This window comes from Dermochelys coriacea, chromosome 1, assembly GCF_009764565.3.
Source record: "Dermochelys coriacea isolate rDerCor1 chromosome 1, rDerCor1.pri.v4, whole genome shotgun sequence".
Classification (NCBI taxonomy): Eukaryota; Metazoa; Chordata; order Testudines; family Dermochelyidae; genus Dermochelys; species Dermochelys coriacea.
The window spans coordinates 99,701,251-99,962,460 of NC_050068.2; the positions used below are offsets into that span (position 1 = coordinate 99,701,251).

Sequence of the window (261,210 nt, forward strand, 5' to 3'; positions counted from 1 at the left end):
GATTCTGGTATGGTACGGTAACTGTGAGTCAGACAGGCAGCTGGGGTCCCCAACCCACCAAAGCAGCTGTCACTCCAACAGGGGGGAAATGGGTTAGGAACCCCAGTTCTCTACTCGTTTCTGCCCTTTCCACTACTGAGGTATGTGGACCAGAAACTAAGATGAGACCACCGCAACAGTAATTCTTATAACTCCTCAGTGGCTAAGGAGACCTTGGGTCTTGGACCTGTTGGAGCAGAAACTGGAATTCCCCACTCCAGCTTCCATGGAGACTGGACATGCTCTCGCAAGGTCCTCTTCTAAATCCAGCTGCAAAATGGCTTCAAGTAACATGCATTATTCATGCACACTATACCCTTTGGATGCTTGCAGAAAAGGGTGGTAAAAGAGATATTGCTGCACAGATGCCTCTTCCCCCTGTAAATCTCACTTAAACACTACCCTTCCCTACAATCCATCTCTCATTTCCTTTCCTTTCTTTCAACATTCTGCTGTCTTCCTTATACCATACCCTGTGTGACTTCTATTCCCTGCTTGTCATCTGCTTACCACCACCTTTGGAATTCATTGTCACCATCACCTCACTTGATCTCTTATACAAAGTCTCTTATACAAGAAACTTTTCCTGTGGACAAATTGTTCTATAGTTGTCCACTATAGGCTTTCTTTCATTTTTTATCAGAAGCACTGGGAACTAACCCCTTTGCAGAGAGAGTGTGGTAGTCTCAAATCATGTGGAAGTCAGACATGCTACAAAATACTAGAATACTACAAATTAAACTTGTAGGGTTGAATTTCAGTTCATCCTTCCAACCCTACGGTATTCCAGCACTTTTTAAAAATGTGCAACTTAGATTCTATCTTATCCTTAACAAGTGCTCTAGCATCACCTGTGGGCAAAAGCGCTTAAAAGTTAGTATAAACCATCGGAGCAGAGGTAACTGTTTCCTAATTTACCAGAACTTTGTTAATGTAGATTTTTACCTTGAACATATTTACTTTATACACTAAATTACTACTTACTATAGACACTAAATTTCTGAAAATATTTTAACCAAAATCTCTAACTACCAAAACTAGAAACTAATTTGTAACATCATGGCTGAACTATCACTTGTGCTGGGTGTGGGGATACAGCTACACAAGAGCCCGTTTGTATGAAATATAACTTTCACTCTTACGGTGTAGCTTTAGTACAGATTAAGTGTTCTGCTAACCTGGTCTACCTGCACATTGTCCATGTTTTCAGTTCACAAATAAAAGAGTGGGTTCAGAAGTGGACCTGCACAGCGTTCTGAAGTGTTTGCAGCCCTGAGCTGGGTGACTGACTGAATGCAGCACATACACTGCTGCCGGGCTTCTGGTTCTTAGAAGTGTCAAGGCCTCACTTTGTAATAGGAAATGAGTTACGTGAGATTTACTACAAGTTTGCTGCTTTTTTTTTTTTTTTTTTTTTTTTTTTTTTTACCTCAAGAAAGAAGGGCCCATAAGTTTACTTTGAATTTCCTACTTGCAGGGTATTTTTAGGCAGTCCTGTTATCTTTTTCATTATTAAATTAATTGAAATATTACTTGTGATCCTTTTATATTTTTATTTCTCTCTGCAGTCTGTCCTATCATATTTATTGTGATTTGTCAAAAACCACCTGTTTAAATTCTGGGCACTTGCATAGTATCTATAAGAATATGTAAGTCACCATAAATGTGATTGTCAGGATGGAGTGAGGAAGTGACCTTGGTGAGCTCCCACTTTCCCCTTCCTTAATTACCAGTGTGTGTGTTTGTGGTGTGCTTGCTTCTTGACTGAACTATGTAGTGCAGTCTGTTTGTATGGGGGACCATGTGCTGAGCCTAGCAGCCTGCTAGGCAAGACTGAAAGCTTCTTAACGAGGCTTTGATCCCTAAGCCCTTTAGCACCCTTAACCATGGGGTGGGGCTACTAAGAGAGAACAGGGGTTTACAAATGTTATATGGGGCCTTCAGAAGTTTAAAGTATCATGGAAAGTATGATACAGTGGTGGGTATACCACATTTACTCCTCTAAGGCTTCTTCAAAGTCTCTTTCATTTATCCTTATGTCAAAGCAAGTATTTTACAGAATGTAATGATTTGAAGCTAGCAGTGGCTGTACTCAAAATGCTAGCAGCGTAGGACTAAAAAGGATTTAAAAAATGAAGAAAAGTTAAAAACTAAGTTTTTTTTACAAGCTTTTAGTTTAGGATTAAGTAAAAACAGGAGTATTTTTTGAAAGTCCATCTTAGAAAGCTGTGTGGGGAAAAGTACTAGTCAAAGTTCACAAGCTTTATTCCAAAATCTTTGTTCAAGTTTCAGAGACCTGATTGTCTGAGTCTTAGAATACAACATCCTTCAGAGCTTAACTGCAAGACTTTCAAATATCTTTCCACAATCCCTACAGACCTACAACTTAAGTTTAAAAATATTAATGCTTCCATTTTCAAAACCACTATCTGGCAGCTGAGTTTGCTGTAGAAGTGGTCATAATTTGCAGGCAGAACAAGCATTTCAGAATGTAACTCATCTCTATATTTGGAGTATTGCTTCATAGACAGATGGTGTCACAACTTCTACAAGTTGTGCCCATCTGCATCATGATTTCATAAGCTTCTTTAACAGGGCCTCCAGGGTGGCAGGGAAGGGGCAGTTTGCCCCGGGTCCCCCATTTGTGAGGGTGCCTTAAATTGAGTGGCATTGTGACCTGGAATGCAGGGTTGCAGCATTACTCAGGTTTGGCCAGGCCATCCCTGCGTCCTAGTGGGAGGGGCAGCTGGGCTAAATTTGAGTGAGTGGTGGTGTGACCTGGCGTGTGGGGTGATAATGCCTGGCGCGCTCACGAGACAGGAGTCACTGCTGCGGGGGTTAATGCGGTGGGCTGTCTTTCCAACCCCTCTCCTCCTTCTCAGCCTCCCCTCATTAGTAGTAATATTTTTTGAAAGGGTAGAGACCTCAATTTCCCATTTTGGGCCGGGCCCTCAAAAGCATCTGTGCAGCCCTGTTCTTTAGAAATCTCAACATCAGCTGTACAGGGGTTAAAAAGATGTGGGAAGTAGATCTTCAAACTTGCATACGTCGAGACCTAATGAGATGAGGTATCGTCCAACAGGAGAGAAATTTCTAATATTTTAGCTTTCACAGACTTAATTTTATTTACTTTACATAGAATTATCTACACTGCAGTCAGCCTTTCCAGTATAAAAGTATATCATGTGTATAATGGGAAAGTGAACCAAGGTGGACAATGGTTTTCAACAGTAAGTGCGCATGGAACGGGAGTTGAAAACAGCTTAAGTGTTAGTGTAAGACAGAATACAACTGATTTCAATGTCACTTATAGCATGGCTAAACTTGGGTTCTGACAAGTTCCTTCTTGAAAACAATGACTTGATTCCATCAAATCTCTATCAAGCATTCTAAAATGTTATTGCAAATGACTGTGTTCTCTTCACACCAGCATTTAAACTGTTTTTATTAATGGTTCAGCAAGAGTTCAATTTCCAGATAGAGACAGGGCTTTAGAAACAATTATCGGTGGCAGACTTGTAAACAAAACCAAGTGACACATCTATACCTTTTATATTAATGCCATTCCCTGCCCCCCTCCATCTCATAAACAGCTTCTGGCTGCAGATTTGCTCCTTCATAGAAGAGATTTTGAAGATCCCAGCTGACATGTACAGCAGCCTGGTAATCCTCTAATCATCTGTTCTCTGAACTAGTATGGAGATGTCACTGAAAAGGCTTGTTGACAACCTTCTGTCTATAGCATTAAAGATAATTCTGGCAAAACTGTGAATATCTTAGTCAGGTGGACTTTAACACATGGCTGACATGTCATGGTGACAAATTCAAAAAGACAAATTCAAAAAGAAAAAAAAATTGCATGGAAAAATACTTCTGTTTTCCATTTCGCTCTGGGTTAAACTAACTAAATCAGGTTACTGATTAAATCTTTGTAACCTCTTTTGAATCTGTTTCCAAATTTTTTTGTGTTTTTTAAAATAATGTCTTATTTTAAACTTATATACACACAATTGTACTTTCCATACCGATTGCTATGCTGTATGCTATTTTTGTATATGTGTTAAAATATTATTTCTTGTATAAGTGTATATTCATAAATACTGTAAGAAATAATACAGATTTAATCAGTTTAACTTTTTGCAGACATAGTTATAGGCTTTGATTTGACAGGAAACAAAATGGAAATGCAATGATCAAATACCTTAGTAAGTGTCTTATAAGTTGTTACATTAGTCTTGAGCAGTCCTTGCTAGAATAGTTTAAATGTTTTTTGTATTGTAAAATGAATACTAAGCCCAACTACACTGTTGTGTTACATATGTAACATAATCTGATCCTGAAGAGCTGCTTAATCCACCTTTTTAATAATAGTAGATTAAGAGATCTATACTCCACGGTGACACAATATATTGAGTTAAAGATCTGCAGGGGAAGATTTATATGATCCATTGTAATAGCAAAAGGAAACATCATAATGTTGCAGTGTCAACAGTCTGAAGATTGCCTGCACTGTTTCAATGCATGCGACAATGAATCAAACCTTAATGAACACCCTTATATTTAAAAGAATTGTAAAATTTACTGAAAGAGAGGTGTCTGGAATAAAAGGGGAGGGTACATACATACAAATTAACATTTCAACAAAATGTAATGTTAAAGACCTAGAATGAATTAAGTTTAAAGGTGTTAAAATAATGTTTGTGACACAAGCTAAAAAAAGCCAAAGTATTCCAAATTAAGACCCTCTCATCCAAAATGGTAGTTGCAGTTTTGCAAGTTAACATTATTATAAAAAGACCATCAGACTTCAGAACATAGGCGTCTCCAGCATTTTCCCTGCAACTCCCTCTCCCCCCAACCAACTCTCTCTTGTCCTCAACTACTAAGCCTGTGTTTTTTATCTTGTGGCCCCAATTCTCACTATCACAGTTGCCACAAGTACTCCAAATAGTTTAAAAAGTAATCAGTATGGATTGTATAAACCAAGATGGATTGCTTTAAGGAGGTTTTAATCTGTTTAATAGAAAATAAATTTTAAAAAATCAGCGGAATCCAGGATGAATTCACTGACATAGAAAATTCTAAACCAAACCAAGAAACATCAATTTCTCTGACTGCCATAAAGCAGATCTCTGCTCTTCTTGGCTGGTGAGAGACCAATCAGGCCCACCACTAACAGAATCAATCAACATTTCTTTTATGGGAACCTGTCAGTGTCAGGTCCTGAAAATAGCTAGCCAACCCTGAAAACAACTCTTGGTGCAGGAAATCTCTACAACTACTGCCCAGTCCCAAACACTCTCTCGTTAGGTAGATCACTTAGAAAGTAGTGACAAAGGATCTAAAGCGACAAATAACAAATTCTGACATATTGTGCCATTTGCTATTAGGATTTAAAATGGATCATGGTACAGGGACATCCAGAGTAGCACTAATGGACAACTTCCTCATGGAAACAGATAGTGTTCAAATCTCAATTATCATAATAGGTCTGACTGCAGCTTTCAACATAAATGAAATTCCTGGGGTCAGAAGAAAAGTACTGTCATATATTACAAATTGGCTAAGAGACAATTGTATTCATATTTTTATTTAATTTCTTTAAATGTATGTGAAAGTACAAAAGGAAGCCATCCCAAATTCTAGGTGCCCCTGCTATAAATAATAAAAAACAAAGTATTAAATTAAATGGGGAACAGAACACAAATTCCCATCCCCACATTTATCTAGCCCCATTAAAACCAATCCAACCATGCAGATAGATGCACCTTGCAGCATTCCATGAAGGTAAGCAAAGCAGGGCTATTTCGGGCCCATGGGAGATGAGTGGGTGCGGGGAGTTTGTTCCCAAATTGACAAGCTCTTATCGAGAATGAATACTCCACTGCCAGCCCCCTTTCCAATCAAAGGGATCCAGGTCAAGCACATCCACTGATTACAGCTATAGCAGAATGGCACGAGTAGGAAACTCACTCAAATAGGTTCTGAGCCATTTAGCATTTAAACTAAAACCTTAAATTCAGTCTGTAAACTGATAGGCAGCCAGTACAAATCATGGAGCAGACCTGTGACCTTCTGCCACTGAGCATTGCTTAATAGGCAAAGAAGTAGACCTGAATGATAAATTTTCAACATGGCAAAAGGTTAACACTTGGGTATCCCAGGGACCTGTATTAGGGAATGTGCTGTTTATTATATTCATCCGTGATATGTGAAAGGGTTGGACAAGGACAGTTCAAAATTGCAGGTGACATAATATTATTTAGGATAATCAAGATCAGCGCTAACTGAGGTGGATGGACACCACAATTCATTTTATTTGTTTTCTTTAAACGTTTAACATATGATGGGTGTCTACTCAGTGCCCTGGGTGCCTACCCTATACATTACAAACCACAACATAAACATAAATGAAGTGCTGCCCAAATATATAGATAGCCACATTAGCCTGCACCCTCCTCAACAGTCTTAAAGCAAAGGAAAAGATGGGTTTTGTAGCATGCCTGGAAAATTAAAAATATCTGGGCGCTGACAGACTAAGGTGGGGGAGTGCATTCCAAAATCAACCCCTGACAATGGCAGATGAAATACAGTGTTGACAAATGCGAGGTAATGCACATTGGAAAGAACAGTTTACACTACTCATCTGTATTGCTGGGTATTAAATGAAGAGTTTGCACTCATGAAAAAGATCTGTGCCTCACAGTGTAAAATTCAATGAAAACATCTGCACAGTGTACAGTAGAAGTCCAAAAGCAAACAAAATGTGAGTATGTATAAAGAATGAGGTAGAAAATAATATGGAAAATATTAGGATGCCACTATCTAAATCAGAGGTATACTCTCGTCTGGAATACTGCAGTCAATTCTGGTCATCAGACCTCAAAACAATACAACAGAAGTAGAAGTGGCCCAGGGATGGCTGATAAAAATAATTAGAGGCCTGGTAACATTTCTGTATGTGTATAAATCAAAAAGATTGGGATTATTTAGTTTAGAGAGGAAGTGAATAAAAGGAAACATGATATAAAATAATGAATAGTCTATAAAAAGATAAGTTTACCCCTATTTATCCCTTCTCATAACACAAAAAACAGGGTTCATAAAATAACTGTTTCAATTATATTGAAAGGCAACATTTAAAATTCATAAAAGGAAATATTTTTATACAACATAAAATTAACCTGTGGGACACATGGCCATTGGACATTACTGAAGCCAAGAACTTATTAGGATATTTTTAAAAAAGGATTATTCATGTAAGGGTGGGATTTTCAAAAGTGCCCTGAAGTCAATTCACTGAAGTCAATTGGAGCAGTTAGGCTAATGCTAAGCACTTTTGAAAACCTCACCCTTATATAGATAGAAAACACCCACAATTACATCATTATACCTATAATGAAGGAATAGAAATCGTCCTGGTCCAGGACATAAGCCTGACTTGTAACTGTTTGCTATGGGGTTTCTTCCCCCTTCTCTGAACCATCTGGTGTTATTAGGGTTCTACATTATTTTATTCAATGTTTTATGTGTAAAATTTGTACTGTCATTATAAAAAGGTACACTGCTTAGGTGAAAAGAACATTGTCATAGGCAAGTGTGGTGAAGTTGTAAATGCATCCCCCCTTCCCGCCCCCCATTATTTCTTACAGGGAAAAAATTCCCCGGGATACATTGTTTTGGTATCCATTGCCCTTTTCAAGAACGCAACCCCAATGTATACAGGGGAACCCCTGTAAGAGGTAACAGAATTATTATTTGTCTTACAATAGTAATGAGAGACCACTCAAGCAAGCTTAGAGCGACATTGTGCTAAGCCCCATACAAACACATAGTAATAGATAGTGCTTGCCCTAAAGAATCTAAATAGACAAGACAGGCAAAGAAAGCATGATTATTCTCTCTTTACAGATAGGCAACTCTAGTTAGGAGCAGAAGAAACCAAAGCCCCAGGAACTGTTGTACTAGAGTGAGGGGGCAAAATGGGGGCCAGTCAGAGCCATCTGTTCACACAACTCCCCCTGGAGTAGGGAGACCACTTGTCCAGCTTGGAACAGGATAGAGCTCTTTTGTGGTGGTTTGGTGGTTTCTGGTACAAGAAGAAGTGAGAAAAAATGTTCTCCTTAACCTCTGAGAATAGGACAAGAAGAAATGGGTTTAAATTGCAGCAAGGGCAGTTTAGGTTGAACATTAGGAGAAACTTCCTAACTGTCAGGTTAGTTAAGCACTGGAATAAATTGCCTAGGGAGGTTGTGGAATCTCCATCATTGGAGATTTTTAAGAGAAGGTTAGAAAAACTCCTGTCAGGGATGGTCTAGATAGTATTTAGTCCTGTCTTGAGTGCAGGGGACTGGACTAGATGACCTCTCAAGGTCTCTTCCGGTCCTACAGTTCTATGATTCTTTGTCTGTAGTTCATGATTCTCTGCCACACAAGTATTTATACTGCTGCCCAGGCAGAGTGGAGAGCTGCAGCTGCTGGCCTGGTGCCCAGTTCTGAAGGCAGTGCCATATCAGCAGCAATGCAGAAATAAGGTTGGGGTGGTAATTTGAAATATGATATTTGTCAATATCACTTTTCACAGCAGACTTAGCACCCCATTGCTACCTTTACTTCTGCACTGCTGCTGCCTCCCTGAGGCTGACAGCTGGAGCCCTGATGCTGCCTCCAGGTGAGGGCTTGAGGTGGGGGTGGGGGTAAGGATGGCCCAGCCCAGGCTGCCTCCTGGTGAGAGACTGAGATGCGGGGAGGGAAGGAGAGCCCAAGCCTGGACAGTGGGGCTAGGATTGCCAGGCCCTGGTGGCAGGGCTCCGGGGTGTGCACGGCCCTTCTGCATGAGCCCAGCTGCCCAGGACTGACAACTGGAGCTCTTTAAAAAAAAAAAAATGCACACAGCTTGCACCTCTCTTGATATTCCCACTCCTCCCCTGGGAGGCCCACCCCACTGGTTTAGATCAGTTTTTCTGAGTTTTTCTGTAAGTCAGTCAATGAACTTGAAATCTTCCACGTGAAGAGGTCATTCTTAAAGGGCCCAATCCTGCAAGGTGCTTAGCACCCTCAACCTCCACTGAAGTCAATGAGAGTTGAATGTGCTCAGAAGTTCATGGAAACACTCTGCCCCTTACAGGATCAGGCCCAAAGTTACATTTTCACCAGAGGAAACTTTAATGCCATTGGCCATCAAAAGTGATTTCCCATCTCAGGGAGACACACAAATATTTCCAGGATTGATGTAGACAGATATCTATTTTCCAATTTCACACAATAAACCAAGGAGAGCATCCATTTGCATCCAGAAAATCAAAAGGAAGGTCCATCATTCTTTGACTGCTAAGAAATCAAAGTAAATGAACATCAAGAGGTCACTGATATGAAGTAGCCTGAAGTCATCCTAAGACAGCAAAAGGTCACTTCTTTTTATATTCAAAGCATGGATTCCTATAAAAACAATTTACTTTTACCTCCAATGGTCATTAATAGTTCTGTATTATCTCAATAGTTTTCGGTCAGTCCCCATAACCCTTCTTTACAGTTGTACAAATACCTTATTCCTAGTGATATAGCATTAATATAATGTTATGAGATCTGAAAAGTGCAAAACTGCTCTCTATCCCTTATTTTGCATTATTGCTTGCACTGTTTCAGCTGAACCAGTGTTATCAACATTAGGAGCTCAGGTCTACATTAGTGACATTTGCCAATAATGGCAGTTAAGGGAATGATTTTGTTCATGACATTGCTATACTGGCAAGAGAGTGGAATCCCCAACATTGGCGGGTTTTAAGAACAGGTTGATCAAACACCTGTTAGGGATGGACTACGTATACTTGGGTCTGCTCCAGCAAGGTGGGCTCAACTAAATGGCCTCTCAAGATCTCTTCCAGCCCTGTATTTCTATGGCTACATCTACACTACCCGCTTGATCAGCGGGTAGTGATTGATCTATTGGGGATCAGTTTATCGCGTCTAGTGTAGACATGAGGGAGAGAGGCAGAAGCGGAGCTGACGGGGGAGCGGCGGCCGTCGATCCCGTGCTGCGAGGATGCGAAGTAAGTGATTCTAAATCGATCTAAGATACATCGACTTCAGCTACGCCCCCCAGTGTAGACCAGGCCTATGATTCTAAGCCCTAGCCTGGATGCAGTTAAACTGGCATAAAACTGCCAATATAGCTTTTTTTACTCAGGAACAGGTATGAGCTATCCTGCAAAAACTTTTTTGCCTGTGTAAACTGCGCCTATACTAGTGGAGTTTGCCAGTATAACTATACTAGTAAACCTTTTCTGGTGTAAACTAGGTTTGCCTGCAGACACTTTTTTCATCACCATCATTATTAGCTGTACTGATGTAGAACCTACAGGCTCCAACTGAGATCAGGGGAGAAGTTAAGCCCAGCTCAGACCCAAGCCCACCTGACCCAACCAAGTCATTTTCTGACTCGACCAAACCCTTCCCCTTGAACCTGAGTCAGTGCCACTGCTGCCTACTGCCCATTGTGTCAGTACAGTGGTGAATTCATGATCTTCTCGTGCTGTCTACCATCCCCTGCTGCACTATATGTGAGCTGCAGAGTGAAAGGCACTGCAACTCCTCAGCACATTCACTTTGCAGCATACACAGCGCAATGAGCTGGTGGCAGCTGGCAGGAGTGGGTCACACAGCTGCCACTATGCTGACCCCATAAGCAGGAAAGCCAATCTGAAAGGAGCCAATTGCTTTCCCATGCGACCTGGACCTGACACTTGTAGTCAGGTCCTATCGGGTTTGGGTTGGGTTGCAGGGCTCTAGATCATGGCCCCTTTATTCTAGCCTCTGTACATACATTTAGGGCCAGATTTTTTCACCCTTATTCATTCCCTCCTCCACAAATGGCCCCAAGAGGACTGCTTGTGGAGCCATGTGCTACTAAATGTTAGTAACAGAATCTGGCCCACAGTTAAAAGAATCCCTGCCCCAAAGAACTTCCAATTTAAATAGTCAAGACAAGCCAAAGATGGGGAGAAAGGACATAGTATTATCCCCATTTTGCAGTTGGGAAACTGAGGCTTGGTCTACACTAGAGTTAGGTCGACATAAGGCAGCTTAGGTCGACCTAATTATGTCCGTGTACACACTACAGACTTGCTCCAGCCAATGTAAGTGCCCTACTACATCGACATAATAACTCCACCTCCAGAGAGGCATAGGGCTTATGTTGGTGTAGTTAAGGCAACAGTGTCCATGTAGACTGTGTACACTGCATGACTTACATCATCTTTTCTATTTCAGGACTCTATGCATGGAGCCATGAACTTGACAAGAGAGCTGGGCTGTCCCCAGGGCAGGTGGGGGACTCCAGTTAGAGCCTAGATGACCCTGTGCTCCCTGCTCCAGCTGGGCTGGGCCCAACCCGTTCCAAGCCTGGCTTCCAGCCCAGCTGCTGCCTGGAAGCCCCAGTCTGACCCAGAATGGGGCTTCCTAGGCTCCCTGCTGACAGCAGGGCTGCTGCCTGGAGGCTCCCCATGTGGAGTCCTGGTCTGCACAGATGCTCCCTGCCAACAGGAGCCTTGCTGCACCCCAGGCTCTTGGCTCCATGCCTGGAGTTTGGGTGGCTGAGGGGAGCTGGGAGCCTCAGGGCAGCCAACAGGCTCCCAGCGGGGATACAAGGCCACAGCCTGGCTGGGAGCAGGGAGCTGGTCAGGCACAGCCTGGTTCAGAGCTGGGAGTGAGCCTTGTGGCTGCACTGAGGTTCCCAGGAGCTGCCCGGACCGTGGATGCAGACGTTGCAGCTGGGAGCTGAGAGCTGGGGGAGGACAGCCGAGGTCCCAGCAGTGGGGAGCCAAGAGCTGGGGAGCAGCCGGGCTCTGGGCAGGCTCTCAGCCCCCCACTGCCCTTCTAAGTCAGCGGAAACATTCCTTGTGAGGACATGCACCGTCGACAGAAAAAGGGTAGCGTGGACATGAATCACTGCAGTAATTAGTGTGGTGTTGTAAGTCGACCTGAGTTGGAAAGATTAAGTGACCTCCCCATGTCAGCCAGCCCCAGGTCTGATTCACATGCTGCAGAAAACCAGTAGCCAACTACAATAGGGCTCCTAATAGTGGTTTAGACAATGCCTTTGTTTCTCTGCTAATTACATGTTGTCACTGCAGGCCCGGCTGCAGCACTGCTTTGAGGGGGGGTATTGCTGAAGCAGCACAAGTCCTGGGAGGGTACAGCTGTACCCACCACCATGCTTGCTATTGCCATGGAGGTTGGGAATAAGCCGAGGCTCATAAGGGCATGTCACCCCCTGGAGCTGTGTCCACACGGTGAGGCGGGGTCAGGGGACCCATTGGGAGCGGCTCAAGCAGTACAAGGCTCTTGCGTGGCCAAGGTCTGAGGGCTGATGGGTGTTTAATGAAGAAACACCTCTACGAGTGCTGGCGAGGGCCCAAGCCAGTGACACGGTACCAAAGTGGACCAGGCCCAGCAGCACCTGCTTTGTGGCTACAACCTCAAGGGCACCAAGGGACCCACCATCAGCCCCACAGCGCTGCCCCTTCCTGCTGCGTGTTTCCCCAGAAACTCAAATTGTGGGGCGGATAGAAAACGACTAATTCAACACTGCGGGGATGGGGGTGGGGGAAGGGAAATCCCGAGGGCCCTAGGAGACCACGGCCAGGGGGCCCGGTTCAGGCGTGGGGCTCGCTGCCCCGCTCCTCAGGGGAGGCGGCTGCGGCCGGAGGGAGAGCCATGGCGCCCCCGGCAGGCGGCGGTGGAGGGGCAGCAGGGAGCGGAGCAGGCCCCGCCCGCCGGCCGCGCAGAGCACAGCGAGCCCCGAGGCGCGCCCCTGGGTCGGCCAGGGCCAAGGAACCCTAGGGGGGCGGGGCCCGGCCGGGGGGATTTGTCGCGTTCGTGGCCCAGGCTCCTGAATCCCAAGCCAGAAAGGCAAAGAGCCCCCCCCCCCCGGCCCCACGTGTCGGGCAGAACCGGGGCCCACGTGACGACACCGCCCCCTCCTGCGAGCCAATCAGCGCGCGGGCGAGTTCGTGCTGTTTCGTTCGGAGCTCAACTTTTGGGCCAATCGGCGGTGGGGGCGGGGCCGGGACGACGATGGCGGCAGCGGCAGGGGTGCTGCGGCTCTTGCTGGCCGGGCAGGGTCTGAGGAGGCGGAGACTGTGAGTGACGCTGCTGAGCCGTGGGGGAGGGGGCGCTGTGCTCACCCCACCGCCCCCACAAACCCCGCCCCACGAGAGCGAGACCCCCTGGGGAGGGGGCGCTGCTGCTGCTGCCGCCGCGCTGCGCTCCGCTCCGCTCAGCTCACAACCCCCCCGCCCTTCCCCAACGGCCGCGGACTGACAGAGCCACACAGGCTCCGCAGCGCCCGTGATCGGCTCCCCCAGGGCCCCAGCATAGCCCCGCCCCCTACAGCCCCCCTCATCCCTCGTGCCTCCGCGTAGCCCCGCCTCCTACATTCCCCCCTCCACCCCTCGTGCCTCCGCGTAGCCCCGCCCCCCTACAGGCTCCCTCGTGCCTCCGCATAGCCCCGCCCCCTACATTCCCCCCTCCACCCCTCGTGCCCCCGCATAGCCCCGCCCCCCTACAGCCCCCCTCACCCCTCGTGCCTCCGCATAGCCCCGCCCCCTACAGCCCCCCTACAGGCTCCCTCGTGCCTCCGCATAGCCCCGCCCCCTACATTCCCCCCTCCACCCCTCGTGCCCCCGCATAGCCCCGCCCCCCTACAGCCCCCCTCACCCCTCGTGCCTCCGCATGGCCCCGCCCCCCTACAGGCCCCCCCACCCTCGTGCCTCCGCATAACCCCGCCCCTTACAGCCCCTCACCCCTCGTGCCTCCGCATGGCCCCGCCCCTTACAGCCCCCCTCGTGCCTCCGCATGGCCCCGCCCCCCTACAGGCCCCCCCACCCTCGTGCCTCCGCATAACCCCGCCCCTTACAGCCCCTCACCCCTCGTGCCTCCGCATGGCCCCGCCCCTTACAGCCCCCCTCACCCCTCGTGCCTCCGCATGGCCCCGCCCCCCTACAGGCCCCCCCACCCTCGTGCCTCCGCATAACCCCGCCCCTTACAGCCCCTCACCCCTCGTGCCTCCGCATGGCCCCGCCCCTTACAGCCCCCCTCACCCCTCGTGCCTCCGCATGGCCCCGCCCCCCTACAGGCCCCCCCACCCTCGTGCCTCCGCATGGCCCCGCCCCCCTACAGGCCCCCTCACCCCTCGTGCCCCCGCATGGACCCGCCCCCTACAGCCCCCTCACCCCTCGTGCCTCCGCATAGCCCCGCCCCCTACAGCCCCCCTACAGGCTCCCTCGTGCCTCCGCATAGCCCCGCCCCCTACATTCCCCCCTCCACCCCTCGTGCCCCCGCATATGCCCGCCCCCCCACAGCCCCCCTCACCCCTCGTGCCTCCGCATGGCCCCGCCCCCCTACAGGCCCCCCCACCCTCGTGCCTCCGCATAACCCCGCCCCTTACAGCCCCTCACCCCTCGTGCCTCCGCATGGCCCCGCCCCTTACAGCCCCCCTCGTGCCTCCGCATGGCCCCGCCCCCCTACAGGCCCCCCCACCCTCGTGCCTCCGCATAACCCCGCCCCTTACAGCCCCTCACCCCTCGTGCCTCCGCATGGCCCCGCCCCCCTACAGGCCCCCTCACCCCTCGTGCCCCCGCATGGACCCGCCCCCTACAGCCCCCCCCCCTCGTGCCTCCGCATGGCCCCGCCCCCCTACAGGCCCCCCCACCCTCGTGCCTCCGCATAACCCCGCCCCTTACAGCCCCTCACCCCTCGTGCCTCCGCATGGCCCCGCCCCTTACAGCCCCCCTCACCCCTCGTGCCTCCGCATGGCCCCGCCCCCCTACAGGCCCCCTCACCCCTCGTGCCCCCGCATGGACCCGCCCCCTACAGCCCCCTCACCCCTCGTGCCTCCGCATGGCCCCGCCCCCCTACAGGCCCCCCCACCCTCGTGCCTCCGCATAACCCCGCCCCTTACAGCTCCTCACCCCTCGTGCCTCCGCATGGCCCCGCCCCTTACAGCCCCCCTCACCCCTCGTGCCTCCGCATGGCCCCGCCCCCCTACAGGCCCCCCCACCCTCGTGCCTCCGCATGGCCCCGCCCCCCTACAGGCCCCCTCACCCCTCGTGCCCCCGCATGGCCCCGCCCCTTACAGCCCCCCTCACCCCTCGTGCCTCCGCATGGCCCCGCCCCTTACAGCCCCCCTCACCCCTCGTGCCTCCGCATAGCCCCGCCCCTTACAGCCCCCCTCACCCCTTGTGCCTCCGCATGGCCCTGCCCCCCTACAGCCCTCCCTCACCGCTCGTGCCCCCGCATGGACCCGCCCCCTACAGCCCCCCACTCATCCCTCGTGCCTCTGCATAGCCCCATCCCCAGAGCCCCCTGCCCCCAACCTCTCCTACCGCCACACTCACCCCTAGTGCCACACGTAGCCCCACCCACCCCGCACTCGCCTCCAAAGCCCCCTCTGCCTCCACACAGACCCCCTGATTCCCCTCACAGCCCCCTCTGTCTCCCAACGCTCCACACAGCCCTCCAGAGCCTCCCGACCACCTCTGCCTACACACAGCCCCCACTCACTCCCTAAGGCCCCAAGCTCCCGCTCCCTGACTGACCTGACCCCTCCTGCTGCAGGAACACATGTAAGGACTCTCCTTTCCCCCATTCAGAGCTGCCCTCTCATTCAGGTGACAGTCAATGACATCCTCACCTTCAAATTTAGTGTCCCCCCCACGCTCACTTGCAGTAGCCCCCACACAGCTTCCTTCTGGCTGCAGCACCTGTGAGGGTGAGGAGCGTGGCTGCCCTGATGTGCTGTGACGGAGATTTGTCAGTTGGTCTGTCTGCAGCTTGTCAGTTTGAAAATCCCAGCTGCAAAACTGGTCTGTGCAACTAAAAAGAAAACATGTTTACTAGCTAACCAGGTTTATTTCTCAGTGCGCTGATGGTTGTCACTGAGGCAATCACCCCGGGCCCTGTGCTTTGTGGGGGATGCTTCAGGGGGATGTGGGGTCCAGGGCAGCCTGGAAGGTTAGTGGGGGGCCTGGTTTCGGCTCCCAGCGTTGCTCGGCGGAGGCAGTGGAAGCCAGAAAGGGGCGGGAGCTTGGGGAAAGGAGATGAATGGGAGCGGGCTGAAGCTGGGTCGCTTGCTCCTGGTGGCGCCAGGCCCCCCCACTAACCTCCCAGGCTGCCCTGGACTATAAGATGGACTGGGGTAACTGCCCCCACTCTTTGGGGGTCCCACGCTTCAGGGGGACGCAGAGTCCAGAACAGCCTGTGGGTTTAGTGGGGAGCATGGTGCCATTAGCAGTGAGTGACCCATCTCCACCTCCTCCCCGCTCCCATTCCCCCCATTCCCGCAAGCCCCCACCCTGCCTCTTTCTGGCTTCCGTCCCCTCCCCTGAGTGATGCCGGGAGCCAGCGGGGTGGGCTGGGGCTGGGTTGTTTGCTGCTGCCAGTGCCAGGCCCCCTGCTAACCCCTAGGCCGCCCTGGACCCTACATCCCCCTGAAGTGTGCGGCTCCCCCAACGTGCGGTAAGGCCAAATATTAGTGGAGCCAGGCCCACATTCCTAAATATTGGTGGGGTGTGGGCACCACAGGCCCATATAACTTGCTGCCTATGTCGAGTGGTGGCATTGGATTGTGGGGTGGGATGGTGAGTAGTAGCTTCAGAACTTTAGAACTCGCCTCTTGCCCCGAAGCGCAATGACACCAAAATGAGAGCTGCCGTAATGATGGAAAAGTGTGTGGCAATCACTCTTTGAAGCCTGGCAACTCCAGACTGCTACTGGTCAGTCACAAATCACTTTGGAGTTGGAAAGTCCACTTTGGAGTTGCGGTGATGCAAGTGTTTAGGGCCATTAATTTCTTCCTTCCTGCTACGAAGGACTGTGACTTGGTCTCTGAGCAATTTGTAGGAAATAATAGATGTCTTTGTGACAATGGGATTCCCTAATTGCAGCGGGGTGATAGATGGCACGCATATCCCAATTTTGGCCCCAATCTTGCAACGGAGTACATCAACAGATAGTATGGTATTGCAGGCACTGGTGGATCATTGGGGTCGTTTCACTGACATCAGTGCAGGATGGCCAGGAGGCAGGCATCTTCAGGAACACGGTCCTGTATAGAAAGCTGCATACAGGAACTTTCTTTCCAGATCAGAAGGGCATAGGCACTGACTCTTAGGGTGCTTTGGGGCTGGAGCAGCCACGGGAAAAAAATAGTGGATGCTGAGCAACCACCAGCAGCCCCACCAATCAGCTCCTTCCCTCCCTCTACAGCGCTTCCCATCCACTGGTGGGCCCCATCGATCAGCTCCTCTCCCTCCTTCCCAGCGCCTCCTGCCTGCCGTGATCAGCTGTTCAGCAGTGTACAGGAGGTGCTGAGGGAGAGGGGAAGGGGTGGAACAAGGCAGGAAGAGGTCAGGGGGGCTGAGTGGGGGTGGGAGAAGGGTGCAGTGGGGGGTGGGCCTGGGATGGAGTGGGGGTCAAGCACCCCCTCCGGGAACTCACAAAGTCGGTGCCTATGCAAAAGGGGCTGTGGAAATGCACATAGTGTTCCTGGGAGATTCAGCTTACCCCTTACAACCGTGGCTCATGAAGCCATACAGCAGAAACTTTGACAGCAGCAAGGAACGCTTCAACAACAGGCTCAGCAATGTAGAATGACTGTACAATGTGCATTTGGTAAAGGTTTGCTGGTGCTGCCTTTTTGGTAGGTTAGACCTCAGTGAGGAAAATATTCTCATCACAGTCACTGACTTTGTGAGTTCCTGAAGCTGCTCGATCCCCATCCCAGGCCCTGCCCACACTCAACCCCTCAAGCACCACCCCTGCCGTGCTCCCACCCCGCCTTTTCCCATTTTGTTCTGCCCCCTCTCCTGAGCACGCCCCGCTCCTCCTTCCCCCACCAGTGTCTCCTGTACGCTGCTGAACAGCTGATCATGGCGGGCAGGAGGCGCTGGGAGGGAGGGGGAGGAGCTGATTGGTGGGGCCAGCTGGTGAGTGGGTGGCGCTGCTCCAACCATGGAGCACCCACAGAGTCAGCGCCTATGATTCTCATGGTCACAGCAGCCTGCTGTGCTCTGCATAACATTTGTGAAGCCAAGATGGAAAACTTTCACTGGGGTGGAGCATTGCGGTGGATTGCCTGGTGGCTGATTTTGATCAGCCAGACACCAGGGCTATTAGAGGGGCAGGCCTTAGGGGCATGTGAGAGGGGGGCACCACCCAGGGCACCATGCTCCGTAGGGCCCAGAGGGCTGCGGGATGGCTATGGGCTCTGGCAAGATGCAGCTCCCATGTGACAGCACGGAGCCCCCCTTGAGCTGCAGTCCAAGTGCCAGGCACAACAAGCCGCAGCAGCACAGAAGTAAGTAACATCCGAAAATATTTAAATTACGTTATTGTTTAACGGTGTGATTAAAACGGCAATTCGTCGTGATTCTTTTTTTAATCTCGTTTGACAGCCCTATATATCAGTATTACAGCCATTACAATTTTAGTTTTTATCTGTAGAATCCTAAATTAATTTACAACTCTACTGTCTTTATGTAACCACAATTTGAATATGCAACTAAAATGTGTAATGTGGAATGCATTAATGAAACAATTTTTAAAATAGATAATGCCTTAAACTGGGACTAACGAGTTTTTCCCAGGGTCATAAAAACCTTTATAAATACCATGCTATCCCTGTCCTAAATCACTACCAATCTGCAATGGATCAAAGAGGGGACCTAGAAGTGAAAAGTCCTGTATCCCATCCACTGGGCCATCCAGTTCCAGGGTTTTGGGACCAGGCTGAAAACAGACTTTTAATTTATGCCTTGCCTTCATGGAGCAGGGTTGAACAGATTAATCAGATTATTTGAATGGACTTGGGGGATGGTTAGTCTTCTCAAAAGCCTTCCAAATGAGCTGTAGACATATTTTCTCAAACACCTAACAGAAAAGGCCCTCACATAGTAGAATAGTTAATTTTAATATTTTTACAGACCTTGCTTTAGCAAACCTTGGAACAGCACTTATGGAAGGGAAGCAGAGTTTTAGTACCAGAGTGGGATAGGTAGTCAAGGGTCAATTGACTTTAATAATTAAAATTAAAAATACTTGCAGTTCTGTCTGAGAGTATAATGCAGTAAATATTTTAAAGTTTATTGATGAAAGAGTGTGCAATACAAAAGTAATTGAAACCTAGAAGGTTATATGAATGCACAACAGGGACTCTGGTGCTATTATGGTAACTACAAGAGCAGAACTAGAGTGGTTTGTGCTGCACAAGAGAGAAATGCTATGAACTGACACAGCCAAAATTAATCCCTTGTAATTTAAGTAGCATTGTCCTAAAGAAAACCCAGGAGGACACTTTCTATACTGATCCACTAACCGAGACTTTTTCAACTTCTAGTCCCTGTTTCAAAGAGGGCAATAAAACACTTTTAGTGTGCAGAACTGTAAATGCCAAGACTTCGGACAGCCAAACATTAAGGGTTTGAGTATTTATACTGTACAATGAAGGGGTCAAAAGTCCACTTGGAGGCTGTAAGTTTATAAGCATGAACCAATTGATGAAAGAAGTCTATAATATTTGTAGGCCAATAGCAACACTACCATGGGCAGGCCAAGAGTTGCTCTTGCCTTTATCATCCTCTTCCTACCCCTGCATCTGGGCAATGAGGCTACTTCACTTGACTCCCTCAGCCAGACCAGTGACCAGACTTGTTCAGTCCCTAAACCAGCACTAAAGTTTTGTTTAAGCCAGCAGCAGTAATGCTAATAAATAACATACAAGTCCCTGAAAGGGACACAACAGCAGCTCTGGGAGTTCCTTATTTACTCCATCACTGCTTTCCTGTCTCTGTTTACACTAGGGCTTTAACATAATGTTCTTTTGGAAAAGAATCCTCCTTCCTATCTATATTGTGCCCTGTACTTTTTTCATTCTTGCCTCAGCTGATTGCTGGGTGCTTCCTTTCAGCAAGGTGCATATAAATGGTCAGTCTCTCCTAGCCAGCAGTGACTCCCTCCAGCATCCTCTCTCTAGAGCTGCCTGTTTCTAGGGCAAAGACTAGTCAGTGCTAGATGAACTGCATGGCATAGCAACTGCTGGGAATGGCAGAAAAATTGAATTGAGCCTTGCATGGAGAGGGCTTAATCCAAGGGGAGTCAAGAGCTAGAAGGAAAGACCCTTTTAGTGGGGATAGAGGTGAAGAGGTCTTCTAAGCCATTGTTGCTGAGATGAGCATAGGTAGAGTTAATGGACCTGATTCAGCTTGCTAGATGCCCCTCCTATTGCAGAGATGAAAGGGTGGTTTTGCTAAACTTGAGAGACAGATGTTGAGCCCAGACTGCTCCCCAAGATCTGAATCAGGACAGTTGACTGATGTGGAGGAGCAAAAAGTCCTTGCTGTGCAATAAGTTAGCCAAATGGGAGTGAGAAGAGAAAACAGAGGGACAACTTAAAAAGTGTACAGTCCATGCACGTGTTCACTGAATTTAATTCCATGTTTCCTGGTCTTTGTCTAATGGGAGTCTGTGTAGTTATGGAAATAATGATAGCAGGTGCTTTATGGGCTTTCTGCATAATGGCTGTCTAGAATTTTTTCAGGAAGTGGCAGTAAGGCTAGGTGCTCCTCGTGATGAGTAAGGGATAAATGCTGAATTGGATGGTCGGGTTAGCAGGTTACAGAGAGTAATTTTTTCTACAGAGCAGGTTCTTCTGATGGTGGCATTCTTTTCAGCTGTCACAGAAACTGTTCTTTGTGTTACTGTGACATCATTGCATCGCTAAGAATCTGCCTTTTAGAGATGCCATCAGAATTCTAAGGAGTGAAGGTATCTTTATGTACATAGGAGGATACCCTGTGTTCAGACCTGCAAAACTATTTTTATCTGTTTTCTCTTGTTCATAATGTTTCAAAGCTTTCATCTTTTGGACTGGAATTTTCTATAATTGGTATCTTCCCAAAGATGATTTTTTTTGAAAGTTTGAACAAAATCCTTCCAAATATTTTTTTGAATTTGGCTAAGGTCAAATATGTACTATTCCTGTTTTTAAAAACTTTAACACCACCTTTTTAGATAGGGTTATAGTAAAAACAGCTGGCGTTTGAAGCTTGGCATGGACGTAGTCCTTGTTGAGGGCTAGTGCATTTGCTTGGTTTGAAGAAAAAATTTAGTTTAACCCTTTGAAATTGTGTACTAAGCACATCCTACAGGAAATCTCCTTTACCCTCTATATTGCACTTTTAAACATAGATGAACTGCATTTGACTGCTCAGTTGTTTGAGAGCCCATTAACTTTAAGGACGTGTGTAAGTGTTTTCAGGATTATGGCTTAAACCTGTTTCATATCAAGTGCACAGAGTCAGATCAGTTTCTTTATCAATGAAATGCGTGTAACAGCATCTGAAGTGTTGTGAGGCTTAATAAGTGTTTAAAAGTGGTATAGAGGTGTAAGCTATTACTTTTGTTAATAATGCCATTTCAGACCAAATATACTCGGTCTAATACTTCTACACTTCGGATAAGACTAATTTATAGCATTGAGGGTTTACTTGTTTTTTTGGCTCCTACTATTCTCCATCTCAGTGGTTCTCAACCTTTCCAGATTACTGTACCACTTTTAGGAGTCTGATTTGTCTTGTGTGCCCCAAGTTTCACCTCAGGTAAAAACTACTTGCTTACAACATCAGACATAAAAATACAAGTGTCACAGCACACTATTACTGAAAATTGCTTACTTTCTCATTTTGTCTGTATGAAATTTTGATTTGTACTGACTTTGCTAGTGCATTTTATATAGCCTGTTGAAAAAGTAGTAAAATATCTAGATCAGTTGATGTACCCCCTAGAAGACCTCTGTGTACCCCCAGGGGTATGCATACTCCTGGTTGAGAGCTACTGCTTTATCTCCACTGCAGGAAAGTGCTGCATCTTTACTGTTTGTCAAGAAATGCAGGTTTGTGGCTACTTGGAAACTATTTCCCCATGTTTATTTCCACCCCCCACTGTTCCTCAGACCTTCTTGTCAACTGCTGGAAATGACCCACCTTGATTATCACTACAAAAGGTTTTCTCCCCTCCCGCTCTCCTGCTGGTAATAGCTCATCTTAAGTGATCACTCTCCTTACAGGTTTCAGAGAAGCAGCCCTGTTAGTCTGTATTTGCAAAAAAAGAAAAGGAGTACTTGTGGCACCTTAGAGACTAACAAATTTGTTTTTTTACTTTTCTTTTTTACTCTCCTTACAGTGTATATGGTAACACCCATTGTTTCATGTTCTCTTTGTATATAAATCTCCCCACTGTATTTTCCACTGAATGCATCCGATGAAGTGAGCTTTAGCTCACGAAAGCTTATACTCCAATAAATTTGTTAGTCTCTAAGGTGCCACAAGTACTCCTTTTCTTTTTGCGGATACAGACTAACACGGCTGCTACTCTGAAACCTTGGAAAGCTAGTATCAATAATGTTTTTCATAGATTGGACACTGGAGGGTGCTAACGCAATGGGAGCTGAAATTATCCTAGGAAATTAAAAGGTTCTCCCTGAATAGTTTGGTACTTTGTTGCAACATTTATGTGAACATGTATAAAGTAATTCCTCACTGGCAGCAAATTTTGTTGATACGTATTGTTTTTACAATCTTAACTGAGGGCATCAGTGAGGTGATAAGAGTATCTGTGCAGATGAGGTATCCCTTTCCTAACTCTTTAGTGAAAATAACTAGTTCTGGGTTTTTCAGATTTTAAAAATGTTCTGTTCAAGATTCTGGGATGAATTGTGTTTGCAAGTGTGACTTTCTAATGGCAAAAACATTTTAAACTGGCAAAACAGAGAATATTCACTTTATACCATGTTATTTTGATCCATTTAAATTAATTTTATCACAAACTGGAGATGGTAAAAGCCACATAATGGTTCATTTTGGGGGAAATATTTTTTAAACAGCTGTAAATACCAGTAATGGTCCTGATCCTTTAACTCTATTTTTGTGCATGGATCTTTGTGCCTCTGTGGAGCCAACTGAAGTCAAGACACAAAGGGCCTGCCCAGTTGGATCCAGTTGCAGGACCGGCACAAGTATTAGTAATGAAGATGCACAGAATTATGGTAACCATATTTCCCTATGCTGAATATGGGATACCTGGTAAAATTACTTGTATTCAAGCAAATTCAATGTCAATCACTCAGAACTATACAGTACAAATATTCAAATTAACATCAAGTTGACAGAGCCCCTGTTAAAAAGAAATGTTGCATAGTTGGATTCTTTTTATTTACCTTCTTATCTTTAAGGTTTTATGGCTCACATGAGGAGAGGTGCGCACACGTGTGCACACACACCATACACACCTCTCACAGGGAGGGGAGGTGACCAACTGACCCTCCCGTCCCTGCCCGGTGCTCTCCACCCTCCATGCCTGGCTGGGCCCCCAGGATGATCCCGCCTCTCCTGGTACTTGGCATCGTGTTTTCCCCAGGCAATACGTGGGGGGACATGCAGGGTCACATGCCATCTCTCCCCAGATTTCTGTCAGGGTTCACACCAGAATGTGGCCAGCAGCAGCCTTTTGGCACTCTGTGGGAGGGAAGGGATGGGAGCTGCTTCCAGCCGCAGGGGCGGGGGCGGGGGGAAGGGATGAGTTGGCCTGTGTCTTTGCAGAGCTCATCTCTTCCCCTCTCACACCCCCCCCCCCCCGGTCGCTGGAAGCAGATTGTCCCTGCCTGCCTGCACAGTGTTGAAAGGCAGCTAACATCTCCAGGCCACCGACAGAATCCAGCTGCCTCCTGTTCCCCAGCTACAGCATGGGCAGGAAGGAATTAAGCACTAAAAATGGATTGTGCACCAGGGCCCAGGGAACCTGACTGCAGGGGCTTCAGCGAACCTGGCCAGAGAGGTGGCCCAGCAGGGGAGGGTGCCTAGGGGATAGAGCAACCCCATGCTCCCTGGGGGTAGGATCCAGGGTGGGAGGGGCAGGTGAAGAGGGTGCTAAGCTTCTCCCTGGCAGGCAGCTGTGGAGTCTGCAGGTTTGGAGCAGGAACAGGCTGGAAATCACTTCCCTCCTACCCCCAGCCACTCCAGAGCTTAGCTGAGGGCGGAGAGGCTTCCCCGTGCCAGTGCTGTGCAGGGCTTGGGCACATGCAGGTCTTGGCTCCTCCTGGCCAGCGCCCCAGGCCGGAGGGTCTTGGGTTTTCCCGAGGCGCTGGCCCTGCCACAGGCAGGGGGATGGGGAGGAAGGAAGGAGCCTGCCAGCCAGGCTGCTGGTAAGCTGAGCACTCCAATGAGGGACTGGTTTTCCCCACAGCGCTGGGAGCGAGATGCATCCTGCCAGGGAGAAGGGGTTATGGAGGAGCAGTGGGTCTGGGTGGTGAAGGGGCAAAGCAGGGAGAGGACAGAGAGAGGGGGAGCATGTAAAGGGCCGATGAGTGGGCAGCAGAGGTGACACATAACCGGCTGCCGCCTGCCCATACTCACCAGCCACCGCAGCTCACAGCGTGCAGCCAGTGCTGGTGTAGTGGCACAAACTGCTCCCTGGCAGAATTTCAGGATAGCAAAGGATAGCAAATTGTACTGGGTAAGCAAAGAAGGACATCTTTATATGGTGGTAACTGCTATTGGTGGAAAAATGCTGGTTGCAGTTTGTGCCACTTCACTGGCTGGAAACAGGACAGAGGGCAGGATCTCCGAGAGCTAGCACACAGTGGGGGCTGTGCTGACGGACCAGCATGAGCAGTGGCTGGCCCCACGTGCTGCAGCTTTCCTCTACCACAACCCTTGCACACCCACCCCCATTGTTGGCCACTGGACTCCCCCCACTCACCACTAGTGGGCGGGTGGCTGGTGAGCAGGGATCTGGCAGCAGCAGGATCTGCCAGTACTGATTAGGGGCGGGAGGGTCAGAAAATATGGGACACTTTGCCTGTTATTAAGAAGAAGTCAGGACACCTGCTGGAGGGCTTAAATATGGGGCTGTCCCTTTAAAAATGGAACACCTGGTTACCCTACCCAGAATATGTCTAGATTAAGTAGAATTTTGTACAAATGCATTTTCCCTAAACAATGGTTCCCAGCCTCTTTTTTTTTTCTTTTCTCGGGGTGTGTGGGTGAATGGGTGTGTATGGGTGTAGTTGTGGGGTTGGCATAAGAACATAAAAACAGCCATACTGAGTCAGACCAATGGTCCATCTAGCCCAGTATCCTGTCTTCTGACAGTGGCCAACACCAGGTGCTTCACAGGGAATGAACAGAACAGGTAATCATCAAGTGATCCGTCCCCTGTCACCCATTCCCAGCTTCTGGCAACTGGGTAACTACTTCTCCCCTTCCCAAACATGTCCTCATGCTGTGTCCTGCATTGTGATGCCAAATGGTTTTTCAGTTCAGTTTATGTAGATTGTGCCCTCTTTTATCCTGAGAGACTTTGCATTATTACGTGCAACCCTTTTAAACTCAAATATTATAATTGCCTATTGTATGGTGGATAAATGGGCCCTATAGCAAATATACATATTGAGTTTGATCCTACAGGTTGCTGAGTGTCCTATGCAAGTACAAAGTACCCTCTGTTCTATTGACTTCAGTGGAGAAGGAGGGCCCTAAATTCTTCACAGGAAGTACTAAGCACTGCAGCTCCTGGGACTGAGCCTCAAGTCTGTGTTCTTTGCACTAGTTGTTTGTAAAGTGGTGAACTGATTTTAAGTCCACTTTGTAGGTTCTTAAATCCCTTAATAGGAAGCACTGGGCAATATTTGAGACGTTCCCTGTAAGCTGCATCCTTGGCAGGCAAATGTGCCCTGATATTTGCAACTTTTTAGGAGTTCCACTTTTGATCAGAGGGTAATTCAGTTTATCAGTGTCTGCTCCTCAGCTCATCCCTCCCTACTTGTAAGTAAAACATATGAACGCTTCCTTTTTTCTGAGGTGTTTTTAGTTTTAACCTCCGTCAGTCCCTGTGCAGGACAGCTCTCACTCACCCCTTTCTGAATTAAGCCACCTTGGTTGGCATGTTAAAATGTTTTATTTAGCATTCTTATGTTAATCTGACTGGATTTGAAAGTGTTTGAACAGGACCCCAAGCATCTCGGTGGGATGGCAGCACTTAGTAAATATTATTAGAGAAAAGAATACTCTAACCTCTTCTACCTCACATGGATGTGAAGCCTAAGAAGTTTGCAGAATGTCCACACACAAATAAAGAAAAGGAGTACTTGTGGCACGTTAGAGACTAACACATTTATTTGAGCATAAGCTTTCGTGAGCTACAGCTCACTTCATCGGATGCATTCTGTGGAAAATTGTTTCATGTTCTCTGTGTATATAAATCTCTCCACTGTATTTTCCACTGAATGCATCCGATGAAGTGAGCTGTAGCTCACGAAAGCTTATGCTCAAATAAATTTGTTTGTTAGTCTCTAAGGTGCCACAAGTACTCCTTTTCTTTTTGTGAATACAGACTAACACGGGCTGCTACTCTGAAACCTGTCACACATACATAGCGGTGGAAATTGACTTGCTATTATTGACCCCAATATGTGCTAAACTTGAACTGAAGTCCCCTGTTAATTTTCCTTTCTTTTCCTTAAGCACTGCTGTATTATCTCACAATTCTCCTGTAACCCCTCTCGCCTCTGACTGTAGTTAGCATAAGTTTGAATTACCTGTTATCATGGGATAGACAAGGCTCTAGTGATCGCTGTCTTCCCTTGTCTGTCCCTACAGGACTGGATCAATGTACTACCATGGACTGAGTAGCTGAGCTTCCTTGCCTTTATTCTGTTATTTTAATTAAACATGGTTAGCATCAGGAGCTCTGCAGTGATGAAAGGGAAATGATGAAACTTTGAAGAATTTGGGATATAGAGTTGATCTCTAAATTTTAATGTACTCTTTGCATTAAAGTAGTTAATAGCTGCATTTTATATTGAGCTTTCAGGTGACCTAATTTCCCTTAGTACTGTACATTTAGCTTTACACATCTGCACCTAATTTGTAAAAAGGACTTAATGAGAAACTTCAAACAGTTTAAATGTCAATTACAAAGAAAGCGAGGTTTTAAAGTTCCAGTAATCTGTCCATATTGGTCATCGAAACATGATCCCAGGTGGATGTAATTCAAGACAGACTGCATTCCAGAGGCACAATTACAAAGAGCTTATATATTTTCAACACTAACAAGCTGTCATGCTATGTTGTAGCTACACTTGCAGTACTGTATGACTACAATTACTGTTTTATCTGGTGTAGACTTGATATTAAGAGTTTTAATTCACCACTCCTTAAACCAGCGGTGTCCAATAGAAATTTGATGCTAGCCACACTGCTAGCCACACTTGTGGTTTTGAATTTTTCTTATTAACCACATTATAAAAAAGCCACATGCATTAGCCACAATTCAATAGCCTATTAGCCACATGTGGCTAGTGGCGAACGTATTGGACACCACTGCCTTAAACAGTCAGTGGGTGTTTTAAGGTGCATGGGGCAGGGAGGGGAAGAATATTTTATAGGATTAATTTAGATTGATTGGTCCTGTTGTTATCCTAAAAGCTGTTGTTCACAAAAAAGGGAAGAAAAATGGAGCATGTATTGGAAATTGTTTTATAAACTAGCTCATCACAGAATTATTTTTATTTCCTTTTATTTCCAAATTATTGTATTTGTATTGATTCCTAGGAAATAGCTATGAAGAATTGCTAAAAGTCCACAACATTCAGGATGTTTTCAGATTACATTTCTAACTGAGAACCTATGAAATAAAGCTCCATTTATTTGGAAAAATAAAGCTCCATTTATTTGGAAAATTAAAGCTAAAGGGATTGATTGTTATCACTTACTTCTGATTTACCAGTGCAACTCCCACTGAGGTAAATCTGGAGTCACATGCCCAATGTGTATAGTCAGTTTTGAATTATATGTAAGGTTGAGGTTGGACCCAAGTTTTAGTGCAGAGCTAATCATATTGAACAGAAAATAAAGGATTTATTTTTGATTGAAATCATTAGCTGTGTGCTATATTCTTAGACATTTAAAAGTTATAAAATTAAATATATTTAGCAGTTTAGACAAATTAATTTTGTGGCCCTTAGTACTGACCAGTAAAACATGACTGCCTATATAATTTTCATTTGCATTGTTTTTTGTTTTTGTTAGCATTGGAACAAGGAAACAAAAGTGTTTAAACCGCTAATTAGAATTTTATTTATATATGATTATCTTTAAGGTTTTATAGAGTATTAGCGGTCAAAATTTAAGATGTCTTCCTGCATTCAGACTTTTTTTTTTTTTTTGTTACATTAAACATACAAACACACATACAGCAGAACCTGTGAAGGGGCATGTGTATTGAAGAACACACATTTTATGCTAATTCAGCTACCTCTCGAGTAAGAATGTAGAGGAATGGAGAAGGGCTAAGATGCTTGTTGCTTGAAATGTCTGATTTAAGTGGTGAGCTTTTTGCCCATTACTTTAAAAAAAAATCAAAGTATGTTGTAAAATGTTCTCAAAACATCTTAACCTGTTTTCCTGCTTGGAAAAATGCAAGTGCTCTGTTGACGCACAAAGCCCTCCAAGAAACAAGTTGGCCTTCAGAGCCACACTTGAAATAAAATACCAATTTTACTAGATTTTCCATTTTATGCAGTGGCATTTGAATGGCCTCTAGTAATTGGTTTGTTGTTTTTTAGCAAAAAACCAAAGCTCATTAGCACTATATTTGGCATATCATGAATCATTAAATCTTTATATAAATTCAGAAGTAATTTGTAGCATACAAAATCCTCTGATATATATTTCCCCCCATCTGGGCTGCTGGGTTGTGATCAGTTTTCAAAGCATAGCATGTCAGTTCCAGTAGACTGTGAACAAATACTTGTTAGTTCAGAAATTGTGTATAATTCTGTGGGTGTAGAAAAACTCTTTTCTTATTGCAGACATTGTTCAATATATTCAGCAGTGATGAGTAGGTAAGTGTGTGAAAGCAGAAGGAAGGAAAGCATCATTTAGTTAAGCTTTTTATTTTGTGCAAATTAGTTTTACAGCTATATTTTCTATCTATATTTGATACTAGTAAGTCTGATCCCTGGTATTTTTCTCCTAGAGGAATTCTCCTTCTGACCCACTCCCAGTCTTTGTATGGATAACATACTGTGGTCATATGTTTGAATCAAGCTTCACTTTAAGACTTAAACTAGTCATTACGAGTGGGAAAGTTCCTTGCACCTGGGAAATTAGGAGAGCAGCAGCAAGAGACATGTCCGCATCCTTTCCCTGGTGGTTCTTCACCTGTGAATGTGAACTGTGGTGGTAATAAAAGTTTTCTGGACCTCATTTTATGTGAGACCATTAAGCAACATGAGAATTTGAGACTAACTACCTTTCATATTTCAGGACACTGAAAGGTGCCATTTATAAGTTTAAAGTGCCTGCAGGAAGCCAAAACAGGCTTGTAAACTTAAACTCTAGACTCCAGAAGGTAACATGTTTGTAGTGTGGGCTACATACTTAGCTTATCAAAATTGCAAATGTGCTTTATGGGTTTTTTTTTAAATTGAAAAACATCTGCCAATAAAAAGCTATATCTGCTTTTTATACTTCTCACTGGTGTTGTTGCTATCTCTTATGTCACAGAAAAGACATGATTGTGAATGGCCCTGCTATAAACCCTAAATTGCTGTTACAGCACCAGCTGCCAGAGCCTAGGGCCTGTTATCATTCTCATTATAACCTACTATTTTGCTGAGCTACTAATTTAGCTATTCAGATTTGTTTCTGAAAGATGGGGAGGAAGTTGATCTGTTTAGGAATATTTTGCAATCTTGAAGCTGCTTATATGAGGTGGCCTTTTTGTATTAAATATCTCAAGCTTTTTTATTGTTTGAAAACTAACAGTGTATGTATAACATTTTCAATGATTTAAGTATGATTTCTGTATTAGTATTGACAATGGTCTGCAGTAGAGCAAAATACTAAGAAGTTAAATGTCTGTCCATGCAATAGACTCTAATGATTCTAAAGTAGTGAGCACAGTCTACTGAATAAAGAATATTCTGAGTTTTTGTAAGTGAATTTAGAGACCATGAAAGGTGCTAGAATGGCAGCCAAGGGAAACTGAAGTTAGCTATTTGTTTACAGAACAGGTACAGCTTTCCCCACCGAGCTCAACCATTATACTTCAACCCAGACCTTGTGGGTGATATCACCTCTAGAATATGATGGAAACTTGTTCTTGCCCTGTGCTAAGCCCCTCTCTGGGACTGTCAGTTTTGATGGTGATTTTTGTGATTTGATCCATTGAGCCCAAAATTTCAAAATGCCTAAAATTAGGCACTTGAATCTATATTTATCACTTAAATAAGTGGGCCATTTTTCATAAGTGATGGGAACTTAGAATTCCCATTAATTGTAATTGACTACTCTCAGCTTCCATTGACTGGATTGAGATTCCTCATGGAGTAAAGTTACTCAAATGCATGTTTATAGGCTCAGACTCGAAATTTCATGGACAACAGGAGGCCTGCACAGGCGTAACTGGGAATAGAATTTGGCATTTATAATCTTTATTCTAATTTTCTAAGTGCAAGGGGTTAAGTAAATACTTAGATGAGTCTGCCTGATTTAAAATAAGGGTGATTATGAATACTTTTGTCAGCAGTTACTGATGGGGGTATTTCTAAAATAAAATAATTCAATGTGTAAACCAGTGTCTAAGGATATAATTCTTCTAAAGGGTCTCAATATTAAAAACAATAATGATTCAGAAATTATTTTCTCACTATGCTCTGTCTTCCTGGAATTTTTCTGTTACATAGGTTAATCCACTTGGTCCCCAATCCTGCATTGAGCTGGATTTTTGAAGAGCTGATCGCAGGATTTAGACCTTGATATCTCCTTTTAAAAGGCAGTTGTGCAACTGTTTGTTAGAACCAGCTGCTTTGATGCTGTAGATACGTTGCTAGTTGACAAGATTAAAATTATTTTTCTTTATGGTCAGACTGTGTTACCCTTACTCATGTTGGGTAGTACCTTACTCTTTACAAGTTGACTCATTGACTTATGTGGACTACTCAGTGTTTCATATGAATATCATAATCTGCCTCTCAGTGTGTTGGCTTTTCAGTATTTTGTAAGAACATGTATATGGTAGCTGACTTGCAGAGACACAAAAAAAAATCTATATTTTCCTTGTAAAATAAGTACAATTTCTAGATGGCATTTAATAAATAATTTTAAATGTCTTTACTTTTGTCTTTTTTTTAACTTTAAACCTAAAATCTGTAATGATATTTAATTGTAGTCTCTTTGCGTTAATTTATCTAGCCTTTAAATACAAACTTATGCGTGTAGGATTTGTGCATTAAATATTGGGTAGTGGGTTGTTGTGGTTTTTTTTTTTTTTGTTAAATCTGCAACTTATTACTCAAAGCATTTAAAATTGTTGGGTCAGTGCAAAATATTGACTTCAGCATATTGAAAGCATAAAAACTCTTTTTTTGTTGGTAACTACTCTTTGGAGGAGTTGATAGATGTGAAAAACATTTAGCAGTGTTTTTTTTCTCCTTCCCATGAAACTAAGCTACTGAGGAAATCTTCCTACTGCTGTATGCTGCAATATGTCAGAAACACCGTTACGTTATAGATGCATCATCATCTAAAAGGAAAAATTGAGTGTGGGTTTGAAGTCGACAAGTGATGAAAGTAGCCCTGAGGTTGTCAATTAGAAAGCCAAGGCCTGGAACTGATAAGTTAATGGGCATTCCCCCTCCCCACCTCTGTTCCACCTCCTCTGCACCCCCGCTCCTTTTTTTTTTTTTCCAAGTCTGCAAGACCTTTATTGCTCAGGATTTAAAACAAGTCATGTTGGTCTATGTCCCAAAAATATATCCTACTAACAGTATTCACTTAAATACTTGTTGCTTTTGTTTGGCTTATTACAGGTTTCTTCATATAAGTAGATGAGCAGTGAGAAATGGAAACATGGCAAATAGAAAATTATCCCTCTCTCTCTAGTTTTGTTCTATGCTGAGTTTTTTTTTTCTTTTTAACATTAACAGACCACTCCATGGGACCATGTAATAATGTTCAACAGTGTTGCAGGATTTGTTTTCTAGCATGTATTTGCTTGCAGGTTTTAAGATGTGGAATTTAATTTCTGAGTCTGAAAATTATGTCTTCCTCTGGAAAGGTGAAATGGCAGCATATTGTTTTCTTCTCAAAGTGGCTGTTAGTTGTCCAAACATGTTTTTTAGTATTAAAAAAAGTTTAAAGTAGCTGATTTTATCAATTTATGCAGATTTTAATATTTTTAGGTTAAGGGAGAGAATAAGAATAAACAAATGAAATCAGTTTTAAAGTGCTAACAGATGCAGACTACAGCTAAGACTTGCACTCTGCTGTGAAGAAGAGCTTTTAGTCCATTTTTATTTTTTTAAATTAACATTTGTGTAACTTTTTAGCGTTTGTAAAAGGTTTCATATTGACAGCCCCGAAGTCTGGAGTCCTCTATCCATAGCACAGCTACCACAAGGGCAGTATCAATACAGATTTTCCACATTACCCTGCCTCAAACCAGAACAGAGAGAGTAATTCTAAGCGTGAGAAGGTAGTTTAGTTTCCATACATGTTCAGTCCTTGATCTCCTCTATTTAGACTACCAACAGCTATGATATTTCTCAGTGACTTCTGCACACCTGTTGAAGGGCAATGATTTGCAGTCACTACTCACCTGTGGCCATCAAGTGCAATGGCGAGTTCTTTTTAAGAACTGATGGCATGATATGACCTCCAGATCTGAATTTGGGTTGGTGACATGGAGCTATAATCAATCTCTTGAGCTGCTGTCTTTCCTCTCCTCTTTCACCCCTGATTTTTAAGAAAAATAAAATACAGCGTAATTGAAATAATTCACACCAAAAATTGTGATTAAAGATATGTTACTGTGTAATGGATTTCACTTAGAACTATTCACCTGATAGATTTATTAATTTTCCCTAACATGGTGAGCAGTAGCTCTTGTCCAGTATTTTCTCAGAAGTTTAGACAGGTTGGAGACTTAAACCTTAAATAATCTTCTGTTCTTCCCACACCCTATTTTAACTTGTTTCCTGAAATGGTAGTGTCTTATAGTTTTATCCATAATAACGAAAGTACACCATTGATGGAATAGTGTATCCTTTTGCACAACATGGCTGAAATGCTGATCTGTTATAAGGAAAATGATGTCAAGGAGGTGTAATGATGATGCTCTTGGGCTAGTCTGTAATTCTTTTTCTACTCGGATTTCACCTCTTCCAAAATAGCATAATCCCTGAATGTTCTTTGGAGTGGAACCTTTACCTCAATTGAAATCTTACATTTATGGGAAGAAGAAACTCTGCTTTCTGTACATGCCTACTACTAATAATGACAGTCTGTGAATCCACTGCATTTATTTCCTGAATGTCTTTGTGTAAAGCCAACAGACCCTGGTAGTCGGTGGGTGGGACTGAATTTGGGACCTCTTGAGCGTAGTGTAGGAGTTTCTACTGCATGAGTTAAAAAGCCACATGCTTCTGAGCTAAGGCTATGAGCAGACTCATTAATCTCTAATGACAGGTTTCAGAGTAGCAGCCGTGTTAGTCTGTATTCGCAAAAAGAAAAGGAGTACTTGTGGCACCTTAGAGACTAACAAATTTATTAGAGCATAAGCTTTCGTGAGCTACAGCTCACTTCATCGGATGCATCCGATGAAGTGAGCTGTAGCTCACGAAAGCTTATGCTCTAATAAATTTGTTAGTCTCTAAGGTGCCACAAGTACTCCTTTTCTTTTTATTAATCTCTAAGTGGTCTTGGTGCCACTTAAGGGGACAGAGCACCACACCCAGGAGGTGTGTGGGTTACACTTGCACAAGTATATCATGTCAAATCAACAAAGTACATATTTCAGGAAAATGTTCACATCTTTCCAAACTTCTTTCTTAATTTCTTTTTCACATACTTTTTACATCTGTACATCTACCAGTCTAGCAGCACCGTTGAGCATTACGCCAGATGGATGCAGTTTAGCTAAACCAGTCACTTTCACTGTAACAGGTAGTCTTATGCAAGAAATCCCCAAACTGTTTGTCAGTTTGAGCAGCAGCATGTTGCTGTCTTCTCTTGTCTTTGTTAAACAACTTTTCTTCACTGTTAGTAACCTTGCTTTTGTCAGCATAAAGTCTATAGCTCTGTCCCAGCCAGAAAGTGGCTTATGGAACTGATACTTCTGGCAATTTTTAAGTACACCTCTCTCCCTCCTCATTGTGAATGGAGCCTTGCCATTTCTGCCATCTATTCACCCAGTGTTTGGTGCTTCAGGAGAAGTGATCTGTACCACTTATTTTGCACCACACAAAATTGCACTTTGATGACCAAAGCATAGGAGACTGTCCAAGAACTGATCTGGGGAGACTTCCAAATGAAGGTGGTATGGAGCCCCACAGAGAAATCAATGACATTTTTCCACCTTCCCACAATTCCACTCACTTTGTAGTACAAGACTTGTGGATTGAGGGAAGCTTCTCACCTCCCAACAAGGCAAGGTCTAAAGCAGGTTCTTCTTATAAAGTCTGCCACACATGTAAATCTAGCCAGCACTTGTATCTTTCCCATTCTAAACAAATAACAGCAAGAGGTCAATCTATATTTAAATTAAATGTTTTTTCTCCCTACTATCTGCCTTGCCTCTCATGGCTAAGATGTCAGTGACAGCCCCTCCGTCTTTTCTAGAAGTTTTCATGAGCATCCTCTAGCTCGGATCTTCAATATTTTTGTTTCTTCCCTCTTTAAAAAAACGGAACTAAGAGAAAACAAGCAATAGAAAACTATAAACAAGTATAGGTTATTCTCCAAAAGATAGGTTTCAGAGTCGCAGCTGTGTTAGTCTGTATTCGCAAAAAGAAAAGGAGTACTTGTGGCACCTTAGAGACTAACAAATTTATTAGAGCATAAGCTTTCGTGAGCTACAGCTCACTTCATCGGATGCATCCGATGAAGTGAGCTGTAGCTCACGAAAGCTTATGCTCTAATAAATTTGTTAGTCTCTAAGGTTCCACAAGTACTCCTTTTCTTTCTCCAAAAGATAGTGACCTCTCATAATTGTGTGGCTCTTCAGATGAGGAGTCTGAAAATAAGGGGAGCAGCTTGTTCAGCTTTGATTACTTGAAATATTTTAGTTGCAAAAGATTCATATGCAATAGAAATCAAGAAAATAGAAGAAAAATCTCTGACCTCTTCGAAAGACTCACTGAAAGTGAAGTGTGGCAAAGAGGTCTAGGTATTCCCAGGTCTTGAGTCCTTAAAAGAAAGATAGTAGTAGACTTAGGCTTTACACCAATAAGAAAGGTCTGTTAAATTAATTATACAGGACTCACTAAAGTCAACACAGTCCCTCAAACACATTATCTCAGCCCTATCTAAAGGACTGTCATCCTGCTGGAAAAAGCAGCTGTGCTTTTCCTACAGGAAAAAAACAAAATTTGAATGTGCCAGGAAAAGGAAGCATTCCTTGGGACAGTCATAGTCTATTTATCAATCTCTGTGGCTGTCCTATTCAGGCAAAGCATCTACTAGTATTAAAAAAATGGTAAGTTCAGAGAATTGAAACAATGAAGACATTTAGCATTAGCAATAACATCCTGTATGTGTACATACACGTGTTACTGAATGATAGTGTTGAATTAAATGCTATATAAAATCAAATTCTGTATTCTTCCCAGCTGTGCTCTAACAGTTGGAGTTTAGATGCAAATACAATTTCCGTGAGACATGTGATCTATCACCCCTCAGTTGAATTGTACTCTTCAGAGAAACCCTAAAAAAGGAATAAAAGAAGCAATTGACTTAACCAAACTATAGCTGCTCTTAGACAAAAGAGAGACAATTTCAAACCAAATTTAGATTATTCTGGAAATCTAACAATCCTTTGGGTGGTCCCTTTTGATACTCTAGGCCTCAAAGCTATTTTGAGGGGTTGCCTTCTTAGAGGACTACCTGAATGCGCCCCCTTTCTGATTCTCCCATTCTAAACAAATAACAAGGAAGGTCTACAGATGGGAAGGGGAGATTAGTAAGCATGCTCATATCAAGAGCTGGTAAAGGAATCAGTAAAAAATGTTATGAAGTTTCTTTACCAGTTGTCTTGAATTTTTCAAAATTTAATCAAAAAAGTTCAAAAACATAGCAGTGGGGAAAAATCTGAAATAAAAAACCTGACAAAAAATCGATCCAGAATCAAAATTCGGAAATTTTTTTGCATCTCTATTCACACTAATATGCACATTGCAAGACCAGGTCACTAGGAAAATAAAATAAAACATTATCATGGGCCAATCCACAGTCAAGGAGCTTATGTCTCTGACAAGTGACAATAAAGCTTCTACGGATGAAAAAATGCCTATCTCAGTCACATGTGTGCAGTGCAAACTTGACAAAAGGGTCCACAGATTCAGCCAAGAACCCTGGAACCAAGCCAATGAGAAATCAAATTCTCTCTCCTGTCCATAAATATTCAGCATATAGGACAGCACACAGTAAATTTAGTTACCTCTTCCAGCAGATAGGAAATTCCACAAAAGTTGCTCCAAGCACTGAGAACGTAAGGCACAGAGGATGCACTCCCCTATCATCTCACTACTGAGAAGTCGACTTCCATGATTGGCTGATGATGCCAGCCTCCATCACTCACTTGTTAAATTTTCAGATGCTTTCGTGCTTTCTCCCATGCTGCCCCTCATGCTTCGCAGGAACTCCTTGTAAACATCATCAAAACTAAAACATTATCCTCTTTCAAATCACCCCTTAAAACTCTCTTTGCCATCATGCCTACAAAAAACTTGGCACAGTTAGGCTACTGGTGTGCTGAGGCCACTACTTATCATGCTGAGCAGTACTGTCTCATTGTTTCTTTGTACTCCCCTGTCTGTATCTATCTGTTGTCTCTTGTCTTATACTTTGATCATAATGTTTTTGTAATCTTTTTGTTTTGTTTGTACAGCACTTAGAACAACCTAAGGACCCTAGACACTGCAGTAATATTAATAATATATAATTTTTAGAGACATGCATTGGGGCATGGGAATATGCCTCCTTCACTCCCTCATGAAGGCCCTGATCCAGTGCCCATTGACATCAGTGGGAATCTTACCATTGACTTCAGTGGGTTTTGTATAAGTTCCCTAGCCAAGATAGCCTGAATGTTGAGCAAGACTAAGGCAAATTAATTCTCACCATATTACACCAGCCATGCAGATGATAGTTCATTTAATTGAAGAAGTGCCAATATTTTGTGTTTGAGAATCCATATATCCATAGTCCTGCTGTCACTAAGACCAATCCACTATCAAACCCAGACAAACTGAACATAACTGCCCAAAGACTTAGATGATCAAATTGACCATATATGGCCCCTCAGAACAACTAGATAACGTTCTAATACAGTCAAGAAAAGTCTGCACATGCAAACCATAGTGCAGAATCTGGAAAACCTTCACCATACATGACCAGAATAAACAGACTCGGTGACAATATCTACTGAATCTATCCTGGATTTCTTTCCTCGGGCTTTAGCAAAGGGCAAAATTTCATTGTCCTGTGCAAGCTGCAAGTAATCTCAATCAGGCTTGATTCAAAATTTCCACTGACTCCAGTGAGTTTTGGATCAGGCCCTAAGTACTTTACAGATAAGGGAACAAAACTGCTTCTTGTTGCAACTACACATTGTCTCTTTTCTCAGACCAGTAGTGAGACAACATTCAGTAGCCAGGTTCTTGTCCCCACCTTGAACTTGAATAAGGATCTATAAACCCTTAGGGCAACACCACCAACCCTCACTGTGTACTGTTGTCTGTTAAAATATGCTTCACATTACTAATGATCTCTAAGAGTCTTCATGCATAGGTAGCAAGTTTCCATGAAGCAACCCTTTCTCAAGTTAGTCCTTAGGCCCCCTCACAAATCCCCAGCAAAGATTAAGTCTGATACAGGGAGTGAGTCAATTTTTTTTTCATTGTTACCAAACCAACAGTTGAACCCTGCCAGCCCTGTTGCTCTTTTTTTGTTCCTCTTCTATTTATGCCTTACTGCACTTCTCCTCTTACTTTTTGATTGATTGCCTTTGCAACCTCTCTCCACCTCTTTCTCTAGGTTTGAACTTTAAAAAGTGTGGGAATCTCAGGGTTGGAAGGGACCTCAAGAGGTCATCGAGTCCAACCCAGGACCAATCCCCAACTAAATCATCCCGGCCAGGGCTTTGTCAAGCCTGACTTTAAAAACCTCAAAGGAAGGAGATTCCACCGCCTCCCTAGGTAATGCATTCCAGTGTTTCACCACCCTCCTAGTGAAAAAGTTTTTCTTAATATCCAACTTAAACCTCCCCCATTGCAACTTGAGACCATTACTCCTTGTTCTGTCATCTGCTACCACTGAGAACAGTCTAGATCCATCCTCTTTGGAACCCCCTTTCAGGGAGTTGAAAGCAGCTATCAAATTCCCCTCATTCTTCTCTTCCGCAGACTAAACAATCCCAGTTCCCTCAGCCTCTCCTCATAAGTCATGTGTTCCAGTCCCCTAATCATTTTGGTTGCCCTCCGCTGGATGCTTTCCAATTTTTCCACATCCTTCTTGTAGTGTGGGGGCCCAAAACTGGACACAGTACTCCAGATGAGGCCTCACCAATGTTCAATAGAGGGGAACGATCACGTCCCTTGATCTGCTGGCAGTGCCCCTACTTATACAGCCCAAAATATTGTTAGCCTTCTTGGCAACAAGGACACACTGTTGACTCATATCCAGCTTCTCGTCCACTGTAACCCCTAGGTCCTTTTCTGCAGAACTGCTGCCTAGCCATTCGGTCCCTAGTCTGTAGCAGTGCATGGGATTCTTCTGTCCTAAGTGCAGGACTCTGCATTTGTCCTTGTTGAACCTCATCAGATTTCTTTTGGCCCAATCCTCTAATTTGTCTAGGTCCCTCTGTATCCTATCCCTACCCTCCAGCGTATCTACCACTCCTCCCAGTTTAGTGTCATCTGCAAACTTGCTAAAGGTACAGTCCACACCATCCTCCAGATCATTTAATGAAGATATTGAACAAAACCGGCCCGAGGACCAACCCTTGGGGCACTCCGCTTGATACTGGCTGCCAATTAGACATGGGGTCATTGATCACTACCCGTTGAGCCTGACGATCTAGCCGGCTTTCTGTCCACCTTATAGTCCATTCATCCAGCCCATACTTCTTTAACTTGCTGGCAAGAATACTGTGGGAGACCATATCAAAAGCTTTGCTAAAGTCGAGGAATAACATGTCCACTGCTTTCCCCTCATCCACAGAGCCAGTTATCTCATCATAGAAGGCAATTAGATTAGTCAGGCATGACTTGCCCTTGGTGAATCCATGCTGACTGTTCCTGATCACTTTCCTCTCCTCTAAGGGTATGTCTACACTACAAAATTAGGTCAATATCACAGAAGTCGATTTTCAGAAATTGATTTTATACAGTCGATTGCCTATGTCCACACTGCGCTTATAAAGTTGGCAGAGTGCGTCCTCACTACCGTGGCTAGCATCGACTTACGGAGTGGTGCACTGTGGGTAGCTATTCCACAGTTCCTGCAGTCTCCGCCGCCCATTGGAATCCTGGGTTAAGCTCCCAATGCCTGATGGGGCAAAAACATTGTTGCGGGTGGTTTTGGGTACGTCGTCGGTCACCCCTCCCTCCAAAAAGCAACGGCAGACAATCGTTTTGTTCCTTTTTTCTGTGCGGACGCCATACCGCTTTCAGCAGACAGTGCAGTAGGACTGCTCACCGTTGTCATCCACCACTTCCGCTGCAACTCTGCTCTGCTGCGATTGTCTCAATAGCGAATTTCTCCATGTTGTCTGTCATGGGCTCCTGGGTATATGTGTTCTTCCTTGGGAAATGTGTGTGGTGCTAACCGTCGTCATCCACTGCTTCCACTACAACTCTGCTCTCCTGTTCTCATGAATCCATCTCGCAGGTCCTCTCATCGTTCTTTATAAATATCTATTCTCGTGGCATCCATTGTCAGCCACTGCTTCTGCTGCAACTTTGCTCTCCTGCAGACGCCATACCATGGCAAGCATGGAGCCCGCTCAGATCACCGAGGCAGTTATGAGTATTGTATACACCTCGCGCATTATCCTTCAGTATGTGCAGAACCAGAACCTGCAAAAGCAGCCGAGGAGGCGATGGCAGCATGGTGATGAGAATGATGAGGACATGGACACAGACTTCTCTCAAAGTACGGGCCCCAGTAATTTGGACATCCTGGTGGCAATGGGGCAGGCTCATGCTGTGGAACGCCAATTCTGTGCCCGGGAAACAAGCACAGACTAGTGGGACCGCATACTGTTGCAATCTGGGATGATTCCCAGTGGCTGCAAAACTTTTGCATGCATAAGGCTACTTTCCTGGAACTCTGTGAGTTGCTTTTCCCTGCCCTGAAGCATAGGAATACCAAGATGAGAGCTGCCCTGATAGTTGAGAAGCAAGTAGCGATAGCCCTGTGGAAGCTTGCAATGCCAGACTTCTACCGGTCAGTCGGGAATCAATTTGGAGTGGGCAAATCTACTGTGGGGGATGCTGTGATCCAAGTAGCCAGTGCAATCACTGAGCTGCTGCTATCAAGGGTAATGACTCTGGGAAATGTGCAGGTCATAGTGGATGGCTTTGCTGCTATGGGATTCCCTAACTGTGGAATTCCATTGCAGCAAATGGAACGCCTATCCCTATCTTGGGACCATACCACCTTGGCAGCCAGTACGTAAACCGCAAGGGGTACTTTTTAATGGTGCTGCAAGCACTGGTGGATCACAAGCGATGTTTCACCTACATCAACTTGGGATGGGTGGGAAAGGTACATGACGCTCGCATCTTCAGGAACTCTGGTCTGTTTAAACAGCTGCAGGAAGGGACTTTACTTCCCAGACCAGAAAATAACTGTTGGGGATGTTGAAATACCGATAGTTATTCTTGGGGACCCAGCCTATACCTTAATGCCATGGCTCATGAAGCCATACATAGGCACCCTGGACAGTAGTAAGGAACAGTTCAACTATAGGCTCAGCAAGTGCAGAATGGTGGTAGAATGTTCATTTGGACATTTAAAAGCGCACTGGCACAGTTTACTGACTCGGTTAGACCTCGGTGAAACCAATATTCCCACTGCTATTGCTGCTTGCTGTGTGCTCCACAATATCTGTTAGAGTAAGGGGGAGACATTTATGGTGGGGTGGGAGGTTGAAGCAAATTGCCTGGCCACTGATTACGCGCAGCCAGACACCAGGGCGGTTAGAAGAGCACAGCAGGGTCTGCTGCGCATCAGAGAAGCTTTGAAAACCAGTTTTATGACTGGCCAGGCTACAGTGTGACAGTTCTGTTTGTTTCTCCTTGATGAAAACCCACCCCCTTGGTTCACTCTACTTCCCTGTAAGCAATGTTCCCTCTAATTTTCAAGAGGCCGTGTGCGCAAAAAATTTCTTCTGTGCTGCTTCCGAAGCAAAAAAAAAAAAAAAATCTGTCACCGAAGCTGAAGTGTGCACAGTGTTTTGCTGTGTGCGCAGGGTTTAAGATCTGTGTGCGCGCGCACAGCTTAGAGGGAACAATGCCTGTAAGCCAACCGCCCTCCCCCTTCGATCACCACTTGCAGAGGCAATAAAGTCAGTGTTGTTTCAAAATCATGCATTCTTTATTAATTCATCATACAAATAGGGGGATAGCTACCTAGGTAGCCCAGGAGGGGTGGGGGAGCAGGGAAGCACCAAGTCGGGTGGTGGATGAGGGGAGGAGGGAAGGACAAGGCCACACTGCACTTCAAAACTTATTGAATGCCAGCCTTCTGTTGCTTGGGCAGTCCTCAAGTGGTTGAGTGCCCAAAGCCCCCCCGCCCGCATTCTTGGGCATCTGGGTGAGGGGGCTATGGAACTTGGGGAGGAGGGTGAGCGGTTACATGGACTGCAGCGGCGGTCTGTGCTCCTGCTGCCTTTCCTGCAGCTCCACCAGATGCCAGAGCATATCAGTTTGATCCCCCAGTAGCCTCAGCCATTGCATCCTGCCTCCTCTCATCACGCTGCCACCACCTCTCCTCTTGCTTCCGCAACTCTCATCTTGCTCGTCCCTCCTGTCCTCATGTTCATTTTGTGCTTTCCTGGACTCTGCCATTGTTCTGCTGAGCTCTTTCAGTGCAGGAGGACTGCATGAGCTCAGAGAACATTTCATCATGAGTGCGTTTTTTTGTTTTTGTTTTTTGCCTTCTTAGCTGCGCTAGCCTCTGGGACAGATGATGGGGGAGTGTTGAAACATTTGCAGCTGCGGGAGGGGAAAAAAGGGAGAGTAGTATTTAAAGAGAGACATTTTAGAAAACAATGGGTAGATTCTTTCACGGGTGAACCAAGCTGTTAACATTACATAGCACATGTGCTTTCGGTACAAGGTTGCATTTTGCCTCTTATATTGAGGGCCTGCCGGTTTGGTGTGAGATCACACACACAGGGCTGGGCAACAGAATTCAGCTTGCAGGCAGCCATTGTAACCCACAGTCTTTCGGCTTCTTCAACCTTCATAACATGAGAATGGTTTCAAACAGCAGCACCCTTCTTTCCCGTACCAAGCACCCACTGGGTTGGCCATTTAAAAGGAGAGGCTGCAGTTTTCGGTTTAACGTGCAGCACAACCCAACTAACCCCCTCTGCCCCCAATTCTCTGGGATGATCGCTTCACCCCTCCTCCCACCTCATGACTATTATCAGGGAGGATCCCTGCCAGCCAAATGCAAACAGCTCAGTGTGAACGCCCCCCCTCCCCCGACTCCCGTCCCCAGCTGTGTGGCTAAAAGCGGGGATGATTTCTTTTCAGTCACAGGCAAACAGCCCAGCAGGAATGGCCACCTCTGAATGTCCCCTTAATAATGTCCCTGGAGGATTTCCACTCCATCCCCAGACATGTTAACAGACTTTTCCAGTAGCTGTACTGGCCACAAATGCATCCCAAGTCTTCAGGGCAAATGAATCATTAAATATGCTTGCTTTTAAACCGTGTATTATATTTACAAAGGTACACTCACCAGAGGTGCCTTCTCCAGCTTCATGGTCTGGGAGCCCGCCTTGGGAGGGTATTGGCTCCAGGGTGATAAACAGTTCCTGGCTGTTGGGGAGAACAGTTTCTCCGCTTGCCTGTTGTGCGCTATCCTCCTCCTTCTCATCTTCCTCATTCCCAAAATCCTCATCCCTGTTGTGTGAGACTCCCCCCTTGCAGGTGTCCATGGACAGGGGTGGGTTAGTGGTAGGGGCACCCCCTAGAATTGCATGCAGCTCATCATAGAAGCGGCATTTCTGGGGCTCTGAGCCAGAGCAGCTGTTTGCCTCTTTGATTTTTTGGTAGGCTTGCCTGAGCTCCTTAATTTTCACGTGGCACTGCTGCAGGTCCCTGTTATAGCCTCTGTCCATCATGCCCTTGGAGATTTTTTTCAAATATTTTGGCATTTCGTCTTTTGGAACAGAGTTCTGATAGCATGGATTCATCTCCCCATACAGTGATCAGGTCCAGTACCTCCCGTTTGGTCCATGCTGGAACTCTTTTGCGATTCTGGGACTGCATGGTCACCTGTGCTGATGAGCTCTGCATGGTCACCTCTGCTGATAAGCTCGCCATGCTGGCCAAACAGGAAATGAAATTCAAAAGTGCCTGGTGCTTTTCCTGTGTACCTGGCTAGTGCATCTGAGTTGAAAGTGCTGTCCAGAGCAGTGACAATGGAGCACTCTGGGATAGCTCCTGGAGGCCAATACCATCGAATTATGTCCACACTACACCAAATTCGACCTGGCGATGTTGATTTCAGTGCTAATCCCCTCATTGGGGAGGAATACAGAAATTGATTTTAAGAACCCTTTAAGTTGACAAAAATGGCTGTGTCGTGTGGATGGGTGCAGGGTTAAATAGATCTAACCCTGCTAAATTCGACCTAAACTCATAGTGTAGGCCAGGGCTAAGTGCTTCAGAATTGATTCCTTGAGGACCAGCTCCATGATTTTTCCAGGGACTGAGGTGGCCTGTAGTTCCCCAGATCCTCCTCCTTCCCTTTTTTAAAGATGGGCACTACATTAGCCTTTTTTCATTTTTCCGGGACCTCCCCCGATCGCCATGAGTTTTCAAATATAATGGCCAATGGCTCTGCAATCACATCCGCCAACTCCCTGATGCAGCCGTGGACTTGTGCTCGTCCAGCTTTTCTAAATAGTCCTGAACCACTTCTTTCTCCACAAAGGGCTGGTCACCTCCTCCCCTGTGCTGCCCAATGCAATAGTCTGGAAACTAACCTTGTTCGTGAAGACAGAGGCAAAAAAGCATTGAGTACATTAGCTTTTTCCACATCCTCTGTCACTAGGTTGCCTCCCTCATTCAGTAAGGGGCCTGCACTTTCCTTGACTTTCTTCTTGTTGCTAACGTACCTGAAGAAACCCTTCTTGTTACTCTTTAACATCTCTTGCTAGCTTCAACTCCAGGTGTGATTTGGCCTTCCAGATTTCACTCCTGCATGCCTGAGCAATATTTTTATACTCCTCCCTGGTCATTTGTCCAATCTTCCACTTCTTGTAAGCTTCTTTTTTGTGTTGAAGATCAGCAAGGATTTCACTGTTAAGCCAAACTGGTCGCCTGCCATATTTATTATTCTTTCTACGCATTGGGATGGTTTGTTCCTGTAACCTCAATAAGGATTCTTTAGACTCTGGTTATAAGACTCTGGCTGCTGTTATTATGCAATTACATAAATGCTTATTGAGACAGTAATCCCTACTATATAGGATTGACTACATAACTAGATATGTAGACTGTTTTTATAAGCATATGGAGTAATATATAGTGCATGCATATTAGTTATCACTTTGTAAAGTAAAATATTATGGCACATTCCTCCCCACCCCCATCACCGCCTGAGGATTCTTTCTTTCTCTGCTAAAATGCTGAGAATCTGGTATTTTTGGAGCCCCATGTCAATCACACTTTTTCCTGCTGTAGACTGAAGAGGACATCCTTCATAGGCCATCAATTCTGCTTCTTAATTGGCCGGAAGGTTAGCTATTGAATGAGGCAAAGGGTGCATAATGAGTGTAAAAGCTAAAACAATCTTTTTTATATATAAAATGTAATTATAGGGGAAAATACCCCAAACAAACAAACAAATTTGGAATTAACATAATTTGTTCTGTGCCACCCAGGCAGCCCCACGGCCTTTTTCTGTGTGTTCCTCCAATCTCCTTGCCTGTTGTTTTCCTTGACTTGCAGTGGATCAGTTTACTTTGTAAGCTCTTCAGAGCAGTGCCTGTGTCTTACTTTTTATGTAAAGTACAATGCACACCTACGATGGTATGTACAAATATTAAATAATGACAACATAGTATGAACATTGTTGCATAAGGGCACCCTCAGGTTGTCTTTGTGCTCTGCATATTCAGTTAAATGTATTCATTTTTCTAGTCTTATGCAACTTCTACATTAAACACCGTATATGGCTGGAATCTGTGGTCTTTAGATGTATAAATTCTGTCCAGCCCTGCTGAAGTAGAAATCCAGACTGTCTTCCTCCTCTTCATGCGTGTATGCCTAATAAAATTAGCTTAGTTTATTTCCAGGACGACTGAGACCATTTTGTTCCCTGTGATGTGTCAAAGCTCTCAGGGTAAGAAACTTATTCTGAATAAACCACAAGAAGTACTTTAAAACAAAGATTTTTTTTTTAAATTGGGCTAGTGCTTGTAAAAGGTGCCAGATTTTAATTACAGTTGGCATTTCTGAGCATACTGCTGGCAACGGCGAACATCTTGCTGAAAAAAGGCATACATTTTGACACTGGCAATATGGGAGTCCATTGTAAGAGACAGTAAACCTAGTTCCATTCTGCTTTAATAAACTAGTTTAAGGGGAGAACATGAAGGGTTAATATTTAAGTAAAACGTTCAGTGTTAAATGTAAAGTTGTACTAATTTCAGATCAAATTGTATAGTGATTCAGATTGTTAGAGAGCAGCATATGTAATAGCTCCTATCAAACAGTCTTTAAATAAGCATGCTTAAAGTAGGAAAATAGGATGCTTCATTACAAGAAATGAGGTTGGCATCTACCAGGTTTTCCATTAAGTTCCAGGTCACAGACAAATAAAGAAAGTATGTTAGGAAAAAAACCCTTTTTAAAAATAATTAGGGAGATGTCTGTTTTGTTCACCAGATGGAAAATCAGTGGTTGTGGGTGGTCTGTGCTGGATGGGGCATCTCACAATTGGCAGAACTATGCATTTAACTTTTAAAGTCCTGGGACAAAATGTGAAAGTAATTGACTGTTCAAAATGCTCCCTCTCTGGATACATATCAGTCCTTTTAAAACCAAGATTGGTGAGTTTTTGTCATTTCTTACAAAAACGCTCAGGCTATTGAATCCAGGCCTATTTGTTATTTTTGGTAGCTATTTATTAGGGACGTTTTATTGTGATTATACATGCATGCTCTTGTACTTGAATGCACACAGTAGCCCTACCAAGAGCTTTAGAATTCTTCATCAACATGTTCTACTCATGCTTTTCATAATACTGTCAATGTTTGCAGTGTCCAGAGCATTTTGTAAAACTGTTGGTTAACATGCTATTGTTTGTTGAGCTCATTTCTTTTTAAAATCCAAACCAAAAGATGTACCATATGCCAACACTCCACTGCTTCAGAAGATTAAATTGACTCCCTTTATTTGGAAACAAATTTTTTTAAAAATTTAAGAATAATCTCCAAATAATATACAGGAATATTAAGGTATAGTACACTTCTTGTTAAATCAGTTCACTTCTTTTTTAATTTAAAAACAAATTCAAACTAATACAGTATATGTAATATGAGGATGTAAATACACTTTAAGCCCTTTTCTTTGGCCATCTGTAACTTTGATAACTGATCGTGAACAAGACATCTCATCATCGCTACTTCCTAGCCACCACATTAATTTGAAAAAAACAGATATAATTTCAACATTTGGAGTAAGCGTTAGAATCGCTTTTTGCTGATTTAGATCAAGAGTAACATAATTTATTATCTGAATTGTGTGAAGATTTTTTTGTGTTGAGATCACCACTTAACCAGTTTTAACACTATCCATTTGTGTGAGAACAAGCAACTGCTTTATTGGTTGGCTTACTTTATGGACAAGTTATTTGTAGTTATCTGTGTAATTGGATATAGAAGTGGGTGGGGGTGTGTGTGTGTGTGTGTGTGTGTGTGTGTGTGTGTGTGTGTGTGTGTGTGAAAACTGATCCTCTCATTCATTACTTACAGTGAAAGGGAGGATAAATTCCTTTGCCTTGCACAAGTATTTATGAAAGTAAAGGGGACACTCCACTTGGTACACTCTATAGAATGTATATATAAAATGTATTTTACTATGCATGCAGTGCTCTCTGTATTTTTCCCTGTAAATTATTAAGTTTGTTCGCTTTTCTCAAAGCTGCCTCCTAGAAAACACACACAGCCTTATAACACTAGCCTTGAGAACCATGCATTGCATGCATTGTAAAGCGGTGTTTTCATTGCAGGGATAACTGTGGTATGGATTAATGTTGTTACCAACCCAGAAGGAGAGAGAGTTGAATGTAGTTAAGGATACATACTTATTGCATGTACTCTTCTGACAGGATAAACTTAATCTAGGTGTTTTAGGAGAATTACACTGAATTTTAGAGTTAATCTTAGTGTTTCTCCTGACTGTTTTGAGGGGGAGTTTTCAGAATGAGTAGTATATTAGTTTTTACTTTAATTTTTTCAAATTATATTCCTTGATTCTAAAAAGATTAATTGTAAAAGAATAAAAAAAAATGTAGTGTGTGTGAGGTACAAACCTCAAATGAGGTTAAAAAATCCAAACTGAAATACAAATTGGTTCTTCCTAAGCAGCAAACATGCTTGGCTGTTGATATGCTGTAATTTTCTGCTTTCCTTAGTAAAAACAGCAATTACTTATATGTTCCATATCCCTCCCGAAAGCACAGATGCTACTCAGTCTGTCCATTTTCTGGGCACTGCATTTTTTTAACATAATTTAACTCAAGTTTTCCACTTGCCTACTGTACTATTAATAGCATCTATTTTCAGGCTCATGCCAGTAGCACTAGTACAAGACAATGGTGTGTTGGAACTAACCGTGACTGTGAAAATATTGCTTATCACCCTCTACATTGTAGTGTACAAATGGTTGCTTCCAGGTGCAGTTATGTGAAGAAGTGAGCTAATCTTAGAAATCAGTACAAGAATTGAAAAACCTACATGGTCACAGTAGTTAAGATAGTAACCTAGCTGAACTAAAGGCTTGTTGTCTTTTCTTTAACATCGTGTTTATTGTAAATACTTTTTTGTAGACTCGTTGTGGTTTTTGTACATTTTATCTGTTAGTAAAATGTACATATTTCAAAGCAAAAATCTCAGGTGAAGTCCTGGTGCTATTAAAGCCAATGGCAAACTCTCATTTTACCCTTTGTTTCAAAATCAGTTAAGGTTGCTAAGTGACAAAGATGTAGTTACCTATCGCATAATTTACAAAACTAAGTACGTAAAACCAAATAAATAGTTCAGGACATCATAAATCATTTGCTGCCCACATAATAAACACATTATTTCATATCAAATACAAAGAAATGCATAGTTTATTACAATACAACCACCTTGACTCTCTGACCTATGGATTTTTTGTTTGCAATCTTGAATTCAGTATCTAAACATTTTCTTTTAAGGACTACTGTTAACTGAGAAGTATGTTCATTAATCGGCATTAGACTTTTTGTTAAGGTGCTTAATTGCCATTTTTAGTTTAATATTGTAGATATAGTTTAATAGAAAAGTAAAAGGGTCTGTTAGGCAGGCAGCATTGCAGGGTCTCAATGTGTGGGTGAGATGATGGTGTAGGGAGGAGGGGTTAGATTTATTAGAAACTGGGGAAACTTTTGGGAAAGGGGGAGCCTATACAGGAAGGATGGGCTCCACCTAAACCAAAATGGAACCAGATTGCTAGCACTTAAAATTAAAAAGGTCATAGAGCAGTTTTTAAACTAAGGGCTGGGGGAAAGCCAACAGGTGCGGAGAAGCACGTGGTTCGGACAGAGGCATCCCTTAGGAAGGATCTATTAATGGAGATTCTCTATGTCCTAGTAAAGAGGAGAGACTGAATGATGATAAAATATGTGTAGGATCTGATGAGAAACAGTCTAGTGAAAAAGAGTACCATTCAATTACATCATGTAATGGCACACAGCTAAAAAGTGACAAGTTTTTAAAGTGCTTATATACCAATGCTAGAAATGTAAATAATAAGATGGGTGAACTAGAGTGCCTCATATTAAATTAGGATATTGATATAATAAGAATATAGCAGTAGGAATATATTACCGAGCACCTGACCAGGATGGTGATAGTGACTGAAATGCTCAGGGAGATCAGAGAGGCTATTAAAAATAAAAACTCAATAATAATAATAATAATAATAATAGGGGATTTCAACTGTCCCCATACTGGCTGGGTACATGTCACCTCAGGATGAGATGCAGAGATAAAATTTCTTGACACCTTAAATGACTGCTTCTTGGAGCAGCTAGTCCTGGAACCCACAAGAGGAGAGACAATTCTTGATCTAAGTCCTAAGTGCAGCACGGGATCTGGTCCAAGAGGTGTATATAGCTGGACCACTTGGTAATAGTGACCATAATATAATTAAATTTAACATCCCTGTGGTGGGGAAAACACCACAGCAGCCCAACACTATAGAATTTAATTTCAGAAAAGGACTACACAAAAATTAGGAAGTTTTGGAAACTTTTTAAAGACACCGTAATAGAGGCTCAACTTAAATGTTTACCCCAAATTAAAAAACACATGAAGAGAACTAAAAAAGTGCCACTGTGGCTAAACAACAACAGTGAAAGAAGCAGTGAGAGGCAAAAAGATATCCTTTAAAAAGTGGAAGTTAAATCCTAGTGAGGAAAATAAAAAGGAGCATAGACTCTGGCAAATGAAGTGTAAAAATATAATTAGGAAGGCCAAAAAAGAATTTGAAGAACAGTTAGCCAAAGACTGAAAAAGCAATAGCAAAAAAAATTTTAAGTAGATCAGAAGCAGGAAGCTTGCTAAACAACCAGTGGGGCCACTGGACGATTGAGATGATAAAGGAGCACGATAAGGCCATTGTGGAGAAACTAAATTAATTCTTTGCATCGGTCTCCACGGCCATAGGTGCCGACTTCCCCTCTTTCACGTGGGTGCCTGACCCCCGTCCCGGCCCCGCTCTCACTCCACCCCTTCCATGAGGCCCTGCCCCAACTCCGCCCCCTCCCTGCCAATATTCCAATTCCTTCCCCAAATCTCTGCCTCTTCACTGCCTCCTCCCCTGAGCACGCCACATTCCCGCTCCTCCCCCCATTCCTGGAGCATGCTAACGCTGCCAAACAGCTGTTTGGTGGCAGCCGGGTGGGAAATGCTGGGAGATAGGCGGAGGAGCAGGGATGCGGCACACTCGGGGGGGAGGAAGAGGTGGGGTGGGGCAGGCGGGGGGGGAGGGGAGCTTGGCTGCTGGTGGGTGCAGAGCATCCACTCATTTTTCCCCCTGGGTGCTCCAGCACCAGAGCACCCATGGAGTCGGCACCTATGTTCACAGCTGAGGATGTGAGGGAAATTCCCAAACCTGAGCCATTCTTTTTAGGTGACAAATCCTGAGGAACTGTTGCAGATTGAGGTGTCATTAGAGGAGGTTTTGGAACAAATTGATAAACTAAACAGTAATAAGTCACCAGGACCAGATGGTATTCACCCAAGAGTTCTGAAGGAACTTAAATGTGAAATTGCAGAACTACTAACTGTAGTCTGTAACCTATCATTTATATCAGCTTCTGTACCAAATGACTGGAGGATAGCTAATATGATGCCAATTTTTAAAAGGGGCTCCAGAGGTGATCCTGTCAATTGCAGACACCACTAAGCCTGACTTCAGTACCAAGCAAACTGGTTGAAACTATAGTAAAGAACAAAATTGTCAGATACATATATGAAAATAATTTGTTGGGGAAGAGTCAACATGATTTTTGTAAAGGGAAATAATGCCTCACCAATCTACTAGAATTCTTTGAGGGGGTCAACAAGCATGTGGACAAGAAAAATCCAGTGGATGTAGTGTACTTAGATTTTCAGAAAGCCTTTGACAAGGTCCCTCACCAAAGGCTCTTAAGCATAGTAAGCTATCATGGGATAAGAGAGAAGGTCCTCTCATGGATCAGTAACTGGTTAAAAGATAGGAAACAAAGGGTAGTAATAAATCATCAGTTTTCAGAATGGAGAGCGATGATTAGTTGTGTCCCTGAGGGGTAAGTACTGGGACCAATCCTATTCAACATATTCATAAATGATCTGGAAAAAGGGGTAAACAGTGAGGTGGCTACATTTGCAGATGATACAAAACTACTTATCAATTAGAAGTAACGGAGAAGGAAAAGGACCTTGGAGTATTGGTTGACCACAGGATGACTATGAGCCGCCAATGTGATATGGCCGTGAAAAAAGCTAATGTGGTCTTGGGATGCATCAGGCGAGGTATTTCCAGTAGAGATAAGGAGGTGTTAGTACTGTTATACAAGGCACTGGTGAGACCTCATCTGGAATACTGTGTGCAGTTCTGGTCTCCCATGTTTAAGAAGGATGAATTCAAACTGGAACAGATACAGAGAAGGGCTACTAGGATGATCCGAGGAATGGAAAACCTGTCTTATGAAAGGAGATTCAAGGAGCTTGGCTTGTTTAGCCTAACCAAAAGAAGGTTGAGGGGAGATATGATTGCTCTCTATAAATATATCAGAGGGATAAATACCGGAGAAGGAGAGGAATTATTTAATCTCAGTACCAATGTGGACACAAGAACAAATGGATATACACTGGCCATTGGGAAGTTTAGACTTGAAATTAGAGGAAGGTTTCTAACAATCAGAGGAGTGAAGTTCTGGAATAGCCTTTCAAAGGAAGCAGTGGGGGCAAAAGACCTCTGGCTTCAAGATTAAACTCGATAAGTTTATGGAGGAGATGGTATAATGGAATAACATGATTTTGGTAATTAATTGATCTTTAACTATTCATGGTAAATAAGCCCAATGGCCTGTGATGGGATGTTAGATGGGGTGGGATCTGAGTTACTACAGAGAATTCTTTCCTGGGTATCTGGCTGGTGAATCTTGCCCACATGCTCAGGGTTCAGTGATTGCCATATTTGGGTAATCAAAACAAAAGGAAGTATTTTTTCACACAACGCACAGTCAACCTGTGGAACTCCTTGCCAGAGGATGTTGTGAAGGCCAAGATTATATCAGGGTTCAAAAAAGAACTAGATAAGTTCATGGAGCATAGGTCCATTAATGGCTATTAGCCAGGATGGGCAGAGGGGTGTCCCTAGTCTCTGTTTGCCAGAAGCTGGGAATGGGCAACAGGGGATGGATCACTTGATGATTACCTGTTCTGTTCATTCCCTCTGGGGCACCTGGCATTCAGCACTGTCAAAATACATGATACTGGGCTAGATGGACCTTTGATCTGACCCAGTGTGGCCATTCTCATGTTGTTATGTTGTTATATAACACTGATTTATGGTAAAATATTGAATATATGTGTGTGGACTTTCATTTGAGGCTTCCTTATGACCATCTAGTCTCAGTTAATAACTATCTGCTTCCTTGCTCGGAAGTCAGTGGGATTTTTTTTTTTACTGAACTAGGGCTATAAGATTGGCCCTTAAATTAGTACTGGAGATAGCCTCTATATAGAAAATTTTCAACACAAATCTTTCTGTGTAGACAGATTTACATGCAGAAAGAGGTATTAAAATATAATCTTTCTGCTTCTGCACAACTTAAACTCTTCAGGAGGGAGTATTTTTTTTTTCTGCAAAGCTTGTAAACTCAAGCCAATGTTCAAGGATCTTACATGCACCTCTGGCGAAACTAGCAGAATTTATAATTTCTCATATGCAATAGCTCTGGATTTTTCTATATTTTTCCTTTATCCTGGTGGAAGGAGAAGATACATTTAAAATAAAAAAATCTTAGGTTATGAATGTAGATGTTCAAAAGCCAGGAAATGAAAAATGTCAAATTCTCTAGTAACTTAGCTATGTTCCACAGATGTTGTGTTGTGGTGTTTGGTTTTCAACAACTGTTTATTTAGGAAGTTTTAAGAAGTTTGGAAATTATTACTATGCACTTTTTATTTAGAGTATGAGAGTGCTGGAGCGTTTCAAAGAAAAGTTTCAAGAATTTTTTAACATGCGTAAAACACTGTATTTTTCCCTAGCAGTAATTCAGTCTGAGGCAGACATCTGTCATGGGAAATTTCAATCCAAATGGTTAAAGTCTGGCAAAGATATAAGCAACTCTAAAAATGAAGTTTTAATAATAGGCAGTGCTACCAGTCTCGTGTAAGTATATGTCTGTCTATCTGTCTGTCTGTCTGTCTCTCTCTCTCTCTCTCTAGATAGACAGTGTGATTACGTAGATTCCAAGGTCAGAAGGCACCATTATGCTCATCTAGTCTGATCTCTTGTATAACACAGGCTATAGAACTTCTGCAAAATAATTCCTAGAGCATATCTTTTAGAAAAACATGCAATCTCTATTCTCAAGGGAGAATCCACCATGGCCCTTGGTAAGTAGTTGGAATGGTTAATTACCCTCACTGTTGTAAATTTACATCTTATTTCCAATCTGAATTTGTCTAGCTTCAACTTCCAGCCATTGGATCTTGTTACACCTTTCTCTACTAGACTGAAGAGCCCATTATCAACTCTTTGTTCCCCACCTAGGTTCTTATAGACTGTAATCAATTCACTCTTAACCTTCTCTTTGTTAATCTAAATAGACTCAAGGAGCTCACTCACTATACGATTTATGGATTTCCTAGTCCTCCATTCTCATAGCTTTTCTCTGAACCCTCTCCAGTTTATCAACATCCTTCATAAATTGTGGATACCAGAACTGGCCACAGTATTCCAGCAGTGGTCACACCAATGCCAAATACAGACATAAAATAACCTCTCTACTTCTATCTGAGTTTCCCCTTTCTGTGCATCCAAGGATCGCATTAGCTCTTTTGGATGTTGCACTGGGAGTACATGTTCATCTGATTTTCCACCCACCCCTAAAAATCTTTTCCAGAGTCACCGCTTCCCAGGGTAGAGTCCACCATCCTGTAAGCATGGCCTATGTTCTTTGTTCCTAGATGTATACATTTATATTAGCTGTATTAAAATGCATATTGTTTGCACCCAGCTTACCAAGTGATGCAGTTCACGCTGTATCAGTCATCTGTCCTCTTTATTATTTACCACTCACCCAGTTTTTTTGGATCATCTGTAAATTTTGTCAGTGATGATTTTATTTTTTCTTCCAGGTTATTGATAAAAAGGTTAAATAGCATAGGGCCAAGAATCAGTCCCTGCAGGATCCAACTAGAAACACACCCATTCAATGATGATTCCTTGTTTACATTTTGAGACCTATCATTTTGCCAGTTTTTAATCCGTTTAACATGTGACATGTTAACTTTATATCTTTTTTTTTTTTTTAAATCAAAATGTACCAAGTTGAATGCCTAACAGAAGTCTCACTGTATTGTGTCAACACTATCAACCAAACCGGTAACCTCATAAAAAAAAAAAATTAATTATAGTGACAGGATCTATTTTCCATAAAGCCATGTGGATTTGCATTAATTATATTACCCTCCTTTAATTCTTTATTAATTGAGTCCCATATCAGCCATTTCATTATCTTGCCTGGAAACTATGTCGGACTGACAGGCCTATAATTATCCAGATCATCCCATTTACCCTTTTTAAATACTGCCACAAACTTAGCTTTCTTCCAATCTTCTAGAGCTGCCCCAGTGTTCCAAGACTTATTGAAAATTAACATTATCAGAGAAAGAGAATTAGCAGACTGATATAACATTATTTGGAATGCTAATGGAGGATTGAAATTGGGTCAGACTTTCACAGGGTCCTTACAGAACAAATTTTAGAGGCCGTTGAGGAAAAAAAATTCTCATTAAATTTTGTCTAGAATGAGTATGTTAGCATACGACTCAGAAACAGCCTGTAAGCTATACCAGCACTTCTCTTAACCATCATCTTTTTGCCTTCCTCTATTGGCAGCAGTGTAGTGGCACTAAAATTCAGAAGTGTAGCTGCCAGTGGTTGGTTTATCAACCCCAACTTAGATAGCTGCTTCCCCACCAACCTGTAAGGAACTGTATGTGGTCTGGCCTAGCAGTCACAGCTGGGCTGGAGTCTATACATCAGGGACAGTAATCAGTCAGCAGGTGTCAGAGGTCGCTAGAACTGAGCTCAGTAAGAAAGAGTCAGGGTCAAAGTCAGGCTGGGATTGGAGACTGGAGACCAGAGGTAGTACCAGGCTGTAATCAGGAGGCAAGAATCAGGGTTACAGTCAGGCTGGAGTCAGAGACAGGAGATCAGAGGTAGTACAAGTCTAGATACAGGAGACAAGAGTAAAGGAGTCAGGCAGGGATTGGAGGTTGGAGATCAGGAGATGAGGTGAGGTCTGGACTCATGCAGGGCTGGATTACCCAATAGGCAAACTAAGCACATGCTTAGGGCACCAGCAAAGTAGGGGGCACCAAAAAAATGAGATTTTTTTTTGAAAAAATTTGATATTTCAAAAAAAGCATCGAAGTAGTCATCATGGGAAAAATCAGAACTTCGTTAGACTTCCTTACACTCCACTACACACTCTTCCCCTGTTTTTCTGTTGTCTTTTTATTACTCATCCTCACCTAACCAGGGGGGCGTCCTACTAATGTAGATCGAAATAATGCGAGGAAATCAGATCCTGTCATGTATTGCAATAAATTTGTTTTATTATTGATATATTCTTCTGAGTTATACGTACTTGATTCTTTTTTTCTTTCTTATATATATTGTGACAAAGCTCGGTCCTTGCCTCCATGGGTCCCGCATTTCCTGGCGGATTTCGCTAGACTCAGAGGCTCACTGTGACCCTCCACGTAACCCTTCTTTCTCTAGAGACAAGGGTCACAGTCTACTGAGCCATTTTCATCATAAGCCAGCGAGGGAGGTGAGGAGAAGTTATCCTTCCTTGCATAGTCTCTGTTGTCTCCCAGTCTCAATGATTAAACAGGGGGCAAAGGTGGTGGGGGGGAGCCCGGGCCCACTCTCTACTCCGGGCTCCAGCCCAGGGACCCTAATAGTATCAGCTATGGTAGCTGACCTTTTAGAAACATGACATGTACAATTCCCTGGGCTACTTCCCCCACAGCAGCCCTCACTTCCTCAAGCTCCACTTCACCCTTACCTCAGGGCCTCCTTCTTTGTGCCTGATATGGTGTGTACTACTCAGCCTCTCCAACAGCGCAACTTCTTCCCACATGTCCTGACATGCACTCCCACCTGAGTGATTGGGAGGCTTTTAACTAGTTTCAGCCAGCCCTTGGCTTCAGGTGTCCCAATCAACCTAACCTTCTCCCCTGCCTTCTGGAAAGTTCTTAATTGGCCCCAGGTGTCTTAAGTGACCTGGAGCAGCGGCCATTTCACTTATCCTGGTACCAGGGATTTGTTTAGCCTGGAGCTAATATATCTATCTCCCACTACTCTTCCATAGCCATCTGGCCTTGCCCTGTCACTATATATATATATATATATATATATAAATAATGTACGTTGTGTCATTTTTTTTTTAAGTTCAGATAACTGAGATAAGGGGCAGGATGAAACGTAACCAACTGAGTGGAGCATGGAAACGTAAACTGGTGGAAGAAAAGAAACAAAAAACTAGTGAAGTTTTCCAAAATCTTCCAAAGCTGACATCATTTTTCAAAGCGAATCCATCAGAAGCAACGTCTTCTCTCAGTAGCACAGACATCATTCCAAAACCTGTAGGTGTTCAGAGACTGACCCTTCTTCTATTGATGAAACAAACACCATTCCACAACATGTGGATGTGTCAGAGACTGTAACTGATCATCCTGCTCCTGGTGGTAAAACAGACATTGTTCTAGAAGGTGTGGATGTGTAAGAGACTGAACCTGCTCATGCTGTAAATAATAGGAGAAAAGATCCTGGTATGTGGGTTGATTTCTGTACTGATGATGTAGCTTACTGGATAGATCGTGGACCAAATGACTGTCAACACCACACTGGACCATTTTAGAAATCACGTCGGACTTTTACCAATGGCAAACAAACAAGATATTGTCCACAAAAAATATTTTTCGGCATGAAAGCGAATGGTGAGAAATACACTCAAGAATGGCTACTGTATTCACCATCAACAGGGTCTAGGTATTGTTTTGTTTGCAAACTTTTTGCATATAAACCTTCAGCATCCCAGTTTGCAGATGGATTTAGTGACTGGCAGAATACTGTTTTAATTGAACAACATGAAAATAGCACTACTCACAGAGACTCAATGTTGACATATTTAAATTGAAGACAGGGCTTTGGATTGACACAAAAATTGGAAGAACAAATTAGAGGGGAGTGTGAATACTGGCAACATATCTTGCAGCGTGTTATAGCTGTTGTTCAAACATTAGCTGAACATGGTCTGCCTTTCCGGGAATCAAATGACACATTTGGATCATTGCAGAATGGAAATTTCTTGGGGTTGTCGGAGCTTGTGGCTCAGTTTGACCCATTTTTAGCAGGCCATATCTCAAAATATGGGAAAGCTGACAAAGGTAACCCATCATACTTATCCAAGACAATATGTGATGAACTCATTCGCCTAATGAGTGACAAAGTTCATTCAACTATTGTGGATGAAATAAGTACTGCTGGATACTTCAGTTTATCTGTTGACTCTACACATGATCTTTCACATATTGATCAATTGAGTAACGTACTAAGATATATGTCTCCCACAGATGGAAAACCAGTTGAATGATTTATAACATTCCTCAATTTGAAAAGCCACACTGGTGAAGAAATGGCAAATCAAGTACTGCATTATCTGTGCCAAATTTGCAAAATAGATTTCTCAAAGTGCAGAGGTCAATCTTATGACAACGCTTCATTTGGCATCCGATGAAGTGAGCTGTAGCTCACGAAAGCGTATGCTCTAATAAATTTGTTAGTCTCTAAGGTGCCACAAGTACTCCTTTTCTTTTTGCGAATACAGACTAACACGGCTGCTACTCTGAAACCTGTCATTATGCAAGGCACTGAATTTAGCCGTATAGAGTGGAAATAAGGCATCCGATGAAGTGAGCTGTAGCTCACGAAAGCTTATGCTCTAATAAATTTGTTAGTCTCTAAGGTGCCACAAGTACACTTTGAGGAATGATTTTGAAAGATTTGAAGACGTATCAAAAGATATCTTGCCTGATACTAACTACAAAGAAGCCGCAAGCGACTCAGGAAAAAACAAGCAAATGATAGCAGTGCAACAGAAACAGCATTGAATCCTAGAGACAAATTTTGCGTATCTACTTACTACGCTATAATTGATACACTTGAAGCTCATATGAAGAGGAGAGGTGTAGACAAAGAAGTATCAAGTAGATTTTCTTTTCTAAACAATATGGACTTATCTGACTAACAATATTCCCAAGGTTCCCAAAAGCTAGTTGACTCATACCCTGTTGAGTTGAACATGAATCTCTGTGGAGAAGAACGGCAGTTCCACTGTTATATGCGCTCAAAGTTTAATGAAACAGGAAAAATGAAATTGTCACATTGATCTTCATGACACAGTATTGAAAGACTGAATACAATGTGTATTTCCAAATGTAAAGATTGCACTACGTATTTTCCAACATTGATAATTACTAACTGCTCCGCAGAATGCTCTTTTTCTCAGCTGAAAAGAATAAAAAACCCTCAGAGAACAACAATGTGTTAGGACAGACTTGATTCACTTTCCCTATTGTATATGGAAGCGGACATGCTTCGTCGAGTCAGCTTCGATGAACTTATCCAGAATTTTGCAATCAGATTTTGCAATCAGAAAATCTAGAAAGAAGCTATTTTAATTTCAGCATACATGTAAGTTTTTGTGTCATTTCAAAAAATTTTATTTTACGGTATAGTATTGTTTTTATTTTGAATTACATATGGGGGGGGGCACCATAATCTTTTCAGTACTTAGGGCCTCTAAAGGTCTTAATCCGGCCTTGGACTCACGGTAGACCCAAAGTCTCTGTCATTGCTCAGATGACTTTCTGGGGCACCCTCCAAGGTAAAATAAGGTGGTTAGCCAATCAGAGGGCCGCAGGGTACTGTTACTGTGGCTGTCTTGGGCAGGCATTTCTGTGGCGCCTATTCTCCACAGTGCTTCCTTGCTGTGGCTCTGCATGGCCTCCTGGTAGCACTATGGGAACATCAGCCATCCCAGGCTTTGCAGACAGGGATTCTAGTCCTTGCATCCTTCCATAGCCATCACCAGAGGAGCAACTCCCAACTTAGAGTTGCCACTGTGGGGGAATTGCAGGAGCTTTTGATACCAGAATCTGGGCTCTGGAGGAGCAGGTCTGAGGAGCTCTTGCTGATGCATCAGCTGGTTAGGAGTCCCTGCTGCCTGCCTGCAGCTGGGAGGAGTGGCAGTTCCACAAAAGGGAAGCTCATATCAGCACAAATCAGTGGAAGACCCTAGACCACAGCAAGGGACCCTAGCAAACCCCAGTTATAGACCTAAGTGTAGGACTCCAGACTGCGATCTTAGCACACCCCAGTGCATTGGAAAAGTAAAACGGCAAAACACCAAATTTCCAATAAGTTATTGGAGTGTCCTGGGGACAGATTTTTATTTCATAAAGTGGAGGAATTAAACAAGGGGAAAGCCATTTTAGATTTGCTTCTGACCAAACAGGAGGTAATTGGTTGTGAATCTGAAGTTGGAAGGCAATTTTGGTGAAAGTGATCAAGCAATGATAAGATTTCATGATGCTAAGGAAAAGAAGGAATGGGAGAAGCAGAATAATGACATGGTCTTCAAAAAAGCAGACTTTAACAGACTCCGAGACCTGGTAGGCAAGGTCCCCTGGGAAGAAAATCTAAGGGAAAATGCTAACAGTTTCTCAGAGACAATATTAAAGGTACAACTGCAAACTGTCTTGATATGAAGGAAATAATAGGAAGAATAATAAGAGGCCAATGTGGCTCTAGTAGGAGCTCTTTAATGACCTGAAAATCAAAAAGGAATCATATAAAAAGTGGAAATATGGAAGAATTGCTAAGGAGTTGTACAAAAGAATAGCCTAAGCATAGAGGGACAAAATCAGGAAGGCTAAGGCACAAAATGAATTACACCTATCAAGGGACATAAAAGGCAATTGGAAGAGATTCTATAAATATATTACAAACAAGAGAAAGACAAAGGAAAGTGTAGGACCTCTACTTAGTATGCAAGGAGAGGTAATAACAGTTGACATCAAGAAGGCTGAGGTGGTTAATACCTATTTTCTTCAGTTTTCACTAAAAAAGTTAATGGTGACCAGATACTTCATACATTTAATCTTAGTAACAAGGGGAAAGGAAAGGCGCGCAAGCTAAAATAGGGAAAGAACAGGCTAAAGAATATTTAGATAAGTTACATGTATTCAAGATGGCATGGCCAGATGAAATTAATCCTAAACTATTTACAGATTGGAGAAGGCAAACATAGTAACTATTTTTTTAAAAGAAGTCTCTTACTTGTATCTGGGCTGTCTCAGTGGGATCCCACACAGGATTCTGGAGAGTACAGGGGTCCTGCACTGCGGTCTAAAAGTATCACTTTAGGGCTCAGGGTCCTGCATAGAAAAAACAGAATCATAGACATATAGGGCTGGAAGAGACATTGAGAGATCATGTCCAGCCTCTTGCGCTGAAGCAGAAACAAGTAAACCTAGACCATCCCTGACAGGTATTTGTTTCCACCCTGTTATTAAAAACCTCAGATGATGGGGATTCCACAACCTCCCTGGAAACCTATTCTAGTGCTTCATTATTCTTGTAGTTAGAAAGTTTTTCCTAATATCTAACCTCAATCTCCCTTGCTGCAGATTAAGTCCATTACTCCTTGGCCTTCCTTCAGTAGACATGGAGAGCAATTGATCACAGTTCTTTTTATATCAGCCCTTAACATATTTGAAGACTGTTATTGGGTCCCCACTCTGTCTTCTTTTCTCAAGACTAAACATGCCCAGTTTTTTTACCTTATCTCTTGGGTCACGTTTTCTAAACCTTTTATCATTTTTGTTGCTCTCCTCTAGACTCTCCAGTTTGTCCACATCTTTCTTAAAGTGTAGTGTCCAGAACTAGACACAGTACTCCGGCTGAAGCCTCATCGGTGCTAAGCAGAGCAGGACAATTACCTCCTATATCTTACAAATGACATGCCTGTTACTACAACCTGAATGATATTAGCCTTTTTCTCAACTGCATCACACAGTTGAGTCATATTCCATTTTTGATCCACTATAACCTCTAAATCCTTTTCAGCACTACTACTACTACTACCTAGCCAGTTATTCACCATTTTGTGTGTTTGATTTTTTTCCTTCCTAAGTGTAGTACTTTGAACTTATCTTTATTGAATTTCATCTTCATTATTTCAGACCAATTCTTCAATTTGTCGAGGTCATTTTGAATTCTAATCCTGGCCTTCAGAAGTGCTTGCAATATCTCCAACTTGGTGTCCTTTGTAAATTTTATAAGCGTACTCTCCAGTCCATTATCCAAGACTTAATTAAAATATTGAAAAGTACTACACCCAGGACTGATCTGTATGGGATCCTACTATCTACACACTTCCAGTTTGACTGTGAAACATTGATAACTACTCTTTGAGTAGTTGAGTCTTTCAACCAGTTGTGCACCCATGTTATACACATTTCATCTAGACCACGTTTCCTTAGTTTGCTTATGAGAATGTCGTGTGCAGCTGTGTCAAAAGCCTTACTAAAATCCAAGATGTATCACATCTATTGCTTCCTACCTATCCATTAGTAACCCTATAAAAGAAGGAAATTAGATTGGCATGATTTATTTTTTGACAAATTCATGCTGGCTATTCCTTATAACCCTGTTATCTCCTAGATGCTTTTTAGTGAAGACTGAAGAAAATAGGCGTTGAACACCTCCGCCTTCTTGATGTCAACAGTTATTACTTCTTGCTTACTAAGTAGAGGACCTACACTTTTCTTTTTCTATCTCTTGCTTGTAATGTATTTGTAGAACCTCTTCCTATTGCCTTTTATGTCCCTCGATAGGTGTAACTCATTTGTGCCTTAGCCTTTCTGATTTTGTCCCTACATTCTTGTGTTATTCTTTTGTACTCCTCCTTAGCAATTCTTCCATGCTTCCATTTTTTGAAGGATTCCTTTTTGATTTTCAGGTCATTAAAGAGCTCCTACTGGAACCCTATTGGCCTCTTACTATTCTTCCTGTCTTTCCTTCTGTCACTGTGCCTCAGTGGGTCACAACTGAGAATACCAAATTCAGGACACTTGCCAAGAATTAGAATAACCATCAGTTTGGGTTGAGTCTGCCCTATCATTAGATTATACAAAGCAAGTAACAAAAGTATACATCTGTATCACCACACTGTTTAACAAGAAGTCAAAATTGCAGTCGTCTTAAGCATTCCAGCCCTGGTTTCACCACCCAGACACTGGACTATGATGAGCAGTTACTGAAAACCAATTTAATCAAATATAGGGCTCTTCTAATCCCAAGAGATCAGCCACTTAGCCAGGTCAATATATAGCTTAGATCTTACCCAATAATCATGCGGAAGTAGATAAAACTAAAAGTTTAATAAAAGAAGAAGAGACACAAATAATTCCAAAGTCCTTACATCAGGTTTATAGCAGTGATGGAATAGACTGCTGGCTTGTAAAGAATCTCTGACTTCCAAAAGATTGGAAGATCCTCGGTCCATAGTTCAAAATGCTCCTTTTTTGTTGTAAATCCACAGTCCAGAGACTCAAGGCAAGAAAGAGGAAAAATGGAGATATCTCAGGGGTCTTTTATAGCTTTTGTCATGTGCCTGGAAATTTACTGTCTCAAACAAAGCTCACAACCAGTGTTCCCTCTAATTTTTGACAGGCCATGTGCACAAAAAATTTCTTCTGTGCAAATTGTTCTGCTTCTGTGCAAATTTTTGTGCGTGCGGTGTTTCGCTGTGTGCATGGGGTTTAGGATCTGTGTGCGTGCGCACACATGCACAGCTTAGAGGGAACAGTACTCTCAGCCCGGGTGCATGGAAAATTGCTGGCCCAAGATGGAGTCCAGGGTCACATGAGCATATCACATGTGTTGATGTCTCACAGGGAGTAGCCGTTGCCAATATTCTTGCTGAGGCATCCACAGAAAAAGGTACCTGGCAGAATGAGTTTCTTCTATCAATACATAGCTGTCTGGCCTTAATGTAAATTTTACCCAGTGGTTGTTACCCGGGATTAGGGCTGTCAAGCAATTAAAAAAATAATCGCATGATTAATAGCACTGTTAATAATAGAATAACATTTATTTAAATATTTTTGTATGTTTTCTACATTTTCAAATATATTGATTTCAATTACAACAGAATACAGTTACAGAATACAAAGTGTACAGTGCTCACTTTACATTTATTTTGTATTATAATATTTGCACTCTAAAAAACAAAATAAATAGTATTTTTCAATTCACCTAATACAAGTACTGTAGTGCAATCTATCATGAAAGTTGAACTTACAAATGTAGAATTATGTACAGAAAATAACTGCATTCAGCTTGGAAGCAGCAGCTCCTCCACCTTTGGGGGTCTGCTCCTCAACTCCTGTAGCCTTTACGGCATGCTGGTTCTTCACCTTGATGGACGAGGGACCCGGGTGGGGGCTGGAGCACTGTTCACTGGCCCAGGTGGCCAGCAACCAGTCTCCTCCCCACAGAGCAGCCGGTTCTCCTTCCTCCTCTGGTGCCGCTGTAGCCATCTGTAATTGGCTAGCATTCTTTGTCTCCATGTGCATCCTGTAAATTAAACCATCATGTTCCTGATGCTATGTAGATAAGCCACCTCCTTCGGAGCTCTCTCTTATGTGCTTTTTGAGGGACTCCAGCAAAAACACCTCTCACACCAGGTGGTTCTCTTGCCTAAATTTCTTCATCAGGCACATGCAGGCTGCATTCACAGCAAGTCAAGACCGGGACCCGGGTAGAAGCCTCCAGGGTTAGGATGCCTGTGTGGCCTGGGCCCCCACAGGTGCAGGCAGAGGAAGAGCCAGCAGTGGTGTTGGCAATGTGCTATTTTCCTCCCGTTTCAGGTTTTTTCCTTGTAGAGTACCTGCAAGTTAAGGAGAGGACGGGGGAACCCTATCTCTGTGTCTTCTTCTGCTGGTGAACTCAGCTGGCTAACTCCATCAGTATCTCAGCTGCCTCTGTCTCACCAGCTATATGTCTCAATCAAATATGGGAGATAGGATCAATTTATCTGTAGTAAAAATCTACAAACAGAACTGACTGTTAGGCCAGGCCTCTTGCATTTGGGTGTGACCCTGTTGTAATAAGTAGGATTGCATGATGGGTTTGCCTGTAGACAGTGGTGGTGGAGCTGGGCTCAGTGGTCCCTTGTAGTCCTATGTCTTTATCATCCTAAATCTCATGTTCCAGCATTTTAGCAGTCACTTGTAGGGGTCAGGAAGGAAACATTTTCCTCCTGATGTATTGGGGGAGGCAGGGGGAGTTGTATCTCCTTCCTCTGAAGCATCAAAGATGGCCACAGCTTGAGATGGGATATCAGGCAGAGTTGACTGGTGCTCTGAGACGATACAGAGAATTCATTTTTTTCCTCATGCTTGGCTGGCTGGTTCTTGCTCATTGCCATTTTTGGGATCTGTAAGGAATTTTACCACAGGTCAGATTGACAGTGACCCTGGCATGTTTTCACCTTCCTATGCAGCATGAGGCATGGCTCATTTGCTAGGATCAGCTGAGCATCTCACTAAATCGGTTCCCTGCCACTGCCTCAGGAACTGGAGCACCTCGGTCCCTCCTATTCAGTGTCTGTGGCACACAATAGTTTTGTCTCCTGTGGGCTGTAATACTTTAGTCTAAGCCAGATCGTGGGGCTCAATAGAGGTAATTGGGTGTGGTTTAGTGGCCTGTGATGTTCAGGAGCTCAGACTAGATGATCATGTGGTCTCTTCTGGCATTAAACTCTATGACTCTATTGAGTTTACTTTGGAGAACCATGCCCCATAATGACCTCTGCTGTTGGTTGTTCTAGCTATAGGACCTCTTCATTGTGTACAGAGTTGTTCTGATGCTACTTTCAAACAGAGAAGGCCTTTAATCTTTGTCAGGATGGAGATACTGCAAATAGCAAGCTAAACAAATAGTGAGATTTAATTATAATATAAAATAGACTGAGATAGAGTCCAGTTTCCTGGCTAGCAAGGGAGAATTAAGAATGTAGGCGTCATTCAAAGAAATTGAAATCCATTCAGTTCACTGCCTGTATAGTCAAGAGAGAGGGTATTAAAAAGGCAGTATTCTAAACTTAACTGGTTGAGTTACATAAAACTGGTTTAGAGGCTGGGCTGTATGTGAGGGGGAACAAAATTGTGAGAGAGGATGCTTGGAGTCTTCTCTTCACTTGTGTCTCTGTGGCGTTGATAGACGTAATCTGGTCCTTGCATTCCATGGACTGCACGGACGTCACAAGCCATACTAATCTATGTAACATGGGCAGGATATGGAGGAGAAATGGCCTGCCTGCCTCTCCTCCACCTCCTCACTGGCCAGGGAAGCAGATCCAGTGCAAGGCAGAGTGTATTCCACATGTGTGAAGAGTGGCACAGCCTAGAACTCTAGAAGCCATTGTGCCTGAGCTGAGCACAATCCATCCGGATACTCCCAACAGGGAAGTATGCCTCTGCACTACCTGTAACACGGGTGTCTGCTTTTTAAGACACAATATAACCACCTGTCATAATGGCACAGACAGAAGAAGACGGATTCTCAGAGGGTGCCCTTAGGAATACCAAATTGTGATGAGGAAATATGAAATTGGAAGAAGTCAAATAGAGGAAAATATTTCTGTGTGGATAATTTGGGGTGGGTGGGGTATAGGAAGTGGCCTCAAAAGTGTGCATGTTTCTCTGTTTAATCTTCGAAAATGGGCTGCCAGTATTTCCCTTTTAAAATTGCAAAAATTCTAATTCAGAGAGAGAGTTATGGGTTTTCAAAAAATTGAGTAAAAGACTTTCCGTGGCCATATTAATAATGAATTGCAAGACTGTTTTACTTGGTTTTGGAAAAAAGTGAGGAAAATCAAAACAGACTCAATAGGTGAGATCCTCAGCTAGTGTAAATTCACTGAAGCCCATAAAACTAATCTATTTGACATCAGCTGAGATCTGCCCCAATGTTTTTTCTGCCTATCTTGCAGAAAGCAGTTTGCGATAACCTTTCCTAGAGTGAAAATGACTTCTATGTACCCTTCTGAGCACATGAGGACATCTCAGCCAACTGGGGAACCAGAAGTAATAACATGACTTAAACCATGTGATGAATTCCAAGAAATCAGGGATAGAGCTCTAATGCACAGCAAAAATTTGCACTAAAATTCTTGAAGCACAGAAACCCTTAAATGTTAACAGAAGCTCCACAGATTATAAAAGGCACACATTTGTGAAATATCCATTGTAAAACTGAAAATAGTCCACAGTTATAATATTCATTCTTTATTATTGATCCATATGCATTTCCTATTCATTAGTCAAAACTGACAATTATTTGTGTGGTTTTTAAAAAATTCTTTAAAGCAGAATAAATGGTGCATAAAGAGCATAAATGATGTCATTTTTAGCTGGCCACTAGATGGCAATCATACCTTACTATTAAAACAAGGTCTAATATGTAGATTGTAATAAATACTGTTGGAAATTTTCACATGGTTCTAGCGAAAGCTTTGGTGCTTTTGATCACTAATTATAACTCTGCACTGATATTTATATTTAGTGGTCTTGAGGAAACTAAATGCAAAAATAACAAAATATCTTCAAATCCTCTCATTTAGTTGATATAGCATACTTTACCATTAGCCAAAATAAATATTTACATGGCAATTTATGCATTTGTAAAGTAATTGATGGGGCAAATGGGCACTTTTCTTCTATTCTGACATTAGCATGTTGACAATAAAAGAAAAGGGGTGGGGCTGAAAGACAAAAAGCTCCCCCCCACCTTTAAATGTATTTGTGTGCTGAATAACACTACTTTACTAAAGTGTATGTAATACTTGGTTCTTTTTTCACAATCAGCAGAGCCGGTCGAGAGCCCAAACTGTACTTACCAGATGTCTTTTAGCTGAGCATAATCATCCCTAATATCCAGACATAATCCTACAATGTACATTTTGTAAGAAACTCCAATTACAAAACAAAAAAGCATCTCTTTAAATAAATATATAGGTTCTGGTTGGTTTATATTAGTTTTACAAGTAAAACAGCCCTATTTTTTTTTTTGCAAGAGATCAGTATTATTGTACAAGCAATAACTGGCATAGATGCTGTATTTTTTAAAATTCTTTAATAAATGTAAATAAATTGTCCATAATTAGATCGTGTAACTGGTAGCAGTTAACATTAATATTTTTATCAAGTTATTGCATTTTTTTTATCACTAGCAATGCAGAAATGGATACAGAGAATGTCTGAGAAAATACACTGATTGAGGGAGCAAGAGAGAGCATATCAAAATACAGCCTGGAAACAGTGGGCTAAATTCTCTGTTGGAATAAAGTGATGCAACTCCATTTACCTCAAAGAAGCTTTGCCAGTAGAAAATTTAGCCCAATAATTTGATATGGGATCATAGCTGACATATCTTTCTTTCACAAGATCTGCATAACATGAAAGGAAATGTATATTTTTATGTAATTTAGTTATGTTGTACCAAGAATAAGTGAGAGGGTCTCTGTTTCAACCATGCTCCATGAAGATTAATCTGATTGTTGTCTGATGCAGTTCTACTTTTGCTTCTTAGTGAGCTGTTCAGAGCATACATGCAAAAGTGATTTATCTCTGCACTTCTTAGCTGAGATAACAACATTGCAAACCCTACTGTTAAGGTTAACCTGTGCTCTGCATAAGGACAGCAGATGGAAATTCTGGTTTGCAGCCACTGCAAAAAAATAAAAACATGTTCCAAAGGGAAAAGGATCTTGTATTTCTGTGTTTGAACCTTTGATCTTCATTCACATCTGAAGGGAAGAGTAGACCTTTTGCTGAAGACACATGGCTTTGCATCTGTGAAAACACAGCTGTATATAACAAAACAAAACTGGTGAAAAATACAATGGTTTTGCTGTGTCAGTTTGGCTGCTAATGTTCAAATTCTTTACAAATATTGTCTTTTGATGGATCTTTCAGAAACTCTCTCTGACTTTACACCATAGTTTACTGAAGTTTTATTCTGCAGAGTTTGAAGTTCATAGGAATGATTGAGATATCTGCTCTATAGCCTTTGTTAAAAGTGAGTTTTATAAAATAGTTTGGCACTTGGTCAAGAATACTATTTTCCTAACCATGTCCTAAATAAGTTAAATGAAGAGTATGAAAATCTATGGAGGAAACTCAAATTGACAAAGTAGTCCTAAAAAAGCTAGCCTTGACTCAAGAAGAAATACCTTAAGCAGCAGCATTGTTATTGTAGTTGTGAATGTATTATAATTGTTAAGTATTGTCTTTCCTGAAGTATCTCAAAGCACTTTCCATTCTTAGAAGTATATTGTTCAATGTCTTTATTCAAATCTCATTACATATGAGCACTGCAGAAGAACAGCTGGTAGGCATGTTTCTGTTGTCCCCTGTCTTCTCTAGCACATGCAGTGAAATGTGACCACATTAGCCTCACCTTCAAACAAACTCTACTGGATGCATATTCATTTCATAATCCAGTTCAAAATTGTTCCTCTCTCATGAGTTTATCATGAGTCTCAGAATTTTTTTTCTTAAAACCCGAGTAACTAGAATCAGGTTATTACATGAGAATCTCAACTTCGATTTTAAAAAAGAAAGAAACTAGCCCTCATGGCTGAAGAGAGAAGCTTGAAAACATGAATTCAAATGCTCAAAGATCAGAAGATAAATAAAAAGAACCGCAACATTGTTGTTTTTAAAATCTCACGATTTTAACCCAATTTCATAATTTTGGGGTGGCCTAACTCATGATGTTTGATCTCTTTAGGTTGGTAATATTGCTCCTTGTTCTTAAAACTCTTCCTGGGATTACAACAACCTAATTCGGGAATCATAGGCCAGATTCTTGAAGGTATTTAGGTACCTATAGGTGCAGATAGACACTTCATGAGACTGTCAAAAGCACCTAAGTAGGTTAGGATTGATTTCAATGGGACTTTAAGTGAGGAACCTGCTTAGACTCTGAAAATCTCACTAGGTGCCTATCTGCATCTTTAGACATCTAGAAGCCTTTGAAAATTTGGCCTCCTGTCTCGAGTCTCCTCCGTACTTTCTCAGTTCATCTAATATTTGTCTCTTTTGTCTCTCCATACATTCTGGCTATTATTGGTGCAGGAACCTTTTCCTTTGCAGCTCTTGCTGTCAGGAACATCCGTCTAGTATCCCTCTGCCCAACTGAATCATCTGTTTTCAAATCTTACATGAACAGCTATGTCCCCTATGGCCGTATCTGTTATTTTCTCTCTCCTGATGTTATTTAATTCTTTAATTGTATTCTAAGGCATTTTGGAATACAAGTTGTCTAAAATACACAATATAAAATAAGCATGCTTGTGACCATGAATTGCATTATTGTCATCTATCTCTACGATGAATATAAGGGGTAAGGAATTCATTCCTTTATTGGTTCCTCTCTGTGCCTTGTGTTTTGTACTGGAAGGGTATACTGTTTGTTGTCTCCGCAAACAATTAAATTATCCCCGATAATGTCATGGCAAACCTGGTGGCTGAACTTTGTGACTTTGTCCTCACCTATAACTATTTCACATTTGGGGACAATGTATATCTTCAAATCAGCGGCACTGCGATGGGTACCCGCATGGCCCCACAACATGCCAACATTTTTATGGCTGACTTAGAACAACGCTTCCTCAGCTCTCGTCCCCTAATGTCCCTACTCTACTTGCGCTACATTGATGACATCTTCATCATCAGGACCCATGGAAAAGAAGCCCTTGAGGAATTCCACCGTGATTTCAACAATTTCCATCCCACCATCAACCTCAGCCTGGACCAGTCCACACAAGAGATCCACTCCCTGGACACTACGGTGCTAATAAGCGATGGTCACATAAACACCACCCTATACTGGAAACCTACTGACAACTTTTCCTACCTACATGCCTCCAGCTTTCATCCAGACCACACCACACGATCCATTGTCTACGGCCAAGCTCTACGATACAACTGCATTTGCTCCAACCCTTCAGACAGAGACAAACACCTACAAGATCTCTATCAAGCATTCTTACAACTACAATACCCACCTGCTGAAGTGAAGAAACAGATTGACAGAGCCAGAAGAGTATCCAGAAGTCACCTACTACAGGACAGGTCCAACAAAGAAAAGAACAGAACGCCACTAGCCATCACCTTCAGCCCCCAACTAAAATCTCTCCAACGCATCATCAAGGATCTACAACCTATCCTGAAGGACGACCTATCACTCTCACAGATCTTGGGAGACAGGCCAGTCCTTGCTTGCAGACAGCCCCCCAACCTGAAGCAAATACTCACCAGCAACCACACACCACACAACAGAATTGCTAACCCAGGAACCTATCCTTGCAACAAAGCCCGTTGCCAACTGTGTCCACATATCTATTCAGGGGACACCATCATAGGGCCTAATCACATCAGCCACACTATCAGAGGCTCATTCACTTGCACATCTACCAATGTGATATATGCCATCATGTGCCAGCAATGCCCCTCTGCCATGTACATTGGCCAAACTGGACAGTCTCTACGTAAAAGAATCAATGGACACAAATCAGACAAAAATTATAACATTCAAAAACTAGTTGGAGAACACTTCAATCTCTTTGGTCACTCAATTACAGACCTAAAAGTTGCAATTCTTCAACAAAAAAACAGACTCCAATGAGAGACTGCTGAATTGGAATTAATTTGCAAACTGGATACAATTAACTTAGGCTTGAATAGAGACTGGGAGTGGATGGGTCATTACACAAAGTAAAACTATTTCCCCTTGTTTATTCCCCCCCTTCTCCCCACTGTTCCGCAGACATTCTTGTCAACTGCTGGAAATGGCCCACCTTGATTATCACTACAAAAGGTCCCCCACCCCCCCCACCGCTCTCCTGCTGGTAATAGCTCACCTTAAGTGATCACTCTCCTTACAGTGTGTATGGTAACACCCATTGTTTCATGTTCTCTATGTATATAAATCTCCCCACTGTATTTTCCATTGAATGCATCTGATGAAGTGAGCTGTAGCTCATGAAAGCTTATGCTCGAATAAATTTGTTAGTCTCGAAGGTGCCACAAGTACTCATTTTCTTTTGCGAATACAGACTAACATGGCTGCTACTCTGAAACCAATGAAAGAAAGGTTTGCAAAAAGAAAGTATAGCTGTTTTTGTGTTTAAAGCACATGGCATGGAATCAGGAGATTAACATTTTATTCCTCATTCTTCCGTAGACTTTCTGTGAGATCTAGGGTCAGTCACCAATTTCTCTGTGATCCTCCATCTGTAAAATGGGGCTATTTCCCTACTTTGCTGGGGTCCTAAGGATAAATTAATTAATGTTTACATAGTGCTTTGAAATTTTCAGATGGAAGATGATCGATTACTGCAGAATGTTATCCTGTGACTAAATAGATGCACCCCAGAATTCCATAATGCATACACGCCACAGGGTGGGGAATGCTAATTGAGAAAGAAAGGAGACTGCCCACTGTAATTTTTTTGTCGTAGATATTTTCCTTTTCTTCAGAAGGAACAAATTGGAAAGGGAGCTGCTGGTGTGCACACGCCACCCTCACCATGCATTGCCTCCTAGTTTTCCTCAGTAGTAATAACAGTTTCATTAGCAAGCTGACAAAAAGAGTGATAGGATTTTAAAATAATAATAATAATTAATAAATTAATAATTCTGATAATAGTGAGACAACAACTCTGTCTCTGCACCAAGCAGAAAGTTTCCTCTTTGAAGTGACTGCTTCCCTCCTCATTCCAGGAGGGAAGGGGAAAAAAAACAATTGTAAAGATCTAAAGCAACTGAGGAATGCTAAGCTGATGTCTTTCCTCTCTCTTGCTTTCCCCTCCCCCTAGGAACAGTGAGTTCGCCCTGCTTTTTAGACGAGCTTACTGTAACATGGTAATCTTGCTTTGTGGCCAGTGGGTGGTGATATACATAGAAAAACAAGTAAAGGGGAAAGAAATAAGGGGTGCTGGGGTGAATATTAGGATGGAGACAAAATCCTCTGTAAAGGCACAGCTGATGATTTTTAAAGAAACAAAAAAACACAGCTGCATTTTGTTCCTGGAACAGTGGGTGTCACCACAACCTCTGTTTTTAATGCCTTGAATCTATAATAGTAGAGTTGGAGTACCGGTGGCACCTTAGAGACTAACAAATTTATTAGAGCATAAGCTTTCGTGAGCTACAGCTCACTTCATCGGACCGGTACACCTTTTCTTTTTGCGAATACAGACTAACACGGCTGCTACTCTGAAAAATAGTAGAGTTGTAAGTCTATTAATTTTTCAGATAAAATGAATCAAGATTTCCTTTTGATGTGGCAACTGCTTAATTTTATATTCAGAGAGAAAAATTCTATCCTGCCCTCTGCCCCCCTTCCATAGTTTAAAAAAATATTTCTGATATAGATACCTAAACAACTTGTATATGGTAAGTCCCTTTAAAAACTAGACTCCGTTTAACTTTTTAAACATTGTGATAATCCCGTTTTAGTTATATGAAAAATCACAAATGGTAAAAGCAAAATATACATCTTTTTAAATGCAGCCACTCTGGAAGTATGTGTGTATTATCTCTAATAGAGGTAACAGATATTTCCATTCAACTGTATATTCTGAATGACATCATCTCATAACATTAACTGGCTTTGGCCATCAATTGAGGAGGCTATAAATGGCTGTTCAGTCTTTTTTTCTATATATGCTTTTGCCTATATCATTTTCCTTTAAGGTATATTGAACATATTGATTTCTACAATCTCTTGCTAATTCAGGAATATTTAACTGCTAGAATCAAGATATTTCCTCTTCTGTTTTTAAAAAATATATATTTATTCTTAACATCTTCCAAAATTATGGGATGGTCATGTTCCCATAGTGCCACTTTGCAGTGTGTTCACAACAATTTGCAACTTTTGAAAGCAATTCAGAGTTTCTTCTGAACTTATTGAAATGCATAGATATGTTAAGTAGGAAAAAAAGTGTCTTCTGTTTCACTGCATATGCTAAAAGCACAGCTTGACTTTTCCCCCAGCATTTGTTAGTCACATCCTGTTGTCCATTGTTTTGTTGTTTGTTGGTGGTAGTGAATGCAATGTATTTAATGTTAAAGTGCCAGTGTTTCTATTTCTTATGATATGACATAAATCACATAAGGCTTCTTAAAAATTACAGTATAAAATTGATTTTCATAATGAATACAAATTGCAAAAGTGAGTGCATAGAAGAAATCTGTAGGATTGTACCAGCTAAGTAATTTTTGAAAATGCATCTGAGCGCTTTGCAATTCAATGCATAGAAATTTTAATTTCACATAATAGATTACATGTACAATACTTTTTTTCCTTTTTGTAAGCATTAAAAGAGTGACCACTGGCCACTATAGATGAATTATTTATTTTAAAAACATGATCTGAAGACCACAGGAAAGCTATTTATAACAGACCTATTTCCAGCACTGGAAAGGAGGAGGTGGTTACATTATTTTCAGATTATGAGCTTCTTAGGGAAACAGAAACAAATAGACTTCTTTAGAAAAAGGTGAACTGAATATATTGAGAAACTGTACTGGCTATCGTAGCATTAGTGTTCGAAAATCATTTTATTAAAAAGGATTCAAAGAACAAATTTATGATGTTGTTATGGCAACTGAAATACTTAGTTGAAATGTGTGTATCTAGAACATAAGATTGTAAAAAGCCAGTACAACAAGAACCATATTGTATTTGGGAATACAGATTGAACAGTGGTATCCAAATATGATTCCTCTTACATCTACCATTCAAGATTACTGCAGTAATCGCTATTTTTGCATGTCTTATCATGGTGATGCTCTAATGAAACTGGCTATAAGGAATTACAATGTTAACTACATTAAATGTAGTTTAGGGTGGTTTTTTTTTTGCCATTTGATCTGTTGGAGGGTGATGTTTCATTAGATATTGTATTTGCTTTTTTATAACACACAGCCTAATGTTATATTGCTATATTCTCACATGTTAATGGTCCCTTTTGTCTGTTATATATCTCTCCCTTGCTTCCCTCAGGAATATCAAAACTGGTAGGAGTGAAAATAGCAGAACACTTCCCTTAAATCTTTAAGCTATTAAATTTTCACCCCCTTTTGAGAATATGATTACATTTTATTTTTGTTTATGAAGCCATAAAATGCACACTACATTTTCAGTCTCAAGTCTTTTAAAAACAGTGGTAGAAATATTTGTGACCAACATTTGTTGAATTCTACTGTAACATGCTTAAGAAACAAAAAGTCTTATACAACATCTGAAATGCATGAATTTGCAAAGTGTCAAATTTCAGTGAATTTGTAAGTTGTTGGTTTTGTTATTTTGTAAAAGTTCTTTGTTTTGCAACTTTTTTTAAAAAAATTACGTTTAAAAAAAGAGATGGGTGTTACATTAAACAATTTTAGAGATGTTAATAATCCACTATGAAAAAAGACAAATGAAACTGCACTACTTGAAATCTCAAAAGTTTGCTATCACTTATTTATAAATTGTGCAATCCTTATTCAGTGGGAGTTATTTCTGAGTAAGTACAGACCCTGTATTTGCAAAAATTAAAATGTTTTTTTTTCTTATTTAAAATATTTTCTGTAGTTGTTAATTGTGCATTGATAATTGTGCTTTAGATTTTCCCTGCAATTGCTCTGTTGTTAAAATATTCTTGACATGAAAAACTGGGGGAGGAAGGGAAATCAAGGTTTTTAAGTAATATTAGTTTTTGTTGTTTGTTTAAAAAAATACTTCCCACCCGAGAATCTGGTCTTAATCACAATTACAAATTTAAAAAATTCTGAAAAATTAAATCTTATTTCCCTAATATTTTGAGCCTAAATTTTAATATTCTAATACATAAAATTACATGACATTATTTAATTGGACATGAGAGTGCGATAAAAGAATTTCCGTTATGTGATGGATTAATTGTTTTCCTAATACTTTAAAGGCTGAGATCCAAACATTTTTCCATTCTATTGCAAAATTAACTGCAATAAATCTGTCAGACCCAATTATTCATTTAAAACATTCCACACTGATTAAATCTGCACATTTGTTTGTGTGTGTGCATGGGTGGGGGTGGGGGGAAGAGAGAGGTGTGTGTAAGGGAAATTCCAGTTTTATTTTGTTTCCTTTTAAAAAATTATAGTAGTTTCAAACAAATTAGATCTGGAAAAATATGTTTAGCTAAATATTCTAACATGATAAATGAGATATGTTTAGACTCATGCATCTAAATCTCATGGATATTTTTTTCATGTTTTAAGATTTAAGGAAAGGAAAGTTATAATATTTTGATGTGAGATGCTACCTGAATAGATCATATTTTACTTCTGGTGGGTCTTTCAATAGTTTGTTGATGTTTTTAAGGTCTCTAAACAAAGTCAGATGTGTTAACAGTCTTATTAACAATGTTAAAATGGAATTAACAGCTTGTGGATACTTCTAGAGCACAATAGCATGTCAGGCTACTCTGTCCCCTTATAAATTGTACCCTGCTGGCTTTCCTTTGTTTCATGTCCAATCAGCAAACTAAAGTTTTGTTGAGACAGAAGGCAGTTCAAGTGTTTCTGCTCCATCTGAGGGGAGGAGCTAATGTGGAATTTATCATCAGACCAATCCAGGCACAGCTAGATAGAAGAATGATCCTCAAATTTGGAAGAAGGGCTTTCTTGATCTGCTTGGCTCTCTGACCTCTGGCTTGCCATTTTGTCAGTTTAAAAGGCTTTTCCTATGTTGTAGCTTACTTTTATGGTCCTTTCAGTGGAACAACAAAAGCTTTTGTTTATTTAAGATGTACTTAAGTTTAGATTTCTATTTATCTTTGTGACTTTTGTAATTCTGCTGTTTTGTAAAGATTTATCACTGAAATAGTATTGAATCTGACTTTATGTAGATAACTTTGATTAGAATTTTACAATTCATTTTAGACCACTTAGAAATATTTCTGAATTTAATTGCTTTTAATTTTTAAAAATAAGAAAATTGTCAGCTATTGTTAGACTTGAGTTTACCATATTTAGATCTGGTGCTAGGGAAAAGACTTCTGTTTTATTTTTGACTCTCTTGGATGTACTTTATGCAGTCCTTGCTGAACTCCTCAGAAATGCCATCTGTCAAAGAATGCCTGTTTATGTCTAAAACTAACTGTTCAATTAAATCTTAATTTTTGTTTGGTATGACTAGAGTAACCATGGATTAATTCTCTTAATAAATTTATTTTAAGTGGAGTGGTGTAACAAGTGAGGAAACTATTAAACATCTTGTATTAGCTATGATAATTATACTTTGCACTTCTATACCAGCTTCCATTCAATGATCTCAAAGCCCTTTACAATTCCTAACTGAGCCAAATAACACTCTGTGAGATAGAGAAGTATTATTATGCCCATTCTGTAGATAAGAAAACTGTCAGACACAGAGATGTTGTAACTTGCCCACGGTCGTACTGCAAGTCAGTGGCAGAGCTAGAATATACCACTAGAGTCCTGACACCCCATCTTATTCTCTAACCACATAATCATATTTATTAGTAATAAATTATTTAACTGGATAGCAAATGTTGAAAATATTTCTAAATATGTTCAGTAACTGCATCGCATTAAGGAACTTTGTTGGTTTTTCTAGATAAAGTCCTTTGAATATTTTGCAAAATAAAACATTCTTTCAAGAATGTTTAAAATTCTTGCCTGGCAAATGATACTTTTAACCTGTGTGTGTGTGTGTGTAAATTAAAGAAATATGAGCGTTCAACTGGATATGCTGTTGGTACATTATATAGAAGTAGCATTAATGCATAAAAACTTTTCCAAATATAAGCATATATAAAAATAAAACCACTATTGCTGTCAAATTCTAGAGGTAAGATTCGCATTAGGCTAGCCATTATTAAAATCATCTTATTAATCTACACAAAAGAGGTATGAGGTATTAACTAATTATTAGGAAAAAGAAAAATATTATCTTTAAGATTAAACAACTCTCTTCTACCTTGAGAGCTGCAAATATGTGCATTCATTGATTCTTCAATGTCTAACTTTTACATGTCGAACTACAGTGTCTCATTTATTTATAAATTGCTTTGTGTTATGTACACATAGTTGTAATAATGTTTTTCAGTCACTGTCTTTGAAAGCTGGCTGTCCTGTAGGGTTATTTTCTGTGGCTCTGTGGCTATTGCACCACAGCAATAATGGCATGTAATGGCTTCCCACCTGCAGAATTCCCTGTGGACTAAAAACTTGCTAACAAACCTTAGCTTTTCATCATCCTTTGGCAGACACATTACCCATCTACAGAGTTTATTGTCATCATTTCAGCATGTCAGTTGGATGGATGGATAGTTATGTGAAATTAGAGACTTGCCAAATACGTATGTCATGATACACAAAAAAATTGTTAGAAATGGATGATGTGAGAGGGATTGCATTTGTCAGGACACTAAAAAGATTAAGAAATAGCATACTGCCCCCACCTCCATTGAGAAATACATCAGCATTTCATGTGGAGAACAGTAGGCTCTGACTGTGATTTCTGTTTTGGCTGGTGATGATCATTATGACTTACAATATTTCAGAACATCAGGACAAATTCAGGCCTTATTTGTTTTTGTTTTTGAAACAGATACATGAACATTAATATTCTAAAAGCAGCAGTATCTGAGAGTGAATTCTGATAGTCTGTGTGCTGACCAGCCTCTCTACCCAGAACAACTGCTTTGTCTGCGAAGGATCAGCGTAGCGTGAACTCTGTGGGTTTTGAAGTAACTTAAAACAGTTGTGCCCTGCTGAACTGCCCCTTTCCTTTTGTTCACATATGCAGATGAAGCTCCCTGACTTTGGACCATCATGTTCCCATGTGTCTCCTCTAACCATTAGGAAGAGAAGAGCCAGCCAAATGTTATTTGTTTGTTTTGTTTTAGGTAGAGGGATGTTTTACTTCTAATTTAAGAACCTTTTAAATATCATAAACTCTACTGTGCTTTGCAGTTTAATTGTGTTTTGTACTGTCAGCCTGAAAAGTGTCATGACCAGATATCATTGTGTGCACATTTATTTCCTATACTGATCTAAATATAATTTAGACTCTTCTTTTTTCCACATACCCTCTCCATTTTGCAAAGAATAACTAGTGATACAAATAGATAACTTCTACTGTTATGCCAAACAGTTTGTTTCATGCCGTTCCTGTGTCCCCCTACAGCCAGGCTATGTCCAGCAAGATGGTTTCATCTGCATTATATGTAGGGTTAAATACATTTACTTCTATTTATTTATTTTTTATTTCATCTTTTGAAATAGTTTTGCACAGGCTTTTAAATGTTTTTCATAACTATGCTACATGTCTTTGTCTATGTGGTAGAAGATAACGTTTTAAATCAAAAGAGTTCTTTTGTAAAATACAAAGTAATGAAAGAAGCCAGTACACGATGTGCATGCATTTAGGGATCATCCTGACAGGTGCTGGACATCCTCAACTTCCACTGAAGTTCGAATTGTTGAGCATATTCAGCCCCTAATATGACCAGGTCATTAAAGAGATGTCTAATTAATAAGAATAAGTACAACTTGTTATTCCTTCAACTCATCAATACTATAACACTCAGGTTATTTTTATATCAGTTTTATATAAGAAAAATGCAATATTTAATTCATATGTAACTATCCCTTAATAATGCAGGTGCTGGATTAAGAAGTGCTATATTTTAGGTTATTTACAGGAATATTTCAGTATTATGTAATGGACATATAAAACATAATAGAATATCCAGGTCATTTAACCTACTACAATGTAAAATGTAAATGTTATATACATATTTGTATTTTCAAAATGAAGTGGTATAATAGCTGGAGAATATTCTAAAATGGAACTAAAATGTCTCCTTCAGTTTAAGGCTATAAAAGATGACAGACTAAGTAATTGAACAGGAGTACTTGTGGCACCTTAGAGACTAACAAATTTATTAGAGCATAAGCTTTCGTGAGCTACAGCTCACTTCATCTGCTGCATAGAATGGAACATATAGTAAGATCACACACACACACAAACTGTGAGAGGCTAATTAGTTAAGATGAGCTATTATCAGCAGGAGAAAAAAACTTTTGTAGTGATAATCAAGATGGCCCATTTAGACAGTTGACAAGAAGGTCAGCTATTCTGAAACCAGACTAAGTAATTGTGTGCAATACTATTATGTATGATAAAAATGTGCATTGCATGGTTGGTATGAATCTTCTGGTATTGAGAGGTGCATTGTTTCTGCTTATCTCTAATACACTTCTGCAGAGTGAATAGTTGCTAACTAGATCTCAAGTCCTTTTTTAAAATTATTTTTTACTAATAAAGGGACAGTTGTAGAGAGAACTAGTAATGGGATTTAAACTTGTTAAGAGAATGTCTTGTGTTCATGAAAACTCTGTATTACAATAATACTTTGTATTTTTATTTTACTTTCCAGTGGAGGTCTCAAAGGATTTTACAAACATTAAGAGCTAGCTTTTGCCATCCTTACTCACATAAAACAAAACCTCAGTCTACAAGCGGTCCCATTGATTTAAGTGGGAATACTTACACGGACATTACTATTTGGTGTGAGCGAAGGTGGCAAAAAAATGTAAGTTAGGACTCTGTCCTGCTCCCATCAACCAATGGAAATTTTTTAATTGATTCAAAAAATTCAGTATTGGGTCATTGAGCCTGATCATTTGAGCAGTTGAGAACCTGCTGCAAGGGGACTCAATGGGAGTTTAATGTGCTTTAGCCTTTATAATTATACAGGGTTACCACTCCTATTAGTTATTTACTGAAAAAAGAATTAAGAGGGTACTGAATTTCTTTTTTCCTTTTCCTTTCAGTTTCTTTTTAAGTTTTAAGAGTACAGAAGCCTATATTAAAGTTTACACTCTTGGTGAAGCATAGCATGGCCTATATAATTTAGCATCTGATAATTTTATATACAAAACTGTGAATAATATCATTAAATAATGTATTAATTTCTTGGTGAACACAAATAACCCCCATTAATATTTGTAGAAGTTGCATGAGTGTATTGCAAGAAAACAAATCCCACAAGTTAAACCACAAAAGTTAAGAAATCGAAATGTTCATTAGTACTTTAAAAATAAAACATAACTGAATTATAAGAGAACATTAAATCCAAAAGAATATTAGGCCATAATACCTTAAAAGGCTTACACACAAGCTTAACTTTACACACAATGAGGAGTCCCACTGAAGCTAAAGTTAAGCATGAGAGTAAGCATTACTTTCTGGAATGCCTTTATTTACTCTGTTTTAGCTAGCCATATTACGGAGTTATTGCAATGGATACATATGCAAACTAGAAAATGCTATCTAAAAGAATACTGTGCATTCACATTAGGCACTTTGAATGTTAAACTAAAAAATAATAATAATAACAAGAAACCCTAACATGCATTTTGGACCAATACCAAATTTAATTTTAAAAAATTACCAGTTGGCTTTGAATTTTGGGAAATTGGGAAAACCTCTTAAATAAGGAAGCAGGTTTATTTATTTATTTTTTGCAGTCCTGTAACAGAAAAATGGCCAAACTGTTGGACTGATTCATTTTAGATAAAACAGATGGGATTCTCGGATCATGCACCGTTAAGCCTTTCTTTGGAATTGGCGCCACTGTGACCAGAGAGCCCAGATGGCGCTTAAATCTGTCATTTTTAACAAACCTATGTTTTTGATTTTATACCCGAACACACTGAGCTATTTCTGATTAATTACTGTCCAGATATGCTTGTGCTACAGTAACTTACTTAGATACGCTTAAAATAATTTTATTTAGAAAAGCTAGCTAAATAAAGGCTAAGCAGGTGAAGAAGGACTCTGGAAGATATCTCAGCTAAAGGTGGAGTGTCAGAAACTTGGATCTTCAAATACTTGCACTTCATTCTAGAACAATGGTGGGCTTTGCTAATGGTTTCTATAAATAAAACAGAATTTTTTTAGGAGGTGCATTTTGGTGCATGATAATATTTTGAAGCTTATGATGAAGGCTTTTGCCTACTGCCTAACAAGTTTAAATTTCACCAAGTCTTTCACTTGTAGAGATTAGATCACAGCAGAGAGACAAACTGGTTATTTGACAGGTATCAGTGTTGCCTTTGAAGAATTTTTCTCTGTTTTATGTCTTGACAATAGTGATGTATCTGACATGGTAGTGGACAATTAATTAGAGGTAGCAGAGCTGTCAGTCAGAGAGCCAGCTCTTACTTGATGAGCCTATTCCCGTGTGGTCTGGAAGGAGACCATTAAAACGTCATAAATCCTTGGACAAGACATGGGTTCCTACTCATTCTTTAATTTTAAATTAATCATGCTTCTTATTTCATTGGAAGCTTTTAATTGTTTTTTTCTGGAATTTGACCTCTACATGAATTGGCACACTTATAGTGGACTGATTTCTATCCCTGTCATTGTGGAGAAAAAGGGGAAGGAAGTGATGGCCCATGTTTTCTTTAGCTTTAATGTAAATATCAAAATATGTGGTCAGTAGGCTTGAAATGCTGCTGCCCATTTTAGCTAGACCAGTTCAGGTTAATTAGAACCAAATACTGTGAAGAGAATCACCTGAGAGGGTATTATTTCTTTTCCTAAGTTAAACTAAGTTTGATGCAGCTTTGGAATAATTGAATATAGAGAAAGTGTTTGACCAGATGGGTTGGAGCTTTCTCTTTTGAACCTGAAATCACTCTAGAATTTCTAGAATTCTTCTGCGCTTTGTGAAGAAATTGTTCTGCGCTTGTAACATGAGAATGGTAACACCAATGGGTATATGTCTAATTCCTTTCCACGGTTAAGGGGCACTTAGTAGTGTGATCTATATCACCCATGCTTTACACGTTCATAATTCAGCTGTTAGCCCCACAAATAAAAACAGTAATGTTAAAGATATCACTGTATCCAGGCTCACTCAAAGGATATTGCTTTTCGCAGATGATATACTATTGTTCCTAACTGAGGCTGAAATAACCTTACCTCATATGAGGCAGGAAGCCTAAGAATCTCTGGTGACACAGTAAATTTGAATCAATGTATGGTACTTTCTTTTTCATATAAAGTCTCTAAGGAGGTGTTTGTCAATGAAGGTTTAAATTGTCTCTGAGGAAAATTAAACATTTTGGTACCTGCTGACTGTAGGGAATCTATTTTGAGTTAACATTCAATCAATGAAGCAATGCTGGGTATTTATTTGAATAGAGGAGTAGATCTTCCTCTGGTTCTGTCAGGTTGCATTGCCACAGTTTAAATGAATATGTTCTTCAAAATTGTTATATCTCTTCCAGATGGTTCTGGGATGGGTTCGACTGGTGATGTACACTCACATGAATAGCTTGGTGACATGGTTTATTTGGCGTAAAAACAGTCAGATTGGCCAAGGCGATTTGGAATTACCTGAGAAACGAGGTTTGGCGTTCCTTAATTTTTAGTTGAATTTTATGGCTCCTTGGAATACTTTAAGGATTCTACCTAAGTTTGAATGGAAAGTTCCCACTAAATTTACACCCATTACCTTTATTTCCTTTTGGGGCCAATTGTAGGCATTTAACAAAATCCACTATTTTATTTCTTTCATGTAATCCCTATGGAACAGGATAGGGAAGTTAGGTGCTGATAGGCAAACAGTCAACAGAAACTGATAGGGAAAACCTCTTTTAAAATGGAAACTTACTGCTTTCATGACACAAATAAAATGCCAAGAGTGGGACAGTCAAACTCTACTGATGGTGTGGGGGAAGGGACATTCTGGAATTGTAAGACTGGTTCAGATTTTATGTTTCCATGCAGTCACATTTTCCATTGTTTAACATGAATGAAAATCTTGCAGAAATCTCCAGTCATCACATACCATGGAATGGTGCACTGATATATTTTTTTCATTTCTTTAATAACCAAATTAATCTGTGTATATTGTTGCCTGTAGCAGTTAATGACTTCACTGAACCAAGCTTTTATGTAGAGACAGAGCACAAGATCCAGAGATGGGCACTGCTCTGGTAAAACAGAATTGCTACTGGGGGGTCATTGACAGGGCTCTGAATACTCCGAGTGATATATTTAGCACCATTTCAACTGTCCAGAATGAAACTTAAACCCATAATGATGATCTGTGCTAATATTTCTGGCACTAGAATCTTCTAGGCATCACTATAATTATAACAGCCATTTTGGTATAAAGTTTACCATATTGCACATTTCCTCCAATGTAAAATTCCTAATGATCAGGTTGTTTGGGTTCGGTTGGAGAGTGGTGCGGGGGGGGGTTCGGTTGGAGAGTGGTGCGGGTGGGAGGTAGGGTGTGTGTGTGTGGGGGGGTTCGGTTGGAGAGTGGTGTGGGTGGGAGGTAGGGTGTGTGTGTGTGAGAGAGAGATCGAGAAAGAGGTCACTCCATAAATATTTGCTGGAGAAGTAGTAGCAGCCAGGAGATATGTTCAGTGAGATGGAAATCTTCAGGGCCTCCTTAACTATTGCAAACTGAAGAATGTTGAGAGTGAATACTTTAGATCTAGCTTAAAAGACAAAAATCCTCACTCTAAAACATGAGACACATCAAAAGTTAATGTGAAGTAATTGCTTTCTGGACTTACGTGGTCCAGTGTAGTCTTGGAAGCAGTGATGAGTTACAAGTTACGTTACATTTAACCTCACCTAAGCTCTAACTTTCCTTCCAAATTGTTATGCAATCTATGAGGTCTTACTTACAGCAATTATATTAATTTGTGTCAATAGGTTAACATTTGTTTTTGTTTTATGATTTAATGATAAGTTGGGAGAACACTGAGTAATTTCTGTTTTTTTGGAGAATAGATTTATTGGCTTTCAGGTAAAAGGAGTCTGGCTATTGTCTGCTTCATCACTCTGTGAAACTGATGTTTGTATCTAGTACATTATAATGCTGGACAAAATGAAAATTGTATATTTATGAATATTTGTCCTTTTCCCAGTTTATACTATAATATGTACTATGAAGAAAGTGTACATAAAATATCAAACTTCAGTATCATGTTGCCGTATGGAGATAATTTTTACATTCAAGTTATAAACCTGAAATAGGAGTTCATAGTGGAAGAAATTATAGGCCCTTATTGTTAGTGCCACTGGCAGGCCTGTCTGTAATAAACAAACAGGGGGTACTTCATCTGTTTTAGGCTGTTAGAGTCCTGGTTAGAAACGGCAATTGGATGCTTTTTCCTCCTGATGAATAATTCTGTTTGGTAACAACTCAATTGGCATTTAATGATAAAGTCTCACAAGATGATGCTTAAATGAGTCAGAATGACACTGTTGTGGTTTATCACTTCATTCTGAACCTTAGAAGGCTCTCTGTTGTTTTACTTTCTCTCTCATTCAAGGCTACCTAATTACATGAAACACCATTAAAATCACTTTAGCAACAACAAGAATCTGTATCTTCTAGATTCCCCTTAAACTTAATTAATAATCACAACTTCTTAGACAATGGGGCCACAGTTTTACATCTCATTTGTTACAAATACTGTACACCAAATTACAAATACTGTACACCATATTAAAATTTGCATTTAGAAAACCAACACTTTTTTTTTGACTTTGCCATTTACAGTGAAGCTTCTTAAGATCCATTCGAAAGTTCCTTGGAATTCCTATCACTGCTGAGTAGATTTGGCAAATTGTACTACTATCTCTTGAATTTTCAACATACTTTAGGACAGTTTTACCTGTGAGCAAACCAGTGTGTTCAGCTAGACAGTTAACACTAAAATGCTATCTCTTTGGTTTTTAGCATACATTTTTCTGGGGCTCTCAGCAATTAAATGGCTGGCCTGGGCCAGTTGACTTGGACTGTAGGGCTGTAAAATTGTTGCATAGATGTTCAAGCTGGGGCTGGAGTCTGGGTTCTGGAACCCTGCAAGGGGGAGAAGGTCCCAGACCCTGGGCTCCACCCTGAGCCAGATCATCTACACAGCAATTTTCAGCCCTGCAGCCTGAGCCCTGTGAATCCGAGTCAGCTGACCCGGGCCTGCTATGGTGTGCTGTGAGTCTTTTATTCCAGTGTAGTTGTACCCTCTGTGTACAATTCCTCTTAAACCTTCTCTTCAAGTGAAGAGTACCTATCTCCTATTCTGAGCCTTTTAAGACTTCAAACAATCAAGAGGTTAGCCTCTTAATCAGCTTTACTGCTGGCAAAATCCAGATATTTGATATGACTGAACTTTACCAATGCATTGAATAAATAACAGTTCAACCATTTTAAGTAGCCAAAAAACCAAACATCAAATAACAAAAAGCCTTTACCTTTAAATTTATATTGATAAGCTTCTTCCTCATTTCCTCCAACCTCGGTGGATTTTTTTAGTAATACAGGCTACATTCCCATTTTTCATTGATCAAGCCCTACATCACCCAAGTCCATTGTTTAAATTTTCCTAGGCAAAATCCCCAAATGAATTCCCCTATTTCTGATAGATAACTTAATTGTAGAGATAAAATGCCAATGTTGGATGAGGAAGAAGGGACAAACATTGTTATAGCTCTTCCTTCTATGGTTCCTCTGGGAATAGTTCTTAATAACACCCCAAATGTTTGGCTTTTCAAGATATAATCAGAAGAAAAAAAAAATCTTATCTTGAGTGAGTTTTTTTTAACCTCCTCGTAATGAATTCCCACATGCTTTTTGGCTATAGATATTAAAGCTTGTATGTTTGCAATTTCTCTGGCAAACTGCCTTAACTAGAGAGGATATAGTGTTTTCTTGGTACTTTGCCCGAAGTAATTTTGCGGAAGACTGTGACTGTATTTAGTACATCTCATTCACTTGAGACAAGTCATTGTAATTGCATTTGATCACAATCAGTTTAAGGTTGTTTTATCATGTTTTCATGGTGCATATCTACTCAAACATCATAGCAAAACTTAATGGCTACTGTTTTACTTCTATATAAAATATTTTATGGCCTTTTTGTGCAGTAGACATCAGGTTTCAATCATCATTGCCCTGTAGAGAGAGAAAAAAGTTGGATGAAGAACTATCAAAAATCTTTAACTACATAAAATTTTATTTCAGGTCAACTTCCCATAAAAGATATTAAATGTATTTTTGTGGTTTATTCTGCATGTTAACAATTTTAGAAGGGCAACAGTATTTTGGGGAAACTGTATGAAACAGAGAAGTTAATTCACATAAGATGTTTTGGGTTAGTTTTCCATTGTAAATGTACATAATAACATCTTGAATTGCACTGGATAGCACCATGTCCACATTCTCAGGACGCTTTTAAAACCTTAGAATTGCATTTACAAAATTGAATGTCTGACGTACAATAGTTGACTTTTAAACATTACACATTATGATCAGACATCAAATACACAAACACAGGACAATTCGTGTTCCTTACATAATATATTTTGGTGTCTAAGCACTGCTGAAGTTCTCAGCTGAAAAGTTTAATTAAAGGGGAAACTTTGACATGCTGCTGAGAAGATTAATTCACATTAAAAAGGTGAGAGAAAAGAAAATTTAGTTCTAATCTAATTAACACCAATTAAAAGTTGTAAAAGAATTTGCACCAGTAAATTGTTAATTATGCATCAATTTGCCTTTTCTGTGGACCATCCTCCCCCGCCCCCCCTCACAAACAGAGAGGAAAAAGAAAATCATGTCACATTTTGTTTTAGGATACGTATAATGTGATGATGATGCCACTATCATTTTTCATATGAGGATGAGCAAGATGGTAACACTTACTCAGTGTCTTTCCAGTGTTTTGGTTTGTGCTTGGATTTTAGCAGAATAAAACTTCAATTTAATTTTTTTGTAGTTTGAGGACATGTGCAGTAGTGATAGAACTGTAAATAGAAATTTAAGGTTTTACAGAAAACTGTCAAGCATATATGCCTCATGTTTCCTACTAAAAATATATATAATCACAGATTATTTTATCTGTTGAATTTTTCTGATATGGTATTCTGAAGAGAATCTTACAGATTTTACAGGAATCCCACAAAAGTTTCTCTGGTACTGATAGACTTCTTTTTAAGGTATTTTGCATTTCCTCAGATGAGTGAGCTGAGAAGCTGTGTTGTGGATTGTGATGCAAAGGCCTGTATATCTGTAAACCACACATTATACGATTTGCATGCTGGCAGTAACATTGCACAGTGTGCAGGCACATGCCACTTTATAAACTGGGGTTGTTGCATCCTGTGAAAAGCCACTGTTTTTGTTGCTTGGAAAGTGATTGCTCTAAAGTTAAACTTTTTAAGGCCTTTAACTCTGCTGTTGAAGATTTAGAATGTAAATGAACTATTAAGATTTTAAACTGCAGAATTTTGAGTCCTATTTAGAAAAAGTACTGGGGAGGTCCAACAGTTGGACTCTCATAAGCATTTTATTTTGTATTAATAGTTTAGTGACATTGTGCATGAGATTATATGGTAATAAATAACATTTTAGTCCTCGTGCATCAGCTTTGTGTAGACATTTTAACAATAGGAAGTCTCAATATCCATTTTTCACTGCTTTAGCTGTTAACAAAATGGTTATACTACAGTATTTTACTCTCTGCTGTGTTAGTGGGTAACGCCAATTTGAAACTGATTTGCCAGTGGAAGATACGGCAGCACCCGTAACAACAACAAATGGGCAACTAGTCCATTATCTTCGTATCTACTTTTCCCCTTGACTAACTAAAAAAAATGTAACTCAGATTTTGGCAGGTTTTTGCTCCATCACTGCTTTTACACTTTCCCTATTGCATACCTGGGAAGTATATCCTGAGGACTGAGACTGCACTTGAAACCTTATTAGGTTCAGCAAAAGCTTGGATTTGCTGAGGTTGATGGCTATGTTAAGATTCCAAAACTTGTTTGCTACAGGGGAGGGGCAGGCCATACCTCTGTGGTAAGAGAATAACTTGCATCATTGTTGTCATGGAGGAAATATGAACTTGGCTTTGGGTTTGGGAGAGATGGCCATGAAGGAGAATTCAGGTGTTACTGTTCTAGAAAGAAATGTAGGTCTTAGAGTTACAAAATTAAGATAACTAAAAATGACTAAATCATACAAATAAATTACATTTAATATAGAATTTAAGTCAAATTGTACATATTGGGAGGAAAAAAGAAGAGATCATGCTGAAGGAACAGAAATACTAGTATTACACTGTTGTTTTGGTATCAAACATTATAATTAGGTTATAAAACTGTTTTTGTCATGATATCCTGTTTTCACTTGCTCATAACCCTACATAAATTAGATAGTACTGTAACTATTGGAAACTGTTATTCTTCCATATGTCCATTCCTTCATTCTATGCCATGCCATGCAATTCTGTATTCTTATAATTTCCTTGTACAAAGCATTACAAAAATATTTTACAAAGAAAACAAACCAGGAGCTAGACTGTTAAGAGTGTACTACTGATTTGGCCAATCATTTTATAAAGTCTGATAAAAGCTTTTAAATATAATCTTAGATCTTTGGAGAATACTTTAGTTTTTAATATGTCTGTGACCTTCTTAAGGGGACTGAACAATTACTTAGAAGTGTCAAAGTGGTGCCTGGAGTTTTAGCTGTGTGATTCCCATTAAAGTCAGTAGGAGCCAGGTAGCTAAAACTCAACACAACTCTGAAAACATACTCCTTGTGTAGTTCTAAGTAGCAAGGCAATTCTCTGAACATGGCCGTGGTATTTCTAGTGCTTTTGCTGGCATTGTATATCTCTCTAGGGTTTGTATTTTATACTGAAGTTTCACTGTTCTATGAAGACAAAAAAATATACACTTATGTTTAGACTAGTCTAAAGGTACAGCTGTATTGAATAGGCAATTTTTAATATATTTCTGTAATAAAATGTAATATTGCAAAAACTATTTTACACTAATTTGTAGCTGCAAATTCATTCAGAGGAGGTCTTATCACCAGTCCTTTTGGGAGACAAGATAGGTGTGGTAACATCTTTTATTGGACCAACTTTGGTTGGTCAGAGAGACAAGGGACTGACCGGGCTACAACTACACTGGTGCTATTGTCTTTACAGGTGCCAGAAAATACTTTTCATACTATCACTAATGGCACCAATCTCAACCCTCCTTTGGTAGCAACATTGGAAGACCACAAGGTCCAACCTAAGAGTAAGGCTGAAATAATCCTTCTTACACTGTGTTGATTCTGTTTCTGACAAATGGGCCCTAGAGATAATCCAGAAGGGCATCCTAATCAAGTTTACAGATTTTTTTTTCCTCTTTTTTTCCCAAACAAATTCTTTGATTTTGAGGTGTCTGTAAATCTGACATGTTCATCTTCAGAACAAAAGCAATGAGGAGTCCTTGTGGCACCTTAGAGACTAACAAATTTATTTGTGCATAAGCTTTTGTGGGATATAACCCACTTCATCAGGTGCATGGAGTGGAAAATACAGTAAGCAGGTAGAAACATAGACTACAGGTGTCAGCATGTAAGAATGCTCCATCTTGATCCAAACTGCTGCATCCTGTAGTCTGTTGCAGAGATCACACCTCCATATTAACAGTGGTGCATCTTTTAGAACTCTAAACCACATTTAGCATTCACATCATTGACTACATCAGTTTATAATTTATATGAATTAGATTCCTTGAGTTTCCTTGTATCACTCCCACAGTCCTGTGTTGAAAGGTCACACCTTTTAAAACAAGCTCTTTATGGAACTACTGACCTAAATCACATGATACAGCCTTACGGTCAAGTTCCTCCTGGAATATCCAATCTGCCTGTCCCATGCACATTAGTATTGCCCTGATGGAAAATATATGATGATCTTAATTACAGTAGTAGAGAATGCCTTTTGTGACATAGAATCTCAGGGTTGGAAGGGACCTCAGGAGATCATCTAGTCCAACCCTCTGCTCAAAGCAGGACCAATCCCCAACTAAATCATCCCAGACAGGGCTTTGTCAAGCCTGACCTTAAAAACTTCAAAGGAAGGAGATTCCACCACCTCCCTAGGTAACGCATTCCAGTGCTTCACCACCCTCCTAGTGAAAAAGGTTTTCCTAATATCCAACCTAAACTTCCCCCACTGCAACTTGAGACCATTACTCCTTGTTCTGTCATCTGCTACCACTGAGAACAGTCTAGATCCATCCTCTTTGGAACCCCCTTTCAGGTAGTTGAAAGCAGCTATCAAATCCCCCTCATTCTTCTCTTCTGCAGAATAAACAATTCCAGTTCCCTCAGCCTCTCCTCATAAGTCATGTGTTCCAGTCCCCTAATCATTTTGGTTGCCCTCCGCTGGATGCGTTCCAATTTTTCCACATCCTTCTTGTAGTGTGGAGCCCAAAACTGGACACAATACTCCAGATGAGGCCTCACCAATGTCCAATAGAGGGGAACAATCACGTCCCTCAATCTGCTGGCAGTGCCGCTACTTATACAGCCCAAAATATTGTTAGCCTTCTTGGCAACAAGGACACACTGTTGACTCATATCCAGCTTCTCATCCACCGTAACCTCTAGGTCCTTTTCTGCAGAACTGCTGCCTAGCCATTCGGTCCCTAGTCTGTAGTGGTGCATGGGATTCTTCTGTCCTAAGTGCAGGACTCTGCACTTGTCCTGGTTGAACCTCATCAGATTTCTTTTGGCCCAATCCTCTAATTTGTCTAGGTCCCTCTGTATCCTATCCCTACCCTCCAGCGTATCTACCTCTCCTCCCAGTTTAGTGTCATCTGCAGATTTGCTGAGGGTGCAGTCCATGCTATCTTCCTGATCATTAATGAAGATATTGAACAAAACCGGCTTCAGGACCAACCCTTGGGGCACTCTGCTTGATACTGGCTGCCAACTAGACATGGAGCCATTGATCACTGCCCGTTGAGCCTAACGATCTAGCCATAGTTAATCAGTGGTGGTGTTTTGTGTAATTGTTGGCATCATAGTAAAAATATGTATCTAGTTAAGTTACTGAAAAGACCGTTAGGAAAATTCTCATCCTTTCTTTACAGTAAGTAGCAAGCTGCTTGTGAGCAGTAGAAGACATATGAGAATCATGACTTTGCTTTTAATAGACTTTTTAAATTTAAAGACATAATGGATTATGTTTGTTTCTTTAATTGAGAAGTTTCAGAGTAGCAGCCGTGTTAGTCTGTATTCGCAAAAAGAAAAGGAGTACTTGTGGCACCTTAGAGACTAACAAATTTATTTGAGCATAAGCTTTCGTGTGCTACAGCTCACTTCATTGGATGCATTCAGTGGAAAATACAGTGGGGAGATTTATATACAGAGAGAACATGAAACAATGGGTGTTATCATACAAATATAACACCCATTGTTTCATGTTCTCTGTGTATATAAATAATCTCCCCACTGTATTTTCCACTGAATGCATCCGATGAAGTGAGCTGTAGCTCACGAAAGCTTAAGCTCAAATAAATTTGTTAGTCTCTAAGGTGCCACAAGTACTCCTTTTCTTTAATTGAGAAATATTTGAAGTATATGGAGACTTAATCAAATCTTCATTATGTACCTGGTCAGGGACCAGGCTAAATGGTTATAGGTTTCTTTAAGCAGTTTGCGGGGGGGGGGGGGGAGGCCAACTCATTGATGACTTGTTAAGTTGTGTGAGAATATGTATTAAGTGCATATCTCTCTTGTGGGTATCTAGGTATCAGATACTTGGTTTACTGTGTGAGGTTTAATGCTTTTCTTCTAATTTCTAATGAACTTTACCACCAGACTACTTGATCATGACTAAGCCTATGAACAATGCAAATGGAATTGCCCCCTGATGGTGAGGAATGGGGCCCAGATGGCCCTTAAAAGGTGATAATTAGGAAATATAGCATATCTCAGTAGCTAGAAAGAGGGAAATTTGTTAAAGACCGTCAATCTGTTTGAAGTAATGGTCTTTCCCTTAATTGTATAGATTTTCCTTTTGGACTGCTTTAAAATAAATTTTCCCAGAAAATGTTTTTTTTGTGACTGAAAACTAGAAACCACTGATTTTATTACTTTTTGTTTCAAATTATTTTGGAAATTTCTTTTTATATTGTCTTCTAAAATGAGTATCAGACTTGTTGTGTGTGTGATGGCAATGTTTTAGATCATTTTTGCTCTTATGTTGTAATGAAAAGTGAGAAATACTGTGGAGGGTAGGCATGTGTTGTGCATATATATTTTATCAAGTTTTTGAAACACAAATATAAATAATAAAATATTGCGGTTTAGGACTTTGTGTGGAAAGATTGGACAATGTTGTTGGTTTCATTGCCTTTCTGGGCTTACAGTGCCCGGATTTATGTTTCTTTGTTTAACTTCTTGATTATGAAAATGCTACATGCCAGAAATATTCTTGTGTTTTAAGAAAAGTTTCCTATGTTAGCTGCAAATTGTATGAAACAATGTAAGTTTTAAATTATAGCTCAAGTCCTAATGACAACGACAATAAAGGTATTTAATGGTTTCTGTTATAGCTCCCCTTTTACAGTTGCCTTATGAAATTATATTCTACATTCTGACTATATTTGTCCTGTTTAGTGCAAGAATAATGCCACTAAAATGGGATGTAGCGTTCAGACTGTTGCCTTCTAGGTGGAGATTGAGGGGAAGAGGGAGGGGAACCACTTATTAAATCACTGCCACTTCAATAATTTAATGAATGAAAAACTGATTGCTCTGATTAATACAACTATGAATTTTGCAGAATGAAACTATAAAGACGACTCTTTCATTTCTGAACACTGAATTCAAGCTTGAATTGAAGTGGGAAATTGTCATTCAAAAAATTTCAGCAATAAAATTTCACAGAATTGTTTTGTTTTGCTGAAATTTACATAATTCATATTGTTAGAAATGCTCTTTGAAACAGAGGCAAAGTTATGCCTTGGATTTGCTATTCTTGGAGTCTAGCTGACAAAATATTGGGAAAGGCTCTTAACCAGAGCATTTCGTCCATAGCGCATCTTTTGAAACATTTCATTTTAATCTAGATTCTGGCATCGATGAAAGTGGTATATAAGAGGGTCCACATTCCACTCCATGATCCCGATTCTGTCTATGAGGAGTCCCATTGAAATCTCCCCAGTAGAGGGACCCATAGCAATGGATTGTATTATGTGGTTGGGGCCCATAAGCGCTTTGATTCTCATGAGTTAGGATAAGCAGTAAATTATGCTGTCCTCTTTTTCTATATGGTTCAGATTTTGACACTTCCAGTTTGCAGATTGGAATTGTGATAAGTAGAAACTAACATCAAATTTTTAAATCTATGTGCATCAATATCCTGATGAGTGATAAAGTGGGGAGTTATAGGGCTCTCTTTTCATAATGAACACTTTTCCTGGGCAGAATAGAAGAAACAGTACAAGGGAATAAGGGTAAAGAAAGATTACTCTGCGCTACAGTCTTTCTATTACTAGTAAAAACAGGTAGTAAAGAAGTGCCAAGGGAAGAGAGAACATTAAGAGATGAACTGAAAGAAAACAATTTCTCCAAGTCGTCCTGTGTTTTAATTTTGTAAATGTGTATGGGATACTGCGACATGTTCAAAATCCGTGCAATCGTATATATTTGTTTTAATTATCACTTTTAATTTGCATCGGTGTTAATTCACTCAATAAGCATCCCTCCAATAATTTGGGTGCCCTTTTAACACTTACAGTTCCCCATATCATCACTCTTTAAGATGGTGGCTATAAAATTATTTTGAAATGTACTGTTTAAAAAGTAATCTTGATTGACTATTTACTGTAAATATGTTCATGGTGAAATCCGTTAAACATGTCTGTGTGTTAGTCTTCAGTACTCACCTTTTTTTGCAGTTGTAGACCCCAGTTCAGGAAAGTATTGAAGCACATGCTTAAGTGCTTTCCTGAATCGGGACCTGAACTGTGAGAACAGATGTTGGGGAAAATATTCTATACATTTTCAGAAGATACAAAAAACATTAGAAATTAGATTTAAAAAATTATATATATATTTAATGAAGTTGAATTGTTCTAGCATAGTGTCATTTAAATCAAGTCAATAGAGATTTAGGAAATGGGTGTACTTACTATTAAGTGGAAACAAAAGGGTCAGAACCTAAATATGGTCTAGAGATTTTTCAACCCTTCTTCATAAGGAATTATATCCTACTCCACTGAAGACAGCGGGTTTGCCTGTGGAGCGAGGCTCCCTTCCTAGAACTGGCTCAAAACAGACAGACCTTTGCATCCTGTGAAAAGCCATTTGCAGGATCAGTACTAAATATAGAAGGATCTGGACATATGTGGAAAGTAGTTGCAAAACACCTAAATAATTCCTTTGGTCTGCATATATTTTAGATTTTATTGTGTGAGGTGTTGGAATAGCAACTGTGATTGTTGTAGCTAACTGGCCTGGGACTAAGTAGTAGAAAGCAGATATACTGGCCACTGGATTAGCAGTTTTCTGTTCCCTGACTGACCAGAGCTGGGGCTGCTCCAGGTTAATGAGAACACCTGACTCCAATTAACATGCAAAGAGTCAGGTGAGGACATTAAGGTAATGTGAACTCCTGACTCTAATTAAGGCCTTTCTGATACTATAAAAGGGCTCACTCCAGTCAGGCTGAGGAGAGGAAATGCAGCTGAAGGGCTGGTTAATGAACACACACACTCAAGCCATAGGTAAGGGTGAAGAAGAGAGAAGCGGGAGATCTGTGGGGAAGTGGCCCAGGGAAATGTAGCAACTCTAGCTGTGAAAGGTCGGCTGCCAACAGCTGCTACCATTAGGGTCCCTGAGCCAGAACCCGGGGTAGAGGGTGGGCCCGGGTTCCCTCCAACCTGCCACTACAGAAACACCTCCTAGGAGGTGAAGACAGATCCCTGTCAGGACAGGAGGCTAAACTGTTCTGAAATAAGCCCATAGGGACAACAGAGACTATGGGAGTTCTCTCACCAACCTCCTTGCTGGCTTATGATGAAAAGGGCTCAGTAGACTGGCCCTAGAGAGAGAAGGGCAACGTGGAGGGTCACAGTGAGCCACTGAGGCTGGCATAAACCGCCAAGAAGCGCGGGACCTACAGGGACAAGGTCAGACAATATATATTTTAAAAACCAAACCAGTTGCATTTAGTCTGCGGTCCTGTTCCTACAAACTCTTATGTACATGCCTAACTTTTCCCACAGAAATCAATGGGACTGTCCTTGTGAGTGACGTTACATGCATGTGTATGTGTTTGCAGCACTAGGACCAAGATGATTGATTGTGTAGAGCATCCATGGGGCTCAGGAGCTCTCACAATTTGATAAAATAGTGTGAATATCTTTCAGAAATTCTTATTTACTTTCTTTGTACGCATGTGCTTTCTGCGTCAGAAGGTTTTATCCACTTTCTTGCCTTAAAGGAAGGCTTTCTTTCATCTTGTCACTTGGCTAACTCTCGGAAGTCTATTGAGTGCCGTATTCCTTTTTGTTCTAGCTACTGTAAGTCAAATAAGCAAGTCTTGTCTGCTTGTTACAATTGAGCTACGTCCTATATTTTCTGTTGTATAAGCATTTTGAGTTCCTTTCTGTTTTATGCAGAATGTTTTGGTTTATTTCATTCTTTCTTAGCAGTTGATTAAAAAAGACTTTTTGATGTCATTAATTTTGTTTAGGTTATTAAAAGGTGGGGTTTTTAGTTTCTCTGTCCCTACCAAAAACCACCCAGAACATTCCATGATTTTACAAGTAATTTAAGATTTTACAAGTAATTTAAGAATCAGTTTAATTTTGCACAGCTTGAAGGATTTGGATGATGACTTCATTATGGATTGATGGAATTATTAGTGCGTCAGTTCTGTATATTATAATGATTTGGGGATAGTTAAAATACCTAACAGCTGAACACTACATTGTACTGCTATTTATACTCCGTCTGCCTGAAACCAGAAGCACAAAGCGTTTCCAAATAATTGATATAAACCCTTGTAAAATTGTGGAGTTTATAGTGATTTCTTCAGAACAGATATTTTTATTTTAAGTGGGTGGATGCTACTCAAAAACAAGCTCACATGTTTCTTGTATTGTCCTTCTGTGCTGCTTCAGAGAAAGAGCTGTTTCTGGAGAAGAAGAAAACTAAAAATCCTTTTCTTTTACTGAGACAAAGGTGGTATTGTAACTTTTTAAGTGGGCTGACATCTCAGGATATGTCTACACAGCAACTACACACCTGTGGTAGGCCCATGCTAGCTGACTCAGGCTGGGGCTGCAGGGCTGTTTCATTGTTGAATAGACTTCTGGACTAGGGCTGGTGCCCAGGCTCTTAAGACCTTATGAGGTGGGAGGATCCCAGAGCTTGGGCTCCAGCCCAAGCTGAGAAATCTACATAGCAATGAAACAACCCCGTGAGCTCAAGTTATCTGGCACGGGCCACCGTGGGTTTTTCTTTGCTGTGTAGACATAGCCTCAGGTGGGTGGACTAACTTGGGATAGGGTGACCAGATGTCCTGATTTTATAGAGACGACAGTCCCAGTTTTGGGGTCTTTTTCTTATATAGGCTCCTGTCAAGGTTCCTTCCCCACTCTGAACTCTAGGGTACAGATGTTGGGACCTGCATGAAAACCTCCTAAGCTTACTTTTACCAGCTTAAGTTAAAACTTCCCCAAGGTACAAACTATTTTACCTTTTGCCTTTGGACTTCCACTGCCACCACCAAACGTCTCACCGGGTTTATTTTTGAGAAAGAGTTGTTTGGAAACATCTTTCCCCCCCAGAATCCTCACCAAAACCTTGCACCCCCCTGCCTGGGGAAAGCTTATAAAAATCCTCACCAATTTGCATAGGTGACCACAGACCCAAACCCTTGGATCTTAAGAACAATAAAAAAAAAAAAGCATTCAGTTTCTTACAAGAAGAATTTTAATATAAGAAAAGGTAAAAAGAATCACCTCTGTAAAATCAGGATGGTAAATACCTTACAGGGTAATTAGATTCAAAACAGAGAGAGAATCCCTCTAGGCAAAACCTTAAGTTAGACAAAGACAGGAATATCCATTCTATTCAGCACAGCCTATTTTCTCAGCCATTTAAAGAAATCATAATCTCTTGCATATCTAGCTAGATTACTTACTAAGTTCTAAGACTCCATTCCTGTTCTGTCCCCGGCAAAAGCATCACACAGATGGACACAGACCCTCTGTTTCTCCCTCCCTCCAGCTTTGAAAGTATCTTGTCTCCTCATTGGTCATTGTGGTCAGGTGCCAGCAAGGTTATCCTAGCTTCTTAACCCTTTACAGGTGAAAGGGTTTTTCCTCTGGTCAGAAGGGATTTTAAAGGTGTTTACCCTTCCCTTTATTTTTATGACCGCTCTTATTCCCTCCCCCCTCCCCGTCCCGATTTTTCACATTTGCTATCTGGTCACCCTAATTTGGCACCTAATAATAATGGTACATGACTCCCTTATAAGTACCTTATATTGATAGATTACCCTGCAACGTCTTCTTTGAGAGCTACGTTTTGTTCCTAGTTAACCCTTTAATACCTCTCCTACACTTTTTTCCAGCAATCAAGGTAAAGGCCCTATCCATGAGGCCACACCTAAGAATATCATGATTCCTGTTTGGTAGATGCTGTCACAACTCAGGGGTGAGCTGCACCTATGTTCCCTTCCCCAGTCTCTTCTATGTGCACTCTTTCCAAGGGATAGGCCTAGGCCTGTATTCCCACCGAGTGACAGGCTTCTATCTGCAGTCTTTCCAGCGTCAAACTTTGTGGTTCTCCGATGTTAGACTGGATCACCAGGCTACAACATTCCCTGTTCCCACTGTCCTGCCATGCTTACAGGGTGAGTGGTGCCTTATCTTCGCAGTCCCTCATAAGTGCACTCCTTCAGGTTTCGCTACCTTCGTTTCTCTTCATGTGTACACCCCGTGGTTCTTGCACTCTTAGACTGGGTCCCAGGATGGCAGCCCCCCCGTTTCCAACCATGTTAACATGACAGGCCCAACTGCAGTTGGTACCTGCAAGGTCCCCCTCTTCAGGGGCCTGTGACTAGTGGCTGATTAAAGCGACTCAAAATAACTCCTTCCAAACAGACTTTATTGTCCGTACGCCCAAAGGTACATGGCAAACAGGGAGGAGGGTTAAACTCATGACAAGCCAGAACATCTGAGACTTGCCTGTTCCTTATCACTTCTCTCAAATCTTAGGGGAGCCCAGCTGTCTCAAGCACCTCCTGTGGAGCCCCTACTTAGTTCTCCAGCACTGATGCATGCTCTCCCTGTTTCAGTGACTTTCCCCAAGAGCTGATACCCACTCCCTCCTTTTTCTTTAGGCAATTGTTGTTGTTTTTAAGGCTTTTGATCTTAGTCTCGAATTTGGAAAAATAGGCCTGTCAGCATGGCTGGCAACAAGTGGGTAGGGATTTCCCAATGGCTAGCTCACCCCTTGTTTCTCTTAAGGACCCCTGGTATGCTCCCTGGAGATAATTTGTTTGTGTTATTGTTTTGTTTCCTGCTTACTCGCGCTCCCTAGCAGCCTGCATTGATTTAACTCTGTGAAGTCATCTAGAATAATATCACACAGGTAAACTGAGGCACGCATACTGTTCATACAAAATAATGCAGATATCTTCTTCATTTTCCACAAATGCACAGGTTGGGGAAGATTAAATAGCATGTTGCCTTGTTTCTCCTTTGTCTCCTTCTCAAGGAAAATTAGAAATCCATTTCCTTCATGACACACACTTGAAGGCCACTTCTCTGGGGTGTGAGAGTTCTAACAATAGAAGTCCCCATCCAGGGGCTCTGATATGGCAGTGTATTCTAGAGAACAGATGTAACTTGGACAATATGCCTTACAGGGCCTAAAGGGGAGTAAGAACCCTTGTTACACCACATGAGAATTATCCAGACCTTGGATGGAGCCTCAATTTTTTCCCCCTCTACATCCCCAGTGTACCAACCAGTACAGCTGACCTGACACAGGGGATGTTGTAATTTACTTCTGATTTAAGCCAGCAGCAATTTTTGACACTGTCCATCCCATCCTCCCTAACTCTTCCCACAGCAAGGAGAAAGCAGGGAGGGTATTGTGCCTTGGTTGGATGTTTCAAGTCCCAGTGTCTCCAGGTGTGAAAGATTATTTACCAACCCTTGCTCAGAGCAGTGCTTAAAGCTACAAGCTCAAGTGTTTTTATGTGCTTTTATGTTCTGTTACATATTCAGTATTGCCAACCCCATGCATTTAAAAAAATGGATTTTAAAAATTATAATTCATTTTGCATTTTTGTATTTGTTTGTTTTTTTAACCTTTGGACTTCACATTTTCAAGGTTTTTTTCTGAAACCATGAGGGCTTGAAACACCTTTTTTCAAAAAATTGAAAATTATCACATACGCACATCTCCAGGAGCTGAGGCTTTAAGAAAAACACCAGATATTGAACACTGTAATTTTGATGTACTTAAAGGCCAAAGGCAGTAAATTAAAATTTCACAAGTCAGAGAGGTGCAAGTGCCCTTGCTGGTGTGGCTGCTTGGGACAATGTCTTGCATTTATTTTTATAGGGGAGCAGTTTCTCTGCCCAAATGTATGCCTGCAGTAGTGGATGTCCTTTGTCACCCTCCTGGCATTACACAAAGTCCATACAATATATTCTTTCCTGGATGTGTGAAATGAATACTATTAATGGAAGTGACATGTATCCAGGAAAGAACAGACCACTCTGCATAAGTGCCATGCCCTGCATGTGACTGAGGTTTTGGATCCTCAGCCCTTGTTATGTTTCACAAAAATATAAATGACCATACTTTTGACTTGTGCTGGAAGTTTAAAGCAGATTATTTTAAGAACCGTTGAAACACGAAGCGGCAGATTTCTCATTATAGTCCTAGTCTGCATTTGACATAGTGCAGTAATGATTTCTAACATCTATTTTAGTTTGGATTTAGAGAGAGCGCCAGCCTACACTGAAATGTATTACCATGCTCTGACTTGTGAGCATTGTGTAGGAGGTTTAAGACAGATTATTTTAAGAACTCTACAAGCCTGAAACAGCATTTCTGTGATTATAGCTTTTTTTTAATCCTTTACACATAGAGCAGTAGTGAATACTAACATCTCTTTTAGTTTGAGGTTAGAGAGAGAGAGAGCCAACCTACACTGAATTGGCCTCTTTTGATGCTACAGTATTGACTGAGGGGAGGGACAGATAGGACAAAAGTCTTTAATTGCACAAATTTACAATAGATTCCCAGGAGTAGCCATCACAAAAGAAACGTTAATACAGTAAAAGACAAATGTAAGGAAGCTAAACCCAGTTTATGGACAATTCAAACCTGCATCAATTTATTTTAAACTTCTTGCAAATTGTGAACACCTCACTTTTCATAGTAGGGTTTATTTGTTTTAACATTAGTCATCACTCTGTATGTCTTACTGTACTTTCACGATTTATGAAATAAACTGGAAAATGTAACCAAGCATTAGGGACAGAATGTTTCCTATGGCCTTGGATGAACATTCTTAAAGTTATTTGATGAAAATGATCAATTTCTCATGCATGTGCATTACAGCTGCAACTGGAACATTAATTTTTCTCGTGATAGGAGTTGGGGGATATCTGCAAATACAACAGATGGCTGTAGTGTTTCCATGCTTCAGCCATGAAGTGAGGGGCAAAATGTCACCCACCAGCATCCATCCATCTATCCAGTAACAGCTCTGATAAAATGTCAGTAATCACATTCATGATTGCCCCTTTTCTTTTCTATTTCCACATACACTTACTTGTATCTCTGTTATATTCCTATTTTAAAATCCATCTCTCATGCTTGATATTGTAGTTAGTTAGGAGCACACTATAAACTGAAATAGCTTTGCAAGAAATGTGTCCCTGTTCCATGCTGTGAGATCTCTCCCTAGTTAAACACATTTTAAGAATTCATATATTCCATATATGCACTGAACATCATTACCTTTTATGATAAAGGGTATAATTGGAATTGCCATTTCAGCTCTTAAACTTGCATATTTGTATTATTATATTTATTATCTATTTTATTATTTGTATGGCAGCAGCATCTGGCTAGTTATGGGCCAGGAGCCCACTGAGCTAGGTGTTGTACAAACAGAACAAAAAGACGGTTTGAGCCAAAGAGCTTACAGTCTAAGGGCTTGTCTACATTACCTACTGGATCGACGGGCAGCAATCGATCCAGCGGGGGTTGATTTATCGTGTTTAGTCTAGACACGATAAATCAAGCGCTCTCCCGTTGACTCCGGTACTCCACCAAGGCGAGAGGCACAAGTGGAGTCGATGGGGGAACATCTGCTGTACTCACCACAGTGAAGACACCGCGGTGAGTAAATCTACATATGTTGACTTCAGATATGTTGTTCACGTATCTGAAGTTGCGTAACTTAGATCGATCCCTCCTCCCCCTGTGTAGACCAGGCCTAAGTAATTAATACTTAATTCTTTTGTTTAACTTTTACTTGGGGTGGTTGCTTCTCAAACTGATTAGATGCTTTTGCTATATAATTGGTGGATACTTAGGATGACACTTAGCTGAGAAGTGAGTAATACTGCCTTTTAAGATTTAAGCAAGTAGGAAATTGTTGTCTATTTAGAGTAAATTTTCTTCTCCTCTTTTTGACCTTGTCATCAAAATTGATAATGGCAACTTTGTAAGGGTCACATCCTGAGCTGAAGCCAATGAGGGTTGAAAGGGTTTAGTGCCTTGTAGGATCAGGCCTGAAGGTTCCAGTCCTGAAAACTTTTACACACATGCACAACTTTTGGCACCAATGAGACTACTCACATAAGTAAAGTTCTGCACATGCACAAGTGTTTGCAGGATCAGACCCTTAATCAATAAGCCATGATAGACAAAAGTTAGATGTGTACACATTGGTCATGAATTTAAAATCAACCAGTTCCTAGCAGTGTAACTTAATAAACCTCACCATCACCTTAACTTAAAGAAAAAGGGGGAAAAAGCTACTCCAGTATTTGTCTTAATGTGCACAGCTGTAGGGTCCCACTGTGTGATGTGCTGAGCACTGCCTGTCAGGTGTTGAGGGCTCTCTGTGCCTGGTAGGAGGCATTCAATACCTTGGAGGCATAGACCTTTAATATGATAGTTATTGTCTGAAATATATATTTAAATGTTGTTTGATGCTTTTATTATATAGTATAATAAAACAGAGGGTAAGTACATTTTTTATTTCTGCATTGTTTTTCATAAATAAGCATATAAATTAGGAATGGCAAAGTCCAGTGCAGGATTTTTTTCTTACAGTATATCTATGAGGACTTTGTCAGGTTTAAAAGTGCCAAATAATGAGTTTTCCAGCACTTCCTCTGGGAGACTGTGCCAAGGATTATTAGACATTTCTCCCCTCCCCCCCCCTTCTGATATTCAACTTATATTTTCCATTGCTCATTTTTATCACATTACTACTAGTTAGAGATGATTGAAAAAAATCCCAATTTTATTTTCAATTTTGAAATCATTCAGGATGTTTTCAAAAGGAACTTTTTTTTGTTCAATTTTTTTGTCTTATTTTAATTGAAAATGTTTGGTTCTTTTCTCCACTCTTTTCAGTTTTGCCACTGAAAAGGGAGAGTGGAAAAATTACAAATTGAAAAATGAAAAAAGTTCTAACATTTTCACTTTCCAGTTTTGTAATAAATAAATAAAAGAAAAAGTTAGAAAAAATATTTTTGTTGTGAAAATTCCTGATTTAGAAAAGGCCATTTTCAACCAATTTTTTTTTCCAGAAAAATTCAACCAGTTCTACTCGTAGTTATATTGCAAATAATCCCTCTCCCGGCTCAACTGCTATACACTGTTGTTGTATCCAGTGTTTTTTTCCATCTATATTCTGTTCCAGGCTGATATCTAATTGGCTTCCCACTTATCCTTTTCCTTCTTCAGCATTACTGGTTTCCAAGGAACTTTTTTTTACTGACTCTGTTGAGTTCCACTTCTCTTTCTTCACCTGTAGTAGCCTGCATTTATTTTGTTGTTTCTTGTCCATATTTCTATCCTCTAGATCTCTCTCTATTATTTTCCCTGCCCTTATTGGTTTATGCATCAGACAGCTGTCTGTCTCAATGTAGATTTAACGAGCATGCCTATCACTGTGGTATCACAGCATCTTCATATCTGCTTGGGTGAACTGAGAGGAAGGGTAGAAAGAGTTTTGGGAGCCACCCCTCAATTACCTAACACACCTGTGCTGCTGCAGCAGCAGCAAGAATCCTACCTTCCACTAAGATGTAAGCTCAGATACTAAACAAGCCACCACTCAACAGGCTGCCCCAAGGGATATGATCAGACTCCTAGCAAGGTAGCGCCTCTGAAGCCTGCTCTGAAGCCTGAAGTGTGAAGCCTGCTCTAGCCAGTAGCGCAGCCCACTCCTCTTTAAAGAACTTTCTTCCATGTGTTCCAGCCATGAGCCATCTTTCCCTGTGCCAGATGGATGCTCCAGTAATCAATGTGTAGCTGGCACTGTTTCACTCTCTTCTCTGTCCTCCTCCAGCACAGCTCCAGTAGACAAAGCAGGATTTAGCCTGTAATTATAAAGGACTGCTATCACCTCTTCCAGATCATTAATCTGTTCTGTGCTGACTGCTTATACCTATGCTTAAATAGCATTTGTCAAAGCATGTCAAAGGAACATATCCATGTGCATGTGGTAGCACTGTGAGTGTTATAGGCATTGTGCACTATGGTGTGATGTTATGCAGCAGAGAAGTAGTTAACAAAGATATTAAAACCCATTCCCTCTTCCCATTTTGGTTTTTAGCCCTTTCTCCAGATTAAAAGTTTTATGTAGAAATTTCAGTTCTCATGAACCAAATTATATTTTTTAAAAATAGCAGTTAAATGCTATATAGTGTCTAGTTTCAGTGCCTTGAAGTGGTGTCACTTATTGGTCCTCTGCTAGATAACTATTCAAGGTCTGTACATTTAGTTATGAAAAGTCAAAGGTTAAATGATTTGGGAATAAAATGACATTTGATGTGACAACAATGAACCCTTCTGATGTTTGCATTACTCCTGGGATTTTCTTTTCACTTACAGGTTTAGTGTAAAGTCGTAATTTTATTAACTGATGAGCAAAAAAACATTATTTGCTGACATTTTTATCCTTGTTGCTAAATTTATTGTGTATTGCTTTGTAAATATTTTAAATAGTGAGATTGAGAAGGCAATGAAAATAAAAATTGAACTTGTTTTTCTTTTGTAGGTGTTATTTAAAACATTGTTTGAATAATTGAGGAGATTAATTGTTGCTTGCAGCTAAACAGATGATAAATTTTAAAATTATATTATTACAGTGTGTCAGCATAAAAGCTGTGTCCCCCAAGCATGTCACCTTTTTGTGTTTCTGTTGACAAGGTTCATATTTTATAGCACACCATCAGAAAGTGTTGACACATATTTAGATCACTGATTAAATGTTTTAAAAACGTGCCACTCAGAAACTAACCCTGATGGTCTTCGAAACAGGCATTTTGAGAGTTTGAATGCATTTTTCTTCATCATGCAGGCTATAGGAACAGTACTATTAATTAACAATGCTTTTTTGTTGTTTTTGAACATTGCTATTTTCAGTACAGAACTATGGATAAAATATGCCCTCAGTCACATATTTTCTTCTGTTTTCTAGCAAAAGGAAGTCGTAAAACCCGTACTAAGCTAGCTAGTGAAACTGAAATGTAAGAAAACTGATTAGTTTTTTTGGTATTTTGACTCCATCATGTTTGAACCATGGGAATGTGTTACAATGAATAATAAATTTTGTCTAAAAGATAGCACTGTGTATTGAAATTTCACTGTTGGGATTTAGGTCCAACTCCTGCAATCCATTCTCCTAAATCAAAAACCTGCACCTGTTTAGAGCCTCTCTGAAATCAATGAAATCAGTGAGGCTCCATACAGGGACAGGAATCTGACTATGTGGATCAGGGCTTTAGGGCTCGATCTTGCTGAGCACTTCCAATAAGTACCAAGAAACCTCAGTTCCCACTGACTTTGGACTTGTCTGCATGGTGAGATAATGCATGCAAACCAGGGTGTGAATCTATAGCACCTCCTATGTGGTCACTTTAGCTCTAGATATGACTCTGGTAATTCGTCTGGGCTTTTTTTATATCTGAGAGTAAGTTTCTGTATTTTAACCAGATCTGTACTTGCTTCCAAGAGAAGGTAAAGAAGAGAGAGAATCTTCATCAAGTTTGCCTTGACCTAAAAAACATAATCCTGCAGAAGTTATGAATGGCTGTTTGGCTAAATTCAGTAGCTGAAAGGCCTGTATCTGAGTTGTCCCCAGCTGTTACAATGACTTTTTTTTTTTTTTTAAAGAGTTCCAGGGATCACACTGAACTTTTAGCTACCAGTGTTTCTTTCTCCCCCCAAAAGGGAAAAAAAAGTTAAAGGGCCTGCTCTTGCTTTCACTGAAGTCAGTGGAAGTTTGTATCTTTTCAAATGTCAGGCTTTTATTTTGTAGGCTCTTTTTGGACTGTTACAAACACATTTCCTGTTTTTATGAAATTTCAGGGTAAAAATCAGTTGTTGGCTTTTACAATACAGCGCACACAAATTCTGGAGAGAAGGGGAGAGGGGTTCTTAGTGGAAAAATGTTTGCAAATGACAAAAGCAGCATGGGATTTAGCTTCAAATGAAAACTACACAACGCCTATACTCAGTAGAATTACCCATGTTCCTAACTTTTTAGTTTTATAATTTAAATACATTATTTATAGAACAAACTTTTCATCTTCAGTGGTAAGGAAATATTTATTCTGAAAGCCTGGGTGTTCTGGCATTTCAGTAATGCAACAGCAAATTTCTAATCTGTTTTCATAACTATATCCTCCATTTGTTTTCTCAGTATCATTGGACCAAATTCTGTAAATGACCCTATCTCCAACTGCTTTTCCATTACCCCTCTGCTGGCTTCTCCTCCCATTTCCTCCTCTCTGTAAGCATCCCTTAGGGCTCTGTCTTTTGTTCCCTTCTCTTATTCCTTTTCATTCTGTTCTGCATCACCTCATTCACTTCTATGTGAACCATCTCTATGCTGAGGACTTACAATTCTAACTCCACACTTCTCCCTGTATGCTGTCCTACATAACTGACTCTCTTGACATATTCTTCAGCTCAAGCTTACCATGGCCAAAAGCAGGCTTCTTATTGTTCTTCTCAGACTTTCTCACTTGTGCCATTCTCCAGCTCTCTGAAAAACACCACTGTCCTCCCTGCCATTGGATCATCTTTGACTCTTATCTTTGCACAGTCAGGTAGCTACCAAGTTTTGCAGCTTCTTCCTTCACAACGTCTGGAGAGTCTGATCCATTTTTTTCTATCGCAATGACTAAAATGACTGTCCACGCCCTGTTGATATATATTCCACAGAGCAAAGTATGCTAGTTATCTTATGAACAAATAAAGAGACCTAGTCCCTGTGCTGAAAAATTTACAATATACATATCAATAAGACAGGCAATATGGAGAATGGGAAAAGGAGAGCAAAGAGTTCCAGCGAAGAGATTGTTTTAGAAAACAATAGTATATTAAAGAACGAAAGTGATGAAATGGTGTGGGCAAGTAAAAGAGGAAAAAGAATCAGGAGAGGAGGACACGAGGAGGGGAAGAGGAGGAAGGAGGTTGGTGAGGGAATGAGGATAAAAGTAAGGAAGGGAGAGGACTAACAATGTTGCCTTCAGTATAGAACAAAATGAACAATTTAAACATATGATTCAAGCACTTCACTCTTGATTATACTCCTCCAGGCAGTTTTATATCCATTATTGGATACTACAAGTGAAGAGAGAGAGGAAAAAATAAAGGAAGAACTAAAAGAATCAACATTGACATTGATGCAAGATACTTGTTGAACACAGGAAATGTCCCATTAATAGCTCCAAGATAGGAATAATGTGTTCCTACTTCCTGCTATTGATCCCATGTCCAGAAAGAAAACTGCAGAATATTGTGCCATCTAACAGTGCAGAGAAGATTATAACAAGGGAGGGGTTTGCCATCTGCTCAGACAGTGAAAAAGATGAGAGCATGTCTCAGGTGCAATCATCCTGAACTTTTTATGAATGGATGTTCAGTACACTGTTTCAGCTGAGAAAGAGGTAACAGCTAACACAGTCATAAAGTATATTGTGAAAATACAAAACATCTTCTGCAGTTATGAGATAGGGCATCTTCCCCTGTAGGCTAGAAAGCCTGGGGCTAACCAACCCTGATTACGGAATGTGCCTCACCTGAGAGGCATCAGGCAATTACCTATAATGTGGAGAAGGTGGCTGCAGTAAAAGGGGGAAGCTGAGGGAGCTGCAGCTCTGCTGGTGAACACTGCAGGGAGGTGGAAAAAGCCTCTTGCAGGATGGTGACACCAAGAAGCTTGGAGGACAAAGTCCAGTGAGCAGGAGGCTCCTGGGAGGCAGATGGGACTGACTTAGATGGGACTGGATGTCAGAGTCCCAGTGAGGGAAAGCTGTGGCTGGAAGATCAGACCAGGATGAAAGTAGAGCCCTGGGGATGAGAGAAAATGCCAGAGCTAACTGGACTTTTTCTTTGTGTTATAGAATCATAGAAATATAGGATTGGAAGGGACCTTGAGAAGTCATGAAGTCCAGCCCCCTGTGCCAAAGCAGGACCATGTAAACCTAGACTATCCCTGACAAGTGTTTGTCCAACCTGTTCTTAATCATTTTTTTTTAAAGTTTTTGGAAGGGAGATAAAGCCTCAGGCCTTTAATCACCTCTACTCAGGGCTCTAGGTTTTTTGCTGCCCCAAGCAAAAAATTTGTCACCCCAAGCTCTGAGAGCGAGTGCAACTGCCCAAGCAAAATAAAAAAAGGATGGCCAGAATACCACGCCTGGAATTGTGCCACCCCAACCACCCCAAGTTGGATTTTTTGCACCTTTCTTGAAAGCATCTGGTAGTGACCATTGTTAGAGACTGGACTAAATGGACCAATGCTAGTCTGTTCTGGCAACTGTACTAAGACTGGACAATTGAATTCAGAATGTGGATTTTTAGAAGACCTGTAATCTTGTGATCCAGCTCAGCACTAGTTGAGTGTATTTTTATTCACATTTGATTTGGTTGAAACTTTACAATAGGCTAGGTGCCAAAAAAGTTAATAAATCAATAAAAGCATATCAGTAAGTAGATGTGTATTGATAAATAGGTAGAAGATGGATAACTCATATATTGTGTTTTAGTTACAGAATTGCAAATTTTCGTTTTGGTTAACAGAATCCTAGAAATGTAGGACTAGAAGGGGCTTAAGAAGTCATCAAGTCCAACCCTCTGCACTGAAGAAGAGCCAAGTAAACCTAGACTTGACCGGCTTTTGTCCAACTTGTTCTTAAAAACCTCCAATGATGGGGATTCCACAACCTCCCTTGGAAGCTTATTCCAGAGCTTAACAACCTTTATAGTTAGAAAGTTTAAATCTCCCTTGCTGCAGATTACTTCCTTCAGTGGACACAGAGATCAATTGATCACAGTCCTCTTATAACAGCCCTTAACATATTTGAAAACTGTTATCAGTCCCCACTCCGTCTTTGTTCCTCAAGACTGAAAATGCCCATTTTTAAAAATCTTTTCTCATAAGTCAGGTTTTCTAAAACTTTTATCATTTTTGCTGCTGTTCTGTGGACACTCTTCAATTGTCCCTATATGTCCTAAAATGCAGTGCCCAAAATTGGAGGCATCACCACTGCTGAGCAGAGCAGGACAATTACCATCTGGATCTTAACATACAACACTTCTCTTAACACAGCCCAGAATGCTATTTTCTCAACTGCATCACATTGTTGACTCTCATTCAATTTGGGATCCACTATGATCTGCCAGCTGGCCACTTATTTCCCATTTGTAACTGTGCATTTGATTTTTCTTTCCTAAGTGAAGTACTTTGCACTTGTCTTTATTGAATTTCATCTTGTTGAATTCAGACCAATTCTCCTATTTGTCAGGGTCATTTTGAATTTTAATCCTGGCCTCCAAAGTGGTTGCAACCCCTTCCAGATTGGTGTCATCTGCAAATTTAATAAACATACTCTCCACTTTATTATCTAAGTCATTAATGAAAATTTTGAATAGAACCAGATGGTAAACTGTTCCCCTTTGGGACCTCACTAGACATGCCCTCCCAGTTTGACAGCAAATCATTGATAACTACTCTTTGAGTATGGGCTTTTAATCAGCTGTGCACCCACCTTATAGTAAATTCATCAGGATCACATTGCTCCTGTTTGCTTTTGAGGATGTCAAGTGGAACTGTGCCAAAAGCCTTACTAAAATCAAAATATATCACATCTACTGCTTTTCACCTATTTGCTAGCCAGTAACCTTGTCAAAGAAATCTATTATATGTATGCTTTTGTACGCTTGAGGAATAAGTATGTTTTAAGGTGGGAATCACATACTTTTGTGCTTTCTGTTTAATTTCATAAAAATTTGGGAGTGTGATGTTAGTGGTTTTTCCTGAGCTGGGGAAAATCTTAAACCCCCTGTCTTGTAGAGATACTTCAATGTGTTTTCCCTACACAAAGAGCAATCGAGTACTTTTAAATATGATTACATTTATTTTTTGATTATTTTTAGATTATTTAAACTAAACAAAAAAGAGAGAACAAATATAACATCTCCAAGAGACCGCGTAATGTGCAAGAGACTTGCTTTGCAACAGAAGCCATTTTGACCCAACTTAAAAGGTGTGTTCTACAGAAAAGATAGGCAGCCTACTTTACTCCTAAAGGTGCAATGCAGCGGAATCAGTTTTATGACTACAAACACCACACTGTTAAACTTGTTTTTCTTTTCTTTGAGGGCCCCCTGTGTATAATTTTGGAAGGCCTTAATGAGCCCTCTTTTTTCCTGTTTTAATGCTGCTTTGAAGCCTTATTTTGTGTCACACACACACACAGTCCTTCTAGTTGATGAACGGAATAGCCTCCCTTCAGAACTCATCAGTGCCCCTTCTTCACTCTCCAGATGGGTTAAGTGTTGGATAAGCATCACAAGTTGATTCCTTTTCCCTCATCCCTACCCCATGGAGGGCTGAGTGGCCTGCCTTTGCAACACGCCTGTTTTTCTTTTTCTAAGAGTCTTTGCCGCAGTTGCTGGCTCAGTTGGCTGACTTTAAATGTAGGAAGATATAACAAGTAGACAATTACGGCAAACATTTCAGGTTTAAAAAAAACAAATAATCTGTACAGTATATGGAGTTTAATTATAAAGAATTTTGTTTAAAAATTATTTACACTCATGCATCGAGCACAAAAGGCAACCTGCCTTTTGCTTTAGCGCTAAACACCAGCAGCACAACCAGCAGTGGCTGCAATAGTATCCTGTTGAAGAGGGCATTGGGTGCAAGCAAAATTTACGTTTCTCTGAGAACATACTGGTAGAGAGTTCACAGTGATAAAATGAAGAGAGCATGGGACTTCTTTAATGGGTAAAGAAGTGGGAGGATAATGGAGTCATTTAACTGCCCCACATTACTTGATGTATGAAGGTGGATTCATGAGTAGTTCCCATAACGTTTTGCTGGTGGTTTAGTATCATTACCAAGAGAAAAGACTAAAGAACTGCAGAGGACAGGACACTGGGCTCATTTTTTTCCTTCTGTTTTTAAGAAAAGCTTGTCTTTGATGAGGTATAGCTGCAGGGTATCGTTTTACATTTTATGTCAGCTACCTTTTGTCAGAGACTCATTATTGATGCTGTACTCTGTTTTAATTCACACTTCTCTGCTAATCAATTACAGCGTTTATCCATTAATCAGGTATTCTGACAGGGTCAATAACTACTTTTCAGTTTTGTGGGCTGATGCATGTTATCAAGCAAATAGCAACAGTCAGTAGATTAGTTTGGAACAGTATTATTTTCACAGGCTGTTGGACATCCAGAGGGGTAAACATCTAATGAGGCTTTTGGCGATTATCCTGTTGTTGGACTCCCTATCGAAAACCTAAACTGCAGAACTCAGTTTCACTGGGGCATGGGTGTGCATGCATATCTTCCTTTCTAGTCATCTGTCTGTCTAATCTCGATCTGTGTGCATATATATCTTGTATAATGTGCCCACTCAACAATATAATTTATAACCGACTCAGATGTGGTAAATTATCACAGGAATTAAAGGTTTTCATTTTAGCAAGTGGTGTAGATAACAGAGGGGGCAACATTTAATTGGACAGTTACAGTTTTGGTAGTTAAGTTACCTTCTATAAGATGGTAACAGGTTTCAATTATCTTTTTTATGACAGATGTACCAACATTTAATTGTTTCTCATCAAGTGTGGAAAGAAAAGACACTTCTGTAGATTTTTCAATTCTTCTATGTGTCACTTAGCTGTCTGCTCCATTGTTTGAGCTCCTTTCTCTCATCCTTTTTGCAGCAATGAGTTGTGTCATTCCCTCATGATCAGCACTTTTGTTGTCTTTGTTTTTTGCTGTACCTCAGAAGTCCATCTTTTCTTTCATCTCCTTTCCATTCATGCATGAGGGAACAGTTGTGCTCTGTTGTGGGGATGTTCCGCTGGATTTCAAACAGTAGGGTTTCTTTTTATTCTGTTCTAAGTAGTACAATAGGGCTGAATGTCTGTTGCAGAATGCACACACTAATATGCCAGGTTATTTGGTTTCTAAGAAGTCAATAAAAATGCTACATTTAGGCTCAGTACTTGGCTTGCTTTTTTGCTGTTTGCCTTTCAGTCTTCAGTTATAAATCTGTTTGTTTGCTTCTGATTATAAAATATAATCCTCCATATTAAATCATAGCGTGGAATCAACAAACACTTAGGAAAAAATGTTACTGGCGTTTGAGTTTTTCACATTAGCAGATTTGGCATCCCTGATAGGGAAGTGAAAACTGCCGCCAGATCTAATTAATGAGGACTATAACGGGGGGGAGGGGAGGGAGATGTGATCATGAGTTGGTCTTGGCAAAACTTTCCTGTTTTTGGAGACTTAACAAGTCTTTGCATTTAGAAAAGGTAGTTTTAATGAATTTAGTTGTTCAGGATTGTTTTTTTCCCTTATATTTGTACTTGATTTATAAATTCTCAAAAGCCATCTCAACAGCAAAAGGCTAAAGATGTAAAAAGCTAGATATATCTTGAGACACTTTGTTCACATATTCAGGAACAGTCTTCAAAATCCTTCTTAATGAGGTCATAAAAGAAAAAAAAATCGAACAAGTGGTACTTGTGTACCTCTCTAGGGTGTGTCATCGAGGTCACTTGCCACTAGGTTATCCTATTTAAAAAGGGATTGGGATAGTTCAATCAAGCATTGCATTAAGAGAGAGACTTTGATTAATTCCTTCTCTTCTGTATTGTGCTATGGATAATTTCAGTAAATTTGTGGTACTTTCTTCTTAGTCAGTGTTGTGGCTTAAAGTTCTTGATGCATCATGCTGAGTATTAGCATTTATTGGTCCTATTTGGCTCTACTAAAAAGGAGAGTAGACTGCAGACAGCCCTCTAATCTTTGACAAGTGAGGCCATTCTTTCAACATTACTGTTATCTCTGGTCATAGAGAGAAAGTGTTCTGTTTCAGATTTGCTGCAGGACCAAATATTGCATGTAAAGGAAGGGGAAAAATAAACAGTAAGTAGGCTAATGATTTATTGCAGATTTTTTTTTTAAATTAGAGACTGCTTTTATTTAGAAAGTCATAATCTAAACTTTTTTGTTTTCTAGCACACTGGGACAAAAGTAAGGAAATGCAATGTTAAGCTGCAACCTTAACTTTTGCCGATGTGGGAGAATTAAAGTAGAGCAGAGCAACGCAAGACTCCTAATTATTATTATTTTATTATGATTTTCTGTGACCTTAATTTATTTCAAATTTAGTAAATTTTGGTTTTTTATTTTCTTGTTTGTTTTAATTCTCTTTTTTTAAAAGTAAAAATATATTTTGCAACAATGTCTAAAACATGTATCTGAGAGAGCAGGAGAGTTTCTTAGCTAAACCTGTGCTTTTTAGACTTGTTAGAAGTCTTTTTAATGTTACATTTTTCATAATCTAAATATGAATATTTATTTTAAACATTTTAAAAGTTTTATATATTTACTTTACTTTGCTCTCTTTCAAAATGCTCATTTTGAAAATGTGTGGTAGTTACTCTGGAGACCCAAGGCCAATTGGGTATACACATATTTAGGCGCTCTTTAAAAAGTGGATTTTTGACCTGATAGACCATAACGGCTCCCAGGGAGCCACTATGGTTATTGTATAAACCCTTCTTAGTTTTCAGTTTACTCACTTGATATACCGTAACGACTCTTAGGGCCATTATGGTCTATTGTGTTAATCCAGTTGCTGCACATGCTCACAAAGCCTTTGTGCCTAAAAATCCTCAGGAAGTTTTGTTGGGAGAGTAGTATCCATGCATAGGATTTCTTCATTTCTAACTGAAAAAAGTGCTGGCTTTTCCTCATTTGCTTATGACAACAGCCAAAAGCACTAGCACACATTACAGACAAATGGACAGCCAAGTATTAGATTTTAAAATGAGCTCCTTTGAAGTTATAGACATTCAAAAAATCATCTGAAACCCCAATGTTAAATAAACATATTAATAACTTTAAAAGAGACATGCTGATTTTTTTTTAATTTTACACCTAATATGTCGTATGTCAAGCTTCTGCCCAGAGGGATTTTTTGACAACTGAGTTATTGACCCTTGAAAACAGGGAGTTGTAAGTGAAAGACTGATGCAGTCGTAACTATAGCAACGCTGACAGTGTTGCTGTAATTGTTAATTATTGTAAATAGAAAAATTAAGGAGCCTTTCTTTTTAAAAAAAAAAAAACACACTTTTATTGCAAAATGATATCACCATACAAATGTAGTATACTTCATTTTCTGAATGGTGTTAATATATGTTATTAATGAAAATACTTGGAAAAGTACTGAAGAGGGAAAGCACACAAAACATTAAATATCACTTGATACTTTGAATATGTAGCTCAGTTCAAAATGCACATTAGAACCTATTAAAACCTAGTAGACAGTATAAACAATTTCTTTATACTGTCTAGGTCAGACTGAAAGTTATGTTTACATATCTCATGTAATTTTCATTTTAGGTGTGGTGCATTGAAAGAGTAATATTCCTGCTAGAGCAGGTCCTTCCATTTATATGGAATTGGAGTTGATTCTTTAGTGCATGGAGGGGAATGGTTTAATTTATAAATGGCTTTGCTTTGACCATAGATACGGGTTTTTGTTGTTTGTTTCTGTGTCTTTCACACAGCTGTATTTCTGTGAAAGGCCGATTGGTGCTTAGATTTCATGACAATGAGCACCTTAAACATTCAGACCACCTCTGAATTGTGACACAGTGTCCACAACGCCTTCCAGAAGCTCAGGAAAACTAGCCTACGTTAAGCATTGCTTCAGTTGAGGGACCCCTGGGAATTGAGGGCCCCTTGGGATGGCAGGATCCTCAGCACATCCAGGGCCGTCTTTTTGTATAGCAACGTTTATTGTCTGTGATATCATTTTGGTTGCTGTTCACAATTTTCTTTACAAGCTTGACCAGTAGTGAAAGAACTGAAAGAACATCAGTTGAAAGAACTTCAAAAGTAGAATGATCCCAGAAAATGTAGCTATTTCTATTTGTGGATAATTCTTAGCTCATTTGGGAATGTGATCAAGGTATTGACCCTCTCATCCACAAAGGATATCTTCAGGATTTTCTGTGGCTAGGATAAAATTAGAGGAAAAAAGACTTTATCATCACATGGGATGTCCTTTGTGCTCAGGTTGCTTACAGGCTCCTGTCTTGATCTTGAGAGTCTGGATGCTTTTTTGATCCAGTTTTGCTCCTTTTAATCCATTTTCCAACAGGAATTGTAAATGCCTGTTTTATATAAATTAGGTCCTCCTTAATATTTAATGTGAGCACAGCAGGTATTTAATATAGCCATAAATGACAGTAGTTCTCTTATCCTTTGGAATGCCTAAAACATGGATATTTTTGTATCTAATCTAGCTTTCTGTTTCAACTCAACGGTCAGTTGCTAAGCTTTCCTTGGCCAGTTTTTTAGATAATAGTTTTTGTTTTTGCTCAGCCATCTGTCCCTCTATTAATTGTACTTTTTCTCTGGTCTCCACCCAACCCAGAGTTTTGACAAAATGACTCTCTAGGGTTTTCTAGCTAAAATTTCTTTTATTCATTTCCTATAGTTGAGTACTTATGCCATCATAATTTTAAGCATTCCACGGGCATAGTTGCCAGCTACTACAGAGGCGTTCAGAATCAGTGGTTCTGCATCACAAGGGGGTATCACAAAGTTGGTACCTTTTTAGCAAAGGACTGAAGAAACAGATACTTTTCTTTTTTTAGCTTTATTCCCACCCCCGCTGACACACTGATGTTGATGTCAAAAGGAAAGATTGTTACCAGTAAATAACTGTGTGGGGCAACTGGGTATTTAGAGCAAAGCTATAGGATTTCACAAAAACATTCTCTTGGATCAGCATCCAAGCTCCCACTCCAGTTCATATATTGAACTTTCATTCATTTCCTGGGGTTTACTTCTCCTCCTCCTTCTCCTTTTTCCCAGTCATTCGCTGTGAACTCACTCACATTGGGCCCTAATTCAGCAGGGTACTTCAGCGTATTACTTCACTGGGACTACACACATGCTTAATATAATGTATGTGCTTAAGTATCCCTTGTCCTTGCCTTCACTCTGAAACTCTCCCTTCTCTCTAACTCCTTTTCTGGCGTGTATAAAAATACTTTTGGTTTCTCCCATCCTTAAAGTACCTATCCATGACCTTTCCTGTTTCTTCAACTATTAGTCTATTTCCTTCTCTTTACCTTTTAACTCATTTAGCTGGATGCTTATTACTATTGCCTTTCCTTTTTCTCTTCTAACAGTCCTTGTTTCCACCCTTTGTGCTTCACTGAATCATCTCTGACCAAAATCTCTATTGACTTCATTAGGCTTCGGGACCTTTACACCATCCTCACCCTCCTTGACTTTCCCCTGCCTTTGGCACTGTTGAGCCCTCCTTCCCCCTTGACATTCTGTTCTCCTTTGGTTCTCCTGGTTCTTCTTCTGCCTCTCTGACTGCTGATCGCTAAGAGTGTCTTTCACTGGTTCCTCCTCCATTCTATTCCCCCTCTCCTATGGGAATTTGCCAGGGCTCTGTCCTTGACCCTCTTCTCTTTCCTATCTGCACTGTATGACTCCTCCCTTTCTTCTCCCTCCTATCAGGTTGTAATGAAGACCTGATGCTTTCTCCTGCACAATATCTCTAAAATTCAGCCTTTCCTCTCCATCCTAACCATTACATCACTGGTTTATGCCTTTGTCATCTCCTGCTTGACTACTGACAGCCTCCTTTTCTGGGTACTAGCTTTGCTCCTTCCAGTATATCCAAAAGGTTGCTGCCACAATCATGTGTTTTGCTTCTCCCTTTGAATCACTTCCATGGCTCCCATTGTGCTGCGCATCAAATTCAGACTTCTTGTCCTTACTCTCTAGGTCCTACATCTTGCACACCAAACCTCCCAGACTTGATTTCCTTGAAGGTTGCTTCTGTCCTCTGTGTTCTATCAGTGATGCCAGCATCAGTACTCTCCATGTCCTCCTCTCACAAATGTCTTTGTGCTTTCTTCCACATTGCCCATTCAACTTGAATGGTCCTTGCCTCATTCAAAGCACTCCTAACTACCCATGCTGCAGCAGCATCTACAAAGAATAACAAGTGTTCCCAGTGTAATAAAAGTGCGTTGAATTGCCAAGACATAGGTATACCCCTCCACATCCTGGTATCCTCACTTTTCACTTGTTTTCATTACTTACATTGTAAGTTGTTTGAGTCAGGAGCCTGACTTCTATATGGTTTCTTTGAGGCATGTAACACACCTGTGGATTCTAGAAAATAATAAAATACCATATTTTAAGAAGAATAAATGAGTCTAATATTTCCCTTTTAAAATGTACCCAGTGGTTTTTTTCTAATTGTTAGAATACCTTCCTAAGGCAGGAGTAAATGTTACTATTAATGTTTAAAATCAGCCTTGTGTAAGGCCATCTAAAGACATGAATGAGTCATGTGAAAGCCACTCCTATCATGGAGAAAACATCTTGCATTATAACTGTTTTATCATAAGAGCAACCCACAGCAGGAGCAGAAAGTCGGGCATCATAGCTAACTTCTGGCCTTAAAGGAGAAGGGGGGAGAGGGACTTCTTCAGCCCAAATTGTGCCAAGGTCCTTTAGAGCGGTAACTCCACCCTCGCTCCCCAGGATTCAGAACCCAAGTTCCAGTCCAAGCTGCACCATCTACACAGCTATTTTTAGTGTGCTAGAATGAGACCTGCCCTTGTTGATGGGTGATTGCCCAACACTAGCCCTTCAGTCCATAATCACTACCTCAACAGCATAGGCACATTTCATCATATTACGAATAAAGAAATCAATGCACCTACCTCAAGGAAGTTTTCTACTTACATTTGTTGTGGTTTATTCCTTGTCCAGCCTGTACTTAAGTTTTGTACTGGATTGAGTACTATGGTTTTGGGGCCAAAATTTGGGTGTTTACTTTTTACATGTGTCTGATTTAAATGTGTAAGTCTGGAGCACATGCATATCACAATGGAACTTTCTATCATAAGGATAAAACTCATCTGTTCAAGTTTCTCTGGGGCTGGTCTAAGACTCTATTATTAACTCCTGCAGGAACTAAGAACCATTACAAACCCCACCGCCTTCTGCTCCAAGTGCCAGGCGCACTTCAACCTGCCTTCTCTAATATAAATACAGAGCAACATGTGTATGTATAAAATCATCCTACCAAAACAAAAAACTCCATTGGACACACAATTCTCCCCTTGGAGAGACGATCAGAGAGTAAGAGTGAGAATAAACCACACATGACAGATATTAGTCACATTGCTTAATGCATCACTGGAAAGTGGTCAGATACTATGGTGATGAAAATGTATAAGAACCTGAACAGAATAGAATAGAACCCCCTAAGGTTGCTTGCATACTTTGTGGACTTGTGTCCTCAAAGAAGGTGAATGCAAAAGTGCATGCTCACATCATATTGAAAATTTGAGCTTTCATCAAAATAAAAAAGCCTCTGGTCTGTGAACCTTTTATTTCATACCAGATTACCCAGCCAAGAATCATAGGGAATACATTAAATATTAGTTAAATATTGGTGGTCTTGGGCTTGATCAGTACTATGTAAACTGTACAGGAGTGCACAATGTGCTCTCTGAAGTACAACAAAATGTGTGGTTTTGGACTTAGTAAACTAGAGGGAAGACTTTCACTGTGCACTTTAGGGAACAAAGGGAATTGTTATAACCTGTTATTGCCATCACCTGTTACTGTGTCAATCTATTTCCTACTCTCACGAATGTATAGATTCGTTGTTGGAGAGGGAGCCAGTTGGCTGGGCTTTTTTGAAACTGGTCTGTGGTTTAACAAGTATCATTTTAGCAAAATTGCAAGCCTGCCTGTTTTCTTTGGGTGTTTCTGAATTTATGACCATGTAGATACAGGCCAGACAAATCTTGCCTGTACAGGGGTTATGTCTCAATGTTTTTAGAAATGTTGTTTCAGTATCTCTGTATCTCTGAAGAGTGCTCATGTCCTCTGGGGCAGTGCTTCTCAACTAGGGGTACTCATACTCTTCGGGGTATGCAGAGGTCTTCCAGGGGGTACTTAACTCATCTAGATATTTGCCTAGTTTTACAACAGGCTACATAAAAAGCACCAACAAAGTCAGTACAAATTAAACTTTCATACAGATGATGACTTGTTTATACTGCTCTATATACTATACACTGAAATGTAAGTACAATATTTATATTCCAATTGATTTTTTTACAATATGGTAAAAATGAGAAAGCAAGCAATTTTTCAGTAATAGTGTGCTTTGACACTTTTGTATTTTTATGTCTGATTTTGTAAGCAAGTAGTTTTAAGTGAGGTGAAACTTGGGGGTACACAAGACAAATCAGACTCCTGAAAGGGGTACAGTAGTCTGGAAAGGTTGAGACCCACTGCTCTGGGGTGTCTATATTAAGGATTAGTGTGCAATTTTTAAGGGGTGGTGCATAGCCCCAGGAACAGACCAGAGAACAAGTTCTAACACAGAATGACAGTTCTCTCTTTGCTTCCCTCTTGCTCTGTTGGGGGGACTGAGGAGTAAATTACTTCACCCTTTTGAGGAAGCTGTGTACAGCTCCCCTAGCACCTAACCGGCTATTTTGGTTGGCAAATAGGGTGGCAGAGCCAGGGGTTCCTCCCACTCTCCACTCCTTTCCCCTCTTCCCACCCATTAGCTCATAGAGGGAGTGTTCTGAACAAATAACCCCTATTGCCCACCCAGGGTAATCTGAGCAGGGCCAAAGAGAGGGAGGAAGGAGTCTTTTCTTTCCTTTACTATCCTGCATGGCCAAATGAGGGCTGAAACAATCTAGCTCCGAGTCTGAGACGAACCTGAAAGGCTACAGTTGCATGAAATAACAGAAAGAAAAGGAGTACTTGTGGCACCTTAGAGACTAACAAATTTATTAGAGCATAATCTTTCGTGAGCTACAGCTCACTTCATCGGATCCGATGAAGTGAGCTGTAGCTCACGAAAGATTATGCTCTAATAAATTTGTTAGTCTCTAAGGTGCCACAAGTACTCCTTTTCTTTTTGCGAATAGAGACTACCACGGCTGCTACTCTGAAACATGAAATAACAGGTAGCTTTACATTTTCTTACAAGGGTTCAGTGAAGACACACAGCAATAACATTTGTGACAGAACTGTGTCGGCTAATCCATACTTAGGACCAGACCTCTGCTGCAATAAGTCAGTGCAACTACACACATACTTGGAAGACACTTGGGGTGGATGCAAGATGTGCCAACATTACAAACTGAAGTAATTCCAATCAGTAATGGGTGTTGCCACGCCCTTCTGTCTAGTATGCATAAGGCCTCAATGAGACTTGCTATATTATGGAAACTTTCCAGGCTAATTACATTATTTGAGGCCAGGAAGGAGCAGATTTACATTGCAAAGTATGGGTAATTCTGGAGACTTGTAAACTTGTTGTAAAGGCAAATTTTATCATTTATTTGATTTTGTTGGGGTTAATATAAGAGTAGTGTAATATTTACATGTATTTTGTACATAGGTTCTGTTAGTATGTATCTAATTTGTGTGCTTTGAAATGCTGAGTTGCTCTTCCTTAACTCACACTGTCAAGAAAGTGCTTTCCAGCTTCACTGCTGTTTATTTCTCTTATATGTAAGAGACTTTTAAATATAGTGATTCGCTCTTTGCATCTAGACATAGTCATGTATGTTATGTTACATTTTCCTTTAATGGAAAGAAGGAAAGAATTTTCACAACTGAAAAAAGCATTTTGCAGAGAAAGGTGTACATGCTACAATTTTATTTTCCAGCAAAGCTAATATTAATCACTGACAACAAAGCTTACAGATTCTGAGATATTATCTAAAATATTATTGGAAGAGATCAAAACTGAAAACCTCATGACAGTTACTATCAGCAAGGAATCAGATGATGGACAATGGATAATGTGAGACTAAGACTGAATGATATTTGAAAGCACCCAAATGACACATAGATTGACTCAGTTTCAAACTCCAGACTTAATATGAACATTTGAATTTGATCCACAACTTGTTTTCATGCTGAAATGACTGTTTATGATCCCCTTCCTTTTGTCCTTTATTACATGCTACTGGTATGCTATGTATCAATATTAAAAGATATCTTGATAGTACTATTTCACTCTCCTAATAAAGCATGGATATTATTATTTATTTGTATAATGATAAATCGGGTCTATTGTTCTGTACAGATAAATGGATATCCTCCTCACACCACTAAAAGTTAATATATATAAAGATTGAAGGGTGATAAAAGTTGTAGAAATTGTGTTGACAGGTGAGATTTTATGCACATATGGTGGGCATGTCCAGTCATTAGAAAATGTTGAGATGCAATCCATAATCAGATATGACAAATTGGTAGATATTTATTATCGAATGATCCTTTGGTAATTCTCCTGGGTCTTCCTAGAGGAAACGGTAACACAAAAGGAAATGAATTAATCTTCCATCTGCTAGTAGCTGCTCAGCTACTGATAGCCTCTCCCTGGAAAATGAAAAATAATCCAACTCTAGAGAATGATTCAAAAAAAGATATGGGAGGTGGTAGTTATGGAAAAATTCACATACCAATTATGTACCCACCAAAATAGACAAAGAACAAATGCATATTTAGCTATTTCGTTACCTTTATTAATACTCAGAGGAAGCACATTCACCTGCAAAACAAAACCCCACACACTTGTCCAGTTTTTTAACTATTAACTTTTGATAGACATGCCTGGTCTGTTAAATATATTTAATCAGAGATTTCACTCAATGTAATAAAATCACTAGAAGCCACATGTCATAGGTGTTATAATGATGCTTACTCTGTAATATGGTAACACCCTAATAGAGAGATCTGATCAGAGGTGAAAGTAAGCCAGTCCAGTACAGCATACTGGCAAGAGCCAGTACGCCATGCCGGTCTGGACTGGCTTCCCCAGGCTGGCACTTTAAAGGTCCCGGGGCTCCAAGCAGCAGCTGGAGTCCTGGGCTCCTTAAAGCGCCGCCAGAGCCCTGCCATGGCTACCCCAGGGGCTCTGGCAGCAGGGCTCGGGGGGGCTTTAAAGGGCCCAGGGCTCCCTGCAGCGGCCAGAACCCCTGGAGCTTTAAATCGCCCCTGAGTTCCCAGACGCCTCTGCAGCTGGGAGCTCTCAGGGTGATTTAAAGGCCCCGCAGCTGGAGTCCTGGGGCCTTTAAATCTTGATTTAAAGGGCCCAGCCCCGCCTCTTCTGGTCGAGGCTACACCCCCCTGCTCAAGACTCTGGATACTGGTAAGTCCTTTAAGTTACTTTCACCCCGGATATGATGACTATTACTGTAGAATGTCACTTTAAACACATCACTGTTAAAATGATTGTTTTATTTCTGATATATACATGGCAGAAATCTATAAACCTGTTAGTACTTCCTAAAATAAATGAATAAGTTGTTAAAAACAAAAATGGGTCCCTGATAAAAATTTCCAGCACTACTATGATGGGTCTCGTGCTTTCTCTTTTTGGATGGGGGTTCAGGGCACTGTTTCTTGCCCCTGAACTGGGGTATTAACTGCCCCACTAGTGTCCTAGAGCAGGGGAGTGGAGAGGGAGGGACCCGAGCCCGCCCTGTACTCCGTGTCCAAGCCCAGGGGCCCTAGCGATAGCGGTAAACCACTAGAACTAGCGGCTCCTTCCCCTGGGCTACTTCCCTCTCCTGCCCTTCAGCTTGTGGGGCCTCCTGCCCTCCCTCTGCGCAAACCAGGTGTCCCTTTACCTAGGGTCTTGGTTGTCGTAGCCCACCGCAGCACTTCTCCAAACTCTCCTCTGCTTCCCTCCAAACTGCTCTTTGCTTCAACTCCACCTCTTGTCTGATTGAAGCAGGGGGGTTTTATCATGTGACTGGCTTCAGGTGCTTTAATTAATTTATGGCAAACTTTCTTCCCTCTACAGGGAATAAGGCTCCCTTCTAACACTCTCCTGCTCTCCTCTGGCCATGCTGTATCACAGTACCCAAATCAAAAAGTAGACAGCTCAAAACACAGGACACTTTTCCCCTTAATAAAGTTGGGGGATAGACACTACAGTATATAATTATGTTTACTTTTGCCCGGTAAATGTTTATCTGAACATATGATCATGGCAGAGGTGGGCTTTAAGGAGGTGGGACTTGAAGGAGAATTGAAGGTGGCTTTACAGATTTCCACAGGGAGATTTTTGCCATGTTTAGGAAGCAATGTGGGAGAAAGTGCAAAGATCCTAGATATTGTTAGGGTTTTATACTGCTGCCCATCACCATAGTATCTGAGCACAATGGTGGTGCTAGGTGTACGTAGACTATGCAGATTTCAGAGTAGCAGCTGTGTTAGTCTGTATTCACAAAAAAGAAAAGGAGTACTTGTGGCACCTTAGAGACTAACAAATTTATTTGAGCATAAGCTTTTGTGAGTTAGAGCTCCCTTCATCGGATGCATTCGGTGGACTGATGCAATTGCATTGGGCCCCAAACCGCTCAAGTGGGCCTTATTTAGTATTAGTCCCCAAAATACTGTTCATTTTATTTAACATGGACTTTTAAACAAATGTATTAGTTTGTATTGTTTTGGTGTATAAATGCAATTAGTATTTTTAAGACTGATTAAGGGGCCCTGCAAAATATTCCTGCTTAGGGGTCCCAGTGGATTAGCACAACCTCTGTCTAAACACAGAGCAATAGGCACTCAAAGTTGGTATATTTAAATAACAAGAAAAATTGTTAAGTGGGCATAAACCTGATCCTGTTTCTCCTTTTAGTTATTGTTTGTTATAGAACACAGAGCACCTACTTACCAATTATTTGCAAAATAACAATATTTATTTAGTTAGTTATGTGTAGCCACAAACTGAAGAAACAAGAAGATTAAACATCTCTTTTTAATTGTATTTGAGTAAGCATCAAACACAAAGTCTTTTCTTGCATAAAGTATGTGCTTTTGTGATCTACTGCCCTTTTTCCTTTGTTTCCCACACCTTCAGCCAAGTCCAAAAATGTGAAACACATTAAAGGGGGAAGAGGCTGATTTAAAAAAAATATTTTTAAGAAAGAGGAGGATTTTGAATGTTTTGTTGTGATATATTGATATATAATCTGCATATTTAGTGAAAGTGAAACATTTATCAGAGAGAGAAGATCCAATAAACTGGGGCCGGTTGGGAGGAGCACAACTTTGGCTCCTAGGATATACACAAGTTTCAGTTTGGCTTTATAGTGTTGTTCAGTAACCCAAAAGAATGTATACTAAAGCTGCAATAACCACATAATGTAATGTCACCTGTAAAATACAGATAAGAAACTCCCACTGTGTCTATATCATGAGCATTTGCACTTTGCACTGTGTAGTTCCAGTCAAATGGGTCTTAGTAAACCAGTATGTTTTTTTCCCCCCATTTTTTAATAATGTCTTGTTTTTCCAAATCTTATTTCTTTGTCCTCATTGTTCTTTCCATCTTATTTTTTTAAAATCAAATCTTTGTGAAGTTCAAATGTACATTTTGGAGGTGATGCTGGCTGCAGGGGACTTATGGAAATCTAGAATGAGGAGTGAGGGGCTTCTTTCATGTGATTGTTTTGTTAGTCCTGTGAGAAGGTAGCAAAGTCAATCAAAAGATTAGTCACATAATTTAAAGATAGATTATTCCTCCCCATTGTTTATACAGAGCACTAGAACACTTAATACTGAATTTTGTCTCTTAACCACTGTTTCCTTCATCGGTCTCTCTGTCCCTCACCCCCCCCCCCCCACATACACTGTTGCCCTTGGATGTTGAGCTGGTCTGTCTATAGCTATGTAGTGAAAAGATCCTTGAATTCTTTGCTATGAAAATGAATTGCCAAGTTTCGCAATTTTATTGTGAGTTTCACAATATTTGGCGTTTTCCTTAAACTTCCAGCTGCTAGATTCATGTTGTAATGTGAAACTCTCAGCTTTCAGTGTAGAGAAAGCTAGTTTCTGTCCCTTGTTCGGGAGAAAAGCTTGAAAATGTGAAACCTGAAGGTTCAAAAACCAGAAAGCAAATAAAAGAAACCCACAATTTATTGTTTTTTAAATGTTATGACTTTTAACTCCATCTCATGTTTTGGTGGGGGGGCGGGCTGGTTCATGAATTTTGAATGCTTGAAATTGGTAATAATTAAATGGGCTGTGCAAAGAGGTGTATCAGATAATGAATGCTTGGAGGATTGGGGAATGATAGTAAAAAATTTAGACCTACTACCCTAGGCTTTAAATGTCACGTGTGAATAGTCGGTATAGAAATAAAATAGATTCCTTTAACTTGTCAAAAAAATAAAAACGGGATGATGAAGCTTTTGCCAGATTCATATTTACTGGAGATTACGAAAGCTCTGCAGTCTGCCGAGAATCTGTCTAATCCCTCCCTCACTTTTTCTTTCTAACACATTAAACTTTAGAAGACAAAGCAGGCGTGTCTAGCACATAAAGCAGGCATGTCTGGTGTATGAAACCGGCAATCCTATTCCCGGCTCTGCCATTCTGTAAAATGGGCAAAATAATATCTATTTTTGTAGGGTTCTTCTGAGGTTTAATTCTCAGATGGAATATGCTGGGGATATTCTTATTATTTATTATTATAACTATCATGGAAAGAGTTCTACAAATAGTTAATGATATAGAAGAGCAACAGAGGCATATACAACCCATTTGAATTTATATTTTTGCATGGTTAATAAAGAGTAGTTGCATATGAATTTTATTATTATAAGTTGTGGAATTTCAGGGCAATAAGAAATTAACTCTTATGATTGAAGTAGGGCTGCAAAATTTCTATTGGCACAAACCCGAACACCCTAGCCCCGCCCCTTCCCTGAGGCCCCCTCCCTTACATTCCCCGTGCCTCAGTGATTCGCTCTCCCCCATCCTCACTCACTTTCACTGGGCTGGGGAAGGGGGTTGTGGTGTGTAAGAGGGTGAGGGCTCTAAATGGGGGTGCAGGCTCCAGGCTGGAGGCAGAAATGAGGAGGTCGGGGGCAGGAGGGGGCTCCAGACTGGGGCAGGGAGTTGAGGTGTGGGAGGGGGTGAGGGCTCCGGCCTGGGCTGTGGGCTCTGTGGTGGGGCTGGGGATGAGGTGTTTGGGGCGCAGGAGGGGGCTCCACCTGGAGGGTGGGGCTGAGGGATTCGGAATGTGGGAGGGGGCTGCAGGTTGAGGCAGGGGGTTGTAGTGTGGGAGGGGGGAGGGCTCTGGGGTGGGGCCGGGGATGAGGGGTTTGAGGTGCAGGACAGGGCTCCAGGCTGTGGGGTGGGGCTGAGGGATTCAGAGTGCAGGAGGGGGGCTGCGGGTTGAGGCAAGGGATTGGGGTGCAAGAGGGTGTGAGGACTCTTGGATGGGGCTGGGGATGAGAGGGAAAGGGTATGGGAGGGAACTCTGGGCTGAGGCAGGGGGTTCAGGTGCAGGGGGGTTGAAGCTCTGGGGTGCAGGGGGGCTGTGGGTTTGGGGGGTCAGGGTTGGGGTGCAGGAGGGGCTCAGGGCTGTGAGTTCACACTCAGGGTTGGGGTGTGGGTTTATCTCGGGCAGGTCCCAGTCAGCAGTGTAGCAGGGCTAAGGCAGGCTGCCTGCTTGTCCTGGGGCACCGTGCTCTGCCCTGGAAGTGGTCAGCAGGTCAGGCTCCTAGGCTGGGGGGGGGGGTGCAGGAGGCTCTATGGCGTGCGCTGCTCTTGCCCACAGGCACTGCTCCCACCCCCAGCTCCCATTGGCTGGCAAAATGCGGAGCTGATGCTCAGGGCGGGGGCAGCGCGCAGAGCCCCGTGGACCCCCTGCCTAGGAGCCAGACCTGCTGGCCGCTTCTGGGGCTCAGTGAAGTTCCCCAGCCCAGGACAGGTAGGGACTAGCCTGCCTTGGCTCCGAAGCACCCCGACTGAACTTTCAACAGCCTGGTCGGCGGTGCTGACCAGAGTCCAAGGTTCCTTTTCGACCTGGTGTTCCACTCAAAAACCAGTCACCTGGTCACCCTAGATTGAAGTTAAGGGAGAATTTTTTTTATTGCTAATCAAGATGCCTTTGGGACATTTTAAGAAAATGTTACACTGGACTTGAAGAACATTATACTAAAAATAAGATGATATTTCTTTAATTAAAACAGTATGGATATTGCTTAATGAATGCTTTCTTATCTGAGTGCGTAGGCATTAAGGAATCAGGTTGTTGCATTTTATTAACTTGTGGGGATAGTTAAAGAGCAGGTTAAAACAGTGAGTCCATATCAGGCTGCTATAAAATACTTATGCAGACATCTCATTGCTCTTATAAATCTGACTAGTTAAAAAATAAATACCAAGGCTTGTTTTGTGCCATTCTGAGCAATATTTCCATATAATTCTTCTGCATTCAACCAGTTGCTGAAATAAGTGAAGCACTGGTTAGAGCAAAGTGTTATTTGCAGGCCATTTTTATTTCCAAACTTTTTATCCAGCTGTATATTTTTAATAAAAAGAAAAGGAGTACTTGTGGCACCTTATGCTCTAATAAATTTGTTAGTCTCTAAGCTTTCGTGAGCTACAGCTCACTTCATCGGATGCATGCATACGGATGAAGTGAGCTGTAGCTCATGAAAGCTTATGCTGTAATAAATTTGTTAGTCTCTAAGGTGCCACAAGTACTCCTTTTCTTTTTGCAAATACAGACTAACACGGCTGCTACTCTGAAACCTGTCATATATTTTTAATGTTTCTGTCATCTTGAATGCAGACAGAGGTTATATATCACTTTGTGTAGATAGACTCATGTTGAATCAATCTGAATACTGCATTATCATTCTTTCAATCTACCAGGTTCAAACACTCATTACATTACATTACATTTCAGAGTTATAAATGTATAAGCTATACTTCAGAAACTCAAAATTTACTAATAACTTCTTTTCAAATGTTCTTCAGTATCTAATGATTTAGAATGTAAACTATCTTAAATGTGTTTAATGGAGTCTACAATAGTTCCGCAGCCTAAAACTCTTAACTAAGTAGAGTCAGGGTTCTTCTTTTCAGCTTACCAGAAAATATCATGCAATATTTTTTCTCCACTTAGTGCTAAGTATTTTTATTTTCTGTGAAAGACATTTTCCAACTACATTGCATGAACATGCTTCTAACGCTCAATTTTGCACCAGTCTGTGTATTTCACATCTATAATGTATACAGAACTTGAAAGGCAGGTTGGCCTGGATACATTCTTAAAACAGTTAGAAATTGAACTGTTTCGGAATTCAAAATGAGCCACAATTCTACAGACATTGAAACACATGCTTAACTTTAAGCATGTGAGTAGCCCCATTGATTTCAATGGGACTACTCATATACTTAAGTGTTTACAGGATTGGGACATAAATCCAGATAAAAGACTGTATTGTTTTGCTTTTCTTGGTGCAAAAATAAGTAGGCTTTATTCACCCACATAACTAACCTATATTTCTAAGTAAGTATACAAGAATTATAGGGCCAAATCATGCCTTGACTAACAGTAGAATGACCAAAGTTGCAAGCCAAGGCAGAATGTGCCCTCCTATATATGAGTCTCAAGAGTACGCAAGATTCCTCAAAATAGTTAACAAATTTGTTCCTTCTTATGCCTTCCACAATACCGCCTTTGTATACATTTTGGCTTATTAGAGTCATGTTTTTGTTTCATTTAATTTATTTTTTCTGAAGATTCTCAACTTATTCAAAATAAATCTGTTTTGACCAGAACTTGCAACGTAAATTAAAGTTACTATGTTTTAAGGTCTGCAACATTTTTCTTTTGTCTTGTACCATGTGTGTATGAATAACTAACCTGCATACATTTGCAGGGGGAAATAGTCACTTTATGCCAGCATTGTGGTTTAGCAAGCTCGAATGGCACTTTATAGGTTGTGTTGAATGTGTTGTGGGTTCTGTTTGTTTCTTTTTAATTCGTAAGTAGGTCCCTCCTAAACTCTACTGGAGGTTTTGGCTGCTTGAGACCCAGATTGTAATCACAGTAATTAGCACTGAATTTTCAAATCTTGATATTGACCTTGCCAATGTATACACAGCTGGATCAATGGCAGGAATTGAAAGAGCTCTGTAACCTGTTATGGGGACTAGCTTTGATTTAAACAGAGAAAAGTTGATTAAACAGTGTAGAAAAGAGGGGGAAAGTATAAATATATATACTCATAGGTGTAAAAATATTGTTAACAGAATTTTTAAAGAAAAGTATCAGAAAACTGACCAGAGTAGAGAATTTAAATCCTTTTTTCACAATGAACTAATTGGGGGTTTTTTGATAGCAGATACACAAAGGAAATAGAAAAGGAGTACTTGTGGCACCTTAGAGACTAACAAATTTATTAGAGCATAAGCTTTCGTGAGCTACAGCTCACTTCATCGGACGCATCCGATGAAGTGAGCTGTAGCTCACGAAAGCTTATGCTCTAATAAATTTGTTAGTCTCTAAGGTGCCACAAGTACTCCTTTTCTTTTTGCGAATACAGACTAACACGACTGCTACTCTGAAACCTGACAAAGGAAATACCTCCTCAAAACTCACTTCTTCTGCAGAGTCAACAAACATGAACCATTTTCAGTGGAAATGCAATCATTTATTTCTCTGTATTTATTATAGATTAACATTCTATAAAGATAGTTAAAACTTTATAGTGGATCTTTCCATGCATTCTGTGATTGTTCTGTCTCCTAAGATTCCAGGGTTCTTGGGGTAGGAAGTCGTGTTGTTGTCTTTGTGTTGAAGGGCTTTGAGTACGATGTCAGTGTACAATAAATAACAACAATATAATATATTCAAAATAATTCTTCTTTTATTGCTAAAAGTTTATATATTATTTTTTGAGGTAACTTGCGTATAATCCTTTGATTAGTGGCTGTTATCTTTAACTTTAAATGACAAAAAACATTTTTAATTAAAAATGTTATAGTACCCTGTCACAAACTACTGAGATCAAACTGTATTATATCATGCAGCAATTTCTTCCAAGAAAATACTCTATAATGTTTCCTTATAATGGTATAGATAAAATTACATGTAGAGTGACATTAATAAAATGTGGAGAGAGGCAGACATATTATATAAACGAATACTTTTAAAAGTTTAATTTTATATTGTATATGATGAGAAATGAAGCTCAAATATTCCAGTCAAGTAAGTAAATGATTATTCTAATTGCACCTTCCTTTATTTAATACGTCTCCATGTGAATGTCAGTCTGTGACAGACAAATGCAGAGTTTTTGCATTGCAGTTCAATGATTCTGGTTTTATTAAGCAGCAGTTAGCGTCCCAAGGAGCCTAAAACTTCAGTAATGCTAAAGGTGAAAGGAATGAACAGTTCAACTCAGTGATACTTTATTGGCATGGCAAGTTATTCAAAGATTGCCATAGTTATAAAGAGAGCAAATGCTCAGGTATACATCAGAAGTGTGATTTTTTTTTAATTACCAGTAATTTATTTAGCAGTTTTAAACTGATAGGGGGAAAAACTGGTCTTCAGTCCAAACTACTGAAGTATGGTGGAGCCCTGAATGTTCATGAACAACAGGGTCAATGTAGTTGAAAGAACATGATGGGGTAAATAAAAGGTCATTTTTTAGGTTTGGGGCTGGTGGGAGGAGTAGGTTTTGGTTAACTATTTAACCTATGATACCCTTTTATCATTTTATGGTTCAGGGGTCTATTATTTTAAGCCTTTGTCAGTTAGCTTCTGGTTTGTGCTCAGTCTTTTTTTCTTTCTCGGTAAGGTTCTGTTTTCTATTTACATGATTTATGTTGGATTTATTGTGAGATAGAAAAAAAATTATAAGTAGCAACTAAAATCAAAATTCTGCATTAAAGTGACTTGCACGTAGCATCTGATTTTTATTAATTGTCCGATTTAAACACTAACCTGCCTTGTTTTCACATATTTCTACATGACAACTTTTTTTAACAGCAAGACTTTCCTTTCCTATTTTATTTACCTCTCTGGTTTTTTATATATACTGTGGTGTGCAAGTTCTAGCAACTGCTTGCAGAAGTTTACTTGAAAGTCCCCTTTTCATTTCTCCATACTACAGTTTTTTCAATAGGTAACTGCTCTACAGGGTCACTCCGTCCAAACCGTTCTTTTGAGATCCAGAGGTGCTTGCTATGAGGGTTAAATTTCTAAATTCAGTAGGTAGTTGGGAGCTGGTTTTTCAGCCCACGGTGATGTCCCCATCACTGTGAACACATCTCCTGTATAGGTTTCAGAGTAGCAGCTGTGTTAGTCTGTATCCCCAAAAAGAAAAGGAGGACTTGTGGCACCTTAGAGACGAACAAATTTATTTGAGCATAAGCTTTCGTGAGCTAAAGCTCAATTCAAAGTGAGCTGTAGCTCACGAAAGCTTATGCTCAAATAAATTTGTTCATCTCTAAGGTGCCACAAGTACTCTTTTTTTCTTTTTATCTCCTGTATAGTTATTGGTTTGGTAGAAATGTTTAACGTTTATAGTTTAAACGTCTTAAAGCTTAAGGAGAGGCTGGGTCTGATTCTGATCTTGCTTACCATGTTTTTACAACTGTATAACTCCATCTACTTGAGTGGAATTAATTTTAATTTACATCAGTGTGAGATCAAATCAGGCCTATTGATGTGTTAGAATCAAATCATGTATGTTTCAAAATACTTTTTTTCTTATAAGGAAAGATTACTTTTCCAAAGTTTTGAAACTGCAAAATCTAGTCTCTTTTAATTTTCCGTAGCAAGTAGCTGTTGGCTTACATTTTGAGGGAGGAAAAAGTGTATTCTTTGTTTTAAAAAAACAGCAAGGAAATGCCCTTATCTGTTTAAGAACAAAGGAAGAAATCAAAATGTAAAGCTGTGTGTTTCATATGTTGATAGCCCTTAGTTTTGATTTAAGCATAATTGGATCTCTATTAGTGGCATTTGTTAAGTAGAATACCTTAGAAAAGTACTGAATGTATTTGGAAGTAAATATCACACATGTTGCCTTTTTAACGTAATAACTTTTTAAAAAAACTTACTCTGAATTTCTTTACATTAGGACAAATGTGGATTTTCAGAGGTCCTATATTCTGATTTTATAGCTTGTAAAGTGATCTTCTGTTTCCCATTAAAGAGAGCTGCTTTTTTTTTTTTTTGCATGTTCACTTTTAACAATTGCAGGAAATTTGTTTTTCTTTAAAACTTTACTCCTTTTCTTTCTCCTTTTCTTTTCTCTCTCCTTGATATTTTTATTTTCCTTTTATATGGAGAGTTGTAGATTTTGTCACTTCAAACGTTAACTGTTCCTCCTTTCTTTTGCTTTACAATACACACCAGGAGAGATTTATTTTTTGCATATTCCTCCCCTTCCTCTGTGAGATATTGTAGTGGACCAAATTTAAAACACTACAGTATTTAGAATCCCTGCAGTGCTATTTTAAGTATTTGGACCTGGAAAGTGCCCCAAGCAATAACTACCTGAATTGCTTTTAATTACACAATATAGCTGCATCATTTTACTTCAGATTCTTTTTGATTGATGCTGTAAGGCAATTGTAACCATGGATGATGGGATTAAGTGCCTCTTGAAGTGACTTTAGCTTCTTGTGGGAACAAAGGGAAAGAAGAGAACACTTAGCCCCTTTTTGAGCAAGCAGCCTTTTTTCACTTGCTATATAAAGAAATACAATTAACAAACAGTATCCCCAGAGGTAAATTGAAATGTACATGCAGACAAGAACTGCTCTTGACTGCAATTAGACATATATGATCTGAGGTATTCTGGCCATTCATTAGTGCTAATTGTTTGAGAAACAAGCCTGCAGAACAAATGATTAAAATGTTAGTACCATAACTGGGATTATTAGCATGTGTGATAAAATTCATGCTCTGCAGCTGTACCAATAAAACTCTTTGGAAAGTAGTTTTGATTAGACAAATACTTAGCTTGGCTCAGTTGTGAGCTGTTAGTGTTTGCACAAGGCACAACTGGTGTTTATAACAAACAATTTATATCTTCTTTTCCTAATTAGAAGAATTACTATGCAAATTGCGGTATTTTTTAATTTCATATCACTTTCCTTTGTTTGTTCCTTTGGTAGATTATTTGCCAGCTAGTTCCTGATAATTAAACAAAGTAAAACTAGTAATAGAATATTTATTTGGGGGGGGGTCACTGTTATTTTTATTCTGTATTTTTTAAAAAAAACAGAATGGGGGAAAATCTAAGTGTTTGCTTCTTAGACTGCCTAGATTATACCAGGTTTTTTTTATCATGGGTCTCAGAACCTCTCTTAATTTGACCATCATGAATATATAGGATTGCATATAGCCAATGATCATGTCTCTAGGGGTTCAGAAACATGCATTGAGATTGCTGAATGTGACTCATTTTTTGTGAATTTTCTCATCCAGGCCTGTAGATATGCTCTTCTGAAACAGTATCCCAAACTTAGACCATCACTGGTGCCCCATCTTACAGAACTAGAGGTTTGCCATTTCAAACTGTCATTTGTTAGACACATTATAGCATAGCAGCCCTTCTGAAATTACTTGGTCTAGAATAATAAACATGGGAAAGAACTGGAAACAGAGTACAGCCATGGTCCTGAAAAGACTTATGCACATGCTTAACTTTACGTACTGTGAGTAGTGCTGTTGACTTTAATGAGACTACACACCATGTGTAAAGTTAACTATGTATGGAAGCTTGTGTGTGATCAGCACTTGGAAACATACTGTAGTATGTACCAGGGAGATTTTATATCATCTTTTAAACTCACTAATTTCAGTAAAAAGAAAAGGAGTACTTGTGGCACCTTAGAGACTAACAAATTTATTTGAGCATAAGCTTTCGTGAGCTACAGGTGCCACGAGTACTCTTTTTCTTTTTGCAAATACAGACTAACATGGCTGCTACTCTGAAACTAATTTCAGTGACGTTATACAGTTTATAGTGGAAAGTATCTTTCAATAAACAGAAAATATTTGTTTCCCTTGTTCAGAAGAATGAAATATTTTTATTGAGGTGAAATTATGTAGAGTGAATATGGTTGCTTTTCACTTGGCCATTATTTTTTTGTAATATTTGGAGAAGAGATATGTATAGTGCTACAAATCTTAAGAAAACCTAGATACAATTCCAAGACCTCATTGAATACCAACATGCTGCAAAACTATATGATACGAATGAATACAGCATGCAGCAAAACAATTAAATGGCTAATACCTAATATTCTATTACTCATTTTTATATTCTTAAAAGAAATAGCAGTTTGTTAGCCAACCTCCTCTTGGAGTATGTTCATTTGTTTGGTTTAAGATGAATCACACATAGTTTTACATAATTAAGAAAATATCTACCCATTCAAAGAGACACATGTGAAGCAATTTTCTTGGTGCTAACAATAGGACTCAGATTTTATTATGATGAATATTATTATTATTCACAGTTACAGAGATTTATGTTAATTCAAAACACCAACAAAAATGGAGATAAGTGAGACAATGTTAATAGAATACCAAAATGTTAATATATGAAATGTTCTAGGTCTAACTCTTGCCATTGTCTCTCTTTTAAAGAAATCCGTAGGTAGATCCCCTAATGAAGGGTGTCCCATTATTCCTCAAAATGTCACCATCTTTTTAGGTAGCATAAAATGAACCTGTGATTACGCAGAAGAGGAATTTACTGGAGAGGAAAAATCCCAAACCTATGCACTGTACATCTATACATAAAAAGAATAGTGTGAAAATGCTTATTGTAGTCGTGCCTAAATATATTTGTAATAAGCTCTTATTTTACATTTTGGCCATGTTATCTTTTTAAAAGAAAATAGGGAAAAGATTCTGTAATTATGCCTGTCAAGTGAGACCATTTTCCTGCAACAGCTTTTAAAAGAAAAAATTGATGATTTTGTTTTAGATTTACTAAGCCTAAACAACTTGACAAATGGACCGTATATCTGTAATAGTATGAGTTCTAAGAAACACATACAGACTCAATGGGGTTCCAAGGTTGATGAGTTTAAGGGAAATTTCCAGTGGTCCCTGGTTAATATTATTCTCAGTCTTAAACCTATGAGCTGATGATACTTTTAATGGATCAACTCCACTGCTTCTTTAGATTCAGATATTCCTTTCGTGGCGTCACACTGCTGAAATGTCTAAATGAAAGTTTACACTCGTAAGTGGTGACAGCTGACTCATGATTTCTAAATCTGGACTGAAGGTCATGACAGTTTTTCCTTTCAGAAGCTATATCATTGTGTGTTGGATTCAGAGAATCAATGCTGAATAACAAACAGTGTCTGCAGATGTAAAAGGAAGCTGGTTGGTCCTGTAGCTTTGTTTAATTACAGCTAGCAAGAAGTCTTATGTAACATGTTTGACAGGTGATGCATCTCATCTTGGCATGCTCTGGGATTATGGTTTTATTCATATCTATCAAATTACTCTAGGTTAGACAATTAGTAATAGACAGTCATCAAGGATGCTTCAGAGGCTACTTGTCTGTACTATTAGACTTAGCTATTAAGGAACTGAGTTCTGGTAATAGCTCACCTTAAGTGATCACTCTCGTTACAGTGTGAATGCTAACACCCATTGTTTCATGTTCTCTGTGTATATAAATCTCCCACTGTATTTTCCACTTAATGCATCCGATGAAGTGAGCTGTAGCTCACGAATGTTAGTCTCTAAGGTGCCACAAGAACTCCTTTTCTTTTTGCGAATAGAGACTAACACGGCTGCTACTCTGAAACTTGACTTCTTTGTGTCTTTGAGAGCTACAGGTGGAAGCCATCAGAGAAAGAGAATAGAAACTAATTGCTTTGTCCCCTCATATATGTTTAGTGAAGGACTGCAGACTTCTTCACTGACCTCTGTGTCTTACTGAAAAAGACTCTCTCCAATCTTCATTTAAAAGAAATGTGTCTTCCTCCTCCTCCTCCCCCCTCCTGAATATAGTGCACAAAAGTGGAATTAAATTAAATTAACTACGAGCTATGCTAGTTGTCACAATTTCCATTATCATTAGCACTTCACCATAGAACAAGGAACATTAGCTGTTAAACAAAAAAATTGGCAGAGGGGTATGAATCTCAGTAGTACGTCGTGTAGGTCCCGAGTATCAAGATCCCCACTGCATGTGTCTTGAAGCAGTTGCAGTCAGAGATGAAGAAGATTTATTAATAAGGATAGCACTGGCACTTCTAATAAATAATGCATAATTTTTATTTATTAGCAAAACTGCCCTGTTGATTAGCCCCATTTAGTATTACCAGTCAATAGAAGAGCAGTAGTTTCTTCCATGCTACCAAAGCGGGTCCACCAAGGACAGTTACATAACTGGCAAGAAGAAAAGCAGTACTTGTGGCACCTTAGAGACTAACAAATTTATTAGAGCATAAGCTTTCGTGAGCTACAGCTCACTTCAAGGGAGGTCATGGTATAGTTGTAATTTTCAAGTCGGTCCATAGAGTTAAAACCCCAGCAGATTTTTCTTAATACTTTTTTTTATTAAATCTATTTTGAATTTTGAATTTAACAACCTTGAGGTGAAGAAATCAGTTCTTGACAGGGACTTAATTATTCATTGGAAGTATTGCATCTTTCTGCCATTGTCGTACTTGAAATGGATTGTATTCATTTTCAAGCATTTGGAAGGTTTGGTCATGTATTATTTGAAGCAAAGTCTTTTGACACACTAGTGCTTTGGTGTGATCAGAAAATAACAATATGGAAGATATTAGGTTAATGGAAATATAAAAGTATATGTATCAATAACATTCATGTGTAAATTATGTATTCTGCATTAAATGTGGATGACTTCATATTATTCCTACATGCTGTATATGTGTATGATAATTCATACTTGTGTGATGTGGCAGAAATGGCATGAGTTAATTATGGAGGTCATCCCAAGGGAATGCCATTACAACCTTTATTCCACATTATGTCATGTGTTCTGTACAGGCCACATATTTTACATGAAGAAAAGGAGTACTTGTGGCACCTTAGAGACTAACGGCTCACGAAAGCTTATGCTCAAATAAATTTGTTAGTCTCTAAAGTGTACTCCTTTTCTTTTTGCGAATACAGACTAACATGGCTGCTACTCTGAAACCTGTCATACTTTACATGGTTTCTCAAACTTTTTCAAAGCATGGATCACATCTTGCTAGAGATCTATTATGTCTCCTGGATGACTCCCTTTCATTCATCTTTCCTTCGCTTCACAATTGCCTAACATCATTGTGGAAACTACAGCAATTGCTTATGCAGAGGAGTAATACTTTTTATTCTGTCCTATTCAGGTTCTTATGCCATGCCCATCACTATGGTATCTGAGAATCTTCTATTAGGTGACATGATTAGCAACTGTCACCTGTGGTTCTCTCTCTCTCTCTCTCTCTCTCTCTCTCTTTGTCTCACTCACTTTAAATTTTTCTTTTATTTTATAAATTCATAGATTCCAAGGCCAGAAGTGGCCATTGTGATCATATACTCTACCTCCAATATAACACAGGCCATAGAACTTCCTCAAAATAATTCCAAGAGACTATATTTTAGAAAAACATCCAATCTTGATTTTTAAATTGTCAGTAATAGAGAATCCACCATGATCCTTTGTAACGGTTCCAGTGGTTAATTACTCTCAGTATTTTTTCATCAGATACAGAACAGAAATATTCATTGATGTATGTATGGAATGCCATGCAGGAAAACATTTAATATATTTTAGCTGTATTTGAATACAGTTTAACAGCTAGACACAGACAATGACTAGCGACATTATTTTTTCAGTGAGTCCTAGTAGTAAGTATGAAGTTCCCCCTCCCCAAAATCTTATAACCAAAGCAAGACTAGAGAACTAATCTTCTTGCCTCATTATTCATGTTTTTTTCTTTAAAAGAAAGAGTGAAGTTCTTACTCACCTCGATTGTAAATTATTTCATCTTAATAAAGCCATAATTTACAAAAGGCAACAACACAAACCCAAATATTTTTTTTCTCAAGCTTGCAAATGCAAATCCCATTGTAGGTATAAGAAAGTCAGCCGCCTGCCAGCCTGGTCGCATAAAATGGAGCATTATTGAGGTGTTCAATCTAATGAGAAAGATCCCAGCTCCAGAGATTTCCTCCTTCTAATGAAAACAGGTACATTTTATGCAAGCAGTACCATTTCAAAAAAATAAAATCTGTTGAAGCAGTGTTTAAACAAATACATGCACTAGCTTTTTGATAGAGAGAACAGAAATGTTTGTTCTGATGAGTAAAGCCCTGTTTACATAGGGTTGATACCATGTTTAAACACAGTTTTTGTTAGCGTTGTTTTCCTGAACAGTATGGACATGTTTGGGGCTTTTTTGTCTGAGACAATTTATTAAACTATGTTCTAGAATAATCACTCATCTAGTCATGTTTTGGCTAATATAGTTGCAAGAAACACAAAACTCTAGTCCACGATGGTCAGGAATTCTTGTTACACCACTTGCAGAGTGGCCAGCTGCTATTTATATTTATATTACATAATATATACTTTTTTGCTTTCAGTCTCTCTAAACTTTTATGTTTAAAGAGATAGTTGTGTGCTTATAGTTTAGGTTTTTTTATTATAGGTGACTGGCAGCATTTCCAGTCATTAGGGTTGTCTAAAACTTTCCAGCATAAATCCCTGTTTTCACCGAACTGTAACTGTTGAGGGTGATTTTTTTTTCCATGCGGGTGTCCTCCTCTGGTTAATTAATTTGGAAAGTTTTAGCTAAAATGGTTGTTATTTCCAAGAACAATGTTAAGGGGAAAATATGTTTTGCCCATGTTAAAAAATGTGTGCAACCATGTCACTGAGAAGCTCTAGTGTGTCCATGCTTCGGAGCAGGGACCTGAAATTTGGCAGCGTGGTCACTCTAGTGCAGTGGTTCTTAAACTATGAGGAGAGCCCCCCAAGGGAGGCATGGGAATGTGTCAAGGGAGGTGATAGCTGTGTGGCGGGGGTGGGGGGGGGTTGTTTTTGTTTTTATAAGAGCTCTGGTTGTCAGCCCCGGTGAGTGGTTGGGGCTCATGCAGAAGGGCCGTGCACACACAGGAGGCGGGATAAAGGGAACAGCAAGAGCCCCGCCACCTGGGCTCAGACTATCTCCCCCCTCCCTCAATTCCCCGTGGGAGGCAGACCAGGCTCAGGCTCTCCTCTCCCCCCCCACCATCGCCAAAAAAATCCCTCCCTTGAAGGCAGCAGAGCTCTGGCAATAGTAAGGTTGGCAAGGGGCGCTAAGTCTACTGTGAAAAGTGATGATGAATATCACTTTTCACATTGCACCCTTTCTTTTGTGGTACTGCTGACACGGCACTACCTTCAGAGCTTGGCACCCAGCCAGCAGCCACTGCTCTCTGCTCAGCTGGATGGTGGTATGTACTTGTGGGGGTGGGCGTAAACCAGGGTCTCAAACACATGGCCCGCAGGCCACATGGGGCCCGTGGGGTTATTTCCTGCAGCCCGCCAAGCTCCCTGTGTGCCCCCCATGCGCTCCCGGAGTTATTTTCTGCTGCCCTCCAAGCTCCCCTCCTGCCAGTGCACTGCATCCCTGTTCCTCTGCCTACCTCCAGGTGCTTAGCGCTTTCCAAGAGGGAAGTGGGAGGAGCACGGAGCCGTGTGCTCAGAGGACGAGGCGGAGAAGAGGCGGGGATTTGGGGAAAGGGTTGGAATAGGAGCAGGGAGGGGGCAGAGTTGGGGTGGGGACTTTGGGAAAGGGGTAGGAAGAGATGGGGCAGGGGTGAGGCCTCATGGAAGCGGTGGGGGTGGGGCCGGGGCGGAGGATGTCAGTGATGCGGCCCTCGGGCCAATGTACTAGTCCTCATGTGGCCCTCCTGGTGATTTGAGTTTGAGATCCCTGGCGTAAATGATTACAGACACAAAGAAGGGGGGTCTGATCAAAGAAGCTTGAGAACTATTGCCCTAGTGTCATAGATGTTCCTTGTGGTGTCCCTGTGAACATCCACTCAAGTTTGCCAGGTCTTAAGCCTCTGAAAATTATAGCTTGCACACACTCAGTAGATGTTTGTTGGAGGCTAGCAGTGTTGTACTCTGAAGATTCCATCTGCAATGTGTGACCATGCTCCGCACAGATCTTATGTGCTAACTGGACTGAGCATGCTCCGTCCTGAGCTGCAGTGGCTGAGCAGGGCTTTTCCTGCAGTTCCATCAGGGACCACAACTGGGAGTAAAGAGACAGTCTCCATTATTTATTGATTTGATTTGATTACCGGTGTGCTCTCACTGCTCCCACTGCCAGCACCCAGGCAATATGGAGGAGAAGAAGGAATCACCCTGATTTGTTGGAATAGGGACAGGCTCAAGGGTGCATTCTGTGGGGGGTAGGAATGTGAAGAACCGGGACAGACTAGAAGTAGGAAGCAGAGGGAGACAGGAATAGAAGAAGACGGTCTGGGTGCGGACTCACTAAAGGATGGAGCAAAGCTGGCAGGCTGGAGTAACCCTAACTCTGGCATTTCCTAACTTTTGAGTGTTGGATTTTGCAGCCTTAATGTTTTTTCAACGTAGTTTCTTTTTAAATCTATTTCATTGTAAGATAGATTTCTTGTGACATAGATTTTGGTTTCAATAGTTGAGAGGTTCCTCAGTAGGAATGTCCTCTTTTTAAAAAACAAACAAAAAAAAACCACATTAAAATTTTTTAAAAATTATAATCAAGAATGTAACTTCAATTCCCTTTTTTACAGGACAAGCTCCTCACTGTCAGCTGGTGTTCCTAAACTTGATTATCACTCCAAGTCTTCTCACAAGTATGTACCTAGGAGAGCTGTGCTATATGTACCGGCAGACGATGAAAGGAAGATACAAAAAATTGCATCTCTAAATGTAGATTGTGCTGTATTGGACTGTGAAGATGGTGTGGCTCTGAACAGAAAGGTAATTAATAAATTATTTGTTGAGTGCCAGGCAGTCAATGCTGTACAGAACACATACAGGAAGACACCATCCTGGCTCTGGGGACTTTACGTGCTGGAGACAAAGACACTAGTTAAGACACACAAAGCACTGTATGACCATGAGAGAGATTCCTCAGACAGTAGTGACGTTTGCATTTATTAGGTGGCAAGCTAACATTGATGAGCTTTATGCAGGCTTTGAGAAAACCTGCTTGCTTACAGGGCAAGTGGGAATTTTTGGACAAGCATGTGAGCAGCTGCTGAAGATATAAGGAGCCAGGAATTAGTCCTGGCCATGGAAAAGTGGAAGATATGAGGTTTTCTGTAGAAAAGGAGGAAGCTGGACAGAAGGAAAGGAGCAAAAAGCAAGGAGTCAGGTCAGAACCACTAAATATTTTGTTAAGGCAAAGGTTTTACAGATTGTGAGGAGCACATATAGTGAATATGTTATGGGCTTGAGGTTAGAAGATATTACTTCTTGGGGTTGGGTAAATTTTTCAAGCCTTGGCTCCATGGAAGAAGTGTACTTTGAGGGAGGTATTTGAAAGAGGAAGAAGGTAGATGGTTGATGCACCAGTGCCCGAGGACATTCTAGACATATGAAGGCATCAAGATGAATGTTGGAGAAGGACACAAAGGAAGTAGTAATGTGCTTACCAAAGTTCACTTTATGTCAGTGTGTGGTAGTGTTTTAAGAGTTCCTCCTTGAAAGCAAGGGTTAAATTTTAATATTCTTTATGTTTCAGTGTGTCTGTAAGAGCTGACATAAATTCGCATACATTTTTTGTAGGCAACTTTTGTAAAGATCTCAATTTTGTCATTTTCCTTTTAAAAAAAAATCTTCCATATCTTGAACAAAGTACATCATTAACAGCCTCAAAATGAGGTGTATGTTAGGACTGGAACATTTAACTCCAACAGTACTATCTTCATGTTCCTCAGTTTCCCTACATCATTTTCACACATTCCACATTACAGCATGTCTCCGTTTAGAGTTTCTGATTCTGGGCATGTTGTCTTGGAGGTAGGGAGAACAGGGTTGATTTCCCATATGATTTCAGAACCTCTGTCCAGCAAGTTCATCCTTTCCAACCAGGACTCAGAATAACTCTTATATCTTCTACTTAACCTTTAAGATGTTACAGGTCTATCAGAAACCCTTGATCATAATGGCTTTCTCATGTTGTTAGAAGTCTAGTACTGAAACATGAAATTAGTATTGCTAAATGCGCCAGTGCATCATATAGTACTTGAGAGATTCTTGCTAACCAGTGGTATTGCATATAAAAGACTCATTTGGGAGAGATTATGAATCAATCTTTAGCTGCAGACTTAGATTATTTCATATTTGGGAGACATCAAAATAGACATAATCATGTTAAACAATCAGTTTTATGTGCGCTTTGACTATATAAAATAAAACACTAATGTCAGAAGCACCTATTTATCATAGAGAATGCTCGTGAAACAAAGTACTATCAGGATGGCAAAGACAGTAGTAATAATCTCTAAGGGTGAAATTCTGGCCCCATTGAAATCAGTGGGAGTTTTACCATTAACTTTTTTGGAGGCCAAGATTTCACACTTAGCCGTTATCGGTTATGTAGAATTGATGGAAAATTCTGTAAGAAAAATTTGACAGCACAGATGATTTTGTAGCAAAATATAGTTCAAGAGAATCTGAAGATTTGGGTTCTCTGTCCAGTTTTGCCACAGACATCCTGTATGACCTTGACCCTCAGTGTCCCTAGTTGTGAAACTGGGAGTATATATACTTGCTTATTATTTCCATTAATTCATTAATGTTTGTGAAGCATTTTGAGATCTTTGGATGAAAGATAGTATAGAGTATGCATTGTCAGTATAATATTCAGTGGCACACCAAAAACTGAACCTTTATGGGTAGCATAAAATCAATTGAAAAGCAACAGATCTTAATTTTGTATTGAATTTACTATAGAAATAAATAATACAAAAATTCATGTACTGATTTTATTATTTGTTCTCATACTTAATACAGTAAAAAACCTCCGAGTTTGAATTTTATTGCAGCTGAATATCAGTGTTTTGCAGAAAGCAAGCAGCTTAGAACTTAGCGTTAGTAGTTGGGTGCTGTTTGCCACATACTGCTTAGGCCAAGCTTATATGAGCTTGACCCTCATCTTATCAAAGCAATTTGACAATGTGTGGTGTGTCATGGAGTCGCAGTCTGCCTGGAGTGAATCCGTTAGTGTGCTGGAGCCCAAGGACCCACACGGTTCCACACAGCAGGCCTCTGGCCTCCAAGACTCCAAAACTGGGCCACCAATACCTGTGTTCCCTGTCTCTCTCTCTGGCTCCCTGCAGCAAATTCAGCCAAGCTAAACTCCTGCAGGAGGCTTGCTCTGTGCCCCTTCAGGGTGCTCTCAGTGAGTATTCACAGTGACACAGGCAGTCTTTCTAAAACAAGGTACCATTTATTAGTCACCTGGCATACAGAATCTTACAGTCCTTAGGTTAACACAGAGAGGCAGAAGTTAAGCTGAAGTCTACCCTGGTCAAACCAGTGCCCTGATGGGCTAGCCTGGTGGGCTAGCCAAGCTGTGTTGGGTTCCATCTCTGGCGCTCACTCTCTCTCTCTCTCTCTCTCTCTCTCTCTCTCTCTCTCTCTCTCTCTCTCCCCGGTCCAGGTTCCTGAGTCCCTCCAAAAAACCCCTCCTTCCAGTTGCCTGATACCTTGTTCTGGCATTTCCTAACTTTCGAGTGTTTGACGTTGTAACCTATATAAAGTTATTTTAAAGTAGGTTTTTTTGTACATAATTAACAAATATATTAAACAGTATCAGCCCTGGTATAGAACCTCATATCATGCAATTGCTAAAGTTTCCGCCGCCCCCTCCCCACCCACTTGTTCTTGGGAGTCTGAGTGAGGAGGATATGGAACTTGGGAAGGGGTCAAGCGGTTGTACAATGGATGCAGTGGGAGTCTGTGCTCTTGTTGGCTTTCCTGCAGCTGCACCAGACGCTTCATCATGTCTGTTTGCTCCCCCATTAGCCTTAGCATCGCCTCCTGCCTCTGCTCTTCGTGTTCCTGCCTCTGCTCTTTGCGCTCACTTAATGCTTTCCTAGCCTCTAACACTGAATGCCTCCATGCATTCAGGTGCCCTGTCAGTGCGGGAGGACTGCATGAGCTCGAAAAACGTCACCGCAAGTGCATTTTTTTCGCCTTCTAATCTGCGATAATCTCAGGGATGGAGATGATAGGGGGATCCTAGAAACATTTGCACCTGGAGGGAGATAAAAAGGGAGAGTAACATTTAAGATGATACGTTTCTGAGGACAAAAGGGAGAATCTTTCACAGTGAATCAAGCAATTCATAGCAGACAGCACATGTGCTTTAGGTACAAGGTTGCATTTTGCCTTTTATATTGAGCGCCTGCCTGTATAGTGACACATCACACATGGCTGGGCAACGGAATTTGGTTTCCATGCAGCCATGGTAAGGCAAAGGGTACGTGGGGTTGGCTTCTTACGCATAACATGTGGGAATGGTTTCAAACTGCAGTGCCATCCTTTCCCATAGCAAGCAATGCCGGTTGGGTTTCACATTTAAAAGAAGGGGCTAAGGTTTTTGGGTGGATGTGCAGCACAGACCTCCCCCCACCCTACCACGTGGCTATTTTCCAGGATGATCCCTTTTAGCCAAGTGCAAACAGCCCAGCATGAACGGGGTCCTTTACTGTTCCTTTACAAAAATTCCTCTATTTCAACCAAGTGACCGTGAATGATATCACTCTCCTGAGGCTAGCACAGAAAGATGTAGACCAAATGTTGCTTGAATGCAACCAAAGCCCGGGACCATTCACTGCCATGCTTTGTGCTGCAATGATTCTAGAATACTTTGAGTACCTCCAGCAAAGCTTCATGGAGATGTCCCCGGAGGATTCCTGCTCCATCCCCAGACATGTGAACAGATTTTTCCAGTAGCTGTACTGTCTGCGAATGCATCCCAATTCCTCAGGGCAAATCAAACAAACACTGTTGCTTTTAAACCCTGTACTGTAGTTACAAATGTGCACTCACCGGAGGTGCCTTCTCCAGCTTCAGGGTCAGGGATCCTGCTTTTGGAAGGTATTGGCTCCAGGATGATGAAAAGGTCCTGGCTGCTGGGGAGAATGGATTTACCGCTTGCCTGCTGCACATCATCCTCCTCTTCCTCCTCCCTGTTGTGTGAGAATCCTCCCTTGCAGGTGTCCACGGACAGTGGTGGGGTAGTGGTAGGGTCCTCTCCTAAAATGGCATGCGGCTGATCATAGAAGTGGCATGTATGGGGCTCTGACCTGGGGTGACCGTCTGCCTCCTTTGTCTTTTGGTAGGCTTGCCTCAGCTCCTTAACTTTCATGCGGCACTGCTGTGTGTCCCTGTTGTAGCCTCTCTCCAACATGCCCTGTGATATTTTGGCAAATATATTTGCATTTCTTCTTTTTGATCAGAGTTCTGCCTGCACAGATGATTCTCCGCATACAGCAATCAGATCCAGTGTCTCCCTTTTGGTCCATGCTGGAGGTCGTTTGCGATTCTGGGGGGACTGCATGGTCACCTGTGCCGCTGAGTTTGCCATGCTGACCAACAGGAAATGAAATTCAAAAGTTCCCGGGGCTTTTCCTGTGTAACTGGCTAGTGCATCGGAGTTCAAAGTGCTGTCCAGAGCAGTCACAATGGAGCACTCTGGGATAGCTCCCGGAGGCCAATACTGTCGATTTGCATCCGCATTACCCCAAATTCGACCCAATTCGATTTTAGCGCTACTCCCCTTGCTGGGGAGAAGTACAGAACTCGATTTTAAGAGCCCTTTAAGTCTACGGAACAGAGTTGGTTGTGTGGACCCATTCATTTTTAAATCGACCTAACGTGGCTAAATTCAACCTAACCCCGTAATGTAGACCAGGCCGTAAATAACATAGCTGGAGTCGACGTAGTTTAGGTCAACTTACTGCGGGGTCCACACTATTTTGGGTCAACAGGGGATACTCTCCCGTCAACTTACCTTACTCTTCTCATTCGGGGTAGAATAACGGGGTCAACTGGTAAGTGATTTGCAGGCAATTTGGTGGGTCTTCACTAGACCCGTTAAATCGACACTTGCACATTGATCTCCGGAGCGTCAAACCATGGGGTAGACATAGCCTGAGTCTATTCTCCTGCTATGGTATAAACGTAAACTTTGAATTGGTTGAGTTTGTAAACAATTTATTGTGTGCGAATAAATATTGTAGGATTCATCTCTGGAAGTCTCAACTGCCAACAGGACATTGTGGAGAACACTAAACAAAAAACAGGAACAGATGGTGAACTGTAGTTGCTATTACTGTCTGTCTGCTGAAGTTAGACATTTTTAAATTAGCAGGTTCAGATAGCTTATATCCAAGAGTTCTAAAAAAGCTGGCTGAGGAGCTCACTGGACTGTTAATGTTGATTTTCAACAAGCCTTTGAACACTGGGGAAGTTCCAGAAGATGGTAAGAAAGCTAATGTGGTGCCAATATTTAAAAAGGTATATGGGACAATCCAGGTAATTATAGTTAAGGCCCTACCAAATTCATGGCCATGAAAAATGCATCATGGACCGTGAAATCTGGTCTTCCCTTCCCCACCGTGAAATTTGGTCTTTTGTGTGCTTTTACCTTATACTATAAAGATTCCACAGGGGAGACCAGCATTTCTCAAACTGGGGATCCCGACCCAAAAGGGATTGCAGGGAGGTCACAAGGTTATTTTAGGGAGAGTCGCAATATTGCCAACCTTACTTCTGCACTGTCTTCAAAGCTGGGCAGACGGAGAGCAGCAGCTGTTGGCCAGGCACCCAGCTCTGCAAGCAGCGGCGTAGAAGCAAGGGTGGCAATACCAAACTGTGCCATCCTTACTTCTGCACTGCTGCTGGTGACAGCTCTGCCTTCAGAGCTGGGATCCTGGCCAGCAGCCGCCACTCTCTAGCTGCCCAGCTCTGAAGGCAGCACCGCCACCAGCAGCAGCGCAGAAGTAAGAGTTGCATTATCACAACCCCCACTATGATAACCTTGCAGCACCCCCACACCAACTCCTTTTTGGATCAACACCTCTACAATTACAACACCAGGAAATTTCAGATTTAAGTAGCTGAAATCATGAAATTTATTATTTTTAAAATCCTATGACCATGAAATTGACCAACAGACCAAACAGACCAAAATGGACTGTGAATTTGGTAGGGCCCTAATTATAGTCCTGCCATTTTGACATAAATCCTGGGCAAGATAATGGAGCAGCTGATATGAGACTCAATTAATAAAGAATTAAAGGAGGGTTATACAATATAATTAATGTGAATCAACATGGTTCTATGGAAAATAGATCTTATCAAACTAACCTGATAACTTTTAAAATCAGACTGTAAAGTTGGTTATGAAGGTAATAAGGTTGATTTAATATACTTAGATTTTGGTAAGGTGTTTGACTTGGTACCACAGGACAGTTGATTTAAAAAAAAACTAGAACAATCTCAAATCAACATAGCACATATTAAATGAATTAAAAACTGGCTAACTAGTAGGCCTCAAAATGTTGTTTACAGTATTGCTGTAGCCATGTTGGTCCCAGGATATGAGAGAGATGTGGTGGGTGAAGTATTATCTTTCACTGGGCCAACGTCTGTTGGTGAAAAAGACAAGCTTTCAAGCTTCACAGAGCTCTTCTTCAGGTCTGGGAAAGGTAATCAGTGTCACAGCTAAATACAAGGTGAAACAGATTGTTAAACATAAGGAGTTAACACATGTTGCAAGAAACCATTCAAAATGAAGTGTGCAATTAACACCTCCACAGTCATTGGGCAAAGGAGAGTTTGTCTGCATGGATACTTAGAACGCTAGAACAGCATATCTGGGCACTCTTCTCCCATCTCTGTAGTTAATCCTCCTCCCCGAGAGGTGGTAGCTAGGTCAATGGAAGAATTTTACACCAGAGGTTAGTGCTGTCTACACCAGAGGTTAGGTCTGTTTAACTGCATTACTTAGGGGTATGGATATTTCACACTCCTGAACAACATTGCTGGGTCGACTTAACTTTTTAGTGTAGACTTGACCTTAGTGGGTTATAGATTGTTGTAATGAGACATAAAACCAGTGTGTCTGTTGAGTCCATGATTTTTGGAGTCTAGTAGAGTTATGAATTTAAGCTCCCAGACTTATTTTTGAAGGTGTTCAGATTTCCTTTAGGGATGAGGACTGAAAGGTCGGATATGGAGTGATCGTTTTGTGAAAAGTGTTTGCCCATTGGTGATATGGTGATTTTGTCTTTTATCATTTTTCTGTGTGAGTTCATGCAAAAGTGTAGTGATTGTCTAATTTCACCCACATAGTTGTTGATGGGGCATTTGATATACTGGATGGGGTACACCATATGTTGTGCTAGGCATGTGTAGAACTTATGGATATTGAATGGTGTGTTGTGGGTTGTATTGATCACTGTACCAGTGGACATATGGCTGCAGGTTTTGCATCTGTTGTTCTGGTGGGGTCTGGTACTGCTTTGAGTTGGTGTGTCCTGGTCTGTGGGGAGCTTGTTTCTGATGATGATCTTGGCAAAGTTGTGGGGGGTGTTGGAAGGCCAGAACAGGGGATTTGGAAAAGATTTCTTTCAGGATGTGTTCCTCATCAAGTATGATTGTAATTGTTTGATGACACCCCATATGGGTTCAAGTATCAGATGATAGGTGATTTCTAGGGGTGTGCAGTAGGTTGTGCTTTTTTGTTTTTTCTGTACTGAAGCAGGTTCTCTTGGAGAAAAGTAACTTGCTTTGACAAATGGCAGAAAATCTATACGAGGGGAAACTTCCATATTTGGGTTTGGTAGAGAAGCTATAATTTTTGTATGTCTCCAGAGTCATATATCTAATTGAGTCAACACTAGAGCTTATGCTTTTATCTTGTTTTGTTGTTTTTTAAAACAAATGTCACATTTAACTGCAGCCCAACAGACACTGCCTTGAAGGGGCTTTTCATTTTGAACCAACCAGTTACTCACTTATTCTACCAGATATACCCCATATATGTGTAGTACTGTACTGGAACATTCAAAAATATAATGGGATCTTGCCTGATGAAGTCAACGTTCTCTTACATGATTGTCTTTATTCTGTTGCACACACAATTTTTCTATGTCTGCAATTGATTACATACTGAAAGATTCTTCCTCCAATTGTTGAGAGGAAATTAAGATCTCAGTCCAATACTTTCCATTCCATCCTAGGAAAAAGACAGAGACCTCACTGTTATTTCCCTTGGGGATTCAGGCTGCCACTCTTATTTGACTGTTTTCTCTACTATTGTATATCTTCTTCAGTAGGATGCTATCTTTAGTATATCAATTCTTTAGCGCAGCAGAGAAGTTGTGCCTTGAGGTCAGCATAAAGAGAACCTGATTAAAGACCTTACTTTGGTACTAACGCTTTGCTGGCACTTCTTTTAGTGCTCTTGAGGAAAATTTCAGAAGATTTTGTCACCTTCAAACCATTTTTACTACTGGCCCGGTATTCATCTAGGTCAGTGAGTCTGTTGCAGGCCTTATTGTACAGAGAATTTTATTTAGTAACATTATTTAGTATTCCATTGGGACAATGTGTCTATCAAAGTGGTACGACGCTTTCTGTCAAAGGTTATCTTTGAGGTTCATCTCAGTCAAGATTAGAGTTTGTCGAAACTTGGAATTTTGGTTCTATTGGAAATTCCAACATTTCCAAATTTGCTTTCATTCTGAATTGGAACAATATAAAAAAATGTTTACATTTCTTATTAAATAAATTTTTGAAGTTCTTTTGTTTCAGGTCAAGCAAAATGTTCCATTTCAATAATATCAAAATGTTTTTCCTATATAAACTTTTAAAAGTTTATAATTATATTATAATTTGTAAAATACCATACATTTTTGGAAAATAATTTCAAAATGAAAAATTTGAAACATTGCATTCCAAAGATGTCAAAATAAAAAAACAAGTCAAATGAAGCACTTTGATAATGTTGAAAATTTCTAAACAAAATTTTGTTGAAATCTGTTCATTCCCATGGAAATTTTCAATTTTGACAAAATGAGTTTTTCCAGTATAGAAACATTTTTTCTGAAAATTTTTAACTAGCTCTAGTCAAGATGTGGTTCTTTTGGGAGAAACCTTGGCCCCATTAAAGTCTATGGAAAAATTTCTATTACTTCAACGTGGCCTGGATTTTACACACAGATGCACGCATGTGCTCTGGCTCACTCACTCTCTCCCCTGCTCCCAGAAATAATAAAACAAAGGTTAACCATCTTTCTTTTTGTCAAGAGGGCTCTTCAGATATATCTCCAAAATACTGTCCAAAGTGTGAAGGCTGGGGGGGGGGAGGCAAATCCACAGCTCTGCCCTTATAAAGTCCAGCAAATCAAATTGATTACAAGAGTGGTGAATGAAAAATGTACTTAGCTGTGGGGACATTGTACTCGAGTAATGACTGACCTTGTAGACAGAGGGAATGAATGGCTCTTGGCCATGGCTGAGAGCCAGCTATGGAGTGTTTTCCTCGCACCTTTTTTAGACACTGCAGATTGGATGGAGTAGAATCTTTAGTTATGGCACCTGAGACTGCTAGGAAAATGCAACTAGTTGCCAGCACAGTAGAAGTACATAATTAAACTGGAAAATTTTCACCTGCTCAAAGGATGAAGCCATAGCCCATTGTCTGGGATGGTGTACAAGTATACTGAGAAACTAAGGGTATGTCTGCACCCGTGGCTGGCTTGCATCAGCTGACTTGGACTCACGGGTCTTTGGCTGTAGGGCTGTAAAACTCTGGTGAGCTTGGGCTGGAACCTGAGCTCTGGGACCCTCCCCATTTGTAAAGTGTCTGAGTTTAGGCTTCAGCCTGAGCCCAAACATCTACACCATGATTTTAGAAGCCCATAGCACAAGCCCTGTGAGACCAAGTCAGCTGGGCTAGCCACAGGTATTTAATTGCAGTGTAAGCATACCCTAAATAATCAGGTAGGTACCCTACAAAATAGTGTTTTAAGGTAAGATGTTTGTGGAAGGTTCAGATTACTCGGTTTATCATTGGGCAAGTCCACAGCCTAACTTTCCCTTTCTTGGACTCCCAAATAATGGCACACAGACTCAAGTCATTCATATACATCCCTGACTTTGGATTCTGGTTTATTAAGATGACAATTCAATGTCAATTCAAATCAAACTCATCTTTCCCAGACTCATCAGAGATTGTTCAGCTACTTGCTAGGCTCCTTTCCAAACTTCAGGTCCTGCTGCCTGACTGTTCCTAATGCTGCTTCCCCTTGTGGCTTCCGACACATAGATTCATAGATACTAAGGTCAGAAGGGACCATTCTGATCATCTAGTCCGACCTCCTGCACAGCGCAGGCCACAGAATCTCACCTACCCACTCCTACAAAAAACCTCACCTATGTCTGAGCTATTGAAGTCCTCAAATCGTGCTTTAAAGACTTCAAGGAGCAGAGAAGCCTCCCTCAAGTGACCCGTGCCCCATGCTACAGAGGAAGGCGGAAAACCTCCAGGGCCTCTCCAATCTGCCCCGGAGGAAAATTCCTTCCCAACCCCAAATATGGCGATCAGCTAAACCCTGAGCATATGGGCAAGATTCACCAGCCAGATACCCAGGAAAGAATTTTCTGGAGTAACTCAGATCCCATCCATCTAATATCCCATCTCAGGGGATTAGTCCTATTTACCCTGAATATTTAAAGATCAATTATTTACCAAAATCCCATTATCCCATCATACCATCTCCTCCATAAACTTATCGAGTAGAATCTTAAAACCAGATAGATCTTTTGCCCCCACTGCTTCCCTTGGAAGGCTATTCCAAAACTTCACTCCTCTGATGGTTAGACACCTTCGTCTAATTTCAAGTCTAAACTTCCTGGTGGCCAGTTTATACCCATTTGTTCTTGTGTCCACATTGGTGCTGAGCTGAAATAATTCCTCTCCCTCTCCTGTATTTATCCCTCTGATGTATTTATAGAGAGCAATCATATCTCCCCTCAACCTTCTTTTAGTTAGGCTAAACAAGCCAAGCTCCTTAAGTCTCCTTTCATAAGACAAGTTTTCCATTCCTTGGATCATCCTAGTAGCCCTTCTCTGTACCTGCTCCAGTTTGAATTCATCCTTTTTAAACATGGGAGACCAGAACTGCACACAGTATTCTAGGTGAGGTCTCACCAGTGCCTTGTATAATGGTACTAAAACCTCCTTATCCCTACTGGAAATGCCTCTCCTGATGCATCCCAAAACCGCATTAGCTTTATTCACAGCCATATCACATTGGCAGCTCATAGTCATCCTATGATCAACCAATACTCCAAGGTCCTTCTCCTCTTCCGTTACTTCTAATTGATGCGTCCCCAACTTATAACTAAAATTCTTGTTATTAATCCCTAAATGCATAACCTTACACTTCTCACTATTAAATTTCATCCTATTACTATTACTCCAGTTTATAAGGTCATCCAGATCCTCCTGTATAATATCCCAATCCTTCTCTGAATTGGCAATACCTCCCAGCTTTGTATCATCTGCAAACTTTATTAGCACACTCCCACTTTTTGTGCCAAGGCCAGTAATAAAAAGATTAAATAAGATTGATCCCAAAACCGATCTCTGAGGAACTCCACCGGTAACCTCCCTCCAACCTGACAGTTCTCCTTTCAGTAGGACCCGTTGCAGTCTCCCCTTTAACCAATTCCTTATTCTCCTTTTGATGTTCATATTGATCCCCATCTTCTCCAATTTAACTAATAATTCCCCATGTGGCACGGTATCAACACATCCATCATAGCAGATGATAGTCTTTCTTTGATGATACAGTTCCATTAGCCCCTTGCTGCACTCAGTAGTTCCTTCCTATCTGGCTCGTAGGCAGAGCCTCTCCCTGGTTCTCTCTGGGTACATCTACACTTTGAGCTGGGGGTGTGATCCCCAGGTTCAGGAGACATACTCGTGCTAGCTCTGATCAAGCTAACATGCTAAAACTAGAGTGTGAATGTAGCAATATGACCAGCAAGGGGAGCTAGCAGCTCCATATACATACCAGACTGAGACCATAGGCACGTATTTGGGACGGCTAGCCCTTCCTGCTGCTTGCACTGCCATGGCTGTCCTTTATTTTTAGCAGCTAGCAAGAGCATGTCATCTCAAGCTGGGATTTACACCCCCCCCAGCTTGAAGTGTAGACATACCCTCTGACCCTGGGTCCACAGCAGGAGGTCTCTCCTCCTCTGACTGAGGAGGCACTGACAGGGCTACTGTCATGTAATTCTTTGTCACCTGACCCAGCTGCCAGCCCAAACCTTGAAACAGGGTGCTGGGTCATGCAGGTGTGCCGCAGGATCAGTGCCCTGTTACAATGCTGAACACTGTTAAATAAAGGCTTTCCCCTTAATATCTTTTTGGTGAGACGTAAAATTGAGCCCCTGACTACTTTATAGTTGCCAGGGAACCTTCTGAAATAATATAGGTGCTAATCCTAATTGCGTTACTAAATTCCAGCTCAGGTAGGTAAATTCGGCCTGGCCAAAGTCAAGCATTATTTTGCACTTCCTTTCCTGAAAGCTGTTATGTACAAAGTTGTATTGCTGCTGTTTTTCATTTCACAGGTGAAAAAGCAATCCCCTATGAGCTTGCAGGCATTAGGAAAAGTGCTTCGGGTTCCTGTTAATAAATTGTATTGTTGTCTCTGTCTATCCAGAGACCATTTAACCAATAAAATGGACTAGCATTCAGAGTTACACTTCAAAAACAACCTGGGGCTGGATTGAGCCTCAAGGCTGCTCCCTGAGCAAGGAGCAGTGCATGACTATGCTGCCCCAAAAAGAGTCCCAGTCCCTTCTTGTTCTGGGCAAATATTAGGTTATTTTACTTATTACAAAAAGAAAAGGAGTACTTGTGGCACCTTAGAGACTAACAAATTTATTAGAGCATAAGCTTTCGTGAGCTACAGCTCACACGAAAGCTTATGCTCTAATAAATTTGTTAGTCTCTAAGGTGCCACAAGTACTCCTTTTCTTTTTGCGAATACAGACTAACACGGCTGCTACTCTGAAACCTGTTACTTATTACAGTTACTGCTTCACCTTGCACCTGGGCATCTATGCTGGCTAGAGTGTGAAGGCTGGCGGGAAGGCAAATTCTTTGCACAAGGGAGGGGAGTCATTGCTGTGCTGAAAAAGAATCAATTAGTTCTTTTAATTGTCTGTTTAAAAAAATAGAGAAATGTGGGGGTTTTAATCCTAACTGTTCCATTATGAATAGCACATTCAGAAGAAATGACTCTGGATTTATTAAGAGCAGATCATCCACATACATGCTGATTTGACAGTGATTTCACTCCACGGGAATGCCTTCTACATCACTCTCATGATCTGATCATGGGGTCAGAACAAACAGCACACTGGAAAGAGAGCAACCTTGTGTTGCACTTTTGCCTAATCTGAGGCCCTCTGACTTTTTCATTTCTTATCACTAATGAAAATAACCTCTTGTATGTAGAGTAGTATTATGACTAAATGTGGTATAGGAGATGAATTCATAAAATGGGTCAATGTGGCATATAAAAAAATCCCAGACAAGTTTATTAAAGGCTTTTGCAGCATCATAGAAAAAAACTGCAGTGGGTTTCCATAAATCTCTGGCTACTTCAATTACAATCAACAGTTTTTCTGTTTTATGTAGGATACTCTGTTTTTAATAAAGCCGGCTTAGTCAGTATTTATCAAGGTAGCAGGTATTTCTCTAGGCTCATAGTGAGAATTTTAGCTAGAGCTTTACAGTCACAGTTATGAGAGACATTGATAACTAGAGTGTTTTACAAGGTCTTTGCTTTATTTATAATAAATTAGTGCAGTAGCTAATTGCATTTCTCCTACAGGGAAAAAGCTTGCTGACAAGTGTATAAGCGAATGATTAAATCTACACAGGCGCATAGTGGGTTGCGTCTCTTCAAAATATGTGCAAAATTAGAATGGGAATGCTGCTTTCCCAGGTGTCTTGCCATTATTAAAAGATTCAATAGCCTGGGAAATTTCTTCAGTAGGAATTGGGGAGTCCAAGAGTTCCTCTAGTTTAGTGTAGGGAGGCTGAACTGTACAGAAAAACTCTGCAAGATCAAAAAGATCTTTGAAGGGTTCCAATGAATATAGATTTTTTTTATAAAAGTTGTAAAGTGTTTTCATTCCCCTATTAATCCTCCACAGTTCTAGAAAATCCACCACTCCTGAACGGTAATAGTGGCAATCAAAATTTTTTGTTCATATTGTGTTACAGTACAAGTCAATCATCTCCTTCATCTGATAATTCACAGTATCTGTAGTAAGGTCACAATATTCAGCAATTTTCTTCTTTACTGAGCTCAATAAAACTGGTCTTTTAGCACAGAGACTTTGAATTGCCAGTTATTGCTTTTCCTGAAATTCAGATGTATCCAATTAAGTTTGACTTGGACATATTCTGATGTAACTCACTGACAGAATAGTGTCTAGAAACGTAGGGAAAAATATCTTGGCTCAAAATTAACAAAAATTTCATGCTGGAATATATTAATGGACTTGAGAAATAATTTTGTTTGTTTTTTAGCTTAGCTAATGTTCGTACAGCACTTTAAATATTCCAAGTACTGGCTAAGTCCATGACCTGGCAATTTACTGTGTAAGGGTGCAGTGGTGCTAAAGCATGAGTATTGTTTTGTGTACAAGTTTATATTTTAAAAAAAATTTTATTAATTTTCTTAACACATAGGACCTGATTTTCAGAGGGGCCGAGCACCCAGAATTCTCAAAATGAAGTCAAGAGGAATCGTGTCTACGTAACACTTCTGAAAATCAGGCTCAAGCAATATACATAGTACACACCTACAAATAAAAAACAATAGCCATACTATAGTGAGGCAAATACACTGAAGTACACTGTTAAAACTACAATGAACAATATAATGTATTTACAGGTTAAGTCCTGGATCCAGCAATTGGATCAATACAGGCGAACCCTTGTGCCCACATAGATCCAATTGCAGAATCCAATATCAGATTAATATTCAGTGTAACTGGAGAGTGGAGATTTTATGCCTCTGGGTTGCAAAGAAGAAAATTTTCAACATTTTGGTCAGTTATCAGTCTCAATCCTGTTTTGGCCATTTGTGGTGCTCAGGCAGCTGAAAGCAGCCTGAAAGATGTCTTAAAGGGAGAGCAGGGGCTTCCCGCAATCTATGGGCATATTGGGTAGCATAAAGACAGCATAACTGGCTGCTGTTATTACATATTATTTATATTGCAGTAGCATCTAGGAGCCCTAGTCATGGAATGGGACCCCATTGTGCTAAGTGCTGTGCAAACACAGAACAAAAAATGATCCGTGCCCCAAATGGCTTACAATCTACATTCTTACTATTCCCCACTGCATAGGGGGCATATAGAGGTGGGCCAGGCATGAAAGGTCAGGGCTAGAGTACACAGCACTCTGACCAGTTCGTGGCCACTGCAATGGGACCACTGAAGAGGATGAAACTGCTCTTTTGGCTGTTTCAGCCCCTGATGGCTCCAGGATCAGGGAGGGTAGAAAGGTGACTTAGAACCACTTTCCCTCCCCTGTCCTGAGCTGCGCTGAGCCTGAGCTCAGCACAGCTGAAGATTAGGCCCACTGAGTATGTTTAAGACTTGCTGGATAGTTTTGATTTATTTAATCCAGATGTTTGAATATTAAATAATTTAGAAGTTATATTACATACTTAGCATAGAAAGTGGATGGGAGTAATATTATTAGTAGCAAGAACATGTACAGTGGGATATTGGATGAGAAATCTGTGCCTTTGATATCAGAATGGATTAAAGTGGCTACAAGGGTGGAACAACACCACTGTATACTGGGACTATGGAGCAGAGGGGTTATGGTTTGAGGGGCTAGGGTTCATATAGTCATAGAAATGTAGAGCTGGAAGGGACCTCAAAAGTTCCCCCAATACTGAGGCAAGATTAAGTATAACAGACCATCCCTGACAGCTGTTTGTCTAACATGTTCTTAAAAACCTCCAGTGGTAGGGATTCCACAGCCTCCCAAGGCAACCTGTTCCAGTGCTTAAACATCCTTATAGTTAGAAAACTTTTCCTAATATCTAACCTGAATCTCCCTTGCACAGTTTAAACCAATTATTTCTTGTCCTACCCTCAATGGACATGGAGAACAATTGATCACTGTCCTCTTTATAACAGCACTTTTGCATACTTCAGAACTGTTATTGTGTCCCACTTCCACCTTCTGTTCTCTAGACTAAACATGCTCCATGCTTTCAAACTTTCCTCAGAGCTCATGTTTTCTAAACTTATCATTTTTGTTCTTTGATGCTGTGGTAGTTGGCAAGGGGAGACAAGGTTATAATACATTTTAAGGAAATGGTGTAAACCAGGAACAAGACATTTAATTTCTGTTCCTTTGGTTTCACGTTCTTCCAGTGGTGTCAGGATTCTTAGCATGCAATTCATGATGATTAACATTTAGTTGGTGGAAAATAAATCATCAGCCATCTATGATTTAATAAAAGATGAGACTCTCAACTTTGTATGTATTACAGAAATCTGGTTGGATGCTGCTGCTGTGCTATTTTTGGCACAGTTCTCACTAGTTGGGTATTTGGTACATCATGAACCAAGTGGGGGCCAGTGGAAAGGAAGTGTGGACATGCTGATTTCATCCAGCCTAAAATGTATGAAGTCTCCCTCTCCTGGATCTGATAATGTGTCCATAAAGAGAAAGTAAGATGGGACTGTTTTCATGATACCACTTGCCCTGCTGCATTTCCAAGTCCCTTCATGAGCTGACTAAATTCTTCATTACCATGGTATTGGAAACACAGAGGTTGATCTCAGTGATTTTAAGTTGCATGTAGATGATGAATCTTCAGAATCAGCTTAGGATCTCCTGACTACAACTTGGGCCTATCCTAGGTAGTTAATGGCTCAAGTCATACAGCCAGCTACTCTTTAGACTTAGTTTTAGGTTACAATTGGAAGTTAGGCAACTGGATCTTAAACCTATGTCATGGACTGGTCATTACCTTCTTCACTTTGAGGTTGGAACTCTTCTCTGCTGTTGGGGTGGGGGACCTGTTTTGATCATCCACCCTAGGAGATTAATGGAACCAGTGTCAGGGATCAGGGCTTGCAGCAGAGTCAGTCTCCTGGCAACCCAACAAGCACAGCTGGCCTGCAGGAGGCTACCTGCTTGACTGCACCACCTGACTGGTCGGCAAGGGCAGGTTGGCTGGCTTTTAAACCCAGCAGCAGCTCCTTGGCCACTCAATACATTCACACCTACAGCTGAAATCCTTCCTGTGTCTGATGCTCCTCACTTTGCTCCTGTCTTGTTCTAGCTTGCTCCTAGGCTTGTTCCTGCCTTGTTCCCCCCACCTTGCTCCTCCTCAGTCCCTGCTTCTTCACCTTGCTCCTGGTTCTGGCTTCCTCAGCCTGACCCTAGTTCTTGACTCCAGGTCTGACCCTTGGCATGTCTACTGGTTCCTGATTCTGGCTCTGACCTTGGCTTGCCTATTAGTTTGTAGTTCCAGCTCTGACTCCTGGCATGGTTACTGGTTCCTGACTCATGGTTTGGATCCACTACCCAGCTCCTGCTCTGCCCACTAGGCATGACAGTCCATGACCTAGTCTCTAACAACCAAAGAGTTCTGAATTAAACTCCATGATTCAACACAACAAACCATTCTCAAGATAGAGAGTAGAACCCCTCAAAAAACAGCTTTTTATTTCCATCTCCAACTAAGCACACACCATGATCTCTTCAATTCCGAGTGAAGTAATGTATCTCTTTTCAACAGAAGACAACATGGGTTACTCACTACTGTTTAAAGCCCTAGTTCTTACATAAGCTAACAGAATGTTTTTCCTGTCTGAATCATGAAAAGACCTTACATTAAACAATTTGTATAGAAAAACAGACATTTGTGTTGAACGGACTGAATCTGAGGTACCCAAAATAATTGTGAAGCCATGTCTAGTTTACTACAACTAGAGCATGCCTAGAACTATGCATGTATTGCACATTAAAATCCCAATTCAGACTGAACTTCACAAAATTGCATGCATCTGTCTGGTCTGTGCCTTAGAACAAAAAGACACACCAAATGGTGTCCAAAATGTTAGGGAAGTGCAAGCAGAGTAGCAGTGTGGCTTCCGCACTTAGCGTTAGAATCACACAGCTGCCTAGAACTGAGCTGCAATACTAGTGCTGGTTCTGGAAACACAGATAAGTAACTAGTGTGCTCCAACGTCAGCAACTGCTATAAAATCACATTTCATGCTAACCAAAGAATTGTTTTACAAGACAACATAAAACATACAGGTTTCTTTCCTGCTTTAAACTACTTTCATAAGTTAAAAACTGAATAAATGAAACATTTTCAATCTACCACATTTTGACACATTAATGTGCACAGTTATTTGCCCACATACATGTTGGCACATGTTCAGTATATTTCTGTTCCCATATACAAGTGCATGAATTTTCAAAATCCAACATGTTACAATGATAGGTTTTGATATTACTGGAACCCTGTACTCCAAGGCTGCCAGCATTTTCTTTCGGCTACCAATACTACACAGGAAAATTACAGCCTAACTGTCTTCCTATTTATTGATAAACAAAGTGGCCTGGAGTCTTATTAGCACTTTGCACCCTTTGTGAAAGGATAAACAGAACCCCGCTGTTTTGTGTGTTTGATTGCAATTTGCATCTTTAAAGAGGCTTGAGTGCTCCAAGATTCATGTTGAACTTCTGAATGGATGGATATACTTTGATATGTTACATATCATCATATAAGCCTATTGCGTCTTTTTTTTTTAACTGCCAGTGTTTTTCTGTTCCCATCTCCAGAAAAATCTACATTACTATTAAGTATCTGTCCAAAATGAAAAAAAATGTAACCTATACTTGTTTTCCCTCCATTTCCGATCACTGTAACACCAGAATACCACGAGTCCTGTTAATGTTGCTTCTAGACTATTTCCCACTTGGAAGCAACGTAGGTATGATGACTATGACTTCACATGTTAGGACCATTGTTTAAAAAAAGGGGGTGGAGGGGAAGCTTGCCTCATTCTCTCCCCATACGTCTTTAAGTGTGGTATTAGGTTGCCCCAAAACACCCATATTGGGGCACATACATACCAAAACTGAGAAAACTCGCATATATTGTATTCCAAGGATTCCAAATATGATCATACATAAAGAGAGTGATGTTCTGCAGGTGTGCATTTTCTTTTAGCCGAACCTGGTTAGATTAAATTTTAAACTTTGGTAACAACCAGACGGATATTTTACTAGTTAACTGTAAGATGACTTTAGCAATTATTTTTAAATACAAGAAATGTAGGTCATTTTAATTTTATTTTCATTGTCAAAGGGAGAACATGTAAACATGGATTAATCTATTTAAATAAACTTTCCACATAATCCTTACAATATGTAAGCAACATTTGTTATGCCTTAGCAATAGCATATGATTGGACTCATGAGACCCCATTTATCTTGCAGAACAGTTTCCTTTATAACTTCAAAGGGAATTTTATATATTTATAGTGGTAGCAGGGTGTTAAGTGTAGCTAGGCAGAAATTGTACCTCAGCTATTTAGTTAATGCCAATAGGGATTAAATTAGATTTTATAGCTGTTAGTAGAAGTCTGTTTTGTAGCTAACAAGTGGGATTTTTAAATCCTGGAAAGCATAATCCTATTATCAAACTGGCAGCTGAATTAACATTATCTAGGAAGCAAGTCTTCACGGATTAACATTTTTGACATTAACAAAGAAAAACTAATGCTACATGGATATTAGATGCTTTTCCCAAAAGTAGGAAAAAAGGGAATGTGAATATAGGACAAAATGGCACAAATACTGCAGCTAAGAAGCACCTAGGAAAAATGGGGAAGGGAAATGGAGTCAAGAAATGAAATCTGGAATTGGCATTGTGCTGCCTGTAATATGAAACAAATGCACTGGATCTGAAAAAGCTCTGCAACCTTCACTTCATGTGTTAACCTTGTGCATAATTTTGTATGTGCCTTGTGTTAATTCAGAACTTTCTAATGTTACTAAGAGGTGAGACCTTATCCTGTGAGGTTCCCAGACACCTCAATTCTCACTAGACGTAAGGAGGGTTGAGGGCTCTCAGCATCCCACAGTAGAACTCATCACCTCAAAGGAGCCAGCCTATAGAGACCAGACCCATAGATACCTTGATTATGCTTCCAGGATTGATTCCAGGAGAATAGTTGTAAAACAACCTACATAGGTCAGTTGTAGCCCTCTTGAGACAATCAAGGGTTCACTTCAATTTAAAATTTTGAAATATCTTATTCCATATATTAATAAATTGGGAGACATTGGCTAGAGATTAACTACTAGGATAAGTAGCATCTATGTCGACTAAAAGCCTTCATCACAGAGAGTCTTATTTAAAGTTACAAAGAACAAAACATTTTTGGTAGCATTTATGAATATATCTACAGTATGAGTTATCCACAAATACAGCAGAAATCTTGACAAAGTGATATTTTAAAAAGAGGAATGCAACTGCTAAATATGCCACAATTACAAATAATTTCATAATAAGTGAATAAGTTCTTTCAGAACCTTTAGTAATATTGTATTCAATGTCCAATATGATTCTCATTGTAACAATCTCTTTTGTCTGCCATCTTTTCTTGCAAAACTCTTCACTTTTTCCAAAAAGCAAGTTTCAGTGATGATGCTGGACTATGTTTAATTCCTAATTATGGGACAAAACTGGAACACTTAATTCAAAGCATTTCTCCCAGTGTCGGTTCAGATAAAGTGGAGCATGAATCTGAGTCACTGCTAGAGGCGAGTTTCATTATCCAAAACTAAAACCTAACCATGGTTTTGCAAACCCAAAACATGACCTCACTGGTCCATATCCGTTCGTTGCTAATCATACCAACCATATTACCAGTTCTATCTGTTTAATATTCACTAATGCTGGATACACATTATATTGTGAATATGGGAGTGACTAATGCTTGTATTAAGCCTTTGAGGATCCCAGTATGAACTGTGTATTTCCAGAAGCTTCAGCCTATTTAAATTTTGTGCAGTTGAAATGCTGTCTTCTCTCATGACAAACACAACACACGAGTGCTCAATATACTAACCATTACAATATACAGTTGAAAAACTTTCTGCTTAGATTAAATTTTCAGAGGGCCTCCATTTTGTGCATGCAAAACATTTCTGTGTGCATGTGTACATCAAGAATTTGCATGTGTAAATCAGTCATTGAAGTAATTGGGGCAACTTGCTTTTTTAAAATTAAACACGTGTTTAAGTGTTTTGCTGGACTGAGGCCCAAATACTTACTTTCACACTTATCTAACAGGTCAGTGTACAAGGTTTTTATGTACCCAGAATGCAGGCCTTGTTCCAAAATTAGTCGTATTTGTCTAGTTCAGGCTTTATCACAAGAAGGACATGTTAACATATAAACTACAGAAATAGTATAAATTTAGTAAATTGCCTAGTCTCAAACTCTTCTCTTATAATGGGTATTTGAGAGTTTTAGTCCAAGAGGATGAAATCTTTACTCCACTGAAGTCAGTGACAAAACTCCCATTGACTTCATTTGGGCCAGGATTTCATGCATAGTACATGTTGTGCACATCTACGACAACTATAATGACCTCTTACTGGAGGCAGTGGTATTTACTGACCACTATAATGGTTCTGTCAAAAAGAGCTGTGCTCCAACTCATCTTCTAAATGTTTTTCTCTTCTATACATTGAGGATTATTGCCACCTGTAAGGATGCTATTAACAAACGGTGCTTTAAAATGTGCTAATATCACCTAATTATTGTCCTAGTTCTATGAAGTGGGGAATACCTCCTGAGAAGTGAGTGTGGAGGGTATTCATCCCCGGCAGGATTAGTCCCTTCATTAGGAAAGTTGTATATTTCATGTCCCTGGCAATGCATATTTTTGTTCCAGGCTTCATAAAGCTTTCCTTGTCCTTTAAATTATTATGGTAACTATCAGCCGCTTTAGCAGTTCAGAGTTTGTTTCAAATTGTGCTTTATGTGTTGGGAAGGAATCAAATCAAAGTTGGGAAGGAATCCTCTAAGCCTGGATTGTTTAAAAATATGTAGCTACGTCTTCAGCTGGTGTAAATTGGTTTAGCTCCATTGATTTCATCTGAGGGTATGGCCCAGGGTATCTAAAGCAATTCTCAATTTAGAATAAAAAAAATTTCTTGCCTGTGATAGCGTGGTTTCTGAGATCAGTGGCTGCTGCCTGATTTTGAAAGTAAAAAATTTCTCTTAATGAGACCAGGGAAGCAAAAGATGCTTGTCTTGTTGGGGTACTTCTTCAGGGCCAGAGTATAGCGACAATAAAACAGTTTCAGACTAATCATAGTTGAGAACTGGGCTCCATTTTTATCCCAAACTGACTTATAACTCTATCACTGTTGATGTAGAATGTCCCTCACCAGTAAGGACCTGGTAAGAGACAGAGATACAAGACAGCTGCTTCTGAGGACAGGTCAGAGGTTCATTACTTGAGGTTTCTGCCAGAGGGTGTTGCCTTCATGCATTTTTTTTTTTAACCACTCCTGTTCAAGGAAACAGGATTCATGTACATCTTGTAAATATGCAAATTACTCTTAGGAAACACCGAACTCCCCGTCATCAATTGCCAAAAAGGAAACTAACATGCAAGACCCTGAATTCTGCAACCATGCAGCAAAGGGGCAACAACAATATATTGAAGACCAGTTATTGTTATACATATTTTTTTCCAACAAGAAACTGCTGAGCTTGAATTAATATGCAAACTAGATACTATTAACTTGGGTTTGAATAGAGACTGGGAGTGGTTGGGTCATTACACACTGAATCTATTTCCCTGTGTTAAGTATCCTCACACCTTCTTGTCAGCTATCTAAATGGGCCATCTTGATTATCACTACAAAAGTCTTTTCTCCTGCTGATAATAGCTCATCTTAATTAATTACAGGTTTCAGAGTAGCAGCCGTGTTAGTCTGTATTCGCAAAAAGAAAAGGAGTACTTGTGGCACCTTAGAGACTAACAAATTTATTAGAGCATAAGCTTTCGTGAGCTACAGCTCACTTCATCGGATGCATTTGGTGGAAAAAACAGAGGAGAGATTTATATACACACACACAAAGAACATGAAACAATGGGTTTATCATACACACTGTAAGGAGAGTGATCCCTTAAGATAAGCCTAGCCTCTTACAGTTTGTATGGCAACTTCCACCTTCTCTGTATATGTATATATCTTCTTACTATATGTTCCATTCTATGCATCCGATGAAGTGGGCTGTAGCCCACAAAAGCTTATGCTCTAATAAATTTGTTAGTCTCTAAGGTGCAACAAGTACTCCTGTTCTTTTTGCAGATACAGACTAACATAGCTGCTACTCTGAAACCTGCTATATAACTTGATTATCTACAAGTAAGTGAAGTAGAGCATTTGTGGAGTTATTTTGTTTCTGCTCTGGTAATGTTTGGCCTCTGAACAGATCAAATGAGTCATGACATGGGAGTTGTGAAAGTGAAACATCCATTGTGAAATCATTAATCAGATATTTGTCTTCCACTCAGTTCACTTCTAAAAAAAACAACTTTAAATTGATGGAATTTCTGGAATTAATTTGGGTTAGAGATCAAAGGACCTGATTCTCATTTCACTAAGGCCCCTTTACACACTCTGGAGGTGTAAAGGGATCTTAAATGGGAGTAAATTACCAATCTAATCTAGGGGCCAGCTCCCCAAAAGGCATAAACCAGCCTAGCTCCATTGAAGTCAATGGGTTACCTGGGATGGTGCCATGAAAATGTAGGTTTCTCTTTGCTTAACATTATGTAGCCTGCATTGCCACTACTTTTTTAAAAAAAAAAAAAAAACTTCCTTTTTTCATCTTGACAATTTACTCTATATTTATTGCTTGTGTAACTCAAGGAGAAAAATCAGATGTTTTATTTACAGCTAATACAGTTGTTTATCCACAATGTTGTCTTTTCTTTTTCACCATTTCCCCCTCATCTATTTTTTATAATAGTCTTATCCCATCCTATTTAGCACATTTGCCTCATCCCTCTTCACTTCACACTGCTGTCTTCAGCAGTATGCAATCAGCAATGGTTATCTGACAAGAGACATAAAATCTCTTTGCAGTTATTTTGAGTACAGTATTAGTCCTACAACATTTGCTTTCCTTTCATATGAAATGGAGCCATTGTTGCCTGTGCTTCCCAAAGGGTGCTACTCTCACCCTAATGTTCGGTGTTCTTCCTTCTGCTGGGACAATGTGGATGTGGCCCAGCTATTCGCCTTGCAAAGCACAGTTCAACTTCTCTTACTGTTGGCCTAAGACTTGTGCTGCCTTTGATAATAAATAACTCGTGTCCACTTATATTGTTAATAAATTTAAGGGGAGATTTTCAGAGGCACATTTGGGGAATTAGGCACCTAGGTTCCATTGGCTTTCAATAGGAGTTGCGTGCCTAACTTCCCTTTGTGCCTTTGAAGATCTCCCCCTAAAATAGTTATGTTAATTGTTGTTACATAATCCAAAATGCTGGTTATCTATAGATATAGATATTGAAAGCCTTAACCTATAATATTAGGTAAAGAAAAGCTTCCTATTGTTCATTTACTCTTGAGCCAGAAATTAGAAATGCAGAGTACTGGATTATTTCCTTAATTGCATTGACCTATATCTGGGGGTCTCTAATCACAACATTCTTCTGGTCCAACTATATAAGGTTTAGGAAAAGGGGCAGCTCTAAACAATTAAGAACTGTAGGCGGGCTAAATAGGGGCTCTTGGCTACCCTGCTGCTATTGTTGTTGATTAGCTTTTTTCAGTAATTATGTATTTCCATCAGGGATACAATGGTTATCACTACTGCTAATGAGATTAGTCCCATTTCATACAAGTGCAATGTTCTGCTGCTTCCCTTTTGGCACTTTACATGTTTTCTTTCACTCATACTCACAACACTTACCAAGGTTGTTCACCATAGTCTCTTCTCTGGAGTCATCAAACTGCACAAACTAATTCTTCATCATTCCTGTAGCCACGAACCAATATGAATAGGGTGACCAGATAGCAAGTGTGAAAAATCAGGACGGGGTGGGGGGTGGCAGGGTAATAAGCACCTATATAAGACAAAGCCCCAAATATCGGGACAGTCCCTATAAAATCAGGATATCTGGTCACACTAAATACAAATATCACAGCCTATAATATGTTGCTTTCTTAGCAGCAGCAACAGTTGTGGAGTAGTTCAATTCTTCTTGTGCTTCAAAGCAGACACAGCTCATCATTGCTAGAAGAAAGTTTTCCATGTGCCACTAAACTGTGCCACAGTAAGCTATCAGAGAAGCTTAAAGAAAGGAAACACACATGCTGTACTTGTGTGAGCAATCTCTGTAACCTAAATAGTTGCATCCGATGAAGTGAGCTGTAGCTCATGAAAGCTTATGCTCAAATAAATTTGTTAGTCTCTAAGGTGCCACAAGTACTCCTTTTCTTTTTGCTAAATAGCAAGAGTTATTTATCCCTGGCTTCACATCCCATTTCCCACAGAAAGAAAGCTCGATAAGACATCCTTTCATTCTGAAAAACTTTTTGTGCTGGGATTCTCCAAATGCAGAGCACTGTTCTCCTGAGCAATGTTAAAAGTTGTGTTGCCATCCAAAAGATAAGGTAAAAAAGTGGATGATGTTGTGGTGTCTTATTTGTACAAAGAAATTCTCCCTTCCCCTGGCGGGATGTAATCACCCTAGAAATTCTTTTAATAAGAAGGGAGATGAGTTGCCAAATAGGGCAAATGTGACATGAACTGTCTTGAAGGAGAGACCAAATATTAATGCATGTTTTTAGAATATAACAGAGAGGAAAGTTATGGGGAGAAACATTGAACAGAAAGAAGCTACAGATTCCAGGAATTCCTTTTGATGGAGCATGTGAAGAGAAAAAACAGACAGGACTGTGCATCCCCTTTGAGACAACTTTACAGGTCATAGATATGGCCTAAACAAAAGTAGTTTTCCAAGCTACTCCTTTTATTCTTCTAACCCTTATGTCAGAGCTCCAGCAGAGTCTTGTAAGCAGTGCAGAGAGCCATTCTGACAATGGTTCACCCTCCTTCCTCTACAGACAGATTACTCAAATTCCAGGCCATAGATCACAGTAAAAGTATCTGAAAGGTATTCTTTGTAGAATTCCCTGCCTCCCTTATCTGTCCTTGAATAGTTATTTCTTTCCTTCCAGAGTGCACCAGGAAACGGGCAACTCTGTAGCTTACCACTTACTCAGAATCCATTAATAAAGTCTCCTTAATGTAGAGATTCCAGAGAGTGTATTCAGTGTATTATATGGTGCTAAAACAGACAGGTGGCTTTCACCTATACTAAAAATCATGTAGCTGAATGAACAGGTCTGTTGCCAAGAACTATAAATGCAAGTGCTGTATTCTGTTTCACTGCAGCCCTGGAGCACAGAGACTTCCTTGACTTCATGCAACTCAAGTGGCCATACAATAAGTCCCTTCAACTCTTTCTCCTATCCCACTAGAATCAGTCTAAGGGTCCTAAAGACAGACTAACGAGAATCCCCAATAATGGAAATGATCAGAGTGGTCAAAGGTAAGGGATCTCCTCAAGAAACCAGAATGTGATTCTAGCTTACTAGACAAGAAGCTGGTGAGAAAAGTTTTATCATCCTTCAGGAAAAGGGTCCTCAACCAGGTAGTACTCATAAAACTGCATATGCCTTGGTGTTAGCATACACTCCCAATTTCTTGGGGGAAAGAGACTAAAGTCGCTTCCCTTCTTCAAAAATCAATAACCCTGCTAACTTGGGCAGAAAATTATTTGACAGAACTCCTGCCATCAGGCCAGAAAGATAAAGCTGGGAGCTCATCACTTGGTGGAAATTTGGGTTGAGGGATCGCTATCAAGAGATTTTATTAGAGAGACAAGGTGGGTGAGGTAATACCTTATATTAGGTCAATTTGTGTTGGTGAGAGAGACACTCTTTTGAGTTTACACAGAGCTCCTCTTCAGCTCTGTGTAAGATCAAAAACTTGTCTCTCACACCAACAGAAGTTGGTCCAATAAAAGTATTACGTCACCCACCTTGTAACTGTAATATCCTGGGACCAGCTTGGATACAATAATACTTCATACAAGAGATTTCACAGAACAGGAGGGCCCATGTGTCCTGTAACAAGTACAGAGAAAAAGGAGCTGCTACTTAATGAATACTTCTCCTAGAGGAAACTGTTTTCTTCTGACATTGCAGTTGATCCTTTCTCACCTATGTCTCTCATTTTCAAAGTGCTGACAAAAGACAGGCTGGTGTTAATTCTGTTCACTCTCTTCAGGTTTTGAAGAGCCTGGATCTTGGAACTGAAACACCAGCAGCAAAGTTAAATCAATGAGATTTACATTGCAGCGCAATAAACCATATAACTCATCCTTGAGAAGTCAAAATTTCTGTTCCTGGCAAGCTACTTCTTAAAGGAAGGTTTTACTGTCTATCTTAATCCAGTCTAATCTCCCCAATCTAATGTTATGTTCATTTCTACTCTAGTCCAAGAGAATAGCAACATTAAAAACATTACTAAATTTGGAATATTTTTCCAATATTGTATGAGGTCAGTAATCTCAGACCATGTAAATGCTCTGTATGGGACACCCTGAAATTTCAATAGAAAGGGTTTAATAAGGGATTTATATAATGCTACAGGGAAATGAGCTCAGCAATTTCTCTATATCTGATCTATCTGGCCTCATCCTCAAAGGAAACCTGAGCAACACCTTCAAAAGATGAGCCTGGTTGTTTACATTCATAACTTTGCTAGACACTTAAAAATCATGGTCTTAATGAAGACACTGGATTTATGATTTATTACAACAATCTGTAACCCACTAACAACCTCCCTTTTTGTCCTATGACTACAGGAGTGTTAACGGGGCCACTTCACCTTGAATGGTCCCTTAGAATATGTGCTAACCACTTATGTTAAACAATCTGTTCAACCCTGCATTTAGCTGTGACACTCTTTACCTTTCTTGGACCTGAAGAACAGCTTGGTGTAGCTTGAAAGCTACAGAAGTTGGTCCAATAAAAGATATTACCTCATCTACTTTGTCTCTCCACTACCTTGGGACCGACACAGCTACAGTAACACTGGATACATCTCTAGAACCCTGTTACTTCATAAAAAGCAGTATAACTACAAAATTCATTTCTTATTTCCTTAGAAAGTGGGCAATGGGAGAATATATTTATCTAGAAACCATATTACCAGTTAAGAAATTAATTCTTTCAGACCTCAGTGTAATTCAGTGGTATCTAAACACAGTTGTGTGGCAAAAGTGCCAATATTGGCACAAAATGCATCTGAGAAAATTTCCTATTGTGCCAAGACTGTGATATTGCATTCTGCTGGAAATCTATTTGGCTCAGTTTCATGCGTACCTAGCAGATTTAGCAGATTGTGAAAATGAATGTTTCCCATTCTCATGGCTGATTTTTGCACGCATCTGTTCACTCATCTAAATCTTAGTTACATGCTGCTATAAGAATGAAAGGCTGTAATTTTTTCTTTGGAAATTGGGAGTGTATCATGCACCACAATTTCTGCTTAAAAGTCCCACACAGAAATTATGAAACACTTGTCTTACTATTGTTTTAGAAAAATCAAAGTGATAGGGGCATATTTTCCCCCCGTTCTGCATACATATCCACTCTTGATTTTAATAGGAGTTTTGCATATGGATCGAAGAGAGAGTATGCTCCCTAGAATGTAAAATAACTTTTGCCATGTACTGTAAACATAAATATTTAAACATGACATTTGCATGTGACATTAATAATCCCTTACAGATTGTCACAAATCCTCTATTTTAATTATGGTACTAGCATCAATTGTCGAGCTACTATAAGTGTACAATTAGTTTGTCTGAACGTGTACATGTGTGAATGTTGTATCATTTTTATATTACAGAAATGATGTAGGTAGACATATATATGCTGAACATTTCTTTTTTGTTTATTAAAAACAGCCCTTGGCTGACAACTAGCAATATAATGGATTTAAACAGGGTCATGACACTAAAGCTAGTTTATGTATGTGACACTCCAAAAGCATCGATAGCACTACAAAATTTAAAAAAAACTTTACATTTATGACATCATAGATTTTTTCTGACATAATTTCACCATGAAAATTTACAATTCTATGGTAACTTTAAAAATACTAATGTTTGTTTTCTACAGCATCTTCCATCTAAAGGTATCTAAGCGTTTTGCAAACATTCATGTATCTAACCTCAACTATATAATATGTGTTTTACAAAGAAGGAACCTGAGGCAGAGAGAACTTAAGTGACTTAACAACCATCTCACAGAAAAACTGTGGCAAAGTTAAGAATAAGACCCAGTTGACCCACAAAACCATCCTTCCAACCCTTGTAATGCTTTGCAATAAATACCTTATGTAGCTGCTCTCCCCAAATTATTAGTGCTGTGTATGTTTTTATTCCCTTCTCTGTTGTTAAGATTTGTTGCTTTATCTGAGCCGCATCTTCATGGCAACATAATTATTTAAAATGCCACATCTAAAAGGAAAAGAGGATGAGGCAAAGGCAGAAATGGCATCAGTAGTAACATTGTGCCCCTAGGACACTTACTGTTTGTGCATCCAAAGCATCAATTAAGCCTATGGCTTTTATATTATTCATCATCATCTCTTATTCTGTGAGGTAATATTTATGGTTCTTCCAGAGGTGAAAGTAAGCCGGTACACCCCGGTATGGTGTACTGGCAAGAGCCGGTGCGCCGTACCGGGGTGGATTGGCTTCCCCAGTCGCAATTTAAAGGGCCTGCGGCTCCCAGTAGCGGCTGGAGCCCCCAGCCCTTTAAATTGCTGCCAGAGCCCCGCTGCCGGAGCCCTGGGGTAGCGGCTGCGGGGCTGGGGTGGCGATTTAAAGGACCCAGGGTGGTAGTGGTGGCCAAGCCCTAAGCCCTTTAAATCGTCCCCGGAGCCCCGCCGCCACTTCCCCGGGGCTCCAGCAGGGGACAATTTAAAGGGCCCGGGGCGGTAGTGGCAGCCGGAGCCCTGGGGAAGCGGCGGCGGGGCTCCGGGGATGATTTAAAGGGCCCAGGGCTCCAGCCACCACTACCATCCAGGGCCCTTTAAACCTCTGCCAGAGCCCCCGGCTGCCGCTGTTACCCCGGGGAGGGGGAAGGAGGCACTTGCTGGTACAGGGTGTGCCGGGCCTGGCTCTGATCTCCCCCAACCCCGCCCCTTCCACCCGAAGCTCCATCCCCCCGGGGGCCAGAGCCGGCCCCAGCCCAGCCCCATACCAGTAAGTCCCTAGACTTATTTTCACCCCTGGGTTCTTCACTTCTCTAAGTCAACCTCTGTGCTGACTGGTGTCACAAACCGAATAGTGGCCCAGAAGGAATAAAGCTAAAAGGTGAGTTGTTGGTCGTGCTGTGAAGGGTCCAGTGAAGTAGATTCCATTTATTACTAATTTATTCAGGGTTAAATGATTGCACTGCATGAGGGCCAGGAGCAGGGGACAATGCAGAGCCACACCAACCCAGCAGGTGTTCAGTGATATACAATTTAATTTACTCCTGGGGGAATTCTGCACCACTCTGCAATGCAGAATTTTTCAGAAATTAATGTGCTTGCAGAATTTCATTTTTTCCCCCATAGAAGTGGGCTGTAGGGATGTTGGCCACTACTAGGGGTCGCTGGACGTGGCAGAGCCCAACTCAAATAGAAGACAAGGCCCTGGGGGAGGGAACTTGAGGGTTCCCTGCAGCTGCAGTTCCCAGCATGCCCTGAAGGAAAGAAGTGGCAGCACGCAGGAAACTCCATGCAAGCCTGGTACCCAGCATCAAGCTGTTTCTCCCTCTGTATCCCTGGGGTCTAGGAGGGTAGGGTCTGTGACTGTCTAGGTTGGGGGGAGGCGAAGTTGGGCTCTGGGGGTAGAGGGTGCGTGAGTGTCTAGGCCGGGGGATGGGGGGCAGCTGGCCTCTGGGCAGGTAGAGATGCGGTGTGAGTGTCTGGGCTTGGGGGGGTGCACCGGGGCTCTGGCGGGAGGGGTGTTAGTGTCCGGACTGGGGAGGCCATGGCTCGGCTTTGGAAGTAGGGGTAGGGGATGTGAGTGTCTAGGCTGGAGGGGCCCCATGGCTGGACTCTAGGGGAAAGAAGATGTTAGTGTCTGGACCCCGGCTGGGCTCAGGGGTGGGGGAGAGGCAGAGAAACAGGAACTGGGTTGTTGTAGGTGTTTCTTTAACTCTCTACTCCTGAGGGAATTTTTGTGTGTGTCTGTATTGTTACAGACATACTTGCTGACAGGTATTTGAAATAAATTATCAAAATAATTGAAACTGCTGTGATTATGTAGTGTTATTTTGACAAATAAAATTTGCAGAATTTTAAAATATTGGGCACAGAATTTTTAATTTTTTGGTGCAGAATTCCCCCAGGAGTAGAAATGTCTCCAGCTGCAAAAGACAAGTATGATAGCTGCACCACATTGGGATTGGGTTCAGTACATACTCTCACAGACACACATGCAAAGCTAGCTCCACTGGCTTGGTGAAGGAAGAGGTGAGACATAGTGCTTCTCACACTTTCTGGAGACTCTAGTGCCAGAGAGGCACTGTGCTAGATTTGAGCAGTTGTGCTCAGAGGAACATGAGGTTATTGTAACTGACCGCTGCATAGTGACATTAGTGACATCTGCATAGTGACATCTCTGCACAGCTCTGGTATTGTTATAGTATTCAGAATCTAGAATCTAAGTCTGCATTGACGCATTATCTGTTACAGACACACCTAGGCTAAATCCTGCCCTGTTGCATGGGTGTTCTGGCAAGGAGAAAACAACAAAGAGTGTATTTCTTCTCACCCATCCCCCTGTGCACCCATATAACAACACACCAGGATACCTGCAATACCTTGTGCTCAAACGTGCCCTATGAGTGACCCTGACTAATGTGCTGTGTCTGCTAGTGTGTATGTTCAAGACCTCAGTCATCTAGCATATGCTAGCTGGGTTCGTATCCTGTCATATTTGTGTAGCCTCTATCTGCACTGACAACATGACTCTCATAACCATTACATGTCTGGTATTGCTCAGTTCCCCCACCATCTCCCCCATACACACACATCCATGGCTCCAGCAAATGAGGGCACAGAAATTCAAACAAAAATTCTGTGTAAGGTCCACTCATCTCCAAGTTGATCAGGACTATCTGAATAGCAGGTAGATGAAATGTATTAATATATATTTATTTGGGGTTCCTTTATATCTTGTCTACAGAAATGAACAATAAATTATATTTTTATGAGTGGACTTCATAGCTGGAACTAGCAGAACATTGAACAAAACTGCTCTGGCACTGATTTACAGCTGCACAGAAGTGGGTGAGAAGAACCTGTTGTTTTTATCAAACTTGTTCCATTTCTGATTTTAAAATTTGGGTTTCCAAATGTTGCTGGCCTTGGAATCAGTCAGCCCATGCTCTCCCTGTTAGCTATGTTTCTTTCCGTGGTAGGGATCTTGTCTTCTTACAGCAGGAGAATTCAAATACTCATTTAGGTGATAGCTGGCAATATATAGTGGCTTTTAGGAGTCTACCAAAGGCAGTAGGTGGGATTTTCAGGGGACTTAGCCACTCCTGCACTGCTTTGAAAATCTCAACCAGTGTGTCTTTACCTCCGAGTATGAAGCACCCAACAATGCATTGCTCCTGAGCAGCTTCCTCTGGTCAATGCAGAGTAGCATTGACAGAACCAGTTCTTGTTTGAGGGTCCCAGCCTCCCATGCCAGAAGGAAAAAACGAATAACATACAATCAAAATTGTGGGCATCCTATTTGCCATAGTGCATGCTAATAAAACAGGTGATTTTTCACACCTTACAGGCTGGACCTAATCATTCTAACTCCTGCAGTACTGATTTAAAATTGACATTCTACTGAAACCAAAGGAACATCAGAATGTAGGAAATATCGCTTTTAAAATATAGCATTCTTGCAACTCCTTGGATTCCTGCATCAAATCATGCTACATGAGTGTTTTCTGTATAGCAACTGCAAATGCTTCCAGTCAGGATAATCAATTGTAGCGAGGGCAGTTTCTGGGTCATATTTTTACAAATGCATATTTGAACATTTAAGCCATGATGCACTTTAATTTCTACTAATTTGTTTCTATTTTAATTTTTGGTAGAATTGCACATATTTTGTTTTAGCAGAATTTTTTTAAATGTTCACATTGATATCACACTTTTGTAAAAGTCTGTGAATTCTGCTTAAATTTTCTGTTTACTATGAAAGTTTTGCTAAATTGGAAAGTTACGGCATTCTTTGTTTATGCTGTTATTTGTATACTGGATGTGTCAGAATACTCTCTTGTTTATGTGTTCCTTTCTTTACTGCTTTTTTTCCTAGGCAGAGAGAACTACAAAGTAATTAGAAATGATAATTTTCTTTTGGCAAGTAAAAACTGTTAATAGTTGGAAAGTTATGTTTTCAGCATTGATTGCTAATAAAGCACACCTCTTTCTGCCAAAATCATACAATCCAATTATCAACATTTCCCCCGTCTCTCTTTTTGTCTCTGCATGAGTCTTTCTCAGAGAACTGGATTCACTTCTGGCTGTTTTGTTCGTGCACTCTGTCAAAAAATATTTTCTGCATCTCTAATTTCATCAAGATGTGCTTGACTGGGATCATCAAAATCACTAAGTAGTAGTGTTTTAATTCAAAGTTCACCAGGTCTGTGGTTGCAGCAGTTGAACAACTGAAAAGTCAGCTAGGAATTATGTCCCAGTGGTTTGTTAAAATTCTAAATTACTCTTTATATAGGAGACTGCTATAAATGGAGGGTTCTCGGGAAATTGCCAATTCTTAAATTTAGTGGTTAACACTTACTAAATAATTTATGCATATCTGTAAGTCCATAAATATGTCATATAGACTTATAGAATAGGCCGTATCCCGTTTACAATATTTCATATTGGAGAAGACCCAGAGACATGTCCAGATTCTGCTGCTGTTCCTGTTTTGGGAGACATGTGGCATACTTTGAGAAATCCTGGTTTAGGTATAATGATAATAAAGGTCTCTTTTTATTGCATTGATAGTAGTAACAATACATTATCAGATGAGAGCTCCTATTTGGATACAATCTCATCTATCCCATCTATAAGGTGCATATCACCCTAGTATACAATCTGTGGTATCATGGCTAACACCAATTTAGTGGTCTGAGCGACAAGCATGGATAGACCAGACTATGGATTTAGAGAGCAAAGGAATGAATGAAAAGGAAAGAGAAAAGTGTTAAGGAAAGGAGTGAGGATGTCCATGTACCTCTCAAATGTACCTCATTTTTGGGAACATCATTCATTTCCCAAGGCCACGTCTCTTCCATCCAAGTTTGATTTCCCTTTACTTTTATTGTTGAAAACAGTTTACATCAGATATAAAGAATCATGAAACTGAGGTTATAGAAGGAGTTATTTACACAAAATAAACACTAAATTACACTAAAGGAAGGTATCCCCCAGGATTTTCAGTTTCCTGCATAAATAATTACTTTGTGTCCTTCACTTTGGGTCTTTGTCACTCACTGTGTCCTACATTTGGGCCTTCGCAGGTTGAGGGGTACAGAGGCCTAGAATAAAATGTAAATTCAATTAAGATACTGTGCTTTTAAAACACATTGAAATCTCAGTGGGCTTGCAGACATGGCCTCATGTGATCAAGGAGTATTGGTAGACTGCTAGGAGACAGTCTGGAGTAGACATTTAGTTGACTGGCTAAGGCAAGGTCTACACTACAAACTTATATTGGTATAACTGTCACTCAGGGATGTGAAAAATCCACAGGAGAGCTTCTCCGATGGGCATAGCTATCACCTCTTGTGGAGGTGGATTAACTACACCCAGGAGAGCTCTCCCGTCGATGGAGTAGTGTCTTCACTAAACCACCATGGTGGATTTTTAAGTGTAGACCTGCCCTAAATTTGTACAGTTGCAGCAAGTATTAACCTTTATGAGTAAAAGTGCTTTCTACATGTAATTCATTTCGTTGCTCATAGTGTTCTTCCAAGTTAAAATTTAGCAGGGAAGCTGTGCATGAAAAATTGACAAAAAATTGAACTGTCTTTTATTAGGGGGGGGAAGATGTGAAGAACACAAAGTAATCATTAAGATTCATTAATGTCAGTGCTGGTGCGGAGTTGTGCTAGTGGCAGAAATCGGGCCAATGAGCCAAATTCATCCTTGATGTAACTCCAGTGGTTTTCAGTATAGTTACACCAGGGATGAATTTGGCTCAATATGTTTAGCCAGGGAATTCGGATTAGTAGATGTGAGATACAAAATTCTCCTCTCACACGCTTGGATCCATTTTATTTTGTACTACATGTTACACAGTTGCAAATAGGCTAGAATCTTATTTACTAGTTCAGTAGCATAAACACAGAATACAAAACCTTTTGGTGTAATTAATGTTATACCATCAGGTCCATGATGAGGTCATTTCCATCAAAGACCAAAAAAGCAACCTGATACTGTTTTTGCTAATCAGAGGAGAGGTTAAAAGTGGGCAGTCTAAATCTTCAAAACTGGACCATCTGAACCAAGGGTTAGGTAATAATATATAGAGTCTTCTAACATTAGTTCTTGGGTTCAGATTCATCCCTGGTTGGTGTGATCAAAGGTTGTAACCATCTGATAGCAGCTTTGATGCGCTACGTCCAATGAGTTTGGTGTTCTCAGTCCAGTTCACAAGGAGTAATGCTGCTGAGCATAAAAAATAGCAACACAATTAATGCTTGTTGATAGTCTTTTTTGCAGTCTCAGCAGAGTGCCAAAGGTTGATTGGGGTAGTACCTGGCATGGTCAAAATGCAGATAGGCCTTCCAGTATGAATGGAACTGAAGTCTGTTAAACTGTGTTCTTGAAATGTGCTACAGGTTTGGACTTTTCAGGATTATAGCACAGGTCAGTCCTGTGTGCTGTAAAACCAAATTATTATTTTAATAATGTCAATATTACTGTTTTGTAACTAAGCCCCAAGACACAGAAGACTTTTGTGATGTAGATGAGATCTTAGTCACAATGGCTGCCACTCTGGCCTGTTCACCAACCCCTTCTTCCCTACCCTGGCAAAAAAAAAAAAAAAAAAACAACCCAAAAAATAACAAAACAACAAACAAACAAACAAGCCACACCCAGAAAACATAACTACAAACCTAAAACTTGGATGCTATTTTTAAACAAATCTAAAATTCGAGCTTTGTTGCATTAGCAAAGCTGAGGCTTCAAGTTGGTTTAGTGCATGCTCTGATAAGGTGTCGGCTTTAACTAAGTCCTAATTAGAAAAAAAAAGATTTTTCACAACAAAATTTGAAAAAAAAAAAAATTGTCCCTTTGAATGATTAAAAATGTCAAAATTCTTAATTTTTCTAACAGCTCCAGTCCAAAAGTCGATAGTGTGGGTTAGGGGTTCTTTTTATTTACAGTGAACATAATGAAGATAGCCTAATGGTTTGTATTCCAAGTTTGTATTTGTGCTACATAAGCTAACTATTATTATTCTTTATTACAATTCCGAGTCCCGGTGCTTGTTTTTCAGACAGGAGGCGCTGAGAGAGAGTAGTGAAGGTAGTCTGAGCTAGGTCTTTCAGGGTATGTCTACACTGCATGGGCCTGGCTCTGCTAACTCAGGCTTGCTGGGCTCAGGCTGCACAGCTAAAAATTGCTGTGTAGCTGTTCAGGCTTGGGCTGGAATCCAAGCTCTGAAACACTCTGAGGGGGGTGGGCCTCCCAGCCTGGGCTCAACCTGAGACCGAACAGCTACACTGCAAACTTTATCCCCGCAGCCACGCCCTGCAAGCCCCAGTCAGTTGCCCCAGGCTCCGAGACTCAGTGTCGTGGGGTTTTTATTGAAGTGTAGACATAACCTTAGAGCAGAGAGTGTCCTGTGTCTCAGCAATAACCACTCCAGCCAACTGATGGGCTCCAGAGGGAGTCCTAGACAGTCCTTCATGGACAGAAGTTGGCAATAACACAGGGCCTTAAGGATTGGATTTATAAAGTTGGAAAGAATTCCCCTCCTGTGACTCAAGACCTTGGCTGGAAAGACGATGGCCTTGCACAAGAGTTGGATGGAACTCCCTTAAGAGCCTGTCAGTCCCTTTCATTAATCAGCAAGAGGGGTTGCTGCTGAACGACACAAGGCACTGCTTTCCCACAAGGGCTGAGTGTGCTGCTTCTTCAGGGTGCTCTCATTCCGGGACAGCCAGAGGAACAAGAGGCTGGAATTGAAACTAAAACTCTGGTTTTCTGCATGACTGGGCAGAGAGTACTAACATTAGAGTCTTTTTATAAATATTATATATTTGGTTTTCCCAGCATTGGAGGTTTTGTTCTTGCTCTCCATCCCTCTCCCTCCTTTCTTTGCCAGAGGCGTGGGTATACAAGGAATTCTCTTCTACATGAGTAGAAGCCTGGATGTGGGTTTTGAGGTTTGTCCATCTCATTATAGTGCATGCATCACCTGCATGACTCAGCCGTTCTCTGGCTGCCTGGGGAGCGAGACCTACAAGGGCAGCCCTAATGATAATCCTTTCTCATTATGGTGCCTACATAGTGTTGCTGCTGTGAGGGAAGGCAAGCTAGTCAACAGCAGGTTTTTATAGCTGTGTATAGAAACGTTGTCACTTTTTAACCAAACTTTTTATAATAAGGTTCTATAGGCAATATAAATTCAATTACATTAATAATAAAAAACGTTGCCAGAAAGATAAATATGAATTTTCTCTGCCTATGCAGTATTTTGAAAAATATAAAAATGCAGCAATTGTATACAGTAACAAAAATTGGTTTATACAACCATTAGAAAGACTCACTTAATACTTGTAATAAAAAGAACACTTTATATTTTGTCTAATGGTACCTATTTTTGTGTTCCAGGAAAGATACTGAAACTATGTAATATTCATTAAGTCCTACTTTGTCATGAGTCTGTGTTTCCATAGTTATAGTGTCCCACATTTTTTTTAAAAAAGGGTCCATTTTCTGCAGGGTCCTTTCATTCCCATCATTCTTTAATAATAGGGGTAAAATAGGTCTTGGATATTTTACTAGGTAAATCTCTTTCATGAGCAATCCTAACAGTACCACCATGAGCTGCATCAGGAGTTTTATCCTTGTAAATATGATTGAGATTTAATATCATTCAGAATTCTTTTACTTCTAGGACAATAACACCATATGTTCAAGTGTATGTCTTACTTACCACACTCGGTCACCCTGCATTACAGGAGTGGAGTAAATATGCTTTGAGGAAGGATGGGGTTAGATAACTAGTGAACAAAAGTTTGTGATTTATTTTTTGTATAGTATTAAAGGAAGATGGCAGTTGCATGCCAAATTGAAGCCCAATGGTCAAAGGAGACCTCCTTTCCCAAAAACTTCTCTCATGTCACATAGTTGCATTTATCTTCCATATCCAGAATGGTGGGTTCCAGGTAAAGCCCTTTAGCATTTATTTCCTGAGTATTTATCCTTTCTATGGGCCCTATTCTTCCATCTTTTGTGTGCAAGTAGTTCCAGTGAAACCTAGGGGACAACTCAGAGAATATGGTATTATTCAATGTGAGAAAGAGTGGGAGGTATTAGAGAGAGGTCTTTGGAGTCATAATGAATCAGTAATATTAGCAGCATAATATTCTATCAATATAGAGGGGTTTTGGCATGTCTAAACAGTTGTACCCAAGGCCTCTGTATTTAAAATCTTTCCATCTTTAAAAATGTGACCTATCCTTTTCTCAGAGTTTAAAGATGAGGGTTGCATTTCCTGGGGAATCTTTGGATTGTTTCTAATGAGCATCAATGATTTTCATCCCATAAATTACATATGAGCATCACACTTGGGTGTGGGCTAATCTGCAGCACACTTTGCTGCTGGGGGGGTGGGAAATCAAAGATTGTAGTGGAAGCCAAAGTCAGTTTATTCTATGCAACCGCAGGCCATGGGGTGGATCTCCTGAAACCCATACCACAAGAGAGCAGTTGTGCTGCCCTGTACTGTTTAATGATATTAGGAGATGCAATTCTTCTGCTTGATACGGGTCTATACAGAATGTGCCCATTAAAACTGCAAAGTTCTGTTCTCTGATAAAATGAATAACAGAGCATTGTAAAAGCTCTCTGTGGTCTTTTGGGGATCTCTATTGGGAGAGTTGGAAAAAAAACAAATTTTAAGTACAAGATTTACCTTTCCTTTTACATTGTTGTCTCATATTTGGTCTCAAAGTCCTCTTTATTGCACTTCAGCAGAGGGACATAATTAACCCCATATAAGTTGTTCCAGTAAAAGACCTATTTATTTATTTATTTATTTTTACATGGGTCCACCCAAAACTCTAGGTACTCAAATGTTTAAAAAAAAATAATAATAAAACATTCTGATTTGGACCAGTGTCCTGTTATCAGGTGCTTGAAGCCTGCATGAAGTTTAGTGTAATTACTGCCGAGTCATGGATACCGTCATCCTGTCAGCAAGTAAACACACCTGAATAACATGAACCTGATCGCCTGTCCTGTGAGAAAATCCGCAGTACAGGCCTAAATGGGAGGAAAACTCCTGGTTCTCCTGGAGATATTTTTCTCCCATTATTCTGTTAGGAAACTCCCTCCGTGAAAGAGAGCACAAGACTTAGCCCCCAAACCCTTTGGGTCCTCCAAGATCTGCATAGATCCTAGGAGGCTATGGGACACTAGGCCAAAGAGGCCTCTGGCTTTTTGCTGGATCTGGGTCTCTGGTGACCCCCTTTCTATCCTGGTGGTGCAGCTCCACCAAAATCATGTTGACAGAGATTCTGCAGCCAGTTGCTATCCCTGAGATCACCCTATAAGGGAGAGAACTAGGCAATAGGGATGGAAATATTGTGTGACCTGGGACAACATTTCTTCCCCACTCTCCCGAGCTCTACAAGGCTAGTCTGAGGATTATGTTCCCTCCACCCAGATCCTTCTCATCCTGCCCTGATCTGGCTCTTGCCACCTCTCCTTCCCCCCCAGATTGCTGAACTCATGGAGCTCTCTCAGCAGGGAGGGTGCAAGGGAAATAAAGAATGCCTCCACAAAGGTGACCAATTCCTTCACCCCTATTCCCCACTTTACTCTCCATAGCTGGAGGCTCCATAAGCATCTCTCAGAGGGTACAGTTTGGCTCTCTGTTCTTGTTTCTGATGGGAGGACAGAGCAGTATAACCATATTTTAGAGGGTTCCCTCCAAGACCCTCTCTTTGAGTGACAGATGTCCCTGCTAGAGCAGGGCTAGTCAAGCTTATGTTTGGTGTATGAAAAATGTTTCCTAAATGATTGGATTTTTTTCTCAAATACTCTCAATTTAAAAAACACCAAAACATTCAATAGTATTTTTTCTTACATATGTCTGTGTAGTTACAACAGAATGAAAGGCAAATGGGTCTTCCTTCCACCCCTTCCTCTGAAGAGTAAAATTTATACACTTTAATAACAAGATGTTCTCAGTGGGGAGCAGGAGTCTATCATTGGCTCTTACTGCAGGCAATACAAAATGAAAATCTGAAAGGAAAAACTACAGCACAGAGAGGAAGAACTGACTTTGAGATGCAGAGGAAGAATACAAGTATTTAGACCGTATCTGTAGCTATAAATCCAGTAATAAAAGGCGCTCTCCTTTATATTTTCCTTTTTATTTCATTTTTTTTTTAGAGTGGAATACAATACACACATTACAACCTGGCTGACTCCTGCAGAGATGCCAGGCACTAGCACTGTGTCCAAAAAATTAGCTTTATACATATGCTAAATTAAAGATTGGCAGCAGCAGCACAAATCCCATATTGACAGCAGTTTTCAAGTCCCGTATTGGCAGTCTTCTCAACATGAAAGAAGAGAGGAAATACAAAGGGCAAAAAGCCCAAGAGACTATCAAATAGCAGCAAGTGCAACTTATAAAATATATGTATGAAAAATCACCAGACTACTTAAAATAAGAGGGTAAATTTTTATCTGCAGCTAGCCCAATTTAGGTAAAGAGTTCAAAGGGTCCATTCCCTATTTCTGGAGAAAAGCCCTTTTTCTCAATTGCTCTGTGATCCAAATTTAGCTCTGGTATTAGTGGTTGTAGGTACACCGTCTTGAGTGGAATTGCACACACCTACGCACCAGGAATGAAGCGGACCCAGAGGGCCAGATTATCCTCAATTACATCAGTGTAAATCATGAGTAATTCTATTGAAGTCATTGGGGTTACACCATTGTAACACTGATGTAATTATAACAGCATCAGGCCAGATTGATTCAATTACTCCTTTTAATAAAATGTATATTGGTCTGGCTGTCCATGGAAAGCCCTTTTTTGTATTGAGGTGATTTGGGCCCGTTACACACTAATCTAAAATTCTATTTTTTTGTTTTGTTTTTCCAAGTTATTTCCAGTTATTATTTTTGAAGAAAGTTTTAGAGCAGGCAACAGTTTTCTTTATATATACTTATGTATGGCAACAATTTCTCCTGCATATGTACATTCTAGACTAATATTTAGCTCCTTTGACCAGTCTGCCTAGGTTATTAATTCTAAACAGCATTGCTCCAGTTTACTTCCTGAGAAGTTATTGAAGTTTGCAATTTATCAATACTGGCATATATTTTTGCCTAGATTCACCTGCTGCTTAGACTTTAGTAATCATGTGTTCAATATGAAAACATGTTGCCCCTTTTTGCCCAAAGAAAGTGTCAATATTCAGAGCCTTGTTGGGTTGTTTCCATTAGGAGGAAAAATTGATGATAATCAGGTATTTCTTTGATGCAAGCTGTGATGGGGTCCACTCACTGCAAGCAGCGCCTCCTGCTGGCCATCACAGGGATTAGCTCTGCCTCATTCCAGGAACCACAGCATTCTTTTCATGACTCAGCCCTCTGGTCGGGTCACCATCTCTATTTCCCCCTTCAAGCGTTCATCAAAGTCTAATATTTAAACCACTTCCTCAATGGCAGATGTGGGAGCAGAGACCCAGACCTGCCCATTATTCTGGGTCCCAACTCAGAGACTCTGTAGATATCCACCTCCTGGTGCGTCTCTTTAACGTCCCTCAATTCCCTTGCTTCAGTTCCCTAAGCCACTTCTCCATACCCCAGCATCTTCTTCACTCTTACCTTAGGGCTTTCAGCCGGCAAGTCCCAGCAGCCAGCCAGGAGCTCCCTCTTGCTCCCCCAGTCCCTGTCAGCAGCTGCTCTGTCCAAGGTGCTACTCTTTCTGCAGCCTACTAGGAATGCAATCCTCACTCCTTGGGCTCCCTGCCACAGCTGACCCTGCTCTGCTCTGCAGCTCCTTTTGTACTAGCCCACTAGATCTTGACTGGCTGCTCCGTGCAGCCACCCTCCAATTGGCTGCTACCTGTGCAGCCTCCCTAGTCTGCTAGGATGACTCACCTTCCCTTCTCCTTTCTGGGATGGGGTGTGGCAGGCCCCGTAGGTCTCCATTACCCCTTCCACTTGGGTTTGGGGTAAACACTCCATCACACAAGCCTTCAGAGATTGAACACAAAGTCCTGTTTCCCTGAACACACAATAGGATGCGGTTTACTTGCTCACAATTCCTGGCCTGCTTTTTGAGCCAGCACCCTGCCCAGAAGAAGCTCTCTTTCTTGGCTTCCTCTCAGGGCCATGCTACCAGTGCTTCTTGGCTTTCTCATGGCTTTTCAGGCTCCTTTCTGCTGACTTTCTGGCAATCAGTCCCAGGGAAATGCCACTTCTTTTCTTAGTAAGTTCTTGCTCATGTCTTCCATGTGGTCAGTGCTTTGGATGGTGTCTTCTGTTTCAGCTATTGGACACCATAAAGGAACTTAATTTCTTCTTCCATGTCCTAGCACCTTCACCAACTTCAATGAAATCTGCCTGCCCATAGATCAGCACTCTCTCCATCATGACAGTGGGTATTCTAGCGTAGATACCTGAGTTTGAACAAAGACATGGTGGCAGTGGGGGGAAGGGATGGGAGCAGATTTCAAAGTAGTCACTTCAGACTTGGCCCTAATACAGGGCTATATCAACGGGTGATTCCCAAGATGCCACAATGCAGGAATACAGAGGGTGAGCATGTTTGAACAACTGGCCTTTTCCTGTTCATAAAGTGTCTTGTTATTGCAGGCATGAGTTCCTCATGCATCATTCTGGTATCACACTCCCTACTCGCTTGCTCACACTAAATATGGAACTTCACCTTCACAAGCCTCCTCCTGTTTTCCCTCTCTCACCAGCACCGACAGCATTTTCTTCAGTCTCAAGAGCTCTCACAAACTTCTCTTCAATGACTTTGATTTAGGCTATCTTTGCAGAATTTTTCAGCACACAAAAAAAGAAAAAGTGAGTTATTTGAGACTGGCTAATTCCTTATCTGGGAAAGATTTCCCTTTTGCTCCATGTATTGTTTTATATGGCTCTGAACACCTGTTACATTAAGTCAAAGAATTTGACAGAAATAATCTCCTCAAGCTACTGCAGCTACAAAAGATACATCAAGAGAACAGGGATTTTCTGGTTGGTGTCGTCTTCTTGTTTTTTTATTTCATGTTGCCAGCTTTCACAAAATGCTCATGACTCCCATGATTCTGGAGCATTTTTACTGCCTTCTTATAAGAAGTGCCTAGCAGCTCAGGGTTTCAGGCTGTGCAGGAACTGAGGCTGCAGTTTTGGCTTCAGTCACTAGATACCTGCGGTGGCAGACTGAATTGTAAGCTTTTGGCAGCCACTCAGCCTGCCACCACCAAAACTGCTGCAGAGCTTGCTTCCTTTCTGTTTGGAGTCTACTTTCCTGTTTGCCCAGCCTCTAAAGAGCAGGGAAGCAGCAGCCAATGGAGCAGGCAGGTGGAGCAGGCAGGAGCTGGCCTAGGGCAGGCAGCAGAGTCAGGTTCTAACCACCCTCTTCATTTCCTGGTTAGTGCTGCACTTGGAAGGAGCATAGGTAACTTGGAAGATGGATAGAAGAAGAGTCTCAGGGCCCATTGCCCCTTACTAACTGAATTCTCCCTGCTCCTCCATTGCTGCTGGGATCCAGAGAGCCAGGACAGTGGGCAGAGGGAGCTGGACAGAGGGCAGGAACAGTACAGTGGGGCCAGAGATGGATAGGGACAATATGGCAAAGTAGGCACAAAGACAGTCATGGTCAAGGTGGAGGGAGCTAAGCAGGGATAGTGTCTGGGACACTGTGGGAGAATAGGGGAAGGAGCTGGTGAGCAGGAAGTGTTGATGGGGAAATATCTAACATCCTTTCTATGAGTCAAAGGTAAAAGGCAGGAAAGAAGTGGGTTACAAATACACATGCTCTCCGAGAGCTCAAAAATCAGAAAACAGATCAAAATAAATAGGATTTTTTTAAAAAAAAACCTCATGATTTTTAAGGTAATCTCATGATTTTTTTTACTGTCTATGTCTTGATTTTGGAATTTCTATGGTTAGCAATACTATTTTTTTTCAAACATAACTGCACTATAAAATTTTGTGAGCACCTATCAGATAAAAGACTAATGTAAAAGATCAATAGTAAAATCCCTTACTTAGATAGCAGTCCCAAGGGTTGTTATCCAAGCTTTGTAGATGATGAGCTGCATAAATCTAAATTCCATTTAGTATTGTGTAGCACTACAAATCCTCTTTCTTCTGAAGCTGATAAATTAGTGCTATGTTATTCATTAACCACAGTGCCATAGAGTGGTGTTGGTGAGTAAGGGAAGAGAGTGACCTGAAGTAGAGCTCTGTATAAGCTCAAAAGCTTGTCTCTCTCACCAACATAAGTTGGTCTGATAAAATATATTACTTCAACCACCTTGTCTCTCAACTATACTACAAGACATTATTTCAACATTATGGAAAAACAGGGTCATTTGAATCTGCCCCGATCTGCCTCAGTCTTACTCGCTCTCAATACCAGAACATGGAGAAGTAGATGCTATGTCACCTCTTTCCTTTAGGGTGGGAGGATTATATGCTGGATACACCTAAGTCCCTTCTATTTGCCCTAATGGTAGAGAGTTCCTCATTCCAGTACTTTGTTCTTAAGATTCTTTAGCACGTGTAGGGTAGTGAAAGTAAATTATATTTCTCTGGATTTTTCAGAGCTCTGTTTTTGTTCGGTTTTTAAATCTTTGACCCCAAAAGGATATTAAAATATCTCACTAAGAAAAGGAGTTCTTGTGGCACCTTAGAGACTAACAAATTTATTTGAGCATAAGCTTTCGTGAGCTGTAAGCTTTCATGAGCTAGAATAAGCTCAAGAAAGCTTATGCTCAAATAAATTTGTTAGTCTCTAAAGTGCCACAAGTACTCCTTTTCTTTTTGCGGATACAGACTAACACAGCAGCTACTCTGAAAAATATCTCACTGTGTTCCAAACCTGAATCTTGATTGTATCACAAGATAAATTCTTTCTTGACACTTCAGAGATGACCACTTATTAGGTCAGCCAGTCCATCTCTCTGCCAATACAGGACTGTACATTATACACATTATTGTATCCAGTTTAGTTTTAAATGCACCATGCAATCAGCTTCAACCGTTTCTCTTAGCAGACAATTGTACAGACCAATCAGTCTTACTTTTAGGATTTTTTTCTTGCTATTCATCCAAAATTTTCACATTCTTAAATGTATCCCATTATATTACTTATACTTCCTTTCTACTATGCCAAATAATTCCTCCCCCTTAGTGTTTGTTCAGATATTAGTACATATTTATCATGACTTCTGAGTCATAGTTTAGCCAAGATATACATATTTAACTCTTTTAATCTTTCCTCTTTACATCTATCCTTCCAACCCATCTTTCTTGCTCTTTTATGAACTCCTTCCAATTTATCAATCTCTTTCTGTTAATGAGGTGTCTAGAATTCGGGAGAGGGGGAAATTACTGCAGGGGCTGTTGCACCAAAGCTCTATAGAGAAAGGGAGATGTTTACCTCTCCATTATGTGTCATGATGCATCCTCATTGGGTTTTTTTGCTACCATGTCACATTGTAAATTCTTATCTAATTTGACACCCATGTTAGCCCTAAGTCCTTTTTTGCATTATTGCTTTGCTGGCTTATCTTCCTCATTGGTTATCTTTGATATTGGATTTTGTTTCTAATCTCTGAGTTCCTTTGTATTATTTCTCATTCTTTACTGGTATTTACAGTTCATCACATTTTAATGTCATTTGTGAGTTTCATTAACATACTGTTTACTTCCTCTTCCAGATCAATTAGTGAAGATGTAAATAAGAACAAACATAGATTCCTACTGGAACACAATAGGCACTTCTCTCACTATTTTGCCGTTTATAAGTGTTCTGTCATTTATTTTTGTTTATGGTCCACGTGACAGTTTTGCTATCCAAGGCAACTTAAAGTCCTGTTTTCTCCTTCAAAATGAATTTTAATTAAAACAGAGATCTGGAATCAAATAAACAAGGAAGGCTTAAAATTTCTTGCAGCGTGCAATTGCTTAAATTGTCATTCCGACCCCATATCCATTTTTCTATCCTAATTCCATTTTGCAATAGCTTGATATTGTAAGAATATATGATTAGTATTCTATAAATTGGGAGTGCTGATTGTCAACTCCAGTGTCCTGTCAATCTTTTCATCTTAGATCAGTGCCTGAGGGCTTGGGAATGGAAGGGGTTCACACTGCAGATACCAAGTCTGATTCTGTAACCTTTTTACTCAGTAGATCTGGTCCCTCTGTGTATTCAAAAGCAGATCTGTTCTCCAGAATAACAAAAATAGTTTTTATTACTTTTTACTCCTGTTAGCCCTGCAGTGCCAGTTCACCTCCGAGTGAGAGAGAGCTGGATTCTGTTACGGCTCATCCATCATCAATCGAATTTATAACTAATTTTCAGTAATATGGCCAAATTCTGTTTCTGGTTACACCTGCTGCACAACCCTATAAGAGATAGTGGATTTGCCTATGCATAACCAACGGCAGACTTTGAAGAGAATTTTGAACTTGGTCTATGGTATTGATATTACTGGTGAAACCGGTAATTCAAACCAGAAAGAACATAGCTTGTGTTTGCTGGAATCCCAGGTTTGCAGTGCTGGCAGTTAGAAGAAAATCTTCTTTCTTGTAAATGGAGAAAATTTGATCTGGAAGTCATTGAATAACAATAATCATGAAGCCTCACAGTGCAGTCTGTACAGAGTGTCTTTTCAGAGTAAGTTTATTCAGGAATTTTATTGATTTTGTTTGTTTTGACTTATTTAAAATGCATCCATTCAGAGCTCTGGAAGTATTTAAAATAAGTTTAAATAAATCAATAAATAAATAAATAAATAAATAAGTAGTTCTTAATCAGTAAACAGTAGCGCATGAAATCTCCTTTCTATGTCCAGCTCATCAAAAATATTAGTCTAACATGATATTCAGCTTTATTCTGAAGATCCACTCTTGTTAGCAAAATTTTCTTATGATGATAAATGTTGAGATTCTCCACAGTAAGAAAGGATTTTGGATTTTGTATGTGGTGGGAGCTACTAACTAGGAAGATTCTTGATGCACAAGACATTTTACTACAGTGATGCGGTGGAGAACATTTTGGCCACAAATATTTGGGGCATACTCTTATTTGTACAATAAGAGCCATGGGGTCTTTGAAACCATGCTGTGGAAATGGAACTTCACCACTAGGGTTTGTCCAAATGATTACATATACAAAAGAGTCCGTGGAACACAATATATCTTCCTTGGAAGAAGGAAGGGCTGAGTCAAGTCTGCTAGGATTAGAATCATAGAATCATAGAATATCAGGGTTGGAAGGGACCCCAGAAGGTTCTGGATTAGAACCTGTAGACGCAGAATCTCTAGGTAATCAGGTAAATAGAAGTCTCAAGTAAGGTTTGTCTAAATGCCACTACATTCCAGACTATCCAGGGAGGTGGGAAACTGTAGTGTGGTCTAACATATTGTGCTCCAACAGCTCCATGTAAACCCTTGCTGGTGAAGACTAAAAGATATCTGGTTCATGTTGATGTAATCCCGTTTCAAACAGGACTATGTTGACATTAGCTAACTACCTTTTAATTTGCACCATCAGGTTCTAGATGGGGCAGTGAGAGTGCAATACATTAGAGCACTCTACAATTCACGCCCCCATAGCAGCACCATGTAGACAAGCCACAAGATACTTAGTTGACAGAAATTGCCTGTCTCTAATGCAAGGACTCCATTGCTAAGGGCTGCAGTTGTTCAGTCCTTCTGAAAATCAAACCACTTTTATTTAGGTGCCTAAACATATATTTAGGAGCCTCAATTTAAGCAACAAGGCTTGAAAATGTTGTCCATAATTACTTCATAACTGGATATATTTTTCTTCCTTATTTTCTCATTAAAGACAGATTTTGAAAGACATTTCAATAGCTCAGCTATTTTCAACTCATTGCTGAATTTGCTTCTTAATAGTAGGCATAGGCATATTACCATGAAATCTGAACATAACATTAGCCAATATCACGAGTAAAATAATTAACACATCATGCAAATTAGAGCTAATTTGTGTATGCTTATTAGTTAAGATAAATATCACAATTCAGCTGAAAATAAGTATTACATCATTCTAGATCATTATAGCTATAAGCCTCATTCTCCACTGTCTTGAACCTTGTATAGTAATTTACACCTGTGCACAGTGAGTGCAAAGTGGGTGTGAAATGCTGTCAAATCAGAATAGTAGAATTTTACACCGACTTTGCACAAGTGTAAATGACAAATAAGGTGCAAGGCTGTGGCGATTCAGTGGATATATTTTTACACTACAATTTTAACTGCAGAATCTGATCCTCAGAATTATGGCACATATTGCCCAGACCTTTATATTTTCTTCATCTAAAAGTGTTATTAATTTTTATATATTTAAAAACACATAACTAAAAAAAAACTATAGTCCTGCACGTATCATGTAAACATAGGTTGCACATGAATAGAGAAGAGGAATTTATACTGTACTATCCACCAAATGCATCCGATGAAGTGAGCTGTAGCTCACGAAAGCTTATGCTCAAATAAATTTGTTAGTCTCTAAGGTGCCACAAGTACTCCTTTTCTTTTTGCGAATACAGACTAACACGGCTGCTACTCTGAAACCTATCCACCTACATACTATATTGGACTGAGAACATTTCTATGAAAGATAAATATGACCCACAAAGTTTAACAGAATCTAAATTTAGAAGGAAAAACAAAAGAAAAGTAAAAGATATAAGGAGAGGAGGTGATACTGAAGGTCATTACTTTATCATGGGTTCTAGATTTGAGAGCCCAAGGTCCAGTCCAAGTCACAATGTCTCAAGTTAGTGTGAGTCCCACTACCACAAGTCTATTAGTCTTGAAGGCTAGCAGGCTCACTCCCAGATGCAGTGCAGATATACAGAACTAAAATCCCATGCTGTCATACTTTATTAGTTGAGTTTAGTCTCCAATAAGTCACTCTTTCTTATGGGCCAGTTGAATTTTCTGTTGTTTTTTTTAATTTATTTTTTGCTTAAATATTTTCCAACTCTGACAGAATGACATTTTAAAATGAGCCCCTTTTAAATTTCCCCTCCAATTATAATGTTTTTCAGACTCCTCTAGTTAAAGAATCACAATCCCTAAAAGCACCCACGCACATTCATTCCCATAACATCTCACACTTAGGCCCCTCTTAAAATGTATACATAAGAACTGTTACTTTCCCTTTCTGCATGGAAAAGCTGAGCTAACTGACAGGTTCGGCCAGCTGCTTCTACCCTTCAATGCTGCTAGACTGGCTCCCTGGGAAACAGCCTGGGCACTAGGGAGTACGGGGGCAGGGAACGGAGGATTGTTGAGGACAAAGGTGTCTTTGAGATGGTATGGAGGGCCTGGGGGGAGAATGGGGAGCACACAGGGATCAGGAGGAAGAAGAAGAAGTGTTCACTGCTGCTGCCTTGTCTCCTTGGGTCACCATGCAGCAGTCCTGTTGAGAGCCAAGAGAAGTGAGGGCCGTGTATCAAGGGCAGTCTGGGCTCTTGGGACTCATGTAGGGTGAGTGGAGCGTTGGAGAGGCAGGGCCATTGAATGGGGGTGTTGAGGAGATCTGAGGAAATAGTTGCATGCTGGGGTGAGAGGTCTAGTGTGGAAGACCCCGGAGCTCCTTTTTGAGCCTTCAGTGGGGAACAGTCCTTGCCCTCTGCACCCAGCATCAGCACTTGAAGCACTTCTTTAGCACTGATGCTTTGGCTCCCTCTTGCACTGAGGCAGCAGTATCAGCAGAGCTGAGTTTTTGGGTACAGAGCCATAGGATCATCAAAGTCTCCTCATGATGCTATAACCCCAGGTGTATCAGAAAGTGGAGGCTGAAGGAGCCCATCAATTGCTGGTGGCTTGACACATTGGGACAGAGCCCACTTGCCACTCCCACTACACAGTCCTGATGATACCAGCCCAGATCTCACCTGCACACATCCCTGCTCACTCCCCTGCTCCTGGAGTTTAACCAGCCCAGTTGGAGTTTAATACTGTGTGGGGAGGTGGGGTGAGTGACTAAGGGGAGGCAGGTGGATGAGAAGGGATGAGGTGCAGCAAAGGAGGGAGAACGGGAATGTAGGAGGGCAGCTGCATCCATCCATGCCCCTCATTAATGTCCCTCTCCTGGTCCATGTAGAACTTCACTTTCTTCTCTTTTAGTCCTGGTATGGCAGACCTGCTCAGATAAAGTAGTCTGTGCACTCCTCTAGGAGGGGCATGAACAGTGTATTCATAGATATGCTCCTCTCTTGACTTGACCCTTACCCCCAAGGAAACCTGACATGGTGGCAGATAGGGAGCCCTCATACAGCTATACGCCATTGCATACAGAGGTGCTGGCCACCTGCATTGGCTTCGCAAAGTCAGCCTCCCCACTCTATGCAGTAGAACCACACTCCATGCCCCTAGAGTAGGGGGAAAGATTTCCTCTTGAAACAGAGACTGCCACTGGACACTTTCCAACCAGAATGCTATAAGTTGCTGGTTTTGGTAAGTTCACATTCTCTTTTTGGGGGCAGGATGTTTTACTTCTTTACAGTAGACAATGAGGAGAGGTTTGACCAGAAGAAAATACTAGCCATAGTTTGTTTACGTGGGAGGTCAATGGTATGTATGTATGTGGGTTTTTATGTACATAAAATGTACAAAAACATACATAATATGTATGTATATGTATGTATATGGACATATGGAATATGGACTGAGGAAGAAATATACAAGCTGGGTCTTCATTCTGGCTATGACTGGCACTTCATTTTGCCTCATTGTTTCCTGATAGTTACCACTGTTTGTCAGACATTTTTGCTGTAGGATGATGAGGAAGAAGAAAACTGTGGCAAACACAATCACTAGCATATAATTTTCCTGTATAAAGAAGGGATAACAATGGAGTGTTGTGAAATAAGATGGCTCTTTACATAACATTTAAATATTAATACATTAAATATTTAACATCAGTGTTAGTATCTCATTTGCCGTAATTATTTTTTGCTCCCCTTTTATGTCTGCTGCTACATCTTCAACTCCAGAAAATACCAACAAACTTTGTAAATATACCCTCCCCCAGTATGCACACATACACACACACTAGAAACGACATCATACACTCTAGTAGTAGATGTGAGTAGATATTTCCCATGGAAGTCTGCCTTGCCTTGCAGTAACTCCATTATTTAATAAATTACACAATACCATGATTGCCATTGTTTTTCAAACCCGTTTATACTTTTTTGTGACAAACATAATTGCAGAAATGAGAAATCAGACTGCAAACGGTCCAAATTTAAATATAATCACCCCCACACTAGACCATAAGAGTGGCAGATGGACAAAGGAAGAAAGTGTACATAGTCATATTTTCTCCCATTATAATATAGACCCTTCAGACTTCAGCCAGGAACTTACCATCTGCAAATCTGAGTCTTTCCGTTTTTACTGAGGCACTGATTCAAAATTCATGATTTTTTAAATTTGAGTTCAAGTATTAAATTGTTTGTTTTATATTTTAAAGGCACTGTATCTCATGCTACCCTTTACACCCAGGGAAAACAATTGAAAAACTCCATACAGCTACTAGTTATCTTCCTTCACATCTCTCAGACTCTCTTCTGCTGTGATACCTACAGAACCTGCCAGCTGATCACAGCTAGGCAGGGGATGAGCTAATATTACTGCTATTTACTTGCTTATGACACCTATGGATTGTACACACACCTAGTCTTTGTAAAACATTCTCTTCTACTTGTTCCTTCCACTTGTTTCTGTCACTCTTTAGAGAAGGACTGTCTGTCTTTTATTATATATGTCTATACAGTGCTTAGATCACAATAAGGCTCAGACTTGGTTTGAGCCTCTATAGGACCAGTGCTTCTATAATACAAATAATAACAGTGATAGCAAGTCAGTCGTAATTTTTTTCTTGTGATTAAATTAAGAATTTCTGTGCTGCTCCAGTGTGTAATTTATTTCTAAGGGTCAGATCCTCAGTTCATGTAAATTGCTGTAGCTCCGTTGTATGCTGATTTATGTAAGCTGCCCTTAATCTTTCAATATTGCCCACTTGGAATATAATCACAAAACAAAAGCCATGTTCGTTAAATAATCTATTCTGAAAGGCTGCATTTCACGTGGTCCTTTACCACCATTGTGTCTAGGGACTCTGACCCTAAATTTTAAATTTAATAACCAGCCTATTAGTAACCTAAACCTTACCTTAGCGTGGAGCACCTTCATGAGTAGAGGCTTATCTTTGACCTGGGATGTAGTTCAATCTGGCAAATCTTTTTCAAGGCACATAATGCTGCAGCACTTAAGTATGTTTGTCAAATTTCTACTGAATCAGGATTGGTCGCTGCAGGGGATAAGATAGAAAAGCCTTCCAGAGATGCTTCTTTTGTGTGTTGTAGACATAAGCTCCATAAACAAAATAAAGCAATAAGCGTAGTAATTATTTAAAAATATTTTACAATATTTCTGCTCATTATAGCTACGTCTAAAAGAAGCAAAATAAAAACAATTTTCATTGAAGAAATTGAAGTTCAGAAGTCACCAATAATGGTAAAAAGATCCTAGAAGCCAGTTTAATACCTTGCTCTTCTGCACCAGACTAGTGGAATAATAAGACTTTTACCTGGCTCTTGTATATTGCATACAGATTTCATTTGAAAGCGTAATTTTTACAAACTGTTTAGTGTTCATGTGTCACTACCATTGTTGAGTCAGATTGCACCTGGCATCGATATAAACAAAGCTTTGGCAAGAATTCTTTCCTTTGGGATGGAAACATCTGATATTCAAGCTGAAAATTTGTCAGTGTTTCAAGACACTCCAAATAGCCTGATTTACCAGTATAGTAAATTAACCCGCCTGGTGGAGTGTTAAATGCTTTACAAACATCAACTGGAGGCGAGGGGGGAAATGGCAAAAACAAACAAAACCACTTCAATAACTTGTTTGTTTAGTATTGGTGAAAGAAATATAGCTAAAGCATGAGAAGATTATGAGATGCTTGGGAGTCAAGAAGGCAGAAGAGAAAAATGGAAACAAGACATTTCTAATACTTGGTTTGCATTCTTCCTATAGAATGTACTGTGGCAGAGACCAAAAAGTAGAACTGGCAGGTACTGAATAAAACAAGTTCTATATAAAATGGAAAGGAGTCCTCTCAACAAAAATATCTGCCTAAAAGTTAAATTGGGTTAACTAACAAGCCCTGAAAATACTTAACACATCATTGTCTTTAAGAGGAAGGAATACTTATGGCACCTTAGAGACTAACAAATTTATTTGAGCATAAGCATAAGCTTTTGTGATGCATCCGATGAAGTGAGCTGTAGCTCACGAAAGCTTATGCTCAAATAAATTTGTTAGTCTCTAAGGTGCCACAAGTACTCCTTTTCTTTTTGCGAATACAGACTAACACGGTTACTACTCTGAAACCTGTCTTTAAGAGGAAGGTTCACTAAAACCACTTAAATTCAAGTGGATTTCTTTTAATGGTGAAAGCCATCTCTAGATAAAGATAATCTAGACAAAAAGGCAATAAACTACTAGTATAATCTCCCAAGGCAAAACAGCTGAGCTGAGCATTTGACACACAGAATTCATAGATGGTAAGCTTTTTGAGGCAGGGTCTATCATTCATTATAGATTTAAACAGCATCGAAAGTAGGGCTCAAACTGGTTGTGGCTGTTTGGTGCTGTTGCCATTGTTGTTTAACATTTATATAACTATCACTAAAATAGGCACTTACAAACAAACTGGAACAGGAGTGTGTATATGCTGTCTGAGAAAACACACCATTTGTTCCTTGGAAAAAATAGCTCTTTGTGAATAAATGGACTAAAGCTGTGCTGTTTTATTAATTTAATATACATTTATGTTCAAATCCTATTCTACAGTTTACTGTAAATTAAATAGACTACCATAATTTATTATTATTCCTGACCACTTGAAAATTGTTACAAAGCTTGTGTTTGAGTGGATGATAATTATTTTTTAGTTGGAAAGGTTGACTGATTTTTATTTGAATGGAGATGGAGGACTTATCTTATATTCAGACAGAAATTACAGCTGGTCAATGGGAAACGAAAGCTGGCCAAGAAACTGCCAACACAGAATTGAAAGTTGTGAAACCTGGTCAAGAAGATATAAAGCCAAATAAGCAACATATGAAAGATGATCTTAAAGCATAGATCAAATCAGTCAGATGGAAATGAGAATTATATTAAAAGAGGCTAGCTGAAGATCATGAAGAGACAAACAAGCAGTGAAATAAGAAAAAGAAGTTGACTGCAGTGACCAAGACCACTAATTTGAAAATAATAGACCTTAACATTTCCAAGAAATAAAAAAGAAAGAAATCTTTGACCACCCTGAAATTTTCTAACAGAGAAATATCCAAGAGGTCCTTAAGAACCTGGCAAATCACTTTGAATAGAATATCTGAAGTTTTCAGACCACTTTGGAAGTTAACAGTTTGAACGAGAGATGGGAAAAGAAAGAGACTTTGCATAAGACACATATTTTACAAGGCTTTTCTATGCTGTAACACAGTGTCCTTGGATGTGAGAGCACTCTGCAGGGCTCAGAGAGGGGAGATCAGACTGTCCCATCTCAAGTGCTGCAGAAACTTACTGCCTTTGAGGGGAGGTCTTCCTCCGAAGTTTATTGAGCCTTATGTAACATTGCATGTCAAATTAATGGGTGGGGGGTGGAAGAGGGTAAGGAGTTATTTGGAAACAAGTGGACCAGGTCTGATACTGTTGCAGTTTTTATGCACAGAAAAGAAACTGAGTTCTCCAGACTTAGTGCAAGCCCTTGATAAAATGGTCTGAGGGCCAGTCATCAGATTCAGTTGGTCAGAGTCCAGCTAAAAGCAAGGAGGAGGAGGAAAGAAGTTCACCTGAGCTATCAGAGAACCTGTACAGATTGATGTAGCTGACAGCATAACTACATACCAGACCATCTATGTATGGTCTAGGGATGGACTAGCAATTGGTGCTGAACTGGAGGAGGACTACAAATTAAAATTGACAAATAGAGGCAGAGGCACTTTGTGAGACTGTGCAGCTTACTACAGAACTAGAATTATACAGCAGGATAGAGGTAAAAACAACCACTTCTGGGGAAAGTGGAAGGAATATTCCTGAATCTTATTAGTGTAATTCTGAATCTAATACTCGTGATGAGAAAAGGGACTCTAATTAGATGCAGGAAATATTTGAGAGGTTTGGAAAAAATGTCATGCAGTTTGCAAAATAAAATACAATATCAGTTCTGCAAAAAAGGGTAATCCTGTCAAATGCTAGTACAGCAAGACTGTTTGCCATAAAAGGAAAGCATGCTGATGCATTTAAGGAAAATCAGGACAGATCTTACAGGTGTCTATTGGAAACCCTTCCCCAAGTTCAAGGAACAAGTTAAGATCAAGTCAAAGGGGAAGATCTTTAGTTAGCTTGTATGGCTAGTCCTATAATTTTTGTTTAAATCCAGGTGATTAAACAGCAATAAAGGGAGTTTGAAACTGAAAATATGAATTATGCCAGACTTGTGAACTCTGACTTGAATTTAAGAACTGGTCTGCAGTTTTTGTACCTGTTTTACCTATATTGGTTTAGAAACCAATATAATTAAATTGAAGCAACCCTATAGTGTGTAAAAAGTTCTTTATATAAAGGTGCTCATATAAATTTACAAGCATAAACTATATTGCTATAAGCAACTCCTAACGGTGTAACTGTAATCACACTAGGGGATTGTACTGATTTAACTATTCTGGCTTCTAAATCAATATATTTAAATACATACAAAACTTGTATATAGATGAGTCCTAAGATTTATTAGCACAGATTTACTACAAATGTTAGAATCCAAAATTGATTGGTGAAATTAGTCTCTTATTGACACTGATATGCAAAGAAGCACCAGCCCATAAATGGAGGAAAATATAGCTTAAAAGCTGAACCTGTGGAATTTGAGTCTGAGGTGTGCGGGACTGATACAATAAATTAAATTCATATATTTTGGGATTTCAATGTATCTAACACCGCCAGTATACGGTTCTGCAAATGCTAGTAAAAGGTTCTGCAAATTCAGTCCTGGGAAATTCCCATGAAAGGAGTGATACAGATGATACAAAAATTGTATAAGTAACTAATCAGCAGTTTAGCTAGTTGTCCTACTCGATGGGCCAAAAGTATCTTCTAAGTACCGTGTATGCTTAAGTAACTTTCCAGCAAAGAAAAAATAGTAGCTGGGGAGGCCTGTTTTGAAACACAGACTCTAGCTGTAATTCTAGCTGCTAAAGTTGAAACAAGCAAGATTTTCCACCATATGGAGCCCTGCACCGTGGATTACTGAGGTAGAATCCAGCTCAGTCTGAATCTAGCCCTGAATCTTCATTAAAGTATCTATTAACAGAGAAGTAGATCCATAAGGCAGAGAGAAGTCTTCTTTTGAAGCAAGAGAAAGGCTATAGCAGTTTAAAGTAATGCTCTCTAGATCAATTTCCCACACTATGGTCAGTGGAGAGCTGGCTGGTCACATGGTACTGGCTTCTACTTATTTCAAGATTCTAAACTGAATTAAGACAACTAAAATTATGTTAAATACTTTCCTAATATTACTCTTCCATTTAAGCAATTACTGTAGTTGTCACAAGGATTTTATGAGACTGTGAAAGGAAATTCAGGTGAATTATGTGATTACAAAAGGGAGAGCGAATGGTCCATGAGAAAATCTCTGTATTAAAATGTTGGCCATACAATGAAAATGTTTAGGAACCCCTGTTCTAGATTGTACAATATTCCTTCTGCTTTTGAACAGCTCTCGCAGGGAGTACTGCATGGTAAGCCTTTGTCAGCCTATTGTATCCAAAAGACCTGTTGGTGTTTGCTAAATCCTTTGAACAAGAATCACACATTTACAAATTGACAATGATAAACTTACAAATGTGAATTTGAAATTGAACCAAGAAAATAGGAACAGTTTGAGACAGATGTGATTTCCCTTGGCCACTTGATCAGGAAGAAAAATATGTCCACTGATTAAAAATAACATAGAGGCAACTCAGAGCTGACTGCCTCCCAAAACACTCAGATGTAAAGAGTTTTATAGGGCACTGCTCCTGTTATTAACTGTCATTGCACAGTTTGCCAATATAGAAAAACCATTGCATAAATTAATAGAGTAAGGAAAACTGTTTGGTTGTTCACAGAAGTGTGAATCAGCATTTGTAGAGTTCAGAAAAGCACATGTGACTGGTCCAAGTGTTGGCTTCACTTTGTTTCAAAACACCTTACTTGATAGAGACAGATTTAAGTATTTATTCATTAGAAGTAGTTTTGTTTCAAGAAAGAGAAGGAATGGGAAAAGTAGTGGGGTAATACAGCCAGGCTTCATACAGCTGCAGAGAGAAATGTTTGTCCCACCTGGAATAGTTTTTTGGCAACTACTAAAGCTATTGACCATTTTCGTGTATGAGAGGAAATTTGTAATCAGAGAACATGCATCTATACAATGGTTTCTTTACATTCAAGAATTTTAAAGATAGTAAACTAAACGGTACGGAAATTACATAAGGATGGTGGACAAATCAAACACAGGCAGAAGCATGCTGACATTTTGTCTAAAGCTAGGTGTTGTGTGGAATATTTCAGCTATTGCTTTTGGCAAGAAAGCATTGTATTGGATGAGGGCTGAGCCCATTTTTTACCAGATATTATGTCCACCATGTGTGACACACAGATCAAGAGCAAAATAATAGCTCAAAGGCAAAATACTAGGTATCCACAATCTCTCCTGAAATACCCCAAACTGAACTGTCAGCTAGAGAGTTAGGAATCTACAAGAAGTAGATTTCCCCACCCCAAGCAAACATCTCTGAAATCATCCCCTGCAGGGTGTGATCTGTTCTTGGGATTTCAAGAGGATAGCATCCCATCCTGATTCTCTCTCACCCTTGCACAAGGGGATACTCTGGCCCTAGGGCAGTTGTAATCACTGCAGACCCAGCAGAGAGAGAGAGAGAGAGAGAGCAGGTTTGGGATGAATGATGGACTGTTTGGGCATTCAGGATGCCCATCACTTGGGTTTCCCCACCACTGAACAGCTCCATGGTTCCAGCCTGCAGAATGGGTGCAGGTTCCCTCCTCCAGTCGCTTCTGCAGCAGGCTGACTCTTCCTCAGCATCGGGTAGTCTGGTCGACAGAGGGTTCTGCAGAGCTTGTTAGTGCTTATGGGCTGGCTATTGCTGAATAAACAGGGATAAGGAATTTAACCCTCTGTGTTTTCTGCTTACAGTTTGAGGAGAATCACCGAAACATCTACTTTTTTTGTAACAGATGTGTCATATAATTCTAGTTTCCCAATTGCTGTATTTCCCCTTCCATCTAGTCTTTTACTTGCCTTTAATTATTTCCTTCACATTGTGTTTTCCTCATTTGCCTATATTTATTATTTCTTTTTGGTTTTGAACATTGTATTAAAATAATGGGAGAGATGACTAAACGGCTGTTTAGAACATAATCCTTCCCTGGTCTTTGACACAGTTGATCTGTCCTTCACTTAAAATAATTGCATCAACAACCAGCCAGTCACTTTTTTCTTGCTAACATTTAATTTAGCTAGAGTGCCAAGTACTCTGATATATTTATTAACAGTGTCAACAACAAAAAATGCATTTTTAATTCACAGTAACTGATTTTAAAAAGCCTAGTTGTATACATTTTCATTTTTAACTTGTTACATATTATACCAAGGCAATATTTTTTAAATAAAAATAATTCATGAGGACATATGGCTGAGTTCCTGTGTCACTGTAAATAAACATGTTGCCATGTTTCATTATTGATTACATCAGACAGAATTTTTTGTTGCATCATTCCATCATGCAGCAGCTCATTCATACTGTCCAGGAAGACTAATTAACACTAATGCTTCTAAAGAATTTTCGTATGTGATGCTAATCTGTCACACAGTGAAAAGCATCCTCAGAAAGCTGGAAAAAAAGTAAAGAGAGTACATCTTCCAGCCACCTGAAATTAGTGTTAGTTTGATTTGTGTTAATTGAAAGGTTGTTTATATCTTTTCATAAGTGTTTATAAAAGTTGGCATATAGAATCTCATCCACGAACGAGGAGGCTATTCTAGTTTATTGGACCTATTGTACATAGATGTTTATTACAAAACTGGTCAATACTGTTGGTACACACAGTCTAAATGCATAAACCAAAATATATACAATGTGCACACACACAAAAAGTGCTATAAGAGAGCAAAGTATTGTTATTATTACACATAAAGAGAGATTTAGGCTATGTTTTAAGACTACTGGCATGTTTGTATACACCTCATCATAGTGATCTCTAGTTAAAAGGCCACATTGCTTTGATTATATGAAATATATAAAAGTCTGAAAAACTATTTTACACACAATTTGTAAAAATATTTAAATCACTTGCAGTAATTCTCTCATCAGCAGCTATCCTGGCTCTGCAGAGTTTCAGCAAACTTACATAGTCCAGCATCCATGAAGCTTAATCAGGATTTATAAGCCCTGGGTTCTGGGCTGCTGGCCTTGCGGAATTTAGATTCTAATTTTCTGGTTCCCTCACTTTTGTGGAGGCTCAAGCCAAGCCACCTCCTGATAGTCATATATGGAAGTTGTCCAACTCTGATGATGTCAGGTGGATTCCACTGAGTATCTTCAGGGAGTCCACTCATGTACACGCTGGGGGGGAGGCTCAGTGAGGCTAAATGGCAGCAAGCAGCTGCCAATCAGCCATAGAGAGCTTTAAAATATATTGTCCTTTTAAAAAAAGAAAAAAGTATGAAAAATGCTGTTCAAGGGCATATTGTTGGATCATTAGAAAGAAAAACCATTTAACAAAATGCTGTGTGCCTAAGGGCTTTAAATTTCCTAGCAAAGCACAGTTAACTTTACAAGTTAGTCCATAATGCTGGTTATTTCAATAATTTGCTTCAGTTTTCAAGTTGATAGACCACGGAGAGTATATAAAGACACTTAGCAGAGCAGAGAGAAAGAGAGGCAGATACTATAGATGCATACAGTAAGAAGAATCACTGTGTTCTGAAGAATATTGCCATCAGAAAAGCGAAAGGGACAGTGTAAAAGAGAAAGGGCTTGAAAAAACAAATGATTAGAAAAAAGGCTTTTAAGGCTTAAGGGAAGAGGCTCTAAGAGAGAAGGCAGAATATTGTAATTATCAGCAATTATCTAAATATGTATTTGCCTAAACTGCAGAGGAAGAATAGAAGTGCATAGATTCATAGATTCCAAGGCCAGAAGGGACCATTGTGATAATCTAATCTGACCTCCTGTGTAAAACATACAGTAGAGGTCCTTTCTCCTCTGAACCCCTTTTTTTTTGCTTACATTTTGTTTTCAGTGCATTCTCTTATAAATTGCATTTTATTTTATTAAAAGAAAATGTGTGTTGAAAGGAATGAGACTACTTCTTGTGTCTTAAAAAAATCCTGCAAATAATTAGTTGAATTAAAAGGCAGATAAAAGAAGGGATTTTAGTAAAGACATATAGGACCTTTAACTGTTTATGTAGGTATTTTTAGACAGTTTTTTAGTCTGGAAGTCTTACAAGCCTGGCAATGAAAATTTATTCTTTCAGAGGTTGTTCAAATCTTGGACTGGTGCAAAATAGAAAATAGGTATTATGAACTACGTCTACTGTTTTCAGAAAGATTCAGCAGATAAACAAATCGTTCTGCATTGATGTTTTTCTTTGCTTCCTTGAAAATGAATATGATTTTCCGTTCTACTTCCATTCTCTTCTGTAAACCTGAAACCAAGAGGCCTAATGTTTCATTTTATACAACTATCACCTCTGTCAAGGAGTCATGGCTTGTAAAGAAATTCAAGTTTTCCCTTTACATAAACTAATTTTTCCAGAGTAACATTCATTATTATTAATATTCAAGGACACTTTGGAGAGTCAAATCTGGAGAAAGACAAAATCCAGATTTGTGCGGCATACACTAATAAAAGTAACAAAAGATTCCGCAATGTCAAGTTGTATAAACAAACCACTACAGGGAAGTAAGGTTAAATCATAATTGTATGTTTTTAACCATGTCAATAGTGTCACAAAACATAACTCTAACTGTGACTATAGTATTTAATTTTTCTGTTGCTGTGTGAAACATACAAAGTTATTATGACTGTCGTGAGGATGACACATTCTGGTCTGCCATAGTAGCAGATCAGATTTTTGCATTTCAGTATGAAGAATTACAACAAAGAGATGGTAACAGAATAATGTCTCAGACATTAGTTTTAACATATTTTCATGTTTTTCTTTGACTTTAACCTCTTCTTCATTTTATATTTATATACATATTCTATCTTTACATTAAGGGCTGGAGGTCTTGAGAAAAAATGATGAGGGTGTCCAGGAAGATGAAGTGAAATAGAGATACAATTCACAAACAACAAGACATATTTATATGGATACATGTCTTTTCCCCCCACCTCCCAAGATGATGCAACTCTAACAATTACAATAATGGAAAATTTGTTTGCAGAATACATTATCAAATTCAAAAGAATATAGAAAATATAACTCTTCACCTTGTTGTCCTAATACCAAAATTTCCATAAATCCAAATATCTTTGTTTCATTATTTCTTTATTAATGTTGTGTCCAGGGTTTGGGGTGGTTTTTTTTTTTTTTTTAGTTCCATGACATTTCTCCCATTTCAAAGCTGAAATTTCTATACATTGACATATAACTTAAAATACATAAAATAAAAAAGGATACTAATTCAGATGTTCTGAAACTGTGATAATGCTATTATATAAGTCATTTTATTTAGGTGTGTTTATACTTTATAGTTTTATAAATAAGCCCAAGGGGCTCCTTCTTAGTTGTCACATTCTTCCTTGAATCTCGTATTCTGTCTGTCTTATCCTATCCGACAGTAGAATTGATGCCGCACTAATCCCTGGAAGTTTGGAACTAATGAACTAACTGCTGAGCTGCCGCCACGGAGCTTGGTCCCAAACTATACTGTACTTCACACTCGATTTATTCTCCAGATGGCGAGACTGTGCAGCCCTGCCGCGAGGGACCACCTCTTCCACTGGAGTGTAAAAGTGGACGGATGTTGTTTTCTTTGCAGATTTGATAATTCAGAACTAGAAACTTGTGAAGATGATTAGTTATTAGCTTTAATGGGTGCCAATTGAACCAACTGCACGCATATTCCCTTCTTTAATTTCAGTGTCTCTGTATCTTGGTGATGGTTGATTTATCTGCAGTACTACATCACTGAAACCTTTATCTTCCCAATTTGGTAGCAATACACGGCAACAAAAATCAAACTGCCCTATGGAGAGTCAGTTATTGAACGAATATAATAATGTGCTTATTAGCCACTGTTTCTACATTTAAATATGCACAGAATGGATTATCATATGAAAGTCGTAACTCTGATATACTATAATAATATCACTGTTTACAAGAAGGAGTGTCAGTCATCTTTCTGTCTCTCTCTGGTTTATAAAACACCCAATCAGTGTGGAATCCAGATACTAATTGGGCTACAATAATCCCAGACTACCTTGGGAGGGAATAATCTATTAAATGATCAGGTTTTCTCCTTTTTTATGCATTCATTCATTGAAGAGAATGGTATAGTGCTGACATAAAGAACAGAGCAAATTTATTTAACTAGTCTGACCATTTGTAGTAGGGGATTGGTGAAGTCTTTGGAAGCAGATTTATTCTTGCATCAAGGGCCTATGTATAACCTGTATGTATGTATATTATTGCATCAAGTACAAAAGTTTTTCTCTATTATTAAAAATTGAGAGTAGTTTAATTAAAAGGTTGAGCTTTTGCATATATTATGTAACAATATTAGAGACTATTTTAATGCATAATGATGCAGAAAACCCCTCTTCCCTTTTTCATCCGTATGTTTTATGCTCTTTTTTTTCTTCTTTTTTTCCCCCTATTTACCCATGAAACATTTTATGGTAATCCTGTCTATGGGCCTGATCCTACACTACTGAAGTCAGTGGGAGCTTTTCCATTGATTTAAGTAGGGATAGGGTATCCTGTTCGGGACTGGCTGTAGTACCTGGAATCTTCTGGATAGCTGATACCCATCAGTCTGGTCCATAATTAAAATGTACATGATTGAATCATGATTTGGAGTCCATGAAGGCCAGATGTATTTCATCAAGGGAGAGAATCTTCTTCATTGCTGGGGAATCTCTGTCTCCGAAGCCGACAGTACTAAAATGTAATGGTTCTAAGAAAGTGAATCTGTTCTCAACCCAACAGATGGCACGCCTGTGTTAGCAAAACTGTAACATATTTCTCTATTAGAATATGAAAAAATAACATCCTTGTTGGTTGGTATAAATTCAGTGATGTTATTGGTTATTTTGGGATATGTACCAAAGGGCTGCACACTTAGTTTATGTAAATTACTAAAAGCAACAGCCTGTTAATAAGTGTTTTGTGTGGAAATATACCTAGAAGGACATGATCTGTCTTTTTATGGGATGGGCGTTTACAGCCTGAGGGAAAAAACGACTAACAAGAATGCCTACTGCTCATTATTGTAATCTAGAAAAAAATAATAATCAGATTGTATAGTTTTCCTATAATATGCCCTCATTTAAAATTGGATGCTGCTTTAGTGGACAGTTTTGGAAGATCTTTATTTTGCAAAGTGGATCATTATGTACTGAAACTGTGATAATCTTATCTGACATTAGTCAAGAGCATAAATTGGTTTGGAGAATGTGTTTTTAAACTATCACTCTGCACCAAATCCCAAAACTTTCAGATCAGCTAAGAAACCAACTATTGCTGCTCTGACAATGAGAATTTAGTGGGATTTGTATTAGCCAGTGATGACATCACATAATGCAATTTGAAGAAATCAGAAGACAAACAATTGTAGGTGTCTTTGGAGCCCTCTTTCAGCTGAATATGTTTTAATAAACTGTATGTACCTGTGTGTTAATTTCATAAAGGCAGCCACTAGAATTAATTCACAATAGCAATAACATTTCTGATTGTATTTATATTTTAATGAAATGACCTCTGAATGTAGCATTGTATCATAGCATAGGGGTGTCTCTGTCTGTATATGTTGTCCTTTTCTATCCTGTTGATGGGCATATGTTAAAATCTTTGGAGAAATGTGGATGATAGTACCAAGCTGAAAGCTGTTTGATTCAAGTTTCATTAACCTTCAGCTTCATTATTCTTTCACTTTAACTGGTGAGAGTAATCACTTGCTTCTGTCTAAACTTATCCTAATTATTGGCAGTCCAAGCCTTGTAAATCAGTACACTGCAGTGCTGTCTTAAACTGGTCTTGGAGACCTATTCTGATCTGACCTGACAACTGGAAGCTACTGTTTCCTCACACTCTTTAACTCGGACCACATTTTGAAACTTCTTCTGCCTCTACTCACAGGCAGAGATTTGTATCCGTCTGGTTTAAATCTACTGTCATGTGTTGTCTCGCTGATTGGTATAAGTCTCGTTATTAACTTTGATGATTTTTTTCTGAGTTTGCCTGTTTTCTAGATAAGTATTTCTGCTCAAATGGCTGTATATTGTTAAAAATGTTTTTTTAAACAATCATGAGTCAGAAGCTTTAAAGTTTTATTAGTACCATAAAAACTCTTCACAAATGAAACTACTTTTGATAAGTGTTCATTTTGACAATGAGAATTTGTTAAGGGCTGTTGGCAAGTTGAAAGAATTTGTTTTTGAAACTGAAATTGGCAGGAAGTAGTGAGCTCAAGTGCTTTCTTTTTTTTCTCCTTCCCTTTTTTCTTGACGCCAATAGAAGTGTTTCATTTCAGCAAAGGATTTAAGCATTCTGAATGCAAGTATTCAACAGATTTATAAACTTTCCTTCCTTCACCATTTTGTGAGGAGTGTATCAGTTAGAAAATGTGTGTTCGGAATTTTTATTTTTGCTGATAATATGGAGTATCTTTTTATTATCAGTCACAGTTTCCAGAAAAATCTGCATATTATTTTGGGTTACATGGTATTATTTTCATGTGTGAGCTGTCTATTCAACTGCAAACATTAATACAGTTTAATAGATAAAAAGGGTGATTATACAGCAAGACAAAAGAAATATACATATAAGTCCTTATATACTGTTAACCATAATTTTATTATGGTCCATAAGAAGAATGTAGGTATTAATTGGAAATATTATTATTTTATGCAATTCTCTTATTCCATTTTTTGCTATGTGGAAAGTATGAGTATAAAAAGATGTCAGTTTAAGGATTTGTGTTCGTTAGACATGTTGCAATACCTTTAAACATGAAAGTTATATTTTCTTCAAGTACTGTAATAGTCCTATTATTAATCAGATCTAAAAATTGGATATTTACTGTTGTAAAGAAAGTGCTAAAACTAAAATTCTGAGATACTGGCTATGAAAGATTTAACAAAAAGCAAATTTAATGGATATTGTGGAAAAAATAGATTTTTATATTGTTGGTTCTATTTTTTTTTTATCAGTTTGACATGTTTTCTGTTCGGCAGATTTTTCTGTCAATAGAAAATAAGCTTAATTTTTTTAAACATTTATATTCTAGGCAGAAGCAAGGCTGACAGTTGTGAAAACACTCAAAGAGGTTGAATTTGGCCAGACTGAAAAGTGTGTTAGGATCAATTCAGTGTCCAGTGGTCTTGCAGAACAAGATCTTGAGGTCCTTTTGAAGTCCAGTGTTCTTCCTTCAAGCCTGATGCTGCCAAAAGTTAAAAATGTTGAGGAAATAAGATGGGTGAGTAGTTACCAAATTGTCATAATCTTAGCTTTTGATTGAAGACCTTGGGCCAATTTGGGAGGAACCATTGGGACCAATGAGCTAGTGTTATGAAGAATGTTGCTGTTATCATGGGACAGTGTTGGTGTCAGGCTAAGAAAACGATGTAACACTTCCATTAAAATGCGCATAGGCTGGAGTTGCACACGGAACATACATAGCAACTTTAGTTTTTAAGGAAAACTAGTTTTCTTAGTACTTCAATCAATAAAAAAAATCAATGTTACAGTATATTATCAAAACACAGAAGAAAATGTATAATAATTTAACTTTTTCCTTTGTACCAAACTCTGAACCTTCATTGACACCTTAAAAGATTGTCTATGTCAATATGTTTTATGTACATGCCTGGGAAATTATAGATGGAGAAAACATGTTAGCAACATATGAAAAAATGGAGTGGGGGAGGAAAAGGTCACTTCTTTGGGGCAACTAGAGGAACAAACAGGAAGCTTTTAACTAGTGTTTTTAATTACCACAGATATTATTTCCTGAACAGTTCTCTATTTCTTCCTTTTTAATTGCTGACAGGTGTGTTTGTGTTTCATGAATGACTTTTCAGCCAATAAAAACCTGAAATGTAAATGGCTGGCATGTCGAATTACTTAAGAAAACTTTGAAATAGGTCTAATTATGCTATAATTGTTTTAATTGTTAAGAAGAGGTGCATTTTATTTAGAGATACCATTATTTCTGCAAAACATCACTAAAGGAATAACATTTCATTATGCAGTTCCGTACTTTTGAAAACCACAAGTGTACGGAATATCTAAAATGTATGTGAGCTGTGATGAAAGATGTATTGGTACCTAGTTTAATCTCAACATCTAACTTTGATCAAGCCTTTAACACAGTATATGTAAATACAACTAAACAAATATGTTAGCTATATTACAGTACTTGTCCATTTGTAATAGCGTACCTTCAGTCTCCCTTGTTTCCAGTCGAGATTATGTCCTCTTACACCACCATTTAATTAAAGTAACTAGAGAATACCTCTCAGGATTTACAACCATGTAAGTGTTAGACATAGCTTGTCATTTATGAATATTCATGCTTCCAAAATGGCCGGGCCCTCACTAGCACCTAATATGTTTTACATAGGTATGAAATCTGAAGACTTTATCCCTCCCATCCTCCAACTTTTCAAATGGCTAATTTTCATACCTAATATCATCCTTTTCGAAAATAAAATAGCACTAGCTTACATCTTATTGTCTGTACTTTGTTCTGTTGCATTTTGATAAATCTTTGAACACAGAGGATTTGTTGGATTTAATAACACAGTTTAATATAATGTTTAATTTTTTTTAAATAACAGAAGCCTTTCGCTGTTTATTTTTCTGCTCATTTTTTTTATGTGAAACATAAAACCTGGAGGCTGGTGCACAACTAAAAGATGGGCTTACTTGTTTTCTTTTGTGTGAGAATCTCTTGCTTTCCTTTTGTCCCTAGTATGGGTACTTGTTTGACTGGCATGGCTTATTGGACTATAACAAGCGTAACTCTCCCTCCTTTGTCATGGGACAATTCTCCCACAAATCCTGAACAGTGTGCATTCTTCCCAACACACTATTGGGTGTGCACTGGAATTGAAAGAATTGCTGAGGCCTGCTACTTCATCCCCTCCCCAATCTTTGTTTCCCCCAACCCTCTCCTTTTTCCCCTCCCTCCCTCCCTGAAATGAACACTTTACCAGGCCGGAAACATTTAATCGTCTCCTTTTGAAAAAATTAATTGAAACTTCTCCACTAGTTTCCTTTTGTATTGGTGCTTATAACAAATTATAAAAAGAAAGAGGAAGGGGACAGTATTTAATTAAAAATTCTCTCTCTTTTTTTTTAATCTTCAAAACAAAAGATATTAAAATGGAGCAGGTTTTTTAAAGAAACCTAACAAGGTGACTATTAAAATGTTTTAAATCTAAAAAGAGTTCTTCCATTTAAACCTTCATTTAAGTTATAAAACCCTAGCATCCATTAATATTTTTTTACTTAAAAAAATCAAAATCATATAGAGATCTTCAGAACTAAAGCTGAAATGAATTTAGTACACTGCTGCCAGTGTTCGTGCTCTGACCTGTATGAAGTTTACTATTTTCTGTTGCTCTACCTAAGACACTGTACACGTATGCATTTGAATTGCAGTGATTTTCTTAATGCTATATATTTTAGATGACTTCTTTTTTCTGGGGAAAAGTTACAGAAAAGATGATGATGATGATGATGCACAGAAAAATGTGGGGATGGCAGAATTCTTCATCGTGAAAAGCTGTGATTTATTTTGGCCTAATTGTAAAGTTACTGCAAATTGCTCGAAAGCTTTTTAAAGATCTCAGTGATTAGATTTTCCTTTCTTTTGGGGAGGGGGGAATGGGGGGAAGCTAAAAGGGGAAATAACACCTCTAATCCAGCTTCTGGTAAATAGACTGCCAGCTTTTAAAATGAGTTTCCTTTCTATTAGTCAGAATATTATGCTAAGCCTTAAGCATTAGTTTTTTATGTTGCCATAGCAGCCTTATTCCTGCAGGGTTGTGACCTGTGATGATTACAGTACAAAGCTTATAGGGTCTTGAAACCCCCTTTGAAGATGAAAAGTCTTTGATGGTTTATATTTATGCAAATCTCTTAGATATGATTTACCCAACTGAGACTGAATGGAGAGATGATTAAAATTCCCTTTTCCTTTGATATCCATTAATGGTTGCATATTCCTTAAATTTAAAATGGATGTATGTGTTATTTTTGTCTTTATTTACTAAAATATCTTCTACCATACCTGTGATATGTTTATCTCCTCACAAATTACTATATCTAGAGAGACATAATAGATTTACAATATATGGGGTTTTTTTCTTTTGAAAGGAGAAAAATCTGTGCAAGAGCTTTTGTATGTTTCCAGATGATAGATTTTGGAATTTGGGCTACCCCACTGACAGCTCAGAGCTAGCTGTGAACTGGTCTCATGGAAAAAATTGGAAAGCTTTGGTCTTCAAAGAATTAAACTTCCTTTTTAAGGCCTTCCTAGGTAAGCTAAAAATTATGAAGAAAAGCCTACTGAACAAAGGGTAACGGTGCCGTAATGAATAATACGGATGCCACTTGGAAATCTGCAGAACAGTTACAGTGATGTTAGTATTAGACATGAAACAAAACAGGACATCGGGTATATCAATACTTGATTTTTTTAAGGGCCTACTGATTTGCATCTAACTACATTAGGGTGATAGGTGTTAAGCAAATATTTTTACAATTAAACCTTTAAACTTCAAAATATATGATAATGTTGCAATTCAGAATTGTAGGCCTCATAACAGACCTGGTTAAAAGCCTGAGGGTTTTTTATTACAGTTCTGGTTTTGTTTGTTTTGTCATTGCAGCCAGGTGAAAGATCTGAAAAGGTGCGCGTACATGTGGATATTTGTAAATGATTTTTTCTCTGGTCACTTATAATATTGTTCTGGTTTTAGTTTTCAGACAAATTTTTACATCACTTAAAAGGCCGAACACTTGTAGAACCAATGAATTTAATCCCTTTTGTGGAGACTGCAATGGGGTTGCTCAATTTTGAGGTAAGGAACCTTGATGTGGTGAAGAGTTCATATTCTATCCTATCAGCAACCTAGGTATATGTTAAATAGTTTATGTCCTTTAAATAAGAAATTTATCTAAATAGGAGAGGTGAAAATAAATAAAGTTATTACAGTCCCGTAAAAAGTTTGTATTTTTATTTCTCATGTTATTATGTAAAAGCCTTGACAAAATCCAAAATATGTCCATGATATGCCAATTCCAGATAATACATACAGACCATATAATAAAATCCTATGGAGTAATTTTATTGTATTTTTACATTTAATTGGTTTTAAAATATGAGATATGCTTTGAAATGATCTGGAGAGCTCAAATTGTTGTAGTAAAATTGACTATTTAGTAACTAGCATAGTTGACTTTGTATAAACCGGTATATATAAATAATCTTTTCATCATTTCAGTAATAGTATCATGGTGTTTTTATAATGGATTCTCTTTATAAAATACATCCAAATTTCATATTATAGCTCTGAGAACAAATAATAGTTTTTCATATTTGTGTTCCTAGGTGTGTCCTTGCTTAGAAGTGTAGCTGAAGTTCTAAACTACCCAACATCTGAACCTGATTTTTTTATTCTCAGGTTCACTTAAGTTCAAAATATATTTTTTCTCTGCTTTGTATAAAGATTGTTTCTAAAGCTTCCTAAATATTATTTACAAATTGACTGACCTGATGCTCATGAAATACAAATGGCCCCCAGTCTAAATATTCACCCTGTGTTTCTACAGGGGACAGATACCAATGATCATGAAATGGAAAATCAAATGCACTAACTAGAAATGCAATATTCTTCTCCTAAAGCTTCAGAGAAAAGTTTCAGAGTAATTCAGGACTTGTACATTTGAGGTGTTTCAAGAACTGTTGAGAGGCCTCATTGTCTATATGTGTGTATATATAGCAAAAACATTTATTCTTACTGCAGATCTTAACATAATTTGGAACATAATTTAAAACATTACTAGACACACACATTCATGTTCATTGTCAGTACCCAGAGAGAGATTTGATTTTAAATTTAAAAATCTTTAGAATTTTTTCACGTGATATTTTGTAGTAGAATTCTTAATAAATACTGTAGTTCTTGGTGTTGACAGGAGAGTTGCAGCTTAAAGTATACTGTAGAATCATAATAATTTCTTATCCCACCAGATCTCCCATATGGATGCCCAGTAGTACAGTTTGTAATTACATCTGTCTCTCTAGGCATACCGTATGTTTCAAGACTATTAATATCAAAATCTTCTTATATAAAATAGTAATAATGTTGGCATGCATTTCTTTATATATATATTCTTTATATAGAACATATATATGTGTATATATATATATATATCTCTTTAAGTGCTGCTTGTTTTTACATTAATATACCTCTGCACTACTTGTTGCACTTTTGACTTTCTGTACCTATCTTTTAGTTGTATTTGACAGTATTAAAGATTTTAAATTCTCCATTAAGGAATTCTTCCAGTAAGGAGTTCATGACATGTTGAAACCTTCAACTATTATTTATTTAATAAAAGATATTCTGGTCTTTGTTTCTGATGCAAAATCATTACATGCCAAAGGATAAACTATTGAGATAAAGTGCATGTGTTTATTTTGGACAGTATTTAATAAGTACTTAGTTTACTGTAATTACATGTATTTCTAAAGTGCCAATCACTGTAGTATCCATGGCATTATGATAAGCTCATTCATATTTGATGGGGAAAAAAGAGTAGGAAATCCAGTATTGCATGCTGTAGCTGCAGTGTATATATTCATATGCACACATATTGTTTTAGATTTTGCTATGAGTCATTTTAAGACATTCTGTGCAGTACAATAGTGACAGTACTTTGTTTAGTAGGAGCAATTTTAGCTGAAAGATTTCCAGATTTTGATAATAAGATGAGTTTGTATAACATGTCTCTGTTATCCCTGCATTCCAAATTCATATTGTGTTCTTATTTGAAGGCAGTCTGTGAAGAAACATTAAGCATAGAATCCCAAGTTGGCCTTCATTTGGATGCAGTAGTCTTTGGAGGAGAGGATTTTCGAGCCAGCATAGGTTCTGACCTGTTTGTTTATTATAAATGTTAATGTATGACATTTGTAGTTGAGAATAGTGATGGTATTTTATCCACTTGTCTTGACTGCAATAATTAAAGAATTCTAAATGTATGATTCTTCTCTTACTTATATTGGTTACATTTTCCCATCTTTCTGCATAATTTTTATTAATGTAAATTATGTCATTGGTATTTTTCAATTCAGAGCTTGATAAAATGATGACTTACAAAACACTGGCTTTTTCCTATTCTTCTTGTCACACTAAAATAAAAAATAAACCTGTTGAATCACTAAGCTTATTTTAAACTGTAATACTCATATGACCAACTATCTGTATATTCTCTTAAGAATCATATTTCAAGCCAAATTTTCATGTGTCTGTTTTTAACGTTATTTACAATTAAATGTATTTTGATATCATTCACAATACTTCCTTGTTAAGTTTTGCTTTAATAAATGCATTATAAACATTTCCTCGGACAAAACAGTCATATCTTCTCGTAGACTTGTGTTACACTGAAAATGCCATTGCTCCAAAACCAGAAATATTTCAAAATCCCTTTTGTAAATTATTTGCTTAACAGAGACATTATCTGTTAAAAGTCTCTTTTTAATCTGATTCAGCTATAAACTCCTTAAAGGCAACAAGTACATTCATAAGTATCAGTTTCTTAATGAACTATATTCATTACATATTCTAATGAAACAATTAACAAGAAGTTATTCTATACAAATTGATAATCCATATCTGGACAGTCACCCTAAGGAAAAGAGAACAGATTATTATTTTTTCACACCAGGATTCATGTGAAAATGTTTTTATCTGATAGACTGTGGACTCATGAATTCTTGTGAATGTTTTTGGCCCCTCTCAAAAGTCATCAGCCATAATTTTTCAAATTTTCCAATCCAAAGCTTAAACATTTGGCTTAGGACATCGGTTGTGACAAGAATCGCAACCAAGGAAAGTGCAATTCTGTTCTCAATGTGAGGTTTTTAACCTTTTCCTTGTACACAGTATATCCATCTCTATAATGTTTCTCTTGGTGTAACACTTTTCAGTGCCATTACAATAAGTAATAGAAGCAAATGATTACTGAAGGTGGATTCCTGCAGCCCTTCCTCAGCCAACACTCCCATTGACTTCAATATCAGGATCAATTATTTTAACCAAATCATACCCTAAATTTCAGAAACTAAGACACGAAGAAAATACTTCTTCTGGATAAGATGAATATTTTCCCAACTAAACTATTTAAATTATCTCTTTACAACATTTGGTCAGTTAACCTTCGTATCCCTCAATTATTTTCTTTTTTTTTTAATGATGTAAACGAGAACACCAAAGAAATGTTTGTTTTATATTAAAAAAGTTTCAAATGAGAAGATTTTAAAAACAAAGTTAACTTCTTTCTATTCATTGTTTTCTTAGGTGCTACAAGTAGTAAAGAAACTCATGATATTCTGTATGCCAGGCAAAAAATTATTGTCACAGCAAAGGCTTTCGGCCTACAAGCAATAGACCTTGTGTACATTGATTTCCAAGATGAAGATGGGCTCCGTAGGCAGTCAAGAGAGGGTGCCCTAATGGGATTCACGGGTATGGTTATGTGACAATATCTACAAAAATTATGCATTTTCCTTACAAAATATAGGCACATTTTATATTACTTAGACTGCAAACTAGTTTGTGTTCACAGATCAGTTGTTGATCAGTCTGTGCTGTCAAATGCATCCCCAATTACTTATGCTTTTAAAATTGCAGATAAAAAATTCAGACTGCAAAATCAGAGGCTGCTTTTCTAAAATCACATCAAGTATATCACTATTTTTGTAAGGGAAGCCTGGGTATAAGATGTACAGTATGTGATTCTTCCTGACAGACAGTTAAAGTAAGATGTGATATCGTACTTTGTGATGAACAGTTTATTTTTTTATTACTTTTTTGTATTTTTAAACAATTGCTAATATTTTTAAATTTATTTATTTATTTGTTTATTTATTGATATGGTGAAAGAGTGGATAACCCCCCTTTCCCCAGATATGCTAATTCATATATGAAAGTTATTGTCATGTTGTTTTCTTTGATTTGATTTTCCATATTCTGGCTCCCCTCCCAGTAAGTGCTTGTGCACCTGGTGACACCTACAGGTACTGGCAGACGGCAAGACCAACAGGCTCCTTGCAACAGAGTCCTGTGACACTGATGATTATCCAGTAATTGGTATACCACATTACTCACTATCACCAGTGAGACATCACAGCAACCAAAAGATGGTGCTTTTGCAATAGAAATGTACCATTTGCTATAAATTCTAGAAATTAACACTTTAAATTATTTCTCTCAAAAATTATAATTCAAGTTAGACTCAAGACAGTTGCATATGTGTTAGCTATTCATTATTGAAAGAATATATCCTGAGGTAGTGATATAACAAGAGACGACACTTTTCAAAGTAAAAGTAACAGCATATGATACTTCAAATTACTTTCATTATCTGAACAAAAATATCAAATAAAAATTAAAGTTAGTCTAAATGTTTCACACTTTGATGTTAAAAACAACATAGAATGTCTGAAGAAAAGCTTTGTGTAAACTCAAAAGTTTGTCTCTCTCACCAGCAGAAGTTGGTTCCAATAAAAGATATTACCTCCCCCACCCTGTCTTTCATTTAATTAATAGTAATTCTAGACTCTCTTCAGGACAGATTTGCCCTATTTCCTGTTGAACCTGGGTACAGTACTTGCAAAATCTGAATCTAGAAAATTGTTACTGCACCAGAGCTATGGAATATTATTTATGTCCTTGTGGACTTTCAGGGCCCAGTGCTATTTCTGCTCAAGTCAATAGGAATATGACAGGGCTCTTTGACTTTACCACCTGCTGAAGGCTAAGACACACAGGCCAATATTTTCTAATTTACGCACCTAAATAAAATAACCTGTTTTTTAAAGGTCTTGAACATCTGCAGCTCCTGTTGAAGTCCGTTGGTGTTGCAAGTGCTAAGTATCTTTGAAAATTAGGCCATTTTATTTAGGTGTATAAATTAGAAACATTTGGCTATCACTAACCTTGATGACATTTGGGTCCAACTGATTGTGTATAGAAAGTCATCTGACATCAGTATGGTGGAGTTTTGGAGAGGTAACAGTGGAGTTGGCAGTACCTAGCTGCAAATAATTTAAAAATACAAAAATGTGACTAAAATTGTAAGACTCAGATATGGCATAAGTAGAAAGGCTACATTTGACAATTCAGGGTGTCAAGGGCAGTTCATTCCTAACTCAGCCGTGGAGGGTCTTTGGCCTTTCTATATGAGATTTAAAGATCTGCAGAAGGGGCTGAGCTCATTAACATGAACTCACAGCTTTTGCCTTTTCCCTGTGTCTCTCCATGGCTAGAATCAGGACATCTCAAAAAATAGAATGTCCCAGCATATAATCTGATAAATAGTCCAATCTGATGTGAAGTCATAGTCTATGGTCTTCCACTGGGCACAAGGCTGTGGATTGTTTTTGCTTAATGACCCCCTTATTTCATATAGCTGTCTAGTAGTGTGGTAATAAAATCTTGACGTTATTATGTTAATAGAAGTTCTGAATACTTATTTCTCTTGTATTTTAAAGTTTTTTGGGTCAAATCCTGCTAGTTTTACTCACAACTAATGCCACTGAAGACAACAGGTGTGACTAAAATGAGCTAAATCTTTTACACAGCTAAAGTAATGATTAATCAATTAATTGGCAAGATACACAGAAAATAGATACAGTACTTATTTGGGACTCATCGGGCCAAATTCGCTGTCTTCCTAAACTGATGCAACTCCAGAATATTCAACAAAGTTGTATATATTTACATAGGCCTGCAGTGAATTGTAACCCTTAATGTAAAGTAATCAAAATATTTTTATTGAAGTTTAAATAGTGTGCACATCTCAGAAATATAATTACTCAACATAAAATGGTTTTTCTATTTATTTAAATGCTTATCTGACCATCACCACCGTAGTATCTATGTTTTCTTCTCATTTCCTTTTAAATTAGGCATTGTAAGCAGCCTATTGTTTCTGCAATAAATGTGCATGTATGTACTGAATGTTTTCAATCATCATTTAGCCAGTGTAGATTATTTTAAAAATAGGTTTACTTTTACAGCAGCATATGTTTTACAGTACCGTAAAATATGGACTTTAAATCAATGTATTGTCTATATAAATGGTCATCAGCTTTAAGGAATGTTTATATCCAAAAATAAGTAAACCTTGGAATAAAGCTTTAACAGCTGACTTAGTCATTATAGCTACTGCAGTGCTACATGCTGAGAAGCTAGATATAAATATGAAACACTATAGGTTTTCCTCTCTCTTTTTGCAGTCTTTTGTAGAAGACAAAAATGACACCATCATATAGTTACCTAAAGACTTGACAGGTATTGATTTAAAGCACAATATATCAAGTGGTACTGTAAAAAGGATTTCATGGTCATAAATTTTAATGTCTTCCAATTTTGCACCCTCTCAGTAACTCGTCAATAACAACAGTTCAGTTTAAAATATTTGCTTCATTCCTGCATGGCATTAAACTCTATTATACAGTTGTTTGGATACATAAGATGTGACAAAAGGCAACTCAGGCCATAAAACAAATGTTACATTATATTTTCTATAATCTGTTCACCAATGGGAATGCTAAACAAATTGCAGATTTTTACTATAAATACATTTTAAAAACTAATTTTAATATAGAAATGCAGTTGCCTTTTAAAAAATAATTTATATTGAGCTTTTGATTTTTTTAATTGTAATTTAAGTCTTTGTTATAATTTTACATACATAATGAAAATATTTTTCCTGAAAATTTTAAGCTTTGTAGGCATCACTATGAATTATGTACACAATCTTCAATTTCAGAATTACCAGTTTAATTATTAAAAATAAAGCAAATTAAAACAAGAATAATAGTAATTTACTCACTTATTGCTATCTTTTGATTTCATTAAAAATTATCTTTAAATACAATTAATATTAAATATATTAGCAAAAGAAATTTTCTGTTCATTTAATTTCTTTCTAACAAAATAGTTCTTAAAGTATTTAAAGTTTTAAGCTACAATTTTAAATTATTTTTTTCTGTAGTGGATTGGAGTATCAGAATTTGAATATGTGAATGCCCTGAGGATTGTAAATAAATGATTGTGTAACAGGAAATAAAATAAAATTCAACTTCTATGGCAAATTCTTCTAACAAATGTGATAATTCTGAACAATTCTTGTTTATAAAATACATCTTCGGCTAAATTGGTTCACAAATGTATTTTTATTTACAACTAAATTTTATATTATGTTGCTGATGATTGCAAATATTTTTTTCGAATTGTTAAATCATTTAAAAATGAATGCTTAATTTCGATAGTAATACATATGAATTATTACATGAAATAATTTATTTATATACAATGTATACAACTTTTAGTTTAAATGGGAATTTTAAAAAATAGCTTTTCTACCTGGAAAAACACAGTTAGGACCCAGTACCACAAACTTTTACTTACATGTGCCCTGATCCTCCACTGAGATCCACTAGCATGGATCTCTGCATTCATCCAGAGTTCCATTGGATCAGTTGGATACCAGATGGTGCTGGGGTCTGCACTAGCAGATCCTGACACAGGTTTAGGGCCCTGAATAGTATTTATGCACACAGGTAGTCTGACTGAGCAGCCCTTACTCACGTGAGCGATTCCAATCTTGAGTGGTTCTGTGCATGTGAGTAACATGGGACCACTTCTGTGAGGAAGGACTATTCATTTGACTAAGGGTTTGCAGGATCAATCCCTGAATTGGTAACTATACTTATTTGATGTAAAAGGAAAATTATAGTCTCCACCATGAACATTTAAGTAAACAGGAATATTACAGTACAATTGCTTTATAATGAACATTTTAAAATTAATTTAAATAAAAAACCATGCAAAATCACACCACCATGTGAAAATTCCTTTTGAAAAAATTAAGAATGTAAAATGCTATTTTAAAAAATGTAAAACACATAATATAGGCATTGTTTAATTTAAGCATATACAGTCTGAATTAAAACTGAATACCTGACTCAGCAAGCAAATGTGAAAATCTATACTAAAATTAACAGGGAAAATTTAATTTCTTTTTATTATATTTTTATATATATTTATGCAAGAAAGGATAAAAAGATGTCCATCTAAGCCTCTAGGTACTTTTAAGTTCATTAATATAACAAATAACAAAAAGAAAAGTATTATGCACCAGCAGTAACTAACTAATCATTAAGGTGGGGGAAGAATTTTGAATATTTTTTAGTTGCTAAACAAATTATGGGAAATAGGAACTAATCCTTTTGTAGAATTAAAAAAGCTATCAATGAAATATAGCTTGTTTTGTTGTTTAAATATCATTTTCAGGTTGTTTAATTTTTCAATAAAACAGTAATTGTCAGTTTCGATGCATATTTGTACAGCTAGAATGTAAAGATATATATTTATAAATTGTTATGACAAATTTGTCTAACACCTGTATGACAAAGGAAGATGTATGGATGAAATAGATGGGAAGAATGTATTTTTGAATGGTAACCAAATACAGCTCTTGTTTAGTTATATTTGTTCATATAGTATCTAGCAAAAGATTGTTATTTAGTTTAATAATACAAAAAATCTAGTCAAATAATTAGTTATTTAACATAAAGTCTATGAGGCATTTAACAGCCTCAAGTGGTTGGAACATTTTGTTGAACATCTGTTTGTTGATGCATGATTCTAGTGTTATTAATCTTCTTTGTAGGTAAGCAGGTGATTCACCCTAACCAAATTGCTGTTGTCCAGGAACAGTTCTCTCCAAGCCCTGAAAAAATAAAGTGGGCACAAGAACTGATTTCTGCTTTTGAAGACCATCAGCGATTAGGAAAGGTAAATATTTTATTAATACCACATATAGAATACCAGTTAGAATAATATTTAAATTTGAGGAAAAATTGAAGCATGTAGTGGGGAGTGTTTGTTTTTACAATAAAAAGTATATAGTAATTTATGGTTTTATTAGCCAAATGTATGTCAGGGCACAATACAGCTAGAATATTCACAATAAATATGGAACTTCTCAAATACATTTACAAATACATTTCCTTTATTTTCCTGCCTGTCTTAACTTTTATCCTTTAAATAAAATTATTTGCTGCTTAGAAAATTAAAAATACTATTACATTATTTCACAAAAATCATGATATTGTCATATGAAAATAATTTGCAATCAAAGGACAGGTAGCATGGAAGAAAAAATACATCCTGCTTGCTTTGGTATTACTTGTGGGAAGAAATTAATAGATTTGAAATTCTTTATTTTTAAAAAATATCTGATAAAATGTATTTAGTTATGGGGGTCCAATTCTGCTACTGCTTACATGTGTGAATAAAGTAACTTATGTGCATAACTATTTGCCAAATATGGATCTTAATCATTAAAAGTGGGAATGTTTTCTATGTATTTGTACCAATTTCTGGACCTGATATTTGGATAGAGTGGAAAGCAAATTAACACTAGAATATGATTGTTCCTAATTTAGTGCATCATTGAGTCTCACGTTTCCTGCTCTGTGGGTTTCTGCTATGTAAATATTGCGGTGGTGATGCACAATCTGTCTCCACTTTGTGCCAGTAATACTTAAATTAGGGGTCGCCTGAAGGAAGATTTTATGCTAGTTGCAGCATTGTCAGTTAATTATCTTAAAGGTTATTTGCTATAATCCAGTTTGCCTCTTTTTGAAAGAAAAAAGTTGCAGCTAAGTATGTTTATCTTAGTTACAGCCAAACCTGATAATGTTAAAAAGCCTGGGGAGTTTTGATGTTCCCAACATTTAGTTGCACACAAACTGAAATGGCTGAAGTGTGTTTGTACAAAATGTAAGTGAAAAATAATCATAATTATAAGTAAAAAAATCTTCTGTAGTAAAGCTGAGCACGCAAGACTGTGTACTGATTTGTACTTTTTACTGGTAGTGTATAAATATTCCCAATAAATTCCTTTACTTTATGATGTGTGGATTGTAAGTTATATCTTCCCCGTTTTCACACATTTCTAATCCAGGAAAGATTGCATATTAGAAATTCTAGAAAGATCATAGCAGATTTGTGATTCATTTATGCCTACATTTCAGAATAAAGCTATTAGAATAATAATTTATTATTATAATAAAGTTACTGGTCTGCCCTTCACTGTCTACGGTATCTACTAACATGTCCATCACTATGATATTGGGTGCCAGCCTGGATAATTGTTTCAGGTCACCATCATATGTTATCTTTCTGTGTCTCTTTGTTCTGTTCCCCTTATGTCTATGCTAGAATGTAAATAACCATATGGAGCGCGAACATGCATGCATGATTTTTCACATTTTTGCATGATTCATACACGCTTACATATCTTTACAAATGTCATTTGTCTGGGTATACACAATGCCAGTTGTGGATTTTTTCAGGGAAGTAGAAGCAGATAAAATAAGAAACATTCAAGTGACAGACTCAGCAGAATATTTTTAGTTTATGCCTTTGTAACCTCATGAGCCCATATAATTTTAATTTCAAACCTATCACCTGGTAGGGTGGTATGAACTGGGAGGGATATACCGGTAATTTTACAATATTCATAGCATAAAATTACAAAACCCTTACAGAATGGCCTTTAAAGATCTCTGCATTGTGGAAGCATTACTTTTCTATTTGTTTTAAAAGTGTTATTTTAATAGCAGTTTGTCCCCAAAATGCTGGTTTCTTGATTAGATCAGCACTTTATGAAAGTTTTATTGTAACAAGTGCTTTCTAATTAGATTAGAAGCTTCTATAACTCTTTGGCAAATAAAGATTTGCTTCTTTACTAACCAGTTTCCACATTTCTGTATATTTTGTGAATAAAGATCTATCCAAAAAACAAAACAAAACACCACCCCTGGATAAGCAAGTTATTTTGTGACCTGGCTGGAATTCTTAACATTTAAATACTACTACTTTTTCATAACAAAAAAATTAGTAAATAGATTTCTGTGTGCTATGGTTCCTGCAAACTTCTTAACTGAGTTTCTATTGCTGTATTATAAATGCGTAGCCAAGAAAAGCCTGAACAATCTGATTACTTAATTTTTCCAAAGCAAAGGTGTCTCACAGGAGGGATCTCACGCTGTGTGTCCTAGAGAGATGTTAAAATTACAATAATAACTCTTCCCATCCCATCTTGTAAGAAATATTCCAAATATTGCTTTTAGAAATCCTAATGTGCAGATAGTGAAACACCACTCCTGCTTTTCTTTTTATTTTATTAAATTAGAACTTGCATGTCAGTAGGTCCAAAAATATAGCTTTGGTTCATACTGTTCAGTCTTGCATGTTTTTTGTTATGTTATTAATCAAAATTGAAAGCCTGGAAAAAATAAATGCAAGGGATTTGAGTGGCTAGGTTGCTCACAGATAAATTATTGGTCTTCAATCTCTAGGATCACAGTTTGTTGTTAATTGGTTTCAAAGTTTGATGCCCTTAGTCAACAATAGTTTGCATTAAAATACAATAATCAGCTCTCATAATTTATCACAGTTTGACAGATACAATAGTCATAGTAATCTTTGTTTGAGAAAAGGCTGAAATCAGACTACTATATCTTGGAAACTAAAATGCTTTGACATAGTGGTCCCTGCATTTGAGAACAGAGGTTAGTAAGAATTAGGATCACAGGTGGACTCTAGGGTATTTTAGACACTCCTGTAGTCCCTAGGGAGAAAAAAAGATTCTGCTAGCCAAAATTATTTGGAATAACATTATGGGCATGGTCCTGTTTGCACTGAAGCCAACGACAAAACTTTCATTAACTTTTTAATAGTAGCAGGATTGGGGCCTATGCATAGGTAATGAAAAAAGGGAATGACTAACACAATATTTATATCACTGGTCCAAAAACTGGACCTCCACCTGGTGTGTCATTTGTGTTTGTACTTTATTGTTTGTGTCTGATTTGGACATTGTTGAACTAAATCACCATTCTTTGTAAAGGGCTTTGAGATCTGCAGATGAAAAGTGCTATATGAAAGCAAAGTATTGCTATAATACAGCTTCAGTAATTTTTCAAAGAGAAGTGCATTGTACAATTGCTGTACAATTGTATGTATGAAAGTGACGTATGATTCTTGGGACTAAATTCAGGTACAACCCCCATGAAAAATCTAAAAGTGGCATAAAATAGATCTTGATCATAGACTGGGTTCAAGAAGCAAGATAGTTTATCTAGTTTACCAAATTTTGCTCTCACTCTGATTTAAATCTGGAGTAGCGCCACTGCAGTAAATGGAGATAATAAAGCGATACAAATCTAAATTAAATGAGGGCAGAAATTGGTCCACGTGGCTTACAAAATGAATAATTTACACTCCAAAAAAGCAAGCTGAAGGTAGCAGGAAAAGCTATTAATAGGGTATATGAAAAAACAGCTCTCCTTTTAATGTAACTACATTACACTTTACCGTGTACCCTCATTTTCTCAGCCAAAATGCAACTTACTCCACCATTACATGACTGATAAATTTGACCCAAAAGTACTTTAAAAATCAAAGAAGCTTTTTGTTGTTTATATATAATACAAATAGTAAATTAGTTTTAAAATATATTCAGATTGAGTATTCTTGTGCAATCTGAGTTTAAAATATTATATTAGGTACAATATCATTTCTGTAAGGGTCTTTACGAGTTGGCTGAGTTGGGTTTTTAAATCTGATATCAAGCAAAACTGACAAATGGAGTGCAAAAAGATAAAATAAAAGTGTAATTAAGTTTTTACAGATATAATAAGTTGTAAATATTTTAACAGAACCTGATTGGTCAACCAGAAAAGAAAGAGCTAAATATTGCCTCAAAAATCACATGTAAATTAAGTGAAATTTAAAGTTAGGATTAGTAATTCACAGTTCAAAACTGTAGCTTTGATTGAGTGCTTTAGGCTCCACCGGGCTAAGCTGAAAGAATGATATATATAGTGCTATGTATGGATAATATTCTTAGCAGGCCTTTGGCATCTGAATGATGTGTGAACTCAAGTGATTTGGCAAACTATATAGTAGCTTTTATGGTCCTTCCTGGAATCCTTTTATTTACACAGTATCTGGTCTGCAAGGGAATTGCTCACAAAGGCCCTGTCATAACAGTCTTTGTTTAGAAAAGTCTGAACCCAAGCTACTGTATCTTGGAAACAATTTTCATTCTAGGACTTGTATTTGTGAGTGCCTCAACTCCCCTTGAGGTCAGTTAGTGTCTTTCCCCTTATTGCAGTGGGAGTGGGATCCAGCCCTCACTAAGGATTCTGTCTGTCTGTAACATCTGGCTCCCATTGCCTTCCCAAGGGGCTGCTGTTCTGGGAGAGGGCTCCTTAGCACCTGTGCCAATGTGTGTGTGTAGTCAGGAAACACTGGCCCCCAAGCTCTTCCTTCATTCTGGGCTTGTCTATACTTACAACATTGCTGCAAGGCAGCTGTAGCGCTTCAGTGAGACACTACCTGAGCCGATGGGAGGGATTCTCCCGCTGGCTTAGGTACTCCATCTCCCCTAGAGATGGTAGTGAGGTCTCCGGTCAACCCAGCACTTTCTACACCAGGGGTCAGGTCGGTTTAACTGCATTGCTCAGGGGTGCGGATTTTTCACATAAAATATAGTCAGTCAATCTTATTAACAAAAGTAGCTGGTATTCAGAAGAGATCAAAGAAGTGTGCTATAGCATAACTGGTGGATTTCCTCCCATAGAAAAGACTATTTGGGGGAAAATCGTGAACTTTTGTTATGCAGTGGTAAGGGGCACGTTAGCTTGTTATTCCTGCATATGCTGACTCCACACTGGTATGACCAATCCTGTTCACAGGTGGGGTAGGTGAACTACAAAGCAGGCGAAGAGCCTGCAGAAGCTCATGAGAGCTCTGGGAGCTCGTACAAATGATTTGCTTGCCCCTTCTGTCCCCAAGCAGGCCCTCTGTGGATCTTGATCCTTTTCCCTCCTGTCACTGAAGCCCTGGGGCTAATGCACAGGGAGGCTAATACAAGATGCAGCCTGCGCCCAAAGGTCAACACTGCAGTAAACACCCCTTAGCCTGAATCAGTTGGCATAGTTCAGTCGCAGGTTTTTAATTGCACCGTAGATGTACCCAAAGAGTCCAACATCAGTTTAAAGGATACTTTGGATAAGAAAAGGGAGTCTGTCTCTACAAATATTCTATTTGAGTGCCTCACTTTTTCTAGCATCTGTGTATTCTGTATATCTTGTGCATCCAGGTTAGTTATTTGATAGCTGCCAGTTCCTGCCTTCCCAGAAAGAAGTTAAGTTCTTAAGAAGTTAAGAATCCTGGATAGATTTGGATTGGGAGGTCCATTTGTAAATACTCTGCTGGGAAGAGAGGAACAGGAAACTTCATCTTTTTATAAACTGAAAGATATTGACCAGGATCATCTCAAGCTTTCCCAAACATCCTCAGCTAGTCCTTAGTGATTTACTAAGCTGTAGAGATTCATCAGTGCAAAGGGGCAGGGGCCTTGTCCCAGCTTTTATGATAAATTTTCCCTTCGAAAAGGGGTTTTTAGAAGAAAACCTGGATTCAATCCTACCTGGCCTGTCAGGCAACAAATTTAATCTTCCAATGTTGACTTCTCTGAAAATAATCCTAAAACCTTTTCCGCAGGAAAAATCATCTGTTTGTGGTCAGAAGGTTCCCTGACAAGCATAAGCGTAGTTCCAGTTTTTGGAAAAAGGAGTGCTCGTTTCTTTTTTTTAGAGTAGCAGCCGTGTTAGTCTGTATTCGCAAAAAGAAAAGGAGCCACCGGTACTCCTTTTCTTTTCTCGTTTCTTTTGTTTCTGTACCTGGAAGTAAACCCAAGCCATTCTCCTGAGCCCCTAAGCAGAGGGGCAAAAGGTTTCAGACAGTCAACTTTCTCCCTCCATGGACTTTGCCGAAGGATTTTTTCTTAATCCCAGTGGGAAGTTATCTTTCTGAACTCCTGGGTCTTTTTCCATAGTCTCCTGTGGGTGTCCTCTTAATATCCTCCTGCTTCTTCCCCTTCCCAGAACAGTGGTCTTCCCTTCCTTTCTCTGTAAACTGTGTAACAATTTGCGGAGTTGGGAACGGTGTTCCCAGACCCAAGCAAACAGATTTTGATGGATTTATTCCACATTCTTTGTGGCCTCAGAGAAGGAGAATATCAGACCTTTTTCTTTTCCTTTTAGGATTTGGAAGTGAGTGAACAATTTCATAAAACCTCAGAGGATTAAAATGGAATCTTTCAGCTAGCAATCGATCAGGAATATCCTAGACTTGACTATGCCTGCTTACACATCACCTACTTTCCTTCCCATCAGAAGTACACAAGGTTTGCAGTGGCTAGCTGATATTTCCAGTTCAGCACTTCTCCATTTAGTCTGCCTGAGTGTGTTCACAGTCAGCCCTCCATTGAAAGGGTCTTACATAATTACTTATTTCGACAACAGGTTTACTCTCCCAGTCTCTGGACTGGGTTACACAAGCAGTATGGGAGCTTTGTTCAATTTACTGGGTTTCATAATGAATGATGGGGGAAGACGATGAATGCTCCAAGTCCTAGACTAAGTACATTTTTCCTCAGATGTGAGGAGCTAACACACAGGCCCAAAGAGAGAGAGAAATTAACCTTCTTAGTGTTCAGAAGGCTAATCCGAGAGAAGCACATCTTTATAAAGTCCATCTGCTCAGCAGTATTTGTGTACCTAGACCATGAAAAACATAATGCTGCTGGGAAGTCTGTTCCTTTATTTTTGTTCATCTGAGTAGAGGTCATCATCCTCTTACTTGGGCCATATTGGGTCCAGGTCACCTTAACTGTACAGCAGACTGGCTAAAGCAATAAAAGAGTATTCTAGAAGAGTTGTCCTAAAGGCAGAAGCCTTTCAGCAAGAATTGGGGAGTCCCCAATCATATACCACAGTTGCAACAAATGTAGTACCAGTGTTCCCTTTAGGCAGCATTTCATGGAAACTTTCTCCCCTGGCCTTGCAATTTATCTGCTTCCACTAATTGGAGACTCCTAAATAAACTGAAGAGGTCACAAAACTGCTTTCATCCTAGTTACCCTGAACTGGCCAAAAGTGGTCTTGGTGTGCAGAATTCATATAAGACTCCTTCTATACTTAGGCCAAGACCTTACTCAGCAGGACTCAGTAACACCCCATACCTGGGTCCCACTTGACCTGGTTCATAGTAGGGTATTCCTGAAGTCCTGAACTCCTCTGACATGGTGGCCCAAACCATGCTGTACACACCCACAAAGAATAATTATTTTGCTTTCCATGTGGTACAGGGCAATTTTGTTCCCACTAGACAGCCAGGTTTAGTTTTTCCTATAGTGTTTTTTGTCAGAGGCCTATTCCCGACTCCATTGGGATTGAAGCCTTTGCATGAGTACCTACAGAAGAGACAAGAGGACATCAACCCTAGGGACCATTAGCCAGAGCTCATCTGCTGGATTAGTGATCAAGACAGTAGATAGTGGAAAAGACAGTTTTTCAGCTGGGTTCCCAAAACACAATTAGGACTTTGATGATCAATAGAAACACTTGATTTCATTTGTACCAGAGAGAAAAACCAGTACAGATCTGAGCTGAAGTTTAATATGCTTGCGACAGCTTAGGAAAGGCAGATCTCCATGTTCTGTACCTGCCGTAGCGTGAGAGTGGTTTCAGTAGCATCCCTCATATCAAGAGCATTACGTAATCCAGATGGGTGGTCAAAAAGGCATGGATGATCATGAAAAGACCAAATGCAGATGAAAAAAGAACTTCTGGACACCTAAGCCATATGCTCTCAGAGATCAGGGAGTATCCCTAAATTGCAAATCTTGTTAACAAAGCATGAGCAAACTCCTTCAGTAATGGGGCCAGTCACTATCCCAAGCAAACTACCTCCAAACAATTAGGACTCCATGGATTGGCATTAATCTCAAATCACATTCTTCCAAGCCTCAATCTCTTATCTCAATTAGGTACAAGGAAATACCACACTATCTGGGTTAAGTGAAAGACACACACAGCTGCAAGACGTCTGCATACTGATAGTCTTGGAATCATAGAAAATAAGGGTTGGAAGAGACCTCAGGAGTCATCTAGTCCAGCCCCCTGCTCAAAGCAGGACCAGCCCCAACTAAATCATCTTGCCCAAACTGTTTCATTATCTTATCAAAGGGTACATGTAGAACAAGAGAATTGAAAGAATAAACCCCTTTAGAACACCACATACTGTATGAGAGGCCTCAGTGTGCATGAGCAATTGTGCAACACCACCTTCTGGCATCTTTCTGGGGGAAAAAATGGAATGGAACCACTCACATGCAATCCTGTCCATCCTGGCCAGTAGGCCAGTCACAAAACGATACAAACAGTAGCAAACATTGCTGGCACCTTTTTAAAGGAGTTCAGCAGGAGGAAGGCCACCAAGTCCATTGTAGTCTCTGTATCATACCCACTTGTTTAGAAGAGATCAAGGAAATGTGAGACTCCAGAGTATATGAGAACGTCCTGCACTACCTTCTCAATAACCTTGTAAAACAGCAGTTTAAAGGCCAAGAATAATTAACAAGATCAGAGTCCAAGATAGGATTTCTTGATCAGAGGTCTAATGAAGACTTATTTGATGGAAGGTGGTATTTTACCATCCTTCTTAAGGTAAGCATTGATTACCAGACCCAGTATCTGCCTGATTGGTTTTATTTTACATGAGGGAAATAGGTCCAACTCACAGTTAGTTTCCAGAGTTGCTCTAGGACCTCAAGAAGCAAAATTGATTGAAACTGAACCACAGAGGATTTTTGTCTCCTCCAGGTACAGATTTGCTCTCAACAGAATGGCAATCCAATCTGAGTCCAATGAAACTAACCTGCAAAAAAGGATAGAGTATTTCTAACAGTAAGAAATTTTTTATGATGCTTCTGTGAGGTCGAAATCTGAATTTACCAAGCTATTTACCAAACCAAAGTATTTCATAAGGTAAAACTTCTTAGATCCTATTGTGGTAAAGAAGAAAACCTTCACTTCCCCAAGAGCATAAGACTAAAGTCTTCTATCAGGAAATCTTTTAGTCTTGGAACACAATGGACCAACACTGGATCTCTTTATGCTGCTCCATATATTTCATGTGTACAAGTTAGAAAGATCTTTGAGGATGACATATTGGGACAGAATATCCAAGCACACTGTACCAGTGTTCAAGAACCACAGACGGTCATAGGGTTGCATACCATTTGCACATGACGCTTTTCAGAACCACTTATATCACTCAGTCTATGTCTCCATGAATGGCATAATGAATGGGTCTTCTGTCCTAAGAAGAACAAACATAAACCCAAACTGATGTGGTGTAAGTTGAGTCCTGAATATCTCCGATGGCAACTCCCCTGGATCTTGACACGTTATTCCATTAGGTTTTCCTAAAATTCATTTAAATTGTCCCCCTGCTGCAAAGAATTTGTTCCTTTTTGTTTTGACAGGGATAGTGAGAATAATTGCTCTCTGTCCTCTTTATAATATATCTCTGCCTATTCGTAGTCTGTTACTTTTGTCTCTGTATTATTTTAGACTTACCATGCTCAATTCTTTTTTTCACAGTCGTTATTTTCCAAACCTTATCATTTTTGTTGGTCTCCTCTGAGATCTTGCGACAATTAGTCTCTCTTTTTAAAAATTCCTTTCCAGCTTTGTTTCCTCTTGGTACCTGCTGAGTGTACCCTGCACTCCATCCTCCAAGTCACTTTGGGCTAGTGTTGAATACAAAGTAGATCTACTAGGATCCCATTCGCCACTGCACACTTGACACATAAATTATGGTGTTTTTTAAAACATTTTATCTATTGGAGAGAATATAAAATTTCATTATAAATTCATTGGCCCAATGTAGGCCAGTTTATAGAATGGGATGGGGCACATAGCTCCAGCAGGCTCTGTATGCGGCTATTCCCATTGCAGTCTAGAACACTGGCCTGAGATATAAGGATGTGGAGGAGGGGGAATATACCTGCTTTGCAGACATGAGTTGTGGAGCTTCTCAGGAGACAGGGACACCACCTAAATAATCTCCCTGTTCCCATCCACGCAGCCCTGTATGTATCAATAATCTCATCCATCCCCCCTACAGCTGGAGCTGCAGAGGACTTAACAATTACGTCAACCTCTGTGCAGCTCCGGTAGGCAGGGAGAGAGGGAGTAACCAAGTCGCCCCCCTTCTCTCTCTGTCTGAGTTGTTATAGACCTGTCAGCAAGGGAAAGATCTTTGAGACATGGAGAGCCATGCAGTCTTTCCCCAGCTGTTAGTCTGTTAGGGACAAACCGCCTCCACTCCCCATGAGTGGGACATCAAGGAAGAGCTGTCTATGCTCTGCTCCCTGACATTTCCCAGTGCCTGAATGCCACATATGGCACTCAGGCTGAGCAGAGTCAGAGACTCCGCCTTTGGGAAGGGGAACACATGGTACCCCTCCCCCAAGATCTGCTTTCACAGCTGGTCAACCCAGGCAGGATGAGGAGTTCCTGCAGCTTTGACTTGGTAGAAGCTGCTGGGTGCAGACTGGGTCCCATTCTTTGTAATACCACACCTTTAGGACATTCAGAATGTTGTTACTCTGAGAGGTTTTGGTAATGAACATGAAATGTATGAGGTATTGTTTGAAATGGACATACTAAAGGAAAGTCCAAAAGGGTCATATGACACTACCTAAAATTTGTAGCCAACCACATTTCTCCTACATCTGGCCATAAGACTTTTGGGTAATCCTGTAAAATACACCCATGTTTAAATACTCTGGAAAGAAATAGGATATGTGTTTATGATGTGCAAGTCATGGTGCTTTCATAGGGCGATCATTTCACAATCATTCATGATCTGACCTTGGCAGAATGAGCATGACCCTCCTTTTCTGTTTTGTCTTGGTTTTTTTCTTTTTGTTATTTTCCTTCCCCCAATTGCAGTGTAAAATTTATGGGAAATATTCTGGGGACTAATTTACTGAAGCTTTAGGCACTCTCTGCTTTCCACAGATGTTATAAATATCACTTCTGCTTAAAGAATCACATCAACTCTCCAAAAGTGAGATTTGGATAATCAGGAAATCCTGAGTTGACTCCCAGGTTATAGAGCAGGGAGAGCTGAGGAAAAGGAGACAAAGGCATGGGAATGAGCCAAGGAAGTGAGCCATTTTGCTGAGAGCCCAATCCAAGATGTTTGATGTCCTCAAATACCATGGAAGTCAATGAGAATTGAGGGTGCCCAGCACTGCTCTCAGCACCTTAGAGGGTCAGGCCCTAAATCAGCCTCATGAAAGTGCCTGAATGGGGAGTCGGTGATGTTCTGTGATTGGCAGAAAAGTAGCACAACACCAACCAGTTCTGACCCAGACACCAGTTCTGATGCTGGGAGCAGGAATAGTCTGTGTTGCATTCCCAGTTTGCCAGTGGGGAAATCCCGTGTCAGACCTGCCAGCATTGTTGCTTCCCTAGCTCCACACCCAAAAGGCTTCGGAGCTGACAAAACTGTGTTTCACAGCACTTCTCTACACTGCATACAGACTCTTCCAAGTGGGCCCAGAAGAGTGGTGATGTGAGCAAGTCTAGTACATGGAATCGGCAAATGGAAAGTGATGGACCAGGCAAGTGTTGGGTGTAGTGCCGAAATAGCACCACCTGTGATGGGACTTTTTCTGATAGATAAAATGGAAGTGTAACATCATCAATTTTGACCTTTGCATCAGTAAGAACATGGCAGTTAATTTCAGAGAGGGAAGGTGAAAATTTTAGTGAATTTCCAGTGGAAAAATGTATAAGAAAAAGGAAATTTATAAACAGGGACTAAGGGAGAACAATAAAGATGAAGCTTTGAAGATTGCACAAGTATGGAAGCAGAAAAGCTGCCACACTTGTGAAAGCAAGCAGAAAATGTCAGCTGCTTAGAAATAGGAAAAAAGAGAAAGAGGATGATTTATCTCCTGAAAGAAAACAATAGACTTTCTCTACACACTGGAACAGAAATTGTATCACATGTTTGCCTTACATGCAGTTGGGCTCACTTTTTTAGGCCCTAGTTTCTGTAATCTTGTGGTGAGTCCAAGGTCCCTGTTGTGATGTGTGCAGGAATTCTGAACACATGTAGGGTGAGATTGTGACTGTCCCTTGCCTGGGTGATCAGTAGGAGGAAGGAGCCAGGAGTCACTTTATCCTTCTCCCTCTTCTCACACAGCCCGTGTAAAGACTACCAATGGTTGCAATCATTGCATTCAGGGCAATGTTAAAACATGCAGTCTGGCCCTTGCATTGTAATTCTTTCAGGCTAGGGACTTTGACTTATCCATCTATAAATCACCATGCTCACCAGGAATGATATAGCAGTAGTAAGCCTGCCCAACATGGCTGTAGTTCTCTCCCTGACAAAGTGCAAGCGATGTACAGGTATGCTTTTTATAAGCATGCACCTGAAGGCCTGGTTCTCCTCTCTGATCAGTTTTACCCAGTGTAACTCCATTATCTTCACAGGTTTGAGAGGAGAATTAGGCCCTGAATTTTTAAGACTATGTGCACTGAATTTGAAACAAACACATGAAATCTCCAGAGGAAGTCACCATACGGCTTGAGTTCCTTGTGCCTAGAACTGGCGTCTCATCTGTATGAATTGTTTAAACAAACCTATAGTATATATTGTAAACTAATAGTTCTTAGGCTCCCACCCACTCTTCAGAAAGCCTGTGGTTGTAACCCATCACACAACTATAACTGCTACTGTAGTCCCCCACTCCGTCCTTCTAAGATGCTATGGCTTCCACCCTATGGTTGCCCATACCTCACCAACTGAGGATTTGCTCCCTAATTTTGGAAGATCCTGTTACTTGTCCTAGCAATTCTGTGATCTTGTTGCTGCTGACATCAAGTATCCCATGCCCAGATGCATCCAAAATTTGAGTGTAGAGGTAGCTCAGCAGAAATATTGCTGAGCTCTGCAATAGGATACATCATGCATTGGGCAAGAAGGAAGAATCCTATTGCAGGATTGTGGAAAGAAGGGAATGTGAAGGTAGCAAGCATAGGAAAGGAGAGGGCAGAGGCTTATGGAAAGAGAGAGACTAAGGGACTAGGGGATGCTATCAGAGGAATGCTGAGAAAGAGAAGACTCCAAAGGCTATTGAAGGGGGAAAAAAGGAGAAATGCTCAAATTCCAAGAAACAGCTACACTGAATCTCCAAACCTTAAAGGTTTCCCTAGCACTATCACCAAGTGACCTTTTGGAATCTATTTATGCTAAAAATTATAAACTTATCTCATTCAGATACTGGGGAAAGACTGAATGGCTTATTCTGGCTCTGTGGAGAGTGTGGAATGTATCGTAGAACACGAACAATCTGAAGCCCCACTTGTCACCAGTGATTTAAGGATATTTCAATTCTTGCTAAAATTTTGATTAAGAATTGTATTCTGATAGAGCATTTTAACTACTAGAAAACTAAGTACAGGCTAGAAATGTGAGCTTATTAGGAATGTTTGCCAGTAAGTAGATTCAGATCTGGGACTAAATGAATTCGTAGTGTAACTTCAAACTAAGTCAATGGTTAAGACAAGATTTTTTTATAATGTGAAGGAAAATAAAAGTTTTTTTTTTTAAAAGGCAAATTTCATCTAATGGAATTAGAAAGGCTAATGTAGGATAATACCATAATTACTGGTATTGCCGGTCTGCAGAAAACTGGATGTGGAAAGAACTATGTTGAATAGAATATATTCAAACTGGTTGCTTTTTCTGGATTTTAGCTCACTATTGCAAATTAGTAGGATGAAATTAAACCTCAGAGTGAATAAACAAAGAAATCAGCTTGCCTCTGCTCCTGCTTCACGTAGGAAAAACAGACATTTCCCTCTCAATGTAAGTGTAGAATTCTGATTGATATATATCAAAGTTACCTATGCACATAGAAAGGACTGCACACCGTCATGTTTTCATGTGCATCTGTGCTATTTTCTTGTTTTCCCTCTTTAAACCTCTAACCTATTAGTTTAGTGATAACAGGGCAAATGTGCTGTTTACTAAATTGGTCCCATCTAAAAGAACACATAAGTCCAGTTATCACTGTTATGCTACATGTGAATTAATCTTTGGAACACTGACTTTTTTCTAAACTATTATTAAACGACCCCTTATAGCAAAATAGACACAGTTGTAACATAAGCTTTATTTAACAAAAATATGTTTTGCATAAATTAGTATCTCAACCACTCCATAGCGTTATGCTGAACAAATAGTTAAATAATAAACTATAAATCTTAAAATGTTTGCTTCATTTCTAATTCTTGCTTTCAACAGTTGACAAACTTAAGTTATGGTTATCTAAGTATGTTCTTTTAAAAATAGCTAATAATGAAGCTGTAAATGACTGCAATGTTATTAATAGATTGTTTATTATTTACACAGGGCCTACAGAGCTCTAGGCAATTTGTAAAGACATTTTTGAAGCATTTTTCATCTGAATTTCTGCTTGATTTGAATGATGATGACATACCATCAGCCTATTATTCACCAAATCCTGCTAAAATTCCAGGATAATGTACAGGATATTAAACCCTGAATAGAATAGAATAGAATAGAATAGAATAGAATAATTGGACTAATAGTTCAAAAATTGGTTGTGTCGACTTATAGAATGATGATATACTATATAAGTGACTGTGTCCAAGGATGAAATTTTGCTTTGTTATGCCCTAATTTGATGAGATATTTAATTTAATACTGCTTGAATGAGTTAAAGGTATGAAGCTGGGATCCACTGGAACAACGCATTTCCATAATCATTTTTGGAAAATGCTAGATGTTATAATTTGACTTGCTGGATTTCTCAATTTCATTATCAGTCTGTATCTTGTAACTGAAAAATAATAAGCAGTAGTTTGTTTCACTCTCAACTCCCCTGGCTGCCCCCAAACACAACCAACCAGAAATGTCTTTCCTCACTCTATCCCCTCCCTGGTTTGGCTCTCATTAGTCAAAATCTAAAATGAGTTCATGGTCCTGTATTGATTGTAGTGGAGCTCCAAGTGCATGCAGCAGCAACACACACACATACACACACCGCCCACCACACAACGCAAGACCAGAACCTTTACATGTAAGATCTTCTGGGAAGGGGCTACATCCTTTAATTTGTTGTGTGAAATGCCCAGCTCACTTTTGGCCATTGCAAAAGGTAGAAATAATAATCCTGATAGCTTGTTTTGTCTATGTAAAAAAAAAAAAAAATGTCAGAGGTGCCTTTGACAGATGCAGGAAGCATCTTCTACAATATCACTTGGGGCTGGCTTGCTGCAAAGCTTTTTAGCTTCGAAATCCTATTTCTTCAACTCAAAATGTTAGAATTTACTGATGGGTTTGATAAAATGAAAAGGAGATTAAAACATCCAAAGTGGGAGGGCGGTCAGGTTTGGGGCTCAAGGTTTAATACAAGGTTTCTTTTAATTGAGATGTAACTACAGCTTGTTCATTTCATATTAACACTAAGTGTAACATGAGCTAAGTCCTGATAAAAATGAAAAGTTACTCAAAAATCTGTTCTGACTCTGGGCGAGTCACTGTTCAGACACTCTTGGTCAATCCTGTATTGATTGTAGTGGAGCTCCAAGTGCATGCAGCAGCAACACACACACTCCATAAACTGGTAAATTCTCCAGTAGTACACAATAGTCAAATACAGCATGCTCTACATTGTTAGAAATCCCCCTTCTCTGAACATGGACATAATCTGTTAGCCATATGGAAAGGAGGAAAAGGAGAAAGGAACAATGCCAGCAGCTCTGGAATGACAGCCAAGGCCCTGAAAACTAATGGTCTTACCTATAAAGAAAAGGAGTACTTGTAGCACCTTAGAGACTAACAAATTTAAAATTTTGGAGAGGAAGATGATGTCTGTCTGTATCTGTATGAGTTTTTTCATGAAGTTGACAGATTTCCACTCTATACAGCTAAATCTTACCTATGGAGCTCTAACTGGAAGAGATTCCCCCCCCAAAAAAAAAAGTCTAGGGGCCAAGACCTCTGTTTCAGTTTCCCCAAAGGGTAATAATGCTTCCCCCTCGCTTGTAACCAGCTCCGAGTTCTATGTATGGGAAAATGTGAGACCTAGGCACAAGATCGTTACATTGCACTTTATGAAATGAAAAGTGAAGGGGGCTCTGTGTTGGTATCACCATTTGCCAGAGCCAGGGAAAGAATTACTAATATGATGCTATAATGAGTTAGAAATTCTCTAATCTCAAGCCTTGCTGAATGTAGACTAAGGCTCTTAGCTGCTCCAGCTCACTTTTGTGTGATCAGTGAGGATGGTCTGATCTCTTCTATAAAAGGGGCCCAATTCCGTGCTGCTAGTTTGTCTTCTTGTACCAAGCTTCCACTTCTGTTAGAGCTAGTAAGGGCTATTTTCCCATGTCAATCCATATTGTCTGTGCTAATTGGCAGCATGCCCTGAAATACACCTGTCCCACTATGTGGCTCTTTTCTGCTCTCTGCCTGTTTTTCAGATTGGGAGTTAAATACATACGCTCTTTCCTCCACAGTGTGATCAAGGGCAGTTTTTTCCTCCTCCTTTTAACATTGACCTCTCTCCCGCCCCCCCCCCTTTTCCTTTAGTTTGGCTTTTTCTGAAGGCCATACAAGAAGAATCAGTTCCTTGTTTTACAGATGGATGTAAAAAAAAAAAAAACAAAAAAACCAAGCGAAATAACCTATCATTTTACAGGTTCTTTCATGAAGTTTGTATTTTCTGTTTTCCAGGGAACCTTTACTTTCCATGGGAGTATGATAGACATGCCATTACTGAAGCAGGCACAGAACATTGTTACGCTTGCCACCGCCATCAGGAAAAAATGATCTGTTAAATGAAGCTCTCACCATGTGGGCAGAGAAGCAGTTATAAAGAACGACTGTAATACCTCGGGAAAATGTAAATACGACAGAGTTAAGCAGAACTCCGTTTACATTTCCGCAGATCTGACATAATTTGTCTTGCCAGACTTGCTAATTACCACGACTATGTATGATTTCAATTAGTGCTTGCGCCAGTGCAGCCCAATGTGCTGGGCCTCCTGGATCCTGGAGTGAAGTCATATTGCTGGGTATGACGTCACAATACTGATGACAAGCACAGGATTATGACTTCACTGCGGACAGCAGCAGCATCTGGGCTGTGAGGGAAACAAGCTCTTCTAAAATAACAAATGAAACAAAAATCAGGTCAAATGCTTCTGTTTTGTCTGTGCCTTTCCCCGCCCCCAGGCTATTTGCGGCAAAGTAGAAGTCCTCTTTCGAAGGGCAAACTCGTGCATAATTATTAAATAGTGGAAATTGTAGTTATGAAAATCATTTAATCCCTGTGTGGGCTTTCCTCCCCCCCCCCCCCCGATGTACAACAGTCATTAAAAAAGGAATAGACCGTAATGCCAGACTCTTGATTTCTTTTTTTAAGTGGTGGCCATTCAGCCCGTTCCCTCCTGGAAACGTAAAGCCCGGGACGGGCTGGGCGGCAATAAACTTGTCGAGTTTTGGAAGACACAATGCGGCCGAACTTGTGCATATGGTCTGGGGTCAGATTTGCATCACATTAGAGATGCTGCTCCAGGTCATATGGGCCGCGTGGTTAACGGGCTTAGCAAAGCTGTTTTGAAGAGGTTAACCCAGCTTGTAGTAAGGGTAAATAAACATAACAACCAGCCATTGTGCTCTATTCAGCATGTACTCTTATATCGACGGCGAAAGGGTATTGAAGCTGCAGAGGATCAACTTGTGGTTGCCAGAGGACTCCAAGGAAGTTTGAAACACCAACAATCAGAGATTTTGTTTCTGGTCCTCATTAAATCACGAGCTTTTGTGTTCGGACTACGAAGGACTGTTCTTTAAGAAATTACCAGAATGGGAAGTTTTAAACTATGCACCACCCTTTTCGTGACCTACCCAGCAGCAATGCTGCTACACTTAGACAAACACCGCGGGGAAGGCTGTTCCGTTTATTTAAAGGTGTACATAGAAAACAGTTGTTTTTAGTTTCATTTTTCGTCGCCCCCCTCGCCTGTTTACTGCTGGCGCGGAAGGGCGCCGTTGCTTTTCCCTCCCTACGCTCGGGCTTTTTCCTTCCCTGCGACAGCTTTGGCCCGCTTCGCGGAAACATGTTTTTAAAGGTGGTGCTGGCGCTCCGGCAACTGGCTCGGGCGGGCCCCGCCGGGGAGCGGCTCCGCTCGCTTCAGCCCCCAGCCAGGGCGCGCGCGCCAGAGCCGGTGGCCGCACAGGGCCGCACAGGAGCAGCCCCCCGCGCTCGGCCGCTCCGACGGAAATGGCAGAAGCAGCCGGGGCCGCTCCCCGCGGTCCGGCCCGAGCGGGGCTGCAGCCCGGAAGCAGGAGCAGGGCCCAGCGCAGCGCCCGGCTGGGGACACGCCGCTTAGAGGGACGCAGCCACGCTGCTCCCCCCCCCCCCCGGCCCTGCCGGGACCAGGGCGCCCAAAGCCCCCCCAGGGCCGGCTCAGCCCCCGGCCGCTGCGCTGCGGTCCTTGGCCAGGCCGGGCCGAGACCTAACCCGCCGCCCCCCGAGCGCCTCGCCAGCGGGTCCCGCCCGGGGGCTGAGTCCTGGCCCGCCGGCGTCGCGCTGCTTCCACCGGGGCCCCGCTCGCTAGGGCCCGGCCACGGCTCAGTCCAGCCGGGCCCGCCCCCCGGCTCCGGCGAAAACCCTCCTGGCGGCCGGGCTCCTCCCCCGGCTCGGGCCAGTTCTCCGGGGCTGGGCCCCAATGGGCCGAACCCGCCTGGCTACGCCGGAGGAAGAAGCCCCCGGGCACGAGCCGGGCTGTGCGGGGGGAACCGGCGCCCCCCTCCCGCGCTGGGTGACGCGGAGCCCGGCGGAGACACGGGCAGCGGCTGCCGCGGTGCGCGCGCACAGGGGCTGCAGGTGCCGGGGCTGCTGCTCGCCAGGCGCAGGGAGGGGGGCGGGCGAGAAAACCCCAGCGACCTCCCGGCCCCGGCCCCGGCCCCGACAGAGCGAGGGGGGCAGGCTGGAGGCAAAGAGCCCGGGCCGGGCCGGGCCTGGCCGGAAACCTGCCCGTGACACGCAGCCCCTGGCTGGGAGCCTGAGTGAGCCTGTCCCGCGGCTGGGAGAGCTTCGGGGCGCTGCTGAGGGTCCAGGGGAAAGTGCAGGACTCGAGGAGAGGCTGCGACAAAGCTGGAGCCGAGCCGGTCCTGGCTGCAGGACAGCGGGAGCTGCCTGGGGTGACAGAGCCAGGCCAGAGGCTTGGCGAGCTGGCTGGGGAGGGTGACGGCTGTCTCGCGGATGGCAAAGATGCAGGGCCTGGCCGCTGGCTGGGAGGTGATAAAGCCAGGCCAGGGGCGATAGAGCCAGGGGAGGGGAGCGGGAGCAGCGGGCGGGGGCGATAGAGCCTGGGGAGGGGAGCGGGGGGCGGGGGCGATAGAGGGAGGGGAGGGGAGCTGCAGGCCAGGGCGGGGGCGATAGATCCCGGCCAGGGGAGCGGGAGCTGCAGGCGGGGGCGATAGAGCCAGGGGAGGGGAGCGGGAGCAGCGGGCGGGGGCGGGGGCGATAGATCCCGGCCAGGGGAGCGGGAGCTGCAGGCGGGGGCCGGGGCGATAGAGCCTGGGGAGGGGAGCGGGAGCAGCAGGCGGGGGCGATAGAGCCTGGGGAGGGGAGCGGGGGGCGGGGGCGATAGAGGGAGGGGAGGGGAGCTGCAGGCCAGGGCGGGGGCGATAGATCCCGGCCAGGGGAGCGGGAGCTGCAGGCGGGGGCGATAGAGCCAGGGGAGGGGAGCGGGAGCAGCGGGCGGGGGCGGGGGCGATAGATCCCGGCCAGGGGAGCGGGAGCTGCAGGCGGGGGCCGGGGCGATAGAGCCTGGGGAGGGGAGCGGGAGCAGCAGGCGGGGGCGATAGAGCCTGGGGAGGGGAGCGGGGGGCGGGGGCGATAGAGGGAGGGGAGGGGAGCTGCAGGCCAGGGCGGGGGCGATAGATCCCGGCGAGGGGAGCGGGAGCTGCAGGCGGGGGCGATAGAGCCAGGGGAGGGGAGCGGGAGCAGCGGGCGGGGGCGGGGGCGATAGATCCCGGCCAGGGGAGCGGGAGCTGCAGGCGGGGGCCGGGGCGATAGAGCCCGGGGAGGGGAGCGGGAGCAGCAGGCGGGGGCGATAGAGCCAGGGGAGGGGAGCTGCAGGCCAGGGCGGGGGCTGGTCCCTCTCCTGTCTCCCAGCCCGGCTGGACGGCGCAGAGCCGCAGGGGGCCCGGAGCCCGAGCAAAGCCCCGCCCCAGCCGCCCCGGGCTACGAGCGCCCCCTGCGGAGAGGGGCGGCGCTGGGCAGGAGGGAGGCGCCGCGTGGGCCGGAGAGCGAGGAGCTGGCGGGATTTCGGCCCCTGCGTGGTGCGGGGTGATCTATTTCCGCGCCAGGCGCTGGAGGCTAATCTGATCAATTAAAGACTACCTGCTTCGAGTCCGCGGAGCAGCCCCCTCTGCCCGGCCCCCTGTGCGATTAATTCTTGGATGACTAAATTATGGGAAATGCTATTAAAACATTATCCAAACTAATGAGAAACAATTACTTAGAAAATGAGCTGGGACCAGATCGAGCGGCGGACGTTGGCGGGTCTCCCCGCAGATTAATAAATCATCAGGTGCCACGCGAGGCGGGCTGCAGAGCCCTGGCCCCGGAAGATGAAAAAGAGCGAGTTTTTATCTGTTTGCATAATTTTTTCATTAATCTCAATAGGAGCCGTGTGGTGCAGATTGCTTTATTCCCTTAACACCTCGCGGGCGGGGAGGGGGAGATCAAACTAATGTCTTCATTGTTTTCCTGGAGGCTTAATGACAATCTGTGACAGCCTCCGCTTGTTGTCCGGAGGCTGCTCTCAGGACATCGGGCACCAGGCGAGGTGGCTGGGGAGCCCGGCTGGCGCTGTCCTTAGGCGGGCTCGAGCGAGACAGGTCGGGGCGTTTGGAAACACCCCGCTCCCGCCGCCTCCAAACCCTGCGGATACGTGGCGCTTCCCCCGACGGCTTCACAAAACCCATCGGCCCAGCTGCGGATGTTCAGCCCCGTCTACTTGTGCCGCCGCGGGTTGTTTTAGTAACTCCATTCATGCCACCTTTCCAGAGGACTAGACTATGCAGATCTTTGCATTTCTTCCTGCGGGGGGATGCAGCCCGGTTGCGCTGGGGTTCTGCTGATTTTATCCCCCCCCCAGGAAAATCCGGCTCCCAGTTCGCTTTTTCAGGGGTTTCCTCGCTATCGAAAATCCGCTTTGATATTTCTCCTTTTGCTGTAGGTGCTTTAAGGAAGCTTTACGTGTTTTCCGTTTTCCCTCCTTCCTCCCGGCCTTGTGCGCGGAAGGCAATTGGTGAAACAAACCCGATGCTAAGCTCAGCAGCGGGATTTTGTGCATATTAATGATAGTAAAGGGCACCTAATGGGTTTGTAATTGCAGAGCGCTTGTGCTGGCCCCTGGGAACCGCAGCCCTGCCTCGGCTACCCCCCTGGGAGGTTTTCACGTTGGAGTCAGGGGGAAAGTGAAAAAGTAATTACCAGAGCAACGCACTGAACTGCGAAAGCACTTTTCTTTCTTTCAGCGCTCCGTTTTCAAGGGGGGAACGGACAAACCGGCAAAGGCATTGCTTTCCGAGCAGTAGGTGAGCTCCTGAATGCGACTGCGCGTTTTCCTTCTCTAGGTTTTAGCACTTAGCGGGGCGTTTGCGTCTGAACCCACCCTCCAAAGGCTGGGGGAAGCGGAGCCCAGGGGGCGAGGGGAAAGCAGCTTGCGAGGCTTTTACAAAGCAAAACCGCTGCTTCTCCCAAGCTACCGGGTGACATTTGCAGGGAATTTTTATTTATTTATTTTTTTTTGGACCGCTTCTAAGAAAAGGAGCGTTTGGGTCCCTCCCCCATCACACCCCGCAAGGGGCTGCCTGGCAGTAACCCCAAATCCCGACTCTCCCCCGTGTGTTGGCCGGGTTCACTTTCCCCTGCCCAGATTTCCACGTCTGGAAGTCGGAGTTTGCGCACCGGCTTTTCTAACCCCTCCCTCCGAAACGGGGCCCAGTGTCACTCCCCCGCCTCGGTGTTTGCTCTTTGAATGCCGCTTTCCGCGGGGCTCCCTCGGGAAAGTCCCTCGATCGGAGCAACAAACCCAAACGCCTTTGGATCTTAACTCTCTCCCGGGCCCTCGCAATGGGAACTCCATGGGCCGGGCTGAAACGGGGCTTTGGACACTTTGACAAGCCAATCAAAGGGGATATGTGCTCCTGGGGCGCTCACCGCCTGGGCGGGCACCTTTCATTGTGCCCTGGCCCATCCGATCACTGCACGGCTCGGGGTTTCTCCGCCCCCCGCCGCCGCTGGGATGGTTCAGAGCCTGTCAGAGATTCGGCCGAAGATTTTCGGGGCAGGGCGAAAACAGCTGTTCGGAGCCTGGAGAAGCGGATCCGGTTTGGTTCTTTGCTCCCCCGCCCCCCAGGAACACCTGGGCCTTGTGCACCCATCAGGCGTGATGGGCACAAACCGGAAAGCAAAGGAATCAAGTTGCCAATGGCCAGGTCTGGCCTGTGAGCCGGTCTAACCGGGCCAGGGACCGGCTGAGGAATTGCCAGCCAGGGAAGCCAGTCTGGACTTTGGGAAGTCAGACAGCTGGGGCTGGAGCCAGCGAAGGGGTAATTCCGGACCCAGGCACTGCACTGAAAGGGGACGGGGAGAGCGAGCTGCTTTTGTAAGAGACGGAAGGAAGCAGTAGCCCCCAGAGGTGACTTAGGGGGAGGTTGGTTGGGTTGGAGGAGCCTGGTTTTTAATCGAGCTTCCTCCCCGGTAGGCAGAGGCCTGTTTGCTGGTCAAGGTGTGTTGCTTTTGGCTGGGGCAGGTGGATAGTAGGAAGCTGAATAATTTTTTGGTGACAGTCGGAACAAGGGCCCCCCCCCCAAGAATTCAAAGACTGGTAACTACACAACCTGGCTGGCTGGCCAGCGCCTGAGCTTGCCTGTTCCCTAAGGACTGGTGCCAACCTGCGAAAAGCAGAAGGCCTTAGGGCAAGAGGGCAGGTGGGGTTGGCACTGCCTTGACTCCCCTTCTCCTGGGCAAAGTCTAGGGCAGTGAGTCTCAACCTCTGGGAGCTCGGGGCCCATTTGTCAAACCCTGATGGCCTGTCGCAAACCAGGAAATAGCTTGAGTGCCAAAACCATCTGGCTTACTAACTATTTCTCACCCACGCTTTCTAATCACCACATGAAGGTGATAAGTACTAAATAAATACACCCTGTGTACCACAGCAGCAGATCTCAGGGCTCCTGTCCCCATTCGAGGTGTTGTAATCTGCAGGGCTGCTGAGGTTTGGCCTGGCCTGGCCATCTGGCACATGGACTCACAGCCCTACTCACTCAAATTTGGCACGCCCTGCCCCCAGCATCATTACAGAGGGGCAGTTGGGCCAGACCCAAGCAGTGCTGCGACCCTGCAAGGTCACAAGGCCTGGAGTTGAGCCCAGCCAGCCCCTCAGGAGCTGCCTTTCTGGTGTGAGTGCAGGGTGGGCTCTGAAAGGTCCCACTAGGCCTCCAACCCACCCTCAGGGACTGGACCCAACCTCCCCGGGTCTCCCATGCAACCCTTCGACACATTTTGGGGACCCAATTCTGGGTCATGCCCAATGGGTTGAGAAGCCCAGGACTCCAGGCTCTGCAACAGAACTGTCCTGCACACAAATTCATCCCCACAGATGTGAAGATGCCAGCTTTAGAAAAAGACTGTCTCCACAGGGGAAAGGGCTGAGTTACTGGAGTCTGGGACCGATGGGTCCCTGCCAGCTAGAGAATCTGGCAAATCTGTTTCACGAGCCCAGGAGTTAGTGGGAGGGCTCTTTAGGCCACCCCACTCCCATGCAGGTTTGGTGCCAACAGCACATTTCTGTGCCTGACAACTCTAGGGGCAGGAGGCAAGCTGGGGTATGGGGCAGCTGTACTGTTTTAAACAGAGATGTTCAGGTTGCTGCTGGCTTTCTAGTGTGCCAGCCTCTGTGTGTGTGTGTGTGTGTGTGTGTGTGTGTGTGTGTGTGTGTATGTCGGTCTGTCTGACTGTAATGGTGGCAGATCAAAGGCTGCCCCGTGTCCCGCGGAGCCCAGGACACTCCCACCCCTTTGTCTGCTGTTGCTAGGAGCCCAGGAAACTAAGAGAAAGTGTAAGGAGCATGTTAATCAGACTCGTTACAGTACAACAATAACGTCTCTCTCTGACGGCCAGCCCAGAACCCCCAAACGCCCCCGTCAGGCACTGGGGCCAGCAGCACCTGCGCTGGAGAGGCCAACCTGTGCACAGCAATGTGATACGCTCAGGGCTCTCACAGTCACGCCTCTCCTCTCCCCAAAGGTCAGCACCCTGTTCCCATTCCCCACAGCAGATGCCATGCGACAGCCTGAAAGTGCCAAGCTCTCTTCCAGAGATCAGCCTAACCACTCAGCATCGCCTCTGCATTCAGCCTGTGGGGCCTTTCCCTGGGTGAAAGGGAAGAGCTGGAAGGTTCCCCCTTAGCCTCAGTGCCAGAAGAGGGTGTAACACAGCATTTGAGTGAACTTTCTGGAGGAAGCAGCAATTTCAGAGGCTGTGGAGGGGAGAGAGAGCCAGCGCTGAAATGCCCCTCGGGTTTGTCATGTTCCAAAGCCAAAGGAATTCTGCTAGTATTGAAAATAATGCAAAGTTTTAGTCACACGAGTACCCTTCAAAATGCTCTGTGATAGTATCATGGGGCCCCATCTGGGTTCGGGACCTCTAGGCATGCCTGGAATACAGCACTGCTGCTACCATTAGTAAGATTGTTAGATCAAGGGCTAGTCAGCAGCTCCCAAAGTCAAGCTTGCCTCCTGGTACAATACCTGAGTGAACTAGGCTACATTTATTAAGTGTGGTAAATTAACACTGCCACCCAGAACAGCCTTGATGTTTGGCATGCTTGTTTTGTGTGCTTTAGTTTGGGAGAATTTTGGGCCAAGGCCTGTGCCCTCTTTTATGTTTATGCAGCACCTAGCACACTATAGGCTACCATCAGCAACAAACAACAATAATTGTGTACTTGTGCTTGCGATATTTAAGGCCACAGATCAGATTCATGCAATGGTGGGGATGCAAAAGTCTGCTTACGTCCTTGAAAATATGTCCCACTGGTTCTATTCTGATGACCAAGTTTTGTCACAAAGAATGCCATGCCTTAGAACTTTGATACATGCAACTTCATACGGAAATAGTTCCTGAGGAAGAGGGAACCCTCTGCTTAGTTGAGGAGGAGGGGCAGGGGCTGGGGAAAGACATTTTTAAAAAGTTATATGTGGTTATAAAATCACTTCCCAGCATGCTCAAAAACATTTTTTAGCAGATTTATGAAATCCCACCCCTTTTGTGACATCATTGGAGGGAAGGGAGAGAGAAGAATTCTCTCTGCCCACCCTGGGATCCTGAGAGCTGCAAAAGGGAGGGTTTGCACAACAGAGATCTAGCCAGTGGTTCTCAGCCAGGGGTATGTGTTCCCCTGCAGGTACACAGAGGTCTTCCAGAGGGTACATCAACTCATCTACATCAGTGTTTCTCAGCCTGGGGGGTCGCAAGTCTGAGGGGAGTGTGGGACGGGTTTAGGGGGGGTTGCAAGTGCAGGGATGGCTAGCAGAACAATTGCCTGGGACCCCCATGCCACAGGGGGCCCCGGAAAGCTAAGTTACATGCTTCAGCCCTGGACGGTGGGACTCAGGCTTCAGACTCCTGAAAGGGGTACACTAGCCTGCAGAAATATCATACCCATGTTTCAGCACTTGTGAGCTATATTAGAACTAGCATCAGTGTGTCCCTAGTATAATTCAGATCAGGCATTTGCAGCCCCACGTCACCAAACATGGCTCTGACACCATTTAAACGTTAGCATCATTAGCCGTGGGCAAATTAATTTAGTGCTTTACTGTCTTTCTTGGGGAAAATACCCTAAATTAAATGTAAAACCTATTCATGTACTACTAAGGTTTTACAATGCCAATTTAAAGGCAAGAAATCTGAACGTTAAAGCTGCCACATCTACATTGACGTGCATTTCACGTTGCATGAAGAGAAGATAGTTTGCTTGGTTTTTCTTTGTTTTGTATTTAATAGATACCAAATGTGCACAGACACCCAGACCCTCAGAGCAATGGCAGAAGACACAGTAACTACAGTAATAACCACATAAATGTCCCCTACACAATGTACTTAGCAGACGGTTACAGCTTCTGGCCTCTTATGAGTTTTAACAATGTGTGTAAGTCAGAGTGGGAACATGAGGGATGAGGGTATATAAGGAAGCATATGCGGGAAGGGGGTTTGATTGTATTGATGGGGTGCAGGGGTGCTGGAATAATTTGCACAGTGGGGGTGCTGAGAGCCATTGAACCAAACCGTAAACCCTGTATATAATGGAAACCACTTCAAGCTAGGGGGTGCAGGGGCACGCTCTACACCCTAGTTCCAGCACCTATGATAGGGTGTGCAGGTTTATGGGTGTATGCAAAGAGAGGTAAGCTTTCTGCAGGAAGCTCCATTTATTGGAGATGTACAGACCAGTCCGCTCTGGCTCCCTCTTATGAGTTTTAACAATATGTGTAAGTCAGAGTGGGAACATGAGGGATGAGGGTATATAAGGAAGCATATGCAGGAAGGGGGTTTGATTGTATTGATGGGGTGCAGGGGTGCTGGAATAATTTGCACAGTGGGGGTGCTGAGAGCCATTGAACCAAACCGTAAACCCTGTATATAATGGAAACCACTTCAAGCTAGGGGGTGCAGGGGCACGCTCTACACCCTAGTTCCAGCACCTATGATAGGGTGTGCAGGTTTATGGGTGTATGCAAAGAGAGGTAAGCTTTCTGCAGGAAGCTCCATTTATTGGAGATGTACAGACCAGTCCGCTCTGGCTCCCTTCTTACGTGTGTGTGTGTGTGCACGCGCACACTTGTTTTTGTTAGTGTAACATTTCATTTGAGGGGGGGGAGAGGCACATAAGCATCTTTTGATTGCCTCCTTGGCTATAAATTACCCCACATTGGGGTAGATTTGCCCTTGGAAGTAAGCACAATTGAGAGCAGGGCTGAGGGGACAGGGGGAGGGGGGCCCCAGGGCCCTCTCCCTGTGTATTAAAACTGAGCAGGAGACCTCTGCTGTGCCCATAGGTGATGAGCACAGACAACAACAACTCCACGATAGGGATTGTTACATTGCACTGACTGTTTTTGCAGCTGCACTTTAGGCATCTCTCCCAACCCCCAAGAAATACATTATTTCATGTAAGAATGTTGTTTGAAAAATACACCAACACTGGCTCTCCTTGCAGAACGAGTCTGCTGGCAGCAGCCCAGAAATCATTTCAGGCCCTTTTAACGTTAATTTATTCATTTACACTTACAAGTTTGTGGTTCTCAATAATCATATATGCAGCGTCACAAATTGCGTCTCACTGGGAGGACGCTGCAGGCCGTGTTTTGTTTCAGTTAGCACAGCTGGGAAGATGGGTCCAAAACACACAGGATGCATTTCAGCCCAATCCTACTTTCTTTGCATCCCACAAATTTCCAGTCAAGTTTCAGGAGGAGCTGACAGAGCTAAGTGGGCACCAGTTTCTCACTTGTCCAGCACACTAGCTAAGCTTTTCTCCTTTGGGTGCTTGCACTTCAGTCCACAGCACAAAAGTGACTTCCTGGAACCAGATGATCCCATCCCATGAGAAGGGGAATTCACTCTGGAACTGTTGCAAGTGACTATCTAGGCTCATCATTGCCTGGAGCAATGGTGCAATCACTGGGATGGATGAGGAGTGGACCATGTGTCCCTGAAAACCAAGGATGCCCCTGCTTCCAGAGCTGATTCCTGTTGGCTTTCCACAAAACATTGTTTTGTCATGATTCTGGTGAACACCGCAGTGTGGTAAGCTGAAGAAAGCTGGTCTCAGGCTGGCTGAATGCATTGCACATCCACTCCCTGCCAAACCTGTCACATGTTGCTGGCCAGCCGTCCCCAATCTATGAAGTCTCCCAGCGAGCACCTCTCTGGGACCTGATTTCCCCCCACACAGAATGAGCTCAGTGTAGAGTTAGATTTCAGAGTAGCAGCCGTGTTAGTCTGTATTCGCAAAAAGAAAAGGAGTACTTGTGGCACCTTAGAGACTAACAAATTTATTAGAGCATAAGCTTTCGTGAGCTACAGCTCACTGCATCCGATGAATGCATCCGATGAAGTGAGCTGTAGCTCACGAAAGCTTATGCTCTAATAAATTTGTTAGTCTCTAAGGTGCCACAAGTACTCCTTTTCTTTTTGTAGAGTTAGAGATTCTCTGGGCTGCTGCAATTGGTGAGTTTCGCGGCCCATCAGCTGCCCAGCTGGCTGCGGCAAGGCACAGACCAAAGGACTAAGAATGTGACAGAAAGAGAAACAATAAGTGTGGCAGTGAGTGAGGGGAAGCTCTACCCTGGAGGGTGAGACAGGATTGAAGGATGGAGAGGGAGAAGCCAAAGGAGCAGAGAAGCAAGTAAAGAAAAGGGAGAAAACAGAAGCCAAACATGTAGAAAATGTAAGGCAGGTAAACAGCTTTCTCTTCCACTCTCCCCAACTGATACAATTCTCCTGTGCCTGCCTGTCTAGCCCTCACAGAAATATCCATCAGAGTGCCTAGTTTCTCACTTTGAAAATACAGTCACACTATGAGACAGTCACGGGCCTCTCCCACCCTCAACATTTTATTAGCCAATCACTGAGGGCTTGTCCATTTTCATATCCGGTCTCCCCACATCCCCCACATTTTTTCTTACGTGGTCACACCCCTGCCTGGGGGGGGGTGAGGGGGTGTGTGTGTGTGGCCTTCTAAAACACGCCCATGTTCCCAATAGCTCAGGACAGCCTTGTGGCTAGCTTGCCTGCTGCAGGACTCGCCACCCCACTGCTAAGGCATCATGCCTCCTCCATGATGGCTCATTATCCGCCCCTCAGAGGGGGAGAAGAGCCAAGCTGCAATTAATGCTGAAACTGTGAGTATTCCACACCATGGGCAATTCTTCAAGGGGACGACATGTAGGACGATTGGCCTGTGACTCAACCCCTTGTCCTGATGTGCCCACACAAAAATCCAGCCAATCCCAACCAGGTCATGCGTCCACTGAGAGTCATTCACAGGCCAGTGTGAAGAAGTGTGCACAGCCCCCCATCTGGGCTTACAAAAGGATATGGCTGGTATTTATTCAAGCTTCACCCTCTATGACCACAAAGCAGCTGATATGTAGCATAGAAATTAATAATGGTGCAAGAAATAGATGCCCCCTTGCCCATCATCACAATCCTTTCCACACACAGAGCTACCACTGACACCAGTTACAGAGGTAACGAGTAAAAGGCCAACAAACTTTCATCTCTACACTATGTAATAACAACACTCCCCTGCTATAGCAATTTTCATCTGAGATTCTCAGAGGCCTTCACAAACATTAGTAAATCAATCCTCAAGCCTCTCTGTGGAGCAGGGCTCATCCTTTCCATTGTACAGATGGGAAAGCACGGCGAGGTTAAGAGACTTGTCAAGGTCCCTCAGGAAGTTTGTGGGAGACCTGGGAATAGAGCCCAAAAGCCTGACCTTCAGCCCCCTGCACTAACCACTAGAGTAACTGTCTCCTCTATTCTCTCACAGAATCTCTTTCGATGATGTAAATTTAGTGATTCCTGCATGGGACCAGATTTCAGAGATTGCTGACTTATGCACAGCCACATAACTAGGTTTATAGCTGGTACAGCCACATAACTAGGTTTATAGCTCTTTCCCTTAGTCATTCCCTTTTTGCTGCTGTGGCTCTGGAAGTAGCCTTTTTCCTGACAAAAATATCTAATATGGGACGGTAACTAACATGAGTGGAAATTGTCCTTGTGCAGAAGAATGGGCTTCAACTTCTGTTATTGGTACAGTAACAAATTACTCTGCAGCTGGCTGTTAGCCTCCATTCACTAGGCAGCCAGCTGTAGCTCTTGTGTGACTGACATTAGTCAGTGCAGATTTAGAGTTTGTCTTATGTTAAAGTAGAGCCCCTATTCCACACTGTTTGAACATCAGTGACTCAGCGATAAATCCAATAGCACCAGCCACAGTGAACTGACCTTTTCCTGTCACTGCAGTTAAGGCTCTGCCAATATTTATAGTATATAAGGATCTTGTAGATTATAGCTCAATAACAAACCCACTACAAGCTGAAACTTCTTTTACAAGGAGCAAACATTTCTTTCTTCACTAAGACACAGGAAGGAATACTCTTCCAAAAACATTAGATCACTAACCTTTTGGCCACTTTCTGTCTAACATTGTGTTTTATTTGATGAGGCCAAGTTGCGCCATTAATTGTTGGTAGTATCTTAGGTGATTTATGTCACGTTTTTATCTACAGTAATCTATTAAAATGGTATAAATGTTGAGTCAGTAGAATTACAAAGTGCTCTGGGGGCATTGCTGGATGTGAAAGGTGTTATCCAAATTGAAATGCATTCTGTTCAGAGCAGTGGCTGGGGTGGCCAGGTGGCAAGAAGCACTTTTCACCATGGAAAAACTGTGAATTGTATTTGGAATTAAGTTTTTTGATTAAAATCTGCATTGTTGAGACTCCTGCTGGTGGCCACCATTTTTCTGAAAAGTGACATCGTCTCTGGCACTGATACTAGGAGAGCTCACTATCAAAGACTGTAAATCAATTTCCTAGTGCTATTTAGAAATCAGAATTTTTATAATGAGCATTAAGGGCTGTCCCCTACATTCTCTGCATACTTACATGGCAGACGGAGTGTAGTGTGGTCAAGGAATACACATTTGGGTCCTTGCATGTTTTAATGAGTAAAGTTATCTTCTTCATATAAGGAAGGAAACAGTTTTTATAACTGACATTAAGACTCACTATTGCTGATGTCACAACTAATGTCATTTTTCAGCAAGCTGTTAGGTACCATTAGGAGACTCTGTGATCCCAATCTGAGTTCACAGCTGGTGGACCAATCACCCAAAACTCACACTGTTTGCAAATTATATAAAAGATTCTCCCTACATGAACTTTCAGACAATGCACTGAGGGGAATGAGTACAGCTTAATATATATACAGCTTGAAGGGCTGATGGTGGTCAGTGGATCTTCTTTATAAACCTTTTTCTATTGCCTCCTAGCCTTTAGAACTGATTATTCTTAATCCAATCCTACGGTCATTTCACACACAGAACTCCCATTGAAGGCAGTGAAGTCCCATTGAAGTTAGAGAGTTTTGCATAAAAAAGGAATTCAAGATGGGCCCAGTCCCTTCATCTTTTAAAATTAGATTTTTTTTTGTTTATGTTCATTTAACACAAAACCAGCATTGCTTTTATAACTATACATAAAGAGATTCCTCCATAGCACAGGCTGATTGTTTTTCATCTTTTGAGAAATAAAGTCACAAAAATGTATAAATAAGTGTTTAATCAGTAAAACAAATCAGCTCTTTGGAGGCACTGGCAATCTGTTTGGTAAACAATATTCTTAAGAACTGCCTCACTGCCTATTAACTCATTAGCGTGGAACAATCCATCATATTCTTCCTGGGTACACCCAGGAGACAGGACCATCTAGGCTCGGGGAGAAATAATATGCATTACATGATCTGAGGTTGTGAGCCACACCAAGAGAAGGGATGAAATTCAGAGCGAAAAGTGACAGACACAGTGCAACGTGTGCTTCCCCCCATCCCCCACCACAACAGTGTGAGCCAAAGGTGGAGTGTCAAGCCTCTGCTTTGAATTTCCTGACTTTTATCAGCATATGTCACTACATTAAGGGTACAATTGCACAGTGGCAGAGATATGGATTAGATGACAGAACAGGTCTCTGCCATCTCTAAGATTTCTGATTAATATGATTCAAAGATGACTATTTATTTACTTACATAGATGGGTCTAGCATCCTCTGATGGAAATGATGCTGCAGCAATGGATTTGTTTCTCCTCTAGAGAAAATCCTTGCTTTAGTTACTACTACAGTCACACTCTAGTAGCTGAACAAGAAACATTTTCACGATTACAGGATTAGAATTACTGGGCCTCCTCCCAGACTACATGATGGTGACATAACATAGCTTTGCCTTCTGGTAAAGTGGCATTGGCACCTTTGAAAACTACTGTGACCTCAGGCATCTGTACATCAAAGGCCATTTCCACAACCTGAGCTTCATTAGCTTTCACAGTTGAAGTTACAGGAACAGTACTTCCTCAGCCGCTAATGGAAAACACGCTGCTCCATTTGCTGTTGAAGTGTTAAAAGTCCCTCTTAACATCAGTTACTGTGCTGGGGCTTCATTGGTATCCTAGTAAAATAAAATGACTGGTGGAGTGGGAGCTGAGTTCAAGCTAATGTAGTCCTTACTCCAGCAAACCTCATTAGCGTTAATGGGAGTTCCATGTGCGTAAGGATGACAACACAGGGCCCTTTGGGTCATTCCCTAAGAACCCATTGCTTGACAGGACCAGGCCCTTCATCGAGGACTGTGCTTGCAGCTCCTGAGGACTGAAGGGAAGATTTCACGCTTCTGTAACAATGGCTTAAGCAAAGGGACTGGGTTGTCTGATGGGAGCTCTGGGTCCAGTGGTCTCACTGCAGTAGGAGACATGGAAGGCCACACCGGATCCTGAAGAGAGAGAGGCTGATCAGAGAGGAGGGATGCTCTTGTGTTTAGGGTATTAGGCAGGAGAACAGGAGATTTAGGTTCAATTCCTGGCTCTACGACAGCCTTTGTGTATGATTTTAGGCGAGCCATGTAATGTCTTTGTGCCTCATCTCCCCCTCTGTAAATATGTGATTAAAATACTTCCTTTCTCTGCCTTCTCTATGAAGCGTGTAAGCTCTTTGGGTCAGGGGCTGTCTTTTACTATGTATCTGTACTTAGCATAATGGTGGCAACCTCTCTTGGGCTTCTAGTCCCTACTGGAATAATAAATAGTAGAAGGTTGGGGCTAGACTGTTGAATAACACAGGGGAGCCAGCAGGGAGTAGGGTTAGAGAAGTCTGCTAGTTGATTTGGGAGGGGCTTGTCCAAGGGAGAGGAGAAGATCTTGGTTCCATGAAAATATGTATTTACTATTTGAAATTGGTGAGGCATAGCAGTCTGTCACAGCAAACCTGGAAGCACAGGAGTTAGGGTTATGAATGGGTTAAATGGATAATATATGTTATTTGTATGAAAATTCATTAATAAGCTATGGTAGAAAAGAAGAACCCGGCTACAGGGTTGTTTCTTGGGAAAGAATAGAAATGTAGGTGTAGTTCCCTCAGAGTAAGGTGTTAATGGATTCCTTTTGATACCAAGAAAGGCCCCACTATTTACTACTGGCTGTGAGCCTCCATTTTGGGTCAGGTGCAGGGGGCTGATTGGTCAGGGTGGGCCTAAAGGATTACAAAACTAGTCTCCAGTTGAGCTGCTCACTACAGTTTGGGAGTTTGTTCTCACTGGAAATCTCCAGCATCTCTGAGGATCCTCTTCCATGTTTAAGTATCAGTCAGGATTATATATTAGTCTGGGAGTGTAGGATAACTCCCAAGTTTCTTCCATCTTGGACATTTGATACAGCTCAGAAGCTTGTTCGCTTGCTTCCTGGGAATTTAACCTAACTTGGGGTTGTTCTAGTTTTAAGAGTTTATTCTGGTCCTGAGAGCCCACTCCTATTTCAGAAGCTCTAGTTTGGGCTAGGAGCTCAGTGCAGGTTAGAATCTAGAACTGATAGTAGACATCAGATAAGTGTTTCAGTTACGTGTCTTTTTGCCTTACAGAGGGAGTTAGAAAGGCATATTTATTTCTCATGAAACTGCTACTGGAATTTTGTAAATTATGGTAATCGGGTTCCAAAGAAATCCTAAATTAAGACACCCCCCCTTATAGTCTATATTTTTAAAGGACTCCTGACTCTTTCTGCTCTTTCCCTTCACCACACTCATGAGTCTATGGCACACGGCTCACATGATACAACAGTAGTCTGACATGACAATTTAAAAGCATATCAAAAATGAATGTTGTTGCTTCAACATTTTCTATTCTTAACCTGAGCACTTTTGTTTGCAATCTCTTAAAATATATAAAATTGGTCAGTAACAATACGCTTCTCAATTACTCGAGTGTGTGTGTGTGAGTGTGTGTGTGAGAGAGAGAGAGAGAGAAAGAGAGAGAGGAAGTCAGAGTAACAGGGCACTGGAAAGTGAATCACCCTTGTGTTTGGTTGTTTTTGTTAATGTGGGAGTATTGTTCTTTAGAGTTAGTACACACAAAAGTGTGTTAAAGAGTGTGACAGATTGCATTTTGTCACTTGATTTGGACTACAGTCCCAATGCTCAGCGCACTGCAGGATCAAGTCCGTAGGGCTAGCTCCAAAGCCCATTGAAGTTAAGGTGAGTTTTACATTTGCAAGAGAGACAATGTACTTGATGTCTAAAAAACTTGGAAATACTAAATCATCTCTCTCAAATAATTAAAAGAATACTTCATCTGTGTTGCCAGCCAGGTTTGACTGAAATGAAGGGAGGTGATCCCAAGAATACTTATACTTGGCTCATGCTCTGTGCCAAACCTGTCAAACTCCAAGAGCTGCTGGGGTTTACGGACTTCCCTCAGCTACCCCAAGCAAAACCACAATTCCATAAAGAAACCTTTTCAGTAAAACTGTCTGCCAGGAGCCTTAAGCCAACAAATTAGTTATTTTAAACATATTTTAATTTTTAATTTAGCGCTGCCCCCTACCCCCCATTGTGGTGCTCCCTGTGATGTATTATCAAAGCAAGCTTCTACAGAGTTCTCCCACTGGAATACTTGACAGCAGGCTAAAACCTTCACTCCTTACTCAGACCCAACTTCTGCTGAGTCAAGGAGAGCTTGGTCTGCGTAAGGACGGCTGGAGTGGCCCAAAGTTTCCAAGCTGGTTTCAGAATTGGAAAAGGTTCAGAAAAGGGCAACACAAATGATTAGGGGTATGGAATGGCTTCCGTATGGGGAGAGATTAATAAAACTGGGACTTTTCAGCTTGGAAAAGAGACAGTTAAGGGGGGATATAATAGAGGTCTATTAAAATCATGACTGGTGTGGAGTAAGTAAATAGGGAAGTGTTATTTACTCCTTCTCATAACACAAGCACCAGGGGTCACCCAATGAAATTAATAGGCAGCAGGTTTAAAACAAACAAAAGGAAGTATTTCTTCATACAACGGACAGTCAGCCTGTGGAACTCTTTGCCAGAGGATGTTGTGAAGGCCAAGGCTATAACAGGGTTCAAAAAAGACCAGATAAATTCATGGAGGATAGATCCATCAATGGTTATTAGCCAGGATGGGCAGGGACCGTGTCCCTAGCCTCTGTTTGCCAGAAACTGGGAACGGGTGATAGGGATGGATCACTTGTTGATTACCTGTTCTGTTCATTCCCTCTGTGGCACCTGGCACTGGCCTCTGTTGAAAGACAGGATTATGGGCTAGATGGACCTTTGGTCTGACCCAGTATGGCCGTTCTTATGTTCTTGTGATTGAAGCCACAATGCAACCAGAGCAGAGCATGGGCCACCCATCTTTGCTTCACAGAATCTTCCCTGTCACTCTGCTCCTCAACGTTTCTGTCCTGCCATGTGGCCCCTGCTACACTCAGGTCACCACAGGTTTCAATGCAACCACTCCTGCCATGGTTACATGGTGCCAGATCACACTACCCCAAAACCAGCTGAATAATTTCTGCTAATACAGTGGCAGAGATTAAGAGGGAGCTGTGGGCCCTATTCAGTAGCTATAATAAAGGATGGGCTCACAGCTACCCAGGTGATCCCTTCTAGCTGTTACCTTTACCCCTTCATTCTCACATCTCTAAGAAGAGGCAGTAAGCATGAGGTTAGGGACAGGGCCCAGAAACCATGCTGGGTAAGAAGTACATGGGTAAGAAGTATGAGAATCACTGGGACAGTGGGCTTGCGCTTCCTTCAGTCTCCCGCCTTCTCTTCCCACCGGGAGTTTCTTCCTGCTCATCCTGTCCCCATGAGCCTCACCCCTTCCATCCTTCTATTAAAACAAATATGCTCATTTTAGTGCTGCCATTCCCAGCCCTGGCTTTCATGCCTGACCAGCCCTCTACCCACCACCCCTCAGCCTCTGAATTCATCTGCTCCCATCACAGCCCAACATGTGGCTAATGAAAAACAATCCTGCTGCTGATAAAAGTCTCCAGTCAGCCACACCATGGACCCCTACACTTCTTGAGGCTGGTGCCTAACCAGCCAGTTGATGACACTAACACCATTATTATACCTATACCCAAGGTGGGCAGGAATGCTAGAGGGGTAGGAGCCATTTTTGCCTCCCTCACTTTCAAAGGGTTCTAGGAATTCCTGCTTTTGAGGGTAATGTCATTGATTTTACATTATTCAATTGCAGGGCCAAGTTCTGCCCTGACTAACAAATCTGGCCATGGACCTGTCAACCATTTTTCAGCTTCATTTTGTGCTTGTCCCCACTGGTGAGTGCCTTTGGCAATCATCACACTGAATTAACATAGAAGTGGGTAGAACTGCATCATGTTAAAGGATGCATCACCATAATCCTTTCAGATGAATTCTGTGAAGACCATAATCAGTCCTTACGTGTTCACAGTGATGGGACCCTAGAAACACATAGATAAAATAGTTGATTACTTTTTAAAATCTAGAAAACAGGTGTCAACCTCAGAGTACAATTTATTCAGTATAGATGCGACATGCTTGGCAATTGGTAAGCCCCAGAATTGTCAATAACGCCAGAAATAAATCAAAATGATTTTCTACTTAAAATATTGGAATGACTAATAAAGCTGAAGAAAAATTCTGCTGTGGTTACAGTAAATGATAATCTCATCATCAGCGAAGCTTTAAAAAAGACCTATAATGAAATACAGATTTGAAACCTAAAGCCTACCTGAAATCCTGTTATATTGTATGTTCATTTTAATTCAGATCAAATAAACGTATCATCAGATTGATAACCCAAAGCCTATTTAGGGCCTGATCTTGCAAAGATTTATGCACATGAGCCCATGATAGCTCCTTGCTGGGTCTTCAACATCCTTGGAAATAGGATAGAATACTGTAGCAGAGGGACTAGTGCTTATTGTACTGGAGGGGAAAAGAATGACTAGTAAATTAACTTGGTTGAACACTAAATCTGACTTTCTCTCTGCTGGAGTGTGGAGTCTAGGAAGCAAAGCTGAAGAGATGGAAAAAATTGGCTATGCTATCATGGGATGTAGGCCTCAAAAACAGACCTCTTACCAGAGACAAATGAAAGTATCATAAAAGAAAACAAACAGCTAGAAAATAAACAGCTACCAGCAAGGTACAGGCCCAGACCTCTATGGCTGGGATTTCGCAGAAGGGAAAAGGACTGAACGTACAGCATTAAAAAAATGGCTCCAAAAGCATTAGGCCATATTTAGGAGTGTCATAAATGGTGGAAACCATGAGGAGTCCTTGTGGCACCTTAGAGACTAACAAATTTATTTGGGCATAAACTTTTGTGGACTAAAACCCACTTTATCAAATGCATAAATGGTGGAGTAAGTCATAGATCAGAAAAAGAGTGTGATTCACTTACTTATAGATTCATAGATTCATAGAAACTAAGGTCAGAAGGGACCATTCTGATCTTCTAGTCTGACCTCCTGCACAATCCAGGCCACAGAATCTCACCCACCCACCCACCCAGACTTGCTGATAGTGTGTGTATAGCAGAGCAGGGATATAGCAGAGAAAGCAACCAACAGGGGTGTATAAGATAAACTCAGCAGGCCTGTTGTATTTACCTGACACCTTCTTGTTTCATGCTTTTCCTGCTACACCTCCATCCCTTTCACCCCATCACACAAACGTACACTCACCAAGTGCACACTGTCTTGGAGCCCCTACACAAAGGGCATTCATCTCAAGGGAGAACGACAAGTATTTTCATTACCTGCCTTCCTTCAAGGTTTCTGTTCTGGAGAGGCAGCTTCAGAGTTCTCCAGGAACTAACTAAGAGCTCTGCTAGCAGAAAAGCCTGAAAGTATGTTCTGAATCAGCACATTCCTGGCTAGCCTAACAGCAGCCCTTGTGTGGCAAGAATTTGAGTCTTTGAATATTTATTACTGGTGGCGATGGAGAAGCCAAAAAGAATGGAGTTTGACTTTCAGAGTCTAGGCTGAGTCTGCAGCACTAGTAGTTAGAAAAACTCTCCGGTGTAACCTGACTGAGCTTGTATTGTGTGGCATCCCTGAGACACAAGAAAATGGAACTCCATGCTGACATGCTTCATGAGTCATGTGTAAGAGTAGGGCCTATCTTAAAGGCACATGAGAAAATGGTAGAAGCAAAATAAATACATACATAACATTGAAAAAATACATCCTTTAAGATAAATGGGGAAATGTTCTCAAGATTCTACTTACTAGAAAAAAATATCCAGTGGTTCATCTCAGTTTAAGAAGAAGCAGCCCCCAGTTTTGTCTGACACACCAAAACCAACGTGCAAGCTCCCCTGCTTGTGGCTGGCTATGGAGCACTAGTCCCAGAGCTGTGCATTTTGATGCTAACAGAATTGATTATCATGGTGCAGGGATAGTTGGTATAAACACAAGGCAGCCATTTAGGCTTCTGCTCCATTGGAAAGAGGAAAGAAATGTTTACCAAATGGAAACAGAAAACATTGGCAGGGAGAGAACTTTAATTTCCAAGCTTCAATGAGAGCATCACAAACACTGAAGATTAAAAATAATTTTCACATGGACTCTCCCCTCATGGCCCTTGTTTAGTGCAGGGATTCCCACACATACTCTGGGAACTAATTTCCATGCAAGAGGCAAAATGCAAGCCCAGAACCAACTTCTTACTCTGTGAATGGAAAAAAGCAGATATATAAATGTGTGCCTGTCATGGGAGGGATTAGAAAAGGATCTGTCAGAGCCTTTCAGGCAGAAGATGATCCACACTCCATTGGATGTGCCAATCACCAGGGCCCAGGTCTGAGGCTGGTATGCTGGGTTTAGCACACATGTGTCAGAATTCAGCCTTTTTACAGTTTATCCAAAAGAGCAATCCTTACTGAGGAAGAGAAAGACCAAGGGAGAGATCCCATTGACTATCCTAAAGCCTTTCCCTGAAGGCTATAGTAGAGTCCCCGAGGAAAAGACAGAGACGGAGACAGCTGGGGCAGGGTACAGACTGCAGAGTTGGTTCCCTCCATTCCCCTGCAGACTGCATCACTAAAACGGAGACCAGAGCACTTTCCTCTGTTTGAGGTCTCCTCTCAGTCCAGGAGCCAGGAATGAGGCCAGGAGTTCTGATGATTTACCACCTTTCACAAAACCCCATGGTAGCAGAATGGTAGCATTGATGTTGCCAGCTGAGACTAATGGAAAACTGCAGATGCTAGTTTGAGTGCTTTTTTAAAAAATCTTTCCTTCTTTTTGTTTTCTTTTCTCAGCTTTTCATGACAGAATGGTTTGGGGCCACCTTATTCCCTGCTGGCCAGAGAAGGCTGCGGAGACAGGTTGTTTTAACAGCTTAAAACACACACACGCAATGTTGCAGGGAAATACAGGGAAAGTGGGGGGAGGCTGATTGGATGAAACTCAAAATGATGGAGCTTGTTCAAAATGCTTGTCTCCAGGCATTAGGCAATATAGTTATGTCAAGACTTAGTTTAGCCCAGACCTCTGTAAAGGGCCAGAGCTTCAGGATTCTTCCAAAGGGGATATTTTCCCTTGAACCTGTATCTGTTGAGTCAATCCAGTAGTTTTCATGGAATTCTAAATAAAAACACACTTTTAAACATATAAAATCAAATCCTCAGTGGGCTCCATGCTTCCTCCTTGCACTAAACCAAGGATCACACTATACTATGAGGCCAATGAATCGGGGCATCCAACACACAACAAGATTCCAGTCTGAGGTATAGATGGAACATTAACCATGATCCATATAGGAGATAACACCTTGGCCATCTCTTTGGACACAGTTGATCCACCACTACACATTGTAGCCATGTCCGGGCTGTATTTATAGTACAAATGTGCCCTACCAGCCACAGTTCCCATTGCCCATGCTACAGTGGCTGTGACAGCTTGATTTGATGTGCTATATTTGGGAAATTTTCCTTCTAGCATCTGGCAAAAAATCATTACCAGATGCTGAAAATGTGGCCTCCCACTAGAGCCCATGTACCAGAAAAAAGTCATGTTTTGACACCCACCTCTACTCAAGGGCTGGTGGAGCCAGGATGACAAGTCTGTAGCTACAGGGGATTCCAGATCAGAGGGGGAAGGTTGTCTTCCCCCCTTGCAATTAGCCTGATTATTGTTGAAGCTACAGGCGGCCCAGCACCCGTACCAGCAGCGCCTTGCCCCCTGTAAGCTTGGTGATCCCATCTAGCTTTAAAAACAGTTTGACCACATTTTAGGCAATCAGAAGGGGATAAATAAGCCCAGTACTACCCACTAGATCACATGGAGTAGACACAGATCCTTTGGGGAGCCCACTTGCCACCTTGAGGTGCTGCAAAAGTGTTAATGGAAGTAGCCATATATAGCCCAGTACATGCTCAGGCTTTAAACAAGGAATGGCCAATTCTTATGGACCATTTAACTATATCTGTAACACAGAGGTGATATTGGCTTACTGCCACAATTACACATAGTCAAAACTCCACTACACGGCTACCACTATCTGTCCTCCATTTGACACAACTA

The 261,210-nt window shown here is 40.6% G+C and overlaps 1 protein-coding gene and 1 long non-coding RNA gene across 4 annotated transcripts; both read left to right on the plus strand.

The window, feature by feature from the left end:
* The first annotated feature begins 13,068 nt into the window (after positions 1-13,068).
* On the plus strand, positions 13,069-237,864 carry CLYBL (citramalyl-CoA lyase). 3 transcript variants are annotated; one of them, XM_043504724.1, is made up of 9 exons: positions 18,276-18,398; positions 140,902-141,091; positions 207,473-207,661; positions 211,173-211,274; positions 213,254-213,347; positions 214,782-214,949; positions 220,165-220,289; positions 221,178-221,279; positions 237,210-237,294. In XM_043504724.1, exons 1-8 carry the CDS (start codon positions 18,292-18,294, stop codon positions 221,235-221,237), a joined length of 1,035 nt encoding a protein of 344 aa, XP_043360659.1. In that variant the 5' UTR covers positions 18,276-18,291; the 3' UTR covers positions 221,238-221,279; positions 237,210-237,294. The 3 variants fall into 3 exon arrangements, with proteins under 3 accessions (XP_038240872.1, XP_043360659.1, XP_043360658.1); XM_038384944.2 differs by lacking the exons at positions 18,276-18,398; positions 221,178-221,279 and adding an exon at positions 13,069-13,178 and having other exon boundaries at positions 237,210-237,864; XM_043504723.1 differs by lacking the exon at positions 221,178-221,279 and having other exon boundaries at positions 237,210-237,864.
* LOC119848759 lies at positions 22,399-31,255 on the plus strand. The gene is made up of 3 exons (XR_005290331.2): positions 22,399-23,137; positions 28,961-28,993; positions 29,128-31,255. It is a non-coding gene; the product is annotated as an uncharacterized LOC119848759 (long non-coding RNA).
* Positions 237,865-261,210: the final 23,346 nt, after the last annotated feature.

Bases quoted from the DNA above. Each gene is read 5' to 3' on its own strand.
- CLYBL (XM_043504723.1), top strand. From the start codon at position 18,292: ATGGCTATGGGCTCTGGCAAGATGCAGCTCCCATGTGACAGCACGGAG. The intron at 141,092-207,472 runs GTAATTAATAAA...TTTATATTCTAG, and splicing joins GTGTGGCTCTGAACAGAAAG to GCAGAAGCAAGGCTGACAGT. The intron at 207,662-211,172 runs GTGAGTAGTTAC...TTCTGGTTTTAG, and splicing joins ATGTTGAGGAAATAAGATGG to TTTTCAGACAAATTTTTACA.